Source organism: Drosophila montana, unplaced genomic scaffold (assembly GCF_035044405.1).
Source record: "Drosophila montana isolate Dmon_TW-CO22-7 unplaced genomic scaffold, ASM3504440v1 contig_3833_1, whole genome shotgun sequence".
Lineage (NCBI taxonomy): Eukaryota > Metazoa > Arthropoda > Insecta > Diptera > Drosophilidae > Drosophila > Drosophila montana.
In genome coordinates, this window is record NW_026998704.1 from 1,014,123 (window position 1) to 1,257,471 (window position 243,349).

The 243,349-nt window shown below is 40.4% G+C and overlaps 41 protein-coding genes, 3 long non-coding RNA genes and 2 other non-coding genes across 74 annotated transcripts; 26 read left to right on the forward strand and 20 right to left on the reverse strand.

Moving 5' to 3' along the window:
• Positions 1-1,172: 1,172 nt before the first annotated feature.
• Positions 1,173-22,035, reverse strand: Dg (Dystroglycan). 2 transcript variants are annotated; one of them, XM_064696010.1, is made up of 13 exons: positions 21,612-22,035; positions 11,141-11,476; positions 10,724-10,918; positions 10,529-10,660; positions 10,319-10,461; positions 8,774-8,857; positions 8,650-8,704; positions 6,999-8,036; positions 5,087-5,155; positions 4,717-5,021; positions 3,505-4,658; positions 3,234-3,434; positions 1,173-3,167 (listed from the first exon to the last, which is right to left on the reverse strand). In XM_064696010.1, the coding sequence occupies exons 2-13, from the start codon at positions 11,279-11,281 to the stop codon at positions 2,884-2,886; spliced, it is 3,801 nt and encodes a 1,266-aa protein (XP_064552080.1). In that variant the 5' UTR covers positions 11,282-11,476; positions 21,612-22,035; the 3' UTR covers positions 1,173-2,883. The 2 variants fall into 2 exon arrangements, with proteins under 2 accessions (XP_064552080.1, XP_064552081.1); XM_064696011.1 differs by lacking the exon at positions 6,999-8,036 and having other exon boundaries at positions 21,612-22,030.
• Positions 22,036-22,064: 29 nt separating this feature from the next.
• mRpL34 (mitochondrial ribosomal protein L34) lies at positions 22,065-22,561 on the forward strand. Its single transcript, XM_064696016.1, has 2 exons — positions 22,065-22,220; positions 22,277-22,561. Exons 1-2 carry the CDS (start codon positions 22,198-22,200, stop codon positions 22,497-22,499), a joined length of 246 nt encoding a protein of 81 aa, XP_064552086.1. The 5' UTR covers positions 22,065-22,197; the 3' UTR covers positions 22,500-22,561.
• On the reverse strand, positions 22,518-25,961 carry LOC135437917 (polynucleotide 5'-hydroxyl-kinase NOL9). The gene is made up of 4 exons (XM_064696013.1): positions 24,904-25,961; positions 24,772-24,810; positions 22,881-24,710; positions 22,518-22,819 (listed from the first exon to the last, which is right to left on the reverse strand). The coding sequence occupies exons 1-4, from the start codon at positions 25,877-25,879 to the stop codon at positions 22,578-22,580; spliced, it is 3,087 nt and encodes a 1,028-aa protein (XP_064552083.1). The 5' UTR covers positions 25,880-25,961; the 3' UTR covers positions 22,518-22,577.
• A 259-nt stretch (positions 25,962-26,220) lies between these two features.
• Positions 26,221-29,411, forward strand: Rho1. Of its 2 annotated transcripts, none has more exons than XM_064696014.1 (5): positions 26,221-26,379; positions 27,214-27,377; positions 28,398-28,547; positions 28,609-28,689; positions 28,752-29,411. In XM_064696014.1, the coding sequence occupies exons 2-5, from the start codon at positions 27,222-27,224 to the stop codon at positions 28,941-28,943; spliced, it is 579 nt and encodes a 192-aa protein (XP_064552084.1). In that variant the 5' UTR covers positions 26,221-26,379; positions 27,214-27,221; the 3' UTR covers positions 28,944-29,411. The 2 variants fall into 2 exon arrangements, with proteins under 2 accessions (XP_064552084.1, XP_064552085.1); XM_064696015.1 differs by lacking the exon at positions 26,221-26,379 and adding an exon at positions 26,420-26,435.
• A 1,287-nt stretch (positions 29,412-30,698) lies between these two features.
• On the reverse strand, positions 30,699-33,919 carry Ric (Ras-related protein interacting with calmodulin). The gene is made up of 4 exons (XM_064695766.1): positions 33,772-33,919; positions 33,345-33,688; positions 33,079-33,135; positions 30,699-32,994 (listed from the first exon to the last, which is right to left on the reverse strand). The coding sequence occupies exons 2-4, from the start codon at positions 33,580-33,582 to the stop codon at positions 32,477-32,479; spliced, it is 813 nt and encodes a 270-aa protein (XP_064551836.1). The 5' UTR covers positions 33,583-33,688; positions 33,772-33,919; the 3' UTR covers positions 30,699-32,476.
• A 555-nt stretch (positions 33,920-34,474) lies between these two features.
• Positions 34,475-44,691, forward strand: Asph (Aspartyl beta-hydroxylase). 6 transcript variants are annotated; one of them, XM_064695759.1, is made up of 18 exons: positions 34,475-34,669; positions 36,469-36,522; positions 36,731-36,919; positions 36,983-37,260; positions 37,347-37,418; positions 37,478-37,615; positions 37,679-37,804; positions 38,522-38,623; positions 38,677-38,845; positions 39,059-39,136; positions 39,714-39,752; positions 39,869-39,979; positions 40,148-40,615; positions 40,928-41,022; positions 42,265-42,505; positions 42,578-42,683; positions 42,754-43,479; positions 44,315-44,691. In XM_064695759.1, exons 1-18 carry the CDS (start codon positions 34,618-34,620, stop codon positions 44,463-44,465), a joined length of 3,195 nt encoding a protein of 1,064 aa, XP_064551829.1. In that variant the 5' UTR covers positions 34,475-34,617; the 3' UTR covers positions 44,466-44,691. The 6 variants fall into 6 exon arrangements, with proteins under 6 accessions (XP_064551829.1, XP_064551830.1, XP_064551832.1 ...); XM_064695760.1 differs by having other exon boundaries at positions 39,872-39,979; XM_064695762.1 differs by lacking the exon at positions 39,714-39,752.
• A 1,167-nt stretch (positions 44,692-45,858) lies between these two features.
• Positions 45,859-54,100, forward strand: LOC135437843 (uncharacterized). The gene is made up of 11 exons (XM_064695919.1): positions 45,859-46,061; positions 46,119-46,262; positions 46,318-46,471; positions 46,524-46,709; positions 46,765-47,491; positions 48,907-49,028; positions 51,871-52,112; positions 52,171-52,314; positions 52,379-53,278; positions 53,345-53,643; positions 53,715-54,100. The coding sequence occupies exons 1-11, from the start codon at positions 45,867-45,869 to the stop codon at positions 53,911-53,913; spliced, it is 3,312 nt and encodes a 1,103-aa protein (XP_064551989.1). The 5' UTR covers positions 45,859-45,866; the 3' UTR covers positions 53,914-54,100.
• A 2,648-nt stretch (positions 54,101-56,748) lies between these two features.
• Positions 56,749-57,583, forward strand: LOC135437713 (uncharacterized). The gene is made up of 3 exons (XM_064695758.1): positions 56,749-56,974; positions 57,031-57,198; positions 57,257-57,583. The coding sequence occupies exons 1-3, from the start codon at positions 56,749-56,751 to the stop codon at positions 57,502-57,504; spliced, it is 642 nt and encodes a 213-aa protein (XP_064551828.1). The 3' UTR covers positions 57,505-57,583.
• A 204-nt stretch (positions 57,584-57,787) lies between these two features.
• Positions 57,788-71,928, forward strand: spin (Protein spinster). 3 transcript variants are annotated; one of them, XR_010437735.1, is made up of 9 exons: positions 57,788-58,585; positions 65,153-65,510; positions 66,946-67,272; positions 67,399-67,660; positions 70,056-70,154; positions 70,222-70,368; positions 70,439-70,583; positions 70,699-70,863; positions 71,103-71,928. XR_010437735.1 is itself a non-coding variant. In XM_064695757.1 (8 exons), exons 1-8 carry the CDS (start codon positions 58,258-58,260, stop codon positions 71,135-71,137), a joined length of 1,701 nt encoding a protein of 566 aa, XP_064551827.1. In that variant the 5' UTR covers positions 57,788-58,257; the 3' UTR covers positions 71,138-71,928. The 3 variants fall into 3 exon arrangements, 1 of the variants encoding a protein (XP_064551827.1); XR_010437736.1 differs by lacking the exon at positions 67,399-67,660 and adding an exon at positions 67,798-68,059; XM_064695757.1 differs by lacking the exon at positions 70,699-70,863.
• A 1,995-nt stretch (positions 71,929-73,923) lies between these two features.
• LOC135437889 (zinc finger protein 384-like) lies at positions 73,924-75,933 on the forward strand. Its single transcript, XM_064695972.1, has 3 exons — positions 73,924-73,981; positions 74,054-75,027; positions 75,096-75,933. Exons 1-3 carry the CDS (start codon positions 73,967-73,969, stop codon positions 75,127-75,129), a joined length of 1,023 nt encoding a protein of 340 aa, XP_064552042.1. The 5' UTR covers positions 73,924-73,966; the 3' UTR covers positions 75,130-75,933.
• On the forward strand, positions 75,737-78,377 carry LOC135437891 (uncharacterized zinc finger protein CG12744-like). Of its 3 annotated transcripts, none has more exons than XM_064695977.1 (3): positions 75,737-75,845; positions 77,687-78,234; positions 78,294-78,377. In XM_064695977.1, the coding sequence occupies exons 2-3, from the start codon at positions 77,696-77,698 to the stop codon at positions 78,337-78,339; spliced, it is 585 nt and encodes a 194-aa protein (XP_064552047.1). In that variant the 5' UTR covers positions 75,737-75,845; positions 77,687-77,695; the 3' UTR covers positions 78,340-78,377. The 3 variants fall into 3 exon arrangements, with proteins under 3 accessions (XP_064552047.1, XP_064552045.1, XP_064552046.1); XM_064695975.1 differs by lacking the exon at positions 75,737-75,845 and adding an exon at positions 77,380-77,611; XM_064695976.1 differs by lacking the exon at positions 75,737-75,845 and adding an exon at positions 77,381-77,615.
• Positions 78,378-80,403: 2,026 nt separating this feature from the next.
• On the reverse strand, positions 80,404-87,625 carry Sec24AB (Protein transport protein Sec24AB). Its single transcript, XM_064695969.1, has 10 exons — positions 87,071-87,625; positions 83,095-85,464; positions 82,911-83,037; positions 82,353-82,852; positions 82,065-82,290; positions 81,377-81,999; positions 81,081-81,313; positions 80,916-81,013; positions 80,718-80,856; positions 80,404-80,654 (listed from the first exon to the last, which is right to left on the reverse strand). The coding sequence occupies exons 2-10, from the start codon at positions 85,429-85,431 to the stop codon at positions 80,543-80,545; spliced, it is 4,395 nt and encodes a 1,464-aa protein (XP_064552039.1). The 5' UTR covers positions 85,432-85,464; positions 87,071-87,625; the 3' UTR covers positions 80,404-80,542.
• A 993-nt stretch (positions 87,626-88,618) lies between these two features.
• On the reverse strand, positions 88,619-98,535 carry LOC135437888 (oxysterol-binding protein-related protein 9). Of its 2 annotated transcripts, XM_064695970.1 has the most exons (15): positions 98,128-98,535; positions 96,175-96,303; positions 95,168-95,389; positions 95,023-95,100; positions 93,211-93,475; positions 92,346-92,469; positions 90,958-91,374; positions 90,745-90,896; positions 90,582-90,683; positions 90,347-90,521; positions 90,152-90,287; positions 90,006-90,092; positions 89,401-89,522; positions 89,195-89,300; positions 88,619-89,129 (listed from the first exon to the last, which is right to left on the reverse strand). In XM_064695970.1, exons 1-15 carry the CDS (start codon positions 98,248-98,250, stop codon positions 89,043-89,045), a joined length of 2,325 nt encoding a protein of 774 aa, XP_064552040.1. In that variant the 5' UTR covers positions 98,251-98,535; the 3' UTR covers positions 88,619-89,042. The 2 variants fall into 2 exon arrangements, with proteins under 2 accessions (XP_064552040.1, XP_064552041.1); XM_064695971.1 differs by lacking the exons at positions 92,346-92,469; positions 93,211-93,475; positions 95,023-95,100; ... (1 more) ...; positions 96,175-96,303; positions 98,128-98,535 and adding an exon at positions 91,630-91,769.
• LOC135437644 (uncharacterized) lies at positions 93,939-95,023 on the forward strand. Its single transcript, XM_064695647.1, has one exon. The coding sequence runs from the start codon at positions 93,939-93,941 to the stop codon at positions 94,980-94,982; it is 1,044 nt and encodes a 347-aa protein (XP_064551717.1). The 3' UTR covers positions 94,983-95,023.
• Positions 96,533-97,954, forward strand: LOC135437890 (very long chain fatty acid elongase AAEL008004). The gene is made up of 5 exons (XM_064695973.1): positions 96,533-96,682; positions 96,764-96,860; positions 97,067-97,160; positions 97,224-97,473; positions 97,551-97,954. Exons 1-5 carry the CDS (start codon positions 96,667-96,669, stop codon positions 97,895-97,897), a joined length of 804 nt encoding a protein of 267 aa, XP_064552043.1. The 5' UTR covers positions 96,533-96,666; the 3' UTR covers positions 97,898-97,954.
• Positions 98,536-99,824: 1,289 nt separating the features above from the next.
• On the forward strand, positions 99,825-100,800 carry LOC135437720 (dynein regulatory complex protein 8). Its single transcript, XM_064695775.1, has 4 exons — positions 99,825-99,979; positions 100,036-100,273; positions 100,340-100,550; positions 100,613-100,800. The coding sequence occupies exons 1-4, from the start codon at positions 99,967-99,969 to the stop codon at positions 100,724-100,726; spliced, it is 576 nt and encodes a 191-aa protein (XP_064551845.1). The 5' UTR covers positions 99,825-99,966; the 3' UTR covers positions 100,727-100,800.
• Positions 100,801-101,091: 291 nt separating this feature from the next.
• Xbp1 (X box binding protein 1) lies at positions 101,092-103,560 on the forward strand. The gene is given in 3 exon segments (XM_064695776.1): positions 101,092-101,752; positions 101,819-102,110; positions 102,113-103,560. Coding segments are annotated over 3 exon segments (1,608 nt in total). The 5' UTR covers positions 101,092-101,477; the 3' UTR covers positions 103,154-103,560.
• A 908-nt stretch (positions 103,561-104,468) lies between these two features.
• Hmg-2 (High mobility group protein 2) lies at positions 104,469-106,026 on the forward strand. Its single transcript, XM_064695610.1, has 2 exons — positions 104,469-105,044; positions 105,136-106,026. The coding sequence occupies exons 1-2, from the start codon at positions 104,611-104,613 to the stop codon at positions 105,887-105,889; spliced, it is 1,188 nt and encodes a 395-aa protein (XP_064551680.1). The 5' UTR covers positions 104,469-104,610; the 3' UTR covers positions 105,890-106,026.
• On the reverse strand, positions 105,912-106,570 carry LOC135437622 (uncharacterized). The gene is made up of 2 exons (XM_064695612.1): positions 106,411-106,570; positions 105,912-106,358 (listed from the first exon to the last, which is right to left on the reverse strand). The coding sequence occupies exons 1-2, from the start codon at positions 106,481-106,483 to the stop codon at positions 106,078-106,080; spliced, it is 354 nt and encodes a 117-aa protein (XP_064551682.1). The 5' UTR covers positions 106,484-106,570; the 3' UTR covers positions 105,912-106,077.
• A 489-nt stretch (positions 106,571-107,059) lies between these two features.
• Positions 107,060-117,176, reverse strand: LOC135437619 (macoilin). 5 transcript variants are annotated; one of them, XM_064695609.1, is made up of 11 exons: positions 117,016-117,158; positions 112,950-113,381; positions 111,623-111,767; positions 111,427-111,553; positions 111,229-111,355; positions 110,555-111,162; positions 109,998-110,279; positions 109,827-109,934; positions 109,043-109,749; positions 108,787-108,979; positions 107,060-108,725 (listed from the first exon to the last, which is right to left on the reverse strand). In XM_064695609.1, exons 2-11 carry the CDS (start codon positions 113,027-113,029, stop codon positions 108,172-108,174), a joined length of 2,931 nt encoding a protein of 976 aa, XP_064551679.1. In that variant the 5' UTR covers positions 113,030-113,381; positions 117,016-117,158; the 3' UTR covers positions 107,060-108,171. The 5 variants fall into 5 exon arrangements, with proteins under 5 accessions (XP_064551679.1, XP_064551676.1, XP_064551675.1 ...); XM_064695606.1 differs by having other exon boundaries at positions 109,827-110,279; positions 117,117-117,176; XM_064695605.1 differs by having other exon boundaries at positions 109,827-110,279.
• Positions 117,177-118,305: 1,129 nt separating this feature from the next.
• Isha (Insulator su(Hw) mRNA adaptor) lies at positions 118,306-126,457 on the reverse strand. Of its 3 annotated transcripts, XM_064695613.1 has the most exons (9): positions 126,267-126,441; positions 125,416-126,006; positions 124,845-125,141; positions 124,570-124,722; positions 124,371-124,478; positions 123,003-123,333; positions 120,045-121,307; positions 119,691-119,984; positions 118,306-119,633 (listed from the first exon to the last, which is right to left on the reverse strand). In XM_064695613.1, exons 1-9 carry the CDS (start codon positions 126,300-126,302, stop codon positions 118,696-118,698), a joined length of 4,011 nt encoding a protein of 1,336 aa, XP_064551683.1. In that variant the 5' UTR covers positions 126,303-126,441; the 3' UTR covers positions 118,306-118,695. The 3 variants fall into 3 exon arrangements, with proteins under 3 accessions (XP_064551683.1, XP_064551684.1, XP_064551685.1); XM_064695614.1 differs by lacking the exon at positions 124,845-125,141; XM_064695615.1 differs by lacking the exons at positions 118,306-119,633; positions 119,691-119,984; positions 123,003-123,333 and having other exon boundaries at positions 121,074-121,307; positions 126,267-126,457.
• A 60-nt stretch (positions 126,458-126,517) lies between these two features.
• LSm1 (U6 snRNA-associated Sm-like protein LSm1) lies at positions 126,518-128,632 on the reverse strand. Of its 2 annotated transcripts, XM_064695617.1 has the most exons (4): positions 128,452-128,632; positions 128,204-128,388; positions 127,950-128,149; positions 126,518-126,782 (listed from the first exon to the last, which is right to left on the reverse strand). In XM_064695617.1, exons 1-3 carry the CDS (start codon positions 128,504-128,506, stop codon positions 127,976-127,978), a joined length of 414 nt encoding a protein of 137 aa, XP_064551687.1. In that variant the 5' UTR covers positions 128,507-128,632; the 3' UTR covers positions 126,518-126,782; positions 127,950-127,975. The 2 variants fall into 2 exon arrangements, with proteins under 2 accessions (XP_064551687.1, XP_064551688.1); XM_064695618.1 differs by lacking the exon at positions 126,518-126,782 and having other exon boundaries at positions 127,879-128,149.
• hng1 (hinge1) lies at positions 126,699-127,931 on the forward strand. Its single transcript, XM_064695616.1, has one exon. It carries the CDS (start codon positions 126,858-126,860, stop codon positions 127,848-127,850), a length of 993 nt encoding a protein of 330 aa, XP_064551686.1. The 5' UTR covers positions 126,699-126,857; the 3' UTR covers positions 127,851-127,931.
• Positions 128,633-128,904: 272 nt separating the features above from the next.
• Positions 128,905-132,047, forward strand: Xpd (general transcription and DNA repair factor IIH helicase subunit Xpd). The gene is made up of 8 exons (XM_064695889.1): positions 128,905-129,058; positions 129,128-129,585; positions 129,648-129,778; positions 129,838-130,058; positions 130,111-130,492; positions 130,554-130,835; positions 130,912-131,190; positions 131,297-132,047. The coding sequence occupies exons 1-8, from the start codon at positions 129,054-129,056 to the stop codon at positions 131,846-131,848; spliced, it is 2,310 nt and encodes a 769-aa protein (XP_064551959.1). The 5' UTR covers positions 128,905-129,053; the 3' UTR covers positions 131,849-132,047.
• A 1,195-nt stretch (positions 132,048-133,242) lies between these two features.
• Pu (Punch) lies at positions 133,243-141,909 on the forward strand. Of its 5 annotated transcripts, none has more exons than XM_064695939.1 (5): positions 133,243-133,685; positions 138,895-139,104; positions 140,404-140,569; positions 140,640-140,756; positions 141,069-141,909. In XM_064695939.1, exons 1-5 carry the CDS (start codon positions 133,508-133,510, stop codon positions 141,196-141,198), a joined length of 801 nt encoding a protein of 266 aa, XP_064552009.1. In that variant the 5' UTR covers positions 133,243-133,507; the 3' UTR covers positions 141,199-141,909. The 5 variants fall into 5 exon arrangements, with proteins under 5 accessions (XP_064552009.1, XP_064552008.1, XP_064552005.1 ...); XM_064695938.1 differs by having other exon boundaries at positions 133,244-133,697; XM_064695935.1 differs by lacking the exon at positions 133,243-133,685 and adding an exon at positions 137,842-138,367.
• LOC135437896 (uncharacterized) lies at positions 134,699-135,842 on the reverse strand. Its single transcript, XR_010437770.1, has 2 exons — positions 135,340-135,842; positions 134,699-135,283 (listed from the first exon to the last, which is right to left on the reverse strand). It is a non-coding gene; the product is annotated as an uncharacterized LOC135437896 (long non-coding RNA).
• LOC135437895 (uncharacterized) lies at positions 136,594-137,511 on the reverse strand. Its single transcript, XM_064695983.1, has 2 exons — positions 137,101-137,511; positions 136,594-137,038 (listed from the first exon to the last, which is right to left on the reverse strand). The coding sequence occupies exons 1-2, from the start codon at positions 137,437-137,439 to the stop codon at positions 136,721-136,723; spliced, it is 657 nt and encodes a 218-aa protein (XP_064552053.1). The 5' UTR covers positions 137,440-137,511; the 3' UTR covers positions 136,594-136,720.
• Positions 140,860-140,930, reverse strand: TRNAG-GCC (transfer RNA glycine (anticodon GCC)). Its single transcript has one exon. It is a non-coding gene; the product is annotated as a tRNA-Gly (tRNA).
• Positions 141,910-141,966: 57 nt separating the features above from the next.
• Positions 141,967-142,038, reverse strand: TRNAW-CCA (transfer RNA tryptophan (anticodon CCA)). Its single transcript has one exon. It is a non-coding gene; the product is annotated as a tRNA-Trp (tRNA).
• A 286-nt stretch (positions 142,039-142,324) lies between these two features.
• On the reverse strand, positions 142,325-143,876 carry Fsn (F-box synaptic protein). Of its 3 annotated transcripts, none has more exons than XR_010437767.1 (4): positions 143,352-143,876; positions 142,934-143,298; positions 142,701-142,860; positions 142,325-142,599 (listed from the first exon to the last, which is right to left on the reverse strand). XR_010437767.1 is itself a non-coding variant. In XM_064695960.1 (4 exons), the coding sequence occupies exons 1-3, from the start codon at positions 143,648-143,650 to the stop codon at positions 142,766-142,768; spliced, it is 759 nt and encodes a 252-aa protein (XP_064552030.1). In that variant the 5' UTR covers positions 143,651-143,876; the 3' UTR covers positions 142,325-142,599; positions 142,727-142,765. The 3 variants fall into 3 exon arrangements, 2 of the variants coding, with proteins under 2 accessions (XP_064552030.1, XP_064552029.1); XM_064695960.1 differs by having other exon boundaries at positions 142,727-142,860; XM_064695959.1 differs by having other exon boundaries at positions 142,325-142,860.
• Positions 143,877-144,600: 724 nt separating this feature from the next.
• On the forward strand, positions 144,601-152,739 carry Dp (transcription factor Dp). 2 transcript variants are annotated; one of them, XR_010437734.1, is made up of 11 exons: positions 144,601-145,395; positions 147,865-148,034; positions 148,098-148,164; positions 148,245-148,309; positions 148,391-148,452; positions 148,523-148,856; positions 148,940-149,175; positions 149,243-149,325; positions 149,389-149,472; positions 149,543-152,596; positions 152,653-152,739. XR_010437734.1 is itself a non-coding variant. In XM_064695742.1 (10 exons), the coding sequence occupies exons 1-10, from the start codon at positions 145,314-145,316 to the stop codon at positions 149,704-149,706; spliced, it is 1,332 nt and encodes a 443-aa protein (XP_064551812.1). In that variant the 5' UTR covers positions 144,603-145,313; the 3' UTR covers positions 149,707-149,994. The 2 variants fall into 2 exon arrangements, 1 of the variants encoding a protein (XP_064551812.1); XM_064695742.1 differs by lacking the exon at positions 152,653-152,739 and having other exon boundaries at positions 144,603-145,395; positions 147,880-148,034; positions 149,543-149,994.
• Positions 150,849-152,516, reverse strand: Pex13 (peroxin 13). The gene is made up of 3 exons (XM_064695743.1): positions 151,966-152,516; positions 151,678-151,907; positions 150,849-151,528 (listed from the first exon to the last, which is right to left on the reverse strand). Exons 1-3 carry the CDS (start codon positions 152,514-152,516, stop codon positions 151,107-151,109), a joined length of 1,203 nt encoding a protein of 400 aa, XP_064551813.1. The 3' UTR covers positions 150,849-151,106.
• A 303-nt stretch (positions 152,740-153,042) lies between the features above and the next one.
• On the forward strand, positions 153,043-155,893 carry LOC135437821 (WD repeat-containing protein CG11141). The gene is made up of 4 exons (XM_064695891.1): positions 153,043-153,343; positions 153,450-153,734; positions 153,801-154,879; positions 154,992-155,893. The coding sequence occupies exons 1-4, from the start codon at positions 153,131-153,133 to the stop codon at positions 155,497-155,499; spliced, it is 2,085 nt and encodes a 694-aa protein (XP_064551961.1). The 5' UTR covers positions 153,043-153,130; the 3' UTR covers positions 155,500-155,893.
• Positions 155,894-158,693: 2,800 nt separating this feature from the next.
• Inos (Inositol-3-phosphate synthase) lies at positions 158,694-163,369 on the forward strand. The gene is made up of 5 exons (XM_064695818.1): positions 158,694-159,019; positions 161,460-162,158; positions 162,223-162,465; positions 162,525-162,992; positions 163,052-163,369. Exons 1-5 carry the CDS (start codon positions 158,891-158,893, stop codon positions 163,205-163,207), a joined length of 1,695 nt encoding a protein of 564 aa, XP_064551888.1. The 5' UTR covers positions 158,694-158,890; the 3' UTR covers positions 163,208-163,369.
• A 7,387-nt stretch (positions 163,370-170,756) lies between these two features.
• Positions 170,757-177,692, forward strand: Fa2h (Fatty acid 2-hydroxylase). Of its 2 annotated transcripts, none has more exons than XM_064696030.1 (4): positions 170,757-170,999; positions 174,344-174,711; positions 176,792-177,019; positions 177,079-177,692. In XM_064696030.1, exons 2-4 carry the CDS (start codon positions 174,367-174,369, stop codon positions 177,574-177,576), a joined length of 1,071 nt encoding a protein of 356 aa, XP_064552100.1. In that variant the 5' UTR covers positions 170,757-170,999; positions 174,344-174,366; the 3' UTR covers positions 177,577-177,692. The 2 variants fall into 2 exon arrangements, with proteins under 2 accessions (XP_064552100.1, XP_064552101.1); XM_064696031.1 differs by having other exon boundaries at positions 174,349-174,711.
• Positions 174,779-176,635, reverse strand: LOC135437927 (uncharacterized). Its single transcript, XM_064696028.1, has 5 exons — positions 176,443-176,635; positions 175,906-176,368; positions 175,529-175,830; positions 175,309-175,467; positions 174,779-175,245 (listed from the first exon to the last, which is right to left on the reverse strand). Exons 1-5 carry the CDS (start codon positions 176,498-176,500, stop codon positions 175,073-175,075), a joined length of 1,155 nt encoding a protein of 384 aa, XP_064552098.1. The 5' UTR covers positions 176,501-176,635; the 3' UTR covers positions 174,779-175,072.
• Positions 177,693-177,866: 174 nt separating the features above from the next.
• Positions 177,867-178,991, forward strand: kappaB-Ras. The gene is made up of 2 exons (XM_064696032.1): positions 177,867-178,047; positions 178,120-178,991. Exons 1-2 carry the CDS (start codon positions 177,934-177,936, stop codon positions 178,633-178,635), a joined length of 630 nt encoding a protein of 209 aa, XP_064552102.1. The 5' UTR covers positions 177,867-177,933; the 3' UTR covers positions 178,636-178,991.
• A 42-nt stretch (positions 178,992-179,033) lies between these two features.
• On the forward strand, positions 179,034-179,706 carry LOC135437931 (phospholipase A2 large subunit). The gene is made up of 2 exons (XM_064696034.1): positions 179,034-179,269; positions 179,325-179,706. Exons 1-2 carry the CDS (start codon positions 179,034-179,036, stop codon positions 179,581-179,583), a joined length of 495 nt encoding a protein of 164 aa, XP_064552104.1. The 3' UTR covers positions 179,584-179,706.
• Positions 179,608-180,378, reverse strand: sPLA2 (secretory Phospholipase A2). The gene is made up of 2 exons (XM_064696033.1): positions 180,038-180,378; positions 179,608-179,978 (listed from the first exon to the last, which is right to left on the reverse strand). The coding sequence occupies exons 1-2, from the start codon at positions 180,337-180,339 to the stop codon at positions 179,717-179,719; spliced, it is 564 nt and encodes a 187-aa protein (XP_064552103.1). The 5' UTR covers positions 180,340-180,378; the 3' UTR covers positions 179,608-179,716.
• Positions 180,379-180,492: 114 nt separating this feature from the next.
• On the reverse strand, positions 180,493-182,805 carry LOC135437926 (nucleolar protein 9). The gene is made up of 2 exons (XM_064696027.1): positions 182,441-182,805; positions 180,493-182,382 (listed from the first exon to the last, which is right to left on the reverse strand). Exons 1-2 carry the CDS (start codon positions 182,628-182,630, stop codon positions 180,566-180,568), a joined length of 2,007 nt encoding a protein of 668 aa, XP_064552097.1. The 5' UTR covers positions 182,631-182,805; the 3' UTR covers positions 180,493-180,565.
• Positions 182,791-187,595, forward strand: Cap-D2 (CAP-D2 condensin subunit). The gene is made up of 6 exons (XM_064696026.1): positions 182,791-182,963; positions 183,064-183,535; positions 183,598-184,493; positions 184,581-184,722; positions 184,784-184,871; positions 184,935-187,595. The coding sequence occupies exons 1-6, from the start codon at positions 182,837-182,839 to the stop codon at positions 187,473-187,475; spliced, it is 4,266 nt and encodes a 1,421-aa protein (XP_064552096.1). The 5' UTR covers positions 182,791-182,836; the 3' UTR covers positions 187,476-187,595.
• A 1,728-nt stretch (positions 187,596-189,323) lies between these two features.
• Positions 189,324-203,212, reverse strand: so (sine oculis). Its single transcript, XM_064695946.1, has 6 exons — positions 202,700-203,212; positions 202,418-202,628; positions 202,172-202,299; positions 200,785-200,889; positions 200,642-200,697; positions 189,324-190,418 (listed from the first exon to the last, which is right to left on the reverse strand). Exons 1-6 carry the CDS (start codon positions 203,063-203,065, stop codon positions 189,965-189,967), a joined length of 1,320 nt encoding a protein of 439 aa, XP_064552016.1. The 5' UTR covers positions 203,066-203,212; the 3' UTR covers positions 189,324-189,964.
• Positions 197,916-198,656, forward strand: LOC135437776 (uncharacterized). The gene is made up of 2 exons (XM_064695840.1): positions 197,916-198,062; positions 198,163-198,656. The coding sequence occupies exons 1-2, from the start codon at positions 198,021-198,023 to the stop codon at positions 198,565-198,567; spliced, it is 447 nt and encodes a 148-aa protein (XP_064551910.1). The 5' UTR covers positions 197,916-198,020; the 3' UTR covers positions 198,568-198,656.
• A 23,544-nt stretch (positions 203,213-226,756) lies between the features above and the next one.
• On the reverse strand, positions 226,757-227,102 carry LOC135437907 (uncharacterized). The gene is made up of 2 exons (XR_010437774.1): positions 226,903-227,102; positions 226,757-226,841 (listed from the first exon to the last, which is right to left on the reverse strand). It is a non-coding gene; the product is annotated as an uncharacterized LOC135437907 (long non-coding RNA).
• On the forward strand, positions 226,834-228,669 carry LOC135437906 (uncharacterized). Of its 2 annotated transcripts, XR_010437773.1 has the most exons (3): positions 226,834-227,008; positions 227,079-227,235; positions 227,295-228,669. It is a non-coding gene; the product is annotated as an uncharacterized LOC135437906 (long non-coding RNA). The 2 variants fall into 2 exon arrangements; XR_010437772.1 differs by having other exon boundaries at positions 227,079-228,669.
• A 165-nt stretch (positions 228,670-228,834) lies between these two features.
• Eaf (ELL-associated factor) lies at positions 228,835-242,790 on the forward strand. Its single transcript, XM_064695996.1, has 8 exons — positions 228,835-228,961; positions 230,028-231,085; positions 231,155-231,247; positions 240,081-240,219; positions 240,297-240,481; positions 240,544-240,631; positions 240,701-241,142; positions 241,200-242,790. Exons 2-8 carry the CDS (start codon positions 230,956-230,958, stop codon positions 241,626-241,628), a joined length of 1,506 nt encoding a protein of 501 aa, XP_064552066.1. The 5' UTR covers positions 228,835-228,961; positions 230,028-230,955; the 3' UTR covers positions 241,629-242,790.
• The last annotated feature ends 559 nt before the right edge of the window (positions 242,791-243,349 follow it).

Here is a 243,349-nt window from a genome sequence, read left to right on the forward strand (position 1 = left end):
ACACGCACACGCATTCGACTTTTGGCCCAACGTCCTTTGATTAGAAGGTGAGAGCTAACAACGGCAACAACAAAAATTTTATATTACTTCATTATGTGTTATGCTTTTTTATTTGATATCATAATTTGCTTCAGCTGGGCTCCGGCTTGGCATTTAAATAAATTGAAATATCCCCATTCATTAGCAAAATTAGCGCAAAAATTCCAATATGCCCAAACATCAATTAAAATGGAATCAAACGCATTTTTATTTATATCAAAATATATATATATATATAAATATTTATTAGTAATTTTTATAGATGTGTATGTACGCGTGAGCGCGTGTGTGTTGCAATTAAATTTTTGCTCACAAATTGCAAACAATTTATTCATTTATTATTTATTTGTTTATTCTTGTTAATGACTTTAGGTCTTTCTTTAATAATTACCATAATTATTTAAGGGGCGGGCCACGTAGCCAAATCATTTTACCAAATATATAAACACTTTTTCCACAATTCGCTTTCAATTGATTTTTCGTTTTGGTTGTGCACACACACAATACATGATCAGAGCGCATACAATTTCTATGCACAATTATTGTTTTTTTTTATTTTTTATATTTAGTTTATTTTATGTGATTTCTTCATGTATCTAGTTCAGTTTTCTATGCTATCATTTATTGGTTCAATTAAAAACAATTTGTGTATTTAGTTATCAGTTTGTGTACTTACTTGTGGTGTGTCTGTGAGCGTGTGTGTGTTTGTGTTTGGTGTTGTCTGCGTGTGTGTTTTCCACACCAACGAACCTCGAAATAAACGCAAGCTCTTTAAGCTTCTCAGCAATCTGGCAACTCCATCAGGCAATTCGGGGGCCTATTAAGTTGGCTGCGCATGAAATTAAGATATGAAAATTGTACCTTTCAAAATGTTTTAGCAAGCGGGCAACGCCAAAAACAATATTGGCTTATTAAGTTGGTTGTGCTAGGTTTGTTAAGGATCATTTTTCAATTTCTTAGCCATCGGGCAAGTTAGTTGCGGCTGACCTAATTATAATCTGGGAATACTTGACGTCTGCTTCTAATGTGACGTCACAAGATTTTACACTCACTACATAAACGTAGTAATTATCCAATTTTATGCACATTTGCAATTAATTTCCTTAAATTAACATTAAACTTAAGAAAAAGTATTTATCTTTGGCATTTTTTATTCAAAATAAATTGATACCGTTATTGTTGTGTGTGTGTGTGTTGTTGTTGTTACAAAATACAGTGTAAATATTTTAGGCTTAATGAGCTTATACAATTTACTCAATTTAGTACACATAATCGTACATATATGCTATATGCTTAATTTAATAGGCTTTACGCCGCATTGCGGTCGCATTTTCTTTAACTTTCCTTTTTCCATTTCGTTTGTTCATTAAGTAATTTGTTTCTTATAATGGTTTTTTCATTCATTTGTTTTTTTTTTCCTCAGACAAAATATTGCTCTAACTTACATAGATGACGGTCTCGTATATAAAAATCAATGGACATACTCACTACATAGCTAAAATATGCAGTTTTTAGTACAATTCAAATGGTTCCTTCTCAAGTAATTTTAAGTTTAAGTATATATATATATGTATAAATACGTGTATATTCTAATCATATAGGGTTTTGTAAAATCAATTAATAACTAAGGGGGGCTACTTTAAGTAATGATTTGATATACTTTGTGTGTGTTTTCGTGTGTGTTGTCTGTGTGTTGTTGTAGATCATTACGTTTTGGGTTTGATTTTGGTGGTATGGAGGAAGCACTTGTGGGGCAACTATAGGAATTCGGAATATGTACTATTATTTTGATTTGTAGTTGTTTCTTTGTTTGTTTGTTTATAAATTAATTTTGTGAACGTACTCACTATTCAATTGGCAGCTGTATCGAGTATAGCATAAATTTAAAAAGTTAATCATTATAAAAACGATTGCTTCTTAAAAACTAAATGCAAAATTGAAGCGAGATGCCCCCTGCTCAAGTGACTGCCATTGTTAATATATGATATGATATAATACTAGACGGCCAACAAGTTCAAGCTGCATATAGAATGTGGCTAGCGTGTTGGCCCCCTCAACGAAAAATAGAAATTTCCTGGGCAGCGGCCAGCTTTTGAAGGGGAGAGAATTTTACAGGTGAGCTGTTGCTGCTACACTTCGGACGGTACTGGCCAAAAATAGGGACCAAACAATTCGGCTTAAATAGCTCAAGCCGAGCGTCTGTTAGCTGCACATTAATTCTTACAATAACTAAAAATAATAAATAGTTAGATACATAAAGGTCGAGCCTGGGCAAAGGGCATGGGTCAAACAGCGGCTGGCCGCGTTTCAACGTGCTTTAAATGCGCTCCTATAAAAGGGTTCGCGTGTGTGTGTGTGTGTTTTTCAAGCTCTTTCGCTTGCTTACTAAAGTGTGTGGGTTAGTGTGTGTGGGTGTGTGTGTGTGTGTGTGTGTGTGTATACATATAAGTTAAGGTACATACTAGATAAATTATATGCAGCATAGTTAGTTTTACTTAAATGTTTAGTTTTTTTTTTAGTTTTAGCTTAAGTTGTTAGCCAAGTCGCGTATTGAAATCGTTAATTGATTGTTTTACAGTTGTGTCCGTACATAATACCGTTTCATAAATATTATCATAATTGTGGGCGGGGCTGTCGACTTGCACCTCAATTCAAATTCAGAACAACTTTTGAGTTAACGTTGATAACGTTGATATCGAGGGTGCGAAAGATATCTTTGATTAAGATTGTAAATTGTTTTTGTTTTTCATTTTGTTTTTGTTAAGAATTGATTAATAGTGATTATTGTTGTTGTTGCTGCTCTTATTGTTGTTGTTGCTGCTGCTGCTGCTGCTGTTGACACATTTATGGCGATACATATGGCGGTGGCTTGCGATATGAGGGCGTTGCCGGTGATTTCCCTCGCACCTCGCGTCCACCCAGCACCACAGCCGGCGGTGGCACATACTCATCGACATCGTTGTCACCATTCATATTGGAGGTGTTGTACGAGGGCGGCAACAGTGGCGGCTTCTCATCCTTAAGTATGACTGGACTCTTGTTGCCTATTTCGGGCTTTTCCTCGAACTCGTCCTGAAAGATAACAGGTATTCCCTTGGTCCGAAACGATTTACGCTCCTCCTCATCGCCTGCAATTAGTTCGAAGATTATGTTGACTTCAAGTGCAAATATAAAGATTTGACTTTAAAACTTACCCAATTCCATTTTGCCGCTCTTGTGGCGGCGTCTATGCAAACAGCAGGCTACGATAGATGCCAGCAATATCATGACCACAATAATAACAGCGGGCAGTATGAAGGTGGCGAAATACTCATCGGGAAAGGTTGGCTTCAGGCTCGGCTCCTTGGTGCGCGGTGGTATGTACTCGTGCTGGCTGATGTCGCTGTTCTCCGCATCTAAAAACAAATAGAAAAACAGATTTACAATGTTTTCCCGTGCTATGCCCAAGCGTGTTGCTTCACTTACGATGACAGGTGCCGGAGGGCACCACCGTGAAGCTGGTCAGATTTAGCTCCGGTCCAAGTGCTTTCTTCACGCTGAGACTTGGCATCATATCGCTGCTCAGATAGATGTTGCGCGTGGCGGCCATCTCCTTGTCGGGACAGCGATTGTGCGTCTTATACAGCGAAGCATTGTAAAAGTTGACAATTGTCCCATCCGAGTCATGGTGCGTGGTAATGGAGCGCACCAAAATCTGATTGGTATTGGCATCGCCATGCAGCTGGGCAATGCGCTCCACAAATTTACGCTGCAGTTCCGCATTGAAGTTCTCGTGGCGTATGGCCAGATATGCCTTGTACAGTATGGCATAGTCCTTTTTGGGCGTATGGGTGACGACAACGACGAGCGCATCGTTGGCAGTTAGGCCGCCGCTGTCCTCGGCCATGAGCAGATACTCCTCGGTGCCAATGTCGCCGCTCTTGGGTATGCCATAGAATTCCTGATTCTTCGAATCGAACTGCAGCCAGTGGCGTGTGCTGAGCTCCTTGTGCTCCTTGGTCTTCAGCGTGAGCGTCAACTCATTGTCGTTGGGATCGTAGAACGTGTCGCTGGGCACCTTGTAAACGAGCAACTGGCCAACGGAGGCATTCACACGATCCACCTGGTTGCGCGGCATGGGCGGCAAATTCGTGGACATGTGCGTTGTGGGCTTTATTTTGGCTAGCTCAGTCTTTTGGCAAGCGCCAATTAGCTGACCCATCACAGACTTGATGCTCAGCAACGGCTGCACCAGCTGATTCAAACGCTGCACATCCAAGCGCTGCACCAGCTCATTCAGCTCCGTTTCGGGACAGTCACTGGTGGGCAGCGTCTCATTGAAGTAGATAAAGCTGGCGCTCTGCGGATCCTGCAGCGTCTGTCGTATCTCGCGCACCACCAGCGCCGAGCTGTTGCCATCCTCCAGCGTGTGCGCAACGGCCTTTATAAGCTCCAGCTGCCAGTCGATGTTGTGGCCGTGCTTCTCATTGATGCGCACCGCAATGCTGATCTCATGATTGATGGTGCGCACCGCGCGATGCTGCTGCACACTGATCTCCACAGTCTCCGTGACGCTGGCATTGCCGGAATCTGTGGCCGAGAGGCGATACTGCCAGCGCGACACGGCATCGTCCAGTGGGCTGAAAAGTAACAAGATATTCAAATAACTTTCTCAAATTCTTAAAATTAGCCGCTTACAGGCCGTAGAGCTCGCGTTTATCGGCATTGAATTGGAGCCAGGATGTGGGCTTTAGCTCGTGGCCATCCTTGTCGGTTAGCTCCAGTCGCAGATTGGTTTGATCCTCTGCATCGAAAAACGTTTCCGTGGGCACAACAAAACTGAACGACTTGCCCGACGGCACAGCCAGCTTCTGCAGACGCATTTTAATGATGGGCACGCTATTCTCCTGCCGCAGCTCCACATAATCCGTGGAGGCATCCGTCGAGCTGCTGCTCACCTCCAGCTGCGGCTGTCGGGTCGTCGTCGACGCCGACGTTGCCAGCTGAAGCATAAAATGTTGAACAATCAGTTTACGTTTAGTTTCGTTTTATTTTATGACTGACTCACCTCATTGCTGGCCAGATTGGGCACGCTGCTATTGCTGGCGGCTTCGAGGGCGTCTACAGCATCTCCTGCCTGCGAATTACAGAGAACTCATTAAATGACATACGAACTGGCTAATTGGAGTGACGCGCTTTTATTTCTTTTTTTTTTAAGTGTCATGCTTGAATAGTGTGGAGCTAAGGGCAAGCAGAGTTGTTACGGGGGTGCCACAGATACAGATACAGATACAGGTACATAGCTAAAGATACTTATAGTACAGATACATATACTATTCATGCAATACCAAGAAAAAGTGTACATGCGAGGAGATTGCGCTGTTAATCAGCGCTGATTGGCATCCCATTTCAAAAGGATAAGTGCATTAGCCGTAAACGTTGAAATCCCTTAATTGGCTTAACTAGTTGGCAATGGGAGGCGGCGGCGGCCCACGAGGGTTTACTTTGCCTGGGCTGGCCGGGGGAGATTGGCGGGGGGTTTTTGGTGCAGCTTATTAAATTTGATATATAGATATATGTTATACATATAGCTACTTTTATATGCATACAAGAGCGTGTTTGGGCGGAAGATGTATTAGTTCACCTTGGGGCTAATCGAGAGCGTGCTGTGCGCGTGCGAAGCCGTCGTCGTGGACTCGACTAACTCGATCTCGGCCAGCGTTAAACGCGTTGTGGCTGCCACATCCGCATCAGGCACATCCGTTGCTGGCGGCAGCCAGGTGCTCGGCTCGAGCTCATTTGCATTTATCTGCAGTTTGCATTTTTATTGTGTTATATTTAATTTGGATTGCAGAACAGAAATTCATGAGATAAACAGGACAAAAAGGTCATCGAAAATAAATGTGGGCAGGTTCGACAGGAGTTGATTAACGGGAAAACTAGCTAATATAATAATAAGAGGAAAACTCGCTCAAGCGCAGCAACAAGGGGCAGCAAATCTTAGAAAAGGGCTATAAATATGAAATATTACATTGAAGAAATAAATATAATAAATCGATATACCTGAGACGAAAGGTCTTTCTATATTTGTAATTAGTATAAAACGCTAAGCGCTGTGTTTATATAGAAAAATGGGAATTATTAAATATATATATAACGCAATTTTTCAATTATAACTGATAATTATCAGAACCTTTCACAGACTAATCACTTTTTGTTATTCTTAACAATTTACATGAGTTTGGAAAGTTTTTCAATAGGAACTGCTGAAAATAATAATACTATACTATTTGTGACCACAATATCTTTTATCTATTTGGGAACTATAGGAATTGCTTTGGGATATTCTATCTTTTCCAGTGCAAAAAGTTAGTATAGCTAAAAGCCGCGAAATAGCCGAAACCTTGTAAAACCTTCACCACAAGCCCTTAATATAAGAGATAATACAAATAAAGTAACTAAAACCAAAATATATAAAATATAACTATAAATAAATATCTAAACATAAAAATATTTAAGCTAATTTAATTCGAATACATAAATAATTCTTCATTTTGAATTATTTCTAGATTTTAAGGATGAACTTTCTATAACTAAATCTGCAAAAAAAAAGGAACTTTACACTTTCTAGGGATTAGATCTGCGGCAAGGTTGTACAACATACGATTTAAACAATTATGCAACACTTGTATACAACACAAACACAAGGATATATATCACATATATATACGTATACAGCTAGTTTTATATATATGTATATGCGCCGAGCTTGTCGACTGAGCGGCAAGTGGGCGGCGGCGGCGGCGGCGGCGGCGTTGGACAGGAGACAAATACAGACACATAAAAGGCTAAACAACAGTTACAATTGTCGCACAACGAGAGACATAAAGAGATACATACATACACACACACACGCACAGAGAGACACACTCAAGCACACAAACATACGTACACTCAGGCACACACAAAAGCGACATTACCTTTGGCGTTTGTGATTGTGTTGTTGTTGTTGCTGTTGTTGTTGTTGGCATAGTTGCAATTGTTGTTGTTGTTGTTGTTGTTGGTGATGATGATGATGAAGTTGCTGGGTATAATGACGTTGAAGATGATGATGGTGCAGTTTCTGTTGTTGTTGTGAGAGTGTTAGCCATATCAAAGTCTACGACACTTGGTGTGCTTGGTGGACCAGCGGCTGAGGCTGAAGCTGATGCGGAGGCTGATGCTGTGGCTGGGGATGTGATGCCAGGAGGAACAGGATTACTTCCGCTGCTGCTGCTGCTGGTGGAGGTGGTGGTGGTGGTGGTGGTGGAGGAGGCAGACGATTCGACAGTTTCGATGGTTGATGCAATCGCGGGGGATGAGGATGGGGAGTAAATGCTTGGATGGGACATGGAGGAGCTGGCATCGTATGGTGAAAATGACTCAGACTCGGTTTGGGCATGGACAAACGCTGGCATAGGTGTGCCTGGTGTGGCAGGTGTTAAATTGTTGTTGTTGTTGTTGTGGTTCGTGGTCGTATGTGAGGTGCTCGTTGCAGCGTGCTCAGCTACATCAACAGCGACGGCCGCAGTGTCAACCTGGTTGTTGTTGTTGTTGTTGTCTTCTGCGTCTAGGTTTACCGTTGCCATGGAGGAGCTACTGCTGCTGCTGCCAGGCGCAGCTGTTGTTGTGGTTGGCTGCAGCTCCTGCTCCAGCTGCTGTTGCTCGCGGCCCGTTTTGAGTTCCAGCTCATTGCCGAGCCCATTTTCATTCTCCACAATCACCGGCGCTGCGGGCACGCCCAGCTGTTGCCTCTGCGGCGTCTGGCCCAGCTGCTGCAGCTCAACATCCTCAACGTCCTCGACATCATCGTCGACATTGAGCACCGGCAGCTCCTTGATATTCTTGGTATTCTCAATGGTTTTGCTAATGACAGACTCCAATTTGGAGACACTTTCTTCGATTTCCTCGTCCAATTTGCTAGCTGGCAAGGAGGATGCCGAGGAGCTGGCCATGCCCGGGTTCTCCTCGTGCTCCGACTGCGGATTAGTTGTGTGTTGTTCATGATGGTTGTTGTTGTTGTTGTTGTTAGAGTTGTTTTTGTTAGTTTATGAATAATCAACATTCATATTGCAATGTCAGTAACAGTTAAGTAAATGAGCACAGCGAGAGAGAGAGAGAGTTAGAGAGAGATATTGAGAAAGGAGAATGTAAACGGCAAAAAAAAACGAGAGAGAGAGAAGAAAAGACGAGAACACCATATGATGAATTACATATACACAATGTTAAAAGAGAGTCGTATCATCAAAATTCATTGATATATATGTATATATAAAATATGGGTATATGTGAGTATTTTGTGATCTGTGTGTGGGAATTTCGTGTGTCCTTTGCAGTTATCAACAAAGTGCAGTAACAAACATAATAATAATCATGAGCTGCCGTAAATTATAAACGAATGTACTTAAACGAATTGGTCTGTATAGTCGTATATATATATATATATATATATATAATAATAGGTTATACATAATAACATAAAACTGTTTGTCACATCCAACCAACAGTTAAAACCTCGGGTAATCCAAAACACCACAAAATGAAAAAATAAACCAGAAAGACAACCTCCAAATTCTCAAATTGAACACTCACCGCGCCATGGTGATGTCGATGCGCATGCGATGTGGGCACAACCGTGACTAGTTCACTGGAAAAAGAAAAAATAGTAAAAAAGTTAGTCAAAATTGTCATAAGTTTCGGCATGAGTAATACTTACGCGGCCGGGTCTTCGTCATCCTCGCCATAGTCGTAGTCATCCTCGTCGCCGCTGCCCTCCGACTGACGTCGCTTTCGTTGGGATCTGCAAGTGCAAGCAGCATGAATGAATCAGTGACAGCAAATCAACCAGTCTTGCGAGTGCTCGCATATATATATTTGAAAGTCAACTTCCATTTGGTTGCAAGTCCAGTTAACCAAATGGAAATCAGAGATAAATACAGACTCTTGTACACACTTTCACTCGCTCATCAGCTTTGTATTTGGATGAGTTTAACACAACAACCAAGTACTTGATTTATTCCACTTTGGTTACATTCGCTTAATTGGGTTTTTGTTTAAGACAATCAACTACTTGGTATTTAGAAATGCAAGACATTTATTTGCTTTGCTTGGGCAACCTATTAAAGTGCCAACCTTTTTGATACGAATTATATGTTTCGGTTTGCAGACCTGAACACAAGTACTTGGTATTTACAAATATTTGAATTGAGCATGAAAGCATTTGTTAGGATTCTCACATATATTTGCTTAGTATTTGACTAAACAATTGTTTGGCATTATTAGATGGATATCATGTGCTCAAACGAGTATCGGTTATTAACTTAGCCCATTCAAGTACTTGATTCATATTATAATGTAACATTCGCTTGATTGGGTTTTTGTTTAAGACTCTTCGCAACGAAGTGCTTGGATTTTAGAAATGCAAGCCATTCATTCGATTTGCTTAGGCAACGTTTTAAGATCAACCTTTTTATACCCTGAACCCATTGAAAATGGGTAAACAGGGTATAATGTATTTGTGCCACTGTATGTAACAGGCAGAAGGAAGCATCTCTGACCCCATAAAGTATATATATTCTTGATCAGTATCAATAGCCGAGTCGATCTAGCCATGTCCGCCTGTCTGTCTGTCCGTCTGTGCGTATGTATGAACGCAAGGATCTCCGAACCTATAAGAGCTAGAGACTTGAAATTCTAGCTGAAGGTCCTCCTAGTCCCCGCGCAGATCGAGTTTGTTTCCGATATTCGATAACTTGTCCAGTTTCCAAGTAATCGATAAAAATCGATATCAAAATCCAGTTTTTTGAGCAATTTCGACAAATAATATGAGCTAGAGTCACCAAACTTGACATGTGGCTTCTAGAATAGTATATATATATCAAGTATCTTTCATTTTATACCTATCGCATGTTCGAAGAAGAGGGTACAGGGTATCCCCTAGTCGGGAGCTCCCGACTAGAACGTCTTACTTGTTTGAATCTATCTGAATTAAAATATTTTTAACAAACTAGCTACCAATTATATGTTTCGGTTCGCAGAGCTGAACGCAAGTACTTGGTATTTACAATTATTTGAATTGGGCGTGAAACATTTGCTTAGTATTTGACTATCTAATGCTAATCAATAGCAATTGTTTGGCATTAATAGATACATATCATGTGCTCAAGCAAATATCGGTTAATAACTCAAAACATTCACTACAATACGAATGCACTCATTTCTAGCTCTGCTACGCTCTCTTTACTCCTATCCAAGTCCCTACCTGGACTTCAATTCCTTGCGCCATATAAACCACAGGCCAAAGTTCTCCTCCGTTAGGGCGCCAATGGTGCCATCCTTGATTTGGTGGGGTATCTGCTTGGCTATTGGCTCACCCATGCTGAAGTAACTCGAGCCACAGCCGATCTGCAAAGATTTCGGGCAAGGATTTATTCACCATGTCGCAAAGTAAATTTCAAATTTAATGACTTACCATAAAACTGGCGCGACCCAAACGACGATTCGCAGTTTCCACATGCTTTTGGCCCTTGCCGCCCTTGCGCATGGCCAGCTTGTGCATGTTGCCCAGTTCCCGTTTCGAGACCGAATCCAACGTAATGAATTCCTGCAAGTAAGAGAGGGCATGGCATGAGAATTATATACATAATCAGGCACTTGCTAGACTCACCTTGGGTATGGCAAAGAACTTGGCCAATTTGGCTTGAACATGCGCACGCTTGGCCAGGCTAAGTTCGCTCCAGTCGTGCTTCCTCAGGAGCAGCGAGAGCACAATCTCCGGCTGTGACTGCTGGCAGTGCATTAGCTCTGTCACATATGGATCCTGCTGGTAGGCGGGCGCATCTTTGGGCTCTATGACGGGCACCTACAAAGAAACCCGCACAAGAGTTCAATAAGTTAACAATGCTGAGTTGCAGCAGTTGCAGTTGCAGTTGCACTCGCCGCGGCAGTCATTCGTCGGCATTTTCAAGTGAAATGTGTCAGGCATCATCAATCAAAATTAACCGACAAATGACAGGCCGCAGTCCCAAATGAAGTTGCAACAAAGAAGCGCATTGTGTGGCATCTTTCCCTTCCTCCCGCTCACCTGAGAGTCGTTCACATTGAAGTCCCGCTCAGCGTTTGCCGCCGCCGCCGCCAGCAGCAAACAGAGCAATAAAATTGGCCACGTTGCGCCTCGATTGCACTTCGCTGATAAGACCGACGACCTCATAATGGCTAGGTTCATAATCTATATAGACCAAAACCGACTTCGATATGGAATACAATTTCAAAATTCGTTATTCGTTACGGGGCGTTAAACAATTCCAAAGACTGCTCGATGCAGGGGTTGATCAAATTAATGTTTTTCGACTCGTTGTAGTTTTATTTTTGTTGTTGTTGTTATTTATGTTGTAGTTGTTGTTGTTGTCGTTTACGTCATCTGCAAAAGAGAAGCAAGGCATCAAATTTATGAGAATTATGAATAGATGTGTCACTTATATAAGCATAAAGGTCTCGCCTCGTTAGTGCTTAATTATCATTGGGATGCAGATACAGATAGTTATAGCCAATTGGGTCACCCAACCACAATTTGTAGACCATTCATAGGCTTAACAAAAAGAAAACTATGCCCAAGCAACTGCTATACGTATACGTAATTAACATAAACAACTGTTTTCCACATTTGTTGATGTTGCTTTTCCCCCCGCCCTCTCTCCCAAAGCATATTCGAGTGGAAATTAGCGCCTGATCGGTTTGATCTTTGGGTGAATAACATGAAAATGGAAAGTTGTTAATAAATGCGAGTGTTTACAAAAGCTTTAAGTGGGCAGCACATATTTTGAACCTTTGTTGTTTTTCTTTTTTAAAACATAGAATATGTTCTAGCTTTCTTTGTCCAATCCATTTCCGGCTGTATGCAATCATTGACAGCATTTCATAAGACCTAGCTTTTGACTTGGACTAGGAATGGTTAGAAAAATGGGTGGATGTTTCAAATTTGAAACAAAAGCTTCAGCTGGACAAGTCCGATAAAGACAAATAACTTACTTGACTTCATGAAAATCGCAGAGAAAGGCGATAAATATGAGAAGACAAAAACAAGTGGCTTTAAAGAGCTTACAGAAGGAAGGAACAAGTGTATTGAAGAGCTAACAAATAAAGAAAGAGATAAAGAGCGAGAGAGAGAGAGAGGGAGAGGGAGATAGAGCGAGCGAGAAAGAAAGAGAGGACGGAAGTCAGAAAAAGCAGGAGAAATTAAATTAAAGAAATATCTGCAAATCCTTTAAAGGAATTCCTTAGACTAAGTTCCAAACAAACAAGAAATCAGCACACTAATTTAACATATTTAAATGCCTTTGCTAACATTCTCCAATAAACAGCTGCATGTTGTAAAATTACGACTTAAACTTGCTGAATCAAAGCTAAACAACAATGTCAATAATTGACAGCAACAATTGACAATTGTTTTTATTAAAGATACTAAACCAAATGCAACATTCCAAATGTTTAAAGCATGCCTCATGCTTTCACTTGCATTTATATTTGTAAGTCTTATGTGAATTTCTCGCGAATGCTTTGCGAGCTGTTTATCAAAAGCGAATAAATACTTGTCATATTTGATAAGATTGTCGAGCAGAAGAGAAAACAGCAAATGAATTCCATTGATACGCTGAATATGCTGCATTTAATCTGTCTAACGACGTCTGCATTCCATTTAAACCAGACTTATCAATGGCTGCGTTTATTTATAGAGGAGCTCATTGTAAGTCCCGTGCCCAAAACAAACATTCTCAGCACTCGAATGGGGCCACATATATCGCCCCGAGTACTCAAATTCGTGATGGGTCGAATGTGGCAAAATGACTTAGGATGCGTGCAATACTAATAAAAAATTGGAAACGACTTAATTGAGGCATTAAATATGTCAACGCGCACAGCAAAATACCAGTTGGAGCCGCGGGCCAGGCCAAACCAGGCAATTAATGATAAACGCAACAAGCTGAGCTAAGGAGGAAAAAGCCACAGATGAATTATCCGCACAGCTGGAGACGTTAGTTGGGATAGCACCTAACATAAATATAGCGATATGCATGGAAGTTTTTAATGCTGTCTATAAGATATTTCATTTCATTGCATTTTTATAGCCCGACTAAATTTAATGGATATAAAAAGAAGTTTATCATAGAGCGTATTTACAGAGAATAAAATGAGTCGGAATCTATGAAATCTTCAGAACTCTCTAAATAATATGAATCAAATAATTAGGAAGACACGACCCTTAATAAATAAAAGGCTAGAAAAAAATGCATTTCTTTTCTTTCTTGATCAAAACTCTGCAAATATATTACATTTTATTCATAAAAAAGCGATAAAGAAGCGATATGCTGGCCTGCTAAACGTGACAAATTGCAAGCAGTTGCTCCACAATTAAATACAACAAATTCTATAAGCTCTTTGTTTTCTTCTTCTTATTTGTTAGCTGTGTGGGGTATCTTGAAGTCGAGCATTCTTGACTCGAGCACTTTTACTTGTCTCAACTTGTAGTCGCACTTGCAGCCAATTTGTTTGTTTTCAAAATGGGCAGCAAAATTAATTGAACAGCTCGTTCCGTCTACTGCCTAGCATAGCAATGAATAGGGAGTTGAGAATATATACATATATATATATATATAGAAGAGAAGGGCTGTAGAAAGCAGGGGGCGTGGACTGGAGAGGGGCAATGAGAACTGAGAAGTGAGAAGTCAGAGTCGGGCACAGGCAATATGCCACAAATAGATGAACTTAAAATGCAGCCAAGCATGCCGGGGCCATCCGTCAAGTTGGCAGCAGTTTTGGCATGAATGAGAATGAGGCACACACAAACACACACACACACACACACACACACACACACAGTTGTTGTGAGTGTTGTTGTTGTGTATGCAAATGAATTAGCATTGCGCCAAATGCAAAACAGTCAGAGACAACACAGAGAGAGAAAGGGCGAAAGAGAGAGAGACAGAGAGACTGGAGAAAAACAATACAAGACTAACAGAAGAGAAACAAGTTTTCTGTATGCTGTGCATGTGTATGTGGAGTGTGTGTGTGTGTGTGTGTGTGTGTGTGTTTGTTAATGTTGCAACTGCAGCCAAAGCCAGAGTTCAATGGAGTCGAGAGTTCAGTTCATAAATTGAACAAACAAAAGCAAACTAATAAAGGTATAAAGCCATAGACATAGAACAAAAGGCGCCAATCCATAAAAACTCAACATCATCATCATCATGATGATGATGGGGATGGGGCATAATGATGTTGCAGCTGCTGCTGATGTTGCGCCCACGCCGTGATGAGGGCCACAGCGGTTGCTATTCAAGTGCCGCACAAAGACATATCGCTATCTATAATATGATTAGCCATGCATTTAGTGCTGAGTGGCACTCGAAGCATGCTGCATGCTGCATGTTGCATGCCACCCGCCTGCCCGCCTGCCTGCTGCGGGCATTTCATTATCTCGCTCCACATGCGGCCAATGGGGCCAAAGTGCAGCCAATTAGCTTTACATTTAAGCGACTTCAAGTGGGCGGCAAGGTGCTGCATCCTATACAAAGCTTAACTATAAATGCGTCCGTGTGTTGTGGCTGCTGCTGCATTCTGCATGCTACATGCTGCATGCTGCATGTTGCTGCTACGTGACACAAAAGTGTTGATTCTTTGCGGCAACAACTTTCAACTGCAGCGGCAAACAAAGAACTTCTTTCTTTAACCAGCCAACAAAGTGAGCGCATAAACAAATTTATTTTCATTATGACCGCACGCACACACGCACGCACACACACACACACAGATACACACACTCGCACACACCCACAGATACACACTCGCACACACACACCCAGTTCATGGGCCAAGCTGTAGCTGCGCCTACTTATGGGCCGCACGCTGAAACTCGACTTTTAAGAATTCTTTGGCCGCGGCTTACGCAGAATTTGACTTATGTTTCGAATACCCTGTAAGCAAGTGGCATATGGGGTGTATGGGTGCAGCGAATAATTGTTTATACTGATTGACTGATTGATTGACTGACTGATTGACTGACTGACTGACTAACTGATTGACTGACTGACTGAATGACTGATTGGCTGAATGATTGACTGATTGATTGACTGATAGATTGACTGACTAAAAGATTGACTGCCTGGTTGATTGACTGACTGAATGACTGACTAACTGATTGACTGTTTTTACAGCACACCCCTTAAGAGTTAGATCTTGTACTATTTCTACCTTAAGAGCTGTCAGAAGTCGAGTTTTTTGGAAAATTCCACCCGCAAGTGTGAAATAAACACGGAAGAGAGCTCGTATGAACAATTTTTGTTTACCAATTGATCTGAAAACGCATCAAAAATGCAAAAATGCAACGCTTGGTAAAAAAAATACTGCTCATAGTTTGTGTGGAAAAGTTTTAACTTATGTTTCATTGACATCAATGATTTTATAATTTTCCAAAATAAAAGTAAGAGCTTAATAAATGCATGTAACAAAGATTTGAATATTTCCGCAACGTGATAAATTGACGGAGCATGGTAAAAGTTAAAAAAATAATTATATTAATATTAAAACTGTTTATTCTTTTTTCATTTCTTAAATTCAGCTAAGCACAGGGTATTTTCATGGTCGCTATCAATTAAATGCATTTACTTTTTTACTTGTTATAAGTTATTTCATATGTTGCGTTTTCCAAGAAATAATAAAAAACAATTTCTTTCAATCTTGTGATGCAGCTTTCACCCTTCGCTGCCCACTTCCCAATGCTATCTCTCTTTCTCTCTCTCCCTCTCTTTCCCTCTCATTCTCTCTCGCTGAGTTAGTGAGGCAGCTTTAATTAATTCGATGCCCCGCAATGGGCGCGTCTCCAATGAACTTTTAATGGATTGTTTGTTGCTTGTATTTTGTTTACGCTGCTGCCTGATTGAAAAAATTGTTATATATACATAAACATACATACATACATAAGCTGATGTATGTGTACATACATATTTACACACATGTGTGCAAGTTGTATTCTTCTCCGATGACAACGCATGTTTGACCCACAATCTTGTCGTTGAAAATAGACCGCCGCCCCCCGTTCTAGCCTATTGCCACGCCCCCCCCCCCCCCTCCTTCCGTCAATCTATGTGTATCTGCAATGAACTGGAACCGGACCCTGGAAAAATAGGGGGCTGCCATGGTCCGCATACAAGTACAAAAACATATTGAAAGCAGGCCACAATTACCAAAAATAGAACCCAGTTCAGTTCAGTCAAATTTTTTCCTCCATCAATTCGATCCAGACAGGCGTGTCGCATTTTTTCAAAACAAATTTTTAATAGCTTACTTAAAATAAAAATAAAAAAAAACTAACAAAAAAACTAACAAAAAAACTGCAAAGCAATGCAATTTATTTTGCATTTTATGCACCAAAAAAAAAAACAACTTGTGGAAATTTAAGGAGCAGTCGCTGACACAGATAGAAAAATTTGAGAACTCAGCAATGTGCTGTTAGGCGGGGCAAATTTGAATTTAATTGCAGTGGAATTTCAGAATGTTTAGACGAAGCGAAAGAGGAAGAAAAACAATCAGAAGACATATGTTATACGGCAGCAATATGATATTAAAGTCTTATAAAGTACCTATTCTTATTTCCCTTTTTTGGATTGGTTTAAAGATATAATATATAATAATATAATATAATCTTTTAATTACACTTTTAATAATATAATATAATATAATATAATCTTTTAACTAAACTTTTAATAATATAATATAATATATATATATATTATATAACAATTTTATGTTTATGTTTTTAATATAATGGAATGTGTATTTTATTTTCCATTAACGGATTTTAATTGATATTCAAGGATTTTAAATAATTTTACATTCAGAGAACAAGTTCACAACAGACCTTCAATCCAAACCTTCCCCAAAAGACATTAATTACTAAAGCAGAATATATATATCTGTTCATATCTTACTTATCTTATCTTTTTTTTGGACTCAAAGGTAGCCAATTCGTTTTAAAAGCATAAACAACAACATGTCAATATACTTATGCCACGTTTAAGTGCTTCGACTGACCTGTAATAAATATTTGACCATATTTAAATACATCTAGTTCATGTGGAACTCCTCCTTTTATATAATCAACTAAATTCAACCCCTTTTAACCTAATTTAAAAGTTAAAGTCATCTAATTAAAATAAAAACGTTTCTAGTTCTGCCACAGGCTGAAGCCAAAAGCCGGCCACATGTTGGGCATTAAATATGAGTTGAAAGTTTTGAACAATTATCTGCTTATTGTGATATGCATATTCATGTGGACAGGGCCAGATATGATAACACTTTTAAGATATGCACAAAACGAAAAGATAACAAAGTTTGTGGTAGAATGATGAAATGTAACCCAATTTCCGGCGATTGCTCAATCCGCAACGAGCTCAAGAAATCTTGAGCAATGAGCCGGAATGCCATGCGAGCTGAAAGCGAATACAAAAGAAAAAATAGGTGCTAACCCGCAGCTGGTAAAAGCTGCAACGGCACGTAGCCCACTGTGTGGCACGCACACGGAGGCAGTCAACCAGGCGGCACCCCGAAAATCGAATCACCAGCAGCTCGGCAGCTGGCGTCGCGACGGAGATGCAGCTCTGATGATGATGCTCACAATTTTGTGATAGAGTTTAATTGACTGTAATTGGACTATGACGATGACGGCGACAACGTTGTTATTTTGGCGTGACTTGCAGGCCCGTGCCACGCCCCCTGCCCAATCCAATTTGGGTTCAATTTGATTTGAAATTAAGACAAACACAACTTAAGGAAATTGAGCCGCAGCGGCAGCAACAACAACAACAACAACGATTGCAACAAAGTAAGAAAGCTTGCGTCAAGAGTGCTCGACAAAACTATACCCTGTACTCGATAATCGGGTGTGCTTTTTAATACGTCTCTTGCAATTCAATGAATATTGTTTTCTGAATAAAAAAGTGCTCGACCGAGGAATACCCCGTACCCAAGCGAACTTTGTCACTCGACCAAGGAATACCTCGTACCCAAAGCTCACTCTCTCTCTCTCTCTCTATCACTCTCTCTCTCTCTTTCTCAGTCAGTCGCTTGCTCTTCATTTCTCCTTCGTTCGCCATCTCTATATTTCCATCTTCCACTTCCGTAATTCGCACATCCCTTCCTCTCTCGATCTCTTTACCCCACACTTGCTTCGCCGTAACTCACTCTTTTCCTGTCTAGCTTTTTAAAATCGCTCTTCTATACGATTCTCACAAAGTCAAGTAAGCTTTACAGGCTTGATAACATTATATTAGTTATTTAACAGGAACTTTATATAACAAACTGGCATACACTGGTATACTTTTACTGTAAGCATCTCTTACTTTGCCTTCCTCTTACTTTATTCATTTTTTACATGATATCATGATACTCGTTTACTCAATATGATATAGTGCTCGGACTTTACTGATTAAGAATGTATATATATGCTTTATGGGGTCGGAGTAACACACTTCATGACAAAAGTATAGCACCCTCTCGAAGAGTATACGAATTGACAATATATTTGGGCTCACTATCGATGAGTTGTCGCTGTATTTGATTAATGTGCTAAGTTGATTAGTAATCACGTGGCAAAGTGTCGCCGGCAACGCGATGTGCAACTGGAGCCGCCGAAACGAACGGAGCCACCGGAGCGACCGGAGCCAGTGGGAACACTGGGGCCATTGCACCATGGCAATCCGATGCGATCCAATGCGATCCAACGCGAGGCGATGTGAAACGATACTTTTGCCAAGTCACAACAAAAATATTTTTGCGTGGGGCCAACACAGTGCAGATGTGTGTGTGCAGGGTCGCCATTTTGGCCAGAGAGTGTGTGTGTTTGTGTGCGGAGTGTGGCGGGTGTGCGGCTGGGTGCAGTGTGCGGCGGCGGCGGCGTTGAAGTTGCAACGTTGACAGACGCCACAATCGCAAACTCGGCGAATCCAATGCGCGAGCGAGCTGTTCGCTTGCATGCATAATGGATGACAACTAAAGTTGTTGTCGTTGTTGTTGTCGTTGTTGTTGCTGTTGTTGTTGCTGTTGTCGCTTAAATATGTTTTTTCTTATTTTTTTCAAAAATTGTATGTATATTTCCAAAAAAAATAAGACAGAAAAACCAAACAAATGCTAAAAACAAACACACAACGCACAGCAAAAACTCGACAACGGCTGTCGACTTCATCAACGCCTCCTCCTCCTCCTCGTTGTTGTTGCTGTTGTTGTTGTTCTCGCTGTTGTTGTTGCTGTTGCTGCTCCAGCAATGCGTTGCCGGTTCGAACAACAGCTGCTGCCTTTATACGAATAGATCCATATGTATTTTTGTACTCCAACAGCCCATGGAGCAGAAGAAAAAATAAACACGTAAAACAACAGCGAATTTGTAAGAGCTTAAGCGAGGCACAACGAAATGCGCAATGCTCTTAAGAAAATTGAAAATTGCATAGATAGAAGACAATTTGACGAATCTTAAGCACAAGATTCGCCTCCTAACATTGCATTTAAATTATTGCTTTCACTTTTTCTATTCCTTTTTGTGCGTCATCCTTAAACGTTTAGCCAAGTGGAATTTCGGTTGAAGAATCGACCAAATGGAAAGCGTCTGAATTTATTTAACGCGTGCATTTAGAGCATTTCCGTGTGCGATTCCTCTTTGCGTGTCATTCTTAAACGTTTTACTACTACAGAATCAAACAACTGTAAATTGAAATTTGAATTTCATTACATGTTTAGGATATATCCTAATTCGTTAGAAGTTATATTTTCTATCAAAAAAATTAGTGAATCGTATTGTAATTAATTGAAGAATCTATCTATATAAAACATTAAAATTATTAAGATAAAGTTTAGATCTAACTTAAATTGTTGATTGAAAAATAAAGCTTACGGAATATTCCTTATTATTTTATAGATAATTGGGTTAAAATAAGATAATAAAACACATTCTTAAAATGTAAATGTTCTTGTAATTTCTGGAAAAACACACCAACCATCAAAGAACTTAATAAACTATTTGCAGTTAGGGTATTTGACCAAAAAGGCATGCAGTGGCTTGTATATTTGGAATATGTATGGTCAACATGCCAGAGAGGAAGTCAGCCAAGAGAAACACACAGAACTGGGCATGAGGCATGCCGGCATGCAAAGAAGAAGAACAAGAGTAAGAAAGAGGCGATAGAAAGTGTAGGGTATACACATGCTTAAATGCCAGACGCCGGACAATGCCTGCCAGCATTATAATTATATAAAACACAGCTGGTGCTGGAATTGAAATGCGTGCAGATGACAAGTCGCATCGCATCGAGGCAGACTGGCAGAACCAGGCGACCAGCAACCATGTCAAGTGACGCCCTCGCCATTAGCGGGCAGCAAATTGACGCCGTCTGATTAAAAACGCATCAAATAAGACTAAACGATGGCAGAAAGAGAGGGAGAGGGCTAATGGGTGTGTGAATAAATGGGTATAGGAAAACACAACCTATGCCAAATGCTCGTAAAAGTAATTTTGTTGCACACACACACACGCACTCGAACACCCTGTACAAGGGAAGGAAAAGACAAATAAGGAACCAGACATTGCGGGACAGGGTGCAGGAAGAAAAGGGACAACCCCCTTTTTTTGGCCACGCACACAGCGAAGCAGCAGCATCCGCCAAAAAAAAAACAACAACAAGAATTGCTAATGCTTTGTGCGTGTATTTGTGTTAGCACACACACACACACGCACGCACACGGCTAAAATCAGTGCGGGTACGTCGCAGTCGCAGTCGCAGCTGGCGTCGCCGTCATGCGGCTGAGTGCCGTCATCAAAACACACACACACACACATAGAGACTCACGCAAGTAATGTGAGTGAGTGATAGAGGGGGGCGGGGTGGCTGGCTTCCAAAAAGGGCTGCTGCTGTGACAGCTCCCAACGCATTGCTGATTGCAGAAATCTGTTAAATGAAAACTGGTCGAGTTTTCTTCTCGTTTTTTTTTTGTATTTTTATTCAACATTTGTTGATGGACAAGAACTAAGACACACGTACGCAAACACACACATACATAAGCTCTGCATCAGCAACACCAACAACAAGTCAGCTTGTTGGGGCGTCTCTCATCTCGCATCTCGCTCGTCGCTTCCGTGTTTCGAAATTCAATTTATGTATACTTTATGAGGTTGCCCCGCATATTGTGGGGCGCGTTGCCAGACGCGTTCCATGCCGCATTCGGACGTCGACAGCGCCGTTGGCGTTGGCATCGCCGGCTGCCGCCGCTGCTGCTGCCGTTGGCGCTGCCTGGGCTCCATGAAGCCAGTGAGGCATGGAAAATTGCAAGTTCAGGAAAATCGATTTTCCTGTTGTATATTTGGCTAGTCTAGGAATGCTGGGTTTACTTTTTTCAATTTTGCCTGCTTATTAGGCTAATTAGCGTGCAGAAGCAAGCACATGCACACTCCTGCACACACACATACGGTTGCAGTTAGAGTAAAAATAAAATGCATTTCCACACACACATAAACTTACCTCTGGCCGCCGCTGCTGCTGCTGCTGCTGGCGCGCTGCACCGTTTTCTATTTAAGTTTTTCGCAAATTCATGTATTAAACGCACTTCAATTTCGTGTTCTGCTGCTGTGTTGAAGATTCTGCTGCCAAAATTCTGTTTTCAACACACACACACAAATTTACTCACACACGGCAGCTGCACTTGCATATACACGCACACACATATAAATATGATGAATGGTATGTAGGGTTTTTCACTTGCAACTTTGAACTCTGACACGAATTAAAAACCTCTATGTATTTACAACCGCGGCGCGTAAATTACTTAACGTGAAGTGAAGTCTTTACATGGTTTCCGAGCGAGCTTTTCACTTTTTCTAGTATAACAACATACAAAACACACGGCTCCAACGCGTTTTATTGTTGGAGCAAACGACGGCACTTGAATGGCAATGTGACCGCAGGCAGCTAACGGGAAAATACACACACAGCGATAGCATTATCGAAATGCAATCGATTGCATATGTGACATGTGCACATTTTACAGCACTGCTCGTGTTTAGTTTTTCACAATACGGTCAACCCACAGCCGCATAACTTACTTAACATGTTGCAAGGTTTGCTGCAAAGGTAAATACAATAAATAGTTATTATAAGTGAAACATAAGTTAAAAATGCAATTGCAGAACCTGTGTGTCAGCGCTGAATACGGCACAAACATTGTTTGTGCGCCAGAAGCATGCATTCGACCGCGCCGTGCTGAAGCCCAAGGTGCGCTGCCATTTCCCAAAGCCCCGCGAAGTGAAGCGCATCAACGTACACGGCTGGGAGACGCGCATGGCGAGCCCGGAGGGACGCAGAGTTCTGATGCGACGCATACTGAAGGGCAGGCACGATCTGTCTCATTAAGCAATAAAACTAGCAATGTCCTAATATAGTTAATACATATTTCTCTATACATTTGTACAAAAGTTGTAAGCTTTGCCTTTAAACATTCTTATGCGCTCGGAAATATATCTGGTGTATGCTCTTGGATGACCTGGTGTCGTCTATAATGAACACAAATGGGACATTGTTGGCTACGCCGGCACCTTGATCCTTGAAGAAGCCCTGCGGAAGACACATATCGCCGCCCAGCACCAAACAGTTAACCGAGGAGAGACGCTGCAGTGGCATGGCCGGCAGCAGATAAAGTTTCCTGGCCTCATGATCAATGGCACGCACAACACCTGCAAGGGCAAAGAGTATTAGAGATACCAATGGGATTAAAGGACTGCCCAGGGCGCTTACCAATGCCCAGACACTCCGCTGGCTTTGCGACCGACGACCCCGCTTTGCACAGAAACACCAGATTGGCCTCCATGCCAGCTATGAGCTCTTCACGCGTATATTCCTCATGGACGAGATGCACAATTTGCAGCGCATCCAGATCGACCTGCGCCGGCTGGCAGTCCGTCAGGTGCTTGGCGTTGCCGCGCAGTGCGCTGCTAAGGCGCGCCAACAAATTGGCATAACGCACATCCTTTGCGCTCATCATCCAGCGACGCTCATGACGCTCCAGCTGCGGCAAAGCACTGTGCAGCTCGTGCAGCGCATAGTTGGACAGATTGCCGCTAACTTTGTGCTCGTCCGCCGTGTAGATGATGGGCACCACTTGCGCTAGGGATTCCCTGGTGAGCGGCATATCGAAATTGTTGATGACCTTGGCACTGGCTATTTGCACCAGATTCGTGGGCTGCACACAGTCCACAAGAAGCGCCATCAGCTCCAGACCGAAGCCCTTGTTATAGCCCATCGTATTGATGAGCCACGGCATTTCGGCATAGCTCTCATTGCTGCGGCAATAGGCCAGCAATTGCCGCACCGCGCGGATATACTGCTCGGAGCACATCACAACGTTCACATGACCCACCACATAAGCACGATCCGGCTGTCGGTTGAGAAAGAAGCCGGGTCCGAGGAGCGGCCCATCGACCACACTGCACGAAACCGTCTGCGGCAAGAAGAGCTCCGGCTGTCCAATGTCCAGATCAATTAACAGCATGCGTGGGAAGCGTTCCAAGTGCCGATTCAGCAGATATCGGACCAGCGTGGATTTGCCGACTCCCTTGCCACCGGTCACCATCCAGCGACTGCGCGGCTGCAGCGCCAGCTTCGTCCAAACGGTGGGCACCTGCAAGGCCTGCCGACCGTCGGCAGCCTGCATCAGACAATTCAGCACATATTCGCTGGCATAGTGCGGCCGATTGGTGGCATTCAACAGCGGGTAGACATTCTCTGCCATGTGCTTGGCAAAGGTGTCGAGCATATTCTGTGACCCACTATTGCGCTGCAGTAGCACAATTGCATCCCGTTGGCTATCATAGTTGGCCATAATATTGTCCAGCTGTGCGCGCGAGAAGCTCTCGTTCAGTTCGTTCCAGTTGACGTTGGCTTTGGGTGGTTTCTTGTTGGACCTGGGTGCAATGACCACCCAGCTGAAGCCCTTGGGCGAGTAGATGCTCAACGGCACCTTTGGGCGCGCCTTATAGCCGTTGATTGTAATGCGTCCACACAGCAATGTGACTATAACGGTGCCATACAGCTCAATGTCCTGCTTCAGCACAGCCAGCACATTGTTAGTCTTCAGGCTATTCTCAAATATGCTCAGCTCGGACGGCACTGCATCCTTGTAGAAGCCCATATTGGCCTCTGCTCCTGCCAGCTGCTGATCGGCAACGTCATCAATATCAACTGCAAGATCTGGACTCATTTCCATGCTATGTTCCTCATCTTCTGCACCTGACAACACATCGTTATCATCTCCAATTATTGCTGTGGGCAGAGCTTCAGCTCCGCTCTTTGTTTGTAATTCCGGCTCGGGTTCAGGCATCATTCCATCGAATACCGAAATTTTGGTAACATCTGCTTGAACCTCGGGCAGTTTGTCTAGGCCAAGCCAAGACATCTTCTCTTCGTCTTCATTCCCATTGTGCTCCAACCCCAGCGGGATCTGTTCTGTGCCTTCACACTCATATACTTGTGGCTTCGTGAAAAAATCCTCTTCACTATCCAACGAGTATTCAGACTCTGAATTTTCACTATACTCCTCCTGGTCAAAGGATTCAACGCTCTCGATTTCTGTTCAAAGAGATATATTATATATTATCATTTGTAACTTGTCTATTCTTTAAATTCCTACCATAAGCTTGTTCATCGAAGTCGTCCGAGAGTTCGTCGTCTGTAAAGATATAGAGAAATATTAGAAGATTCTATATAACTTTGCAAATAAATGAATATATACTTTGAACTAGTTTACCTACTTTTTACTAACCTCTATTATCCTTTACTATTCTAACGTCTGCAGCTTTTATTGCGCTTTTCTGATTTGCTTCACTTTTCTTTAGAGTCCTATTGGTTTTTGTTTTTTTATCAATTGCTTTCGATGCGTTCTTTTTGTTATTTATATTTGTTGCTTTAGTGGACGCCTGTTTCTCGTTTTTGGCTCGTTTATGACTTCCATTTGGGGTAGGGGAAACCTCCTTTGCTTTGCGTTTAGCTACATTTGGATTAAGAATAACATTTGATTGTCCAGATTTTGGCAGTATCTGAGCTTTCGAACTTTGTATTTTGTAGTCTGTGGCAGCAGTTTCTATTTTTTTCTTGTTTTCCTTTTGATTTTCCTTCTTCACTAAAGCAACGTTCAATTGTTTAGCTTCCATTTGCCGATTCTTAAATTTACCACTTATAATTTTACGTTTTTTTCCTGCCTTCATGGCCTTATTCTTAGCTTTGGTCTCTTCTTTATTTGTGTTTGTAGCTACTAGAACTGTCTCTGGACTTGTTTTAGATTCCGAACTTGTCTTATTTTTCACTTTATTAAAAGAGACTTTTATTTCTTCCGTGCTTTGATTTTTCGCTGCTTTCTCGGAAGTTTCCAAGATTTTCGTGTTTGTTGCTTGCTTTAGTTTTTTTATCTTAGTATTTTCCGTTGTCCTTAAAGAATCTGCATTTAGTTTCTCAGCTTTGCTAAGATTTGCACGATTTTGATTGGATTTCGAAATTGGTTTAATGTTCACATCATTTACAGATACTTTTATATCTTCATGTTGCTTTGGCGCCTTTTGATTTGCCGTTGGTTTCGTTTGGACTTTTTGTGGATTGCATAGGGCAACTTTAGGCTTTTGCTGAACTGGTTGCCAGGCAGTTGCTGTTGTTGGCGCAGATTGTGGCTTTGCTTTACGATTTTCCGTTAGTTTAAAGCTAGCCTGAATTTCTTTTAGTACACGTTCATTACATTTTAAGCTCATATTTCGTATGTTAAGAAAACAAACACAAGTTTATTAATGCCGGGCCATGTGTCTTGAACATCAAGAAGCAGCAACGGATTAGTGATGGAAAATGTTTTAAAAGTATCAGTCACTGTTGCTGCATTATCATTCAAGGCGCAATAGCCTTAATCTACCCAATGCAACTCTGGTTCTTTTATCTAAATGATAACACATATATATAATAGAAATGATTAATTAGTGGTAAATGTAATTGTCTATTGTCTTCATCACAAAATGGCAGGGCAGAATCGTTTTTGTTTATTTTGTATACCCTGTCCAGGTAATCATTTAATTGGAATTTTCCAACACTATAATCAAAGTGCAACACTGCGTCGCACGAAGGCGTTGGTTGTTCATCTACCAAGAAAATTCATCGTCATTTTGCATGAGAAAAAAAACGTCGAATTTTTAATTGTAATACATTTTATACGAAACGAATAACGGTAGACGCATAAGAATCAACATATTTGTGCCATTTTGTAAGCATATTAAGTGTCCAATTCGTACTCAGTGTTACAAAAAAATAATATATATTGTAAGTGAGAAAAGTTGAAAGAGCAGTGAAAAAATTCCACACACACACATATATATATATAGCTCTACGCGACACACATGCACACACACAGCCATGCAATCTAACTCACAGACAACATATGTATGTGTATGTATGTACATAAATGCTAGTGGATGATGATGTTTTTGGAATAAACGCACGAAGAGTTGGTGGCGGGCGAGGAAAAAGACCTATGACGCGACCATTGGACTATCTCGAGACACATTTGTATTGAATTCAAGAAAAGTAAATAAATATATCTAAATGGGAGCATTGATGATTCTGCCAATACGAATACCAATGCACAGCAAAGCACAGGCTTTCATTTACACAAATAATGTATGTAAGAAAGTGCTACACAATTGGAAGCGCCTAAACAAATGCGAAGCATTGCAGTTGATTTGCTAGCATACCTACATAACTGGCCAAAAAGAAAACCCCAACCCCCCACCACCAACAACGGGTGCTTGTCATAAAAAAAAGAGCCTCATGCGGCTGTTCGCTGATGCTTCTTCTTTTCTATAGATCGTCAGCAGCAAACGGCAACAACAACAACAAATGGGAGAGCCATCCAAAGTGTATGACTCAAGTGTGTGTGTATTAGTGAGAGATTGTGGCACTGCGCGCGAGCTGTGTGTGTGTATGGCTTTTTCACATTGATATTTTTCAACCAGCTCGCGCAGTTTTCGCAAATATATTTAACACAACGCATCGTCCGTCGTCGTCGTCGGCGTTGTTGCATCTGCTCTACCACTTTCAGAACCTCCAATGACGACGATTCGCAAGAAATTGGTAATTGTCGGCGATGGTGCCTGCGGTAAAACTTGCCTTCTAATCGTCTTTAGCAAAGACCAATTTCCCGAGGTCTATGTGCCGACCGTGTTTGAGAATTATGTCGCCGATATCGAAGTCGACGGCAAGCAGGTAAGCTCAAGTTTATCAACTTACCCCATACCCAACCCGCCCCCCTACTCCCAACATGCAGAATCATCTGATCATCATTGTGTACATTTCTTCTTTTTTTTTTTTTTTTTTAATTCTCAGTTAGCATCCCCTCCCACCCCTTGCGATTTCCAGTGCACTCTGTGCTCATGTTGTAAAAAAAAGTTGTGAGTCAATATCAATAGTCGGCAGGCATACTTGACTCCCGCTCCGGCTCGCTCTCCTGCTCACCCTCTCCTTGCACACATAACTACACACAGACATCATCTTATACGCACGCACGAATACACACGTACTGCTACTAAAACATGTACTTGTATAGCAAGCTCCCTTCCTTCCGTTTCTTGTGCTCTTGCTCTTTTTATTCGTCTTATACACAAGCCCGTTGCGCACATACAGTTTTGCGCGTTGCCCCTCGCGCTCTCACGTTCGGCCCCCTCACATACCTGTGCTTACGTTTGGAGCCAGTAGCACGCGCTCTCGCTCTCAATTGTAATAAAATAAAAAAAAGATATACTGCTGTATGCCATTTTGATTTGCATTAAGTCATGTTTCCAGTATTTGTTTTTGGTTATTTGCTGGATGTTATGTTTCTAATAATTTTATACGTGTTTTATTTTTATTTTCATTTTTGTTGTATAAACAATTTGCGCAGCGCAATATGGCGGCTCTTGTGTGTTTGGATAGTGCTTACATATGATGTATGTATGTGCATACATACATACAGACAGACAGATGTCTGTCGTTCACGTCATTCTACGTATTGTGTCTGATTAATACGTTTGGCATTTCCGCCAGTTCCTTGCTTTCAACTTGACTTCAAGTTGACTCTCGTCTCCGTCTGCGTCTTTGTGATGGAAACGGGCTTTTGTGCTACATAATTGCCAACTTAACGGGCGTTATCACTCCATATATACACACACATACATACATACATACAAATGTTCGCTTACATACATACTTACATCTTTATGACGTGATTCTGTCTTCTATTGAATACAGGTGGAGTTGGCCTTATGGGATACAGCTGGTCAAGAGGATTACGACAGACTGCGACCGCTGAGTTATCCAGACACTGATGTAATACTTATGTGTTTCTCAGTCGATTCACCCGATTCGCTAGAAAATATTCCCGAAAAATGGACGCCAGAGGTAAACATACAATTTATTTTTGTTAGCTAAAAATCTTTTTTAATAACCAACCCATTTGTAGGTCAAACATTTTTGTCCCAATGTTCCAATCATTTTGGTAGGCAATAAGAAAGATTTGCGAAATGATCCCAACACAATTCGGGTAAGATTTAAACATCCAGATAACATATCTCGTACATTGAATGACCTTTATTTCCCATCCAGGATCTGGCAAAGATGAAGCAGGAGCCGGTTAAGCCGCAGGAGGGACGCGCTATGGCTGAGAAAATTAATGCCTTTGCCTATTTGGAATGTTCGGCCAAGTCCAAGGAGGGTGTGCGAGAGGTATTCGAGACAGCAACCAGGGCTGCACTGCAAGTTAAAAAACGGAAGAAGCCCAAATGCCTTTTGCTCTAAAAGAGCAAATAACAAAATTCTATACATACACAAACACACACACACACACACACCTTTTACAAGAATAACAACTACTGTAACCAGATAGCATGCGGAATCCGGCTACTACAACAGGCAGCAGCAACAACAACAACAACAACTACCGAAAGCTAGAAAATACAGCAAACAGCAACAAGCAACACACACAACAACATGAAACGGGCAAAATGTCAAATGCGGATTTGATTTTATATACAGTCTAGAGTAGTTATTAACCGAAGTAAACAACAATAATAAATATCGCATTAATATTATTATTATTATTTGTAAATGTGACGGCGTCGAAATCAGTCAACACTCAAGCTACCAATACATACTTACTCGTATATATATATATATACATATATACACCCTTTATGTATGCATACTACTATGTCCTATATATATCATTGCATCCGTTGATTTTGAGATTAAAAGCCAACAACAAAATGTCTACAAATACATTACTGATCATGTGTGTGCGTGCGTGTATGTGTGTGTGTGTGTGTTGATTAGTGATGATGCAGTTATTCATTTTTTTCAAACTCTTATATTCTGATAAAAACGGACTACAAAAAAAAATACTGAAAGAGCCTAAAATGCAAGCATTCATAAACATACCAATTACAACTTTTTTGACTCATATATATACACACATACATATATATATATATATATAAATATTCAAACAGAGACCGCCAATAAACTAAAAGGAAAAAAAATATATATATATATGAATACTACTTTGCAAACAAATACACAAAATGAGAAAAAAGTTTTAAACATAAGCCACAAGTGAGATGCATTAAATTTTTTCATGTGCAAGTGCAAGTTCGAGTTTTTAATATTTGTATTTTGCATTAAAACAAAATAAGCGTATTTTATGATTTTATAAAATACCAATATATATATATATATATACAGTACATATATGTGTATGTCTCTTTTTTGTATTTTGTACCGTCAAATCGTGTAATTCTCGCACACACTCAAGAAAATGCGCCGTTTTCTACAAATGCTATATATATATATACTTATATACATGTATATGTATGTGTATATATACATATATACTATTTTCTACAGTTACTATATTACACAATTTAAACAAACAACAAGAACAAATAACCGCTGCAAATGCGTCGAAAGTAATTGTAAATTTGTGCATTCAAAGTTTTGCTTCCTATACAATAAAACAAAATATAATACAAAAGAAAAACAACAACAACAAAAAAAAAACAAATAAAAACACATTTACCAGATTACCAAAATTAAATTAAATATGTGTATATGTATACATATACATAAACCAAAAACAACAAAAATCATTTCTTTTCAAAATTTAAACAAAAAAGAATATTTTACTAAATAAATAAATAAAAAATAAAAAAAAATACATAAAAATCAAAATTTCTCGGTGTTTTGCATATACAAATGGTTCTATATAAACAGATCTATGGGGGAGGGGGAGAGATACCGAAGAAGTAAATAATTCTGGATATGTGTATACAAGAATCCAGATACAAACTTTGGAGTCTGGAGATATCATAAGCCAAATTCGCTCTCAAGAATTGGTTATTTAAATATTTCAATATTAATATCGAATTTTCGATCGACTTTTCAGAGCTGACATTGACTCACGATCTCACGTCTGTGGAAACTCATGAAATGCAGGATTGGTTTTCATACAAGAACTCAAGTCTTAATCTAATCCAAGTAATTCAAATATAGCACACGTTTTAACGGGGTTTCAAAAATCTTTATTGGGGTCTTTTTTTTGTTGTCGTTTTTCATTTATTTCTTGTACATTTAAAATGTCTGAATTAAATAGTTCATTTAAACGCTCGAAGCGTTCAAAATTGAATAATGCCAAAAACAAAACAATGGCCAGCTGGATTTACCAGATTGTGCTTCTATTATAATACTCGCGCTACTAACTTCTAGTTTTGTTTGTTATTGTTTCATGGGAAATACATAATCATAGTTGATATATTTAACATTTTCATTTTCTTTGTTTTCGATATTTTGTGGAAAGCTTACTTTCATTTACCCGCATTCAATTAACTGACAAAAACAAAATTAAACATACAAATAACAAAGTTTCGTTTACCAATTAGCATAGCTGGTTATTAGTTTGGTTATGCTTAAAACACAAAATAGTTGATTTGATTTAACAATTTTGAATTGTTCTTTTCGTTTGTCTGTTTGTCTTTAATAACAAATAGCATTGACTGTGTTGCAGTAACATTGACGTGAGGAACTCATGGTGATGCTTAGCAAATGTCATGGATGTTAAAAAGTAATTAACAAAAAACACAGAACAGCTTAACTTAGTATAATAATAATAATAATAAATAAACTTAGACAAGTTAACAAGTCAAACATTTTATAAAACTTAAACAACAAATGCAAACGCATAAATATAGTACATTTAAACAAAAATCACATTCAACAATATATTGGCTGCTCATCTGCTCATCTGGTTTTTGTGCATTACAATCAATCAATCAATCAATCAATTCGTCTTATCTCGTTTGATGTCTTTAGTATACATACGTTTAAATTCAACATTTATTCGATTAGTTTAATGTGCGTGCGTGCTGCGCCTGCCACAATAATTATAATTATAATTATAATAATAATAATACATGCACATAATACATAATTCCTCGCTCTTGTTGGACTGTTTTAAAGCTCTCTATGATGTACACTTGACAATTGTCCATATATATATATATATATATATACATATATATGTTTCTATAGCTTGCTCTGTTGGCTTCAACTAGGAATCAGTTTTGTATTTCGTTACGTTTTTTGATTTCATATTTTTTCTATTATTATTAATTTTCATTTGGTTTCATTTCAGTTAACGTTATAATTTTAAATGCATTTCTTTCTGTTTGTTTGTTGTCGTTTTTTGCCTTTGCCAATTGGTTTGTTAGGAATCAACATTCTTATTATTTACTATATATATACGTATGTGCATTTGCTATAATATGTATCTTTTGGATTCGTGCTTAAACATATTGATATACATAACTATATATTTATATATATATATATATCTCTTTCATATACTCATTTTCGTACCACTGTGCGTCGCGCTGCCTGGCGTCTAGCACCTTAACAATACAGATACAACAAATACAATGTGGCATAGTTAACAAATGAAAACACTTTAAAATAATTTAAGGAATATATGGAAACAAATAACAAAAGTTTAAGCTCAGACAATGTCACTTAGTTGTTGCCATTGGCCTGAACGATTACAATAGTTTTCGCGATTTTTTTTGTATTTGATAAATTCATTTTTCATTAAATGATTAGACGTCTAGGTGTGTCAACACACAAACATATACAGATACATATACATATGATTGGTTGTGTCATATACAAACCGTATATATATATATATATATCCAAATAAATATATATGTAGTTTAACGCATTAATTAATATTGCACTTAGTTGCACATGCGAACCGAGGAATTAGCTGTTCCCTTTAACTGGTTTTAGTTTAAGTTGCGTCTACGCCGAAAGACCAATGCGAATATGGAACGTATGCGCCACCAGCGACTGCGGTGTCGGGTATGTATCTTCTCGGAGTTGTTGTCCGTACCCAATGCCTTTTGCAACTCCTTGCGGCGTATCTCACGCACCAGCGTATAGAACGCCTCGTCGATGTAGTGACGCAGGGCCGCCGATGTCTCGAAGAAGGGGCAGCCAAATTGATTGGCCAAATTTTTGCCCTCCTCGGTGGTGACACGTCGCTGAGATTCCAAATCCACTTTGTTGGCTATCAACACCAGCGGTATGTCCTCGGACAGGCGTACGCGTGTGATCAGTTTCCGATATTCGGATGCCTCCTGAAAGCTGTGACGATCGGTCACCGAGTAGCATATTATGAAACCTTCCCCGCAACGCATATATTGGTCCCGCATGGCCGTAAACTCAACCTGACCAGCAGTGTCGAGTATGTCCAGCAAAGCGGCCTCATTGTCAATCACCGCCTGTTGCTGGTACGAGTCCTCTGTACACAGAACAGAAAAGATAAGTTCAAAGGTCTAATGGCAGCGGGAGGAGGATAAGGAGGAGGAGGCGGCAGCGCACTCACCAATTGTGGGGTCATGGTAGTCCAAGAAACTGTGACTGACGAACTGCAGAGTAACAGCTGTTGTGTGTGTGCGCGTGTGTGTGTTTTGGTTTGTGTACACGCAAAGTTAGCCGAACGCACGAAGCATATACAATTCGGGGGTTGGTTTGTGGGTGGTTGTAAAACAAAGCGTAAAAGAAATTGAGATAATTTATTGATTTTTCACGGGCACCAAATCAAAATGCGCAGCAGTGATTAACTTGGTTGATTAACTGTTGACCACTTACCGGACTTGCCGACACCGCCGTCGCCCAATATGACAACTTTATAGACTCGGAGGCCGCCACGCATATTCTGCGGTGCACTTGCTGGTTTAATTAATAGGCCCATATTAGTGCCATTTTGCTTGCGGTCGTTGGGCAAGTGCATCGAGTCTGTGTCGGCGCCGCTTGTGCAGCTCTTCAGTTTCGTGGATCGTTTGAGTGCGGCGCAGCCAATGGACATGTCGCCGGCCATAGCTGGCATCTCTGGTTGCTCCAAAGGCGTGGCTAATTGTCGTCGGCCGCCGCCGCCGCTGCTGCCGCTGGGTCGTCTGACCGCCCAAAACAGTGCGTAGTTTGCAGCGCCTGGCCTGATATATTGTTGTTAGTCATATGTTAGTCATATGCATAAATTGCTTTAAACATTCTTTTTTTTTTTTGATTTTTCACTTACCACAACGTTGCACTAGGCCCGGTTCCTACAACGGCGTTTGTTCACTTCAACTTCAATCGTATCTATACATAATTGCGCTGGGTTGTTTTCCCTCGTTCCGTTCTATTTGTTGTTGTTGTAATTTTTATGGTAGTAAATTAGTGTGGCCAAGCCCGAACAAATACCAAAATACCAAAAATACTGAATAACACTTAAGGCAAGTGGCTGCTGATGCGAGAAGAACGTCAAATTATGGCAAAGGAAGACTATGTAAAAACAATTAAAATATATGTTGAGCTTGATATCGAAAAAAGCTGCTTGGGACACGCTGTTATAGCACAGTTTGCCAATATAGATAGATGCATCAAATTCGATTAATCGCTTGCGTAGGACACGCCGTTATGGCACAGGACGCTGCAAATGCGCAAAAAAATCGATAATGCGTTTTTAATCGAAAAAAGCTGCCCAGCGCAGGAGTAAACGATTAATCGTGAACAGTTTGAATGCTATAAAAAGATATAACCAGCAATTAAACTGATTTTCAAATATTTTGCAACTGCAAATAATGACTTAAAGGACTAACAGTACTATATTTAATTAAATAATGTCACTTTTAAAACGAAAATAAAACCGATTTCCCGCTATTTACGTAAAAGCGAATAAAAGCTCGCCCACCAGCAGCTGCACGATCCACGCCGCCGCCTGTGGCTGTCGGTTCGGTTCGGTTTAGTTACGTGCGGTGATCGCGGTTGAGCTGTTCGCCGTTCGGTTTCGGCACCAAAGAAAAGCCAAAAGAAAAACACACCGTGGTACTGAAATCAAATACGGCCAGGAAATTGGCATTTAGCGTGTTACAAGTAGTTGAATATGTCGGGCGATGTACAGCCGCGAAAGCGTAAGGATAAGCGCAAAAAACGTGGTAAGCGATCTGTGGAAAATCCGCTCGAATAAAAAAAAGGAAACGAAAAACAGTTTTCTAAACATTTGCGGCAGCCCAAAAGCGTAGCTGTCCATTTCTTTTATTAGAAATAATAATATTGTCGAGCGCCTTTAAAAATAACTTTGCCCTATTATATAAAATTATACATTGCTCTCTGCCGTTGTCGCTATGCGTGTGCCGAGCAGACTATATATATATATATATAAAAATATATATATTTTCTTATGATTTTGAAAAGCTGTTGAGACACGCGCTCTAATAAAAAAATAAATGCTGCCTAACTGTTCACAAGCAACTGTTCACAAGCAAAGCTGAGAAATCAGGTTCAAAAAATCACTTGCTTTGAATAACTCATATCTTTATTTTGTTCTTTGTGTGTTTATTTAAAGCCTGAGCAAAGCAGATGTAAGATAAAAGTGTATTTATCTTGTGCTCAGGGCAACATAAACAAATGCCGGTAGATTTTCTCGCTCGTATCACACCAACAGCTGCTTGTCTTCAATCTTAAATCCTCCGATTATGATTTTGGTATCAAGAACAAGAACGTTGCCATGACAATTTTTGATGAGGCATTTAATAATTTATTATTATTAGCCTGCAATGTTATTAATTAAATAAGTGCACAAAGTCAAGAGACTTCCGTGACCAGACATTACACCCACCGCAGTTTGGACATTTTTCACATATACACACACACACAAAATTACCCGCACACACACACACACACACACGCTCAAAAATACTATGCACTCTGTGTACAGTTTTCTTTTATTTTTATTTAATTTTTCTTTTGGCCATATGCCCAAGCGCATGACTTGCGCGTTCTTTGTTTTGCATCAACACCAAACACAACAGCAACAACAGCAACAACAACAGCAACAACAGCAACAACAACAACAACTAAACATATCTCTCATCATTATCTTATAAGAGAGCATTCTGTTATCATTGTATCTTAATACCCTGTACCCGTTATATGTGTGAGAAGGGTGTGATGATTTGCTGTCACTTTATGCAACAGGCAAAAGTTAGCATCTCCCATAAATTATATAAACAAATAAATAATAAGTAAATAATAAATAAATAATAAATAAATAATAAATAAATAATAAATAATAAATAATAAAAAATAAAAAATAAATAAATAATAAATAAGTAATACATAAATAAAAAATAAATAATAAATAATAAATAAATAATAAATAAATAAATAATAAATAAATAATAAATAAATAAATAAATAATAAATAAATAAATAATAAAGAAAAAATAAATAAATAATAAATAAAATATATACAATATAAATCAAATATAAAAAGATATATTTTTAATCAGCATCAATAGTCGAGCTGATCTAGCAATATCCGTCTGTATAACGCATCAAAATCAAAGACTATGGGGCATATGATGTGTGCAGGGTATCAGCTCGTCGTCTAGTTCAGGATATGCTTAGATATTTATGGTGAAATCACATTTTACTATTTAGTTATCGATAACTCTTCCTCATTTCCACATAATTAATCGATTTATCGATTTTTAGTCTTTTCTGCTTTATACCCAACTTTCAATGCCAGCTGTAAGTCTTGAAAACTATAAATATAAAAGTTATTTGGGATTAAAATTTTCATATTGTGGAGCGAAGGAGAAACTAAACACAAGTGTGTGTGTGATTTTGTTTGTGTATGTGACGACAGTTTATAGCTGTGTACAGGGTATACGCAAGTCGGGCAAGCTCGATTTTTACTTGTTTTAATCAGTGTAACTAACTTTTCATCTAGATGAACGCAAATCTGACGGCGATGTCAGCGTATTGCGCCAGCCCAGCTTCCAAGGTAGAGATTCACATGTAGTCTATATAGTATATATCCCATTTCCATGCCCCGAGCCCAACTGCAGCTGCTTTTTAAGTCCAATTTAGCGTCTAGTGCTGACTAATTCTCGTTGCTTCCACTAAACGTCCACGTTCCGAGTTGGTTGTTTAGTTAATTAAGTCGTTTCGTATCACATGTGAATATTGCTATTCATTTTTTTGAATCGAAGATGACGAAGACTCGTCTTCCCACGGCGTGCACATCACAAAGATGGGAAACGATGATGTGCATCTGCACGTGCAGCAGCAGCACGGCACGGGCGGACACTGGTGCGCCAAGATTATATTCTTCTCCCTAATGGCTGTGCTCTTGGGCCTCGTCGGCCTCATCATTTTGGAGAATCGCGGCCTGGAGGATTGTAAGTAAACATACCTCTATACACATGTGTATAAGGTTAAATCGCAACTGTTGCCCCTTTCAGTGGACACGCCTCTGTCGGAATCCCGCTATTCCAACTATTTTGATGGTTGGGTAGATGAGCACCGCCAGGAGGAACACGATGCCCATCACTCGCCCGAAGCAGCTCTCGATGAACACGACGATGAACACGACGAAGAGCCAGATGAGGCGTATGATCAGCATTCGGGCGAAGAGGAGGAGGATCATGAAGCTGACGAAGAAGAGGAAGAGGCTGACGAAGATGAGAATACGGGCGCTGAAAATGTAACAGCTGAAGATGATGAAGAAGAAAATGATGAGGTAAGGATTCAAATGAATCACCCGCTTAAGGGATCGGTTCATGAATCCAGTTTCAGAATTTAAGCTAATTAGTTACCTTTTCTCAGGATGAAGATGTGGATGATGAGACTGAAGCGTCCATTGAGCCAACACAGTCTGTGGCAGATGATGCCGATGAGGTAAATATGCATATCAATGTTCAATATGGCTGCCATCTAAAAACTTCATTCATTTGCAGGACGACGAGGAGGCCGAGGACGAGGAGGAGGACGCAGACGATGAGATCGAGGAGTCCATTGAGCCACCCGTTTCCAGATCTAGAGCTCAGAGCGCACCCGAAACAGTTGAGGAAGATGATGAAGATGATATTGAAGAGGTAGAAAGAGCATTTATTGAAAATATATATAATATATATATTAATGTAAATATTCATTTGCAGGAGGAAGACGAGGAGGACGCTGATGAGGAAGAGCTGGAAGAGTCCATTGAGCCAACCATTTCACAATCACAGGCTCAAAGTGCGCCTGACCCGGCTGACGATGAGAATGACGATGATGATGATGAGGTATATTAACTACTTGCTTTGTTAGCTCTATATATAAAACCGTTTGTCCTCACTGACTGACTGATTGACTATAATTCCACCCGCAAGTGTGGAAAAAACGCGAAAAACGTTTGTATGAACCTTTTTTGTTTACCATCCGATCGGCTCAAACTCATTTGCAAAGATCTTTGTTCAAATTCATTTGAGGCGTGTTTTTTTAAAACTTTGCGAAGGATGCATTCCTCCTTGGTGGAAATGAGCGTCAAAATTTTGGTGGCTGACGTTTTGCGCTCAAATTCATTTCAAAGGATTTATATGAAAAATCTCACATTTTTCACAGAATCCAAAGATTCAAGATTTTTGGCGCGAAGTCTTAAATTTGTATATGTATGTAGGCCTGTTTGCATATACATGATTGCATGGTCGTCCGCCATGCTCCTCCGGCTCCTCAGCTTCCAGCGTTGAAGCCGCCTGCGCCTAATTCATAGATGAAGCCTGCAAGCCTTACTTAGATTTTTGAGAATCGAGGAGGAGGGCAGCTTTACGTAAATACGTTTTATTATTTAAATTTGGCGCGCATCAAGACAAATTGGTCTGCTATTGGTATTTTATAAGACAATTTACATGCATACATACATACTTATTTACGCACATACATACATACACATACACATACATATTTACAAAATCAATTTGGAATCTAAAGCTGGCATCATTAGAATCTGTGTATTATTTCAGGATGCTACTGAGGAGGATGAAGAGCCTCAAGAGTCCATAGAACCAGCTCAGCAAAGTGCGCCAGTCGTTGACGGCGACGACGATGACGAAGATTTTGAACAGGTTTGAACTGAAAAACTTAAGCTTTAAGAGAAGTATCCAATGGATATTTGCAGGATGACAACGACGAGGATGACTTTGAGTCCCTCGATCAAGAGGTCGACAACGAGGCTGAGGAGCGACAACGTCAAGCGGCTGCCGAGTTGAAAGCCAAGCAGGCTAAACAGGATCAGGCTCAAGAGGACAACGCAGAGACAGTCACAACCGCATCCTGGCTGGGTTCACGTAAGTATTCCGCAGAGCTTCTAGAGATTAGCTACAAAATAAATGGGTTAGATGTGTTGGGCTCCACTTTATACGATTTGAACTATGTTTTAAATTAGTTAACTTTTGAAAAAATACCTCAAAAAAGTTGTACAAGAAAGTGCAAAATGATAAATATGAATTAAACGTTTCGTTAAATTTGAATTGTTTATTTAACCGTAAATCATTTTCCAGTTGCCGTTAAATTTGGCGTTGGCATTGCACTTGCCCTTGTTTCACGCCTTGTATTGATACGGAAAAATCCAAATACAAGTGAGTTTTCGAGTTTTCGCTGCTAAATGCCAAATAATTACCAAGTAATGCTCTTTGTTAACGAAACTCTTTCATATCGCTGCTTACCCAAGAACTGTTCTGCTCTAAATCCAATCTATATGTCATCTGGCACTTCCAGTTCTTAAATATATATATATATTTTTTTTTCTTAACCACCCAGAAAAAAAAAACTCTATGTTGAATGGAACCGTAATGTCAAATCAACCTTGTAAGGCCTCAGTTCTCATGTTCCTGTCAAAGTTTAACGTCCATGTGAATTGCCTGTTAAATTTTCTACCACGTACAGTGCTGCCAGTCGCCAGTGTTGAACAATTTTTAAAAGGGTTGTCAAAAATTTAACATTTGGTTTCCTGACTGTAAAATTTACCATTAACTTTGACGGAAACATGTGGAATGTGCCTTAAAATGTCGTCAATTTTTAAACTAACTTTTCAAATTAACTTAACAAAAACTTATTCGAAAATACGAACCTAATTTTTTGCACTTTCTTCATTTGATGTTTATTTTGATTTATTTATTGTAAGCTTAATTTAATTTTTTGTTGTTTTAATTGTAGTCAGAGCTTTGTTAAAACTGTTAAAACTTATGCGCCAATGTATGTATGTGAAATTAATTTTGTTTGGCTGCCTTGTTGTTGACTCCCAACTATATATATTGATATATATATATACCATACTAATCTCTGCTCGAACAACAACATAATAAACTTAGCAGCTGAGGATGAGCCGCCGCCGGAGATGAATTTGAGACGTCGACTGACAATTGCCACCGCCGAGGATAACCTGCCCGATGATGGGGAGGAGCTGCCGCCGCTTGATGATGGTTGACAATACTATTCAGATACTATAAAAAACTTCGGTCTGTCCGAATTTGGTTCCAAATAATTTCAAGCCTTGCCGCTTGAAGCTATTTCGAACAAATAAATAAAGTTGATTAGGGTTTATTGGTTAATATTAATAATTGCCTATTTCCACAAAAAAAAAATAAAAGAGGAATATTCCGAAGAGGAGATCGAAATTGAGGAGGAAATCGAAGTGGAGATTAGCGATATGGAGGAAAGCGATGATAATGTGGCCATAACGGCCAGCTATGTGCCGGAAACCTTCGAGCAGCTGAGCGCCATGTTTAGGCCCAAAACTGAGTCGAAGACAAGCGAAGCAACCGAAACGGTGGCAGCAGCTAAAGAACCGGAACCAACAACAGCTGAACTGGAACCGGAAGCTGAGCTGGAACCAGAGGCAACGACCGGCACGGACATTTATGTGGAGTACGAAGATGGCGATATCGAAGATTACGAACACGATGAAAGCGACGACGAATTAATCAGCGACGAGGAGGAAGACGAGATTTCCGATGTGGACGATGCGGAACTAATGAGCAGATTGGAAGCCAAATATGGCAGGCTGCCGGCCAAGGAATACGAAAGCGATCCAGACTCCGATGATCCGACCTGGACACGTAATTACTAAATGTACAATTTACACCAAACAAATCGAAATCGAAAACAAAATCAAAATCAGTCTACAAGCAATCTACAAGTTCATCTGCATATCTGACATATAAACACGTATTATAATTTATTCTAAAGTTCATGGCATAAGCAATACGTAATATAAACATAGTAAGTCCATAGTCTATAATCGAATTGCTAATCCTACGTATAAGGTGGAGCCGTACACACATTAACCCTTCAGTGGTGTCTTAAATGCTTACCTTAAGAGAATTTTAAAAAAAGGTTTAAAATTTATTTAAATATCGATTTCTTCTCAGAAATAAAACCCAAGGAGCCAACTGGCGCCAAGTCTGTGGAGGATGTTCTGTTCGAGCAGGAACTGCGTCAGGCCAATGCCGAAATGATCAATGAGGTTAGTTTGCAAATATGACAAATTCTGCGTAACTCTACTTTAAGATCTCTGAAATTCTCTTGAACTTAGCTCAACAATCGCTAAAACACACAAAACATTAAACAAAACTTCTTTCATAGCTTTAATTAATGTTCGCTTTTTAAGTTCTTGTGCTTAGCTTATAAGACTTTATTAACTGAAGAATTTTTAGGAATATCTTGTAGGCAAAGGATTTATATTTGAAGAAAGAAAAAACATATTTGCCATAGGACTAGGGATAAAAACTGCTGCAAGATCTAGACACACCCACCTACAATTGCAGCCAGTCCCATGGCAACTGTGTTTTTTTAAAAGAACTTATTTTTATCAACTAAAAAACTAAAATTTGAGTATTTTCTAATTTTTGAAAATTACATATTTTTAGTTTAATTCACATTTTAAATTTGAACTAAGAATTATTTGCTTTTTTAAACGAAGTTCTTCTTAGTTCAAGCTTAGCCCAATACGTACTTTGGAATCAGTTCGAAAATTGAGTATTTTGAAACAGGGCTGCAAACTAGTTTTGAAATTGGAACTTAAAAAACAGCTGAGCCATAAGACAAACTATAAATTTACTCGAAAATGTTTTGGTTTAAAATAAGAAATACCGTTTGTTAAATAACTTTGCTCCCAAACATTGCATTTATCTAACCATATTTGTTAGATGCCAAGTTTGGGTAGACTTAAAATTTAGCCCACATTTTGTGTGTGGAGAATATTTAAGACTTGCAATATTTTCAGTACAACGGGCAGCTGTAAATTAAAAATGAATTTCTTCATTAAAATGTTCACGAACCAAAATTTGGTTCAAAACGGGAACCGAAACAAACGACAAATTTTTTGCAGCCCTGATTTTAAACTACAATTTTACTGAATTCCGGAACCAAGAACTTTTAGAGTTGGCTTTATTTTGAGTATTCATATTTAAAACAGGAAACAAGAGTTTTAAAAGAATTTGAAATTTGATTTAGGATAAATTTTAAACCTAATTTATGCTAGTTAAGTTTTTCTGCTATATATTATCAGGTTCAATTCCCACTTAACCCTTTATCAATAATAATATCTGTGTGTTAACATTTGAATGTAAGCCTGTTTACAGGGTATTTGCTAGTCGTCTCGTTAATGCTTTACTCCTTTGCTAATCTACGCTCTATTTTGCATGTTATTCTTAACCAAAAAAAAAAAAAAAATACCCCTCGTCCGATCTAAAAACCTAACACCCAGAACTATGCGAAAGGTCTGCGCGATTTTAACACGCTCACACACACACACGCACACAAGCCGGCGGCTCATCTGCATCGGGCGCGGGCGCTGGAGCGCATCGCCGAGCTGCGCCAGAGCAATCAGCTGCTCCTGGACGCCATCGAATCCTACAAGCGTTATCTGGCCTTCCAGGAGCTGATCGCCAGCGACAGCGACTATCGTGCAGCGGGCGAGCGTTGCATACGGCATCTCCGATTTCTGGGTGAGTCCAAGATAGAGAGAAGGGGGGAGGGGGAGGGGGAGAGAGATCTAACCTTATTGGAACTGACCACAGGTCGCACACAGCAGGCGGTTGGCATACACGAGCAGCTGCTGGCGCGTTATCCGGCGGAGGCGCAGCTGCGCAATGAGCTCTCGCTCACCCATCTGATGTCCAATAAGTGGGTGTGTTGTGGTTGTCTTTATGCTCATTAAACGCAGCTTAACTGCAGCTCTTTTGCTTCCTTGCAGCTTGGTTAAGCTGCAACAGGTGGCAGCTGAGACCCTCGAGCGCTGGCCGCGTGATCCCCAGGCGCAGCTGCACTTTGGCCTGGCGCTCAAGCAGCTTGGGGGCGACTTTGCCGGCGCCTTGCCCTATTTGCAGCGGGCCATTGACTCCGAGGCGGCGGGCACACAGGAGCCGTATTTCTATCTGGCGCTGGGCGAGACACTGCAGCGTCTGGGCCGGCAGACGCAGGCGCTCCAGCTGTATCGGCGTGGCGCGGACAGGGGCTTCTTTGCCAGCGTCTATCAACGCTCGCTTTACAATGTGCCCGGGCTGCGTGCCAAGCCCTTCTGGCAGCCCGCAGAGACCGGCCAGGCCGACCAGCTGGAGCAACTGCAGCGCAACTGGCGTGCCATACGCGCCGAGGCGCTGGCGCTGCTCAGCGGCCAGGGCAACTTTCAGCTTGAGGCAGAACAGCTGCGCGACACGGGCAACTGGCAGCAGTACGAGCTCTACGCCCGCGGTCAGCGTCTGGAGAGGAACTGTCAACGGGCGCCCGTCACCTGCGCGCTGCTCGACAAGTTTCCTGCCGCCAGCAGCTGTCGCCGTGGCCAGATCAAATTCAGCGCCATGCAGGCCCAGACGCATGTCTGGCCACACTGTGGACCCACAAACTGCAGACTGCGCGCTCATCTCACGCTGGTCGCGCCGGAGCCACAGTTGACCAGTTTGCGCGTGGCCGAACATCAGCGGTAAGTTTGCTTACAATTAATAATAATGGTTAAAAGGGTATGTTAAACTTGTCCGGCAATATGTAACAGGTGAAAAGTTTACTCATAGCCTCAATAAATTAATATCTATGTAAAATGTATACGGAAACAGGACATCTTATAGTTCATACGCATTAATTTGCTCACTTTTAAGCAAAATATAGGGTATTTTTTAGTTAACTTAGTTCATATTTTTTGGCCTACACACAATATACCACTTAATACCTGCGTACAGTGTATTTTAATAATCACTGAAGCATTTTTATACGCTGCAAATTGTTTTACGAAGTACTTTCGACGCAATTACAGGGTATTTTTGACTACTCATCAGAATTTTCGCCTCATAGGAATGCGACTTAGGCTTCTACAAATCTGTAAACAGACTATCTGTGCTCAAACCAAAAATACTTTTAAATACTGAAACACTGAAAGTCTGTAAAACTTACTTGAATTCATGAGAATCGCATAGCAGGGCGTTATTATTACTTAATTGATCTGAAAACATGATAACTTCCAGTCCAGTATATTTTTGACATTTATAATCAAACTGAGGAGAAGCATTTTCAAATTAAAGTTTTACTTAATGAGAATCGCATAGAAGGGAGATATATTTACTTGTTGTTTAAATTTAAATATTGATTATAATAGATCTGATAATACAATATCTATGTCTATTAAAATTTTGATATTTAATTTGAAGTTAATATTGAGTATTTAAGTTGGTGAGAATCGCATAGGAAGGCTATCTTTACGATTGTTATTCTTAATTGTTATTAAGCCGACTAATCGATTTTTCTGGTCTCTCTGCCCCGCACAGCACCTGGCACGAGGGCGACTTGTTCATCTTTGACGATAGTTTCGAGCATGAGGTCTGGCACAACGGGACACAGCTACGCCTGGTGCTCATCCTGGACCTTTGGCATCCCGACTTGAGTGCAGCGCAGCGACGCAGCCTGACGCCCATTTAACTCTCAGTTCTAGACATAATATATATAAACATGCTTTTGTTAGTTCATTCACATAGATCTATTTGTAACTCGTAGCTGATAAGTCTCTTTTGTATGGATGCGTGTTTAGTGATAATCGACAACTTTGTACTAAGTCTATAATTAGTGGCTGCTTGGTTGGCGGCGTCTTTACTGTAAACCAAACAATTTACGCAAATACAGTAAAGTTTTTGATTGAAAATAAAAATTACTTTGTTGTGATTGACCCGTTTGACACGAATAAGGATTAGTGCAATCATCCCAATAAAAATTGTAGGAATTTGCTTAAATATGCCAAAATTATAGGTAATGCACCTCTAGACTTCAAACTCTATTAACTGAAGTAATCTCTATACTGTTTGCCCTGACTGATAGCTGATCAGCGCACAGCCTACATATACCGGAAGAGCTATGAAGCTTAAATTTTCACTGTAGATAACCTTATGTGATGAAGGTGCACGTTAAGACACGGTTTCGGGAAATTCCACTAGCAAGTGTGGAAAAATCGAAGGGAAAAACCTTTGTATGAAACTTTTTTATTCGGCAACAAAAAATTTATTAAAGATCTTTCCTACAAATTTATTTGAAGGGTGTGGAAATTTATAGTTTGAGATTGCATATATAGTATATACATATGCATGTTTGTTCATACATGTATGCATGTATGTTTTGTGTATATGCAAACATGCATGCATGCATACATGTGTGAATACATGCCGGGTTACCCACATACATGTACACATTCATGCATACATACATACATACATACATACAAACATGCATTCATATATATGTATATACAAAAACACTAAAAAAAACATAACACTATTAGTTAAGCATGAACAACTGAAGAGCCTACTTGAATTCTTGAGAATCGAGGAGGAGAGCACTTGGTGGAAATTCGTTTTATTTCAATTTGCAGCACAGCGAAAAGTAAGCTTGGCTTGCGTTTGGTATTAGAAAACAAACAAGAATATGTATAAATATATTCATAAATGCACACATACATACATGCATGCACTAACACACAGGCACACACACACATTTATATAATACTTACATACATATATGCCTTCGTACGAAATACTTGTATTGTTATACTCTTTGTTCCATTTAAGCTCACTATTTTAAGATTTGTATAGAACCTATACAATATTTATTGCTAGTATACTATATATATATATATTTATTTTGTTTGGCCTTTACAGTACATCGATTTTAAATAGTTAATAAGTATTTGAGGTTAATCACAGTATTTGCTTAAATTGTTGATGCGCTCACCCGACGAACGCCCCCCTTGCGAGGAATAAACATGCAATTGTCAGCCCTATAAAAGCGAGCTAATAGATTAGTTAATGTGTCTATTTGGCAAAGCTAAACGAGATGCGGAGCATTTTGTGTGGTATTTATTTCGTGGTCTTGGCAGCTGGAGCAGCTGCTGATTTGGATGTGTGCCTCAAGGAGCTGGGCTGCCTGCGCGGCATCCTAATGCCAGGATACAAGCAGGAGCAGGCGCAGTTCGAAGCATTCATGGGCATACCCTTTGCCGAGCCGCCCGTGGGAGAATTGCGCTTCCAGGTGAACCGCATTCCAAAGATGTTGAATTGGCTAACTTGACGGTTATAATTCCTGCAGAATCCGGTCGCTGCCCGTGGCTGGACGGGCGTATTGGATGCCAGCGCGGCACGCAGTCATTGCCTGCAAAAGTGTTACTTCATAGACACCTGGCCCGTCTCCGGCGAGGAGGATTGCCTCTACCTGAATGTCTACAGACCTGCTGTGAGTAGAAGTTGATATAAATTTGTAGATACTCTTCAGCCTGTTCCCGCTGCAGAAGCAAAGTGCGCATCCCTTGCCCGTCATGGTCTACATTCACTCGGGTGGCTTCCTGTGCGGCTCTGCCTGCCCGCTGGCCAGCGGCCCGGAGTTCCTCATGGACACACAGCAGGTCATTGTGGTCACGATCAGCTATCGCCTGGGTCCATTTGGTGAGACAATTATCGATGCATTTGAACTTCCGTGTTAATTGCGTATCCCTAGGTTTCCTGAGCACTGGCGATGCGCACATGTCCGGCAATTTCGGGCTGAAGGATCAGCGCTTGGCGCTTCGGTGGGTGCAGCAGCACATCGCCTCCTTTGGCGGCGATCCGGGCCTGGTGACCATCTTTGGGCACAGTGCCGGCGGCATATCCACGCATCTGCACATGCTGAGTCCCAGTTCGAAGGGTGAGTCTTTTGCCGTGGACCTCAACTTCCGTTTGACTTGCCTTTCGCCTTGCAGGACTCTTTCAGCGCGCCATGTCCTTGAGCGGCACAGCGATGATGGCGACTACCCTGGTCTACGATCCGCTGCCCCAGGCCCGACAGCTCGCCGAGAGCGTGGGCGTGGCACAGGCCAAGAGCCTGGACAGCCAGGCGCTAACCGCAGCTCTGCGCCGGATTGATGCAATGGATTTGGTGACAGCCGGAGATGTCTTCAAGCAGTGGGACAACTTGCCCATAGTCAACTACGGTCTGGTTGTGGAGCAGGCCGACTCGCCCGAGTCCTTTATGAACGAGTATCCGAATGCTGCCCACCTGGGCGGGCGCATCAATCAGGTGCCCTGGCTGCTGGGCAGCACCTCGCGCTCGGGTGAAGGCTCCATGTTCCTGCTGCACACCTTTGCGAATCCGCAGCTGCGGAAGGAGTTCAATGACAACTTTTTGGAACTTTACGGCTCGCTGCTCTATCTGCCCAAGGGCTCAACCGAGCAAACGGTGCGGGATATACTGAAGGTGTACGGCGTGCAGGATATGGAATTGAATGAGAATACGTTAGCTCCGCTTTCGGGCATTCTCGGGGATTTCACATTCGTCTATCCCATGTTTGTGAGCGCCGCCAGCTATGCTGAATTTTCAAAGCAACCCGTCTCAATCTACAATTTCGAGTACCTCAGCAACATTCTCGTATGCCGTAATATTCACGGGTGGCATCCTCTACGACCAGCTGGGTGCAAGCCACATGGATGACGCCCTCTACTCAATACGCATGCCGATGCTGATGCTGGACTTTCCAAAGAGCTCGGAGGATTATTTGGTTATCAAACGCTTGACTTCCAGATTGGTCGAATTTGCCAAGAACGGGTGGGTTTATCTATATCTATATCTACATCTACATCTACATCTACATCTACATCTACATCTACATCTACATCTACATCTACATCTACATCTACATCTACATCTACATCTACATCTACATCTACATCTACATCTACATCTACATCTACATCTACATCTACATCTACATCTACATCTACATCTACATCTACATCTACATCTACATCTACATCTACATCTACATCTACATCTACATCTACATCTACATCTACATCTACATCTACATCTACATCTACATCTACATCTACATCTACATCTACATCTACATCTACATCTACATCTACATCTACATCTACATCTACATCTACATCTACATCTACATCTACATCTACATCTACATCTACATCTACATCTACATCTACATCTACATCTACATCTACATCTACATCTACATCTACATCTACATCTACATCTACATCTACATCTACATCTACATCTACATCTATATCTATATCTATATCTATATCTATATCTATATCTATATCTATATCTATATCTATATCTATATCTATATCTATATCTATATCTATATCTATATCTATATCTATATCTATATCTATATCTATATCTATATCTATATCTATATCTATATCTATATCTATATCTATATCTATATCTATATCAGTATCTATATCTATATCTATATCAGTATCTATATCTATATCTATATCTATATCTATATCTATATCTATATCTATATCTATATCTATATCTATATCTATATCTATATCTATATCTATATCTATATCTATATCTATATCTATATCTATATCTATATCTATATCTATATCTATATCTATATCTATATCTATATCTATATCTATATCTATATCTATATCTATATCTATATCTATATCTATATCTATATCTATATCTATATCTATATCTATATCTATATCTATATCTATATCTATATCTATATCTATATCTATATCTATATCTATATCTATATCTATATCTATATCTATATCTATATCTATATCTATATCTATATCTATATCTATATCTATATCTATATCTATATCTATATCTATATCTATATCTATATCTATATCTATATCTATATCTATATCTATATCTATATCTATATCTATATCTATATCTATATCTATATCTATATCTATATCTCTATCCATCATCTTAAGCTACATGTAGATTTTCCCATCAATATCTTATCGTTATCTATATCTATGTCCTTATATGTATCTACCTTTATATTTATATCCATATCTCTATTTTCTCACCTTTCTTCACTTACCTTTAGTATCCTACCTGATGATACCCAATTGCTACCCTGCACAGCTGAGAAGTTTACTTCGGATGAAATATGCAACTATTTCCGTTTTGGACAGCTGAATGGGGCCTACCATGAGACAGTCGAGAGACGTGTGGATATGCGCGCCTTGGCCCTGTGGAAGAAGCTTTATACTTAAATAATATATCATTTTTGGAGTAGACACGACTATAGAATCATACTTCTATATATATACAGAGCACGGAAAGAAGAACACAAATTAGACTAAGAGGGGAAAGGGAATACAATGAGATAGATATATAGAAATTGAGTGAGAGAAAGGGAGAGAAAGAGAGAGGGAGAGAAAAGAGAGTATATGTTGGGAAAATGTATCTTGATTATCAGCACAACTTATTAAATAAACACTTAAATTCAAAGCATGAAAACCTTTAATACTTACTTGAATTCATGAGAATCGCAAAGAGGGGCGCCATTCCAAGATGTAGTCTGGATGGTAGACCAAAAAGTTGTATGCAACCATTTTCCATTGATTTTCTAACAGAGATTTTCATCGCTGACGAGTTTTTGGTTTGTAACATACCTTTCCTCGGTTTGCAGGGTATCAGCAGATAAGACGCTTACGCCTGCCGGCCATGACTAAGTACAGTTGCATATATTCACGTAAGCGAAGAGTCTTACATATTTATTGTGATAATGTGCCTGCCGCTTGATTAAATGTGCATATCTGAAGGAAATTTTAATCTGAAACTGCAGCCGCAAATGACCCATTTTGCATTCGAACTCGTTCTCGGTCCAGACGAAGGTCAAATGAATTTACATTTTGTCCAACTATAGGAGCGACAATACAACTATAAGAGCGCGATCACAATGGAAAGTATAAACCACATATGTAAGGCAACTACAATGCAGGTCAGTTAAATAGCACAGCTTACGATAATGCCAGAAAAATAGAAATAAAAAAATGGAATAATGCTGGAAAGCAAGTAAAACGGATTATAAAATTGTCGAATAAAAGCAAATAAAACGAATTATAAAATTGTCGAATAAAAGCAAATAAAACGAATTATAAAATTGTCGAATGAAAGCAAATAAAATGGATTATAAAATTGTCGAATATATATTAATATATATATTATATTATGATATATAAGTAGAATATCTCTTCATGCGAACTCTAATTACAAATAATACGATTATCACTTGGCATTGTTTTGTTTATTCACTTTTTTTTTAGGTGTTAATAATAGAGTTTTTAAACAACATTTCAGTGTAGCCCGTTCTATGGCTGATACAGATATTAACTAATCCCAAGGTATACCTATTAAAATAGGCAGCGGTATCTCATGCATATGTAATATGTAAGTGAAGCGATTTTTCTCACAAAAGAACAGTTTCTATAATCATATGTAAGTGAGGAGCCACTCAAATGGGTCGACTTACTATATAAGTAAAAAAGGGGCTCCTCTTGCCCAAGTCTTATCAGAACAACTCAAATCACAGCCTGTGAGAAAAAAAAAACAAGTAGAACTGAGTAGAAGAGAGTGATCGACTGGAAGATACCCTGAATACAACTGAAACACTCCAGTTTTCTTCTATCTTGCACTTTATGCAGCAAACGTGCTTCTTCTTCCCATTACCCCATACTATCTATAGGAAATGCATTCTTTAATAACTTCGTTGTTTATAGTCCAATCTTAATGAAATTTTGCGTGCTTAAATATGGAGTAGAAAAGTGTGTGTATACTTAAGCGCCAGGCTCTAATCGTGAAAATACGATTCACGATTTTTTCCAATTGTGCGTGAAATGGGAAAAGTTATAAAAGAAGTAAAATGTATATTAGTCTTTACGAGCTATACAAAAACCTAGATGCCAAGTTTGGCGTATCTAGCTCCTATAATCTTCGAGTTATGCTAAAAATAAACATTTTTTAAAATAGTTTTTCATTGATATTATGAAAATGGAATAATTTAAGGAGAAGAAAAAGTGATAAACTAGTTTGTATGGAATGGAAGAATATTTAGTATATGTATATAGCAATATATAGAAAAATAAATAGTCAAATTTTCAGGCGTCTAGAACGAAAAACATGTTTTATATATACTTTCGGATTCGAAGATACTTTCGGCTGCCTTTGACATACTTTTCGCAAACAGAAACATGATACCCCCCTTTTTGGACCATTTGCCATTTGTTCAGGGTATCCAAAAAGAAAAAAGAAGAATAAAAAAAAAGGCAGCAAAAGAAGAGAATATAATGCGAGTAGCTACATATATTCGTTTGGGCATACACTCGTTTATGCATATCGCCGCAAGCGAAACAGGATAAAAGTGAAAGTGACTCGTTTGGCGGGTCGTAGTGTCGCTTGGGTCTTCTCTAGGTCGGGTTCCAGACGCGGGCCAAGTTAAGAGCCGTTCGATTCTCGGATCGTGTCGTCGATTGAGTATACGCCGTGTGTGTGCGACAATTTGTTCGAGTTGTTTGAATAAATTTCAATTGAATATCGAAGCACAACAACAACAACTTTGGATCTACATAAAAGCGTGACACACACACACACACACACACTCTTGAGACACAACAAAGTTTTTCTTATTTATTCATTTTTTAATTTTTGTTTGAATAAAACTCAATGCTTCGGCTTACAAAGCCGTCAGATAAATTTTGTACGCTGTCGCGTTAAAAGCTCGCGTCTAAACATTCATTAGGTTATCCGGAGAAAGAGCTAGAGAAAGAGAGAGACAGCGAGAGAGAGAGAGAGAGAGAGGGGAACATATTGGTAAGTGGAGAGACCCTTGGTCTTGGCCAAGGAAACCATTTTGGTCGTGGGAACATTTATCTTATGGTATTTCCTAATTGATCTCGCGTTGAGATCATCGGCAAAAGAGAAGCTCATTTAAGGCCATAAACAAATGAATACATAAATTATATGAGCTATGCATAAAATTAATGCGTCTTCGATTTGATGCCAACAGAAGACACTACCAAAAGCCATCGCCCATTCGTCATGATTCATGCGGGATTCGCTACACTTTTCTTGCTGCTGCTCCAACTGGCCGCTGGCCAGCTTGGGATTAATCCCAAGGCTCTGATTGTGTGCGGCGGCAGCTTGGGCTGCCTGAAGGGCATCCACATGCCGGGCTATCAGATCAAGCGCTTCGAGGCCTTCCTGGGCATACCCTACGCCCTGCCGCCCATCGGCGAGCTACGCTTCAGCGTGAGTTGATGGTTCTATCCCATTTCTCTCCCAATCCTAATCTCCTGGCCCACTCTAGAATCCCAAAGTCATGCCCAAGCTGCGCGGCATTTACAATGCCAGCGCTCCGAAGCCGGACTGCATACAGAAGAACTATCTGCTGCCCACGCCGATCATCTATGGCCAGGAGGATTGCCTCTACCTCAATGTCTACAGGCCGGAGGTGAGCAGCGGGGGAATATTATCTCAATTTTCTCTTCCTAATCCAGTTTTTTCCTAATCCAAAGCATCGCTCTAGGCAGCCGCTGCCCGTCCTGGTTTACATACATGGCGGCGGCTTCTTCAGCGGCTCCGCCGGGCCGCTGCTCACCGGACCCGAATACTTCATGGACACCGGCGAGGTGCTGCTGGTCACCATGGCCTATCGCCTGGGCGCCTTGGGCTTCCTTTCCACGCAGGACGCCTCGATGCCCGGCAACTTTGGGCTCAAGGATCAGCAGCTGGCGCTGCGCTGGGTGCAGCGCAACATCAAATCCTTTGGCGGTGATCCGCGACGCGTCACCATTTTTGGACAAAGCGCTGGGGGCGTGGCCACGCACATGCACATGCTAAGCGCCCGGTCGGAGGGCCTGTTCCAGCAGGTGATCAGCATGAGCGGCACAGCCAATGTGCCCTTCGCCATAGAGCCGGAGCCGCTGCAGCAGGCACGCCAGACCGCCGCGCTCTGCCAGGTGGCAAATGCCCGGAATCTGAGTACGCCCAAGCTGGCGCGCGCTCTGCGTGCGGTGGACGTGCAGACGCTGCTGAATGCCGGCGACGGACTCAAGTTCTGGAACGTGGATCACATGGCCAACTATCGGCCCGTGGTGGAGCACAGCTCCGCCGAGGAGGAGGCGTTCCTCAGCGTACATCCCGACGCGCTGCTGGCCCAGGGCAGCTACAGGCCGGTGCCCTGGCTGCTGGGCACCGTGCCCGAGGAGGGCGCCGTCCGCGTGGTCAACATCATGGAGAACGCGACGCTGCGTCGCGAGTTCAATGCACGCTTTGACGAGCTGCTGCAGCAGCTGCTCGAGCTGCCCAAGGAGCTCAACTCCCAGCAGCTGGCACAGGCGATGCAGCTTGTGAGCGAAAAGTACTTCCGGAACAGGCATGAGCTCAACGAGCTGACGGTACAGGGATTCCTCGATGTAAGCAACGGCCGAGAGTCTTAAAGAAATCCAACTCAAATGAAATCTTTTGCCAATTACCTGCAGCTCATCTCAGATCGGGGCTTCAAGCAGCCGCTTTACAATGCCGTGCGGCAGCATTTGGCCGGCGTTCGCTCTAGCCGGGAGCCACTGTACTTGTACAGCTTCAACTATGTGGGCCCCCGCAGCTATGCCTCCGTCTATACGAGCGCCAATGTGGGCAACAAATACGGCGTGGTCCATTGCGACGATCTGATCTATCTGTTCCGCAGTCCCATGCTCTTTCCCGACTTCGAGCGCAACTCCACCGAGGCGAGAGTCATCCAATCATTTGTCGGCTACTTTGTGCACTTTGCCAAGTTCGGGTAAGATCCCAAGACATATAGATAAGGCCCTGGTCGTAACTTACTTTTTGATTTGTTTTGTTTTCCTTTAGTAAGCCCAGAAATGTGGAGTCGCTTGGGCGCTGCACGGAAGCAGTTCTTCTGGCACGACCCGAAGGTATTTGCGATCATCACGTGTTCCAAAATGCGCCCAACGATCGTCCGCAATTCGAGGTGAATGTTTCGCAAAGATTTCGCGCGACAAGTGCCAAATTCTGGACTAATTTATTGGCAGAACCAAAGCATTATTAAGATTATAATTTATTAAATATTATAAGCTAGCATTAGGAGTGTTAAGAAATATAATATAGTTTATATATATAAAGGCAAGCTGTGCTGATTGACTGATTGACTGATTGACGAACGACGCACTGCTTGAACTCTATTAAAAAATTCCACGAATAGGCGTGGAATATAAGTGGCAAATGGTACTATGAAACTTTGTTTTTTTAATGCGTGGGAATTTTAACTAGTTTTCATATGTCATATGTGAAAGTTATTTATATATTTTTACTGATTGATTGACTGACTGATGACCTATTTCCCTAGTCCAACAATTACTCACACATGCGTGGAATATAAGTGGAAATGGGCTTATGAAATATTGTTGCTTTTATGATTGCGCGTTTCAACTAATTTTCATGAGTGCTTAGTGAAAATTAATTGTTTACTTTTATTTAGTTATTGACTGACTGACTGACTGACTGATGAAAGACGCACTTTCAGTATTCAAATCCACACACAGGCGTGAAAAATGGTCTTATGAAATATTGTTGTTTTTATGTGTGCGACTTTTAGCTAATTTTCATATGTGCCTGTTGAAAATTATTTATTTATTTTTATTAACTGATTGACTGACTGATGACCTATTTCCCTATTCCAGCAATTCCTCACACAGGCGTGGAATATAAGTGGGAAATTGACTTATGAAAGTTTGTTGTTTTTATGCGTACGACTTCAATTTAGTTGATCAAAGATTCTTCATTTATTTTTTATTTAATGATTGATTGACTGATGAGCAACAAACAGCTTTAAGCTCTATTTACAAATTCCTCAAACAAGCGTGGAATGTAAGTGGAAATGGACTAATGAAACTACGTTTCTTTTATGCGTGCGGCTTTAAACAAATTTAAATGTGTAACCTGTTAACATTTTTTATCCACGCCCACTTTTTGTAAATGGGTTTCAGCCTAAAACCTGATCCGCTTCTAATCGGAATCTCCAGCCGCCTGGGCGGAATACTGAATGTACAAATTTTACATTCTTTAAACTCATTTTAAAAGCTTTACATAAGAAATCACTAAATAGACATTTTATTGACTTACGCAACCTTTCGCTAAGGTCGAAATATGGGTGAAAATCATAAGTTTAATGACAAATAGTTTCAACAAGGAAATCCGCGCTAACTGCTCGATTTGTTTTTTAATAGGTTTTTTAATGAGTTCAAATTGCTGTCTGTGTAATTCGTTGGGAATTTCGCATAGTAATCGTCGTAGTATTCGCCTGATATGTGCCTTCAAAGTGTTCCACATTGATAAGAGGCGCCTTATATGGAGCTGCCGCTGACACGTGCCCACGTTTGGGGTTCAAACCAATTTCTACAATTGCATTGAATACATTACTTTATATATATATAGTATATATGAATTTGGTTCAGTTTTGTTGCTTCTGCTTTGAGTCAAACGTCATTTAATTATTGACTTGTGCTTGATTAACATTCATTAGCATTTGTTGGACAAGTTACCTGATCTTGAGCGAAGGCTTTCTTTCTCTCCACCGAAGCGGGTTGGATTGATGGCTCGATTGATTGATGCATTGCTGGATCGATTGATGAATCGATTGATCCAGCAAACATAAAGGGGGCGTGCCAGGGGGCTAGACCTATTAGACGCTAAATGGCAAGCAAAGGCATGTTTAGTAGTAAGCAACAACAAAAATAGAGAAGAAAAACAAGTCTCGCATTGCGTATACGTCACCAGACATCTGCCGCCCATTGATGTAGGGAAACGAGTCAGACAACGGCAAGTCGACGCCGAAATACCCTACCCAATTACACAGCTAAAGTAAAAGTAAGTAAAGCTAGATTAACTGACTCTTATTCAAAACCAGTTGATAAATAATAAAAAAACAGGCAGGCTCCTCTTAAAAGTTCTGAAAGTTCGAACTAGTTCCAAAGCAGAAACTATTTTTAGTTGACATATTTATAAATGTTTATATATATATTTATATTTTTTATATATTTATTTAACTAAAGTTAAACCTTGATTTTAAAAAAAATGTTAGGTATAAAGCTCACGAAGGATTATCGAATATCCAAGTTAAAAGAGCTCTATGTGAATTCTGTGAACATTCAAAAACAATTAATTCAATTTATTTAATTTATATTTGGCAAGAATAAATTAATAAGTATATTAAATAGTTTTCTTTTTATGTAAATTTAAATATAAATTGAAATATTTCGTTTATTCACAAATTGAACTAAAACTTTTGCTGGTTCGAACCAGCGACCACCAATTGTGTTTTATTTGGTATATTGTTATATTCTGTTAGCAATAAGAAGTAGCTTATACAACAAATATAATTATCTTAATTTTAGTTTCTATAAACTTGCCAAGCTAACATCGCGAGTGCACAAATTGTAATACCCCCCCCGCTCAGGTGTAGGGTATAAAAGTGCGGTTACTTTTTATGCCAGCCAAATGTGATTTAATAAACAATTGAGCTTATTTACGGCTGCGTCTGTCTGAACTACATATGTTATAGTTCGATTTCAATATTTATTGCTGCAGCTTCGATTAGCATAAAGCTCATACTATATTAATAGACATATTTGCCAGACTATTCTAGTATTCTCTGTGAAGTCATATTGTCGAAGCATTTGCATTTGCATTTGCATTTGCATTTGGTTCAAAGTTCAGTGCACTGTCTGGGCGGGGTTCATTGGCTGGTTGAGTTAGGCCAAAACATGCAATGCCCAGCGATTTATGTCAATTAAAATCAATAAATTACGAGTCCTGTGTGAGTCCTGTCTGTCATATCCTGCGGGTAAATCAGTCGCATTTCGGAGTGCAAGGCAGCAAGTGCAGCATGGAATTGGCTCGCAAATTAGTCGTGTGGATATTTCCACTATTCGTGTTGGGTTTTCTGCTCACCATGAGCGAGGCCTATTTGAATGGCGTGCGGGTGGAGGAGATACCCTTTAAACGCACACCCCCGCGCCCGGCCAGCCTGAAGGGTAGTCGACCCAGTGGCATACATTTGATCACCAGTCTGGAGCATCGCCGCGCCTTTCTACAAATATTTCAAGTGCCCTGTAAGTAGGCTCGACTTTCGGTCCATTGATAGTCTGTCCATAAGTGTCCATTTCAGACATCATGTGTTTCTATGCCGCGAGGGGTAAATGGCCCTATGTGCCCGGATTTCTGAGATCGCGTGTGGATAGCTCCGCGAGAACTTTCTTTCAGCAGAATGACAGCTATATAAAGGATTTTTGCACCAAGTGGATACAGGTCAAGGAATGTTTTAGGCCGGTTTTTGGTAATAGTTACTGCCAAGCCCAACAACAACTTGTATATTAACCCAGCTAAGATTTCAGACAAATCGAACAACTCGGATGTGGAAACTCTAGATGCCCAGACCTTAAAGCAGCGCTGCGACAAGTTGGTCTCCTCGGAACCGGTAGTGCCTGTTGTCTATTTTGACAAAAATCACATTGGCAATGTAAGCTCTGACACTATTTTGAGCACCATCGAGTTCCTTGAGAGCTTTTTACCGCCGCCCACCAAAAAACATAAGCGCAAGAACCGTGTACGTGGCCGCTTGGATGAAATGGATATTGAATAATATATATAGTCACTAGCATTTAATATTTTAATAACCATTGTCACTTGATAATTTAAATAAATAACACAACACACCTTTAAGCACATAGGTTAAAATGTTCGTAATTCAAAACATGGCGCCGATTGTCGCACTTATCGATAACAACGCGCTGCCACCTGGTCATAAATATGTTGAAGCATGCAATTTCTGTTAAATAACAGCAGACCCAATTAAAGCTCATCGTTATTAACAGTTCAGCAAACTGTTAACATAGGTAAATGATATCGATTGAATAGTTGTTTAAGATTGTTGAGCGAGTGCGGACGTGTTGCGGACAATAAAAGAACGTATAAAAGAATCCCCGCAACTGCATACAAAAACCAGACGGACGCATTCAATTAGTGGACATATAAATGAAATAAATGTGCAAAGGTTGATTAATTGCCAATTGAATAGAGCAACAAGTGCAGCGAACAAGTTATTTTCTAAAAGAATTGAAACGCTGCCAAAGTATTTAAAGCGACCGAGCGGCGAATAGAAATCTGCCACCAACACATATTTTCACATTCTTGCTTCCTATCCAAATTCGTGCATCGCGTGTATTTTACGCGGCATCGTCGACGTGCTGTGTGTGTTTGTTAAATACAGAGAGAGGAAGAGAGCGACTGCAAAATATTTTTGCCGCAACCTTTTTGGTGCCATATTCGCTTAAGGAAACTTACGTGCGTGCGTGTGTGTGTGTGTGTGTGTGAGAGAGTTGTGCAAGGCACGTGAATGTCGCTGAAAAACCATCCGGCATATCAACCGCTACCAACTGCAGCGGCCGCCATGGATAATCCGGCGATGAGCAACAGCAGTAGCAGCAGTGGAAGCAACGATGACGTTGCCGCACTTGCTCAGAGCGGACTACCTGCGACATACTCGTCACAACAGCTAGTTTCATCGGATTCGGATACTATGGAGCGTCACCACCTACGAGGGAATAACATAGTCGATGAGCCCGGATCCCGCTTAGCCCGTATGGGCCACGTAAAGTGGTTTACTGTAGCAACACTCTGCTTTGTTAATCTCATCAACTACATGGATCGCTTCACAATAGCTGGTAAGTGCTTAGTTCATTTAATCAAAGTAAAGAATTCCAATTGGACGCGTGACCTGCATGTTGCGCCAGTTGCCACTTGCTGACGGCACGTCACTTTCTCTAATTGGGCCTCTTGATTATGTTGCTCTCTCATTGATGTTAGGGCTGCTGTTAACTGATAACGCAAAGCCACACTATTAAATTTACATACGTCACAGCTGCTGCTAACACTGTAAACATTCCGGCTCTGACGTATGAAGCAAATTTCAACGCTTTGCATATAAAACGAAAACAAAAATCGTGTGACTAATCACATTAGAATCATACGACCTGCGCTAATGTATTTTTTATCTATATTTTTTTTATTACTCCCTGCACCTAGGCACAACCCAAAGTAGGTGCAAAGTAATCAATCAGGCATTTAGTTAATTTACATATATAATCTTAACACTTTTGTGCGAAATGTGCGCCTGACCTGGCGTGATAAAAATATTCCATTCAGGCTTGCCAAATATGGTACAAAATTACCAAAAGCTGAGATATTATTTAATGAATTTAACATATTCGGAAATCCTTTTTACCCTTTTACATTATTTTTCATATTAAGCAAGATACGTTTCTTATTCACTTGGGCTTAACATGAATAGCATGAATAACAAAATATACCTATATAATGCTACTTGGCCTGGTACATTTTAACATCTGATGTAATATAATTCCGTTCAAGTGGCAACTCTGTCTGCCCAACACTTATTCACAGGAACTTTCCATAGTGTTGCTTAGCTTTGACATGATCCCTTGTTTACAGTGGCTGCGAAATCTGAAGAGGCTTATCACACAGCGCAGTGTGTAACAGTATATTTAAACACAGACGTGTTTATATGTTATTGTATTAGTTGCATGGCGTGATAATTGCGTGAATCACAAACGTTACAAGTGAGGCGATAAGCTAATGTAAACTTGCTTACAGCGATAACAACGCAGTAAAGTGGTACCGGGTATTGGCTAGTTCCCGATTTCATCGTAAATCAATAGTCAACTAATTATATATATTGCCCGATTAGCTTCAATGGACCATCCACAGTCCTATTCTTTATTATTTAAATTAATATAAATTATTTACCCGTTGCTTATTCGTAAGTCAAATTTGCTTGACTTGCACTTTGACTTGACTTTTAAAGTTTATAACTACTGTTATGCATATAAATTAAACTTGGACTTTTGAGCTCGATCAGCAGTTTTTGCAATAATAAAACTTGTCACTGGTAACAATGCGAGGCAACTGTGAAGAATCCAAGGGCACATGGCAGCAGTGTATGTTGTTAGCCAACACTGGCTGGGTATATTTAAATATGCACATTTAACATGATGATTAACATGGTTTCGTTTTTGTTAACTGGGCAGCACTCATATTCATTAATTATTATCCAGCTTGGCTAATCTTGGCTTAGGACTTTATTGTCTGCAGCGAAAGCCATTAACCAACACTGATACCGAAATCATGTAATGGCACATTACTTTCACTAAGCCTGTAATGGGCTACCAAATGCAGAAATCGTATGATTTTTTAATCAGTAATCGGTAGGAAACTCATGACCACGTTGACAGGAAACGGTATTATATTTAAATGCTTATAAAAGTACATAATATATAAACAAATTGGGCGATAAGTTTTACATACGGGACACCAACGCACCCGATAAACGCATATTCGTCATGCTGGTTATTTGAACGCTTATTCACCATTCATATTCACATTCACAATCACATTTACATTCACACATATCTCTTTACGCTCTTATGTGGGCGTGGGGCAATTAGTTAACATTTCTCCCCATATACGTTTATTTGCATTTACTCGCTTGGAGTTGTTTACTTGGGGTAGCTTCAATCAAACGAATGATGATTTACTTTGCACTTAGTATTGTTTTTAGACCTTAACTGCTTGAGTTTGAGCTATGTGTACATTTTTGACAGATACTACGTAGTTAAAGTAAAATATATATAAATGAAATAAGTTAATTTATGTAATATAAGTTACAAATTTGAATTATTAAGGAGAAGATACTACATAAAGAAAGATTTATCTATAATAAACATACTAGATATAAGTAAACTTAAGACTTAAAAGGAAGATATTTGCCATTAACAGTTTAATAATGCCATCAAATCAAAACAGATTTTGCGTAACAGCCACTAACATTATACAAATATGTTAATTAAAATGCGCTCCTAATACTGTTAATAAAAATATGTAAGCAAAAGAGAGTTCCGTTAGTTTTAGCTGTTTCAGCTACCTTAACATGGCCGCACACAAATGTTAATTGAAGCGCGCTTTTAATAATGTTATTATAAATTTATATAAGCGGAATTGAATTCTGTTAGTTAACATGGTCAATAAATATGTAAACTAAAGTGCGCTCTTAATGGTGTAATTAAGTTTATATAAGTAGAAGGGACTTCTGTTAGTTTCTTGTTGTTTCAGCTACCTTGTCATTTGATAACAATTAGTTTTGATGCGCCACCCACCTGATTACAATTGACGATAACCGTTATCAGTTATCGCATAATTAGCCAATTTTTGCGCTTATCAGAGGCAAATAAATTGCATTTTGGAGCAAATAGTTGCAGACAATTGCACGTGATTGAATCCACTTTAAGCCAATTTGTGAGTGGCATAGATTTTGGCCAAAAGATAGCCAACCTTCATGTCTTCAAAAATTTGCAACATGATAAATAAACGTTTGCATTTGAATCCATTTCAACACGCGGCCACGCGCTCATTTCCATTAACTTTGAGTGTTGGGAAATCTTTAACCATATTGTACGAGTGTGGCGTATGTGTTATATCGCCCGATGTCTGGCATGAGTTTAATGTTATGCATTCGCTTATTATGGCAGGCCAGAGGTGGCCTCAACGTCGTGACCCCAAGCGATTCTCAACACTTTAAATAAACGCATAATACATTGCGATTGGTCATTTTTCATATCGCAATTTATCGCCTGATGTTTGTTTGGTTTTATTGTATTTTGTTTGAGTTTGAGTAATTCACGTACCAAATTATTGCTTTCATTCATGCAGCATAAACAAAGAATCTGCTGATGCCAGCTGTTGACAATTTAAGGTAAAAATAAACATATATATGCAGATATATATCTGTACATATGTATATATGTATATACCATATTCCCAAGTACTGAACTTTGTTCTATATGACAGGCGTTCAGCTAGTGTCGAAGAGATCCAATATATATATGTATATACATGTACATAAACATATATGTATCTCAAAAACAGCCCATCCACTGGCTTCTGCTTTTCTTCTACGTAACATGTTGGCCACTTTCCAAGGCAAAGACCATCCCAATAAAATAAGAAAACTCAATACTAGTACAATAATTGTCTGCATTTTGCTTTCGGAATTTTGAGCAATGATTATTTACTAAATACGCAGTCGAATGTTTACCAAATCGTACATACGAAAATATTACGTGAGGTTTTGGTATTGACATTTTGAAGCGTCGTCTTTATATCGCTTTGTATCTTTCAGTTTGTGGTATATTTTGCATATTATTCAAGTCTATTTTTCTCTTGGCATAACAAGTTGTTGTCGAATTCAGTTTTAACGTATTGTACAAAGTTGCCAGCAAAAAAAAAAAACTTTCATTTTGCTCGCTTTTATGAATTTCGCTACAAGAGCTATCAAAAGGGGAAATATTTACAGAAGCACGGGTAACATTTATAAAGATAGTCTGTAAAATAAGTAAAAAAAAAAGTCTAGCTGAGAGTGCTTGACTAGGGGGAGCCTCCCAATATAAAGGCGAAACTTCAGGAAAATCAAAAGTGAACTATATAAAGAAACTCAGACAGATAATCGATAAAGATCGTCTCAATAATCAGGAAAATGCTTGGTAGGATCAGATTGACACAGTTTTACCCATTACTTTATTCGTGAATGGGATTAAAATTAAATTAAGTGATTGATTAAACATTTCCAACACACAAAATGTATAAAACATTCGACAGGTTATGGTTCCGCTTTCTTAATTTCCTCGTTTAACAGCATATGCCCAATAACATTAACATAAATGTAAGTGCTCTGACGTTTCTTGTATGCTAATTCTTTACATTCTATGTTATGTATATTCAAATACACGAACGTAAGCTTTAGATCATAGGCCAGACACATATTCCTATTGCATATTCAGTCTCTTTATTGTCGCTTTCGCATTGCACACCTTGTCAAATGTTGTCGTTGATTTTGCTGCATTTTTGCATTATTTTTAGCGTTGCTTTTGTTTTCTATGTCAATGACCGGCGCGGGGTAAACGGCGACAAAGCAAAGAGCGACAGCGACAGTAACAGCGACCTGTAAAAAGCACAAATTCAATTCACAATAACCACATAAACATAAGCAGCGAGAAGAAGAAGACGAGGTGTGAACAGTTAGAGCTTTGCCTTTATCTTGTGTATTGATGCGCGCAACTTTTAGGCGATTTCTTTTTCTCTATACTTCCAGCTTACAAAAGAAAGTTGCATTTATGAAAAGCAAGCTTTCCCAAAAAAATGTAAATTACGAAAAACAAAAAAAAAACACGACATATTAACAATGCCATTTAACGCTGTCTGAAACATCTCAAACTCGCAGCTCTTTTTGCTTGAAATTGCAATTGTGCGATTTTTCAAGGCCAATCACAATCGCTCTCAACTTGGCTGTAACCTTTTTTTCATTCATATTAATGAGACAGGCCGACGTTCCAGTATGTGAGGCAGCCGTTCTTCTTCTTAAACAACTGCTGTCGGACAAGGTTCCTCCACTAGCTGGAGATTTATCAGTTCCCGTCTAGCCGCGTCACAGCCATGAGAGCGTCATCGAAAGAGAGCGAGAGCGTGAGCGTGAGCGTGAGAGCGCAGACTGGTTCTAAAATTACGCGCAAGTTTCTAAAACCGGCAAAATAAAATTCCCGATCGCAGTTTTGTCGCCTACAACAACAAAGCCAAAGCCAAGCATTCGTTGCGCCGTCTTGCCTCTGCCCTCGTGCGCTATCTGCAGCACGGGCGCAGCGCCATAAACAAACGCAAAACCTTGCTAGCACTGTCTCTCGTTGTGTGCAAATAGTTGCTCTCTTACAGACACACACACACACAAACGTACATACATACACTTCATAGATGTTTACAAACATTTGTATGTGGCTTACACACCCCACATTGGATTTATCGCGTGGCGCTCGCCACTCACCGTTACGTCACTGGGCAAACAAACGCGCTGATTGGTCGAAAAACATCGTACGATAAATTTCTCAAAAGCGAAATGAGACCCAGAAAAGAAACAACAATAACAAAAACGTCAGCCGCACATTTGTGGCTTGCTGATTCACTTCGTTTGACTTCGCGCCACGTCGTCGAGTGCAGCGCTCGGCTTTTATAGTCGGTCGTTTCCACGTTTTGTTCGGTCTCCACTTATTGAGTTTTTTTTTTTGGCCATGTATCGCTTTTCGAATGCCGGCGCTTGCAACGTTCGCCCCCCCGCTGTACTCCTCAGCAACCCACAGCGGCAAATAGCTGATCATCTTTAATTTTTTTATATATTTATTTTGGTTCGGCTTTTCGGCTCTACAAATCCGTTAACTGTTAACCGTTGCTGTTAAAGGGCAGCGCACGTATGTCTGTATCTTTGAAGTTTCGACGGCCCCGTTAAATATAGGAAATGCATTGAACAGTTGAACTGTTGTTAGCTAGGTCGTGTCAATGTTATTATTTACGATGATTCTTAATGACTTGCATATCCGTCTAATAATTTGAATTCTATGCATGAGATAATCAGCTGGACATATGAATAAAAAGAATGTCAGGGTTTTTATTATATTATTTTGGTTTCGTTCAGTTCCGGATTTTGCGTTATCAGTTCAAATGTTGCCAAAACAAAGCAAACATAATCTCGGTTACTTTTCATTTATCAACAATTGATTAAATAATTACGACAAGCATAAGGTTAATTTCGTTTGCCTAGTTCCTATGTTTTTGTTTACATTTCAGGGCTTATGAAGCCCGCTGATTCATTCGAAATATATATATAGACAAATTATTCTAAATAAAAAAAATACGATGTGTCAGTGTGATTATTAATATAATACCTTTATACCTACAAGGGAAAAACATGTTGGTTTACTTCTATGGTTTCCACATTCAGATATTTCCTAAGTATAAACGCGAGCTATCTATAAATAATTGATAACAGCGCAGTTATGTTAATTTAACAGCGTTAAAGTTAGTGCAATGTTGGTTAACATTCTGTTGTTGACTCTAACTCAATATTTGTGGACCTATTTTTAAGCATAGAATCATGAGTATTAATAGCTTAGTTAATGAACTAACAGCCAGACCCTGGTGCTAACTTACGTAAAGATTTAAACGAGCGGATGCCATATTTGTTTAGCCAATTAACAGGAGCAGCAGCAAAAGCAGCTGCCTGGCATGTTTAAAAATCACGAGCTAATCTCAAAGAGCCACTAAATATATGTATATATATATAAGTCTATATAGCTATCATATATCCAATTTCTCGCTTTTTTTCTCCCTTCCAGGTGTATTGACGGAAGTAAAGCAAGACTTTGACATAGACAACGATAATGCAGGCCTGCTACAAACAGCATTCGTTGTATCCTACATGATTTTTGCGCCCCTCTTCGGCTATCTGGGCGATCGGTATCCGCGTCGCTTGCTCATGGCGGTGGGCGTGGCCCTCTGGTCGACAACAACACTTCTCGGCTCGTATATGCACACCTTCGGCTGGTTCATCACGTTCCGCGCCCTGGTCGGCATCGGGGAGGCCTCGTATAGCACCATAGCGCCGACAATCATCTCGGATCTGTTTGTGAACAGCATGCGCACCAAAATGCTGGCAATGTTCTACTTTGCCATACCCGTGGGCTCTGGTCTGGGGTAAGCTATCAACAAAAAGAGAAAACTAAAAGGAAAAAGTCCTCTTCGGACTACCGAAGTCGTGATAATACGAACCTCGATTTTGGATCTTTACTTTTTTAGTTGACCAAGTTAGCAGAAGCAACAAATAATGTTCGTAGTTGATTAGTTGGCTTGGAATATCTGTCGAAAAAAGGGAGATATGTATATAGGGAATTGATTGGAATGATTATCAGCTAAATTTTACTTAACAGCTTTATATATATTATAGACAATTTGCAGAACAAATGTTTTTTAAAGTTAAGGGAAATAATAATAATCAAATTTTTGGAAAATTTTGGATACATAAAAAAGAGCACAAATGTTTAAACAAAATATGTTTGAGAGCCACAAAATGTGTGCTTAATATTCGACTCATTGTGCGTATATCAGATATGCTATATATGATATATAGCACGGAGTCGGTACACGATTGAATATGATGCAAGAAAAATACATAAATAATTGAAAACTGAAAGTCTTAAAAATAAATAGACAGACAGCCTTGGCTATAAAGAATCGGTTGTTGATATAGCAGGAATATATATATGCGTATATATTTATTGATATATATATATATATGTATATACATAATTTACTCAGGCAACTGAACAATAAGAAATGAGGAATAAGGAACTAAACAATCCGAATAGAATAGATTGGGAACTATTTGATACGATGCCCTTAAAGTTAGACAAAAATAACTATAGATAAATAGACAAATAGCGTATATCTATATGATTCATATTAACTATAAACATTAACATAAACGTTAACATTAGCAATAACATAAACGTTAACATTAACAGTAACATAAACATTCAGGCAGGAACGTAAACAGCTGGGATCAAACAGATAATTGATAATCAAGTTAATTGAACTGAACTGAAAAAGAGGGGAAAGGGGGAGAGCCAGTGTCATTTGAGCTGGAAACAGCAGCACACAGCTACCCGCTGGCGTGCCATATAGATAGTGGGACAAGGTTATGGGGTTTATTGATAAGAGCCGTAATCGTATCTGTGGGCAATCGTCTGGGTCGTCACGTGTGTGCCCATCAGATCGCCTGCTGGGTGTAAAGTTCTCTCACGCAGCAGCCGTGAGAAATAGCCAGAGAATTGTTGGCGATTCACCTTTTGGCTGCAGTTGAAAGTTTAATTGCGCATAAATTTAGTTAGTTTTTTTTATTTTTTTTTTGGTTATTTATAGAAATCGGCAAATCAAATGTAAATTAAATTTAAACTCAATTAAAGTGGCGGCTCTTAAGTGGGGTCAATTGTTAGAATCTGCTCCAATTGACAGGCAATTCAGGCCCCTATCTGCCGCATGCCTCACGCCACTTGCCACTTGCCACTTGCCGCATGCAATCACTAATCAACGCATTTGTTGCATTTGTTGTCCCCCCCCTTCCAACCCGCAGATACATTGTCGGCTCGAAGACCGCGCAGCTGGCCAACAATTGGCGCTGGGCATTGCGAGTGACGCCCGTTTTGGGCGTGTTCGCCGTGGTGCTCATCCTGCTGATCAAGGACCCGAAGCGCGGCGAAAGCGAGGGCCAATCGCATATGGAGCCAACCAGCTTCTTCATCGACATCAAGGAGCTGATCAAGAATCGATCCTTCATGCTGTCGACGGCGGGCTTCACGTGCGTCGCCTTCGTCGCCGGCGCCCTCGCCTGGTGGGGACCCACCTACATTCACCTGGGCCTCAAGATGCAGCCCGGCAACGAGAACCTCCAGCTGGACGAGTAAGTCTTAATATTCTCCTTGCCCAACTACCCGACCCCATTTCCCCCCCCCTTTAGGAAAAAAGAACATTTATTAAGTTTTAGCTTCTTGTTGTTGTTGCGTCTTTTTTTTAAAAAAAAAAAAAGTGTCTCCTACAAATTCGGCCTTGTCGCAATGGCCGCGGGCCTGATTGGCGTGCCGCTCGGCTCGGTGCTCGCTCAATATTATCGCAGCCGGATCGAGAACTGTGATCCCTATATCTGCGCCATCGGACTGTTCATATCGGCGCCCATGGTCTTCGTTGGCCTGATTATACCGCGCACCAGCGGAACGCTCTGTTTCATATTCGTCTTTGTGGCGCAGGTGGCGCTCAATCTCTGCTGGTCCATTGTGGCCGACATCCTGCTGGTAAGGATCGCCGCCGACTCCAGTGTTAACAGCAGCAACAACAACAACTGCCTGCCACGCCCCTAAATCATAACCTTTGCCTATTGCTAACCAGCCTTTTAAAAACGAACCCAACAAATTGTTAACAATTTTTATAGCGTTGCATTCAAATTTGGCCTAATTACCATGATCGCTGGCATTGTGGGCGTGCCGCTGGGCGCAATTCTGTCGCAAGTTCTAATGAAACGCTGCCCGACCTCTGACCCTGTGATCTGTGCCACCGGCCTGCTGCTCAGCGCCCCGCTGCTAACCGGCGCCTGTTTGATCGTCTCTAGCCAGACGGAACTCACCTATGTCCTAATCTTTTTCGGCCAATTAGCCATTAACGTGAACTGGGCAATTGTTGCGGACATTTTGTTGGTAAGAATCAGATCGGAAACAATTCTCAAACTGATCTCTCTGATCTCCATTTTAAATCAAAATTTCAAATTGTTATTAAAATCACACGCACAAATCTTAGAAATGCAGATCTTCTATAGAGTAACATATTTGGCTTTTGTAATTTTGCACACACTTATTTTAAATGTTTCGATAACAATTTGTATAAACTATTAATTTTTTACTGTTATAATACGCACGCACACACACACACACACACACGCACACATTCTAATACCTATGCTGTAAAGTCTTGTAAGTTTAAAGCGCATTTACCTGGTGCTGGTTTCTCATTTAACCCCACAGATGATATATGATATATGACTATACATATATATATATATATACACTATATAGACGGTCGACGTCTATATAGTCATGTCCTTTTTTTTGTTTTCTAATCTAACTTGATGAACTTAAATGACATTTAATGCTAATTTGTTAAATTTCGACATCTGCCAGATCGTTTCAATATATCATATACCTTACACCTTAGAAATTATTGTTCAAAAATTGAGAAATAGTAAGAAAAACTGCCTTTTAAACAATCAAGAATTCAAAATCATAAGTATTATATATAATTGAATACTGATTTTGGCGATCTTTTCAGTTTTGTTTTGTAGCTTTTATATACATATGTATATTTATTTTATAATTTCTACCATAGAATATTTCAAAATTAGACAGTTATCTTCGGGTATTTAAACATTTTCCCACTTTTTCTCGTCCCATTCTTTTGAAATACTAAAATTCCTTTTTGCCAAAGTCTATGCTAGTCCTTTCATTTGTAGAAAATCAACTTCAGGCATTTACATAACACAATTTAAAAAGAAATTGATTTATCGGTGTTGGTTTTTTAATGCTCTTCAAGCATAGCTTTTAAATTAACTCTTGACTTGCATACAAATTTTCTTGCATAGCTCTGCATATCCTTGAGTTATCCTTTGCATTATGACACTCTGGTAATGGGTTTTTGTCACCCTCCCAACTGTTTGGCATAGCCACCCTCATAAACCAAGCCCCGAGGGTGCAACAGGCCAGCCAACCCCCGCCCCCCCCCCCCCCACTCTCCCCCTTCTTAAGCCACCCCACACAAAGGGGCTGCAAATTCCAATCAAGTATGCGGCTTTTTGCAACCCCAAAATTGTCGATCTAGAGTGGAAATTCCCCTGCCCAGAGTTATTTATGTATCTTTTCCGATCAGCTGTTGTACAAAACATAAAGAAACAAAGTTTTTTTTGCTGTTGCTTTTAGCTGCAAACACGTAACATATATTTCCACTATGCGACAAGTTGCTATTTTGGGCATGAGAACAGTTCCGCTTTGGCCACGGGCGTATGAGAAATGCTCGCTTCCTACTGTTCACAGATATTGAAACAAAAAAACTGAAATCTAAAATCAAATTTAAATTGCCAAAAAAAAAGAGAGTAGATAACTTTTGATTGTATTCATTAATCATATTTCGAGATATCTGTAATCAGCTTTGCTTAATTTATTTATTTGGTTATTATTTGTGACACACACACACACAAACTTAAACACACACGCACACACACACAGAGACACGCTGCACACTCACTTGCTTATAACAGTAAACAGTTAATGTAGCTTATTATTTTCTAATTGTAAAGAATTGTACAAAATGTAGACAACAAATTGCCACAGTCAAGTTTTGGTCGGTCAGTCAGTCGGTCGAGCGTACAGAAATGTTCCCAAGCGAGCGCACACGCGCCATTCTGTTCCCACTTGCGATTCGGGTAATCTGGGACGCGAACCACAGACTGTTGCCATACATTCTTAAGTGGCGCCATCTCTTGTGAGCTTTTGCCAATGCACATACAAACCTAATAAATACACTGCTTAACACTGGCTATGCTTTTTTGTTCTAGTTGTTGTTGTTGTTGGTAACACTGCTTGTTTTTAAATCGAATGTTTTTTTTTAATAGAAAACTAATTAAATCTGTTAACCCTTATGTAGTACGTGGTGGTGCCCACGCGTCGCTCAACTGCGGAAGCCTTCCAAATACTCATCTCACATGCGCTGGGCGATGCCGGCAGTCCGTACCTCGTGGGCGTCGTAAGTATCTGAAATGAGTGGACATTATATGACTTCCATTTTTAACCTATAATTTATGTATTTACAGATATCGGTTGCGATTAAGAAGCGTCTGAGCTCGTCGACGACATTACTAATTAGCCAGAACAGCATGCAGAGCTTGTCGCAAGTGTTGGAAAATGCCACGGAAACTGTAACGGAAAGCATTAAGGATATGCCGTATCCACGAGCAGCGGTAAGCAATTGAGCTTCCTCCTTAAACGAAATACAACAATTAATTATTTATCCACTTCTTTCGCCTGCAGCCCACGGATGATGTCTTGTCCTTCGAGTCTCTGCAGTATTCGCTGTTCTCCACCACCTTCGTGGAGGTGCTGGGCGGCATATTCTTCCTGATCACCGCCTGCTTCATAATCAGAGACAAGGCCAAGGCAACAAGCGTCAGCCTGGGTAAGCATTCAACATCTATTTAGATATATGTAACTGTACATATATATGGGTCTATGGGTCCTAACTCAATTCTAAATATATTCTATCACGTTTCCGGCGCCTTTCTCAACAACAGCCAACGATTTGAGATCGGCGCCAACACAACCCAACCCAAAACTTCTGTTCGATTCGGATTGCCTGGTCATGTGCACAGATATTGCACTGCGAGAGCGCGCGTGAGCCAAAATTCTAGTTACTGATAGCCACAATGTTATGTTTATGTTTTTGGCCCTAACACTCGGTAGGTGGAACACGCCAAATTGTGTTATCAAAATTTCTGTTCTGTTTCTTTGTTAAGTGTATTAGTCTATTTGCGTCGAGTCGAACTAACCATTCATGTTGGGAGCAAATCCTCCCCATAACCCAGAACACACACGCCCACATGCTATCCACTCTTTACGAGCTTTAATTGTTCTCACTTATAAATCAACATTTAGTTTGTTTTATATATTTAATATATGCTTCTTTTATGCCTTGCAGAATCCAGCGAACAGCAGCGCAATCGCAATGTCTAATGCCTAATGCCTAATGCCGGCCGATCCAAGGCGTTATTCGACGCACTCATCGCGAAGGCATTCTGGGCGAAGTGATACCGACTGAGAATCATCTATAAAGATTATTTATAAACAGCACCCTTCATGCACACCAAAAAAATACCTATGCGCATCTAGTTGTAAAAACTATATGTATATAGTTTATATATTTTTGACGTGTTTTGGATTTTCGTATTGTTTTTAGAAATTACAAATATCGCATATATAGAAGGGCGCGTTCCTATCACTCATACTGCTTCTACATGTGCATACAGAAACATATATATATATCACAATATCGGAGCGGATAGTCTTATAAATTATACACTAAATCATCAAATTTTACTTATGTATTTACAATTTAAGCAATACGTAAGATTTCAACATTTCATACGCATTCGTTTTGTGGCTCCTTTTAGTTTAAGACCTCTGTCCCAAGTAGAATTAAACATTATATTGTATATAGTTGAAGCATCTAAAACTGTTTTAAACTCTCTCTCTCTCTCTCTCTCTCTCTCTCTCTCTGTCTCTCGCCTATCTCAGAAATGTTTTTATTAATCGGTTACACACAAATCTGTACATATTTTAGCACCCGGCCATAATTGTTAAGCGCTTAGTCCATAAATACATATAATTATACTATATATATATATATATATATAAATAATTATATTTAATTGTAACCGTAGCTAGTGTTCTTAACAAATTAAAAATGAAACAAGAAATAAGAGCAAATATGAAATAAGTTTAACAAATAAATACGAAACTAAAAACTGCATTATTCTTATCAAATAACGTATTAAATATACTACACATATTGATATTATTATTTCCACACACATCGAATATAACCAAATATTAATAATCATATTTATGGTTCTGACGAGAGTTTCGCATCGAGCTGATAACAAACCTGAATGGAAACAAACTTCAATAAAGTCTCAAATGTTTTTTAATACAAAATGTTTATAATTTGGGTTTGCAGCTAGTTATAAATTTGAGACTATAACAAATTATTTAAAGCACAACCATTAAATCTGTACAAAATATGACATTTTGCTACTTTTCAAGCCTTTTCGTTGCTTCTAATTCTCAAGTGGTTACAGCAGCGAACTGATAGAAATAACCTGCTCACCCCGTTTATGCCTTAAGTCGACCAGCTGTAAAAACCAAAATTTGGTGTAAAGGATCGCTAGGTTCTGGAAGGTTCGTTCAAAAACAGGTAAACTAACCGAGTGACTGACTTATAAGACAAAAGGTGTACAGTCATCGCCATTTATTAAATATGTCAACTTAGTGTTAGAAAAGTTGCTTTAGGAATGCAAATTATCCCAAATATCCCGTTAAGTAGTCGAAGATAGGACAAGAATGTTGGTTACATAAGACTGGACATTTAAGACATTTAAATCCCATTCAGAGTAGAGAAAAATTTGCAGTTTTATTCTATTTGAGGTACAGTCACTCGTATCTTTGCAGCCTATAACAAAATTGACATTTGCCTTGCCCAAAACTAATTAGATTATCAACCAGGATAATGTTGTGCTTCAAGGGTTCCAATTAATAAAGGGAATTGGGAAAAAAAAGACACTAGGGGTTGAAAGCGAAAATGTCATTGTTTACTTGTTTCATCTCGACCTAACCTCTTTTTTATTGTGAGATAAATCTCGATGACACAAAGTGTGTGTCCTTTTTTTTTTAGCCAGATTCGGGTATTTGACAGCTTTTATTTAAAAAACGTATTCAGCTCCTTAAAAATCAACAAATCAGACAGTTCCTAATACATACAATCAGTCAAGTTTGTAAAAAGTTTCGAATATTTGATGTTTCTAAAAAATTAATTAACCATTTCATCACAAATTGCTTCATTTTGCAACACTTACGCAGCAATTAAGTGCTGCAGAAGTGCGCATGCCACTTTTTATTATCTATGCAGATAGTTGCATATCTCTTTATCTACATATATGTCCAGACATTTGCTCTGTGTAGGTATTTACTTAGATGTCCTGTTCTAAGTCAGCTACACCGCGTAAAGCTAAAAAACGACGCAGCAAACAGGTTTCTATCTCCGAGTGGAGACTTTAATAATCAGCGCGCGTCGGTATTTTTATATATTTTGAGCAAAAAAATTATTCAATTATTTGAATATGTGTGTGTGGAAAGTGAATATAAAATTGTAATGCTTATCGCCCGAAATTATTGAACATTTAATTTTGATGCACACACATGCATACACACATTTCATTTAATCTCGGCAAAGATCTCCGACTTGTTGCATGTGTGTATGCATAACAGCACATAGAAGCATATCTATGCAGACATTCAACTATGCATACACACAAGCATAACAAGAATATTAATTAGTGTATATGTGTGTGTGTGCGTGTGTGTGTGTGAGAGTGGGGGGGTATGTTTTAATTTCGTTCATTGCTGTGAGCGACGCCTCCGCGTTGTGTTTTCAGTGTGCGTGCAATTGAATAGAACAGTTATAAAATAGACGCTGCTTAGAAAGAAAGGAGAAACGCAAGTTGCGAAAAAGAAAAAGAAGACAGATAAGGGAATAAGTTAGAATTGAAACAGGACAGAATCTTTTTTTTAACAAAGCAATCACACATACACACACACATAAGCCTTGGTGGCGTGCATGTGTATGTGTACGCGTGCATCCGTGTGCAGTATATAAGGAACGTTTGACAAGAAATTCAAGTCAGTTCGTTGTGAAATTTCTAGATGAACACAACGCGAGCTTAACGTTTAATAAGACACATCACAAGTATCAGCTAAAGCAAAGCACAGAGATAAGAAGTAAATATTATGGATCACGAACTTGTAAGTTGATTTTATATTTTTAAAACTAATTGACAGCAGCGTTTAATATTTAATTGGCATATTCGAAAACAGCCGAGCACGAAGTTCGAACTGCCCAAGAGTCCGGCGCCAACTCTACACAACGATGATAGCGATGATGATGATGTAGAGTTCGTAGGCACAATAGCGCCACCTACTGGGGAATGGAAATGGCATCCCAATCAGAATTTTGCCACAGCGCCGCCGCTTTTAGTCACTCCCCCACTCTCCCCGCTGGGCATGGGAGTACAGCAGCCGAACATGCCGCTGCTGACCGCAATGCTGGCCCCGAATAACAGCGCCTACCCCCCACAGGGCTATATAGTGCACATACCCTGCTTCCTGTGCAAACAGCCCTTCAATGACATTGACAGGCTCCGGGAGCACCTGATCATGCACGCCGCACAGTTAAACTACCACGGGCGTCTAGCAGCCGTGGATGCACCCAATGCGTGCCCCCTGCCCCCGCCAGCCGGGATTGAGGTAAACGGTGGGCACAGCCGGCTGACAAAGGATATGACAATCAACGCTGATCCACCGGCACAGGGCAAGGAGAGGACAGAAATGCATTGCGATCATTGCAGCAAAGTCTTCAGATCGACAATGTCCCTGCAGGCACATATGAAGCAGCACCGCCTGCCCTATGAAGCCAATAATAAATGGTGGTCCAGAAAGCAATTGAGATGCCCCATCTGCCAGAAGGGCTACAAGCGTGACAGCTTTCTGCTCAAGCACATGGCCTACAAGCACGTCGAACAGTTGGAACAGTCCCGTCCGGAGTGTCCGCCACGTCCTCTACGTCCGGCACCAGCTCCAGCAGCAGCTCCAGCTGCCGAACGGGATCAGCCCAAACGTTGCGTTTATAGCACGAATTTGTTGAATGCCGTTGCGGCGGCCAACTACAGCCCGGCCACAGAGTCCGCCGCGAAATACGTGCCACCCACAGACACAGCCCAACGGCAGCTGGATCCTTGCCTGAAGCCGCCGCCCAAGCAGAAGTACGCGCTGCGTTCGCCCTACTTTAATCCGTAAGTCCTTGAATCCTTGAAAGTACATTGAAATGTTTCCTTTATAATATTCTGGTTGGCACTTTTAGAAATCTCTGGGTGGACTATGATGCGTACATATAAAGGAATTGCGCTGCATCTATACAATTGCCTCATGAGGCTACATGATATTATTATATATATTTGAGATTCTCATTCCTTAGTTAGTTTTTAATATTTAAATCACAAGTTCGTTTTAAGTCGAAGCTTATCGCAAGCGATAGCATTTCCTACTTGGCAGCTAAGCTGCTAAAATATGTATTTCTTCCCATTGTTTAGAACATCTGAACAATCTGGTATATATAATGTTATTTACGTGTCACATATGTGTATATATATTAATATAAGATAAGAATTCGTCGCTTATTTCGTGAAGAACCGCAACATCGACAACCGAATGCGAAACGCAAAACGAATACCGAACCGAACTGAAAATTGCAAAAATGATGAGTTGTTTATTTGCCCAGTTCCACGGACTATATATACATGTATACTATATACATATATACTATATATATATTATAGAATGAATCTGAATGTGCAACCCGCCGCACCGGGAATAAGCAAAATACTGCTGATAATGCAAAAATGGAACTCCGACGATTCGTTGGCTCTGACTAAATAAACAAAAAGCTGTTGATAAAGGGAAACTCGATCCGGTCGTCGCTCGATTTGTAAACAACATCAGCATAAAAATGTTAACAACAATTGCGATCCATTCAGTTGGGATCCGAGCCTGAGCCGGGAAACATCAGGCTCTCGATCGAATAACGTTTTATTGTGGAATCGGTGAATGGATTGTAAGTACAGTCAATTCATATTTTATTTATGTGTAACAAACTAGCAATACGATGCAATATATTATATGTATGTTTCACTGTAAAAGAACTCTGTTTTATTTAGTTATGTACTTGCATATGGGGTAAGTACAATGTCCATTCCAAGAGATCCAAGCTACCAACAATTTAATATTTAAGGCCACGTATCTCATTTTGATATAAATATATAATATTTGCAACTGTGATATGTACCCGAATATTATATCATAGCTCCCAATCCGCCAATTGATTTCTTTTAAGGAAATCTTTCATATGTTTTAAGATATCTTCATCTAGAATTTCGGCTTACGGGCAGATATATAAGGAGAGTAATGAAGCTTGTTGATTTTCTTAAAGATATCTTGAAAACCGATTATTCCATATATATGTATATATATATTTATCGGAGATATCTTGGTCTATGCGTTTCACACTTCATGACAATAATATAGAACACTCTAAAATCGTATGAAATAGCCGTGACGGGTAGAAATTAACGGAACATCTGGTGAGCATGTGTCTGAAAAGGTTTCTCATTTTCCACCCCTCAAAATAACTGTTATTTTATTATTTTTGGACGATTTTTCTTATCTTATTTCTAATCCTTGAGCTAAGCAGTTAACCAATTTTTCTTTTATTGACTTTTTCGACTTTTTCAGCACTCAATCTCCTCTTTCTTATTAGATCTTTGATTCGTATATATTTTAAATAAAATTAAGTACCATACGCTCGTTATATGAGATAACATGCAATATATACTTAAAATGGCACTTTAGATGATAAGAAGAAATCCCTTCATAGGCTTAATAGACAAATATTTAGCAGAGAGTTTTAAAGATTTTAGAAAATAAATTCAAGTCAGGGATCTCAAATTCAACAAATGAGGGATCAGTTGGGATTAGTTCTTAGCGCAATCGAAACATTTTAAAATCAATTCTCATGGCAAACACAATCCAGAAATTTAAATCTACTTAACATTTGACCAACAACCCGAGTCGTAAGTGGGCTCAGCTCTGCAAAACTGTCTCAGATCAGGTTACGACATTGGAACCAAATGGACAAATGTTTGAATATTATACATACATACATATTTCAATGACTTCCAGTTTTTTGAAATAGTTTTTTTTTTTCAATTAAAATATGATACTTTCGACAAATTGTTTGGGTGGGGGTACGATAATTATGAGACGAGTTTCAAGCATGTCGCGATACATAAATACATACATACATACATACATATGTATGTAAATACGGCTATGCTTAATCAGACAGTTATACATACATACATACATATGCACACACTGTTCGTAGGATAGCTATGCATAGATAAGGGCCAGTACGATATCTGCTTTTTTTGTTTTTGACTTTTACCGTAATGTTGTTTTGCCTTTTGTATTGCACACACATGCATACATTCATAAATTCGCCATCCCACACACAACAGACACACACCCTTAGGATCTGTATATCGCATTGAAACTCGGTTCTGGTTTGCGTTGCTCGCAGTTCTATTTTTATGCCCGACGGAGACGGAGCTACGAAAAAAAAAGCGGATGCAAAGAAAACAAAAATATAAACTTTAAAGAACCCCGCAATTCTGTAATCGCCAAGGAAACAAATATTTAGACTTGTATACAGTTATATATACATACATATTGAGTCAAATAGAATATAGAACATTTATATAGATATGTACATACATATGTAAATAACGTAACCTTGGCAACAGTATGGCGCTTAATTTGCATGTATGTAAGTTTTTATAAGAGTTTGATCCCAATAATTGGTATAATTAAGAGATATACAACACTGATCTTTTGCAGCTGAGAGATATGCTGAACCAGTTGTCATCGCTGTCAACTAATCAAATTCCTATCGAAGCACGAAATCAAATAATGTATAAGAGAACAGCTGCACAAATGGAAGAGTGCGAAGATGACGACTGTTGCATTGTGGAGCTGGAGGAGGGTGGAATTAACTGTTTTCTCTGCCAGCAACTGTTCACGGACATTGATGAGCTGCAGCAACACTTTCTGACTCACTTTGCGGAATGTGCCGAAAATACAACTACAAAATTCTTCAATTGTGATGTTTGCGGCAGAAGCTTACGCTCCGAACAGGAGTTGCAGAAGCACCACGAACGTTTCCATGCGGCACACCTGATTCAAATCGAATCTCGAAATCGGTTTAAGTGTGAAAAGTGCAATAATGTCTACCTGAGCCTCGATTTCCTGGAGAAACACATACAAGTGGCCCACAATGTGGGGGAGACGTTTACGCAGGCTCCTGCACAGTCGGAACAGAGGACAGTTATGTTTCTTAATCCACCTGCAAAACAAAAATATCCACCAAGGTCGCCCTACTTCAATCCGTAAGTCATGATAACAAGTTTTCCAACTCGATTTTAAATTATTCTTTTTTTTTTTGTAGTAATCTGTGGTTAGACTTCGATCCCTATGTACCAACATCTCATTAAATTTATTAAAACATAAATTTCATTTATACAAAAACATACATTTTTGGGATTTTCTTTTTTAACTACATATATCATACGAAGATCTGACTATATCTCTACATATAAAACTGTGTTTCATATTTTTCACCGTAAGAACGGCTTAAAACTAATATTAAAACTCATAAGGTGCCACGGGCAAGGCCTGGCAACATTATTCTTGGTCAAAATTCATGTGAAAATACACACATGCATAAATACATATATACTGACATACATACATGTATACTTACATACACACATATACATACATACATACCTACATGCACACATACATACATACATAAAACATACATATATACATACGTACATACATTCATACACACATACATACATACACAATTACACACATACATACATACATATATACATACATACATACATACCTGCTCCTCCTCCAGCTCCTGCTCCTCCGGCTCCTCAGCTTCCAACGTTGAAGCCGCCTGCGCCTAATTCATAGGTGAAGCCTGCAAGCCTTACTTAGATACGCACACACATACACAAACGTGCATGCATACATGCATTCATATATACAAAATCAATTTGGCATCTAAACCTGGCAACATTCTATTATTCTTGCTTGATATATAACAATTCAAATATTACAAAACCTTCAAAGGGCAATTTCTTGAGTAAATAAAGTCTGATCTTGAAGAGATATGCTTTAGATTTAGGACTAGTTAGTCGCTGTACACTAGATGGGCATTAACAAAATTTAATTCCAGAATATACCCCATTTTTATCGAAATGGTTTTAATTTAAGGCTGCGGATATTTTAATGCCAATCAATGTTCCCGATCTTTACGAGTCCAAGAAGGTATATCGTTTGCAAATCGGATGTGATATACCCAAGATAATAAACAATAACTTGATCTGTGCAAAGGTAATAGTTAATAGCATTTGGACAAATGGTGACATACAAATTATTTGCTTTATTTAAAATTTTATTTTTGCTTTCTATTTTTAATATATATGATTTATAGTTTATGGTACAACATACGTTAATTTATTTCGCTCGGTAGTTAATACATTTCAATGAAATAAATTGAATATTAGCAATTCCTTGAATCGTACAAAAGTTATTCTTCCAACTACTTTGCATGTGTGTGTCACCTTGAATTACCTATGTGTGTTTCAATTATTTACTTATGTTGTTGTATTTATGTATAATATATGTTTGTTTTTAAGCTTAAGACGAAACGTTCCTTAGAAGTCCATGCAATATCAAACAATACCAACTATATATACCTACTGTTCCCAATACAAACATTGAAATAAGTTGGCTAACTACATACGTTACAATGAACTAACTGCATACCATCGATTTGTCAATCCAATACCTTATAGATTAACTATATAAAATTATTATTTGGAAAATAAATACTACGGAAAACAGCTGAAGCAAAAGTAAAAATCAAAGCAATAACAAGCAAGCAACTAAATATTATAGGAAAACAAATTGAATTAATCGAAGAAAAAAAAAGGGTTTATATAATAGTTAAAGGCTTTGTTTTTTGGAAACCCAAAGCACTTGTGACTAAAAACAATATACAATTTGGGTTTATTGCTATAATAAATAACTTTGCTCTTCACTCTTCTTACTAGTATTTGCAGGCTATGAGGACTAAAAAATTGTGACAGCTTTTTGCCTTTCATTGTTTATTGTTGTTTGTAATTATTTTGTAAATTGTTGTTTCTTATTTATTTTTAGTGCAACAAATCAACAAATAAATAAATATATGCACTTTTTAAATTATCTATATCAAGGAGGACAACTATGTTTTTCTTTTCTCTTTCTTTTTTTTAGAACGAGCTACGATCTTCTCAATGTGCAGCTCTAGTTGTTACTTAGTTCTATCATATTTAACATTCTCATTCATTTACTTGTCTTATGCACTTAGTTTTACATATCTTTGTTTTGTGGAGTGGGGAGGGGGTGGTGGTGGTGGTGTGTGGGGGTTGGATGAACATATAATGCGTATCTAATATGAATCTGAGCTGGCTGCAGCAACTCCCGCCTGGCCTGGCTTGTCTGTCTACCTTTTAGTCACCAGAGTTTTTGTTTAATTTACTTTTTTTGTTTAGTTTTTCATTTCTTTTTTTTTTAAGTTCGAAGAAACTCGTATTTATGTTGCATACAATAGTAGTAGGATTTTCGACTTATGTACTATTTAACCTGAGCCCGAATGTGTTGCAAAAATTCATAATATGACAAACTAGATTCACTGCGATCGTCCGTTAATCTCTCAATAAACTGCGCCTTCGCAGTGCTTGTGTCCCTGCAAGAAAGAATTAAAATAAGCATCAAGATTTCAATTGGTAAAACCTTCAGTGGGACTCACCTGATAATTTGCACTAGGGGCGCGTAGGGCTTGTCGTAGTTCAGACGCAATATAAAACGCTTCAGCGCATCGTTCTCGGGGCTGACCACGTTGGGCAAACCGTATACATAATCGGCCAGTTCAGAGGTCGAGCTAATGCCTGCAGATGGGTTGCGTTAATATCAGAAATTATTGGATAAAATCATTTAATTAACTTACCCAGCAAAGCTTGCAGCACATCGGTGGGCACATTAAGGCCGACATAGAGCATTATCAGCGTGCCGCAGTCCATCACAAATATTGAACGCGAGTCCAGACTAAACGATAGAGGATCAATTAGATAGAGTTCAATCGATTTCTAGGGGGGGGGTGGTAAAATCTTACTGCTCCGCGGATAGTTGCAGGCGTTGCATTTCCGGCAGCAGTTCGTCATCATCCTCGTCGTCGTCCTGCGTTGTGGTCAAATTGGTGTTGCGCACATGGTAGACGAGTGCATCGATTTTGTACAGCTCGGGATAGATGTACTTCATGAGCTGATCCAGTGGCATCGTTTTCATGTTGTCCATGGCAAAGACGCGATCATCCAGGCGCGTGCTGGTGCCCACGCGAAAAGCGGGCTACGGTATAAAAGTGCAACAATTAGATAAAACCAACAATTATTGGAATAGGATGAGACTCACATGCTTGAGTAGCGCCAAAATGTAGAGGGGCAGCAGGGCCAAGCTGCGTGGTGCTATCAGTTGGCCACTCTGGCCGGAGGGCAGATTCTGTGCAATCTTAAATGCATTGAACACGTCGATGGTCGCATTGATGAAGGCGTCTCGTGCATCCGATAGATTCGATGCAGTCGAACGATCCACTGCCATTTTGGAGAGTAGACCCACAATGGCTTCCGTGTCGGCGGCATGCATTACCTCGGGCAGGGACGAGGTCACCGGCAGACACACAGTATGGACACGTATGCGTCGTTCGCCCTCGCTGTTCGTATAGAGCAGCGCCGCTTGGAAGCAAATGGTCTTCACATCGGTGAGGCTCTCCTCGTACGATATCTGCATGCCATAGCCGGCATCCGGATTGACATTTGGCAGCGACAACAGATCCGTGCTGCGCACAAAGAAGTTGCCATGGAATGTGTGCACCTGCAGGCCCCGTGTGCAGCGAATACGCATCACCGCCTCAAAGCCAATCTTGCGAGTGAGATAGCGCTTGAAGCACTGCTTAAACGAGTCCACCATATGCTGTTTGGTCTTCTGGTAAAGCGGAAAGTGGTGCACACAACCACCGCTATGTTTGCTAACGCCGGCTGCAGAACAAAGGCAAAGGATTAGAACACATATATATTTAAACACTCCATGGGAAGACACTTACATATGGTGGCCATATCGCTATACTGTTGATTCATCAGAAACAGATCGACTGCAATCTGATAGCCGGAGCACTCGAGAGCGAAACGCTTATAGAAATCCGTCGCTGGATTCAGATGGGCCACATCTTTAGCCGAGCGATTGTTGGGATCTTCGCGCGCTTCCAGCGCCCCAGGTCCCTTGTTGGGAAGGCACGATTGAAATACGGTTATACGTCCGCCAGATGCTTGCTGTGCAAGTGGATAAAGAATATAAATTAGATGCTTCAATTGTTTTGCTGCCGATCACTTACCATCAGCTTAAAGGCAACCTGCAGGGCTGCACCCAGCGCCGAGCCAGGATCATGGGTGTGGGAAAAGCGTTTGGGCAACTGCTTGAGCAGATCCCTTACCAGTTCCTTGCACTCCTTGAGATTAACCAACAAACTGTCTGGGCGCGGCAAGAAGGGATCGTCAATATCCAAGAGCGTCATCTCGTGCGGCTGATTTAGGCCCTCGGCCATGCTGTAGAAGTGCACAAAGCTATCGTAGCATATGAAACCCACTTGGGTGCGCGCATCACCCGGCATCTCGTCCAAATGGCGACTGAGCACCGAACAGGCTGCCTCCAAATAGCCGCTCTGTTGCGCTATTATTGACACATCGAACAGGAATAGATACATGGCCGGCTGTGGTGGACGCAGCATGTACTCCGACGGCGCTATGAACTCGATGGTGCTGGAGCGCACCTCGGGTCGCCGTGTCACATCGCCATAGGTCTTTGTAGCCGGATCAAACTGGAAGTCCTCGGGCACTGCTTATTGGAGTACATTAATTAATTGGAATCTTGTTTTAAGCTTGGCTTAACTTACACTCATTGACGCGATAGCAGAGATTGCATTTCCACATTTTGCTGTCCACAAAGTAGACAAATGGATTAATATAGGTGCGGCACAGGCGGCAGCGCACAATATTGACGCACTGTATCACGGGCAGGCTCTGTGGAAACAGCTAAGCGTTAACAATTTGTAAATTTGTTAAGATTCAGGCTCTTACGTTGACATCGCGAAACGGATGAATGACTATGCCGAGCGGCAGACGCGACTTTTGCAGCAGCGAATTGCTCTCCGGGATTTTGGCCAGGGTGCAGCGCATAATGCTCGGATTGCAGTTGATGGACTCGTGAAATTGATTGTGCAGCACGACCTTCGGTGGCGCAATCGTTGCCGGCGACAGGATATGCCTGTTCTGCATCAGATCAACGGTATCCTGGCCCCACAGTCGACTGAAACCCTGCTGCGTCACACTCAGCGGCTGCTGTGCCACACCCTGCGCCTGATACTGCAACGGCGCACCGCCCGGCTGCACTCCAAACATTCCGGGTGCAGTTAACTGCTGCTGCTGCTGTGGCAGCGGTGGCATCGCCTGTGGAAAGGCTTGCTTATACGGATATTGCTGCTGCTGCTGAGGGAGCTGTTGCTGCTGTTGCAGATGCTGCTGTTGCAGTTGCTGCTGTGGCTGTTGCTGCTGGGGGAGCTGCTGCTGGGGGAGCTGTTGCTGGGGGAGCTGTGGCAGATGCTGCTGCTGTGGCGGATGCTGCTGTGCCTTCTGTAGCTGTTGCAGATGCTGCTGTGGCTGATGCTGCTGTTGTGGAGGATGCTGCTGCAGTTGCTGCTGCTGCAGTTGCTGCTGTTGCAGATGCTGCAGCTGTTGATTTTGCTGCTGTTGCTGCTGCTGCTGCTGTTTAAGATGCTGCTCCATGGTTGATGGCGGTCCAAAGGGCGGCAGCTGCACTTGTGATAGCATACGCTGACTTGACGGCAGCGGCGGCGGCATAAAAGCCTGGGGCTTTTGCAGTGCAGTGGGCATGGCGGGCATAGCACTAACCAGCGGCTGCCACATCGGTGGCCGCTGCGCTGTTGGCGGTGCTGCTGCACTTGGCGCATTGTTGTTCTGTTCCGCGACAGCTGGTGCTGGGTGCACAGGCGCTGGAGCTCCCGGCGCCGGAGCCGTTGCCGTTGCCGGAGCTGGTATGCCGTATGCCAGTTTCTGTCCCGTGGGCGGCATTGGCCTTGGTACTGCCGTGACGCCACCAAACACGTTCGCTGGACTCGCATTGCGGGGCACAGCGGCACTAAAGGGCACAGCCATGGGATTGGGCAGGTTGGGCGCCAGTCCACTCGATGCCAGCAATGTATTGGCGCCGCTGGTGTCCAATTTCTCTGTGGGTCCAGCCAGGCCCGTTGCCACGGCACGGTAATCCTTACGCGCAAAAGATGCTGCCGGACTGGGTCCATTGCTGGGATTCAAATTCATTTTCTGCAGCTGGCTGGCCATACTGGAAACCTGGCTAACGGGTGGTTGCGCCTGTTGTGGCGCCTGCTGGGATGGCAATGAGGCGCCCGACTGACTGGCCGGTGGCTGTTGTGTAGGACCCGACTGACTCATCATTAGTTGTTGCGACGGCCTTGAGGCGCCCAATGTGGGGCCCAAGTTGCCGGCAGACGGTGGCATTGAGGCGCCCAATGTGGGACCCAAGTTGCCGGAGGACGGCGGCATTGAGGCGTTCAAAGCGTTGCCCGACTGACTGGCCGGTGGCGGCAACGTGGGACCCGACTGGCTGATCGTTAGTTGCTGTGGCGGCAATGTGGGGCCCAAGTTACCGGCAGATGGCGGCATTGAGGCGCCCAACGTGGGTCCCAGTTGACCAGTGAATGACTGCTGAGCCGACGGCATCGGAGTGCTTGACACGCCCTTCGACTGCTGCTGCTGCAGAGACTGCAATGAGCTGCCCAACGGACCCGCCACAAACTGCTGCTTGGATGGCGTTACTTTTGGTGGTGCAGCCGCTTCTGTCGAGACCAAGGTGGCATTGCTATTGATCAGACCAGGCGATGCCGTGCGTGACGAGTTGGCGCTCAGTGCGCCATTGCTGCCATTGGTAATAGGAGCAACTGGTGCGGCGGCTGTTGTGGGTCCGTTCAGCGTGGGCGGTCGCAGATGCGCGGGCAGATTACTGAGCGGTGCCGTCGGCGCTGGACCATTGCTCATGGGTGGCGGCAGAAATTTGTTCATCGCATTGTTATTAAATTGAGGCGGCAACAGTGCAGAGCCAGTGGGCGTGGCATTCATGGGATACTGCGTTGGCCGTTGAGGGAAATGATGAGCTGGTTTCTGCGGTGCAACGGGCTTTTGCTGCTGCTTTTGCTGCTGTTGCTGCTGGTGCAGGTAAATCTGCTGCTGCTGCTGCAGCTGGAGTTGCTGCTGCTGCTGCAGCTGTAGTTGCTGCTGCTGCTGTTCTTGTTGCTGCTGCTGCTGCGGCTGACCATTAACCAAGCCGCCAGAACTGCCATTTGGCGTGGGTGGCACAAAATTTGTATTGTATGCTGACATTCTGCGTTGGGCACTTCAATTCATGGAATGCAGCTGAAAATGTAGAAAGCGAATGCGTTAGTAAAGAGTAAGTAAATAAATTAAAGAGCATTAAGATGGGGTTCTAGGAAAAGCAGCCTGTAGGAGTGAAAAGTTACTGCAAAATAGTTGAATATAACATTTGTTTTTGCTCTTTGGGATCCGGTAAGATATTTCTTATTTGTACACGATTTTTGGGTATGGAGATGAGAGGAACACAGCATCTGTTTTGTCAGCTGTGGGTTGAGCAAATCTTCGATTTTGGTTCAAGTTCTTTAATCTCAACCTTGAATACCTTGCCCAGCAGGGCCGGGTAACGCTGGCAAGTGTCTGATAAATGTATCGAATATCTTAAATTGATTGCCGCACGCAGTCGTCTAATTTGACGTGTTAGGTCTGTACGTGAAGGCTGCAGCTGGGTAACTATTGTTGGTGCCTTATCTTATCGTCTCAATGGCAGAACCTTTATAAAACCAGAACTAGTTGACTCAGCTCTTTGCATAATCGCTGCCAAACGTGCTCAGATAACAACAACAACAACAACAAGAACAGACGCTTTGGCTGATAGATATGAACTACATATAACATATTTAGTATATTTGCTAAATATAATAGATACGAAACGTTGTTTAGTTAGCTGGGTGGCACTTTGCTTGGCACAGTTTTTCCGGAACAATTCATTTGAATAATACATATACCCTAAATCAATAACAACAACAATCCAATGAAGAACCCAAAAAAAAAAATGGTATTAGCCAAGTTAGCAAGCTAACGGGGCAACTTGAATTTCCAATTAACAGCAAAAGGTGACGGCTCATTGATGCAGGCTAATTGCCATTTGCATTGCACTTTGCGTAACGAATTTTTCTTGAACTTCTTGCCAGTTTTTTTATGGAGTTTTCTCTTACAAATACCCTAGTAGGGTTTTGGGTGTTTCGGCAATTGTTTGTTTAACTAACCTCACAGAAGCGATTGCTAAATGAATAAATTTTAGTATTATTAATAACTAATGTACATATTAAAAACAGTAATTTCGTTCGATCAAAATGTAACTTCTCAACACTCAGAAATTAAAGTTTTTACTTCTCAAAAATTGGCAACACTGTTTTCCAACGTTTTGTCCAAAATTAAGTAAATTGTATGCAAACAGCCTAGCTACTGATATATGTATATAGAAATATATACAGTCTGTAAGGGTATTTAATATGCAGCAACCCAAAGATAACTTTTCGTTTATCATTGGAAGAATATGTCAAGCTACGTGGTATTTAATTTACACACTGCGAAAGCGAACAAAAGCGACGCAGATTTGGTTTTGTAAAGTCGGTGGACTTGATAAAGCGTTTATTGAACTGAGAATGCGACATTGGAAGGGAGCTCAAGCTTGTCATGCCTTTACTACTGATCATTTGCTGCTGCTGCTGCTGCTGCTAATTATGCGCTCTGACAAAGCTGTTGAAAATGTGTTGCGTTTTATCAACCGTAATTGGCCATGTGATAAGACTAACTACTATGTGCAGGCATAGTACAGAGCAAAATGTTCTAATCAGCAAACGTTGATGACGTCGTCGTTGCCGGGCAGAGAGCGGAATGGAAGGGCATTTTCCTTTTTTAAGCTTACCTTTCTTGTCGTGAATGTTGCCAAACTAATGGGATCGCTGGAAAAAGGGCGTTGGAACGTGTGTTTGTGTGTGCCTGTGTGTGTATGTACTTGACCAGCACTTGCACTTTGTAGTTGGCTCTTCTTCTTCCCCTGCGCTCGTTAATTGACTTCTGTAGCATTCACACACTTTTCACTGCGTTCTCGCCCAATGCTGTGGTGTACTCTTCTTCTATTGTGTTTGCAGTTGCAGTTGCAATGGGGCGCTTTGTATTAATAATTCCTTTGCAATTGGCACGCAACAAACGAAATTTCTATTTTTTTTTCTCTTTTTTTAGCTGACAATGAACAACGGCGCTGCCTTGCGGGCTTCGGCCTCTATCTCACACACAATCACTCTCGCTCTCTGTTAGTCAGTGAACGATTTTCACGTTTTCGCCAATGTATTTGGTGCGTACTTGTTGAATTTGCTTAAACACAGTTCCAGCACCGATTCACCGTTTAATTTAATGGACCAATTGCGTGCAAAACTTTTTGCATTGCAATTTCAGCCTCTAAATACACCTAAACACTAAAATTTAGAGCCACGTCAATTTGTGAAATAAGCTGGCACCACTACCAAATGTCAAACTGCAGCGTTGCCACCGTTCACAAATCAGGTTCAAATGAACAAACTCTTTGGCGCGTAACTCACAAATTTTAAAACATGAACGAATGATATTCATTTGCACTAACAATGTTTATTTTGTAATAATCGTATAATGGCTGATTTTAAATCTATGTGGGTAGTGTGTTTTATTTTTGTATAACTTCTAGGGAGAAATTCGTTAAAATATTTGTTTGTAGGCATTTCAGTATTGCTTTCATATTTTTTATTCATATGTGGCTGTCTGTATACTTGTGTATATTTGATTATTTTTAACAATATTAAAAGCGTATTATTCTTTATTCGTTTCATTTTGCGTTAACTTTGCGTGAGAGTATTCGGTAGTTTACAAAGAAAAATATAGCTTTGCCGTGCGGTAGTTGAACTGTTGGCAAATGCCAATTAAATTATATGCTAACTATATTTGAATACTATAAATTGATATTTTGCTTTTTGCAGACATTTCGTTGGAGTTTTGGCTGCGGGTTTGTAAGTAAAGCTTTCTTCTTTATCTTTGTGACAATGGAATTGAAAAATATATATAATACTAAAGTTATTGTTATTTGTTTTATTTGACAAAATCAATTGTGCTGTTGCCTAAAGTTTTGAAAACAGGAATTAATTATTAATAGTATTTGTATCTATTAGATATCATTTGTATTGTATTTCATCTATTAGAGTCTTTTATTTAAAAAATAGAATTTCTATGCTTAAATCTCTAACATTTTTCTGTAATCTACAACTTTTGTATTACATATCGCATAATGTGTTTTCGTATTGTAAAAGGTATTCTTTTAGGTGTTCTCTGTTTTGCAGTTTACTGCGATTGCCTTTGAAACACGCTAGTACATATGTAATTAATAATATGTTGCTTTATACGAGTATGTTGCGAAGAGACTATATTAAAGTGTTTGCTCTCTATATTATTATTTATTGCAGTTTATATTAGATTTATTAAATTTCAACCATTATTTGTTTAGGTGCTTACGTTGTGTCGTTCAACTATTGCTGCTTTTAACTGTCTACTTAAACTTGGCGTTTGCCTTTTCTGTTTGTTGTGTGTTATGTGTATAAACTATTTACAATTATTAAACGGATTCTAGATGTTTCCTTATCGCTTATCTCATATCTCATAATTCATTATACTGTAAAACATTAAGTTTCCTGCATATGTTACGTTGTATCGTCGTTAGTGTTTGTGTCTGGGATTTGCGCACTTCAGGATATTATACAATAGTTGAGGCTCCTCATTCTTGATATGAATCACATATATCTTTACATAGAAATATAGATATATATGAAGAAAAACATTGGTGTTGGCGTTTCTTCTGGCTCCCAATTCATGCATTATCTTTTGGCCTCCTTTTCCTGCAAATACATGCGCTGACTCAGCGGCTTTGTATATATCCAATTATCGCCCACGGGTTTAAAGTGCTTTGAGTAAATTAAGGTTAAAAAATTTATAATATTTTACCCCAAAGAGCATAAATCTAGCATACCTTATGCTCCCAAGCTAGGTCATATTCCTTGCGAACCTTGGCCTGATCACGCTGCTGCTGCTCCACAACAAATTTGGCATTGGTGGCGCGCTCAATGTCATTAAATCTATTTGGGATGGAGTTTAATATATTAATTAAATATAAGTTTAATTTATAAAAAAAAAATAAATGCAGCTAGTTAGTTATATGCAAAATAAGAATTTTACTTGAGTCCCGCAGTCACTTCCTTCCAAACACGCCGCGATTCATATTCATCCTGCTCAACGATTGGTCGAACTTGTTTCTTAAATATGGGTATGCGATTTACGTCGACGAATACTTCGGTTTTCTAGAAAATTAGAGATTCACGTGGTAGTCAGCATTTGAAGAAACAAAAACACACAGAGACACAACATCTACACAACAATATGATGTAGTGGGAGTTCAAAACGTGGGCAGGCAGTTTAGTATTGGTTTTGGTTTGGTCTAGGTTGAGGTTTAATTTTCTAGATAAACAAAGTAAGCACACACAGAGAAATGTGTTCCCAAATTATTTAAGAGAAAAGTACAAGTATCGCTAAAAGTAAATTGGAGCAGTTTAAAGACGGGCAGGTATATATGTAGGTGGATAGGTTGAAAGTTGGATAGATAGTTAGATGTAGCTGCCAACTCGTAGTGTTGTTCGAGGCAGCGTATTAGGCGTTTACAGAAAAGGATAGCAAAAAAAGGGTTTCAACTTTAACAAGTACATTAGCAAAAATTGTTCAATATACAACTCTACATACAGGAATTATAACTTAGGTTGAATCCAGCATGCCAGCATGCAACTTACGTTCTTATCATGCCACTTGGCCTCCATTAGTCCGCTCCACTCGCCGGCAATCGATACAAATGGCTTCTTATCATTGGGCGAATAGATCTAAGTAAAATATAACTCATAATATATTTGGAAAATTATATATATTTTTTATACTGCACCTCGGCGCTGACTTTGTTTCGCTTGCCACCATAGAAGGGCTTTGTGAGAAACTCCACGTTGGCATAGTAGCCGGTCTGTGGGCATTTGATTTCGACTGAGCCGCCCAGCTCAATCCAAGGCACCGTTAAAATAGACCTTGAAAGCGCAAGCATTTGATTAATTTTGACCAGCTTATTTATTTAATTATTACATACCTGCCATAACCGTTTGGAAACGTAACAATGTACTCCTCGCTGCGATCCACCAGGGTAACGACACCCTCGCCTATGTTGTGCACGCCAATGGATAAGCCCAGGAATTTCGATTTCGTCCAGACATGAGCAGTAAATGTTATTTTCTTATTGTAATGCTCTGCATAAAAGGCTGAAACTGTAAAACAAAAATGGAGATCAATTGATGCTTACTGCTTAGCAACGAGAGTTAACCCACTTGGCGGATGATGCGACACTTGCTCCGCTAAAAATGTTAGCTGATCCCGCCGGCACCAGGGTACAGGACCGTCACGCACCTCATTTCCATCTTGGGTTTCACCTAAAGCATAGAAAACGAATTAGAAACAACGAATTAGTAAAACTTATTGCTATTGGGCTACCTGGAATATCCCAATGGCACTGAAATACTTCGCCCAGTATGGGATTGTAGGGCTTTTTGGCCACCGCGCTCTTACGACCCGCATGATAGGCGCTCATATACCAACGGCAAACCTGCACAATGCGATCGCGTGGGTCATCCAGCTCCGAGATTCTAGAAGCGATATAATTTTTTTACGATTATTTTTTACTGTTTTAAAATAAAATAAACTTACTTGAGAAACAAATCGGGATGGGCAAAGTAATCGGCATACATTTCGAGCAAAGAGCGACGCTCCAAGATGAACGTGGGCAGCACCACCTTGGTGAGATCCATACCGATCTTCACCTGCGACAATAGATGCGTTATCATTGATCCGTGCGCCTCCATGCTGAGGTCCATCTCCTCCTCCTCTTCGTAGAGTGCATCATAATCGATGCCATTGTCATAGCTAGACGAGCGAGAGCTTGGCACCTTGCTCGACCCTGTCTCATCGATTTCCGGCAGTGTCGCACGCCCAACTGTCGTTGTTGTTGTTATAGTTGTGGTAGCTGCTTTTGCTGCTGTGGCTCCGGCCAAATCACCGCCGCCAACATAACTGTCCTGCGGCTTTTCGTGCGTGGGCGATGTCTCTGCAAAGCCACGCGTGGCGCTGCAAATAAATTCCAAACTTGTTGATTAAAATCCTGTATGCCAAAAGGACCTGGATCTGGATGTGTGTACATAATTTATGAATTGTCAAAATTTTAATCTTTAAATGATGTCAGCCTTGGCACACGCAAGCGGTCCTGCCTCCCTTTCACTCACCCTTTCAACGGCTCTCTACGTGCCTTGGCTCATTTACAGTTTATAAAACAGACACAAACGCACACAATTACACACGAACACAATTGCAAGAAGTGCTTACCTTAGGCTAACGCGACGTACCCACTTCTTAAACATGGCAACACTGGCGATGCTGTCAGATGTGGATGCGAATGCAGTTTAAGCTGCATACGAGTCTTTAAAATGGCGATTGCAAACTTTTGTTTTGCATACTTTGCGGCGCCAGCTGTGCGCAACAAAGCAAACAGCTTATACATACACACCACATACACACACAAAAACCAAGGAATCACAATCACATACACACACAGAAGCATAAATCAAAGTGGAAACTATGAGCAAATCGTCATTTGAAAGAAGGAAATAATATGAAGAATGGCGCACAGTCGACAGTCAACAGTCAGCGACGAACGCAACTAGAAACTGACAGGACGAAATCGTAAATTGCACGACGTACCCCGGAGGCCTGGGCAAAGGACGACAACAACTGCTTGTCAGCTGTGACGTGTTGGCGTTGCCAAATCGGCTGACGGTGCAGCTTGCAAAATTGCATAAATTATTTACAGGCGACTGACCAACTTAAACACTATGCACGCAAATGTGTGTGTTTCGGATACCTGGGCTGCAATTGCATTGGGCATGCGCCCGCCAAATAAAATGTTACGAGAGGCAGCTATATATATATACAAGCGAACATGTATATATGTACATACTTTGCAGTTGTACGCATTTTTAGAGCCGGCATCCGTTAACATGGCAACGCTGGCAGATAACTGTTGTTTATCTCTGCACACTTACCATCCAATCGGTGAGCTACCCACACTGGTGAAGGGATCATCGTAGGCATCATAAAAGTCTTCTTCACCTTCGCTGCTCGAATAAGAGGTTTCTGGCACGACCAGACCCAATGGCGCAGTGATGGCTGTAATGAAACAAACACATATAGACATATAAAGCAATTGCATTTTACGCAAGTTTCAATAGCCAATTCATCGATTAGCAACTCATTAACGAGCCACTTGGGCCATACATATGCACTCAGACATGCATACACGCATACGTATGTGTGCGACCCTGAATGCATGTAATGCCATATTTTGTTCACAAACACTACATGCATAATGGGTATGTAAAGCTTGCAGTGGCGTACAGAAGTTTAAATACCCTAACAAGAATATTGCACAGTAATTTACATGCTAAATGAAAACTGTTTTAGAAAATAGATTCAATGAACAGCGGATAAAGCTTGAAGCTGTTATAATATTTATAAAAGGAATGCAAATCTATCATGTTCGATAAAAATAGATTTAAAAATTGTAAAATTGAATTTTATACATTGGAAATAAAAATGATAGAAAATAGGACAAAGACGATTCCCTTGTAACGCTTTCTATACTGTCCAAAATATTTTTTAAAAATCTTTGCATCTTCGATGAAGAGATTAAAAACAGAAAAACTGCTTCTCAAATAGTTATCCATGCAGGACAACGAGATAAGATAGTCTCTTCATATAATGATAAAAATACATGCAGATTATGCGATTGCAAATCTCTTAACTAATTCGAGATACCCTCGCGAAATGTAAATCAAACAGTCAAATCTAAAGAAACATGCAGCGAAAATGTGACCGTCAGAATGTATTTTACACATGGATGACATTTACCATTTTCCGTTGCTGAATCATCCTCATCGTCGCCCGCCAGTTCGCTCTTGAGAGCGTCGTTCGCCTTACCGCTGCCGCCGCTGCTGCTGCTGCTGCCGCCACTGTGGCCCATGACTGACGGGCCCGTCGCCGCTGCCATCAGCATGCCTGTCGTTGTTGTTGTTAGCGTAGTGGTGGGGCCATTGTAAATGCCATTGATGGGGTGCGCCATATTTTTGGCAATTTGTAGACTAACAATCGAGTGTTTGATATGATCCAACATAGCCTGCGAATGCAAAACGTCAAAACAAATCAAATAAGAACAAAATAAAAAGCCAGCGCAAAAAGGTGTCAAGACCTCGATTAAATAACCATGTCGGATGGACTGTGCCGCCTGCCCGCCTGCCTTCCTGCCTGTTTATTATTTTTGTTCCGCAAAAACAGTTTGCCTCGAAGTTTGCCAAAGAAATGAACAGCTGGGTTGTGACTGCAGCTGGCGCGAGCTCGCAAATTTTCTCATACAACCACCTCATGCATATCTAATAATACACCCGGCTGGGCCCAGCTAAGGCTCTAACCCTGAACTTGCATTGCCAATCAATATTTCATCTGCTCGCCTGCCAGAACTGTGACTAAAAATTCCAAAAAAAAAAAAAAAAATGTTATAAACAAATTGTAAAGCATTTCACATTGTTCACACACACACACACCACAAAACGATAAGTCATATTTTATCTAATTGGCTAATTATGGATGACGAGCTGCTTGATCCCATGGAGCATAGCATAGATGAGCTACGCGACCAGTTTGAGCGATACAAGATCCGTTGTGCACAATTGTTTAATGCGAAAGATGCCCAGGAAGACAAGTTACGCTTGGAAAAGCAGCTGCAGGATCTACGCGCGGATATTGATGAGCTGCGCACAGAAATGGCAGTTCTGCAGATACGACAGTCGGATCTAATTGGTTGGCACGATGTCGATGCCATCGAGGAGTTGCCCGCCAACCAAAATGATTTCAGCCTAGTCGTTGGCGAGCAGTCCGAGGCCGATGCTAAAGCTGCCAAGCTAGAGCTAACAGAGTTGGAAGAAGAGTCGGACGGCAAGCTGGTTATCAGCTGCGGCTCTAGCCCGTGTGTGTTTGAGCATTGCCGCCGGCGCGTGGATAGCCAGCTGCTATTGCTGCACTACCTCTGCGATCACAATGAGACCGTCGCCTCCCAGCGCTGCCACAAGCTGGGCGAGGGCCAGCGTGTCGTGCTGTCCTTTGATACCCGCAGCTGTCACTTTAAGCAGAACCATGTGATTGGACTGCTCGCCTATAGCGGCTCTCTGCTGCAGCAAGAGCAATTGCTGACATCGCCGCGCCGTGAGATCTACAACAGTTTTCTGCCGCAGGAGCATGCGCACCTGGCCAGCGATGTGCCCGTTGTGGTGCTCATTTGCAAGACGGCTGCTAATTCTGCACTGCAGGATAAGCAGCTAGGACACCGCGTCCTCACACATGCCAATCTCAAGGATCAGGTGTTTGTCATTTGGCTGGCAACGCCACACGATCAGCTGCAGCTGAATGCTACACTGAGACTGTGCGGACGCGATGCGGCCCTTCAGGCCAGCACGATTATAGCCATACATCAGGTGCGTCACAGCCAGGACACGTGCCACTTTATGCCAGTGGATGCCAGCCACTGGCGTCTATCCTTTAGCGAGATGGAAAAGATTTCGAATAATTTCCGTGATGAGCTGCATCTGGAGATTGCCCTAACTGAGCTGAGTGGCAGGTTGTTTGTTTAGCTCTGCCGTTGGTTGCTTAATAAAGTTGCGTCTAACTCACACTTGCATTGTCCTGCAGCGCCTTGCACTTGGCCTGCTCCGTGACGTCGCTTAGCTCAGCGATGCGTTTGTCCAGCGCCTGTTTTGGGAGTAGGATTTGATTACACAAGAGTTTGGCTGCATACATAAAGGAATCGCACACTCACATTGGTTTGGTCTATCATCAGCTGTAAATAGGCATCCGCTTCGGAAACACGTCGCCCCACCAGCTCCAAGTGATTCGCCCGTTTGCTGCTCGACTCCTTCGTGTAGCCGCCGGCAAGGTAGAAGGCGCTCTGACTGTCCCACAGACGCGAACGATTCGCGTGCCGTCTTATTGTGTCCTCCAGACGTCGCACCCACTGCTCACGCTCATCGCTGTGCCGAGCCTGTCGTTGGCCGTTCAGTTGAAAGGTTCGGTGGTTGGGCAGTCGTTCGTTTCGTTTGCCAATAAGTTTTATCGTTACAATAAGGTTGAGCAGCGCCGCAAAAGGGGGGTAAAAATGCAGAGCCAAAAACAAAATCAGTGAAAATAAATAAATGAACTTGACCCAGAGTTTGGGTGTGTGTCAATGAGTGGGTCTTCAGAGTTCAAAAGTTTGCTGCCCACACGACATAAAAATCATATCAACATTTATTTCAATACCCTGTAAAGCGGTTGCAACTGGTATATTAAGCTTTATATCTAGCAACCAAATTTGACCATTAAAAATTATTCATGAGATGCGTATCGCATAGAAGGAGACATCTTCGACCCCATAAAGTATATATATTATAAATCAGAATCAACAGCCGAGTTGATATAGTCATGTCTGTATGTTCCTCTATCTGTTTTTATGTGAACTATTAACTCTCAGTCTTAAAGCTAGTCTTGAAATATTGCAAAATATTCAATTTTTCAAGATATTTTCATCAAAGTCAGCATTTAAGGGCTTCACTATTCTCGCATATCTGCAAACCCATAAGGCAAATGTCTACAAGGGTATTGAAATATTCGGCTTTAAGGAAACACATCTGTTTGGATAAAAATAGAGCTCAAAGATTATGGCCAATTTTCGTTTTCAAACTTAATTTAAAGCAAATATCTTGATCCGAAGAAGGTCGAAAAATATCCGCTAGTTTTATATAGAACATTATTTTTATACAAAAATGCGACTTCTAAGAACACAATTACCTGAAAATGAAAGGTCTTGTGATCGACAGTTATGGTGAATGTATTATCCTCTTGATCGTCAATGCCAATGAGCGCATCCTTTAAACGAACGCAGCCGCGTCGCACGCCTTTCATCATTTTCTCCTTTGACTGTAAATGGAAAACATAGATACACTTAGCTATAGAAAAAATTGTAAAAACTACGCAATTTGGAGCAGAAAAACTTTGAGCACGCGTCGGTCTTGTGACGTGTGCCCATAGGCCAACGTCAGGCAAAAAAAAAAAAGCCAAAATGGTCAACGACACAGTTTAAAATTGGTTGTTTTTTTTTGGAATAAATTAATGGTGTTTGCTGCGAAGCTAGGCGATTAAAAATCAACGTGAGCATTTGACAATTGCCCAGATATCAGCGATAAGTCGCTCGCATTGGAACGTGAACAGTCTCGGGGCTAATCGGCACGGATCAATCTAATTAGAACGCAGGACTCAGAGTAAAATTTCCAAAAAAAAAAAATGGACGCGCCAACAAGTGAGAATCTGTGGCATACTTGTTTTTTCTTCGTGTTCTTAATTACACTCTATAATATACATAATTAATTTGTGTTTTAAGCACTTGAGTTTGATCATCCTGCGATAATGTCTACGCCTTGGTTTATGCTTGGCGCCTTGGGTATATATTTGCTATTAGTTACGAAACTGGGACCAAGGTGAGTATTGATTCCAGTCAGCACTCAGCTATAAACAAATTGAATTTTAATGATATTGTGAGAATAATTTAGGCGCGCACTCTACACTTTGTACATTGAAATAAAAAGAACAGAAAGAAGATAATTACCAATTCAATTGAGCTGTACTCTATTCGCCTAACTGAAATTACAAGTTTAATCAAATTGGGCATTTTATATATTTTAAGCTATATGCACTCTCGAGCGCCCTACGAACTGAAAAAACTGATCATAGTGCATAATATTGTGCAGGTCATTTCGTGCATATTCGTTGTCTATGAGGTGGGTGCCCAAAAGATCTTTAAATTGGTATTTTTGAGTTTAGAGAACTTGATTTCATTGCAGATATTGCACATAACTGAATACACAATCATATACTTTTGGAAATGCAGCGTCTTGGAGGAGACGCCCGAGCGTATGAAGCGACATTATCGCTTGGCATATTTCCTATTTTGGCTGAAGCTGTCCGAGCTCATGGAGACAATGATATTTGTGCTGCGCAAGAAACAAAATCAAGTGACCAAGCTGCATGTATTCCATCATATAACCACAGTAACTCTCATCTATATGCTGATCAATCATAATCGCAAAAATGGTGGGTGAACTGTTCCTTATTTTGTCTAAGTGTTGTCCCTGAAGGACTATTCATATATGTGATTCTTCATTTTGCAGGCTGTGATGCGCTGTTTCCCATACTGCTCAACTCCAATGTGCATATTGTTATGTACACGTATTATCTGATTGCCGCCGTGGCGGATAAGGCGACGTTGCGTGCTTTAATGCCCGTTAAGAAGTCAATTACCGTTATGCAAATGTCGCAATTTATACTAATTATGGTCCATGCAACATTTGTATCGATGAATTGCGGTGTGGATCAGAAAGTCTTTATATATTTCATATTTGTGATTACGCTCATGCTCTATGGGTTCTACGACTTCTATCGAAGCTCCTACCAGAGCTCGAAGCGCAGGAAAAGCGAAGCAGCAGCAGCAGCCGCAGCTCAGGCAAAATTACGTTAAATAAATAAATATCCATATGTATGTTTGTATGTATGTATGTACACACAAACAAACTCATATGCACACGCATTTTTTGATTAATTGGCGACGTTGATTGCGGGAAGCGACTCTGTTTAATTGTCGTTGACTGGGCAGATAAGATAACAATTAACGCAGCTCCAATTTAAGTAGATAAAAGCAAAAAGTTTCCATCACTTGTCAAATGACACACAGAAGTGAGGATCACTCACCGTATAGTAGGACAGCAGGCCCGCGTTCTCGTCCAGAACGAAGAAGCGATACTGCCAGCCCTTCATCACGTTTGTCCATTTGCTCAGTGTGCCCTCCAATGTGCCGGCCGAGGTGGATGCCATGTTTCAACTGCTGCTAGGGCTGCGGATGCTACAGCTACTGGGCGCCGATGGTGATGCCACTGCCGCCGTTGTCAGCTGATCTCCTGGGCTACCGTTTGAGCGGTGTGTGAGTGAGATGTTCGCTGGTGTTTGTGCCTGGTGACGCAACAGTCCTCCTACTCGCTCGTTCAATCCAAACTTTACTACAACTGTAGCAGGGCTTGGAAAAACAAAGCATTTATTGTTATGCCGTGATTGTGCCTGCTTATTAATGGTTCGCTTGTTGTCTCGCTCAATAGAGCGAGTGAGGTAATCGGAAAAAGGGTTGTCAATGCACGCAAATTTCGCTGGTATTTTTGCTTTCTCCAATGCGGTAACACTGTCTTTTTGTTTACATTAAAGTAATCGGCGGCAAAAACTTATCGGAAAGCACTTATCGAAAACAAATATGCCGTTAAAGCAATCCAATAGCATAATTACGAAATCGTGGACTTTATTCAAAAAACTGTTTTTTTAAAACTAGGTATGAATGACTGAATATTTTTATGCAGCAATGAAATTAACAAATTCGTATAGTGTTTTTGCCCATAACCATTAAAATCATCGGAACAGATTTTAAGAAGTTCTCATTTTTCTATTTCTATCATATCATCCTATATTAATGCAAAAATAGAGCACGATTTATCAATCATTTTGCCTTTTATTTCATTAAAATCATCGGAACAGATTTTAAGAAATTCTCATTTTTTTATTTCTCTCATAACATCCTATGGTAATGCAAAAGAAAAGCTGATTTTAATGAAATAAAAGCCAAAATGATTGATTAATCATAATTGAGGCCATTATCGGAGAAATTGATAAATATTGATTTGTTCCCGCCCAATTCTTTATAGAATTGTTCAACTCTGTATCCAAGCAGTGGTTCAGTTCCCGTTGGAATTAGCAGTTCGATATGCTTAATGAATGAACTATATGAGGTTGGTTTACAATTAAATTATTTTCTCAAAATCTGTACCGTTCATTTGCTTAAAATTAGTGCCAAAAGCTTCTTTAAATATGTAACTACAAAAGGCTATAGCGTGCATTGAGGGCCATTGACCATGAGTTAAGAAATTAGGGCTCAAGAACAAAGTTGATTTTTTGAGGTCATTTTGTATGGGGCCGACAAGGGGGTTGCTGCACTCCTTACAAAATATTTAAAAAACAGTAACGACGATTTTCATAAAATTTCCACAGTTGGCTAGGTGAAGTTATATGCTTTAATCGTGTATATACATGTAATATAATTCATATATATATATAATTCAAAATCAAATGAATGTGGACAATAAATAGTTTAATTTTTTGCAATTCTGCATTTAAATTTATTTGGTTTCGTGCATAAGTCACCGCCGCAAATTTGACGCACATAAGCATTTGATATTTTTAACATATCGGTATAGTGGCAGTGAGCGCATTTATCGATGTCTATTCACAACGAGTTGGCAATTCACAGCGATATAAATGTTTTTGTTTTTAAATGTACTGTCTGTTAAAATAAATTACGAAAAACACAGCAAGCATGTATGATTTAAATTTTCTTTTTCAATTTTATTACAACAAAATGTATAAGTGCAAAAAAACTTCTTTAAAATATTTCTAAAAAAACACTTATTTTTATTTCCAAAATTATCTGTTACCAATTATAATATATAAAAACAAAAAAAAAATTAAATTAAACTAAAATTTACCGTAAATATGGAAATCGGAAGTAAGTTGCAGTTTCAGTTTGTTATGCCTTGCCGAGTAATCAACGGTTGTTGACAGTTCCACTTGCTAATGAGCTTGAGGTTCGAATCTCCGAGGCATTCTGCGTTTTCGACCTTCACGGCGATAAGTACATTGACACTCGAAATGTGGGAAATGTGCTAAGGTTTTTAGGCTGTGTACCAACAGAAAAGGAAGTCAATGGAGTTATTGCAGCCACTGAGTCTGTAGATAACCCTGGAGAAACGCATTTAGTAAAGTTTATGGCACACGTTTCTCAGTTGCTTATGAATCGAAAGTAAACGAATTTATTATCGATTTTAATACGTATATTATTTTTATGGTACACATTTGAAACACACAGAATGGAACCTGCAAGTCCGGAAAAACTTTTGGCTGCCTTCCAGGTTTTGGATCCAGAAAACAAACTCTTTCTTACAAAAGAGTACTTTGGAAAGTTAATGAAGGAGGAAGGAGAACAATTTAACGATGATGAATTAAAGGCTATGTGGCCAGTGGCAATAGACCCGATTACGGGGAATGTACCCTATGTGTTCTACATAAATCAACTAAGGGTATGAAGTGCTTGCTTGTTCCGATTTATAATAAAACATTTAAAAAAATATATTTTAAACAGCACAAAACCACTATTTATGATGTCGCTGAAGTACTCAAGGAGGAGCTCGCTGTTAACGAAAAGGATAAGAAAAAAGAACGCAACCCGATGCAAAATCGTGTGTCTAATATATGAAGGTATAATGTAAAATATATAAAAATTGTATGTTTGTGAAATTATATTAAAGTATATATTTGTATAAAAAAATATTATATTTGTTGCACTTAATTACTTATTAATTTATGTAATCTAATTTCGTTATTTGGATTCTCATATCTTCAAATTTTAACTTTCAAAAATTCAAAAAAACTTTATCCACGCAAACCTACTCTTCCGTTAGCAAAGTGCCACAGTAATGCAGTAAGCCAACATTGGAGCTACTTACCGATGGCTGTTAACAACAGCTCAGTAAATGTTAATGTTACGTACGCTGTTATGTTAAATAACATTTTGTTTGTCATTCTCTTCTTCTTGCATATTTTTCATGAACCCAACCAGTCAGAAAAAGCCACGTCAGCTTTTCGTGCACACCCATTCAGTAAAGTCCACGACATCTTAATTCAGACTTTGCTGCGCAGAATTACAAGGTGATTGAGGAAATTGCGTGAGATTAGGTTGACTAGACCTGGGTAAACATCACAGAGGCAATGAAGAAATCTAAAGTCACAAAGTACGTGAAAAACGCAGCAGAAGCAGCAAAAGTGGAAGCAGCGCTTCCAATGGTTTAAGTAAAAGAAAATCAGATAAAATTCAGTGCTCGTGCATATATCACGGAAGTTAAGAGCTCCACAAAAATGAAATTTTAATTTTTGCAAAAGTTTTGCACGCTTGGTCGATAATTAATTGCAACAATAACAACACACACACACACACATACATAAACCAAATGGCACCAGTAAACGGAGTGCTTTTATCCAAGTGTGTGCCTCTTGGCACCAACTTGAATCTGAGTGCGTTGCCCAAGCTGCGACCTGCGCCCCTGTCAGCAACCGCGGTGCTGCTCAAGGGTGGCTCTTCGCCGTCCAGCTCGGGCTACGCATCCTCATCCAACAGTGTGGCAGATGAGGAGTCAATGTCAATGGCTTCGAACGCTGCTGCGCCCACGAAGGCCAAAAAGCGGCGCCTGGATCACCTGTCCTGGGAGGAGAAAGTCCAGAGAAAGTAAGTTGTGGCGGCAAGAAGACTGACTAGCCGTTTGCTTATTGCGTATTTGTGTTTGTTCCTTAGGAAACTAAAGAACCGTGTGGCCGCACAAACCAGCCGGGACCGCAAGAAGGCGCGTATGGAGGAGATGGAATATGAAATCAAGGAACTAACTGAAAAAACGGAAATACTGCAAAACAAATGCGAGAGCTTACAGAGCATCAACGAATCTCTGCTGGCCAAGAATCAGAAGCTCGACTCGGAAATGGAAGTATTGCGACAGGAACTTGCCGAAATGAAACAGCTTGCCAAAAACCACAGCAACAGCGCTAGCGTCAATGCAAACGCTGAGGGCTGTGTGTCCACACTCACTGGATCTGCAGCATCCAATGCTGACCCTCTGCAGCAGGGTACACAAGTGGACACACAGTCGTCAGCGCATGCCTTGACCTCGAAGAAGTTGCAACAGCAGCTGAAACAGAGCAACACAACGGCCTCACTTTGGAGAATTGTGGCGCTCTGCCTTCTATACAAGACATGCTGCTCGTCGACGATGAGGAGTTCGATGCGCGACGCCTCGAAGAGCTGGCCGAAAGTCTCCTCGCAGATATCGCAGCAGACCTGGAAACAGGCAGTGGCACATGCGACGAAGCTGCTCCCAAAGATGCAGGCAAGCCAGAGCGATTGCCTGGACCAATGGTGGGGACCACAGCAGAGTGCCTGGAATCCGACAGGCATAGAGCTGATGGCTTAAGCAATGACACCAAAACGCATCCCTTTATAATATGCACACCAACACCTACTAAGAACAGCACTGACATCAAGAACAGCCCGTGTATGCAGGTGTCACAAATAAATGGAAACCCACAAAAGAAAGCTACAGCCACAACGATACCAACAACAACGACAATTTCAGCAGCTGCGTTCCTGCAAAGCGCCACACCCGACACGGTGTATGGCACCTACGATGCCAAAACCAACTCCATCACAATTGTCATGGATGGCGATGCAGTGCCTGTCAACGAGGCAGTCGAGGAAATCTACGGCGAGGGCGTCACTGCTGGCGAGGACTCTACAGATGTTATCATGAAGTGCCCGCCGCCAGCAACGTCACCCTCGCAGGTTTACCTCAACGTGATAAACGCCACCGACGACTCGGATGATGAAGCGACCAGCCATCTAAATTTCGAGCCCATTGAGAAATTCCTTAGTCCGCGCATTAAGGCCATCTCACCGCTGGGCAAATCGCCCGCCCGCTCCATGCATTCGGTCACTTCGGATCATGGCTATGAGTCAGTTATAGGCTCACCAGCATCCACGACTCTGTCCCATTTGGACAACGATATTGCTCTGCCCACTGAAGATGACGATTTCCCCTGGGAGAGCAATTTCGATGAGCTGTTCCCCAGTTTAATATGAGTTCACATGAACTTCAGAGAGGCTTCGTAAATGTTAATTTTTCAAATTGAAAAACCTGTTGGATCATCCAATTCTCTCTCTCTTAACATGTTAGTTTATGTTTAAAATCTGGCCGGCCGCTTTCATTTTAAGTGTTTTAGCTCGTAATATACGCAGTCGTAGTTGTTGAAAATGGGAAAACCAAAGTTTTCTCATCTCTGTACAGAATTTGTCATCGAAGGCTTTATATGATATTGAACTAAAAAGTAGTCGCTAAGCTAATTTGTAAGTTTCTATTTATATTTAACACCTGTCATTCACATAGGCTAATATTTTTGTAATTGTAATATTTCAATGTGCTCAAAGAATTATCCAAAAACATGCAGACCACGTACATATATATGTGAATATTCAAAATATATAAAGACCACAACGGAAAAAACATGCACTTTTATTTCATTCAAGCCCTATTATTATAAAGGCCTAACGTCCAGGATTAAGGTATTGTGCCTCCTAAATGCTGAGATCTGCACATTTTGTCATCATCACATAGATACACGCAATACATAACTGCCATAGGTCAAAGAAAACATTTAATTATTGCCCAAAAAGGGGGCAGATTTTAAATAAAATAAATAATAATTATGTTAAAAAAATTTTTCATATTACAACACCTAAAACCCTTTAAATGCATATGTATATTGTTTGAAATATCTCTGGCAAAGGGGACAGTCAGTAATAATGAAATTCGCATATCATTTACTGAAAAAAAATAAAGATTGGATCATGTGGAAATTTTGGCTTGAAGTCTTGATTTTAAATGTGATAAAATTACATATGTATATTAAAAGATTTTTGGGTTAGGCCAAACACAAATATTATGTACATTTCCTCTTTCTTATTATTGTGACCTTAATAATGCTCCATGTGCGATTATTTGACTCAGGCCTTATGTTTTAAAGTGCGCAGTTATGAAATCATACAGTTGGTCGATAATCTGAATCGCGCCACTTTTTAGTGACGTCACTCTATACGTCACTCACCCTTACGCAATGACAGCGTAGCATCTAGAAGCAAGCAATATTTTCTAAAATTAAATAGTCGTTGTGCAGCCCTGTTGTTATCAGCTGTTGTATAACAGATTTTTTGTATAAAATAACAAAAGCATAAAACATCTGTTGGATGGAAAAGGGAGGCAGATTAATGTTTTTGGTTTATTGCACATAATAAAACTCTTTAAAACCCCCCAAAAAAAGAGGGCAAGCTTTTTATAACAATTTCCTGTAACTGTAATAATCAGACAAATTATTTCAAAAATGTATAAGCCAACGGATTTAATCAAAGTTGCAAATTAAAGATAATCGATAAAACATAAACAAATTAAATGAAATCAAATGCAAATTGAACGCGCAGCAACTTGAAAGAAGCGGTGTCCAGAAACCCCTAAAAACTGAATTTTATAAAATTGTGGCACAAATATGGATAACAAACAGGAAAACAAAGGCGTTGTAAGTCATGAGGCAACAGCAAATGGAAGCGCGGACGCCACGGTTGAGGTGCCGGATGCAGCCAAGTCCGTAAACGCAGACGAGGAAAATGATGTGAGTCCGCCAACCGGCGGCAAAGTGACTAAAAAAAAGAATAAACCAAAAGGACGGAGTCCAGTTGCCGGCACTGATCTGGATACAGAGCTGAAGAAGTTAACGCAGCGCAGAATCAATGTGGCTGGAGCGCCGAAAATGCCACTGAATTCATATGTGAGGTTTATGAACGACCGCAGGGAGCAGCTGCGACGCGAGCACCCGAACCGCACCGCACTGGAGCACACCAAAATGATTGGCGAGGAGTGGCACCAGCTGACCGAAGATCGCAAGGCGCCGTACATGGAAGCGGCAGCCAAGGACAAGGCACTGTAGGTGAAGCTGGCAACTGTGTTTTGATATTCTCATTCCTGGCCAAACCAAATATCCAACACTCATACATTGTTTTGTCAAAATTTACAGATACCAGGAACAAATGCACAAGTTCCTGAAGGAGCACCCCGAAATTGTGGCTACCGAATTGGCCAAGGCGAAGAAGGTATTTGACAGCAAAAATGCCAGCGCATCAAAGGAGAAGGCAACTAACCACAGCAGCAGCAGCAGCATGGATGCAGCCGCTCCAAAGAAATCGATTGTGAAGAACACAGTGAACAAACAGCAAAGCACACCAACACCACCAGATCCGGACGATATACCCCTGGCCCAAGTGAAACGTACACCAACACCACCACCCCCACCACCATCGGCATTTAGCTCCTGCGGTCCGCCGCGGCCATGTGCGGCAGGTGAGATACCCATTTATACAAACGAGTTCATTGAGCACAATCGGAGCACCGAGAATGAACTGCGTCTGTTGCGCAAGACCAAAACGGATCTGGAGCAGCAAAATGCAGTGCTGGAACAGCATGTGGACAACACCAAAGCCGGACACGCCAAAGTCATGGGGGAGGTGTCCGAGCTGAAGGAAGAGAACGCTCGCTTAGCGGCATATATTAAGAATCTACGACAAAAGATTGTGGCCACTTTGGGTGGCATCACGCTGCCACCAGTGCACCCCGGCGGACTCAGCGTGGACAATGTGGACAAGTACATACATCACTTGGCTGGCATGATCAGCAGCAGCTCGCCCGCCGGCGAGCAACAAAACAATGCCATGCTGCTGAAAGTGGGAGATCTCCTATCCAAAATGGACACCGCATCCTTGCAAAAACCATAAACTCGAAGAAAAAAACATCGTCTAAGGGAGGGGAACAGAAATGTCTCTGTTTTAGTTTAAGTACAATCGTATACATAAATGTTCGTATAGTTTGTGTCTGCATTTGAGAGAGTAGTAAATCCTGCGAATCAAACCAAGTTACATAAATACTTCATTAATTTAAAACAAAACATTAATCGATTAAAAAGTTAAGAGCACTGCAACCTGCGAACCTCCTCGTCGTCGTAATCGCAACTATCATTGCTGCGTGCCGAAAGGCTGCCCATGCTACGATATGAGCCGATGCGCGGAGTACGGCTCAGACTGCGCAGCCCAGGAACAGAATCACCATCGATTGTTTGTCGACGTCGTAGCCACACTTTGCGAACCACGTAATAGCTGCACACCACCATTGGTATTAGCATCAGCGGATGGCAGGCAATGCGCAGCACAAACAGAAAGCTGGACATCATCAGATTGATCAGAGTCTCTGCGGGATGGACCGTCAAATTGGAAATGTGTCTATGCCGCCACGGACTTACCTTCGATCAGCCAAATGGTGGCCACTGTGCTAAAAATAGCAGTCGAAATCGCCTGCAGCAAATAATAGATCATTGTGAATATTGGATATGGATTCCTTTGTCGACTGGACTGGTACTGGGTATGGGATTCGTTTGAATCCAACACACAGTGTGTGGGCTACTAAGTTATTTCGCATATGAAACTGTCCCGACTGACTGACTGATTAGGGATCACTTATTACTGTAGCTACCGTTTGTAGCTGGGGACGTATTTCACGGTTATCGCATCCTCCTGGCTGGAAAATAGTGGTCCAAATGAAACTATTTGGTTTTCATGCAACTATCAACTACTTGGAATGATTATGAATAAAGAAAATTAAATTCCTTAAAAATATAATCCTGCTAACATAAACCAGTTATACCATAAGCTCATCTAGTCATAGTCATCTTATTAAACAGTATCCAATTGAACGCTAATTAATTTGGGAGCTATTTGATACATTAAAAATAAACTCCAAAGGATTTCCATTGTTCGTCTACCAAATTCCCTTGGTATTGATAAATAGCTGCGCAAATGCAGATCCTAGCTTTCGATATTCGGCATAAATTACAAACAGATTGAAAGAAATAAATGGTTGCATTCAATAACATAAAAAACATAGAATACAAATAAGTACTAGCTTCACGCAGTGAAATGGTTTTTTATTAAACAAAATAGTCGTCGTTTTTCGTTTTCTTCGCAATTAAATTCAAGCATTTTCAACTTGCTTATTTTGTTTATAGGAAGAGCAACAAATAAATTAAAACTTAAAAAGAAACTTGTTGGTTTTTTGTTTTGCTTTTCAAAATAGTTAAGTCTACATAATAGGCGTACAATTAAAGTTTATAACAAAAATAATTTAATGAGATAATAAATCAAGGGCGCAGACTTCAAAAATTCCATTGAAAGGGGCAGAAAAATTTGGCAAAAACAAAAATTACGCCAAATTCAAAGGCCATCACTAAAGTTGGTCAACTCTCACAGCGTTTTGTAAATAAGTAGTAAACAGATCTTTTTATCTTTCTCTTCATTTCGCTTCTTTTGCATTTCAAATTAAAAATACAAATTCCCATTTAAGGTTTTGCGTTTTATCAATCTTATTATTTTTAAAATGTTTCAAATCAATCAAAAACTCGCGCAACGAGTCTGCTAAATGTGTATTGTTTATGTGATTCCATGAGCGGATCTTGGGTGGATTAAAAGTTGACAAACCGGATACCAACAGTCATTCTTAGTTGGGATTTGATGAAAACGATTTCCATTGATTTCAAATAAGTTTGATCACGTTTTCAGCAGGTGGAATGACGTTTAAAGCCATATTTTGGTTGGAGTCAATAACAAAACTCCAATTGATTGCGTATTCGGGAGAAAAAATTTAGGCGCATTCTTAAGGAATTTGGAAAACAATCAACTAACTGCTGTTATAATAGATATCTCGGTATCGGTTGTGTGATTTGAAGTGTTTTGCGACAGATTTAAAGGTGGTTATGGAACTTGAAAATGGTGTACTGTGTGATACTGTTGTAGTTGTGGGGTGTAAAAGGAAACTGCTTATGCTTAGTACGGACATTCATTATATCATATGCAAACTGATCCATTCGCCTTCTGTTCGACTACTGTAGTCTAAATCAATCGGTTGCTGTTTGCTGTTGCTGTTCATATAAAGTATAATAATCTCAAACTTGTCGTCTCATTAGCTGATGCGAGGATGACGCAGATGACTGCTGTTGATGCTGCTGGCGTCAGGCATCCGAACCATTGGGATTCATGCCAACGGGCGGCACCACCATCATGTTGCCTGTCTTGGGCGTGTAGACACTAGCGTTTGGATCCAGCGTAGAGAGACCGCCGCCTCCACCGCCGTTAACCACATTACCGGCTACCACATGTAGCGCGGCGGCCACACTTACGGGCACCATCTGCTGTTGAGAAACGGGCACAACCTGTTGCTGCTGCTGGTGTTGGTGCTGTTGGTGTTGTTGGTGCTGCTGCTGCTGTTGGTGTTGGTGCTGCTGTTGCTGTTGATGTTGCTGGTGCTGTTGATGTTGCTGGTGCTGTTGATGTTGCTGGTGCTGCTGATGCTGTTGATACTCCTGTGCAACGCTCAGGCTGAGCATGGGTGAGGACGGGCCAGGTCCGCCCTGTTGTAGCGGAGGTGTGTCGTTCATGCGCAGCATGCTTCCGCCGGGACCATGTGCTCCCGTGTTCAGGCACAGTGTATCCGGCATAACAGCCAGCAGCTGTGCTATCTTGGCCTTGAGATCAATGACCTCATCCTCCTTGGACCGACGATGACCTGAAAGTGAAAAATATTTGTTTATAACATGCGTTCGAAGTCCACTGCCAAGACTACATACTGTCAGATATTTCTAGCTGGCGCTTGGCCGCGCCCAGAGCCGAGAATAAGTCCAGCTTAACTCTCGTCTCTGCGGATAGATTCTTTTCCAGCGTGCTGTTCTTTTCTTGCATGGAAGCCAGTGCATTCATTAGCATTTCTGCATCCGCCTGTGTGGACTCGCGATTGTGTACCTTCACTTCCAGCATACGATACTGTAAGGAAAATAGAGCTTAGTTATGGCAATCGAAGAAACGAAGTCTGCTGGTCCAACCCACCTCTTGCTCGAACTTCCGGCCGTGATCCACGGCCATCTGCTTAGCTTCCTCGGTCTGTTTGAGATCGCTGCGAACACGCTTTAGTTCCTCGTCCATTTGCTGGCGCCGCTGCTTGCATTGAACGCTGCACTCAGGACGTGCAGCTTTCTCCTCGGCGGCCTTGCGTGCCTTCTTTTCGTTGGCCAGCTGAGCGTCAAGAGATTGCTTCTGGCGGCGCTCCTCGTTGAGGCGACGCTCCACAGTCTGCAGACTGAGCATATCGGCATGGCGTGCATTGTTAAGCTCCTGTATGCGCTTCTCAAGCTCATCGCACTCCTTTTGCTTGGCCTGCAAACTGGACTTGCTGGTCAGATTCACGTCAAGCTTTTGGCGGAGTTCGTTCTCGATTTGCTTCATATGGCTGATTTCGGCACGATATTTCTTAACGTCGGCCTCCAGCTTGAGACATGTTTCGCATATCTTGGATACCACTTTGCTGGCTATGTGCGAGATGGCGGCAGCTGTTGCATTGCTCGATGTTGAGCTGGCCGACGAGGATACGGAGCTGGCATCATTGTTGTTGTTGTTGTTGTTGTTGTTATTATTGTTATTACTGGTATTAGTTACTGCAGCAGGTGCGGCAGTAGCTGCAGTCTCCTTATTCTGCGACTGCTGCTGGCTATGATTGTCTTTGGCTGAGTTATCCTTCTTACCGCGATTGCGGCGGCCTGCAAGACAAGAGAGAGAGAAAGAGTTTTATATAACATTGTCCCATCACTTAGTATATTCAAGTTAAGCCACTTACCTTTCGGCGCCTTCTCTACTTGAGGCACTGATTCCGCAACGACCGCTGCCTCATCTGTCTCGAACTGCAGGACGTTGCCGTTGCCGACAGCATTGTGCGTCTTTTTGTCTGCAAGCAAGGGGGCGATATCAATTTGCTTCGAATAAAGCGTTTTCTTTTTGTTCAATGCACCCTGTTTGTCCTTTGCCCCCTGTTGCTGCTGTTGTTGTTGTTGTTGTTGATAGTTGCTATTGCTACTATCCCAGTCTGACTTCTCCTTATTACTTGTTGTGGTTGCATTGCCATCCACTTGCTGATAGCTGGTATTGCTGTTGCTGTTGCTATTCTTTCCGCCATGCCGCGTGCTATTGTTGTGCTCATTGTCGGCTGCATCGCCTTTGTTACGATGCTTTTCCTTGTCCATGCTACGCCGATGATTCCTTGAGCCACCGCCAACATGACCATTTGAGGTTGCTGCAAACATATATGCAAAAACATTTATTTATAAATAGAATATTATTGATTTTCAACGATATTTTTGTTTGCTGTGTATATATTTATACGGAAATAGGCACCATATCCATGTGGTTGCCAGGACTTTTGTTATTGTCGATTACACGGCATAAATACATATACATGAATGTATACATACACGATTATAAGCATATGGATAAGCCGTAAAAATTTGGAATGTTTTACGAATATTGGGCGCGTTAAGCTATTGAAAGTAATGCTAATAAATGCTGCACCTGTTGTTGTCGCTGCTGCTAATGTTGCTGCATTTGATTGCCTGGCTGTTACCGAGGCCGATGTGTTAGTGGACGATGACGGAGATGCGGGCGATGATGAGGAAGCTGCTGCAGCGGCTACTGCTGATGCCGTTGCTGCAGTCATTGTGCTGCTGTCGCTGGTGCTGTTATCCTTGGTGTGATGACTGTTGCTGCTGCTGGTGCTGTTGTTATTGTTGTTGTTGTTGTTATGGTGATGATGGTGATGATGATTATTATTGCTGCCACTGCTGCCGGCGCCGCCGCCATGATGATGATCGTGATGATTTTGTGCTTGTGCTGCAGATGCCAAAATACCATTCGCCTGCGATGTGGACGATGTGGTCAGCGCTGCCGGCGCCCCTCCGGTGCCATTGGGCACAACGACTGCACTGTTGGCTGCAGCGCTCACCACTGTGGCACCTGATATCTGTGCCTCTTCGGTAGCCTCCTCGGCAGGCAGCGCCTGCTGCAGTAGCTGCATATAGAACTCATTCTCTTTTGCTACTTCGCGCTGCTTGCGCTGGCGCATACGATAGCCTACGTAGCTTTTAAAGCCAAACCCGAGCGTAACCACCGGATAGCCAATGCTATAGATAAAAGACAGGCGATCAGCTTAAGTATATAGGACACTGAATCACTCGGTCGGTACTCACCAATGCGCTGCAAAAGGTCGGCATAGATCTAAATGCGGCATATGTCGACTGTCTTTCCATCGAATGCCCACCTCCAGGTAGACAAACAACATCCAGAGTATTATAGTCGGCAAGCAAATGCCCTTATCTGCAACAAGTTGATAGCATGGCGAATATTTAAACAAAAACAATCATATTAATTATTATTATTTAACGCACCTGTATGCCAAACGTACTGCACCCAGACGTATGTGCTGGCTGCAAAAAGCAGCCAATGTACGGGTATGAAGAACAAACACACCAGATCCGATGTTATTGCAATGCACACAAAAAGCACAGAAAACGCCTGCAGCAGGTCAATGTAAAATAAATCAAGTTATAAAGGTTCGCATAGCCGCACAAGCAATTCATTTACCAGTCCCTTGTACTTGAAGGAATCATGCACGGAGCGGAGTAGCAGCCAGAAAGGCCACAGGAATTCAAATCGGAACATGAACATAAAATCGGCCACCATCACAATGGCCCAAAGTATTAGAAATTTCATGTATAAAACAGTTGTGCTGCAAAAGATTCAGAAAAATTAGATTAGACAATTTTCGAGCATAAACACAAACTTATGCGTCTAAAAACTCAAAGCTAGATTTTTAAATCAAAGCTCAGGAAAACAAAATACGCAGGTATTTTGATTATTACTTGATTAATCCATCAATAACTTGATCAAACCGAATTTTCACGCTCAATTAAGACTTTCAAACACATTTGACATCAACATCAGGCAAATCACTGAATAAATTATCTAACTCAATTGGCTCGCGACTACAAGCAGCATCGAATATACATATATATGTATATATAATACATGCATGCATAATGAAACAACGAAACATGCAAAATTAAAACGTAAACAAACAAATAAATGCGTAATAAAACCAGAAGCAAAGCGACAATTTGCTGAGCAGAGGAATACCCCGAAGAATCCATTAACCAAATAAATAAATAAAATATAAGCTACGAGTTTGTAGCGAATTCGCACAGTCTAAACCCTTTAATAATCTGATTTCTATCAAATTTGTTAAATCTGCAATTTTGTAGTAATATTTTTTAAATATATTAAATTTCAAGCTCGGCCTCTTAAGTAAATAAAATGTTTTTTATCCTACTTCTTTTGTAATCAAATTGCGTTTTTTAGTTAATATTCGATGTGTAAAATTCATTAAGTTCTTATATTTATAAACAACCGTAAGTTTACAGGGCATTTGCTAGTCGATTCGTTAACATCAATGTTCCTATCAGAGCCAATTTTTGATTTTTTAGAATGTTGATAAACCAAATTAAACTTGACTTTACGTAGCTTAATACAAGTTTGTTGTGAACCAACCAAATCTAGAATTATGTATTACGCGATGAGTGTGGTATGCGTAACAGCGCGATAAACTGGATAGGTTTGTACACGTATGTTGTATATATGCATGTATGTGTGTGTACGTACTAGAGTTGGGCGCGTGTCATATTTTTTCTTCGTGACACGCTCAAATCAACACCAAGTGCCATTTACATTAGCTACACTCCAATAAAAATATGTTTTTCCAGTGTTGGTAAAATGTTCGAAGTTGGAAATATATGACACGCGCTTTTCTCTAATACGAAGTTTTTAATTTCTATGTGTCGTTTTGGAAATATGCAACACGCACTCATCTCTAATACGCACGTACATTAGCTCTTGTTAATATTTTAACACTTACCTGCCATACATGCCCTCTGTGATTTTGTTCCGCTTCATTGGGCGACGTAATTTGCCACAATCCGCATTGCGTCGCTTCATATTTGCTGCACGCTTTATTCAACTTTCGATTTAAGAACTTTTGTTTATTATGTTTGTTTCCGTTCGGTGTGAAACTTTCGCCTGATAATTTTATTGATTAAATGTTCGGACGCTTTTCGCACTGCGCTCACTTTAAACTTAATTTATCAGATGGAGGATCTGCTGGCAATTATTTAATTATGCTGGGGGTCGCGATACTTTCTGTTTTAGTTGTTGCTTCTGCTGTTGCTGTTTCTGCTGCTGTTGGCGTTGACGTTGTCGACATCGATATGGCTGCTGCCGGCACGGCATTTCCTCACATCTCACGCGTACGCAAAATTTACCTCCCGCTGAGCCGGCTTTCAGTTCTTAACTGCAAATACACACATACACATACGTGTACATAAGCGGGGCGAAAAAAAAGAGCGTGAAAACATTGTAATTCTTTTCAAGTGTGAGCATGATTTAACATTTGTACATACACATGTATGTACAATGTATATGTATTGTGCATACATATATATATTCTATAAGATTTAATTCATTTATAGTATCATTGCATTTTAGGCTACAAACTGTCAACGACGAAGGCATGCGACGCTTCTATTTATTTATTTGAAGACTATTTTTAAGCTTTTTCTTTCGTGTTGTGCGTTGATCGCTGATTGTACTATAGTTATTGTTGTTGTTGTTGTTGTTGTTGTTGTTATTGATGCTGCTTGAGTAAGTGCAAGTGTGGGCGTTGCAGTTGGTGTTGAAATGCGGTCAAGCTATTTAGTATACAAAAATAATCACATTTAGCTATGCCCGAATTACAACATTTAACATTTAGCGTCGCTGCAAAAAAATAAAACAACTATTGCGAACTGTTCTTATAGAGATCAGCTGCAGCACCTGCGTTAGAGAAAGAGAGATAGTAGAAGTTAACTGTTAAATAGCCCGCAATCGTATATCGATTTTTATTGCATTGTGTGCACTCTGCACAGCTGCTCCTCACAGCTCCTCCACATTTAACAGAACAGGTGACATTCAACTTGAAAGCGCAACGGGCGAAACAAGTGATCATATAAATAAATATAAAATGCAACAAAAAAGCAAACAAAACATGTGCTGCTGCTTATGCAAATGTATAAACAATACATGTGTATTCGTATTCTAGTATATTCGCGTAAAAGGCTGCCAAGCAAAACAATAACAGCACTAAAACGCCAGATTCACACGTTGACTCGAACACGCAAGCAAAAAGCTGTTTGTGGGCCCTTTCTAATAGGCGCTAGGGTCATAAAAGGCGCGCATTAGCCAATATTTTTAATTCCATTTCGAAAGGTGAACATTGGTTTGGCGGACTGTCACATTTTATTATTATTATTGTACATATAATTGTATTAAAATACAATTTATGCGCTAGAGTCAACAAATTTCATTTATAAGAACAATTATTTCAGAACCATTTGTAAAAAACACAAACAAGGAATATATAAAATACAAGGTACGATTAATATCTTCCTAGCTCAAAAGAATAAAAAACAACAGTATTTTTATAGAACAACGAATTGACTTTCAAAAATGATTAATCTAGTCTTTTCCATTCCCATATCTATAGCAAAGTTCGAATGACTTTTTTTTTGTTTTATCTTTTTAATTTTAATTTAAGTGTTGAATTATATTCATATTCAATTCATATATTTAATCTTGAGAAATTCGAAAATAATTAAAGTAGCTTCCCGCTCCCAATTGATAAGATAACTACTGAAAAGAACTTTCATACTGATATACATACATACATATCCGCTCATTGCTGATGCTGCTGTTTTCCAACTCAGCGAATTTGTCGAATGTATTTAATACTGTCTGGTTTTGACGTTTTATGGAGGGATGCTTGAATTTGTATGCGACCTCTAGTTCAAGCGGGATATTGCATATGTATGTAAGTGTGTACACGCATATGTATGTAGAAAGTGGAGAAGGAAAGAAGCGGCAACTGCACGCGCCTCAACATGTGGATACTGCCCGGTGAGTTGAATGATTGCGCTGCTCTCACACAGAAACAGACGCAAACGCACATACTCACACCTTCAATCCTTTTTATATTGTCGACCCACTGCGCATACGCTAAAAACACACACACTCACTCATTTGGACGGAAGCGGAACTACATATGTATGCAGATTTAAAGGAAACAGCTTCACAGCCAGAGAAACCATCCTTGCGCATGTGTATGCTTGTGTGCGTTTTTGGCTGTATGGGATTGTATACATGCATATAAGGTAAAACGTTTATAAATAGCATCCAAAAGTGGAGCGCATTATGCGAGTGTCCGAAACTGACACACGAGCAACGGTAACGGAAACTGAGCTTACTGATGACGTCTGGCTTCATACAAATATACATACGCACACGAGTATGTATGTATGTGCGCATAGATGTGCTAATACATCTGTACATATGCAAAGCTTTGTTGCTTAAAAATCCTTATTGTAGCAAAAGAACGAAAGCGTGTTTTTTATATGTTTTTACATATGTACACACTTTATACGTATTTGTATATAAATTTTACGTGTACGAAATAGTTTTGCATAAATGTCACGGTAACCCCATCACTTGATCAACATTTTTAGAAGAAAATGTGTTTGCTGACGCTTATTGACGCACATTTAAAACCAAATACACACACGTACATAGAAAAGAACAAGCTTAACATTCTGTTATTGCACTGTAAAGTCCTGCGTAAGTAATTAGGATGTCTGCACTTTATAACTGCAAACATACACAACTCCACACACACGCATACAAGAACAGTAGCGATTAAATTGTCACTGATCATAAATGTACAGCTGTTTTAGGCGACATAAGAAAAACCAAAACACAGGCTAAAGAACTTTTATGCATACATACATAAGTATATGTAAGGTGTCTTTGATATTATTTTGCCTAAGTTGAGCGCAATGCGATTATTTCATATTTATTTTCGTTTATATTTTTGTAGATTGTTTTTCAGTATGTATGTTGGCACTTGGGTGCAATAGTTTTTATTAATTTCACATTAATTAATTGCCGCCGGTGTCGATTTGATAATAGTCGAGCTAGCAGTGTAATCACCTTGATTGAATAATATATATGTATATACATATATATAGCATAAACAAAATATCAGCTTGTAGTTTGCATTTAATATACACAATACCTAGTGGAGGCAGCTAACAGCAACAATAACAACGACCGCGAAGGCAGCACTAAACGAAAAGTTGTTCAAAATACACAGCGGGCTGTGTGGACAGTGATTGTTGCGGTTCAAACTGAGTCTGTGGCTGCTTCAGTGGGATGGGGATGGCGGTGGCTGTTGAACAGCATCCACATCTGCAGACAAAAAGCAACAAGAGAGCGCGCTTACAGGAAAAGAAATAAGGATGCTGCTCCTGGATGTCGCAGCCAGCTGCCGACGTCGTCAGCGGTTACGTTGCTTTTTCGCATTACATTCATACACACACATACAAAACAGCCTGAATGCGTGTATGAGTATGTATGTGTGGTTTGTTGGCGGCGGTCCCTATGTATGCACATACATATATATCAATCTACATTTTTCACACTCTGAACACACGCGCGCGCTCCTTTATATATGTATGCATGCCTATATTCAAATTCACACATTCATGCATGTTTGTACAAGCACAGAAATGTTTTTTTTTTATTATAGCATACAATTTCACAAGATTTGTGTATTTTTTCTGCTCTGCTCTCTCTCTCACTATTGCAGCATCCACTGTATTATCGACAATTAAATAGAGTGGCTAACGCGTTCCGCAATGACTTTTAACACTCTTGTATATGGATGTTTTATAAAATTTTGCACATTTCTTACAAACAGCCACACATGTACGCACATACACATGTGTATCCACGTACGTATATGTATGCGTATACTCGTGTGGGTAAATTCTTTGGCACAGAGAAACCAAATTTTTCTATTGCACGTCGCTAAGCGTTGTTTGGAGTTTAATACATACAGTTAAAGAGTTTTATTGTATATCAGTAGTCTTATTTGCAGTCCATTAATTTTTTAAAACATTCATAGATATTATTGATTAGCTTTTTTACGTTTTTTTACCGAATCGAAAATTCACGCTCTAAAATGACGCGCACACACACATATATGTGCAAAGACTTTTTTATTTATGAAAAATACCAAACAGAAATGTTAATTAACATAACAGATACATTAACGTTAACATTTGGCGAATGTTTTTAACAGCAACCGATTTTATTCGACGAAAAATTGTCGATTTTATGTACGAACCAGATCAAAAGTTATTTTAAATATAAAACTGCGAATTGGTAAAATTAAATAAAACATATGCTATTCAATTTTATGTTTTTCTAAGGCAAAACCGTGTTACCCACCAAATTTGAATCAAACTATCGGTACTCTATCTATCGATAGATAGAGGATATTAAACCAAAAGCTTACAAATATGCTCAAAAAGCTGGTATGATATTCATGCAAAATATCGTAAACGTTTTATAACATTGCAAGTGTTGTAAATTACAATATTGAAAGGCAATTTCACTCAACGGAAACGGTAATATGGATGTTGGCCTAACCTCAAATTTAAATGTAAATAATAAAAATAGCAATTTATATGTTTTTGGTATTGTACGCCAATTAATCTCAAATTAGCTAAATAAAAGGGAGGTCTCTAAAACTTATTCTTATGCTGATTTTATAATAATCTCAGATAGTCTTTAATTAATTAGAGATGCATTAAATAACAAACACAATTTAAATTCTTATAAGTTTCCATAAAAAGTGTTTTAAATTAAACGGACATGTCTATGCAAGTGTAGCGCAAAATGAAATCTCCATTGCACAATTTTTCTTACTAAAATAAATGAAAAATGTATCTTTGGGGTATCGAAGTTCAAATATCCCCGCAGACATTCAGCAGTTTTAATTTTTTACGGTAATGTTTTGGGTTTAATTAAGAGATGTGCACGCATACAAACACACGTATTTAAGTCAACTGTCTGTTTTTGTTTTTTTTTATTAATAGTATTGATAATATTTTCATATTTAAATTGTACATTATTATACCTGTACTTATAATCTGCATATAAGAAACGATTTGTGTTAAATACCTGCTTAAAATTATATACATAACAAAATAATAAACATTTCAAGCGTGGCTGTTTTCTCTGTCTATCAATTTCGTCCATACATTTTATTCTCTAATTATTTGCTACAGTTTGTTCCATTGCGCCTTTAACTGTATCTGATGTTGGGGGATTTTTTTTTTAAATTTATTATTTTTTTTTTTTTTTTACATACATAACTGTATGGAAAATGAAAATTTCTAGCATCCGACTTAAGGGATCAGAGACGCCCTGATTGTTGGTTAGTTTTGTGGTTTGGCGGCAGCTAAGCCTTGAAGTGAAAACTTTAATAATAATAAAATAAAGCGCCTTAGCCTAGCAAGAATGGTGCAGACTCTTCGCGTCTCAACAAATGCGTAATCTCAAGCTAAAATTTTAATAATATATAAATGTTTGCATGCATGTTGTGAGACCAAACATACATGTATAAATCATATTGTAAGGAAATCATAAATTACACATTTTTCGACTAACACACACTTGTTTACCATCGAAAGTTCATTTTGTTGCTTCGAATGAATTATTTAGTCAGCATTCTATGTGTCTGTCTCGACTTCTGGCTGGGCACTGGCAACTGGCTCAGCTTCCGTTATCTCTTTCGTTGATTCAATCTCTGCGGCGGGCGCTGCCTCCGGCTGCGGTATGGCAGGCGATGGCGCAATTTCTTCAGTAAACCGCTGTTCGATCTTTGGATGCGGCTCCTCGGACTGCTCATCTTGCTGAGGCGGCGGCGCTGTTGCTGATGCTGCTGACAACGGTGGCGGCAACTCATCATAGAGGGGCGTGCAGACGGGTGATGGCGCCTTTGGCTTAGACGCCTCGCTGCTCTCCTGCACAACTGGTCTGGCAAATGCCTCTGTTTCGGTCATTGTTTCCGCTATCTGGCTATCGTCAGCAGCTGCAGCAGCAGCAGCAGCAGCGCTTTCCGCAGCTTGCTGCGCCTCCATTCTCGCATCGTATTCCTGCAGCTCTCTATCCCAATCCTCCTCGGTATCGACTGCTGCTGATTTCGCTACATTATTCACGGATGGCGCTGCCACCGGCTTATTTTTAAAATCATCTGCCTCTAACGAAGATTGTTTGCCTTGCACTGCGTTCTCATCCGTGGAGCTTATTGAGTGACGATTACTGTCATCGCGCGAGCCACGTCTGTTATTGTTGTTGGGTCCACGTTCACGCTCTTCGCTACGCGGCCCACCCCGTCCGCCACGTGCATTGCCTCCGCGACGATCGTCACTATCGCGATCGCCACGGAACCGATTGCCAGGGCCACCTGGGCCACCGCCTCCACGACGTTTAAAGTTGCTGTTGTTGTTGTTATTGTTGTTTATGCCGTTATCATCCTCTTCATCACTCCAGCGGCCACCGCGACCTCCTCCTCCACCGCCACCCATGCTGCGACCTCCGCCACCGCCGCTGCCGCCGCCGCGACCCCGCTGGCTATCATTAAACGGATTGCGTGGATTGAAGAAGCCTTCAAATAAATTCCTTAGTTAGTATTGGGTCAATTTTGCAGCTGTAAAATGCTCACCTGGTCCTTGCTGTCTGCCGCCTGGCCCGCCGCCTGGCCCGCCACCTGGCCCGCCACCTTGATTACGCATAAACATGGGGCCAACTCCATTGCCCGTGCCCGGTCCACCCATGCGCTGATTAAACGCCGCTGGCGGCAGTATGCGCATCTGCATCAGACTTGTTGGCTGATTGAAACGATTCTGATTCATATTGGGCTGGAAGAAGTCACCTCCGCCGTTGCCGCCATTATGGTTCCCACCGCGAGGTCCTGGTCCCATGCCACGTGGTCCACCGCCAGAACGATTATCGAAGTCTACATTGAATCAAACGAGATGTAGTCGAAGATAATAGCTCTACTATGCCTGGAACTTACCCAAACCAGCCATAAATTCTGGACGTGGCATGCCACCATGCTCCATGCTGTTTAGGTTAAGGCGCGCTCGAGCCTCATTGAAAGCTCCGCTAAGCGGAGGAGGTCCACCTGCGCCGTTTTCATTCCGCCAGCGATCCGACGTCTCGACAATGTCGTCGCGGCCACCCCAACGTGAGCCGCCGCCAGGACCACGTGTCCGATCCCTCTGAAACAACTCATTTGCTGCGACCGCCGCAGCCACTTCGGCGCTGTTAGGCGGCGCTGTGCCACCTGTAAAAATAGGCGGCGGCTGGCTAAAGTTCGGTGGTTGTTGCTGTTGTTGCTGCTGTGACGGCGGCGGGACGGATTGCGGCGCATCCTCAAGCTCCATTTCTATGTCCATTTGATCGTCGCTCACATTGCCAGCCCCAGAGACCGCAGGTGTTGGAATTGTGGCCATGGGTGGCGGTACGGCACCGGGTGGGGGGAACTGTGCGCCTGGCGGCAGTCCCAGGGGATGTGGCGGCGGACCGCCCATGCTCGGAAAGCCGGGCGGCATCATGTTAGGCGGCATCATCATTGGCGGTGGCATACCGGGCACCATATTTGGAGGCATGGGCATACCGCCCAATGGATGATTCATGGGTCCCATGGGGCCCATCATGCGCTGTGGTGGCGGTCCGGCCAAAGGCGGCGCCATCTGGAACTGACCAGGCACCATGCCCATCAGTGCTGGCGGAGGTGCCCCAGGCCCGCCATGCTGTGGCGGTGCCACTGGCGGTGGCTGTGTTGTGTCAATGCCGAAGAGCAAGTTAGGCGGCGCCACAGGCGGGGCCGTGGTGAGGTCAGCGGTAGGGACAGTCGCCTTTGTTTCTTTGACATTTTTCGCCTGATTTATTTTCTGCTTCATCCAGCTGGGCATGGTGTCCTCATCAAACATGCCGCCTTCCTCAAGACTGTCAAAGTCGGTATCGGGACTCAGCTTGCTCCACGGCACATATGTGACGCCGAGCTCGAGGTCCCAGAAATCCTTCCACTCCTTACTCTTGACACCCTTGCCGGCTGCCCAAGATATGGTAATGGCACGCCCTTGAAGCTTGTGATTCTTTAGCGCTTGCATGGCCTTGTGCGCATCTTGGCGGCGATTCATCACGATGAAGGCGCAACCCCTTGGCACAATCTGGTCGATGCTCACAATATCGCCATACTCGCCAAAAGTGTCTGACAATTCCTCCTGATATACCAGCTTTGAGAGGTGGCCCACCCACAACGTGGTGCTGCACACTGCAAGAAACAAGAATCTAATGTTAGACATTGTGAATTCATACAAAAAGATAAAGGTATAAATATAAATTCAATAAGGATAAGAATAAGGAATAAGAAATTCTGTTTTATGCTTTTTTTTATAGCCTCAAAGTTTTTATATTTTGTCATATAATGTCTAACGCGTTGAAGGTGACATCTCCGACCACATAAAGGCATAGAGAAAATATGTATGTTCGTCTGTCTTTTTCTATGCAAGCGAATCTTCCTACCTAAAAACTATCGTGATGGGACTTGACATTAGATATTGACTCAACTTGCCGAGCCCGACTTTCATTATTTCCTTTGCCAATCATATAATATATCTCGGTTTATCGTGTGGTTAGAGTCAAATTATATGTCATATGCCAATAAGAGTATTTAAGATCTAATTTCGCAACCATAAATCAAACCAGTTCTTAAAAGATCGCCGAACCGAAACTAAAATGATTTCTTTACAATTGCCTTTATCTAACCATGTTTATCGTTTGAACTTGGGAAATATGTAAACACAGAGCCCTGGTATTTAATATACGATATCGAAGTAAAAACTGTTTTATATTTTTAAACTTATCTTCGCATTGGTTTTAAATATTTATCTATAGGGAATGTCTCTCAATTTTAGCCCAGTTGGTAAGTCGTAAAAAAAGTGCAGGTCGAAAATGCTAGGTTTGTGGAAATATTTTTGAAAACTGAATAATTTGTCTTATATCATACTATTCCACCGATCTTTCCTATAGTGGCTATATATATATATATATGAGGATCATAATGGAACTAATTAATCCCGTTATATTAATATAAAAAAGTTGTCCATGCAATAACTCAATTATCGACCGATCGTTCGTATGACAGCTATATGATATAGTGGTCTGATCTAGCCGCCTCCGACATATGCACAGTTTCATGACGGTAGCTTTTAAACTGAGAAACTAGTTCGCATGAGACTCGGCTGTGGATACTGATCTAGAATATATATATACTTAATGAGGTCGGAGATGACGCTGCACATTTCGAAAGAACTTATAAGGGCATAAAAATATCAAAATGTATATGAATGCTTGTAAGTCTAGACTCCCTAGGCTCTCTGCGTGGAGTTGTAGCTTTAGTATGTACACGAGTTTGAAATTGATGTAAGCGTTAAGGTGTCATATGAATGCGTTACTTGGATATGCCAAGAGTGATTCACAAGGCATCTTGAACGCACAGTTAAATTTGTTTTGGGTGCCAAGTGCTTAGGTGGTAGTACACGATAAAATAGGGGTACATTAATATGCTTATTATCTGATTTGGTTGCCAAAAACTTTGCTCAGAAACGCGTCAGGGGCATTTGAGGATATTATGTGGGTTAAAAATTGCCAGATAGTAAGATTTGATCATGTTTTAAGTACAAGAACCACTAAAGCTAAAACACACACACGCGCGCGCGCACACACACACGTCAACCGAGCCAAGGAGCTGCAGGATAAAAAAAAGATTTACGTTTTAGCATTAATTAAAAAGGATCTGGTAAATGTGGCATGAAAAGGTTTGCGCAGAAACTGAGGGCTTCTTGATCCTGCAAAGCCTTTGGCATGCGACAAATACCAATTCCGTAATGGCTTACGGCATACGGCATACGGCTTACGTGATGTTACGTTACGTTACGTTACGCTATGGTTATGCATGGATAGTTACCACTTAGATGATCCTTCTTAATATCGGGCAGACCCTTCTTGCGACGCTCACGTTCATGCTCCCGATCCCGCTCCTTGTCGCGAGTGCTGCGCTCCATACGGTCACGATCGCGCGACCCGCGCCTACGGCTGGAACGTGGCGACCGGCTACGAGAGCGGGAGCTGCGCCGGCGACTTCCGCGGTCACGATCATTGGCATTGCCGCCACCGCCACCGCCGCCGCCACCACCACGGTTACGGGGTGACCGACTGCGGCTGCTCCGTCGACTACGCTTGTATCGGTCCCGGTCGGGCGTGGGACTACGGGAATCGGCACCATCCAGATTGATAACCTGAGCGTTTGAAGTTTGGCAAGAAATTTGAGAGAAAGTGATGTGATATAAACGTTAACATTTTAAGCATAAAACAAATAATGGCGGAATGGAAGAGTGGGAATTGGGATTGGGTGTTTTTTTTTTTTTTTTTTGTTGTTAGTATTTGGGTAGTTGGGAAAACATATTGGTTGGATTTTGTAGAACTACAAATAATAGAAATACGTATTGTTTTTTTAATATTTATTTTTTAACTGCATTCTTGGCGTGTTGACGTGTGTTTTGGCCTTTTAATTGGTCGGCGGTTCTTGACTATTTCATTGGCATTTTTTAATCGATGCGTTTTCGAGCAAGTTTCTGTTTTCTTTGATGGGCAATTGAATTTGAATCGACTTGGAATTTCGGTTACATATTAAGGAACTTACCAAACGTTGTTATACGGGGCTTCTAGCATCGGGTTTCGCATCCGTCATTATTTATATAAATAAACCTTACCTTTGGGCTTTTTTTATATTTGAAACCATTTTTTTTTTTAAATAAACGTATATGCAAAATTCAAGTTTAAATTTAAATATGGCCCTTTAGACAGTTATTTCTTGGCCAAAAACCATAAAATCAGACTTAATAGCAAGGCAATTCAAGTCGGGTTTTAAATTAGTTTTAATAACTATTAACATTAATAAGTGCTATCGTTTGTACACATCAAAATTAATCCCCATTCTTTGTAAATGCGTTTCCTTTTTTGTTATTTCACTCTGCTCGAGGTAATCGATCGGAACATTCAATTCTCCGCCCGGTATAACAACAGTTTGGGCCCGTCAGCAGCACTTGGCACCATGAATACGGAACTATGTAAGTTGTTTGCAAATAAATTTCTCAACTATAGTTCCAATATCATGGGTGCTTTTTGAATTTAATGATATATCAACATATTTAACGAGAACTACAAAATTGCAGTTTTGTTTGCAGTTTTGATTGATATCAGTTTGTAGGATCAGTCAAAAATGCATACGTTAACTGCTTGATGAAACTATAAAATTGAAGGAATGTGAGCGTACCTCAATGGGTTGTTGTTCCGATATGAATTCCACGTCCTTGTTCATATCCGTCACATCGTTATGACCGCCCATTCCCATAGCCATGCCCGGCGGCATGCCAGCTGTGCCCTAAAATTATAAATATGTGTATTATAGCATAACCCAGATAATTGCCTGGGTATACAAAATGCGAGGGTCGAACGCGCACACACACACACACCTTAAGAACATTCTGCAAATGCTGCTGCAGTGCATCATCCTGGTAGCGATGTTTTTGGTTCTCTTCTTGCTGCTTAAATTTTTGAAAGTTTTGCAGCGTCTGAAGCTGGCGCAGCACATTGGGATCATTAAGCAGTTGCTTCAAATTGTTGTTCTGCAAAGGGAGGCGTATATTATATATATGGGATAAATGCATTGAAAAGATTGCAAATAACAAACTAAATAAACTAAAGCTAAACAAAAAATGTAACAAATAACAGATAGTCCCTTGCATACATCTAGCAAATTCGATGAGCCAGGAGGCGAGTCGTCGCCCATACAATGATGATCTTCGCCCATCAGCATGTCACCATCCTCATCATCAATTATCTCACGCACATCATAGTCCAGCTCGTGCGAGCTGCTACTTTTGCCATACTTGTGGTGATGCGACTTGCTGGGGCCCACGCTATCGAAACGGCTCTTCGATCCGGCAGAAACGCTAGACGCCATGCTATGCTGATGCTGCTGGCGTTTCATATAATGCTGCTCCATGTGACGTCGGCTAGAACTTGAGCACTTCTCATGGCTTAGCTGTGTATTTTCGCGCATTAGGCAAGCAAGACATGAATAGAATAATGGTAAGAGTAACAAAAAATAATGGCAATTGGGTTAGCATTGGAATACATCGCACACATAGACTTATAATACTGCACCGGAGCCTGGCAATGAGTATAGCTCGTCATGGCGGCTCACTAGCTACTGTTGTTTACATTTTACTATACGTGTGGCCTTAACTTTTGCCATTATGCGATATTAATTGCCAGTCTCTTTTCACTATTGTAGAAATCATCCAGAGCCCACTCACCGACAGATCCGGCATAGCACCACCCAATTTGTCGTCGGTAGCAGCACTTAGGTCCATGTTGCTCATCCCAGAGGTATTAAGGCCGTTGGCAGCATTGTTACTGGAAATATCCGACAGATTTAGGGTACCACTACTGCCGCTAGGCCCTGGACCTGTGTTGAGGTTGCCCGGCCCGACAATTGGTGGCATTTGGTGATAAATGGGATGATTCGGGTCGGCCAAGTCAAATATCGGCTGTATAACGTCCGACTTAAAGACATTATTCTTTTGCCAAAGGTTTAGCACGCGGATAATGCGACTTTTATCCTCGGGCGCGCATCGGAAGAGATTGGCAAAGGTTTCGGTCAGATTGCGCTGAAAGCGTGGCGCAAATACGTCTTTTTCGGTTCCGTACTGATGCCGCGACTGTCGCACAATCGAGTCTATGACATACAAGCCCGGCACTTTGTACTCCGGCTTGCATTTGAGTATAAACTTTTCGACACTCTGCACAACATGCTTGTAGAATTTGATTGCACGCATTGCCGACTTTGTGATGGCGGCCATTTTAGCCTTTGATATGGGCGGCCGGCTATCATAGAGCCCGGAGAGCTGAAAAATACATGTATATGTCAAGATGGTCAAGAAAATGGGTTCAGTGTGTGGACCAAGGTAGGACACGAGGTTTCCATGTTGCCAACATTTAACATTTACATGTGTAAGTTGGCGTGATTACAATTGTGTACGATCCAAATTACACAACTACATATGGCGCATACAGACATGTATGTAAATACCGAGGTATGTATGGGCAGATATAGATATGTATGTATGTATGTATGTACATATCTATGGCAGCGGCCTCAACTTACCTCATTATTGAAAGCGACGACCGTCTCCATGTTCATTTCAATGCTCACCACTACACGCGCGCACTGAATTCAAATTCGCATACTATTTTAGTATAAAGGATCTTTATAAATTACTTTTACGCTTGTTTTACAACTTTTTACTTGAATTTTCACAATTTTTTCGCATGAAAGCGTGAAAAAATGGCTGCCGATAGTAGGGGTGCTTATTTCTTAAATCAACTTATCGGCTATATCGATATAAAACACACATATTTTGATATATTGAATTGTCAAGCAACGCTATCGAATGCTTTCTTAAATTGTTAATCGATTACACTTTAAAATTGTAACAATTTTTTCTTATGTTATGAGATTATATAAACATATTCTAATCAAAGTTTCCGGCCTTTACAATGAAGATGCACTAACTGCAAGATATTGGCGTTGCCAGACCACATAAAATCCAGCAATTTAAAGGGGGTACCCCATATTAGTATGCGTATCGTTGCGTTTTCTCTTATGCAGACCATGGTCACACTGGAAAGAAAGCAAAACGAAAACATTAGCTACTCAATTATAACAAAATTAATGCTCAATAGTAATTAACAAACTATGAGCGCCCACCACAGGCCCCTCGACGAGTCAGATGTTGTGTTAATACGTACGATACGTTCTACGCCATCGCTATACGACCACAGACATGGAGACTTTCGCCTTTCGCAAAGAAAGGAAGAGGATTGGGCAAAAGTGGCCGAGACCTTAAATATTTCATCGCCCGATGCACGACGCAGATGGACTTGTCTGCGAGACCGATATTCGCGAGAGCTTAAACAAATGCGTTTGCATCCGAACTCTGAATTTGGGCATAATGACTTTTTTAGGCAAATGGACTTTTTGCGGGAGTTCGTGCGAAAACGTCGCGAGAGAAGCCGTCGTGACGATACGCCAACAAGTTGGCTGAAAACGGAGGTGAGAGCACCCAAATTGAAAGCACGTCCCGAGCCGGATACCCTTATTGAACAGGACTTGGATGAGTCACAAGTGTACGATGAGTGTGATCACAACTACGATGCCGATGCCAAGCTGGAAGTGCAGACTACGCAATCGGAAAGTTATTCTGTGCTAGTTGAAGCGGATGATGGAGACGGACATGATTCATATGAGGAGTACATGGCCGATTCCGAATCAGCCGATCACAAAGTCTTGCCCACAATGCAACCATCTCCATCTCTGGTCACAGTCCATACTGAGACACCGACGACGGGCACTGTGTGCACTGCAGGGGTCTCGCCGTCTGATGCTGGCCATTCTCAGGCGGACATTGACTATATGGTCTGTGTGCCGAATGTAAGAGTCGAGCGGGAGCATTTGCCGCCAATTAAGCCTGAAGCATCCCCCGGATTCGAGGCAGTTACCGCACCAACTGCCACGAGCGCGTCCAACGAGACAGAGGATGACTTTTTCTGTAAATCGGTGGCAGCCTATTTGCGACAACTGTCCCGACGGCATAAAATAAAGGCAAAAGTGGAAATGTTCCAAGTTTTGGAGAAATACATATTGCTTGAAGAGTCCGCAACAGCGCCTGGGACGAGTCACAATGGTTAAGCAGGTTACATAGCGACATATGTACATATAGTTTTTAAATAGATTTTTATGGAGTACAAATATACAACTGACAAAAATCAATGATTCTCTTAAGCTTACTCTAATAATTCTGATGAAGACCCGGCTCAGCAAAAGTCTTCATTGATGATATCCGCATTGACCGCCAAGCCGCGCTCCTTGAGTGCTTTGGACACGAGTCGATGCTTCTCCTGTCGCTGTTCTTGCTCACGACGCTGTGCATCAAGTATCTCATCAACGGAAATCTCTTTAAGGGGAAGCTTTTGTTCTTTATCACGATCCTGGAATATACATAGTAGGGTTATGTTATTGAATCTACTCGCATTTCTACTCACAATCTCGCCAAGCAGCACCACGTTCTCGCCGCGTATTATAAAAACTCCGCGCGGTATATCACCATACTGGTTGCCAACGTGTATCCGTTCTATTGTCCGCTGCAAAACTAAATTGGCAAACTGATCTACGGATCGCAAGTAGCCAATCAGTGTACGACCGTCCCGAAGTAGAACCATAAGTTTCTCTACGAATTCGAATTAATTTATTATGAATAGTTTACATTATGCCGGTACTGTATGAAACATACTATCCACTTCCTCCAGCAGATGTGCTGTTCCAGCCAAGGGGTTGAGGTCGTCCATAGGGCGTGGGTTTAGTGTTATTTACCAAATGTTAGTAGAAAATGCTTTTACACCTAAATTATATTAAATATACTGTGGAAAAACATCTACTCAGCCTTAAATGCAATAGTACTACTGAAAACTTGTTTTGCGACTGATACGCTGACAACATTTTTCTGCAAACATTTTGCAATGATCAATTGCTTATTTTGCTTGGCTGTACGATATTCGCAAACAAAGATATATTTGTATCAATATTCAAGCCGACGTTGGCGGTTCATTATAATTTTATATTAGTAGCGAAACAAATTTATTATATTTCGATTTTACCTCTCATATATTTTGTGGTTGACTTTTTGCTCGACAAACAGCGTACGTTTCTGCACGATACATTTTTGACTTGCAATAAATACTTATATCGATTGTTATCGATGATGCCGGCATGGACGTCGATTTAGCAGCCAGAATTAAACAATTGCGAAGTTAAACAAAGTAACGTTCTCTCAAAAAACAAACAATCCTTCAGGCAGCTGGTGCTGAAACTTGTTGATAAGCACATTGGAGCAAAATGAAGTAATTTCAATATTGATTGTGCAAGGAATAGAGTTACTTATAATGTTCGGCATTCTTTCACTTTCCCAGGCTCAGCGTTGACGGGCTCCTCGTCTATTTTCCCTATGAATACATTTATCCCGAGCAATATGCGTACATGCTGGAGCTTAAGAGAAGTCTGGACGCCAAGGGGCATTGTCTGCTCGAAATGCCTTCGGGAACGGGAAAAACAGCGACATTGCTCTCCTTGATTGTAGCCTACATGATCGAGCATCCGGAGACAGTCCGCAAGCTAATTTACTGTTCCCGAACGGTTCCAGAGATTGAGAAGGTTATTGCCGAATTGCAGAATTTAATGGTCTACTATGATCGGCATTGCCCCGTACCCCCGGGATTCACGGGTCTGGTTCTTAGTTCACGTAAAAACATGTGCATACACCCTGAGGTGAGTAAGGAGCGTGAGGGCAAGGCGGTGGATGGCAAATGCTATGGTCTTACTGCAAGCTACATACGCGAACATCATGAGTTGGATGCAGAAGTACCAATTTGTAAGTAGGGGCAGTGCTTGTCAATCCGATCAAAGCTCTATACTCATATATTCTTCTCGTAGGTCAGTATTTTGAAGGCTTTACGTTAGAGGGCAAGGAGTCGACGCTGCCTGTGGGCATATACAGCCTCGATGATCTGAAAGAATATGGACGTTCAAGGAATTGGTGTCCCTATTTCCTGGCACGCTATGCTGTGCGTAAAAAATTAAATCCAAAAATATATGCTATAATTGATTGACCTTTTCCTGACAGATTGCACACGCGCACATTGTGGTCTACAGCTACCACTATCTTTTGGATCCGAAAATAGCGCAGGTCGTGTCGAAGGAGATGACGCGCGAGGCCTGCGTGGTATTTGACGAGGCTCATAATATCGACAATGTCTGCATTGACTCGATGAGCGTGAAAATCAATCGACGAATTGTGGAACGAAGCACCAACGCTTTGAATCAGCTCACCAAATTGGTGCAGGAGTAAGTTCAAAACCTTAAATAACTAGAAAAACTCATTCATTACGTTTTGTAGCATGCGGGAAGAGGACACAAACCGATTAAATGAGGAATACCAGCGAATGGTGCAGGGCCTCAAGGATGCCAGCGTACAGCGGGACACGGATATGATACTGGCAAACCCTGTGCTGCCAGGCGATGTGCTTAAGGAGGTGGTGCCGGGCAATATACGCAATGCGGATCACTTTCTTAGCTTCTTGCGTCGTTTCGTAGAATACATAAAAACTCGGCTGCGTGTGCATCACGTGGTCCAAGAATCACCTGCCGGATTTCTTAAAGATGTTTCAGCTAAGATATGCATTGAGCGCAAACCACTGCGCTTTTGTGCCGAGCGTTTGTCCAGCTTGTTGCGCACGCTTGAGATAAACGACTTAACTGAATATGGCGCGCTTACGCTGGTATGTGATAGCCTGTGACCTGTTATTGAATTCGATGTAATAGTCCATTTACTGCCCACAGATAACGCATTTTGCCACCTTGGTTTCAACGTACACGAAAGGCTTTACAATCATTATAGAGCCTTTCGATGACAAGACGCCGACTGTTTCTAATCCTATAATGCATTTTAGTTGTTTAGACTCATCCATTGCCATGGCGCCAGTATTCTCACGCTTTCAAACAGTTGTAATCACCTCGGGCACGCTGTCACCGATGGATATGTATCCCAAGATTCTTGACTTTGATCCAGTAGTTATGAGCAGCTTTACAATGACATTGGCTCGTCCCTGTCTGCTGCCTATGGTAAATGTTAAAATGACAATATTTGAGTGATAAGATTTTAATTTCGTATATTTATTTATTTTTATTTTTTTAACAGATTGTATCAAAGGGCAATGATCAGGTGGCCATTTCGTCAAAGTTTGAAACGCGCGAGGACACTGCTGTCATAAGGAACTATGGCCAGCTGTTGGTGGAAGTGGCTAAAACTGTGCCCGACGGCATTGTTTGCTTCTTTACGTCGTACTTGTATTTGGAGTCGGTTGTGGCATCCTGGTACGACCAGGGCATTGTCGACACTCTCCTGCGCTATAAGCTGCTGTTCATTGAGACCCAGGACAATGCCGAGACCAGCTATGCGCTCATGAACTATGTTAAGGTGAGCCCCATCATCTGTCCGTAACAGAAGCACAGCTCCAACTGCTATGGCTTCCACGATGTGCTTGACACACATTTACCTCGATCTTCGTTGTATCTCCGTTTAGGCTTGCGATTGCGGTCGAGGCGCTGTTCTGCTAGCTGTGGCGCGTGGCAAGGTCTCCGAGGGTGTGGATTTCGACCATCACTATGGTCGCGCGGTGCTCATGTTCGGCATACCCTACGTTTACACGCAGTCGCGCATTCTCAAGGCGCGTCTGGACTACCTGCGCGATCAGTTTCAGATACGAGAGAACGACTTTCTGACCTTTGATGCCATGCGGCATGCAGCACAGTGCGTGGGGCGAGCGCTGCGCGGCAAGACGGACTATGGTATTATGATATTTGCAGACAAACGTTTTTCACGACAGGATAAGCGGTCGCGTCTGCCCAAGTGGATACAGGAGCATCTGGTGGACAGCTTCTGCAATTTGAGTACTGAGGAGGCTGTACAATTGGCTCGCCGCTGGCTGAGACGCATGGCGCAGCCGTTTTCGCGGGAAGATCAGCTGGGCATATCGTTGCTGACCTTGGCGCAACTGGAGGGCATGGAGCAGGAGAAACTGGAGCGACAGGCGCAGGGAAAGCAAGGAGTAGGTGGCGAGGTGCAGGAGCTGTAATCAGCATGAGCGTCGCGTGGTGTTGCAAACCGGCTCTGCAATTGATTGGAGCCGGCTTCCTTCCGCAATGTATTTGCTTTTCGACTGGGCATGCTTGTGTCTGTACGAGAATAATTATAATAAATGTTGAATTTGTTGCCAGCTAATGGCATTGAATGCCATTAAACGGAGCAGCAAAAACAAAATTGAAAAGTCAAAAGTTTTGGTTGGCTGGGGCGGGTTTTTTTTATCATTCGACTTTGCCAGGCTAAACTGACGTAAATGCCTTATTAACTGATAATTAATATTATTAATTTAGCGGTTGCTCATTCCCCCAGATGAATGACTCAATGCCCAAATTGCGGCTCTCGCTCAAGGCGGCGACCAGCCAATGTTGTTGTTATCGATTATGTCAAACCGATGACGATAGTTTGCGTAGATAAATCGAAATTTTAATTGCTATCGTTCATGGTTTCTGAAAATTTGATTGGACTCAGACATCAACAGCTTAATTGTTTTATAATCCGCATTGACCGATTATGGTTTTATTTAACCTGCAAAAAGTTAAATGCTATCTATCCATAATTGTCAATGACTTGTAAAGATACGCAGCCAGGTTATCAAGACGACACATAGTCTATCTATGTGCTATGGGCTAGAATAAAATGTACGAATAAGTATTTCCAAATGTACGTATTATACTTATTAAGCTCCTATCGCTAGCGAAAACGGTTTCTTAATGATTTTGTTTGCGCTAATAATTGCTTGCAAATATTTTTGCTAACAATTAAGAAAATTTTAATCGATTTTGAGATTTCAAGATTCTTAACAACGACGAACATTTTATCCACCAATTTCCTGTAGTCCTCGTGTGAGCTTGAGAGTGCGCTAAACCCGAAACACTCAGAGAGAGAGAGAGAGATAGAGTGGGTAGCGCAAAAGCTTTGCAATAATACATATACAATTACATACGTATATATGCACATAACTAACGGCCACGGCCAGCACTCAGAGAGCAACAAGTAAGCGAAAAGTAACCGAATACAATTACAGTGCACCTACGCTAAAAGGAATTCCCACAATAAAATCGGTTAATTTAACAAAAATGGCTATATTTTTTTTAACTTTCCTAGGCATGCACCATTGAAAACAATTTAAAGGGATGTAGAGTTTGGGCACAAAAAAACAATAAGCAACTGTTGTAATAAACTTACACTCTCATATAATTGTTGCGAAAAGTGTTTTGATGAACTTATTGTTAGTTTACTGTATTAGCAACAACAACGGCAACAAAAGGCAAGCGACCGCTAAAGCGACGCTGGCAGCGTCGTCGACAGTTGTATCTCTCGTTGAACAAGAACTTTCGATTTTTCATAATAAAAAGGTTACAACTAAATCTCTGGCCGTTTAGTCGGGTGTAGCAAATAAAAGCGGAGCGCGCGCGCATTAACGTCAACCAATAAAAATTTATGAAATCAACAATCAGTAACAACCAAATTGATATCTAACAAAAGCCCATAACGGCTCATCTGAAGCCACGCGTTATTTAGTTTTTTAATTTAGTACCGATTGTACGCGCTAGTAAACCAAACCAAAACTACCAACCTAGAACTTACGCATATCCTTTTAAATTTAATTTCAAAACACCCACAAAATTAACGCAAATAAACCAATAACAAAATGAAACCTCAAGTTAACGAACAAAATGGTAGCACTCAAAATGGCGACATTGCCACAGATGCTGCCAGCGTCGCTATGGATGCTGCCGCGATCGTGCCAGCAGCAGTTGCCGCCAGCGCGGGCGCCGTTGTTCCTGCCAAAAGTAGTCAACAGCTGAAACTGGAAATGCTTAACATAGGTAACGGAAATGGTGAGTGTGACCAAAGACCGTGTTAATACGTTGTGTGACCGAACTAGAAAGGATTGCAGTCGTTTCCTACTACAGCTCGGCTGTTGTTTCCTGCTTCCAGATCATTTTTATAGCATGAACAGTAATTGACAGTTTTTTAAAGCCTTTCATTTCCATTAGCATTTAACTTAACAGCATTTTAATTAACAGTATTATTTAATTGTTTCATACAATTACATCAAGGCTGAAAAACTAAAAAGAATCGTTCTTTGTGTTCACAATTTGAACCAACTCCGTGTCGTTAGGTTCGGTTCGTGAAGCATCCTTGTAAGCAGATTTCAGTTTTTGAAAACCTATTAAAGCAATTCAGTTCTTATTTTAATGTTACCTCTTCTACTGAATATAGTGCAAACCGAACGTATATTCAGGACTGCTTAAATTGATCTGTATTTAAACTTAGAAGCTGGATCGGCTGATAAATATTTTTGTTTGATAACTGGTTCCTTGTAAGATTCGGTTCATTGTAGAAATGAACTGAAATTCCGGCTTGTAAAAAGTTCAGTTCAAAGTCTGGTTTGCAGTCCAGATTTTCATACATAACATTTTGCTCAGTGTCGATTATTTCCATGCTCTATTTATTTAGCACACGTGGTAAATACATATATGTAGTTCGTAGCTCTACGGGCTAGTAGGTAAGATAAGGAAGGCCCAGACTAGTTTAGTTTCCGAGAAATACGGCCTTAACATTTCATCACACAGCTTGAATTAGATGGGATCAAGTTAGTTCAAATGCAGCTCACATTCGCGCAATGACCCTCCGTGCATAGCTCTGATTTCCCGGCGATGCTGGCACATAAAACCAATTGCACATAAGCCGCAAATGGGAAACTCAAATTTCTGTCAAACCAAAATTCCTCAACAGCTCAAGTCCGCAAACAACTATATCTATGTACATATGTGTATGAAAACCACACAATGGCAGATCAAAAAACATTAAAAAAACAAAACAAAGACATAACGAATACCTAATCGTAATAGATTTATTGACATTGACATTGAAAGTTTCGCTGGTCGCTTAATGCAGATCGGCAGATTCAACGATTTATGAGCTGGCATATTGTGGCACATAAGCATTAACTCCTCGTCGTAATCCGGTATTTGGCCTAAAGCCAGTGGCAGAGCGGGAGTACGGCGGCCCGAGGCTAGACCTGTACTACTTTTTGAAGGTTAAAAGCATTTAATTGGACGCGAGTACCACAGCACACACGTTTAAAACGGTTTAGATTTGTCGGTTTCATATAAATACATATATATATATGTATATATATATTTGGTTTTTTTGTCTTTTGGTTTGCCGTTTCTTTCATATCGCATGAGTAATAAGTCGCCGTGCTTCACATTTGAGCGATCGCGGTCAATAAAAAATAACCCGCACGTAGTACGGTATTTAATGCCTTGTAATTGCAGCGTATAAGGAATGCTAAGAATCCTGTCTGATTCGATTATTAAATATATTCGGAATTATCCATCAAATGTTGAAAACCCCCCGCACAAGCGCAGCATTGCGGCTCGCCTCTTCGTAGAATTCCGTAATGCGTAATTGTTAACTATGACAAAAAGTATAAAAACACCTGCCCTGTGGAAAATGTTAATGATGACTTACCTTACTTAATTGCATTGCATTGCATGCTTACGATATTCGCCAACAGGTTGGCCGTACACTTGTCTCACACTGTAAAGGCATTGATTTGTGGCAGTTATTCGATCAATTCGTGGTATCTAACTATTCACATCCACTTTGCCAATATTAAATCTATACAGCAAGCATCCCGAGCCAGTTTATTCGCAACAGCTATTCACAGGTTCGAGGGGACCTTATCAAAATATATTTCAGAGATTTTATTGTCATTTTTCTAAAACCAACTTATTTAATCGATTTGCACAGTTTCATGGGATAAAATCCTGATAAAATCCATCGTGAAATTTGAGTGTACTTCATTTGAACCCAACTTCTTCCATTATCGATTATCACACTCTGCTTTTTCTGAACTCAGTGGAATATGTATTTGTCAGCAATTATTCAAAGTTTCAAGGGGACCTTATAAAGTCCATTACACAGATTTTACCGTACTTTATACTAAAACGAACTTATTTCATCCATTTTCACAGTTTCAAGGCACCTGATAAAATAAATCGCGAAATTGTAGTGTACTCTTTCTGTACCCAACTTATTCCATTATCCATTATCACAGTTTTAAGGGAGCTTATAAAATCAATTGCAAAGACCTAACTGTGCTTTTCTGACCATCAGCTATTCTGAGTTTCGAGGGGTCCCTATAAAATATATTTTACTGTACTTTTTCTGAAGCCAACTTATGTCATCCATTATCACAGATTCAAGGGGACCTTATAAAATATATTTCAAAGATTTTACTGTAATTTTTCCGAATCCAACATATGTCATACGTTATCACAATTTAAAGGGGGGACCCTATAAAATGTATCGCAGAGATTTTACTGTACTTTTTGTAAGCTCCACTTATCTGAATGGAATATGTATAGGATATATTCAGCTGACTCTTAACTAAATGTGCATATATGTTAAGTTACCCAACTGGCGTTATTCCGCAGTTCGAGAAATGTACACAATCCTGTCTCTAAAAAATCCACTAATCTCAAATCGAATTCAAAAACCACAACAATTAGCATTCTCAGACAGTCGGAATGCATAAATTGTTTTTACGAGATGCTGCGCGTTCATTGACCGCGGGGACCTCGGGGACACTTTCTATATAGCTAGCTATATAAAGGTATGATATATATATATATATATATATATATATATAGATAATTATGCCTGTCCTAAACTGTCGCATAAGCCATACAAGTCTCGTCTGCGCAATTAAACATGAATAACTTTTGGTCTTTTTGGTGGCTTCCTCTATAAAGGAATATGTTTTACTTTCATCTCTCTGCTTAATTGGGTTAGGCGAAAACTGAGGCTCATATATAGGTTTTGTTTTTTGTAAACTCCAAATTTTCGTCTACATGATTGTCTCCTCCTCCAACATGTATTCCGTCAGATCTCCAGGTCCTGACAATAGGGTGACTGGCACACGATTCATTTGTGCCACCTTCTGGCTGGGCCAGACCATTATATCGTTGCAATTGGTTAACACCATAACGTTTGTGTTGTCCGTGGGAGTGCAGGGTAGTGTCGATATCTTCTCGGTGTCGCAGCTATTTGCCTTCCTGCGGAAACGAAACCTTATGGGCTGTGAGTGGTCCATTACGGACTCCTCATCAAAGTAGGGCGGCGGGGCCATCTTATAGACCGGATTGGTAATAGCGGGTTTTGTTAGCTGCAAAAGCACGAATCAATAGAATTAAAGAGGCAAAGGAACATTTCGCGCTCTTTACGCACCTCTTCTATGACCACAGACGTATTTTTCCGCCGACATGGATCACAATAGTTTTGCCCATTGGCATCCGGCGGAGAGCCGCTGGCGCATGGATCTGAAGGAGGCTTCTCGGGTTGAAGGGGCTCAATTTGTAAATGTTGCTTCTGCCTTTCCTTCAGCTTAGACTCCGCGGACTCCCCCGCGTTCTGCTCCATGCAACGCTTCAGGAAGTTCTCTTCAATATCTATCAGTCGCTTCACGGCACAGTCCCGCTTCAGAAAGTTCTTTATCACGGAAAGGTCACGTGGAACAGCGCCAATGACATCGAAGTCATCGCAGCGGAGCTTAATTCGGTGAGCCATGCTGGCAGAGAATTTGGAATTTTGTCAGAGCAGGATTCTCTTTATCTATGTCTTTGCCTTTTATGTGTGTGTGTGTGTAACTGACGTTGAAGTTCTGACTGCTGGCGCTCGGGTAAACACACAAAAAAAAGTTCGAACAAATATGATTAACTGGGACCTTGGCCGATTCGAGTGGGCGCCAGCACAGCCCAGCCCAGCCCAGCCCAAGCCAACCCAACCCAACGCCTCAACAGCAACAAGTTTGAAAGTCAACAGTTTGGCCAGCACTGGCCATCAAACTGTAGGCGTGCGCTGTGCGCAAATGCAAAGCTCGCACACGCCGCACACGCCGCACGCCAAAGCTTTTGTCGCTCAAAGCTCTGCTTGAAGTTCTTATTAGCATCGCAGAGCCCAACGGGCAGCCAGTTGCCCAAAGCACTTCACAACGTTAACACGCAGCAGAGTTAGACCGACCGCCCGCCCGCCCGTTCTCCGTAGTCGACTCCGTTTTTAATCCAAAGTCTAAATTTTGTGTATTTCTAATTTGGCAATTGCTATTTGCGCGGCCATTTTTTGTTGTTTGTTGTTGTGCACGGACAAACATTGAAAGCGATTTGGAGCGACAACATGAGCTTCACACGCCAGCTATCCGAGATGAGCGCCAGCGAGCTGAACGATGCCATCGATGATACCAATTTTCCGCAGGCGCATATTCTGTCGCGGGGCCGCAACAATAGCGTCTGCTCAACAAGTAGCACCTCGGGCACCTCCTCGCTGGTAACTACCCAGCCGGAGGATCCAGCCACTGTGGCAGCAGCGAGCGAGGAGCCAGTGGCCAACGCCAACATTCGTCCTCGCCTGATACTGAAGAGCAGTACCAGCATCCCGGAAAACGATGGTACACAACCGATAACACCAATGACACCGCGTACATCGACAACGCCAGGTAGTGGTGTGAAGGCGTGTGTGTTCTAGGGATGCGTAGGATGCATTGTTGTAGTCGCGGCACTGCGACACGTGTCCCCACTTGAAATCATTCAACAGCAATTATTGTGCCTGGCACCGAGCCGGGTTAATGCCCAACCCCACGCGTAACCCCATTTTAATCGATTTATTTAATGTGCCAGGAGCTCATAGAAATCATAGATCAATGCAATAATAACAATTATTGCGCCAAGTGGCGCCCGACAATCAAATTGCCAAGTCTCGCCTAACGGCCGTTGGTCGTTAAACATTAACCATTAACCGTTAGCCGTTAGCCGATTGGTGATAACAGCTTCAAGCCGCTCGCTTGTTACACTGATATGAATGCCCGAGCATTAATTCTGTCAAAGGTTCAATTGTGCTTCGATCTGATTTGTATTCCACCCAGCCCCGGCTCGGGCTGACACCGGGGTTGGGTGGGTTATCTCGAGGGAATGCTGAGTGTAATATGGTCGCTGTTTTTGATGATTTTCTTTATATTCATTTATGTAGGCCATGAGAACTGCACTTTCCACCACGATCTGGAGCTGGACCATAAGCCGCCAACGCGCGAGGCACTGCTACCTGATATGGCGCGCTCCTATCGCCTGTTGCTGGGCGGCCTGGGCGAGAATCCCGATCGACAGGGCCTGATCAAGACGCCGGAGCGCGCCGCCAAGGCCATGCTGTACTTCACCAAGGGCTACGATCAGAACCTGGAGGGTGAGTACTCAAATTCAATGCGAATGCCAAACCAATTTGCATAGCCCGGCTCATGCATAAACATAAGCGCAATTAGCACCCGACAGTTTTTTGTGCGTCCAATTAGCATTGGGTCAGTGATCCGATCCTGGGCACAGTGCCGCTCATGAATCAGCGTCAAGCGGGCATTTCCACAAAACCGCTAAGCTAGTTTCTTTCACAGTGATTCACCACGTCAGCTCTACGTCTAGTGTCCACGCACTCGCCAGTACCTCACCTTTATCAGGTGCATTACCTAATTGCCGCTATCTCCCAGCTCCGTTACACTCTGAAAGAATGCAGGCAATTCAATTTCCCAATTCCTTGAAGCCATAAACTATTTGCCCTTTTTTCGTTTTCGTTTTCCTGGCCAATATCTGATTAGATATGTTGTATAATTCACATGTTCAATGGTTCAGCGGTGTTGTTTTTGATCTGAATTGCAAGTATGCAGACCGGTTTTAAAAAATAGTCATTTCGAAAAGCAGGTTCTACACTTTATTAAATACAATCGCACAAACTCAGAGTCACATTCAAATTGGCCGCAACAACAATGCCAGACATTAACGAAAGTGATTCGCCTCGAGCCTGATAATCAATATCAAAAGCGCTTTTATCTCCCTTCAATTTTCATTTAACTAATTGATAAACTTTATACTAAATAGAGCTTGCCAACATTAACCAAAATTTAACTAAACTATTGCCATGCGAAAGGTTGTTTGGCAAGAGGGGGGGGGGGGGGGGGGGGGTTGGCACAGCTACTGCGAATTGACAGGAAACGCACTTAAGCTTTTAAAATTGTAACGGGAAGCGGTAGAGAAGGAAAAGAGAGAGAGAGAGAGAGAGAGAGAGAGAGAGTGAGAGTGAGAGCGCGTGGACTGCTGTGGGCGTCAAGTGGGCGTAGCACTTAAGGCAAGCCGAGGAGCAGTGTGCAAAAATCACAAGAGTGGGCAGCATTTAAAGCTGAAGTAGTGAAAGCTCAAGCTCCCAAAGAATGGCCAACAAGTGGCGCCAACAGCCATACACATGCACACTAACACACGCGCACACACTAACACACTAACACACTCACACATGCACTTATGCACAGCGCTGTGAGTGCGGCACATTAACAGTCAAGTGGAAAAGTTCAACTTAAGATTCAGTTATGCCATTGCCACACATTTTATTGAGCAAATAAATCTAGCATAAAATATGCCAAACGACAGCATCAACATAAATCAACTTGGAGATAAATAATACTTACAATTTCCCTCTTCTTTTATATTTTTTGTGGCTCAGACGTGCTGAACGGCGCGGTCTTCGATGAGGATCATGACGAAATGGTCGTTGTCAAGGACATTGAAATGTTTTCAATGTGTGAACACCATTTGGTTCCGTTTTATGGCAAAGTGTCCATCGGTTATTTGCCATGCAATAAGATTCTAGGACTTAGCAAGCTGGCTCGGTAAGTTGAACAGAAGCAATAACCCTGAGCACAGGCAAACTTAAAATTTATGTTTTTCTCTTCTTTTTAGCATTGTAGAAATATTCTCGCGTCGTCTTCAAGTCCAGGAGCGTTTGACCAAGCAAATTGCCGTTGCTGTGACTCAAGCGGTGCAGCCAGCTGGAGTTGCTGTTGTTGTCGAGGGCGTGTAAGTACACAACATAACAATATATTAGTGCTTAATTTGTTCGTTCTGTGAGTTCAAAAAAAAAAAATTCAGATTTTTATATACAAAAGCAAAAAACTTATTTTGCATCGGCCGGGAATCGAACCCGGGCCGCCCGCGTGGCAGGCGAGCATTCTACCACTGAACCACCGATGCTTTTGATGCTGAAAGCGCTAAAACTAAACAAAGCACATAAAGAAGATATTAGCCAATTGAAACGGATTCATCTATCTTATCTATGGCCACATTAAGATAATTTATTTAACCGAGTTGTTTATATGCTTTCTCTTTCAGACACATGTGCATGGTTATGCGGGGTGTGCAGAAAATCAATAGCAAAACTGTTACCTCGACTATGCTTGGTGTGTTCCGCGATGATCCAAAGACGCGCGAGGAGTTCCTAAATCTAGTCAATAGCAAATAAAAATATTAATTTTTTGACTTGTGTACAAATTTGTTGAAATTTTAGTTTCGGTTAGCTAAATATGCAGAATATATGTACGAAAGCATCGCGAATTTTGGTGTTGGTAGTTTTACACACAATACGTTTGTTCATTTTAAACGCAAATTATGGCACATAAATAAATAATATTTTTTATATACACATACATACATTGTATGCAATAAGGGAACAACTAATGAGACATCATTGCAAACCGTTTAGGGAATTTACAATTAAGCTAAAATTCGTAAAAATAATCTACACATATAAATTGATATATATATATTTACATATACGAACATAAACATACGTACTTATATGTACTCATACAAATTAGAAAACAAATGGAATCGTTCGAATTGCTTGTTATTTATATGAAAACATATGTATTTTTTAAAACAAATATGTATATTAATTATGGCATTTTTAAAAAGAAAATGAAATTCAACTCATAAATTTAAAATATATAAATGAATGCTCATTTTGCAACTGTTGTTCTTGCACTAAACAAAATCTGCTTAAAGTATTTAATAAAATATATATTTGAACATTGTTAAAATTATATGCATTTTTTAATATTTCATAAAAGGAATATCAAAGAATACCGACCCATAACGTAAATATACAAATAATTTAAACAAATATAAAATAATCAAATATGCTTGAATTAAAAATAAAAATGTTAAAACATAATATATTTATATACTGTTTTTCTTTTTATAAATAAGGATGCAAAAGTCCATCCTAATGTGACCCCGACGTGAATCGAACACGCAACCTTCTGATCTGGAGTCAGACGCGCTACCGTTGCGCCACGGAGTCCTTGCTGGCCTTTCTACCAAATGTCTTATACAACACAAACACACAATATGCTATGTGCTTATCCTAGTAAGAGCATGTAAATAAAGCTTTTATATACATATATTATATGGATTTATGAAATATACATATAATGAATTTTGGGTCCCTCGTTAAATAAGGACTTTAATACAAGGACTAATCTAGAGCATAGATATTCCGACTTCTTGTTTGAGCCTTTTTCCAGTAAAATAGGGAGAATTTTATAAAAGATGCAGTTTTTTTTTCCTAATTTTAATAAAAAATAGGATTTTAAGCCTTTCATTGTATGAAATTACAACTACTTATTTATTTGGTTTGTACAATTAAACTTAGTTGGTATACAGAACGAATAGAAGTGATTTTAACTTTGGCGTACTCTAAAATCAACAAATGCATGTATATTTGTACAAAAAAATCTAAAAATAAGACATAATTGCAATTCTCGGTAGATGAGTTTAGATAGAACAATACGGATCAAGTTTAGAATCCCAAGCTAGTCTATAGACGGAGTATTGTCCTAGCCGAAAGCCATTGCTGCCAATGCTGTTTAAAAAAATAAAATTAAGGTTGATAGTTTTTAACTTTATACTATTCTTATTTTAATAAAACTAGACATAAGCAGAATGAAATCTAAACGAATATACATATATACTAGCTGCATTTATTTTACAAATTTTAGGGCAGTAAGGCTTCATCAGTTATCTCATAGTTATCCGTCCAACGGTGTTCCCAAGTAGACCATTGACACCTCAGTGTTGCCATAAACAGCCGATACCGTGGGATAAAGCTTTTTATCTGGCAGACCTACAATATAATCAGAGTTTTATTTGTCTCTTTAAAAAAAATATTACACATTTACATTTAATGCATAACTCACCCCTGAACGCTACTCCCAGAAACTCATAATTTTTCTCAAATGATAGAGTATTATCATCGCAGTCGAGTATAACGCGAATACGTTCGCCAACCTGATATTTGGGTGCATTGTTTAACAGCGGGTAATTGCCCTGCATATCACCATTGTGTAAGAGATGATTCTCGACCAGGTTCCAGCCCCAGCTTTGATCATCGGAGCCAAGTAGCGCCACATAGCCATGGCACTGCAGAGCTGCTTCCTTTGTGGATATGCCAATTACGGCAACTGTTCCCAATGGTCCCTCCCAGATAACTTCCCACGCATGACGACCTTGGCGGAAACCTATTTTAGCTCGTGCTGCATCCGTACTTTGTGCTACCGGATTGCTACAATAAAAAAGATTAAGAAGGGATATAAACAGACAACATCAATTACCCACCGATGGAGTGTAAATCCATTTGGCTTTATGTAGACGTTCCGTGAGCAATCGTTGGGACTCCAGGCATGAAGGTACGCCCGCAGCTTTGTCTTGTATGTGGTGACGGAGGCCAGCAGGTCGGATTTGACTGCCTCTTTGGGCAGCTTGCGCAGGCAGTGCCAACGCCAAACATCGCTGTTCTCGTCGTTTAGGAAGTGATACCAGCTTTTGCAAACTTGCGAACATCGATTCAAATCGTTAAGATCTAAATATGAAAATATTGCCTCCAGTACATTGTAATTACAAAGCGGATCGACCATTTTGTTGTTGTCTAGTCGTGTTCCACTGATCTCAGGTGGCAGTGAGCTTTGGTGGATTTATGATTGGCTTATGATTTGAGAGCAGTAATTGTTATTATGTAGATTTTAACTTTTCACTTAATGTATAACGAAATTGATGTTTTGTCATTTTATCATATCAATAATATGTTTATGATACTATTTGGCAAAATCAGCCGTGCGTTTGCAGAGTTGCGTGAAATAGTTCGGAACAAGTTCATTTGTACGACTGGATTCAATGAACATACTATCGTTCATTTAGTTCTTAGGTTCATATAATTCTTGTCTTCTTTGTTTGGATCGCTTACATGTGTTATTAATATTTAATTTATTTAAATAAGCACTTTTTTCATCATATTTGTAAAACTAGAAATGCTTTACATACCTGAAACTGAAACAACATTCCTAGTTTGGGTTCAAGAAACTATCGATATGCAAAAGCAGCAGCGATAAAAATGTTAGGATGGCCAGAAAATTGTTGTCGATTGTAAGCGATAACAACATTGTTTACATTTTACACAAAGTGTTGTATAACGTTAAAAAATAAACAATTTTAACAAATATATGCGATAGTTTACACTTTACATTTATCAATATTATAAATAAAAAGGTTGAACGAATCAACAAATTTTTAGTGTTATTATCAATATAATTGGGGGATTTAATGATATAGGATATCTTGTCAGCATAGACACTTTGAGCTATTGTTCCTTATATGAGCAGCATGCTGCCGGCGATTGAGTACATGTGAGCATTGTAATAGATTGTAATGCAATAAATAAAACGAAAAAGTAGCTAATTTTTATATATCGTATTGTATGAGTGCCGCTATCCTGACGTACGTTACACAGCACTGAGTTCGATTGATGCGTAAATTTGGCGCGCCGAGCCAATCAGCTGTTTAACGCGGTGTCTGCCATTTCGCTCGCACTCGCACGTTGGTCGTTTTCGTAGTCGTTGTCGTCGTCGTTGAAAAAGCAACGACTTGATGGAAATTTTGTGCGTATCGCGCTGCTATATAAACGAAATATAATTTAATTCTAAATAGTGCACAAGAAACATCACAATCTGTCGATCCTTTTGCAAAAAAGTGCTCAAAAATCGAAACACTCGAAGTGTCCGAAAAACGCCTTTGAAAACCCGCATTGAAACCATTTTGTATGTGACAAGAAAAAAAATGCGCTGCTGCTGCTGGAAACAAAAAATGCGCTCGCCATTTTGACTCGAGCGACAACCAAATTTTCACTTGCTGATATCAAAATAATCGCTCTGAAGTGTGCCACGGTGAAGGCAATTACGCCCAAATATTAGAACATCTGTGAAGTGTTGTGCAAAGAATATTTAATACACGTGTTACAATTGTGCACCTAAAAAATACGGATTTCATCGCTGGCCGCGCCACACAAACACACATTCACTTGCATACACTCAGGCTCTCACATACACGTTGCGGCTACTTGCTTCTGTTCTGCTTGTATTGATATCTTTTGGCGGCGTGTTGGTGAACGGTCGCCCTGAAGAAGTGCAAGTACGAGATAGTCGTTGCCGCAGGTAATCAGCGACAGCATTTCAGCAGTTAAGGGTGCTGGGCACCAAACAGCAGGAATACCGACGTCACTACACCTGTCTCTACCTACACCTGAAAATGGCGCATTCCTCGGCTGCAAATCAAACGAGTGGCGCGGTGAAGACGGATGAAGTCAACTATTTCTTTCAGGATGAGCACGGTAAGCATGGCTAAGCGGTTTAGTGGTTAAATACATTATTGGCCTGTTGACCATTTGCTGCGTTTAATTTACAACTGCTCCCACTACATTGTCTGTTATAAATTTACCGTGTTAAAGCCTAATTTTGTTTTAATGAATGCGAAACATACAAATGTACATATGTTCTGATGTACTTGTACGCACACACACGAATACAATTGCAGAGACTTGCGTATTCACAATAGTAGTAGCGGGGGAGCTACTACTAACTTGCATGCTCGCACACTGGCGCGTAAACGCCATCTTTTTCTTTTTCGGTTTCCTTTTACATACAATATTTATCGCTTAATACGCTTTAAGCGCATACACAACGCCGCACCGCGGCGAGGCAAGCCAACAGCAAGAGCAACAGCAACAACTACTACTACTACTACTATAACTGCACGGCAACACGTCAAAAAAAAAACAAATAATAAAAAATAAAATCAAGTAAAAATCGGTTGGTTTTGTCTGCTGCTGCCAATATACATACACACATACAAATGTATGTGCAAGCTCACACATATATGTATGTATGTCAAGCTGTATATGAATATACGTGTGCATGTGTTCATTGCCGGGCAGCAACGACAACCGCGCTTCGCCCAGTTGGCGCTCAGTCAAACACACTCAAATACATTCTATACCCTATTCGCTGACAACAACTACAAGATATACAAGATACTTCTTCGGGTTTTTTTCAGCTCGAACAGCTGATAGCAGCGCAGCAGCTGCCGGCAGCGCTGTCGTCAAAGCTTCCTGCGAGTGTTTTTTTTTAATTCCTTAACGTAATGAATCCTAAAGTTGATAATTATAAATAAAAATAGGCAGATGGCGTATTTGTATGCGTATTGCAGGTGAAACAAAATTAATAAAACTGCGTGACATTCTGCTTTGTGTTACAAAAAGCAGTCAACACAAATACGTTTTCACATTCAAGTTGAACACCCATATAATCAAACATCTACATATATGTACGTGTAGATAGGAAAATAGTTAAAGCCCAAAATGGGCAAACACCAAACATGTGTAGCAGCGACTGCGCAGCAACGTCGCGGCGTTGACGCCGGCAGCAATAATTGTTGTTATTGCCGCTCTGTTGACCATCTTACGTACATCTGTAAGTGTGTGTGTGTGTGGGCGCGTGTATATGTGAGCGCATGTGCTGTTTGTATGAATGAGTGAACAGCGTCGACCGCACGCCGGCTAACCGGCCTACTGCAAGGCTGCTGCTGTTGAAGACCGATGGTTGTCAGCAGTTAAGCTGTGACTCATGTATAGTTGTGTGTGTGCAGATTGGTATTTATAGTTTGGGCCCTTCATGTGGTTTTGATGTTGATTCATAAATATGTTTAAATTTTTGACATGCATGTTTATTTGTATGTTTTTTGTGCTCGTCTTTCGTTAGTATTAACATTATGTAAATGTTATCGCAGCAGGTGAATAATTAACATAACTGACAGATCCAGATGTAAATTGTTAAAAGAAAAGTCGGCTATAAATATCCAGGGCTGTGCAAACAGCACGATCACGACACATACATATCAATATGGGTTTAGTTGTGTGTATGTGCATATATATATATATATGTGATCACGTGCTTCATACACGCATACATGTGTGTATGTCGGTTTACTGCTCTTGTTGTGAGTTGGGCTGTGTGCTGCTGTGTATATCCTTGCCAGACGAGCGCATTTTGTCCATCCCCGCCACCCCACGTCATGAAGTGAGAATTCTTTCGTTTTCATTTGTTCTCTACTCTATACATTACACTCGTGGATGTTGCTGTTGCTGTTGTTGTTGTGTGGTTGACATTGTCGCCTTTTGCTGTGTTGATATTGGTTTTTGCACTTCGCTTTCATTCTCTACATTCGCAGTATATAAAATTGCAAAGAACGACAGAAATGGAGGTGCATGCGTTTAAAAACATATTTATGTATGTAGACTGACATTATATACATATGCATTTTACGAAGCAGCCCGTTGAACTTTCGAGGTTGTAAAAAGTGCGTATTAAATCCTGCATTTTCATGTGACAGTCTAGTTTACAAGTTAAAAGAAAAGTGACCATTTACTCTAATCTAAAAATATAGAAAAGGCATCTCTCTTTAGGAGCAGATCTACCGGTCAAAAGAAAATGTTAATAGTAGTCAATCCCACAGTCAAAGCCACAATTTTGAGTCGAGCAGGGGGGATGGAATATATATCAATATCTGCACTTATCGACATCAGTTCGATGACATGAACTTATCGATAGACTCCGTTACAGATATTTACACAAGTTGAATATGCTCTTACACATTTAATTGGCATACGGTTCACTTAGCACGTGTTTCTATTTACAAACTGATTATCACATTACTTCATATTAAGAGAGAGACGCACAGAGTTATAAACGATTTTTATATTATTTCATAATAAGTAAATCTTTAATGTGCATTGCTTGATAAGGTATTCACATTACAGGACAAATTGCCAAAATGTTGAAGCCAGTGCAAGTGAAGCAAACGCACTCCATGGACAATTCAAAGTCGATTTTGGTCTTTCCTAGCAGCTCGTCACGCAACGGAGGCAGTGGCGGCATCGGCAATGTGGGGCGAGTGGGCGCCTTAAGTCAAATGGTAAGATCAATTGATCAAACACAGGTGTAATTAATGTACTTAATTGGTCTTGCTTGCTTGCAGAGCACAACGAATCAGGGACAATTCATTCGTCTTCAAGATAGTTGTATTACTATTCCAAAAACCGAAAGTAAGGCGACAAAATCAACTTTTAACATTTGCGATTATTAAATAATAACTTTTATTCTCTTTTCAATCGTTAAAAAACAGATACTTCATATACACCTGTGTCAGCGCAAAAAGGCAGCGGTGTGGGAGGCAGCATTCACGAAGTGGTAAGTAAACAACGTTCACGCCGTGCTCCCGTTTCTCCATGACAAGAATAAGAATAATGTGTACCACATTATATTTTATAGATAAAGAACGAGCGATATGTCAAATATACGCCAAATAACGCCATGAAATTGAAATCGAAATTGTAAGTCAATTGGCAAATCGACATATTCTAAATACATTGTATTGATACCTTTTGTGCTCTTTTCTTTTAGGCACGCCATACAGAGCAGTTCAATGCACACAATGCCCGCCTCCTCATCGTCAGTGCAAAGGAAACGAAAGCCTGACAAGGCTGGCAAGGGACTGCGTCACTTCTCGATGAAGGTGTGCGAGAAGGTGCAGGAAAAGGGCAAGACCACATACAATGAGGTGGCTGACGACTTGGTTAATGAAGAAATGAAGAACAATTCATATGATAATAACTGTGATCAAAAGAATATCCGGCGTCGTGTCTACGATGCGCTTAACGTACTGATGGCAATCAATGTTATATCTAAGGATAAAAAGGAGATACGTTGGATTGGGTTGCCCGCCAACTCGGCTGAGGTATAGTTAATAATATATAATAATGAATATGTGGTGTTAAGCATTGTATTAACTGATATTCGTTTTGATTATTTTTTTTTTAGCAATTTCTGGCCTTAGAGGAACAGAACAATTTGTGCCGTGAACGAATAAAGCAAAAAAATGAAACGTTGCGTGAATTAATCATGCAGCACGTGGCATTCAAGGGTCTTGTCGAGCGCAACAAACGGGCAGAAAGCCAGGGCATGGTGCCATCGCCAAACTCATCCATTCAGCTGCCGTTCATCATTGTGAATACGCACAAATCGACAAAGATAAATTGCAGTGTAACCAACGACAAGTATGTCTCTTCAAGATTTGGTTTATTGCCTTAATTAATACTCATTTCATGTCCGACTCCTCCACAGATCCGAATACATATTTAAGTTCGACAACACATTCGAAATGCACGATGACATCGAGGTGTTGAAACGCATGGGCCTCCTAGTGGGTAAGTGACAACCTCCATTGGCTTCTGTCAAAGAATATTGGATAACTTTGTGTCATTTGGCAGGTTTGGATAAAGGTGATTGCACGGGGGAGAATATAGAACGTGTTAAGGGTTGGGTCCCACCAAATCTATCCAAATATGTGGAAGGTATGCATTAAACTGTAGACAATTGGCCATTGTGCAATGAAATAAATAATAGAGTATAATTTGTATACAGCTTATGGCACTGGTAAAATGGGGGATCCGATGTACGATTCGGATGACGAGTTCAATTCGTACCTCGAAATACCCAATGAGTCTCAAAGCTTTGCACAGCATACCACCGATGTCGAGTACAAGTTGGAGCTAGACGATGATGAGCAAGAGGATGACATCGATTGAGCTGACGATGACGCGGACGTGTCCTGGGCGATGGGTTCCACTGCGGATGCTGGCGATGTTAGCAGCGGCTATGCAGAGGATACATTTAGTTTTACGTTTATTAACGCTTTGTTGGGATTGCCACGCCCGTTCGATTAGGCTGCCCATTTCTCACATTTGTCTTTCTTTACATATACAGAAGCATTAAACAGCTTTGATTTCGTTTATTTCTCAATGAGACTTGATTAAACTATAAATAAGTTAAAAAGAAAGAAACATTTAATAATTATAAATATTACTTGGCGTTCAGTTTGTATTTGTATTTTTGAAGTTTATTTTTAAGCGCAAAACTTTTAAATTAATGTTCTTAAGCAAAAACACAAAAACAAAAAAAATGTATTTTAGTGAAAATATACAAAAAAAATTGCAGTCTTCTTTTAGTTGTTAAATAATTGCTGCTTAAAGAAATTGTTAAGCAGCAAGCGAAAAGGGTTTTTAAAAGTTCATCTTCAATTGTTGTAGAGCAACTTTTAAAACTATTGTACACCAAAACTTGAAATGACAGCAATTAAATATAATGAAAATATTTTTAGAGCTACAAATTGCAGTGCAAACTGTAGACAAAAGCATATGAAATATGTTTATTTGCCTCACATTAACATTTTAAGACAGCTGTTACATATTTTCTAAATTTCTCAAGAACCGTTCAGCTAAAAATAAAATACAAATATGTTTATAAATACAAACATATGCATATATATATATATATATATATATATAAAGCTATATAATACATATACATTAAAAGCAAATGCAAATAATCAATCTACCTAATTAGTTATAACAACTATTAATGCATCGATATAAATTTCTAGAATTTATATTTAACTTCAAATGAATACAAATGCATACAAATTAGTAGAAAGTGAAATATGTATATTTAAGAGTCGAGCCGTAGTTGTGTAATAAATTTATAATATTTCATTTTGAAAATGAGAAATCGACAAAGAGCAAATACAAAATGCATAAACAAAAAAAAAAATAAGAAAAAAAGCAAACATAGGTAATAAACTCAATACATATTGTAATATATGATTAAAAACAAAACTTTTTATCCACTTTGAGAGGGAATTGAGTTCCAGGTGAATTATATTATAACCAGGTTTTTTAAGATATTAATTATTTATGTATTTATTCTTTCGTTATTTCTTAGGTTTATATATATTGTGTTTAAAAAATACCACTGTTTAAGGATCTGTGTAGAGAAATGCTGTTCAATAACTGGGTAATGAAGAGCAGGAATTTTGATATAAATAACCCGACAAAATAACAGCTCGAAGGTGACCTCATTATTGTTCAGATGGAATCTAGAACACAAATTTAATTGGCTTAAAGCTAAGTGTTGAAGGCTTTTACTCTTTTCAAGCAAATCCTTGATCGAACGCTGTCCCTGTCGTGGATGGTGGACCAAGCGGTTGCTGCTGCTGAGCAGCTAAATTAAATTCGTAGTTCATTTGTTGATCAATGGGCAGGGTGGGGAATGCATTTGCAGACAGATTCATCAGCTCGGGCTGCGGTTGCAGTGGCTTAACTGGTTCCTGTCGCTCTTGGCGCATTTGCTGCGGTGATTTCACATAATTGATTGGTATTAAGCCCGAGCTCTGGCCATTTGTTGAAGCCAGGGCCCAGCCAGAATTCAACAGTTGGAGGGTCTGTTGAATCTCACGGGGAGCCACCTGGACGGACTGACCGGCACGCAATGTCAATTCGCTTTCGTTGCGCGCCTGAAAATCATACACGGCCTGCGTCTGTATCGGGGCTGTCCACTTGGAGGGATTGCGGGCTGTTTGGATTGCAGAATAAAAATTACGGGTGATATTAATAACAACTCGAATTCGCGTGCTTATCAAAGCCATTGCCCAGCTTTATCTGGATGAGCTGGTTCAGAGCAAAGTGCTGAGATTAGATAAACGGAGTGTGCAATGTCCATACCTTCCTCTTGCGCCGTATTCGTCACAGTGCCCAGCAACTTCATGATCAGATATGGTGCGGTAAAGATGAAACTAATGAAAGCCAACACTGGCCACGGGGACGTGCCCTTTCGGGGTATATTTGGCGCACTGCCATTCTGTACATTATTATCATTGAGCGCTTCGGCGAAAGCTTTTTTAAAAGCTGTCGACGAAGGATCCAAATTCGAAAGGCGTAGCCAAAACAGTATTCTAAATGTCAAAATATATCATTAATTTTAATCTATCAGGCGAACTGCAATACACTTACTTTCTGTAAATCCATTTTAGACCGCGGAAGATAGCAAACGATGTCCAGAACTGGGCAAAAACACTGCGCAGGCGTCCAAAATTTGCAGCCACGCCAAGAATGGCACGAAACGAGCTTGTCAACGCAAAGAACGTAGAGTCCAACATGGAAGCAATGTTCCCAATAGCCGATACCAGTGATTCGATGCTTTGGAATGCGGGACGTGAGCTTGCCTCGGCCATTTGTATAAAACGCTGCTCAGGATCGTTGGCATTCATGCCACCAAATCTGTTGTACGCCCCATAGCCGCCACCATAGTTACCCATGCCACCCATACCGAAACCACCGTAGCCGAATCCGCCAGCATTATAGCCTCCTGTATTGTAACCGCCTAAGCCGAGTCCATAGCCCCCAACGTTGCCGTAGCCTCCTCCGTAACCATATGAGCTCTGCTGCAAGGGAGACTGTGGAATGGGTGGTGGGGCTGCAAGTGACCTCACGTTGCCGTATGGGGTGGCCAGCATAGGCGACTCGTTTATAACTGCGCTTCGCAGATTGTTGTTGTCGCCCATTTTGCTGTAGACTGATTAACTATTATTTCATGAACTTTGGTCCGAAGTATGAACATTGATTATCCACTTACCTGTGTCCCGTATGTACCTATTTCTACTTAGCTAGATGCTTACTAATTTACTCTTTTGTGTTTAGATAAAATTAGATGAAATTATATTATTTTTTTGCGCACGATACCTATGTAATCTACTATTATTTAAAATAAAGTAATGTTATTATCAATTATTTTTTCTTTACTTTTGATAAATAATCGATTGCTGGCGATATATAATGATTTCGATATAATCACAAAGCGCGATATTTTGTGAAACGATATGCTTAGCAATCGATTTTATAGAGTTTTTTTTTGAAACAAGCTTTTAAGCATATGCTGGAATACGCGCAGAAAATAATATGAAATTGGATTTCACACATCATTCCAATCAATGTTTTTCTGTATATTCAATACTCACTCGATAATAATTTGAAAATGTGGCAACTCAGGAACTTAATATTAAGCTGTCAAAATATATCGAATATAAACAAACTGAGTGTAAATAGTTGTTGTGAACAGTGGCTGGAAGAGGAAGGACATTTTTAATATAATTTCTATAATAACATTAATTCAGCCATTATGGCTAGCTGCAATGAATTTTGCCTACGTGAATGGGCGCCGCTTACAGAGATAATGGAGCTTATTCCAGCAGCCCGGCGCGGTTTCTTCCCGTCAAATCTGAACGTAACTTGCGTCGATGCCGTTGAAGATTTCCTGGCACTGGGCAGTGATGCGGGCATTGTCTTTTGGTATAATCGTCGTTCGGGGGAAATGCAGAAACTCAAGGCTGAGGTAAGAATATGAATGACCATGACTCACATGAGACATTGCGTGCTATTTACCCATTATGTTTTGTGTGCTTCCCCTTCCAAAAACCACAACAATGATAATGGCGAAGGTTTCCACACGCATAACATGCGTTAAGATAGTTAGTTCAGTGGAATATATGGTGGCAGCTGGCAGTGCCAATGGCCAGGTAAGCGTTTTTCAAATACAAAAAGAGTTACCGCCGGACCTGGATCTGGTAGCACCATGCACCCGAAGCAAACCCATCGAACGCTACACCATACGTGACTTGCATCGCTGCGTGGTCAGCTGCTGTGAGTGGTCCAAGAATGGCATGAAGTTATACTCGGGTGATCGACAGGGCGTTGTTGTGCTCACCGAATTCGACTATCAAGCGGTACGTAGAGAACAGTCGTTATTCTATGAACTGGAGTTTAATTTATTCCTTAAATCTGGGCCACAGCACCTGAGCAAATCGCTGGAAATACTAAGCGAAGCTTATGAGATTGTACAGCTGAGTGTGCATCAGAGTTATTTGCTCGTGGCAACGCTTTATCGCTGCATAGTTTGCCGGCGCGATGCTAAGACCCAGGTGTGGCAAATCACCCAAGTGGGTAAGAAGGATCGAAAGCAGCTGATCGACTGCGGCGGCGTATTCCTCAAGCAAACAGCAAAGGATAACTTGCCACATATCATTTGCGGACGACCGGGTCTGCGCTTTTGGACTGCCGATGCTATTGGCAATGTATCTAAGACTATAATCTTCAACGAAGCTGTGTTGCGCAGTCCCACTTGGGAGATACCACTACTGAATCCAAAGCAAAGCAGCCAAACATCAACTGGAACAAGCGCTCTCTCCAGCAGCAGTGATACATATGTAGCCAGCAAAAACTTTCGCGAGTTAGAATTGTACGATGGACAGGATTCACTAGTTGTTACCCATGATGATGCTACTTTATACATTCTGAATCTGGAGCGCCTTAAGGTTGAGGCAGTGGCACGCGGTTTTCGTAAAATCATAGATTTTTGTGTTTGCGGCAAGGAGATATTTGTGCTCGAAGGAGAGCGTTCGCTGCTGCGTCTGGCACCTTTACCCGAGCGTCCCAATAAAACAACTAAGGTTATTTTTAATCCCCTGCTACCGCCTCCGCTGCCCATGTTGGGAGCATCACTATATTCCAAACTGGAGCTAGAGTCCCCGATAGAGCCGGAGGCTACGATAACCAGCGCCGAGGAGTGCTTTGAGTTACCATCGATAGAAAAGCTTGATTTGAATGTTCCCATTGAGCTGGCCGTGGAGTCACCGTTGGCGCAACAAAATCGTCGCTTAGAAATCTTTCGGCGCATTGGTGAAATGGACTTTGAGCAGTCAATTGTGCACACCAGCGGCACATTAACGCATAAGAAGCGCAAAATATCGGTTGGCAAGCAGAGCTCTGGTACCGGGGGTATTGTTGAGATCGGACAGGAGACGCACGAGCGCAACTTGCCTCTGACCAATGCAGCTACTCTGATGGACGCCAGTTACTGTCAAATGGAAAAGTAAGTAAAGATTCCTTCGTACTTGCCAATTGCGAAAACTTGTATATTTTTATTGTAGTCAAGTCTGTTAATTAAAATTGTTTTAATATTTAGTATAATCTTCTTATTGCAGCAACGGTCTGGTCTCACCTGTGGATATCAGAGCCGCTTTTATACAGCACCTGCCCGATGCAATGACTCCTACAACGTTGCAAAAGACCATAGCGGAAAAGGCGAAAACGTTGGCTGTCGAGCTAAACTTGCCGGAGGTGCATCTTGGCCCGGTTAGCGCAGAGGAGCTGCGGGCTACACAGATGCCTGAGCTCAGTGCGCCATTGATCAACTGCTATCCCTCCAGACTAGAGGAGGCCAGTGTGCAGACAACGCCGTGCAAGAAGCTGATATTGAACAATAGCCCCGATTACAGTGCCGGACAACCTGTTGATGGTATTTGTGCGGGTCCATCGAAGGAGCCCTTAAAATTTGTAGAAACTCAACCAAAGTCCATATCATCGTTAGAAATGGAGTATAACAGCTTTCTACCTGATTTTCGATGCGCAGGTGATCCTCTTAGAAAGCAGGAAGCACCTGCATCAGGTGATTCCAGCACATCCAGCGAATGGGAGTTTTTGGATAACTAAAATGATTGCAGCACAGTATTATTGATATGTTTAAATTTAGTTAAGTTTGATTTTTTTTTGTTGCGTAAGTTTCGTGCACCTTTTTTTTTTGGTTTCTAATTTCTCTTTATTTTTTTTTTTTGCCCAAGCAATTTGTGTGCTTAAATTGTGATTATCGTTTGTTAATGTTATTAAAAAGATTCCGTTAACTGTACATAATATTTAGCGTAAATAAGTTAAGAACATTGTTTTATATTAGTTTTAAAAGTGCAATTTAATACAACAATGTCAGTTGATGGCTTTCTGAAAACATTTGTAAAATGCACCACAACAGCTTTTTGTAATTTATTATAATTAATAATATTTTATTAGCCCAAGCAAAGGTTATACTTAGTACGAAAGCACAAGGTCGATATGCATAAACAAATATACACTAATTTGTGTTTTGTTCGAAAACAACTTGTTGCTCTCTTATTATTCAATAGAGCATACCAGATCCAGCCGCAGGAAATGGAGACCCTCTGATAAACACTTCGGGTTCTACTGGCGCATGACTTGGCTAAATTAAAACATGTGCATAATATGTATTTTTCCGATATTGATATTGCCGCACATGAGGGAAGCAAGACGCCCACAAACTCAAGGCATATGTCTACTTATGATAGCTTAGGCAGATATCACAAAGTTGTTGGGCATCTGTACAAAGTATATACATATTTAAAAAAAAGTTTTCTTCACAATCATCTTTATTCCTTTTGAATGCCCAAAGCTTTAAAATAAACCAAGTATCCCAATTATTATATATTCCTTTAGGTTTTTTCTAAAAAAATCTGACTGCATCCTTGCCGCCTTTATTCCTCCCAAGTTAAATTATCTGTAGTTCGATTTTCGGTTCAAACCAATTTCGAGATCTTGTTAATTTGTACATCTAAGAACCCAAAGAAATTCAATGAACAATTTAATTCGTTATTGTTTTTATATTTTTATTTATTAAAGTTTAATATATTCCCAACAATTTTAAAATATCAAATACAAATAACGATTTTCAACAGATTTAGAAAAAAAAAGCCAAACCGTATTGGAAGAAATATTTTAAAAAATATTTGGCTCGTTTAAAGACAGTTTTATTTTGAGATCAGTTACCGCTGTTGAGACTCCATCCAAGCTGGTCTTCGATTCGGTTAATTACAAGCAGATATTTGAATTACAGCCAGGCTCTAATGGAAAAGTTTTCATGGAAACTTTTCAGAGCTGGAGCTAGCCAATACGCAATTATGCAATTTCCAGAAGAATCCCATGCCTCGCTTCAGGGCCCAACCCGTTTACAATATTGATAAACAAATTGTAATTTGAGCGCAGCTTGCATTCAATTGACTGCAACACAGTGGAAAGTTCCAGTAAGCCACAACAACTGAGCATCTAGAAAATTCTTCGAGCTAAATTTTATAATAACAAATTTCTTGTACATATGTACGCAGTACAATAAGATTTGAAACCTTGAAAGCAACCAAATCATAACAAAAAAATTTGCGTGCAAATTTTCCACAACTTAGCATGGCCTCTGATTGAAATTGAGATACAAGCATGAGTCTGGCCCATGCCCAGCCCATCGTCATGGACGGAGAGCTTCTCCGCTCTCGAGCTGGAAGAAGCGTCACGGAAATAAGATAATTAGATGTTCACTTGTTGTCCGATTTGTGGTTGTTTTGATACATAGTTGCGCGTCTGAGCAGCTCTGCCCTTTTCGAGCGTTAACAGGTCTATGCCAAATATTATAGATTGTTTTTCCCTTATTGGAAGTCGGTCAATATGTATTGTATTGTCATATTATATGATTGACTTTGTTATGTGACAATTAAACTCTCAGATCTAAACAAATTCTAATGCTTATAATGATTCGCTCTGTGATATGAACCATGATTTCCAACTTGATCTTGACTATGAACCGAATCACATTTGTTTTTAAAAATTTGTAAATAAATAAGGGAAATAGCATTTAAAAATACATTTTTCAAAATTGTTGAGGTAGACCCAGCCCCAACGCGTTTTGGGTTGAGCATTTATTTATTTTTAAATAATATTTAGGAATAGTTTGTATGAAAATATGTTCGTTTGCAATTTTTTACCCAAAATAAATGAATGCCTGGATTATATCACAAAAATATATAGGACAAACCAAGGTTAGAACCAATAGAATAACCTTAACTAATGGATGTAGAATGTCAGGTTCAGGAAATAACCTAAAATCAGTGAATTGGTTCGAATTGTAAGCCGAACCACCGAAAACTTTGTTAATTTTGATTGGGCTTGCATCTTTTTAAGCCCCGAACAAATTGAAAATGGGTACAAATTTTAAATGTGGTTCACATTTTTCAATTTTTCCAATTTACCCATAATTTACCTATTTTCAGTAAGTTCGTAAAAAATGGTATTTAAAGCATAACTTTGAGATTATAATAGCTACATACAGCAAAACTTGATATGTGGCTTTTCATATAGTTTATATAGAGTTAGAATTCATATCTATATTGCTTTTTAGATACTTTTCGCTAAAAATAATCAAATTGTTCAAGCTATACCTCTATAAGGGTGCCATATTTAAGTTATTAAAAGTCTATAACCATAGGACTATAAACACCACAGTTATTCAGGAACGCATTTCACGTAATGCGGAGCCTTTTCCTTGGCCCCGCAAGCGTCGTGCGCGCTTGTGAGCCTGTGTATGTGCGTTTTCGTGTACGTATAGTTACATATGTATGTATATGTATATATACATATGTATATATTGTTGTGACAGCAGCTCCGTCATGGTCAAGGTATCCTCTAGTCGATCACCCTCGACGAGAGCAGCCATGTATTTTGTAGCATTAATTAGCCAAAGCTTTGCACACCCTAATGCGGCTATCTAAAGCGACCAACACTTGCTCGTTTCAACTGAGACTTACACACACACATACAAACACAAACACATAAAACACACATATTACGGCACACACATACACATAGAACACACACATTACGGTTCACATACAATTGCATTCGCCCTCTGCAGGCTCTCTTTGGCTTGTGCCTCTCTGTGGGCGATGAAGCCGGCAAATTGCGGTTCTCTTGTCAGAATTAAGAGTCAATAGAGAAACAAAAAAAAAAAAATAAAAAAAAACCGCGCCGCTGCGGTAAATAAAAGCGGGCCGCATCTCCCTCTTTTGCTCATTAAGCAGCGAACTCTTGCCTTGACCAGACCTAAACTCAGACCTTTGACCAGAACTCGCGTCCGCAACAGCAAAAAGTGTGCAGCATATTTCTTGTAACAAAACAAACCACACGCTAAATTATAAACAAAAGTGTGAACGATAGCAAGTAACAAGTGCGAAATAAACGAATAAACATTCCACAAAAACTACGCGTATCGAAAATGAAGCCAACCAAAAATTCAACACTGGAAGTCATCTCGCCCAAGGTACACGTGGACGATAAATATATTGAGACGGACTACGAATACCAAACGTCGCATGTGAATCGCACTGCCTCGGGCACACTGCAGGTGAGTTGCCGGCCTGGACACACCTCCATTCCGCAAAGAAAGACCTGTTATTGATTTAAGCCAAAGCGAACTCTTCCAAAAATAGAATGCAACAGTTGCATAAGCATAAGAACTTAAAGAGCTTAAGGGAAATATTGACTAGCTGAGAAGGATGAGGCGGGACTGTGGCAATATATGTAATTGGAAAAGAGTTGAATGAAACTAAATTTTCAAAAGTTTTTTGTTGCTCACGTTCACAAAGAAAAGTAAAGAGTATATTGCCTCTGTTCGTATGACAAAAGATTTCGGCACTATTGAGGTTAGAGGCTTCAAGCTTTCAATATATCATCAAGTTTTCCTGATCAGTATCAAATACCGAGTCGATATAGCCCTGTCCTTTTGCTAGGGGCAGTTCCCATATCAGATCGGATCGGCCCAAAATGAAGTTCAACTTGTCCTTTAAAGATATCTTGACTAACCTTAGCAGTTATTGAGTTTGAAGATATTATAAAGCTGGCGAAGCAAAGATCGGTTAATCGGAGCAATCAGAAATAAAGCTCTTGTATAAAACTATTTCTCAGCTTTATGCCTAAGGGGCGAGTTTGATCTTCAACAAGTCAATACAATTATTTTAGAAGAGTATGCGGAAAAAGTAAAATTGTATTGCCCAGACGCAGATGTTCTCGAATTCTCTCCGGCTGTGGGATACATATGGAAACACTTGCATTAATTAAATTGAGCGCCTGCTATCCCGGAAAACTTTCCATTGATTCAGCTGTCCGTCTGTTTTACGCTTATAAATATAATGAACAAATATGGTATTGTTAACGAATGATAATGGGCCAATGTTGACATGGATGGACACAGGCAAACAAATCGTACAGTCTGAAATTTGTGTGGGTGCTAGACTGAATTTATTGATTCTCGCACATTTTCTAAAACAGCTGATAGAGCAAAGTCGAATGTTGATAACTGCCCATTCCCATTCCCAGTCGCAGTCCCATTCCCAGTCCCACTGCCCTCCGGCAGTGCGCAGGCGCCGTACACACTTGAGTGTTAAATGAAATAAAGTCCAAGTATTATCGTGTTTGGATTGTGGACTTGATTTGATATGTTACCTTATCGGCTAAGTATATAAATACACAAACCGGGCTCGAAAGAAAACAAAGTTTTGTTTAACTTTGGTCGAACGCCTTCTCCGGCGACACGCTGGGTCCGAGCGCGACCAGGAACAGATACTTGCTGCACTCTTCTTGCCCAAGGTCAATGTTATGGGCGGGAGTGCAGCAGATACGGCCAAGAGCGGTTAATGGTTGGCTCTCTGCTCAGAGCAAGAACAAGAGCTTTGTGCTCTTACAAGACCGAACTCTAAGAGTGAATCAATCCATTTAGCACATAAAATCAATCTATCAATATTAATTTTTATACCCTTTTCTCATGGGAAAAGAGGGTATACTGTTTTGGGCAAAAATATGTAACAGGCAGAAAAAAACATCTCCGGATCTTATGACGAGCTATATGAAATCATCGATAAGTAAACCGAGCTTATCATATTAATTTCGATATTGTCTCTAATTCATATCGATAAATTAATTTCAATAACATCGATAAGTTTCGTTACAGTTATAGGCCTTTGATATGTACATCATAAATAGGGCTTGAAAATTTCCTCAAAATCGGGGTTTCTACACAAAGTAAAGAGTATCTCTTAGTCGGGCACACTCGACTAGAGCACTCTTACCTGTTTTTCTCACTATACTGCTACTTTTTCCTTTCTGTGGCTCGAAAGAGGCTCCATCGTAGTTCTGTGTTAATTTGTTTCCAGTGTGATGAAATTCTCAAATGTGTCTATTAATAAGCCGGCCGGCAAATGCACAACAACAAGTGTGTTGTGTGTGGCACAACACGTTTATAAATAATTTATACGACTTATTCGATTATCGTTATACATTATACATACATACATATTTATAAACACTTGGCTGCTAACGAGCACACGTCGGCAGCTCTGCCAAGAATCAGGTGCAAAGTGTAGTCAAAAAATAAAAAAAAACAAACCGACAAATCAATACTCTTTCCGATCCGCTGGCGGGTAAAACAAGTCGTAGTTAGAACATTTTTAGTGATATATTACTAGTATTCTATAATATGCACCATTTTTTGTATCTGATACATACAAACCATATTTACTTACCATATAATATAGTTGTTTATTTGTTTAGCTTTACTTGCACAACAAGTTTTCTTATAGAGCATACAGCTTGGGTTAGTCATTAAGTGAAGTTAATAGAAATCACGCGTTCGCCAAAGTTGATTAGCAATTTTACGTTGCCCTAATCAAGCCACGTCTGGCTTATTGGCCCGATAAGGTTGCTGGCCAGAAGATATGCTATTTTGGATTAGTTCTTGGTATAGGCCAGGAATTAATTACTGATATCATCGTGCCACTTGTTACTTGCAGGTGCACCCGAAGACAACGGCGATAAAAATCCGGACAGCTCGTCATGTGCCCAAGCTGGGTGTCATGCTGGTCGGCTGGGGCGGCAACAACGGCTCGACGCTGACGGCCGCCTTGGAGGCGAACCGCCAGCAGATGCAATGGCGCCGCAAGGAAGGCATGCAGCGGGCCAATTGGTATGGTTCCATCACCCAGGCTTCAACGATCTACATTGGCTCGGACGAGACCGGCAAGGATGTGTTTTTGCCCATGAAGGAGCTGTTGCCAATGGTCGAGCCAGCCGATATTATTTTGGATGGCTGGGACATAAGTGGCCATAACTTGGGCGATGCGATGCGACGTGCCGAGGTATTGGATGTGGCCCTGCAGGATCAGCTATATGATTATCTTTCGGGCATGAAGCCGCGACCATCCATCTACGATCCAGATTTTATTGCTGCCAATCAGTTAGATCGTGCTGATAATCTCATCAAGGGCACCAGGCTGGAGCAGTACGAGCAGGTGCGTCGAGACATACGGGACTTCAAGAAGCGTAGCGGCGTCGATACCGTCGTTATCCTCTGGACGGCAAATACGGAACGCTTCAGCATTGTGCAACCGGGTCTGAATACCACCAGTCAGGAGCTGCAGGCATCTCTTAAGGCCAACAAGTCGGAAATCTCGCCGTCAACCATCTTCGCCATGGCCAGCATAGCCGAAGGCGTAAGTAGCTATTACCTCTGTGTTCATGTTAAGCTTAACTAACTCGAATTCTGATCTCTCGTAGTGCACGTACATTAACGGATCGCCACAGAACACATTTGTGCCCGGTCTGCTGGAGCTGGCCGAGGAGAAGCAGGTCTTCATTGCCGGCGATGATTTTAAATCGGGCCAGACAAAGATTAAGTCCGTTTTGGTTGACTTTTTGGTGGGAGCCGGCATTAAGCCAGTCTCCATTGTCAGCTACAACCATCTGGGCAACAACGATGGCAAGAATCTCTCTGCTCCTAAGCAGTTCCGCTCCAAGGAGGTTTGTTTTAGGTCTACCTGGCTACAGAATGGCTAATTTATTCCTAATCACCTTTATAGATATCCAAGAGCAATGTGGTTGACGACATGGTCGCCTCTAACAGCGTGCTTTATAAGCCCAACGAACATCCCGATCATGTGGTGGTCATCAAGTATGTACCCTATGTGGGCGACAGCAAGCGAGCCATGGACGAGTACACCTCCGAGATCATGATGGGCGGCCACAACACTTTGGTTATACACAATACGTGCGAGGATTCCCTTCTGGCCACACCACTTATACTGGATTTGGTCATTCTGGCTGAGCTTAGTGCGCGCATTCAATTACGCAGCGCTGAGAAAGAGAAGGCCCCTTGGGTGCCCTTTAAGCCGGTGCTGTCGTTGCTCAGCTATCTTACCAAGGCGCCTTTGGTGCCCAGCGGATCACAGGTGGTCAACTCGCTCTTCAGCCAGCGTGCTGCCATTGAGAACATCTTGCGCGGTTGCATTGGGCTGCCGCCCATATCGCATCTGTCTTTGGAGCAACGGGTACGCAATATTGTAATGTTTATAGGCTTTGTCGCTAATCTGGGCTTTTTTCATTGCAGTTTGACTTTGCCAGCATTACAAATGAGCCACCACTTAAGAAGGCCAAGATTCTAGGTCATCCCTGCGGTGTGGAGTCCAATAGCAAGCTGCATGCCCATGGGCTCAGCAATGTCACCAAGCTGGCCGCCAATGGAAACGGTTATGGCGGACTATAAGCCGCAGGCATCTGTCTGCCGGGTGCTGCTAATATAATACATATATATCAGCATATGAATGTATATATTAATATATATACGCGTAAACATGTGTACTTGCTAAATTACAAACTAGTTGTAAGCTATAAATATCAAATAAACTTCAAAACACCTAAAACGCAAGCTTTACAGTTTAATTATCGAAACAGTTTGAAAGACATTGGTAAAATTTAAATATATCAAATGAGCTTTGGATGCAATTGTTCGTTTGTGCATAATCCAGCCCCTAATCTTACACCCTGGGTCATGATCACAAAGCTTTCGGTTGAAAAATCAAGTACAGAGTTTTTCAATTCCCGACAAATCAACCATATAGTTATTTATCTCCCATAAAAACAAACGGTCAACAATAAATGATGATAATGATAATTTATAGAAATCGGCCGTGCATCTGCTATATGCCTTTAAGAGTATTCAATCTTTGCCATTTTGGTAGTCAACTTTTGACCCTCGCGGAGTGCCTCGTCTCGACCATATTGCGCTTATTCGTAGAACTAATTTTAGAGACAAACGGAATTGCACGGGTCATAATTGACGTAGTCGACGATGTCTAGGATGCCGCAGTTTGGAGATTTTCAAATATTATACATTTTTGATAAATACTTAAATACTTTGGTTATATTCTGTTATATCCTGTATTCATTGAACACGGGTATTAAGAGTATATTGGTTTTGTTAACAGACAGAGCATCGGAAAAGCGACACCCTACGGTATTTATATTCGCAGTTCGCAATATCAGGAAAGTCGTTAGATATTTTTCAAACTTGTAGGTTGGTTCTTCCATCACTCGCTCACGATCAGACTTTAAATTATCGATAGTTTCCCTCAGCATCGATAACAGCCATAGATTATAAGAGCTGGAGAAATTGATACGATATACGATACGATGTACGATTTCAACAAAAAAAACAAAAAGATTGAAAAAAAAAAAAATGAAATTTGTGAAAAAAAACAGGCAGACGAACAAAAATCAAAAATTTCATTGCATACCCAAACGGAGCGTGCGTTGGAGCAGCGGGTGGAGCAGCTACCAGTACCAGGCCCAGTAGGTAGGCAGACGAGTTAAAATTTTACTGAACGATTTCACTGCATACCCACAAGGCGCAGCTGTGTAAATGGCCGTTTCTGGCAAAATAATAAAAGCAAATGTGACGCAGGGCAGTGTTCTTGGTCTGCTGCTCTTTTCCTTGTATACTTCAGATATACCCAGCCCCACCTCTCAACATATGGAAGCTCCCTCTAAGGCTATTGCGACATATGCTGATGACATCGCAGTCATTTATAATTCCAAAAGTCGCGTAGAAGCTAGTAATGGACTACAGGGATATCTTGATAATCTCGCAGCTTGGTGCAAACGGTAGAATTTGAACAATAAACCCATGTTTCAAAAGGCTGATGCATACCCCTCCAATCCAGCTAGAGGGAGTTACCCTGGAGCAGCCGTCACAAGCCAAGTATCTCGGCATCACCTTGGACAAGCGCCTTACCTTTGGACAACACCTCAAAGCGACGGTAAAAAAATGTCGTCACAGATTGCAACAACTGCGGTGTTTCAACAATAAAAGAAGCAACTTGCCGCTTAGATGCAAAAGAGCTGTATACGTGCACTGTATTTTGCCAATATGGCTTTATGGAGTATAGATTTGGGGGATTGCAGCCAAATCCAATTATAAACGTATACAGGTATTGCAGAATCGGGTACTCCGATAGATAACCAACTGTCCCTGGTACGTACGCGGCTCCACGCTCCATAAAGACCTCAAACTGCATACAGTCGAGGAACAGATTGGAAGGCACACAAGCAGATAGAGCGAAAGATTGCTGAAAAAAAAAAAAAAATGAATAATAAAAGCAATGGAGTCAAAGAGCCCGTACGGAGATATCTTAATATCTCAAACATTCCAATCAATTTAATATTTCAAATAAAATGGAAGATGATCCGCGTGTCTTTTTGGATAACAACGCTGAATATGTTAACCAGAAGTTTTCTTTTAACATTCAACTTTAAATATATGCAAACAACAGAAAATATTAGCTTTGCTGGTTGTTTTCGATCAATCTGCAGGGTATCTTATGATCGACTCTTATTAAATTGATTTTCAGTTTTGGAATATTTCGCGCTCATTTGGCAAAACAAAATCATGTTATTTTCAAATGCCGAACAATGAATAAATAGCCCGATAGTTATTTTAATTCGATTTCTTGATAAACAGATGTATGAAAAAATAATCAGATTTTGCTTATAATTTCCCGTCTATTAAATAGATTGGTTTTCTTCTACTTATATTAAAAACATTTTGAAACAAAAAAACATGTACCCTTTGGGTGTAGACTATCAGATTCCCTAGTAGTATTATGACATTTATATGATAGTGTAAATATTATTAATTAACCATCCCATTACAAAGAACATTCATTATGCTGAGATCTAAAAAAAATGGTCCGTGCTGGCGCTGCGTTTTTTCAAGTGCATGTTCAATTTCGTGACGGAGCGCGCCCATCTCCAGCCAGGAAAAACTCTTATACTAAATACAAATACTCTTATACAAATGCACATGCATGCAGCTCACTTAACAGCTGACCGATACCTCGCGTTTCTTCCAGTTCCCGACCTACGATCGTCGCTTATCAGTTTCAGAAATGGTTGGGCGCTCGAGCTTTCAATTGATTTTCAAATTTCAGTCTATTTTCGTGAGTTTGGCATTTCAGTTGCATTATCACAGTGCAAACAAAATGAAATAGCTTGTGCTCTTTGTGTAAGCCTAATAATGCTGGTCATGGGTACAAGGTGCACGTTTGGGAAAATAAGGCCAGATAATATATTTCTAATAAATTCAACTTTTGTTAGTCTTATAAGCCAAACCAGAAAGGTAGCTTAACAGTGGGATCATTACAGTAATTGAAAAAAAAACAACAAAATAGCGAGAAAGTAAGAATAGAAAGAATTTCCCTTTTTCAGATATGTGAGAATATTGAAGCACTTGAGTGCTCAGTTTGATGAAAATATTCTGGAAAACAGAATATATTGCCATATAAGAGGCTACTATTCGCGACCGCGAACTTTCCTATAGTAGCTATATGATATAGTGGTCCGATCTGACCGGTTTCAACATATTTACTGCCTTCAACAGAAAGACACATCTATGCAAAGTTTAAAATTCAACTTTGTTCACTTAAGCTCTTAAAACCTAAGTAGTTTGCTCAAAAAAATAGAATTTCGATATCGATTTTGATCGATTGTTTGGAAACGGGGCAAGCTATCGATTCTGGGAAACAAGCTCGTACTGCGCGGGCACTAGGAGAACCTACATTAGATATTTAAAGACTCTAGCTCTTATAGGTTCTGAGATAGACGGACGGACGGACGGGAAGACAGGCGCACATGGCTAGATCGAATCGGCCAAGAATATACACCTGATCTTTTTTACACGGTAGATTAGTTATAGAAAAAAACCGTGTAAAAAAAAAGACATTGATCGTATGGAAAAATAGGTGATTGGATCCTTATCTCTGAAACCTATTAAAATTAGTGAGAAACCAGGATTCTTTAAGAACAAGAAATTATGTTTATTTTATTAAATCACATATATAATGTGTATTTACACAAGCATAGTTATTAAAGAAAAAATAGGTATGCCCTCTAAGCTTAAAAGTAATGTTAATTAAAATTATGACAATTGCTTCTATCCACAAAAAGGGAATTCCCCTAAATTTGTGGTATAAATATATTAAGCAAAAATTAAACTTGCCAAAAAATTAAACCCAAAAGATTTTGAATCGTGCTAAATGGTTACAAATCGTGTAAACAATTATTAAAATTTTTTATTTTCAAACCGTGTAAAAACAGAATCAGGTGTATATACTTTATGGGTTCGGAGATGTTTTCTTCAGCCTGTTACATAGATTTGCAAAAAACATTATACCCTTTTTAAACATTTTATATGGATTCAAGATATAAAAAAGGATTATTTAATTTATATATATATATATATATATGGATTCGACCTAAAAAATTAAAAAAGGATCAAGATCAAGTCAGTTAGTACAATAAACTAAAGATATACATAGACCAGAAGAAATTACCCAGCGCCGCCCGGGTGAAATAAATAATCTATAAACTATAGAAGCATAGAAAATGTTAGTCTTTCCACAAATAATGAAATCCTTTTTCAAATAAAGCACAAGAAAATGTTGAAATGTTTTTAAACATTTTATATGGATTCAAGATATAAAAAGGATTATTTAATTTATATATATATATGGATTCGACCTAAAAAATTAAAAATGATCAAGATCAAGTCAGTTAGTACAATAAACTAAAGATATACATAGACCAGAAGAAATTACCCGGCACCGCCCGGGTGAAATAAATAATCTATAAACTATAGAAGCATAGAAAATGTTAGTCTTTCCACAAATAATGAAATCCTTTTTCAAATAAAGCACAAGAAAATGTTGAATTAAAAACAGTTTAGCAGTTAAAAATTATGAAACAAAAATTTTCACTCGCAAACTAACAAAGAAAAGAGTATTTGCCTGTTTAATTTTTTTTGTATTGTGTTGGTTCAATGTGCGTTGTTATCAGGTTCTTTCGATAATCTGGTTGCGAAGTCTAATCAGAGATTCCAAAATAACTAATTTGGTGTGTACCAATGCAATATGAATGAATCAGCCAATTTATTGGGGGCTTTTGTTGTGGTCTCTCATCAGCTAATGGAACATTACTCATGCGAAGGAATTTCTGCGCCCGATCAGTCATTTCATTTGATTGATAAGTTTATCACATTGCCGGCATAATTAGTGTCTCCCTGGGCCATCTACTTATCATTTACAAGCTCAGACACTCCAACGACAACAACAAGCTCTTTTAACCCGGCTACAATTAATTAAACCTGGCCCCATGGCAATCGAACAAATTTGAAGGCGCCTAATTGAATGCTCTCAAGCATTTAAGTACGGACTCGGTTCGATATGAACGGATACGGGCTGTTATAAGGCGTATATACATATATTATACTTAAGGCCTGTACCGACATATGTTGTATGTAATTAATGGTCCTTCGACCTGGACTTACGATTCGCAGCAAATGTGGGCGTGACAGTGGGCGTAGCTCTGGCTACGAAAAGGCTTGGCGTGTCAATGTCAAATAGTCCGACTGACAGCTCCCGAGAGTGTGTGTGTGTGTGTGTGAGTCGATGTGTGTGGGAGCGCATAAATTTCGTACAACACTCAAAGGTGTGTCCCTGGTCCTGGCTTTGCCGGATTTGCTATAATTTAAAAGCGTTGGAAACTAACACGGTTCAGATATTTGCCTCGCGTGCAAAAATGTCAAAGGACACATGGATATATGATTGGGAATCGGTGTTCACACACGTGTCGCCCCTTGCCCCTCGCCCCCGCCCCCCTGGCCTTGAAGGGTTATTTAGCCAATGGCCATCACGTGCCTTGCCCAGGCAAAATTGTGTTTTTTGTTGTTAACCAGAGATCAGCATTGAAATCAAATACCTTGTAATAATAATAAAATAATTGTAAAGTCTATAGCAGGCATATAGGAGGCAACTCCTACTCCTACTACAGTAGAAGTCCCTCTCAGCCAGAGTGTAAGAGATTACTAAGATTAAGATTAATAAGTTTGCGGTTTCTTGGCGATTTGCTGAAAATGCATATTTAATATTTAAATATATATAATTTATTTAATATTGTCAGCTGTGTGTCGAACATATGTAAATAATATTAATTTGTAAAAATAAAAGTTCACTAATACACTAACTTTTATACATAGACTAAGCTACGAGGTATCTCCAAGTCGAGCTCTTGCCACTAGAGCACAGTTACTTGCTTCAGCGGTCTTTTTGTGGTTTGCCAACACTGAAACTTAAGATCTCTTGAATGTCGGATGCCGTAGAAGTGAGTCCATCGACATGGTGACCCATTGCCAATTCAGTTTCATTTTCATATGCTATTAATGCCAAATACCGCATAACTTCATTAACTCGTCCATAAAACTGATTTGCCTGATCCAAGAAAACCAAAATCGTTTATCGGTTATCAAAATTATTGAATTTCTGCTCTGGTTGTCCGAAATATTATCAAAACCAAAAATGAACGCAACTTAAAACGTTGTCAAAATAAGCATAAAATCAATAGATAAGCATATTGATATTGACAAGTGCATAATATTTGGTTGACAATAGAGAATTTTAATACCCTGACATGGGAATCTAATGAAAATTCTATTATTTCTTTTTGCAATGAGCTGCTTAAGAAACTAATGTACCGCCATTGTGTAGTGAAGTAATTACTTATCACAGGAAATTACAATCATTAGAGCGTATAGTTATATATACTATATTTATATATAGTTTTAAGGGCAATAGCTTAAAGGAAACTCAGGCATAATCCTCTACCAAGGAGCAATTGGCCTCGGCAGCAACCAATCCTCGAAATGCTCCTCTAGATACTTGGCACATTGCATCAGCGCTCCGTTTGGGTCCCAACTGCATGTGCTCCATGTGCATCCTCCTTCCATAACATTGACCACCGGCTGATAGGCCATGTTGGCATTCCCTGGATCCAAATTGACAACCGTTGCAGTACGTCGTCTTGCCTGAGCCAGATGGCCCAATAATCAGCTGGCCATAGCGAGGATTTTCTACTCTCGATTGTGGTAATATAATAATATTAAAAACTCGTATACAATTTACTTTCATAAGGCTGCAAACCGTCCTTAAATCGAACCGATTTATCTCCGTAATTTCAATTATAGATTTAACATTTTACGCACCTTCAACCAGATGCGCTTAATTAGTTTTCCAGCAGAATATATTTGGATTTTTGAAAATATTACAGTTACATTTATTTGTTTTTAGTACTGTGAGAATATACAAAAATTAAATCTCGAAAAAATTGAAGATCATAAATAATATAATCAAAGGAACTTAACCAACGGACCCTTTTTTGTATATTTTAGCACGTGACAATCTACCTCTGAGTCATTCGGAATAATCAAAGCTATACAAGAATCTCCATGTCACTAATCAGTAATCAAACGATTTAATAGAACACAATAGTTCTTATCAGACAAGGAATCTTGATAATTGTGACTCAACTCTGTGCTGCTCGAGAGTACGCTAGGTCTGCCGCTTACCAAGAATCTCTAGGAGCCTTAGTTTCCGAATTACACGTGTAAATATAACTACACTTTCTCTAAAGGGTTTATTATTGAGTTTATGTCGTAAAGTAATAATAGACTTTAGCCATATCGGGCACTTGAACAAGATTGTACAGCTGATAAGGCACAGTACAATAGTTGTACGCATGTGAGAGCGTGCTCCATGTGATAAACGGTTAATCTTATTTTCGGCGCGTTTATCTGGTGGTAAAGCTTCCACTATGCTCAGCGCTGTTGAGGCAGCGCCGTCGCCGTCGCCGTCAGCGTCGCAGTCGCAGTCGACGCTGTTCCTTCCAACCGTTAGGCGCTCTTTTTCAATTTCAATTTCAGTTGCGAGTTGCTTTGCGTTGCGTGCGGTCGGCTTCTTCGTTCGTGTTCGTGTTCGTGTTGAGAACAAATTACGTATACGACGCGGCTGCAATTTGTGAAGAGCCGAAAGACGCGCTTGATTCGCTAGAAATCGCACCTCCTTTCGGCCTTTGCTAAATAATTAATTGTTATCGCTCGGCCTGTACAGAAATTCGTCTTGATCCTATATTCGCTTTGATTTTCCCCTCGATAAGTCAACGGCGTGACAAAGGTTTGTCCATTCGTGTTTACCTGCAATTGCAATATTCTCTACAATTTTTCCTAGTTTCCGCGGTTTTTTTTTTTAAACTATTTTCTAATTTTAACTAATACGATTCATCCACACTAGTGGATGTTACCCGGCTTTTACTGGCCAGCTTATTTTACTTAAATTATTTTCCACGATTTAAAATGGATACTTGAAAATGTGTGAAAGGTCGCTTGGAATAAAATTTAACGTTCACTTTTAATCATTTTATTATAGAGGTTATAATAATAATATTATTAATACTAAAAAACGAGTGCAAAAATAGTAAATATTAGTATTAATATAATATCTAACCTTGTCATAAATGTAGAAATTTATTTTAACACTTGCGCGATATAAGAAATGAAAAAAAACCCCTCTATATCGCAGATAAACAAATTGTTACAACTAACTCGAAGAGATAACGTTCATCGATAAGATTGAGCATGTAAAACATTGCGATTCCATAAAATTGGGACAAACACGTCACAAAGTAACAGCTTGTCAGCACGGACGAGTTGACGGGTCTGAAATGCTTCAGCTGGTAGACCCGTCAGATAGACCTGTAGGGCGGGCGGGGCGGGGCGGGGCGAGTCGGGTCGGGTCTGTAGCCAGCCAAAGCCAAAGAACAGATATGACAAAAACGAAAACCGAAAACCAAATAAAGCCATAAATACTGAAGATAAGCATTCATATAAGGTACTATATAAATACGAGTAAATAGATAGTTCCCGTATGCCTATCATTCAATATTATGGCAAAGAATACAATCGCGTGAGTCAGAGTACGGCTATATCGGGTCCTAACCTATCTGAACGGTACGGTACACCTTGCCCATGTTTAGTATGGGGCTTATCAAAGACTTTGACAAACGACCGACCGAGGCCTCTGGCCGGGACCCGGCATTAACATGCCACTATCAGCGATATAGCGATACGTGATAAGTTGCAAGTCTCTTTACTTAACACAAATACCAACTATATGTTTAGTCGTCGTTCTTTTTTTGTTCTTTTCTTTTATGAAAGAGTTAACTTGTTTGGCGTTACGTTCCAATTGTCGCGTACACATAGCTCAAATCAGAGCCAGCAGAATGAATGGAAATTCATCTCAATGCATTTGTATATTCGAATTGATGTTGAGGTCAATATCAGGCACTCTTGTGCAGTCGTCTGAAAACAACATCTGCTATATAGATATATATTTCGAGGAATGCGATATGCATATTGAAGCATACGTGGACTGGCCTGGGCCCGGCACTGCCTTTGCCATATTCCATATACTCTGTGGGAACGAGTACATTGAAATTGGCAGCAGCTTGCAATATTTCTCATGCGCCATTAACAGTAATTACTAATCAAATTGAACCTATTATTACATAGAGCAATTACGTACATTGCAGGAATTTTAATACTTGCGAATGCAAGGACTATCAACAATATGCATATATACAAAGTACGCAAATGTAGACAGTATGATATAGTATGTATAGGACCTGTATAGGAATGATTTATATTTTAATGAATGTGCGATTCAATCAAGGGTCGAACTGCCATGTTACAATCTAGAGGGTCTTGCCATGGACAAGATTTTCTCTATTTACATGTAGAAATTACTTTTCTGGTACGACCAAAATTCCACCTTTGACCAAATAAATAAGATTAATAAATTCGATCCGTTTCGATCGGATGAAAAACATAGGAATTTCATAAAAAGAGTTTTTCGAGCATTTTCATAAGGGTCTCAGATCCTTGAATATCTGTTTTTACCCGTGCGAGCAGAACTTGAAACTTTGCCCAGACAAGCTCTGATCCCCAATTTCCGCAATTATTCTTAAGGTGTGAATCATGTCTGAAATGCATTTTCGAAACATTCTTTCAAATTAATTTAAGCCTGATCGGATGCTAATTTAATGTAATTTATTTATTATTTAAATTTACATTTTTTATTAGTTTTAAGAGTACAGTTGAAGGCCGCAAATGCATTTTCATTAGAATTTCTTTCAAAATTTTTGAAATTTTCTCAAGAATTTTTTTCAACAATTAATTTTAAGCCGATTCTAGTTATATGCAAGAGTAGTACAATAAGGAAAGCATTGAAAGTGAGAGACTAGTTTGCTTAGAAAAAGACAGACGGATAGACGGGCAAGGCTTTATCAATATTTATACTTTATGGTGTTGGAGGTGCTGGAGGTTTAACATAAATAAGGGTCGAGGAAATATCCAGTAAAAATATTTAAGCGCACACTCGACAAATTTCTGTCCTCAGATTACCGAATACTTTTCGCCAGAACAGTCAGAGGCTGCAATCATTGCCCCCGCTTCCTCCAAGGCTTGCCACAATCCATGCAAGCCTTTTGCTGACTCGGACGAAACTCGAGTTCAGCCTGAAAACCCAGTTGCAGTCGAATTGCAGATTCCACTCGCATCCATCTACATTTGCAGCAGCCAAAGTTTGCCAGACGACTCTTCGTGTGCGGGCTCATAATTGCTGAGTTTTAGACAAGAAGAAAAAAGACAAACCAATTTTTTTTGGTGAATATCTGCATAAAGCAATAAGATAAATGCAAATTTAACGACCGATTCTTCCTATAATAGCTATATGATATGGTGGTTAGCTTTGGTCAAGATCTCATAAAATAAGTTCACAATATATGTAAACTTTTACCAGATCAAATTTGTTTCAAAAGAGCACATTTTATTTTGAGCTTTTGGATCGAGTCAAGTTATAGAGAATATATCATCCATATGAAAGAATATCGCTAAAAGTTGTATGCACTTTTTGCTCAGCGCAGTTCAAATTTCATAGGTCCCCACAGGTATTGCTCAATATTGTCCGAAATGATTATGAACAAGCCATAAACTGATTGCTATTGATAGAATTTTATATAACAAAATGGTTGAAGAAAATCATGGCCCAATAAAATAACCACGCGATTAAAAGAGACCCATTATGTTTAGTTTTATCTTATCTTTAAGTTACGCTTTCATCGACTTTTAATGCTTGCCTCACATTTATAATCTAGGCAGAAGGAACACTGTCTGCAGTTCAAATTGAATAAAACTGCAGTTTTGTTCAAGTAAAAAGAGTATTAATAAAACCATAGGAATTCATTTATGCAGTACCTATTCCAAAGTCAATAAAAATAATGCATTTTGGGGGAGCACTACATAATTTAGCTATCGACTGCTGTTGACAATTACAGATGATCAGAAAATAAATTACAACTGGTGCATTAGTTACAAGTATTCAATTAAAAAGTTAAGAATCTACTACAATATATGGCTATGTACAAATACTAATAATTGTTTCATGAACTATTTGCGTTGCAGTAGAGAATTGAAAGCTTATCAAAATGGATGCCCTCAACCAGACGGAGCAAAATAATAAATTCATAGTGAAATATCGGCAGCAGTATTATGATCTGTCCGAGTTTATGCACAAACATCCAGGCGGAATAAGCAGCCTAAAGGGACTCAGTCAGACAGATATGACATCTCGTTTTATGAAGGCACCGCCGCATTCCGATGCAGCCATGTACCTGATGAGAGAGTACAAGGTGAGCGCACAGGATCACGAAAGTGATAAAAGGACAAATGAGAGGCGTACGGATAAGTTGGCAGAGAATGGAGTTGAACTGCTGGAACAACCACAAAAATCGGAGGACAGCAACAACAATCAATTGGATGAAAGCATGGAGGTGAGTGTACGAAAGATAATTAAGCATGTTTGCTGGTTGGTCTTCAGTTTTCTCTTGAAAATCCAAATTTCTCCTTCACTCTAGCTTTTTATTTTATTTTTTTTATATTTTTTAGTTTAGTGTCTGGAGTTGACATTCTAGTTATTTCATATTTTTTTTACATTTTTTTGATGCTCATTTAAAAAATATAAATACTATGAACTCATAAAAGACTAGGCTTGGTCCAAATGCTCCAATAGTCATATAGTTGGGAATATTGTTCAAAGCGATATTTCCTGTTGGTAGAAACCGTTCGATTTTCTATTTGAATGAGTGGGAGATTCTTTTTGTTTCATTTAACATTAACGAAATTTTGCATGCCTTAGAGATTTCGCGATTTGGCTGCTCTCACATACACCTTAGGCTTAGAGTAAACGCGTATTTCGTCCTCGACAACGGTCAGTTCCTTATCGATCTCAGCCTTACGAGAACGCACGCGTAGTGTCTGCGCGGTCATGGGCATGTGGTTTAGCTCACTAATGAGCGTATCAAAGCCTACAAGTGAAATATGAAAATGTATAATAAATGCTGGTGTATGTAAAATTGGTTGCAACTTACGCTGCTTGGCGGTAGCTAACGCAGCCAGGCGGTCCGGCTCACTCAGCAATACATGACCGCGTGGGCAGTCCGGATCGCGTGAATCTATAAGTTCTTGAGCCTCAGCTTTTTCGCGCTTCTCCTTTTCCAAATAGCGCGGTAGGCGTAGATCATCGCGTGCTGTAAAAGCATCACGCAGTTAGCCAACTAGATGCACAGATTATTTACTTGTTATACTCACAGCCCAGCTTGTATTCGCGACGCTTTGATTTGGTCGTAGCATTTGAAGCAATTGTTTCGCGACTGCGAGCACTCAGCGGTGCTTCTTCGTCAGTATGATCGAGACCTAAATTTTCCATCTCTGGCATTGGCATTGTTTCGTTGTCATCTATATCAAGAAGGCTGTGTTTGGAGCGTGCCGACAGCGGCTGCTCATCGTCATTGAATTGACTGTAGCTTCCGTAGTTGTCATCGTAGTCGAGGTCAGGAGCAATGCATAGCTTGCGTTCCCCGCTTAAAACTGTCTTGCTATCAATGTTGCACCTACACATATAGATGTGTTCGGAAATTTAGTTCAATTCGATTGCTATATGCTGGCTTTAATGAGAAGGTACTAACTTTTTAAGTGCATTGGTAAGGTAAAGCTCATCCTTTATGTCCTCTGTCTGTATGCCAATGCTTGTGGAGCTGCGTTCGGCATTACATGACTGACAGCGGCTCGATGATGGCTGAACCGGCTGCGGTTTTGGGAGAACCTTTTTCTCCTTTTGAATTTCGTGTTTTTCGGGGTGTGCGCAAGACTCGTGTTCGTCCGGTTGTGGTTTGTCCAGGAACTGCTGCGAACGCGAGTTGCTTTGGCTGCGCAATAAACACACCTCTTCATCAACATTCCTTGAAAACAATCTTTCAGTTTCGCACTTCTTCGACTCACGTTCACGTGCCTCGGACGGAGTGCGAAGTAGTGGCGGCATCCATTTCGGACGCACTGGTTCCTTGGCAGCAAGCTTCTCTGTAGTTGCCTTTTCTAGGGAACGTAGGCTCTTTTTGTTTTCCTTTAGAAAATTACGTCCCGGTGTGACGCCTACAAGAAAACGAATGCCAATCGTGTAAACATTTCTTTTTGGTTGCCATGGCTGTTTGAAAAAATATACTTACGCGGCACCGAAAACATGCCCTTTAATGTTGGTATTGGGCGTATTGTGGTGTTCGACATTTTTTTTGCTGAATGTGGCCTAACCACAATACGTCTAATCTGTGTTGAAGAATTTATAAGGAATTTAAATATTGCCGTGTTCTGCAGCTTACAAAAACGGAATGAAATCAGCCAACCTGTTCAAATGTCAGCTTTGAAGTAAAACCAACCAGCTGCTCGAGACGCCAACGTTTGATGGTTTTGAATATATCGATAGGTCGATGATAGAGTCGAAATGAGCGCTGCCACTGTTCAAAAGTATCGACAAATTGATAATATCGTTAAAACGGTTTTTCTTTTTCTAATTGTCAGCACCTCGTGGACTGGTCGAAAGCTATGCTGCCCCAAATTTCAAAAATAACTAAATATTACGACGAATGGGTACATAAACCAGTAGACAGACCCCTGCGCTTGTTCGGTCCTTGGTATTTGGAAATGTGCACGAAGACCCCATGGTGGGTTGTGCCAATGTTCTGGATCCCAGCGATTATTGCCTGCGGCTGGCCAGAGTTCCAAGCGAACTCGCACAATATGAAAGAAGTAAGTTTAAACAACACATACGTCAACACACATTTACTTAACGGTATCCTTACAATTAGATTGCAACCTTCCTCAGCCATCTGCTCTTTGGGGTGATATTTTGGACGCTGCTGGAGTATACATTGCACCGATGGGTCTTTCATGTAAAGTTGACAAGCGACAGTGGACCTTGGCTGTGCACCCTTCACTTTATGATACACGGACTGCATCACAAGGTCCCATTTGATCCGATGCGTCTTGTTTTTCCTCCATTGCCTGGAGTTGTGCTTGCTACTATTATTTATACACCACTGAGTTTTCTTCTACAAAATAACCATCCGCGTTTGGTACTAACGGGTGCTTTAATAGGTTATTTATGCTATGACATGATACATTATTATTTGCATTACGGTAATCCATCGGCGGGTCATCATTTATATCATATGAAGAGGTATCATTATCAGCATCACTTTGCTCATCAAGATCTCGGATATGGTATTAGCAGTCCCATTTGGGATATTGTTTTTAAGACACGTATAAATTTACGAAAATTAAGATACCAATTACGATGGTCGTAGTGGCCAAGTTACATTTTGCTACATATATAAGAACAAATTTGTAATGTAGGTTAAGAAAAAGTAAGATGACAATTTTGTAAAACTTTAAGAAAAAATATATATTTAAATAATAACATGATGTTGTGTATAATAATCAATTTACACTGAGTAAATGGTTTGATGGTTTACTTCTTGATAATTCAAAATAGAATTATTTTAGCGCCTCGACGAGCACAGTAATGCAGTTAATTTTTTATCGATAGATGGGCTATCGATATGCAGAAAATCCACGTACAGAGAATGGTGGCAACGCTAATCGCAGATTGAGAAAGTGTAGTCAACACCTATTTATTTACTTTATTGTTTTATTTTATAAAAATGCTTAATGCAAAAATTGGTAAGGTTGGCAAGGTGTTGGTGTGTGGCATGAAAAATGTGGGAAAAACAGCACTCATCGAGCAGTTGGTTTATGGAAATATCAACGCCGATACTGTAAGTTGGCCGCAAATACTCTGTGTTTGTTCCTAGTTACCAATACAACAACAAAAATTTAACTACTCTTAGGAACTGCATCCAACAATTGAGGATATATATGTAGCAAGCGTGGACACTGGACGTGGTGGCGCCCGGGAAATACTACGCATCTACGATACAGCTGGTTTACAAGGTGAACAAGCGGCTCAGCTGCCGCGTCATTATCTGCAATTTCCAGATGCCTTTGTGCTAGTCTATGATCCCACTGATCCACGCAGCTTGGATATGTTGGCAGACATCAAGACAGATATAGACAAGCATAAAGAGAAGAAAGAAGTGCCTGTAATTGTATTAGCCAATGTCCGAGCGCGCAGCAAAAAGGACACGCCACCCGGCACGCCAAATCCTGTGGAATCGATAATGGATCGGGCCAATAATTGGTGTCAACGAGAACGCATTAAACATTACACAGTCAATGTTATGGAACGCCCCTCGCTGTACGAGCCCTTCACAATGCTGTGTGCCCGTCTTCATCCGCCACAAACGAAGAGCACCTTCCCACAGCTGCGCCAGGTGATGCAGAATCGACAGAAGAGCGAGGTTTAGCAAGTGCAATCTACTTTGTTCCATATGTGTATTTAGAGAGTATATACACATATGGAATGCAATTATAATTTAGAATAGAATTGACGAAGGAAATGACTAATGTGGAATTCTGCGAGTATTACCCGCCCCATTGAGTCTATTACTCTTATTAATAGGCTGATCAAAGCCGTTGCTCATGCAAATGTATAAAGTGTACTAAGTATAGATTACTGTGAACTATCTGTAGAATTCATCACATTTAGCAATTAAGCCTAATCAGCATTCAAACTACGTCAGAGACAACCCATTTGAACTTTGAAGCAACAGTGCCTGGTATATTTCAATTAAAATTCGGAGAGCTGCGACGGCTTACAGTATTCCCCCCCGAGATCAGTATAAATTTGACCCTCGAATAGAACATGCGCGCCAAGAATTTCGTTGTTGCCTTGGCGGCGATGCTAGCCAGCGTGCATGGTCTGGGCATAACAGTGCCCGGTACCAAATGGTGTGGCCCCGGCAATATAGCTGACAACTATAACGATCTGGGCAGTGAAATGGAGCTAGACATGTGCTGTCGGGCACATGACCACTGTGAGGAGAAGATTTCGCCCAACACACAAAAATACGGTCTGACCAATGACGGTTTCTTTCCCATGTGAGTGCAAAAAGACGAGAAGCACTCATCGATGTTAACCGATAGATATCCACAGTTTCTCCTGTGCCTGTGAATCAGCTTTTCGCCTGTGCCTCAACTCGCTGCACAACATGGAGTCCGCCGCTTTGGGTCATATATATTTCGGCACTAGAAATGTGTGCTTCGCTTATGGGCCGCCCATAATTTCCTGTCAGGAGCAGCAGTGGGACCACTTCATGAAGCGTTGCCTAACTTACGAGGAGGATGTATCTCAGCCCGGACGCTGGCAATTCTATGACCTGGCATTCTACACGCACCCCAGCGAGGAGAAGTAACAGTTCGATTATTTTAAGCCGCAATTGCGCGATAAGCTTATATATTTACGTATGGCAGACAGACATACGAGCAGACTCGGATTTCTACGCATAATATTAAATAAAACATTATTAATGATTAAAGCTCTCAGGGTCAAGATTTCTTTGTCGCCGCAATCGTATAGAATGGCATGTCGTAGAATTGCCACAGGCGGGCCGCTCTCTTGTTCACAGTATACCGAATGCATCGCCTGCGTATTGTGCCTAGCTGGTACTCCTTGCATCCGGTGGTGGGGTAGCCTTGGGCAAAACACTTGCTCCGCGTGGTATAGTAGATGCGACCCAAGGTGTTCGATGTCATGCTGTTTACGGCCTGCAGGCAGTTAATGAACTGCTGTTCGCAGCTGCACTTTAGTCTGGAAAAACCCAAAAAGGTCACAGACGCGCGGGATATTGATTTTTCCGCGGCACTTACATGGGAAACCAGTCGGTGTTGTTGGGCAGGCCATGAAGCGAGCTGTGCGATTCGATAATCTCCTCGCAGTGATCATGAGCACGACAACATTTATCGGTTTCACGCTCCCGGCCCAGATCTCCGTAGTTGGCCGCCGTATTACCCGGTCCACACCACTTAGTGCCGGGCGCTGTAATGCCTGTGTGCACGACCGGAGGCAGCGCCTGATTGTAAATGTCTTCATCCTCAAAAATGGCCTCGTCTCCAAACGCAAATGAGGCTCCAATAAACGAGAAGAACAGCAGCAAATGCACTGCTCGCATGATGATACGTTGCCGTTGAATTCAAATGTGAAACTGAGCTATCAGCTGCTTTAAGATTGACTCGGCCAGCCGCTCAGCTGATTAGCGTAGCTGATAAGAATTCGAATAATATTTCATGAAGGTCCTTATGCCTAGAATATGTTATACAATGCATAGTGAATTAAAGTTGTTTTATTACGTACATACTAAGTAGTATATATATTTGTTTTAGTGTAGATCTGACACGTTAGCTAAGTATATCCTTAAATAACTCGTTGGCTGTCTTCGCAGGGCGTTTTTTCGTCTGCGCTGGCTTCTCCTGCTCCAGCTGCTGACCCAGACTGGCCAGCCACTGACTAGGCGACAGTTTGTAGGTCTCCAAACGATATTTGGAGTGGATAAGGCTGCCATATGGTGAGCCTTTTAACATGTTGATCTTAGAGCTCAATTCCTTAGCCATACGCAGCTTTTGTGCTTCTTGTGCAGCCTTGAAGCATTGCTCCATGACGCGTGAACCATGCCTGGTGATAGCCAGGTCCACATAGAAGCCATCTAGCTGGCGGATAAGACGCTCTCGTGATTTCTCTCCAATGTATTTGCTCTGCAAGAAGGCATCGACAATGTGCGAGCCATTTGGTGTGTTAAGGATTTGCGCCAGCTGCACAGCAGGCAGCTCCAGAATGCAGTTGACTAGGAAGATGGGCTTATTGAACTGAAGCATATGCTGTACTATTAGCGATCCATGTAGATGCACAAATGCGGACTGATCGTCGGCGATAAGCTCATGGGGCTTCAGTTTAACAAGACAGTTAAAGAACATCTTGGATTTATCCTTGTCGCCAGCCACATGTAAGGCGGCCTGAAGTGCTGCTATCATCTGAGCCTGCTTGGCGCCCAAGCGCAGGCAGGCAGCGCTCAGGGCAGACACCACGCCTGTTAGACCCGTTTTCAGCAGGTGCTCAATCTGCGGCTGTAACTCATCGAAGACAGACTCAAAGTCGGGCACCTCTTTCAAGTGCTGTAGCAGACGCTGCACGGCAAAGTTGGTTTGTTGCTGTAGGGCCAGGTGAGCTACGCGACCGCTAAAAAGCATGGCATAAAGTTGAGTCAACAGCTTTCCACCTGCCACAGTCAAAAGAGTTTCAAGAAGTATAACAGCGCACTGGTAATGGAAGACTTTGGGCAGCACGATCTTAGCTTTAACATTATCGTCTTCGGTTGCTGGTGTCACCGCCTTTTCATTAGTGGCGGGCTCGTCACCCTCGTCGTCTATTTCAATTTTGAGGTCCTTCGGCTTGTCTTCATCGTCAGCATTAGTCGCATCGTCCGGTTTCAGCAAGCTTTCCATTAATATTTTTTTGCCAAAATGCTTCAACATGTTCTTATCGACCACACTAAGAGATAAGCATATAACACCCAATAGTGCAGAGGAGTGTTCCTGGTAGGGAAAGTCCGCAAACTGAGGCCACATTTCCAGGCGCTGTGGATACTCCTTCATGACCTCAGGCCATTCTTCGGGCACCGTGTAAAGTTTGCGATGCTTGGCCAGCTCGGCGCCGCCCTTCACGAAAGCAATTTTGGGCACATGGATGCCAACAAGGCAGAGTATAGCTGTTCGCATGATGTGTGTGGCGCATGCATCCCACACAAAATCCTCCAGATTGTTAAGCATGAATTTCGAGATGCGTAAAACAAATTGGCGACACTGTTCACGATGCTCCTCGCTAAATTCGGTCTCCAAATTGTACTGCTCCTCGACCTGCGCGGCATCGGGCTTGGCTTTCTTGGCTGGGTCGGAAAGATCGTCTTCTGACGGTTCCCGAGCTGCTGTCTGTCCCAATCCTCGCAGAAATGCTATTTCCACCATTTTTTGCAGCACATGCGATGCAAACGGGTCGGAACACATGGGACGCAGGCTGTCGCCGAATTTGGTAAAAAACCGTTCAAGCTGTGGAGCGTCCACAAATCCAATTAGAGACTCAAGCGCCTTGGAGACAACTTGATTGGCGGCCAAGTCGATTTCATGGTCCTTTGTCTGCTCGAACACGTTATTCGCCATATTGACTATAGAAACATCAAAACTACTGTAGATTTTGACAGCATTTAAGCAATTGCCACTTACCTCGCTCTTCCACATCTTCGAGACCTGCCTTCATGGCATCCAAGATGTTTATAAAATAGTTGAACTGCTCACCATCAATATGAGAGCCGCGCCCAAAAATACCCTGCTTGGCAAAGCCTTTTGCATTGCGCATAAATTTCTTTCCCTTCTTCTTGGGCCTTTTACGTTTGCCACTGTTTTCAGTTTGCATGATCGTCTATTATGTTGCTATTTAGTACAAACCAAAACTCAATTACAACGTGCGCCGCACAACACGCGTTCCGATAGGACAATTAGATGTGCAGCCGATTGTAATCGTTGCGTGGCGTTGCCAGACTGTCAACGTTTGTTTTTATCACGCGTCCATCGCTAATAACTACAACAACAAGCGTCGCTTTTCAAGCAAACGGTTTTAAAATGGAGGAAACGCACGATTTTCAGTTTATTTTACCAATGAAAAACAATGATTTACTTAATTCACGCGGCGATCAGTACTATGTACAACAGATATACACTCCCAGCGAAATACCAGAGCAATTACTTGGTAAGCGGACTGTTACTTTTTGTATGCGCAGCAGCGCGCCTGTAATTCAAACAATCACGTACAGTAAAACAAACGCTAACTCGAATCCGTTTATTTGCAGCATGTAAAAATAAAGTGCATCAGCGTGATCCATTCTATATATTCGAGCACTTTGATACGTACTACTCGATAATAGAAAACACCGCTAACGATGCCGCTGCCATACGCAATCTTATGCGTGCCTTTGACTTATTGTACCTTACTGTGGACAGATTGGGCGGGCAGCTAATGCCGCTGCTAACAAGCAGCGAGCCGCCGTCATCGCAGGATCGTGTGCGCTATCTGAATCTCACGAAAATGACCCTGTACTTATTTGTCAACGTAGTGAAGCGCATTGACGTCATTGTCCAACAGGTGCTGCGGGACCAGCAGTTGAACCAGCAGAAAAAGCGCGCCAAACAAGGCGAGGTGCTGGAACAGTATCCCGATTGGGATGTAAAGCGAGGCAAGTTTCTGGTGCAGCTTTATAATGTCTTGCAGTGTCCTCTAGAGAAGCTCTGGAATCCTCCTGTAGCCGAGGAAAGCTTTGTAACGTAAGTATAAGATATCTCCCAGTTAAATGATGATTTTTTTAAACAGCAGCTCCCTATTACAGCATGTTGTGTGATATTAGTTATCGCACTTTGGAATTGGTGCCTCCTCGGCCGGACAACCGGCATATCATTGACACGCTCTTTCAAATCTTTGGCATCGCGATCAAACGGTATAATCATGCAATAACCTTTCCGGCTCGGATACTGCAAATTCTGCGGAGTACTGAGCATGCTGCAACAGCCGTAGCGAGTGGCATTTTATTGCTACACGAAGAATACGGCATTTCCACAGTCTTCTCGATACTGATGAAGGATATTGTCGAGGCCCTCACTCTCGACACTTCTGATACCGCGATCTCGCGTAACTTTTCTAACTTTCTTGCCGAGTTCTCGGGCATTGCACCCAAGCTGATGATACCACATCTTTCTAAGCTAGGCGATGAAATGCTGGACTGCGAGTCCCATGTGTTGCGCAACTGTGTACTGCAGATCATGGGTGATGCTGTTGTAGGCGAACTTACCTCTGAAGAGCTCGATGATGATATGAAGGAGGCGCGCAACGAGTTTCTCGATAATCTGCTATCCCATGTTAACGACATATCCGCTCATGTGCGCTCCAAGGTGTTGCACATTTGGCATCATCTGAAGGAGCAGCATGCAATACCGCTGAGTTTTTTAATCAAGGTGCTGCGCGAGGCAGTGTGTCGGCTAGAGGATAAAAGTTCCTTGGTGCGTAAGTCAGCCATACAGCTGATAAAAGCTTTTCTCGAAAACAATCCGTATTCTGGAAAATTAACTCTAGAGGAGCTTATTAAGAAGCACGAGAAGGAAGTTGAAGTTATGGAACAGTTGGACGAAGTGTTAGCTGAAGAGCGCAATCAGTTGAAAAAGCTCGACGAGCAATGGGAAGCCATAACACCAGAGTTGTTGCCCATTATTGAGGAAAACTTGCGTGTTGGTAAGTACGCTTTTTGAACCTCAGACGCCATATGCATACTCGCAATTGAATTGATATCATTTCACTGACCTTATTCTTTATTCTTAGCTCCAGAGATGCAGTTCGACAAGGAGGAAGAGTACGAGCAGCTGGTGCAAAAGATATTGCCGCTTCTTTTGGAAAAAAACTACAAGGAGGCCACAGTACTAGTGCGCAAAGCAGACTATGCGGCGGGCAATCATGATCTTAGGTGGACATTTGATAGCTCCTAATTAAATACATCTAAAGTCTATTATAATCTTTATCCACAGCCAACTGCTGAAGCCAGAGGAGCGTTGTGTTTATATTTTAGCGCTATTTAAAACCTTTCTCTCCCTTGCCAATGGCTGCAAGGACAGCGTAAGTGCCAAAGCTTTTATAAAAATATGCAGTACAGCTAATACCTGTCTTTTGTTTATCTAGAGCGAGGAAATGCAGAAGCAAATAAAAACTGTTGAGTTTCTCAAGGATAGCATAGAGTTCTCGCATGTGGCGACCTCCGCCATGCCAAAAATACTCGAAATGCTGCTGTCTAAGACGAATACAGACGTCTTCGAGGCAGTCGATCTTTTCACTACAGGCTACCTCTTTGGTATTCACGGCACCCTGACGGGCATGCAGCGCATGTTGAATCTGGTGTGGTCCTCAGATAAGGAGAAACGGGATGCAGTATCCAATGCGTATCGCAAGGTGCTTTTTACCACGGATAAGACAGAACGTGCGCATGCCATTAAGGTTGTGCAAAATCTATCCAAATTCCTCTCAGAGGTTGAGTACGGGCACTACACGGCCATGGAAACGCTGATGGGCGAGTGGGTGGCCAGCGAGGATATTGATGCGCTCATCATTCAAGTGCTATTCGAACGATTTACGCTCAAGCTGGAGGGCACCACAAAAGATGAGGCCCGTTTGGCTCTGCAGCTGCTCATTATGGCCTCACAGGCAAAATCAACTATAGCCTCAGCCAATCGTGCCCTCATCGAAGATATTGCGACAGGAGAGCGTGTGAGACAGGATCCTCGCATCTATACCAGCTGCTTACAACTTCTGGTCAACAGCATCGATGCGAACAACAACAGCAAGTACTATAAACGTTGCGCCAGCGATGCCAAATTCGTGCAGCAAATTACGAGCCTGTTTCTGAACTTTTTCTTCCATCCCCAATTGCCTGACTTTGATGCATTGGCCATGAGCCTGTTCGAGTACTATTACCGCATGTGCCAGGCGCCGGATGAGCTGGCTCAGAATATTGTGAGCGAGCTTATTGGACGCTTCAATGACCACTGGCTGGTAGTAGCAGAGCCTGAGGAGCCACCGCAAACGCAGACTACAGACATTCCATACTCACAGCCGCTGCCCATGTCTCAGACTCTAACACAGACCCAGACACAATCTAAAGCTGTTGAAGAACAACAGGCGCGAATACCCGTTTATTTGGTTTCAAGGTTTGTGTTTTGCGTTGGCTACATGACCATCAAGGAGATGATATTTCTGGACATGGATGTCTACAACAACATGAAGTACCGTGAAGAGCTGACCGCCCTCGAAGAGAAGAAGAACAAAAAGGACGCTGTGAACGCACTCCGCCGCCAGACCATGAATGTCTCGGCAATGGAGGTGCGCAAGCGTTTGTCGGGTGTAGCCGCGGAGCCGCAGCAAGAGCCCGACGACGATTTAGTGGGTGCCACGGCAGAGGATAACATCGCCGAGGAAATCAATGCCATCTGTGAGGACATGCTGTTGTATGAGCCGAATGCGCTCATGTCAAAGATCTATCCAATTATAATTGATATATGCAAGCGGCCTGGCGAGTATCGGGATCAGCAACTGCAGCAGGCTGCCACCCTAACACTGGCGCGCCTGATGACGGTCTCGTCCAAGTTCTGCGAGTCGAACATGTCCTTCCTCATGAATATCCTTAATATGACTAAAAATTTGAAGATCAAGTGTAACACTGTGGTGGGCCTCTCGGATCTGACATTCCGTTTTCCGAACATAATTGAGCCCTGGACCGGCCACTTTTACTCTCAGCTGCATGAGGAGGACACCGAGCTCCGCCTGACCGCTGTCAAGATGCTTTCTCATCTAATCCTGCACGAAATGATACGCGTCAAGGGACAGATAGCCGACCTTGCTCTGTGCATTGTCGACGAAAGCGACGAGATCCGAAATATTACACAACAGTTCTTCAAGGAGATTGCCAACAAATCGAATATACTGTACAACGTGCTGCCCGACATTATCTCCAAGTTAGGCGACATTAATCTTCACCTGGAGGAGGATAAATACCGCACAATTATGCGCTATATACTGGGGCTCATACAAAAGGATCGCCAAATCGAGACGCTGGTGGAGAAGCTGTGTCTGCGGTTCCCGGTCACTCGCGTGGAACGTCAGTGGCGCGACATTGCCTACTGCCTGGGCCTGCTGAGCTATAACGAAAGATCGATTAAGAAGCTAATCGACAACGTGCAACATTTCCGTGACAAGGTGCAGGTGGATGAGGTCTACCAGTCCTTCAAGCTCATTATCAGCAATACTTCCAAGTTGGCCAAGCCGGAGCTCAAAGCCGTCGTCACAGAGTTTGAGACGCGCCTTAACGAATGCCTGCAGGTCGTCGAACCAGGCACGAGTTCCCAGTCCGAAAAAGGTCCCAACGAAACGCGTGCCAACAAGACCAAGACCGCGAAACCAACTAACAAACAACGTGGACGCGGAACACGCGCGGCCGGCAGCAACAGGCGTGGACGGAATGCGCGGCAGGAGAGCAGCTCCGAGCAGGACAACTCCGAGGACGACAGCTCCGACAGTGATGAGGCGCCCATCGCGCCTCGTCAGCAAGCGCAGAAAAAACAACAACAGCGTGGAAAGAACACAGCTCGTTCGTCTGGCTCCAGCGAAGAGTCCGAGCAGGAAACAATCCAGCGCAACAGAAATCAGAGCTCTCGGCGAGCGCGTAAATGATATCATCTGAAAGTTGTGCTAATATTTTATACTTTTATTATATTTTTAAACCTAACTTATATCAAGTCTATAAAGTGGCCTCATGGAGCTCTCAAATACATGCCTTTGCATTTACCTTCAGATCTAAGCTTCTTTTTGTCAAGATAAAATGTTGACAGGCGCTGACAGATTAGGAGATGCGAGTAACAGGAATACACACCCACACACACACACAGAGGCACACATATACACTCTAATCTGCTTTGTAGCAATTCACAAATGTTCATTGAGTCCCGTTGGACTATGGCTCTATTCTCTGCTCTCTATTCTCTGTTCTCTGTTTTGAAGATCGTTTAATTGTAATCTCCTTATATTGTCACTTTCGTGGAAGCAGCTCAGCAGCCGTCGAGGTGCATGTTTTGCTCTGGATGAGGTCCAGCTTGGCTTTTGGACCAGGTACTCGTCACATTCTTTGGCATTTAAGAGGAAAGTGATTTGTGCGCATATAAAGAGAGGATTTTAACGTATTGTCCACAATTATTATTGAAGTCAAAATTTAGAAAATCAATAATTATAATTGCGAACTTGACCTTAATGTGAAAAAGGGGCGTGATTCCTATTTGTCGAAAGAATTGTTAATCGTTTACAGGGAAAGGAATAATAAAGGTGAAATAGGCTAAAAAAAAGTGTCCACATTCTATATAAGATGTGTGGGACAAACTCTTATACGAAATCCATATTTATCGATTGCATGAAAAAAGGGTGAGCCTTGGATGATTTGAAATAGAAGGACCTGTCCTGCTGATCGATAATATATGTACTTCATAGGTTATACACTCTGCCCAAGCCATTACACCCTTACACCAATTTCGATGTGCACAGGGTATAATTATAATTATGCAATATATGTTAATAATTGCGAGTGGGCGAGTGTATCTGGTGTATATGTATCTATATCTGTATCTGTATCTGTATTTGTATCTATCGAATTTAATGCCGCAGACTATTTTAAATTGTACACAAAAAGATAACAATTTAAGGCCGTTAATTAAATTATCCACAATGTGGCCCGCAAGATAAAAGAAGTCAAAATATTTTGTAACTGGATACTCGATACACAGCCTCAATCAGAGACGCAGTCCCAGTCAGACACGTGTGTGTTGTCCGGGCAACGGGGGTGGCTGGGCGATGGCAACGGAGTCTGCACCAGTCTGCATCGGCAAATCATCGAGAGAGAGCTGCCAAGTCAGCCAGCCAGCAAGCCAGCCAGTCAGGCGGCAGCCACCCCCAAATGGCTATCAATCCGGGGTAGAGGCAACCTGGCTCCGGCCATTGTAACATTGCGTCGGCTGCCAGTTTGCCAGTTGCCAAGCGCCGCCCTCCAGTCGAGACCGTTGCCAGGTGGCGTGGAAGGGTCACCAGCACCAGCAGACGTTGGTGCCATTAACATGCTCATTACATGTGTCGCGACTGCGGAGCGAGCGCGCGCTGACGATGGGCAAGAGGCGCGTGTGGGACGTGCGCGAGACGCACGCGCGCCCCGCAGACGCCGGACAGCCCATTCATTATCCATGGCTATTAGCATTAGCGGGTTTACCTGTCGGCGCGGATTAGTGCTGTCTGTGGTCAGATTTTCCTAATGTGGACAGAGAGTGTCTTCATCCAGCCAACAACAATCTTTAATGCGACTCGACTCGACTCGAACCTCGTCTGTGTGTTGTTCGGTTCGAATCATTGTACTTAAAAAATTATAATTTTAATAATTGATTTCGATCAAATCATCTTTTGACAAAATATGATTCGTTCCAGGTTTATTCTCGACTGCTTCTTAGTCAGGCGATATGTGTTCGATATTCAATGCTCAATTCGTTGAATGTAATTATTTATATTTTTCATATATTTAAAAATAATAATTATAAATACATTGAAAATAATTTAATAGAATTTATGTATAATTTTTGCACATTTCAATTTGATTTGCATTCGCAGTTGGGCAGAGAACGGCCAATCGTCATCAACTTTACATCCATTCAGGCCATACTAGGACAACAGATTCTCTGTTCCGTTCCCAAGCCCGCCCGCTCTAAAACTAAAGCCTAGCTATTTACACAGATCAATGAAGTTTAAGTAATCCATTCTTTTGCTAATCGAGGATAAGCAACAGATTATGCTGCAATCCCCTCTACCCCCCCCGCTCTGTCTGTTTATCTGTCTGTCTTGGTGATATTGAAAAATGCCATATTATGCGCAAGTGCTGCTATTTCATGATTAATTAAAATTTGTTGCTGCTGCTATCTGGATCTTGATATACACGAATCATCTTCGAGGATGTGATCTCAATTATTGCTGCCTCAGAAGTAAAAGCTTTCCGGATGCTGCTGCTGATGCTGCTGGCTGCGCTGCTGGCGTTGACGCAGCATTGCTGGCCATTCGCAGGGCATGTTGCCGTTGTGGTTGCTGCTGCTGCTGTTGTTGCTGCTGCTGGCAGCAGCAGCAGCCTCCAACTAGAATCATAAGTGCTGATACTCGCCCATATCGTACATGGGCATGGCGCCCATGACGCTGTGCAGATGCGAGTAGGCAACGGCGGCGGAGAGCGGCGGCATTTGGGAGGCGGCGACAGCAACAGCTGCTGCTGCAGCGCTGCTTTTGCTCGCTGCCGCTGCGCTGGCAGCATGTTGCTGATGCTGATGGTGTTGCAGGCTCTGCTCGGCAGCAACATGTTGCAGTTGCTGCTGATGCTGATGCAAGCTGTTGCTGTTGTTGCCGCTGCTGTTATTGTTATTGATATTATTGTTGTTACTGCTGCTGGGCGACTGCTGCTGCTGCTGCTGCTGCTGCTGCGAGTGATGCGAGTGGTGCGCGGCGGCTGCGTGTTGCTGTTGTGCGCTTTGACTGGACAGCATGTTGCCCTCCATTTCGGAATCGCTGGACGAGTCCAAGTGTTGTTTGTCCGTAGAGCCGCTGCAAAGAAAGAATAAGAAATTGAATATTAAAACACTTGTTAATGGGTTCCGGCAATTACAATTTTTAAGGACAACATTTTGGTCCTAGTCTTTGGTTATTTGGCTGCAGTAAATTTCTTCTGTATCTAATTCAGTTATTTTCTAGGAAATAATTGATATTTTAAACGGACTTTGATATTTTGTGGCACCTCAATGACAAGCCTTTTTATTGCTTATTTGTGCTCAGAAACTAATTCATTTATTTATAGCTATCTTTTTTTGACATTGGATTCGGTATTTTTTTCTTTGGTTTGGCGGTTGGCTGCACGTGTGGCTGTATATTTAAAAAAAAATGTAAGAGTAGCCAGATTAGATGCCTTATGTGTGACCAGATTGTCAAAAGTGAAAATACATGTTTGCAGTTTTAATTATGTTGTTGAGTATTTATGTTCTAATTTGAAAATGAGTGCTGTCACAACTAAACGAAAATATACATGCCAGAAATGACATAATGTTGCATAATCCTTACATATCCCCTCCCGCCGGATAGAAAGGCTGCTGAACTTTGCCTTCAAAAACAGATGTCAGCAATCGTTTAAATTAAAATGTGTCAATTGCTGTAACTAATTTACTGCTTTCAGCAGCAACAGCAACAATTACAACACACGCTGACATATACATACATCAGTTAAGTGTGTATATTTATAAACAAATGACAAATGACAGGGTGGGCAATTGAAAATAAAACCGGAAGGAAATTGTCTGCTTGGATATTTTTACTCTTAACGCCAGCATTTCTATAAATGGTTTCAGTTTCACATTCGGGCAGCAGCAGCCGTGAGCTAGAGCAGCACAGCACGTACGAAAGGTGTCGCGGGGCTCGAACACACACTCACAAACACGCCCACACATTCATATAAACAAACACGAGAGGGGCGGCAGCTCAGTGCATTCCCCCATAGAGCGCCGCCGCATCTGATTTCAGTTATTTGAGCTGCGCCTGGTGTCTGTGTGTGTGTGTGTGTGTGTGTCTGAGCGTGTCTGTAGTTTATATATCGTTCTCGCTCGCACCTTTGATCAAAAGTTAAGCAGCTTGACTTTTATTATTTGCGGCTGATTCTGTAAATGACTTTCAAGTGTCGTTTTTATCGCCACCGTTTGCCAGGGTGGAAGCGAGACACTCATTTGCTGGCCCAATTCCAGACACCGTTGGGAATTGAAAACACACACACAGGCACACACACACACACACTCGCATGCACTTACACACTTCTGGGGGCTGTTGTGTTGATGTGTTGTTCGTGTTGTTCAATTTGTTAGTGCTAAACTGTCCTGACATTTTAATGGCTAATTCACTGCCAGAGCGATAACAAGGCGCATTTGAAATTCGAGCAACTGACATTATCGGCCCAGTGTGCCGAGTGTGTTAATCTTAATCTTGTCGCGAATCCCAATTGCAAACGTACCCAGTGCGCGCACCCAGAACCAGTTTCAAAAATTGATGACAACAAACATCGACAAGGGTCCAGGGCCATGCAAAACATTTAAGCGCACACTCGACAAATTTGTGGCCAGAGATCATTGGGAACGATCTGCCAGATCAGCTACAGCCTGCAACCATTCCTCTTCCCTGCTCCCTTCCCCCCCGCCTGGCACAATCCATGCAAGTTATTTGCTGACTCGCGCGCAATTCGAGCCGAGCCTGAAAACCCAGTTGCAGACCTGGAGCTGCGCCGACGCGGCGGCCACATACGGCGCAGACGCGCAGACTAGCTGGCATCTCGAATGGGCAGCCAGCTGTTCGCTGTGCTCGGCATTGGCGGCAATCGTGTAATTGTAGATTCAACTCGCATCCATCTACATTTGCAGTCAGCCACTTGCAGCGCATGATAATTGCCGAGCTGTCCATTTTGTCCATCTTTCCCAGCCTGACGCGGATCGGGTAGCTGGGGAACACTTGCCAGATTCGTTGGGGGTGGCCTTGTTATTGTACAATTGGGCATCGAATACTTGATTATGTTGCAGTTAACAAGTGACATGACATCTCAAATGATTGTTATAGGAGTATATACTTAGTCATATTCTAAGTAATTCGATTTCTTGCAATCTGGTTCTTCGAATACTATTCCGGTATTTACAATATTATGAGAAAAGTAACTTTATTTGATGTACAAGCACAGTTCCATTGTTTTTCATAAGATTATTTTAATGAGCTCTTTTCCCTCGCTTTCCTAATTGATTTATCTTTTATTTTTAAATTTTTCTTCCGTATAGTACAGATCATATAAATAGTTCAGCTAGAACAAATCAGATTTTACTTTTTTTTATACCTTCGAATACTTTTCTCAAGATTGCAAAAGTTTCCTTTTATGGGGTATATCCGCCAATATACATGATATAGGTTTCACATGTTTAAGACAATAAACACAACAGAGCACTACATTTTTCAAAGATAAAGCACAAGCACGAATGAATGTCGTGAAATGTTTGGCTTTTTCAAACTCTCTCAAATAGCGTTAGTTATTCTTAAATTAAATGTCAAGTCTAATACAAAAATTTCTTACTTCAATTTCCACCTGCATTCCACCCACTTAGGCGGATTTTAGATAATTAAAGCTAGCCACAAACCATTCAATATATTAAGATCGCACAGTTTTTTATGTTATTTTTAACAGGCAACCAATTACATTATTGGAAGTATAGAAGACTTTCCTCAGGCTCCTTTTATATGCTACTTACTTAAAAAGTTTGGAATATTTCTTAAAAATCAATTGCCTGCCTTGGAATTCAGTTTCGTCCTTGTCAAGCCCTGGAGTATCCTAAGTTCTAGATCTCAATCAATTTTGCAATAAAAGTGAACTTTAGCAAAAAATTTAAAGGGCAGCGAATTGTGTTTGCCTATTTCTGAAGAAAATCGATTGTGGCACAGAGGGAGCGAACCCACCCGAAAAGTACAAACACAGATCTACACGCAAGCAAGCTGAGCAAACATAAAGCTAACCTCAAAATGAGAAATGGCTAAAATGTTGGAGTAGCCATGCCCATCCCTGGCCCAGCCAGTTCGCCAGTCAGCCATCCAGTCAACCAGTCAGCCGAGCAAAAGTGGGGAGCAAACAAAGGGCAGCAGCATATAAACAATGATATCAAATTTCAAGAATTTCATAGTTGTTGGCTCTGCTCGCTGCTGTCTCTGGCTTACTGCAACACTTATTAACACGGCCAGGGACAGGAGCAAAAGAGATGGAGTGATGGAGAGCGAGAGAAAGAGAGAGAAGGAGAGAGAAGGACGGAGAAAGGGAGAGCAGGCGTTTGAGACAGCGCCTACTTTCGTGGCATATTCCTGAGTATTTTCAACTGATTGCATTATAAAATAAATACATCCAAGTCTTAAAAGTCCGCAGCCCTCGCGGTAGCTGCGTCCCAAGGACAATCCCTCAATACATGATTGTCACATAGAGTTTATATAAAATATATGACAACAACAACAGGCGAGAGAAGCAAAGCCTGGTCAAGAGTTTGGGCAACGTGTGTGTGGTCCCCGGCTGAAAGTTCTTGAACTTCTTTCTTGGCGCTGCTCAGTGATGAGGAATTAATTTTTTTTTACTTGTTTTGCTCAATTGGGTTTCTGTAGTTTTAAGCCACTTTTGGAGCTGCATTAAGCAGATTCATTAGCTCGGCAATAATGGATGATCGGATTATGGGGGGCTTGGCCCAACCTTGTTACCCGGACTGCGAAAACGAGTGCGATCATGAATGCATAGCTATGGAGTAGTAGGATGGTATACGATCTGGATTAAGCCGAACCGGTTCAGAATTGGAATTTCAAGTTGACCGAAAAACGAACCAGCCGAAAACCGAACCGAACTTAATTTGATCGTAAATGGTTTAGTTACGATTGACTCTGGATCGAACAGAACCGGTTCGGAATTGGAATTTAAAGTCGACAAAAAAACGAACCAGCCGAAAACCGAACAGTACTTAATTTGATCGATAAATGGTTTGGTTACGATTGAGTTCGCCCAGTCCCAAGGTTACCAATCGTTGCATATATATTACTATGATTGTAAAATGCCATTTTTATTTTATTTTTAGAAAAAGTTTGGAAGAATATTTTCCGAATTTTAAGTTTGTCTGTTTTGATTTTACTTTTGTGTTTTGATTTTTGCTATTTTTGTGCCTTTCATCTATGAAGAATACTTAGGATAATAATTATATGCAAAAAAAGTTAAGAAAAAATAGTTTAAGTCGTTAAAATATATATATGTGATGTTTTTCATTATGCATATAATTACTTGAAAAACTTTATATAAGTTGTAAGTTGCCATTTTTATATAGAGCTAAAGTTTAGAAGAATGTAAAATTTTAATTCGAATTGTTTTATTAACATTTTGTAAAAGTGTGACAAAACATATCTTAATGAAAACAGATTCACGAACTGAAAACAAACACATGGAGCTAGTTCGAACCGTTAACAGAACCAGGGACAGTATCCTTTTTATTAGTCTTGCAGCCCTAGCTAGAATTGATGTGGAGGTTTAGCTCCTTCTATTATAAACATTATTCAGATGCTTAACACTTTACACAGATGACAATCGGGAGACTGCAATCTTATCGGGCAACAATCTGGTGTGGCATGCAATTAAAAAGCAACAAAATTATTAAAAAACTGTCAAAATAAAGCGCAGCCAGCATAAAATGCGCCACACGCCAACCGAACGGAATGGGCCCAGGCCATAAGATAAAATACTTTATAACGATGGCAACGATGACTTTTTGGTTAATCGCCAAGATCTACACGAAACTCATACATACTGGAATATGGAGGGGAACCGAAACTCAAACCGAGACCGAAACTGAAACTGAAAGCGAAACATAGTTGTAGACAATGGGACAACGCTCGGGTACAACTCTACTACTAGATCGAGTCGAAGCTCAGGCCCCAGACTCGAGTTGTGTCAACTCCAACAACAACAGCAACAACAACACGCCACACACATGCGTAAATTAAATGATAATTTATGATCAACACCTTTTCAGATTCTTATTGTGGCTCTCTCTGGCCCTGGCCCTGGTCCAGGCCCAGGTTCAGGCCCAGGCCCAGGCCGGGGCACCGTTTAGTTGGGTGTCCTGCTGCGCACACGTCTCGGGATTTGTGTACCGATCTCGCAATGCGATAACTCAACCTGTTCGTTGATTCCCTGGCTTGCACTTCGATCGATCGTGATCCCCAGCTCTTCCACTGGGGGCTTCACTTTATGAAACAGCGTTTCATTTTTCCCAACTGCCTCGCTGCTATATATATATATATATATGTGTGTGTGTGTGTGTGTGCCTGTTTATTTGTTTTTACGATTTATTGGCTTATAATTTTTATTAGCAATGGAATTTCTTGGAAATCCTGCAACGATCTACCATATGATGTGTCGTTCTGACTACCCCCCCTACCCGATTAGAGCGCCCCCCCTCCTACGCCCTTCTACGCTCGCTACCGTCTGTTTTTGATTTGTTTTGACTCTTGTTCTTGTGTAAATTCGCTTGAGATTACAGAACAGCTGACGGTTGGATCTCGTTCGATCTTGAACTTGGCGCAGCCTGGATAAGTATGCTAGAGATCAGTGGACGATCGTCATGGCAGGCAGATAATAAGGATCTTGCAGTCCATGGTAGTTGAGGCAATTGAATAACGAAGATCGGTGTTCGAATTCGAATAAGGAACAAAATTGAAATCCCCTCTCCAATGTTGATGGACTTCACACACAATCATAAGAACATCTTGGAATAGTTCCATTTTCCCTTGATTATCACATAAGATTTCCAGGCATGCCACTTGACCAATGAACTTCTCCAGTTCTATGTAAGCCCTAACACTTTTTAAGGCCTTAAGCAGCTTACGGCATTTATGCGGCAGGGCGAACTTCAACTTGTTTTCATGGGCGCAAAAGGAAAAGCGAATGAAACCCTAGAAATGGAAACATTGCCATTGAGAAATGTGTCAGGCCAGAAGAGCAATGAGAACTCTAGAAGAGGCAGCTTGAAGGGCGGTCAATTAAATGGCAATCTTTGTGGACTGATTTACGCCACATTCACAGCGATAAGGTGCTCAGCTTTCTAATTATAGTTGGGTAAATCACTTGACACAGGCGCCCACCCGATGAGTACCCGCCACATGTCCCAAATGCAGAGCTGAGCTGTGCGCGATTCTGTGGACAGCAATATCCCCTGGCATGCCGTTGGCAAGCGCCTTCGGCTGAGGTCTCAGTTCCATACCGGTCCATCATCACCAACGACATCATTATCAACGCCATCAGTGGCGGCAAAACTCAACTGCCAAATGCGTCACGGAACTCCAGTTGCGGGAATGGGAACGGGAACGGGTATGGGAAGGGACGAACAGACCCATATAAGAATGTATGCACATACATACGTTTGTATGTATGTATATATGTGTGTGTAGAGGGATGGAGCTGAAGAGGCAGAAACGCAAACAAACACAATCACAAAAGCGAGAGAGAGAGAGACAGAGAGACGGGCAAAAGCGCAAAATACATAATAATAAAAACAGAATGTACAATAAAACGAATAAAAATGAATAACGCGCTGCGACGACGTCAACGTCAACGTCGGCGACGGCGACGGCGACGGCGCTGAGGCGAACGAATAAAGAACACACGCACATTTTGTGGTAACTTGATACTCTTTCCAGCTACCCTCCAGCCAACCGTGGCATTCGACGAACGCAAACGCAAACGCAAAACGATGAGCCCTGAGCTGCCCGAGATCGACATACAAACACATACACACACACACATACACTCACATACACACAATGCACACAGTTACAAACACACACATTTGGAAAAATGAACATCAGAACAACGGGCCGAGTCTGGGTCTGGGGGTCTGGCACTGGAACTTGAACTGGAACTCTTCTCACATTTGAAGTAGTATTAAGGTTTTTATGTTTTTTTTTTTTGCTGCTGGTGGTGTTCGTCTTATTGTTGTTGATGTGGAGCGTGTGCATTGTAAACAATTTAAAAACAGATCCTACGAATCGGAGCATAATCAAACCATGACGAAGGTGAAGGCTAGCAAAAAAGCCTGAATTGAAATTCCAAAATCGTAGCTTTCCTCAACTGTCAATAGTTTACATAATGTATGACAGAAAAACTAAAAATTGTGCGAATTTGTACATATCCAGACATACTAACAGTTACACGTCCAGTATATTGGGATATTTTGCTCAATAAGTCCTTATGTAGGGATTTGGAAATAAGTTTGAAACCGTTCGGACGGAACTGGGAATTTTACCCATAAGTACCTTCACACCCATTTTCCACCCAAAATGGTTGGATTTTATAAATATTAGAGCTTTATTCGGGAGTGCATGACTAGGGGTATATATGTATGTTATATAAAACGGAACAAAATAGATAAACTTCTTCCAATAAACCTACTTTTAATGAATTCAAAGTATAAAACAAACGTTGTTCGAGATATGCCATTCGATTTCCTTATGGATATATAGTAGGCATTAAAAATATAAAAAATTCGAATAACTAAATTTTTGCTTGATAGAATAGAAAATAAAATAAAAAAAATAAAAACAAAATTGCCAGTTAAAATGCACAAGACCTGGAAGAAACCACTGCACAAGCGCAAAGTCGTAAGCTCTACACACACACACGCACACTCTTCCACTTCCGCACTCCCCCCACTCCCTTTATCTCACACTCTTTGAATGTTTTCATGCGTTTCGCTTGCAGTGGGCGAAGATATCATGGCCGGGTCGCTTGGTCTATTACATGCAGCCTCTGGTGGAGCACCTGTTTGACATTTGGCTGCAGCAGTTGCCCTTTCCGACGCTGCTGAAATGCGTTTATACGTGCGGCATGCTCTTCTTCATATTGCTACCCGTTCTGTACCCAATGATGGTTTTGGGGCTCTACTATGCCGTGTTCCAGTACGTCGGGCAAAAGCATTTGGATGTTGTCTTTCCGCCAAATTGGGATCTACTTGGCGCCGCATCGAATCTGTGGTACTTCCAGGTCACCAACAAGAAGTACATGCTGTTCGTAACGATGTACATTGATCGATATCGGGTCATTATAACGGCCATATCCTCCACTGTGGACTATATGCGTATGGCATTGTGCTTTGTATTTGGTTAAGACGGATCTGAGTTTTTCCCTGATTCCCCGATCGTTCGTTGCTGATAAACTTTTGGAACAATAAATTCTCTAGTTGTATTTTAAGTTAACTGCCACACAAAAGTTTCTAATCAACATTTTAACTTTTTATTAACCACTTTTCTACTAATTTTAATAAAGTGTAAGGGTATTGTCGAGTTTAAAACCACAAAGAAAAAGACACTTGGGGTACCAGAAAAGTTTCAAGATTTAGTTTTACGGAAGTTTTAATATATTCAAATTTTTCCAAAAATAGATAAAAATTATCGAAAGTTTGATATCGTAGTCTTTTTAAAAGATGACCCCAAATATTGATTTATGATTCTTTTACCCTTTATGAGGATTTTTTTATATAGTTATGAAATTTGTAACGCATTGAAGGGATATATCCTGACCAATATCAACAGTCGAGTCGATCTGTCAGATATACATCTGTCTTTATATGTCGCAAAGAATCGGTTAGAAAACGAGAAAATCTGAAATAGTTTCGTTTTTAAGATATCCTAACAAAAGTTGGCCTTAACTAACTAACTTATCAATATCTAAAATTCAAATTAGTTCGACAAGCAATTGAATTGAGGTAATTTTCAGGTGTAAATTAAGTATGTAAAGTTTCAGATTTGATCGGCAATTATGTTAAATGACGACAGTTGCTGGAGAAACACTCGACAGCTCGTAGAATTGTGGGCGTTGGCGTCGTTATGGTTGGTGAACCGTTTGGGAAACACATTAAAGTCCCAACTACAATGGAGCACACGAATTTGTGTGCATGTGTGTGTGTGTGTTTGAGTGTGTGTGTGTACCTTTAGGCGAGTCTTCGGTGCACATTCAAAACAAAACACTATATATGAAAAGTTAAAGTAGCAGCGCCGAGTTGCCGTTGCCGCTGCCGCTGCCGTTGCTGCTGCCCGACGCGGCACAGCCATAAACATATATCAGGTTACCAGCAACAACAACAACAACAGCAACAGCAACAACAAAACGAATAATAAAATAAAAAGCCATGAGGAGGCTACGTAGTGCAAACTACCGTAGGCATTGGCCCGCCTATAAGAGCTATATGCAAAAGTATCTGTGAGATACTTTTGTCAGCTGCATATATGTATCTGAGCGTTTGTGTGCGTGTGTGTGCATTGCGGTTGCTACGACGGCCAATTTTTATTTTTATTGCGACAATTTTTCGTTGTTGTTATTATTGTTTTAATATATATGTGTTTTTTTTTTTGGAAATTGCGAATTGAAGATCTTTTGTGCACTTTGAGTAACTGATATGCCGTTTAGTTAAATTGTTTTTGAATAAATATGTATGTTTTAGGCACAGATGCGAAACGAACTAAATGTTAGTTAGTTCAACATTGTTGCGGCCACTTTAAAATCCATTTCCAATTTCCAATTTCCATTTCACATTTCACTTCTAGCTCATGTTTGCGCTTCACATGACTTTTAACGAGAGAGCGAGAGCGGGAAGGCAAACAAAAGGATGCCCGAAAGGATGTTAAATATTTGAAAAGTTGCCTATCAGCGGCCAAGCATCTGAAAGAAGCCGAAAAAAAAAAACAGCCGGAGAAGAGTTTCGAAAATGTTTGCCTATTTGCTTAAGCGGAAATGCAGATGTTTTTGGACGGCATCCAAATGTCCTTTTCAGCAAGGAGTCGCTGCATTAGTTTTAGTCAGTCGGCGGCCGTGTCTGCCACGCATATGACAATGCGCCTATGAAAACAAAGATCAACACAAATACCGAATATGTGGAACGGCATGTTCATGAATTTGTCAGCCACATTTCCATTTAACATATTGTATAAATAAATACTCATCTTTTCACGTGAAAAACGGCCGTGTCCTTGACACTAATTAGACCGCCCCACCCACCCACAGAGAAAAAGCCTCAAATTGACCTTGTTATCAGCATGTAAAAGCCAAGTAATTGAAATTGAAATGCTAATTCATTTCGCACGCGTTGACACTTAAGCAAAAATTGTTTATAATAAATGTATGCCTATATATTATTATTATTTGTTGGATATATAGGGATATATATATATAGGGGAGAACTTACTCTTTGTGCTCGGCGGCGCGATCTCGTTGTCGTCGATTCTTGAACCAATTAGAGACCTGTAAAGGTGTAATCAAAGGTGAATACTTATGATTAATGAAATCTATGACAACTAACATATGCAATTTGTCAACGATTTTCCTCACCTGCGTCGTGGTCAGTCCTGTCGCCTCGGCCAGGTCGCGCTTCTCGCGCGGCGATGGATACGGATTGTGCGCATACCAGTCTCTCAATACCGAACGCGATTTCTCCTGAACGTGGTAAAAGAACAATAATTATTCGCATTTTTTTTTTGCCTAAACAAACGCCTGCCAGAGCGATTTACGTAGACGTAAGCAGAGGCTTTATTGCCTGAGAGCTCGCTTCTTAACTATTAAATTCTTTCTATCAACAATTTTTCCTAGCAGAGTTGAAAGATTTGGCAGGTGGAACACATTTTGATCCCATTAGCCCTAAAGTGCCATTAGTGCTGCACCTAACGTAAACGAGAGAGTAGGATATATTCGCCGAAATTGAATACTCTTTCCCTATTGCAGATATGTGAGAATTGTTAAGCTCGAAAATGCTGTGTCTGATCTTTAAAAACACAATATTTTGTCTTATAAGATCCTACTATTCTAACGATCTCATATGTTTTTACTTTATGGACTATCTCCGAGCTCCTTCTAAGCGTTACACAAATCATAATAGGGTATAAAAAGGTGGCATATTTCATGATTCAAGCCAACTTACCAGCGTGAAATCTTGTTTTGTCATCATCAAATCTAATTTGTAATTTATAAAATCCCGCTCAACAGTAAATATCTCATATTATTTTCGATTTATGTGCTAAATGCAATGATTGGAACCAAGAGACTCCCTTTAAAGTTAATTTTGTTCAACTAAACTACTTTTCGAAATGAAAACGTTTTACTTTAGTTTCTGTTTCGGCTTTTTTTTGGGGCAACTGGAGAGGTTTTCATTGCAGAAAATTGAAAAAATTTGGAATTCCAAAACGGGATTGATTGGGATATATGTATTTTCTATACCTGTAAGTGATATTTATATATATTTCTTAATATTTCCAGTTTTTTTTTTTTAATTTCTCTAAATGTTCCACTTCAAATTCGATATATATAATTCCTATAACTAAGAGTAGGTGCAATTAGGTGCACTTGTTCTTTCCCCCCTTCGCCTGTGCCTCCCAACTTTTGTAATACCCTTAAATATTTGACATGAATGCAAATGTTTTTAATCAATTGAAAGCCCGCATAGATAAAGCCCAAGTGCAAACAGTGTCAGTCAGGAAACGACGGCGAGCCCACAAGGAGCACAGGAAAGGAGGCGTTGCCCGGCAGTCCAGGGCAGTACAGGGGAGGGGAGGGGCTAGGACGAGGCGGACATTTCTACGATTTCATTTTGTGCCCTTTGTTGCCGCAATTAATGTGGCAAGGAGAAGCAAGATGGTAAGGCAGAGACAGAGACAGAGACAGAGACAGGGGCAGGTGCGGGGGCAGGGGCAACTGGTTGGGGAAAGGTGTCTGCGGTACTCACCTTAAAACAGTAGCTCGTCTCCTCGCCATCCCAAATGGTGCGGGGCAGTGGAAATTTACGGCGAACACGATATTTGCCCACAGCACCCAAAGGTCTTCCGCGCAGTTTTTCGGCTTCCACGTAATGCGCTACAGTAAAAGAATTTCGGGTTAGCACTCGGAGTGACAGCGAGAGAGAAAGGCAGAGAGAGAGAGAGGGAGGAGAAACGTGATCGAAGAGAGAGAGAGAGATGGGGAGATGTCTCACCTTTCAACCACAGGGCCTGGAGCTTGGCGTGATTCTGGGCCGAGAAGTGATGATGCTCGAGCAGCCGGTACAGCTCCTTGTACTGACCACGATGGAATGCGACGACCGCCTTGGCCTTCAGCACAGACTCGTTCAGTTGCAGTTTATCACATTGTGGCAGCGACCAAAGGAAGCGGCCCAGTCTTTCGATGTTGCCCGCCTGCTGCAGTACCTAAAAGATCAGAACAAATAACTTAATGCTGGTAGCTGAGCAGGCCGTAATCCTCGCCAGCGGCGGCTCACCTCGCACACGCAGGCCACCTGCTCCTGCGTAAAGCCGAAGCTGGGCAGAGTTTCGCGTCCGGCTGTCGCTGCGCTGCCGCCGCCCGCGGCCCCAGCGCCGCCATTGCCGCTGCCGCCGCTCAGGTGGAGTCCACCGCCCAGACCTACGCCCACGCCCACACCCACGCCGCCTCCGTTGTGCGTGAGCATGTCGAGATTATTGTTGTTATTATTGCTTGTGCTATTATTGTTATTATTATTGTGCAGCGCGACCACCGACCCGCTCAGCCCCGTCGGGCTGTAGGGGGGCGTGTGCCGGGCGGTGAGCACAGCAGCCGCATTGGCCGCGGCCAGGTCGTAGAAATCGGTGGCGGGATGTTGCAGCATAATCTGTGAGTGGAGCTCGCACTCCGAACCGGGCAGCTGGGCCCTCGGATAACCGATAAGCGAATCGATGCGTGTGAGTCCCCGCCAATAGCTCACTTTATCAATAGCCTCGTGAGGGTTAAGCTTAATTTGTATTTGGTTTCTGGAGCGCTGCAAAAAGAAAAAAAAATTTGGGAAAAGAATTTAATAAGAGTCGAAGAAGAGTTAAAGAAATCTTTAGTTCAAACATATACAATCAAAATTCATTAATGTTAACTAGAGCATGTTAACTAACACACTCAAAATTCTTTAATGTTAACTAGAACATGTTAACTAACATGTTCTGTTAAATTATTAACTTCTAACTTCGGCGTGCCAAAGATTTATTCCCCCTGCAGACATGTAATACCGTTTGATAAGTTTTTGGTTAAGTTAAGTTAAGTTTATTTAAGTAAAGATAAGTTAAGTTAAGATATTATGTAAAAGAGATTTCAAGCAAATTATTCCCTGAGTTTTTCTTCTAATCTCGTTATTGCAGTCAGTTAAATTTGCCTAGATTTAGTCATTATTTCGTATAGATTTGTTATTGCATATACAATCTATTCTACTTATATCTATCTATCTGTCTATAAACGTATCTTAAATCTTATCATATTATTACATTAGCTACGATTGGCAGTAAATATTTTAGATAAACTCTTTTTGTTGATTTGTGTATTCAATATGGGTTAATCCTAGGGTTAATTGCTCTCAAACTGAAAGCCAAAGAAAGTTCTATTCCAAGCTCTGTATCTTAATGGATTTCAAGGCTCTCTTGATGGACGACCTACTATGACAGCAGTCCATTAGCTATGCGACCCGCCTCTCTGCTGACCCTCATATCGAACTATAAAAACAACGCACAAGTCTTAATATTTAATGACAAGTATGTTAATACCCCTTTTTTTAACAGCAAAGCATCAGCAAATAAGAGGCTCTAGTCGGGAGTTTGTGACTTCGATATCGATTTTCATCGATTAATTGGAAAAGGGGCAAGTTATCGATTATCGAAAACACACTCGTACTGCGCGGGCAATAGGAGGACCTACATTCCAGATTTCAAATCTCTAGTTCTTATAGGTTCCGAGATCCTTGCCTTTACATATACGGGCAGACGGACGGACGGACAGACAGGGAACGAACGTGCTTAATTGGATTAAAAAATGTTTACATACTTTTATGACTAGTTCAACTGATGATATTGATTGGGGATATGTATATATATACTCTGCACATTACACGTGTAGATACAAATCAATAGTTTTTACTCTTTTTATTTCAGTTAGATGTTTAGAAATGCTCTCGATTTGCGACTCTGCGTTATGGCCATTAATCAATCTATGCAAAAGGCGAATTCGTAGGATCCAATAATTACCATGCTAATTGGTGGCGATTTTTCATATTTTTATTGCCAACATTTGCGATGTTTTGTTTAAGATTGTAAAAACGATAATTGAGACACATTAAACTGTTGAAAGTGGCATTTGGGAAAATGTGAATATTTTCCACAATTTCCACATTTATGTTAAACAAAACAAGTTATGAAATATGGCCAAAATGCGAAAGCAAACAAATGAAAATCATTTCGGCAGCCAGCCAGAACTGGACCCCATGTTGTCAAAGTCGATTAGTCGATCGGTTAGATTGGCTAATGGCTGTGGGGCAGGTGCGCACGTGTAATGCCCAATGCTTCCATTATCAAAGTATGGTTTTCCATATGCGCCCCCCGCCTAGCGACGACGACGACGGCGACGTCAGCTCGGCGAACGGCCGCAACGAAAATAAACTTTTACACAATATTATTAAATGGGGCGCATGGTTTTCAGTGTTGTGTTATTGCTTATGTAGAAAATTTTCTAAAATTACCACGTCGCTGCCGCATCTCTGCTTACAGCCAGCAGCTACAGATACAGATACAGATACGGAGAGCAGGCGCTGCAAGTGTATCCGTCAGATAGAATATCCGCAAAGGTCGCACTGCAATCGATCGCGCTGGCCCACGCATCGTCTGTTTGGTTGTGCATACGTGAATTTCAAATTGAGATGCGCCAAGATTTCAGATCTGATTTCTCTACAGCCCCCGCAGCCCAGCACCCCCCCCCCCCCCCCCTCCCCTGGTTACGGGTTAAAGTCTAAGCAGCTCGCACCTCGTATATGTTTTCAAATTGAGGCAACTGCGCCGCAGCGATTCGAGATATTCTTGGATCTGTTTTCAATTTTCAGCTTGCATGTCTCTCTCCCTCTCTCCCTCTCTCCCTCTCTCTCTCTCTGTCTCTCTCTCTCGCTCGCACTCTGTGTGTGAGGCAGATTATATATACAAAGCATTTCATTTGGCTGCTGTAACGAAAATACCAACGCCAAGTTGGTTGCCTGCTCTTGAGTCATCGGCCTAGGCCGCGCGATCCGACCGATCCCGCCCGATCCGATCCCCATTTGGCCAAGCGTCAGATATATTTTTTTTTTTTTCTTTTGGCTTGTTTTATGTTTGACGCAAGTAAACAAGCAAAACGAACGTGAAACGAAATACGCTATATAAGTAGGTACTATATATGTTCAATTTGCTCGTGTGCTGGCCATAATTTATAGATGAAATTGTGTACAACACAGTCATACGATATACACAAAGCGTTCAACTATTCGCCAAGCAAACATTTTCCTTAGCTAAGCAGCCAAAATTGACTGAAATTCTAATAATTTTCTTCTGTTCTAACATTTGATCATTTCCTTGCGAATAATATTCTGTTCAATTAACGTAACGTTAACGTTAACCTCCAAGGGGCCGAGTTCGAGTCCCTGCTTAAATTGTAGCCAGATATATCTTTGAGCTAGTTATAATATCAAACTAGCTAAATCAAACCAACTAAATCAACTAGCTGCATTTTAGGTTCGGCTTGTGCACCTGGTTTTCCACATCTATTGCTGGTTCAATCTTTGCTTTTCAATTAATTATCTAATCCAAATGAAGCATTTTAATTATTATACCCTGAACCCATTGCAAATGGGTACCCAGGGTATATTGTATTTGTGCAAATGTATGTAACAGGCAGAAGGAAGCATCTCCGACCCCATAAAGCCATGTCCGTCTGTCTGTCCGTCTGTCCGTCCGTCCGTATGTATGATCGCAAGGATCTCAGAATCTATAAGAGCTAGAGACATGAAATTTTAGCTGTAGCTCCTAGTACCCGCGCAGTTTGTTTCCGATATTCGATAACTTGCCCCGTTTCCAAGTAATCGATAATCGATATCGAAATCCTATTTATTGAGCAATTTCGGCAAATAATATGAGCTAGAGTCACCAAACTTGACATGTAGCTTCTTGAAAAGTATATATATATCAAGTATCTTTCATCTTATACCTATCGCCTGTTGGAAGAAGAGGGTACAGAGTATCCCCTAGTCGGGAGCTCCCGACTAGAACCTCTTACTTGCTAAATGTTATTTTAATGCAAATCACAAATTGTTCATTTCTGCAGTATTATATAATATATATATTTGTGTTTCAGTATTCGCATGTCAATTAATTTTGTCTTGGTTTAATTTGATTAGAAAAGTATGTTTTGAATGTTGTTCCTCTTGACCCGATTACAATTTTAGACTCAAGTAGCACGCTGATGCATATGATGCTCAGTTAATAGCACTCCGATATGATCTGTGGCCATAGCATATATAGAAGATGCCCCACACGGCACCAAATCTTTGCGAGCATTCACTCAGCTAGTCGCAGCAGCAACCCCAAAGATATTTTATCTGATGGGAAACGGCTGCCGACTGCAGTTATTCACATGTTGCCGATAGATGGTTTATCTGGCCTGGCTGCGTCTTGTGGCAAGCATTCGAATAAAAACTAAATGAATTTAATTTATTTTCAGCTCGACTTACACATTTTTAATTTACTTTACAAACGCGTCCATTCGAACGTGTTATCTGTCAGATTTCCGATTTCTACTGTTTGCTTTTTGTTGTGCGTGTGTGTATCTGTGTGTGCGCTTGACTTTTATAAGCTTTTAATTTGAGTGTTATTGTTATTGTCTTCGCTTGTTTGGTCGCCTGTCAATCTAACTGCTGCATGCGGGAGCGTCTCGCTCAGCCAGCCCCCCAAAGCTGAAAGCGGACACCTTGGACGCCGATGTCTTGGGCATGAGTATTGGATCTTGGATCTATTTCTGTTGGATCTGTTGTGCGTTTCAGTTTTTATAGAGTTGTATGCTGTTTTGTTAACCAAATCGCAGCCAAACGACTCTATTGTTGCCAGCGCCTAATTAGTTTCGAATTAAAGTTGAATCTAATAAAAGTTTTTAATGTTTTTATACCCTCAACACATTGTAAATACATAAAAGGGGTATAATGGTTGAGTGCAAATTTATGGACAGGCAGAATAAAGTATTATATTATCTCATCAAAAGCCGAGTCGATTTACGTTTGTCTCTTTCCTCGCCTTTTCTCGATCTCAGAGAGTTTAAAAGCTATAGACTTAAGATTTTGAACGCAGTTCCTCCGCATGCACGAACAGGTCGAAATTATTTCGAGTTATCGATAACTAGCCCAAAAAACTACATCGATTTTCAGTTATTTGAGCATATTTCGAAGCTAGACACACCAAATTTGGTATGAAGACTCTTGCTTAATGTACACTAATCCAGATTCTTTCATTTCTTAGATACCACCCTTCCCTCCACCCATAAAAGATTATTGAAACTCATCTTTGGTAAAACAGCTTTGAACTTTGGTATATGCAAATATTTGCATTTCATACTTAAGTCCTAAAAATTTGAAAAAGATCAAACTATAAACACCGAAGTTCCTCAAAAGTATATTTCATAATGTTTTAGAAGAAAGCTAGATGCAGGGTATCTCCTAGTCGGGCACTCTTACTGGCTTTAATTAAGTTGCGTAGTTGCTGTGATTTATGGACTAGCCGAAATGTTTGTTGAAATGTTGAAATAGGCAGTAAAATGTCTTCAAACTTATATTGGGAATGTGGTTTTATACCTGTTGCTCGGCCGACTTGCAGTTTCATCATTTGTCGGAATTCCTTAAAGTTTAACCTAGTTTAACTGTTAATATAAATATTAAAAAAAAAAACAAAAAGAAAGCACTGCGACACGTTCGAGCTTTGAAACTAAACTGCCCAAAGAACAGATGCGGATTCCCGGGGCAGGGCCCCGTTAAAAAGTAGACGCCATCGTTACAGTTACCAAGTGCACTCTGGTTCCGGTACCATCCGAATCCAGAGACGAGGACTGTTTTGCGCTGAAAGCGAATTATCTGCAATGGCGTCTGTGTTTATACAATGTAATCGACAAATTCAACAAATTCGAAGCTGTTATTGCACATTTTCGCCCGTTTCCGTGGAAGTAAACAAAACAAAACTTCAAACTGGCTGGCTAACGGAACGGGCCGGGCCGGGCCGGGCCGGGCCGGGGCCGAGCCATTGTATCTGTGAGATAAAACTCGGCATTTAGCTGACGTTAATATAGCATTTGCTATTTAATTGCCAGCTGTACTCGCCCGGACTAGATTAGACGCGAATATGCAATGAATGAAATTTGTCAATTTAATGTGCTGCTCGCTGGGGCGTGGCCAGACCAAATGTATCTCGAGCTGTGCCTCCCGGCATTTTCGCGCTACATTTGCGCAACTCTTGAGACTGAATGGACTCGCCGCCGACTCGGCCAGCCTGATGCCGAGTCTCTAAATTGGCCAGACTACCGGCCAACATCTTTTTCGCATCTTTTTCAATGAACAACTTGTACGCAAATTAAAACAAAATTTCCACGCAAGTGCGTAAAATCATCAAAGCCCCCGAATGCTATGCAAGTGCATCACGAATTATGCTCATGCTGCTAGAGAAATAACCAAACCAAATTACAACTTCATGCCAGGTCAATTTGTGCATCTATGAAGTTTTGTATCTTTGGGCTGAATAATTGACAAAATCGATATTATATTTTTTTTATACCCTGAACCCATTAAAAATGGGTAAAAAGGTTATAATAAAGTATATATATTCGTGATCAGCATCAACAGCCGAGTCGATCTAGCCATGTCTGTCTGTCTGTGCGTCTGTCCGTCCGTCCGTCCGTCCGTATGTATGAACGCAAGGATCTCAGAACCTATAAGAGCTAGAGACTTGAAATTTTAGCTGTAGGTCCTCCTAGTCCCCACGCAGATCGAGGTTGTTTCCGATATTCGATAGCGTTCCCCGTTTCCAAGTTATCGATAATCGAGTAATCGATATCGAAATCCTGTTTTTTGAGCAATTTTGGTAAATAATATGAGCTAGAGTCACCAAACTTGACATGTAGCTTCTAGAATAGTATATATATATCAAGTATCTTTCATTTTATACCTATCGCCTGTTGGAAGAAGAGGGTTCAGGGTATCCCCTAGTCGGGAGCTCCCGACTAGAAGCTCTTACTTGTTTGTTTTGCGTTATATCCAAATTACCATATTATAATAATATACAGATATGAGTTAAAATAATAATCAATCTGTTTAACTCTGGGAATTCTTTAAAACAGTTTAATAATCGTATAAATATCTAAAAGAGATAAGGTTTGTTTTTTATATATATAATTCATAGACATATAACAGCTTTATTATTATCTTAAACAGATAAGTTTTGTTTATTTTTAAATTTTATTAAATATTCGAAAGGAATCATTATAATAATCATATACGAATATTATTTATATTCGTATACATGGCGGAAAATAGGGATATATTTATATATATATTATAATAGATAGATTATATGTATTATGCTTTTTTTTTAATATTTCCAAAAGGATATATATGATAATAGCCGTATAGAAATATGTTTTGTCAACGCAAATGTTTAATATATGTGTAGATGTGTCTTTCCATTTTCTAGGTAATATTATAAATATATTTATTTTTTCTTCAAATATTAATCATATCGGAATATGATTTGTCAACGCAAATATTTAATTTTTACGTTGGAAGAAAAGGATATTCTTATTGATGGGCATATAAGCTTATGGATTTTATATTTTTTTTGGTATCATGCACAGATTTTCAATTATATGTGATAGATAAAAGGAAACAAAATCTGGAGGCGACAACTGTTGTTTGGTCCGCACTTCATTAATCAAAATATGACGACATGCACGCGCTGGCAAATAAATTGCGGGCTGCTTAAACGTTCTCGATTTAAATGCTAAACCGAATATCGAGAAACAAGACCCAAAAATACATACATATTAATAAACTATTCGCATGCAAACGAGGCAAGACGACATCCGACGATCTGCTCGACGCCCACCCGCAAAACTTTCCCGAGATTCAATAGAGAATTTGCATGATAAAGCCAATATGATTTGCCTAAAAGTGATTATAAATAAACAAAAAGTATCTTTCCAAGCGAAAAGTATCTCACGGATACCGCAAGCTCTCATCTGGGATGGGATGAATGATGAATGAATGACAACTGGAATGGCCGCGTTTTGGTTGTTTCGGCGTCTAATTAAAGCGAAACAAGCTGGAAACAATATCGAATCCGAATTGGGAAACTAATCAGATCCCCACATCCAGATGGGCGGCAAGTGCCATTTTCCAGTTTTGCATTGCATTTGTTTTCCGTGTTATTTGGACAATCAATGGCCAAAAAAAAAAGTCGAGCAGATTCAGCCAGAGCTGCCACAATAAGGCGGACTCTCGACTCTCAGGTTGCAGCTTGTGAATCACAGATACCCTCATGGATATGTGAGCATTAGTCATGCAATCGGTAAATAAACGATAGAATATCATAATATTAAAGACATACGCCTAGATATACATATATATGTATGGATCGCTCCGATTTGTAAGCAAATGTGCCCGATAAACATTTCTTTGTTGGTGTTTACTTTGTGAGCATTGCAAGGAAGTATTACAAAATGCATGGATACGATATATAAGATTATATAATTTGTAATTGACTGTAATAATTGCTCTTATGCTCATAAATACTACACTCAGCCCCACCCTGGGATTCGAGCTCGGAAACTTGTTACAAGGTTTACCCTGCAGCTAACTCTATTAACTAGAAACGAGTGTATTTAATGGAATACCAATTAATAATAATTAATAATAATTTATTATAATATACTCTGTTAAAATTTATTAAGAGCTGTTTCTCTTTTCATAACCTTTCAGGGAATGTTATAATTTTGCTATAAAACGTGTAACGAGTAAAAACAAACATCTCTAATCCCATTCAGTATATGTATATATATATATTTATATTCCTAATCAATAGCCAAGTCTATATAGTCTTTATATAATAAGGATGTTGTTTTTTCCTTGTAAAATATTCCCTCAGTTATAAGTCCCTCATTATGAAACTTTGGAAAGGATACATGGCGGAACTTACAGCATGGGATCATTATAATATATAACTGCCATAGGGACGATCGGTCAAAAATATTTCATTCTTAAAATAACTTGACATATGAGAAAAGCTGAGATCTTTTGTGGAAAGATCATCTGTTTTACAAGATATCAGATATATCATCTCAAAAGTCTGCCACACCTGTAAATGTATTTAGGCTTCGGCACATGAAACAAAGTTTTTCTAATCATGTTTTGAGCCAAGCTCAATTTGAGCTTCACCGTCGGCATTTGGCAAGAAGCAGCGTTAACTCACCTGTATCTATTATGAATGTGTATCACTGTCGCAGATGCGTATCCGTGTTGTTGTTCTTTTATCTGTTGTTGCCCTTTTGGTTGTTTTGTACATTTGCTTTGCTTTCCGCTAGCAGCAGCAATTTTTTATTGTTGTTGGTTTTATCCCTCGATTGGCGCAGCTTTTCAGCAAATTTGAAGACATGTGCCTTGTGGCACACACGAACACACGAACACACGCACACACTCACATGCACATGCACATTCACTCACACGCACACGCACTCTATGTTTGGGTTGTGTATGGGTGTGTGTGTGTGTGGGGCATAAACGAAAATAACTGCGACCGCGCAGACAAGCAAGAAATTTTCATACGCACTGTTAGCATAAACACGTGTTGCAATTCTTAGAAAAATTTTCCGCTTATGCGACTTTTATTAATTGCGAACAAGCCTTAAAAAACCAACAACAAACACTAGAGCTAAATTTGAACAATTGTAATAAACTTTTCATTTATTTTCTGATATTGTGTGAGCACGTTTTCGATTTATGTGAGTATTTTAGCGTTCGGCTTGTTTCTATTTGCTATTTTCTATTTTCTAATGCAAAATGCAAAATACTGTGTGCGCGTTGACTTTTGATTTATGCATCGGACATTTGTTTATTGCCGTTAAATTAAGATCGGTGCCGGCGGGGCCGTCGTTCATCGCACGAGCGACATCGACAATGGGCAACGAAAATCGAGATGCGAACTGCGAACTGCACGAACCGCACGCGAGCAACGCAAGAGAGAGACTGAACATTGAAATGAAAAGAAAAGGCCGCTTAGTTCAAACGCAATGGCCAACCAGCCAAGCGAGCGCTGTGCTTGTGTTGGTGTGCATGTGCATGATTGCATGCATGTGTGCGAGTATGTGTGTGCGTGAGTTTGTTGGTGGTTGCTGCCGCTAGGCGGTGACGGGAGAGAGCAGGCAATTGCCCGAGACGTAGCCACAGTGATTGTCAAACTGTTGATGTTATTCTCTGCAAGCGAAGCGAATCACTCAAATTGCTCAATTAGAGAGCGGCACCTAATGTGATGGCCCCAAATAACTTGCACACACACACAAATATAAAATACATTTTAATTAAATATTAACTAATTTATTTTAGATAAGTTGTATGCGTGTACAATTTTGTGAATATCATAGCCAAATGCAACACAATTTGTTGATGGTTTGGTTCACGTTTCAAGATTAGGCCTCTCCTCAATTTTGAATTAAACAATTAAAATATATTATAATATTTTGTACTCAGAGTAAAACTTATAAAACATATACGCTCAGCAGTCATTGTTCAATATACCATGACAGTGCAGCAAGGCACGCTTTTTTATCCGTGACTGTTAATTTTATTCAGTTTACGCGACATCAGCATCTGTTGCTCTTAACAGTTTGAGGTCCACTGTAAACTCAATGCTAAAGAGACAGCTGTGTGCGAAAGAGACGGTAGGCAAACAGGTTATATTTCGTAACATACTCATTGTTATCGCTGGGCCCGCCTACTCCAAGCTACCTGTTTACACACATACACACACACGCGCACGAGAGCTCGCAATAACAAAGCGCTGATTGGTCAGCGGCCGCGTCGCTGGCATTCGTCATGCGCAATGGCCGCCATATTGATATTGATAAATGGGAGAATTTATGTGCAAATGCATATAAATGTACTCGTATATGCAAGTACATATGTATGGGTGTATGTAAGTGGTATGTAATTGCAGTGCGTCCGTAGGCTTGAATGCCACCTTGCCACTCCTGCGGCAAGGATGCTACTGAAATTATGCTGCGGTTGAAATTCCCTTTTAATTATGGCCCATTCTTGTATTTCATTTCAATTGCTGCTCGCATTGCAATAATTGCAACTGCATTCCGTTGTTTTTGTTGTTGTCATTTCAAAAGGATTTTTGAGGATTACTTTTGCCGCCCTGCCTTTAAATTTTTTCTTATTATTTTGCTTTGCTACATCTCTTTAATTTGCCCAGATTGCGATTATGAGCATCATACCTTGTACTTTGTACCTTTACATATTGTTTTTTTTTTTTTTTATTAGCATTACTTTTTGAGGCGTGGTCTTATTCGGGAATCTATCTACCTTTATACACTGTAGAACTTCTAAGAAATATTTAAGCTACATATAATTATGGATGACAGTTCTGAAAAGGTAATTAAAATAGATTCAAGTACTTGACATGTACTGGAATTAAGCTGAAAGGTATATGCACTTGATAATGATGATAATAATGATAATTTTAAACAGGTGATTAGATAGACAACCTTCTGTTTAAATTGTAGATATTTAAGTATCTATTGAGTATTAATTTTAAATCTAGAACCAACTAAGCTAACCGCACTAAGATGTTGGAAACGTTTTGGAAATTGGAATTGGAAGTGTGGAAAAAATAAAAAAGGGTGTATGGAATACATCTAAAATAACGGTGTCCTTTGCAAGGGTAACGTTATGTGCATAACCGTGTCAGGTGTCTGCGCGTCGGATCAACAGGCAAGAGGTCGATGGTTCAACCTCAGCAGCAAATGTCAATTGATAAGAAGGCGCAGGAGGGGTGGGTTGGTGGAGCGCGCGATTTGATTAGATGCGTGGGTAAGAGCTAATAATAAAGTCTTGTCGGGAATTGCTAGTCTCTTATATCTTAAAATATTTGTTTGAAATACGTTAGTAAGATGATTATTGATTCTTGAAAAACAGGGGGAGAGCATCACAAACTGGGAGGAGGGAGGAAAACACGACCAAGTTAGACTTTTGACGGTCGTCGGAGATTACGAACATTTGAACAACTTCATTATACGCTTATTATCCGGAATACAGATGATAATAATCAATCGACTGTATTCAAATTTAATAAAGAAAAATATTTTATAATTTTTGGCAATATTTTTCAATATTTATCTTTAATCAAAAGGAAATCTTATAGTGTATTTTGAAAAAATATAGTTATGGGATGGTGTTATGTTTCCTTCAACAAAAGCTTAAATTATTTAATTTGAATATGTTAGGAATGTGTTTATAATGACATCTGCAGCGATAAGTTATGTTATGTGTCAATAATTTTCATAGAATTTAAGCTATATGAACCCTATATAATGACTATAATAAAACGGATAACAACTTGTATATATTTCAATAGTTTTTGTTAAACTTATTTTATATGAATTTAATGATCATCCAAATGGTTGGAGCACGACATTTATAGATCATTATGGACCACCCATGTAATAAAAGAAATCAACAAATCTGAAAAACAAATGAAATTACTGAGAAAAGAAAATAGTTGATTCGATTTACGGAGGGGCCAACAGGCGCCAGGTTGATCGTCGCCGTGTTTTACGTATGTGGGAGGCGAGATCTTCGAGATCTTCGAGATTTGACCCAACGAATTGCATATCGATTACAGGTGCCAGAGATTTGGATTGTGGAAAATATATGAAATTGGCCATTCAACAAATTTTGGCGCCACTCTCTGTAGCAACAATGCCCAAAAATAAGTGTTAGGGCATTAGGGAATCATCAGATTTACATAATAACAGATCGTGTTTCAATGCCTCCAGACGGCCAACTGGCAACTGGCAACTGGCAACTGGCATTTGGGAACCAATAAAACGGGCAGCGACAACAGTTGGAAATGTAGGAATAGCCAAGGGGACATAAAAAACAAACAACGACATTAAATAAAAAACGATCCCGCAATATGTTAATGAAAAAGCGCGATAAAAATCTTGTACAACATGAATGAGAAAATGAGAAAACGAGATGCGGCAGCGATCAACACCACATTCTGTGGTTAACCTGCAGTCCGGCGAGCAGATGCCCAAAGAAAGTGCCGGACAATATCGTCGTCATCTGGCTGATGGCGCGGGGGGTCCCCCTGTCCCTGTCCCAGCCCCTGTCCCTGCCCCTGACCCTGCCCCTACGACCATACCATTCTTCCCTGTCCAAATCGCTGGGTGTTAAAAATGAAGATAATAACGAGAGTGGCGCACGCGCCTGCAAAACTCTAGGAAAGTCACCTGCTGTGCCGCTCGAGAGTCCGGCGTTGCGCGACCCGCAACCAAAAACTGTTGGGTAAACAAAGCGTCTCCCCTCCCCTTCACTCCTCTCCTGCTCTAATGAAGCAGCGCCCCCACAAGAAATTATTAGAAATGATAAACAAACTCAAGGGTTTCATAAATTTTAATAGTCTTGATTTCTTCTAGCAGCGATTCCAAAAATATACGCACATTGTAAATCATTTTTGGAACTGTGTAGTCGGGCATCGAGTTATTAATTTAGTTGAAATGATTATTAATTTTACGTCATAAATCTCGGCCAGCCAGACGCTGCATGAGATCGAGAGAGAGAGAGAGAGAGAGAGAGACGAACTCTGCGTGATTTTGGGGTACGTGAGGGTAATTAGCTTTGAATACCTGAGCTGCCTCTTGGCCAAATTGTGTGCATTGTTGTGCCTGTAGGGAAATGGGCCATCAAAGATATTAAACTAGTTGTTGATAAAGATCGAACACACGTTAAGACCCGTATAAAAAGACAGATGTCAATTTCGGACTCGGATTATGATGTGGTTTATCTTTAAATATTACGATTCCTTTTGCGATCGTAAGACACAAAAAAAAGCTTTTATTGTAGATTTGTACTATAAAATGAATTCTCTCAAAAATCTTTGAAAATTATTTTCAAGGATAATCAAAAAACTTTCATGGCATTTTAAGTTTTAAGTTTATTTTTTTTTAAGTTTTTATGTGGAGCTTTGAAAATAAGTTTTGTTCAAATCGGACAAAACTTAAAACTTAGCCCAAAAAATCTTTAATTCGTATTTTCCACCGAGGAAGCTTGAATTCTGCGAAAAGTGATTTTTCATATAGATCCTTAGAAATGAATTTGGGCGCGAAACGTCGCCCATCAAATCTTTGACCCCCATTTTCACCTTTTTCCGGGCAAATTGTTTTGATTTTCTTTTATTTTATTTTTTATTCTAATTCATATTTATTAAATACTGCGACTTACACTTGACTGTCGTTTCCTCGACTCTTAATAAATAATCAAAAATAAAAAAAAAACATAAGTTAATTTGCTCGCCAATTGATATTCTCAATTAAAATGTGCTTTGTATATAACCAAACAATTTAAAGCCATTTTTTTTCCTTTGAAATAGATTAAAAAGCCTTTGTTGTTCTTATTATTGTTATAAATACTATTATTATTTTTATTAATACTATTGATATACGTATTATAATTATTATTATCATTTTATTACTAATACTATTAGTATACGTATTATACTTATTATTATTATTATTTAAATATATTTATCTTTAGTTTAAAACGAAGGTAATGTGTGCTATTTGAATGGCCATCCCTGTATTTATTCTTGTTTCAACAATCGAGTATCCTCAGTCTGATTCGAGTTCCCTCTGAGCAGCATCTTATTTTTGAAGATTAGTTGATGAAAACTTACGTATATTTAACGCTGCATCCGGTCATCGCCAGATGGGAATATTGTACTATATATATTTGACTGCCATGGGACAGTCAAAAATGAACAAGTAAGAGCTTCTAGTCGGGAGCTCCCGACTAGGGGATACCCTGAACCCTCTTCTTCCAACAGGCGATAGGTATAAAATGAAAGATACTTGATATATATCTACTATTCTAGAAGCTAGACTCTAGCTCATATTATTTGCCGAAATTGCTCAAAAAACATATACTTTATGGGGTCGGAGATGCTTCCTTCTACCTGTTACATACATTTGCACACATACAATATACCCTCTTTACCCATTTTGAATGGGTTCAGGGTATAAAAAGAGTATATTGGCTTGCTGCCCTTCACCCCCCTTTTGTTCGGTCTACCTAAAGGCTTCAAACTTGGGATGATGTATATTCGTGTAGTTGTCCAATAAAGTGCTATGATTAGTGGGCGTGGCAAATCGGACAAGTATTTATTTTCCACAGTCCTACAGCTCATGCATTTTATATATACTTTTTCAGTCAAGTATAACATAGTCGGTTACACCCGACTGCCCCTTTTGTGAGGGTATTACATATATAGCAACCAGGTGAGCAAACTTCTCTCTTCTTAACACATGTATTATGGTTTTCGAAAAAATTCAGTGACAACTGTTCCTTCTTGTTAATACTTGTATTATGCTTTTCGAAAGGATTCAATGCTTTTTGACTCTATAAAGAAAGGGAGAGACGTTTTTTACTCTACCCAACCCCAAGACCATCGCGATGGCCTCAGTGCCTGCACCGATACGACGCCGGAAACCTAAAAGTTCACTGACACGCCTCCTCCTAAGATGTGGTCCGGCCAATTCAATTAGCGGAGCACACGAGGGGCTGGCGAGATGTTCGGGGCCAGATGATTATGCAATTGCCGTGTAATTTGCCACAATTATTCATATTTAAAATGAGTTAGGCTCTTCAGTTAGGGGGCGGGGCGGGGGGTCACGCGGGGCAGGTGGCAGGCGGCAACAAAATTCACGCGTAGGTAACTTTAAACGGTGACGGGCTCGGAATAATAATCGCCGGCACATAAATATTGCACACATCTGACAACTGAAAATTATCTGCTTCACTCACGAGCCATTTAAATCAATTTTACACTTCGGATTTCACAGGCGGCCAGAGAGCTAGGCCAAAGGATACAAGGCGACGGGAACGGGAAAATTGAAATTTATTGAAAAAATGATGACAAACGAACGAAAATAAGCGCATGCCCCATGCCGCATGCCGCATGCGGCAGCTGCAAGGTGGTCCCGGAGGTGTGACGTGAGAAGTTGAAATTTAAGGCCAGCCGAACACATGAATATACGATCGCGATAGTTACTGATTAGGGTTGTCAGGGTTGCCGCACTACGTCGAACACATTCCTTACATTCACTTACCTCAAGACAATTTATAAAATTGCTTTCAATTCAATTTGTATAACCTGTCATTTTAGATATTCCCTATTGAAGATTCTTATAGTATAGTATATGGGATAGCATATAGCAAATATACATATAAAGTTTATACACAATATGAAATAAATTCAATTCTGTTGGTATCCGGCAGAAAGGACACTAGTTACGAAATAAAGCTAATGTGTGCTTATAGTTAACATTATTATTATTTAATTTAAATTTTTTGAACCCTCCAAAGAAATGAATTATTAAACATCTGAGTCTAGCTGACCATATTATTGCTTTACTCTTACATAACTGAAAACCTCGGTTTATTTTATCTTCTGGCTGATGTTGGGTAACAGGAAGAACTTGATGGAGTGTCTGTGATTCGAATTTTTAATACACTTCCCACAGCTGCAAGCATACTTTTTCTTGTGAGTCCCATGTTGATGGTTTAATGTTGACTATAAAATGTTTCATAGGATACCTCTTAAGGTACTTTCTACTCTCCCCTTGTTCTCAAATCAATTCGATATATTTTTGAAAACTAACTTTTACACACTCATGCATATACTTTGGATTTTCCAGCCAATTCTCATGGGAAGACATTAAAGATAACTCCTATATCCGTATCTTATCAAGTCATAATCCGCTCCAGGATCAAGTTTAATGTTGGCAAAGCTTTCAAGATTTACCCTTTGATTTGAATATAATTAAAATATTGTTAAAAAAGCAAATTTAAACAAAAGATTTACTTTTTGATACAAATAGAATTAAAATATTCATAAAAAAGTAACTTAAATAAAATAATTACTTTTTGATTCAAATAAAATTTAAATATTGATAAAAAAAAGTAATTTAAACAAAAGATTTAATTTTTGATACAAATAGAATTAAAATATTTATGAAAAATTAATTCAAATAAAATATTTACGCTTTTATTCAATAAAAAATTTAAGTGAATAACACGCCGAACTAGACACTTTGCGCGTGCTTGGCAACTCTGGACTTGGCGCACATTTTGTTGGCTGGTGTCATAAACGTTGCCGTCGCAGTCCGCGTCGCGGCTGGGCCCCCCCAACTTGGACACTTTGCGAAACGTTTAAACCAACAATTACGCGAGCATAAATCAAACAGTCGAGTAGAGTGAGCCGGAGCCGGGCCAGGCGGGCGGTCCAGGCGAGAGTCGCGTGCAGTTCAGACTGTGTGGACGCAAAGGAGACGCCAGGAGTCGGCATCGGGACAGACTGGCAGAGCTGGACTGGCTCTTGCTGATGATGCTGCTGCTGCCGTTGCTGCTGTTGCACGCCGCGCCTACTGCCTGCCGATGAGGATCTGAAAAGGTGGCTGGAATGTTACACCAGCTCCGACACCGACACCATCTGCTGTCACAGAGGCAACGCCTCAGCCCCAGCTCCAGCTCCAGCTCCAGCTGCAGCTCCAGCATCAGCTCTTTCCTTATTGGTTTCGGGTGTCAATAAATAATGGCGCAGTCCCGGCGCGGCACTTGCTGATCTCGTTGCGATTAGATTGTGCTCGGTGTCAGTGCCGTCGCTGCGCTCAGCGAATTTAAATAATTTTCAAATTAATTAAACACTTTAAAAACAATTTGCACTGCCGCCTAATTGAAAGACGACGCGTAGCCCAATGCGTAGCCGGCGCATGCGCCTCGGGCGAATGTCCACTTTGATCAGACTCTGCAGCCAATCTCCGGACGTGTCAGTCGAATCTTGGACTTCAATTTACAAAATGGGAATGGGAACGGAAAATTCTAATCAAGGCTGTAAACCTTACCAAAATGTTGTGTTACTTCACCTAACGCTTCGTCTTGAGGTTCGGTTCGTCAACCTTGGTTCATTTCCTACATTTAACAATGGAAGATTTATTTATATTTTCTATTATCATTTATCATAAGTTATTTTTCGTTTTAAGATTTATATTTTTATTTTTTTTTCAACCAAAAAAAAATCATTTCATATTAGCTTAAGGCTTAGGTTTGAATCTTCCTTATTCAACTTACGTGTCTTACGATTCAGTTTGTGGCAAAGAAAAAAGATTATACCCTTTTTACCCATTTTCTTGGGTTTAGGAGGAGTTTCGCGCTTAACTAGATTCGGTTCGAATACGGCTTGCAGCATTTATTATAATGTGCCTATATAACTCTATAGATAAAACTCTTTGTCCTGAGTTCAAAATGTAAAAGCTAGGTATTTTACAAAATTCCACCCGCAAGTGTAGAAAAATTGATAAAAATGTTTGTATGAAAGTTTTTTGTAATCCGATCATACTCAATATCATTTGAAAAGATCTTCGGGAAAATGCATTTGAAATCTATTTTGTTCATGGCTAGGCCTCTAGATCAATTTGACATCTGAATCTGGCAACATTATTCTTGGTCAAAATTCATGTGAAATTGGTACCTCAAATATCCTATAGTATACTAGCGGGTATAACCCGGCCTTGCCCGTGGCACGTATGTTATAAAATCAATGTTCTCAAAAAAATTTGAAATGATTTTGAAACTGATCGGACAGTAAACAAAAAACTTTCATATAAACGTTTTCCGCCAATTTACCACTGTTGCGGGTGGAATTTCCCAAATCGCTGAAATACGTATTTATTACATTGTTATGTAGAGCTTTGAAAATAAGTTTGAAGCAAATCGGACACAACTTAAAACTTCGCACAAAAAATCTTTAAATCGCATTCCTCCCGAAGAAGTTTGAATTCTGCGAAAAGTGTGAAACACGTATCAAATGATTTTTCTTATAGATCTCTGGAAATGAATTTGCGAAACGTCACCCACCAAATCTTTGACCTCCATTTCCACCAAGGAGGAATGGATTTTCCTAAAAGTGTGAAACACCCCTCAAATGAATTTGAACAAAGATCTTTGAAAATAAGTTTGAGGCCGATCAAATGGTAAACAAAAAAGTTACATACAAAAGTTTTTCGCGATTTGTCCATACTTGTGGGTTGAATTTCCCGAAACCTCATCTTAACGTGCACCTACATCACATAAGGTAACTACAGTGAAAATTTCAGCTTCCTAGCTCTTACGGTTTGGGCTGTGCGTTGATCACCAATCAGTCAGTCAGTCAGTCAGTCAGGACAAACAGTTTTATATATAGAGATAGACATAGGTCAAAATTTCCCACCCCCATAGCTCGGTCAAATCCCAACCGGCTTTTAAGAGGTTTGGGTCTCTGTTCATGGCTTGGCCTTTAGATCAATTTGGCATCTAAATATCTATATATGAAATTAATGAATAGGTGGTTTTTTAATTGGCATACCGTCCGATCGGTTTCAAACTAATTTTAAAAGATCTTTGAGAGTATTTATTTTATACGTACCAAGGGCAAGGCCAGGGTATACCCGCTAGTATATATATAAATTTTTATAATGTAAAATAATCCGTGCTGCGATAAAAAAATCGATTGTTTAACCTACTGAGCCTCCTCGAACATCAATCGAATGTTTCTTGGATTGAGGATATATGTACATATCTTTTGTATCCCAGCTAGGACAGTGCGTTATGTGACAATATGTTTCCAGGGGACGACTCTTTTAATGTGGTTTCCCGTTGCATTTATCCAAATGTTGTCCTCCTTTATGCTGATGTATTCTAGTATCTTGCGTCTTTCTGTGTCAGAAATACAAAACTCCTCCTACTGGCTGATGCCCATCTCGGGTCAAGTCAGTCGGAAAGCAATTGGTTTTATTTTGCGCCTGACTTTCCCGGTGTTCAATTTAATAAACATTTTGGCAGTTATAAATAACCAATTTCCTTTGCTGAATCCTTCGATCGGCTACCCGAATTGGTGCTACACGCAAAACCCACACACACAAACCCGGTTGCCCCGTTGAGGGGCATTCAAATCGAAGCCGTTGAATAAATCAACGCCACAAATACACAAAAATTGAATTGTGGCCATCGCTTGCGGCGCTTGACCGGCTGCCCCCGGAACGCAGTGAGCGGACCGAACAAGCCGGCTGCCAAAGGTGTTAATATTCAATTAAAATTCTAGGTATACAGCGCGAATGCCCAATAAATTAGCGCTCAACAAGCGACTTGCCAATTTCAATTTGTTTTCGTATCACTTTTCTGCGTCTGTGCCGGCTCTCCGACGGCCCCGACAGCTCCGACTGGAAGGCGGAGGATGCCTGAGACCGGCTGCATTATTTATTGAGCTGCGCAGGTGGCAAGGGTTTACAGCTTGAAGAAGGCAAAGTTGAGATTTTCGATGGACTTGCGAGTTGTTGCCGGACTTTATGAAAGTAGTGTGCGTTTTGAACTGAACTGGTTCGAGTCCGGAACACCATTCGAATTTCTTAAACCAAACCAAACCAAACCAAAACCAAAAAAATCAAATTACATTTTAGATATTTATCTCTTAATAAAACTAAGTTACATTTGTATATAATTAATCTTAATTTCAATTATAAACAATTATAAAATGGTTGAATTCTATATGAATATTATATATACTTTTCAAGCGAACCGGTTCGCATCACAAATTCATTTAATTTTCTACTATGAATCGAACCTTGCACCGAAACAGTTTCTCACAAATCATCACGACTGCAAAAACCGAACTAGGCAACATTTTTTTTATTAACATATTATTTTAATATAAAAAAGTTTCATTTTCACAAAAATTTTAACCTTATATAATAATATTGAATTATGAAATTGAAGTGCTGCAATCTATGTAGTTGTGAACCGAACCTGTTCGAATCAATAAACCGAATATAACGATTGCAATCTAGCTGTGAACCGAACCTGTTCGAATCAATGAATCAATCTTATAGAAGGTCCAGCTCCAAGACATGAATAACTTAGGCACTAACCATTGCATTTATCTAACCATATTTAATAGACGCTCAACTTGGACATGAAACTTTTCGAACTTCCAGTAGAAGGGGCAATTAAAAAATGATAAATATAAAATTGAAAACCAGTTTCACGAACCAAAACTGATTTGCAGGGAGTTTCGTTCCACCGAATTTGGTTTGCAGCCCTGGTTCGTGTGTGCATGTCAGAGATTGAAGATTGAAGCTGAAGCGCTAATAAGCCAAGATGTCAAATGTAAACAAATCTACTTCAATCGGAACGCGAACATTAGCCGTTTACATTTCGCCGCTGCGATTGGTCGATTGCCTCGTGCCGCAGTTGGCCCGCACTGCGTGTGATCTTGTAATCGATGTTGTACTTAGTCGGACAGTTGTACTTACACCATGCTACGGCACGCTACGGCACGCTACGGCACGGCACGGCACGATATCGATTTAATGGACCCACAGCCACAAACGAAAACGATTGACGGCACACACCATGTTCCACGCAAGGAGAGGAGACAGTCGGAGGCTCTCAGCGGAGCCGAGCTGGAGATGGAGACAGGCTGGAGATGGAGCGACTTTTGGCTGCAACAGCGCGATATTTATCGCCGATATTGTGATTGAGACCCGTGGGGTCGACTACGCCTTGTTCGGATTGTGCTCAGTGCTCCGGCCTCGCACAGTGGGCACATTTGTAGTTTTTTTACCTAAAAAACATGTAACTGGAAACTGCAGAGATTTAAATTTAAATTATATTTTAAAATAAAGTTCAAAGTTCAGGTCTTAATTTTAAAAAAATAAACAAGAGTTTTTTTATCGGAAAAGCCCGACTAATAGATACCCTGTGTTGGATCAAGAGCGGCTGGTAAAAAGGCTTTAATAAAATGTAGTAAAGTTGCTCAGCGACAGGAGCTTCGTTCTCTGATGATGCGTATAAAAATACGTAATCTAAACTAAACTAAACATTAATATTATATTCGATCCTATTTGTCATTTCCACAAGTTTGACTTAGGCTAATTTCATTACCGACCTCTTTTTATAACGATTTCAAAAAAATTAAGAAATATATGTAATTTTTTTGTATTGAAACAACATTTCATTAAAAAAAAATGTAATGCGGCAATATAGAAGATATTTATTCTGCCGGTATATTCCTAATTAATTTTTATATTTTGAAATATTGAATAGTTAGGACCATTTAATAAATAAATAAATAAATATTATGTAGCAACAACTGATTGAATCTCTGTCTCACTATGAGTCCATTTAAAAAAGTAACTACATTGATCATAACATTCTGTAAGCAAAAGAAAATCATTTAAATTTAATCATTTAACTCATACTCAATACAATTTTGAGTGTTTCGACTCCACAGTGCGTTGACCGCACCGCCGCATGAGGTCCACATTCATGTCTGATTTTCTGAGCTGCAAACATAATGTTGCTCGTAGACACATACTTGATGCACGCACACTGTGCGAATCATCATTGTTGGGGGTATTCCGCTAACAATTGGCCTGGGGTTTGGGGTTTGGGGGTTGGGGGTTGGGGGTGGTGCGGGCTTGAAGACATACGATCGCTGATTGAGCTTAAGTCGTGATTAGTTGTAATTGTTGGAGAGCTTTTATAAGTAGTTAATTAACAAGAGTAAATGAATAGTTTAATAAAAAACTTTAAGCATTGTGTTAAAGAGAAAATCATGGATAGAGGGAGGCAAAATTAGAATAACTTATAGTCTTAATACCGATATTCTTTTGCTGACAATTAGATCGATAAGTTTTTAGAGATCAATGAACAAAATATATTTTTTGTCACAGATAAGCCCAAAAGAATGGGAACAACTCAATCTGATCTGACTGAATGATTGACAATCACATGATTGATAATCACAAGCGACACGAATATATTTTGCACAGTTACTTTTACTTTTTGTAATGTATGTAAACACTTAGATTGGTTAATTTCACTACCAAGGTTAACATTCTTGCTCATCTTTTATACCCATACGACCTTATTCAAAATACTTTTCTAAATGTACGAACTCCATTAGCATTAGTATAGTTTCCGTTCGTTTTTGCGAAGATCCTCGAAAATGAGTTTGGTGACGGAAACAATAGTTTCATACAACTATTTTCATCAATTTTTTTCACATTATTCTATTTATTATAGTTACAGTCAATCAGTTAGTCAGTCAGATAAATGTATATTGAATTCTATATATTTTCAGGCTGAGATATCGAAATGATGTCAGAAGGAAATTAAGGGCGAGTACTTGGGATCGATCCTCAGCACACCCCATTGATGTCTTTATATACTAATCAACGCTACAAAAGAAACCTCTGAATATAAATAAGGTTGTATACAAATACTACTATTATCAATAATCTTTGTTGCAGACTCCAGATGTTCATATACATTGCTATTTGGGGGAAGCTTTAACTCATTGCGAATTATAAAACCGAAGTACATCGAATGAGTTTAAATCTTTTCAATTACCAATTGTAAACAGTTATATACGAAATTCTTTTGAGATTCTCCCCTTTCATATTAAAAATGTGAATACTGAAGTAATAAAGGCAAAAATTATTTAATGAATTAAAATTTAGTAATGGAAAGTGCGCATTTATCTTCCTTGTAGACCCATAAAATGACTGCAACTTATATAATACAACCATTTGCCTTCACTCACGACGAACTGATGGCAAACGCTTTATGAATTTAACATACTCATTATTTATGGCCGCCGACTTTGTGTCGGGGCTGTCTCTGGTCAAAGGAAAGTCTGGCAAGGAAAAGTCACATTAGAAACATTAAAATAATTTCAAAACACATAAATTTTGAATTATTGCCACAGAACCGACTCGCACCGGGTCCGTGCACGTCGTAGGCGAGTTTTCAAATCAATTTAGTTGGCCGCCTGTTGGATGGCAACTGGGAGAGCAGGAGAGCCAGGGATTGGGGATTGGGGATGCAACACGGCGCAGTCTGCTGGTGTTTGCACCATAATTAGAGGCAATTTTCAACGATCGTGCGAATGAGCTGCCGTGTGGGCCAGCGTTGCCACCCCGTCGTCGCACTCTTCCCCCCTCTCGTACGTACGTTCCAGTCGAGAGGAGACCCCACTTAAATTGATTTATGTGCGCCTGATCGGGCGCATTTGTCAGGCCGTCGGCAGTCGGCAGTCGGACCTGGTGCTGGCTAGTTGCTTTCCAGTTGTTGCTAATTAAATTTGCATAAGTGGGCGCACAGTTGACAATGGGCGTGGTCGTGTATTACAGCTGCTTACTACTGATCTCAGGTAGTACCTGGAATTGTGCACCCTTGTGCGTGACCTTGGCCCAATTCTTGTCTACCCCTAACAAGGCGAAGGGTCAAGGGGTCACCTAAGACAATGCGGTGTTTAATGAAGGGCTCACATCTTGGCATTTGTCAACGGTCTGCTCCTGCATTCCGATAGTTTCTCAGGCTTTTCCGGACATTTGTAATTTAATCAGCGCAACATTGTCTATCGTGAATCTATGGGTAAGAATTAGTATTTTGACATTTGTACATTTTCTGACAATTTTTTTATTGCTTTCGATTGAATTTCTAGAAAAATATACACGTAACCTCAAAGTGGGCCAACTAACAAGCAACCTAACCTTAAAATGAGGGTAACTAACGGTGAAGCCAATTACAAGCGGCAAACAAAAAGCAATAATAAAATCAAATTCAAACATGCACACGTATGCATGTGTGTATGTGTGCAAGTATGTGTGTGTTTGTGTTTTTGACAATGCAATAAATGAGCAACTTTTCAAAACGAAAGTGTCGATAGGCGGCGGTTCGTACATCCAAACAACAACAACAACAACAAGAAGCCAACGCAGGAGAGACAGAGAGGCAGAAAGCAAACGGTAGCTAAAAAGGAAGTGCCATAAAAATGCAATTTTAGATTTCATCAACTGATAAGAAAAGTTTTCAAATTAGCCACAAAATGGAATATGAAATACGAATATTGCGAATGAAAACTGTAAAATGAACAACAACAACAATAAGAACTTATACTCATATGCTTGATTAGAAAACAAAACAAGTGTGCTTCAGTTGGGTGTACCCGACTAGAAGCTGCCCTGGCGGGAGATATCCAAAACGTGTTTCTGGTTTCGACATACGCTGAAATGACTCTTATATGATATTGATGCGTTCATACATACGAACTGAAGGACAGATATGTTTACATCGACTTGGCTGCTTATAATGAACGAGAATATATATATACTTAATGGAAAGTCAAAGAAGTCTCCTGCTTGTTACAAATTTTTGCGCAAAACCATTATACCCTTTTTTACCTACTTTCAGCGGGTACAGGGTATTAGAAGGACGACAGCGAATAGAGAACGCTTAACTAACGGAAAGGCAGCCGCTGCCAGTCGGCCTACAAATTGCTGGAGTCACGCCAAAATACCGTTAGAAAGTTTTGTTCCGACCGTTGAGCTCCACCGTGTTTCAGCGACCACCCACGCCCACCAGCCGCCCCCGCGTGCGGTGGGATATATACAGTATACACAGCATACTCTAAGCACTGAGTACGGTAAAAGTATCAATTTCACTTTATCAAATGGTAACAATCGCAGTGCTAGAGATTAAAATAATAATCGAAAAGGATAAGAAAGACGAAAGAAAGCAAAGAAATGCGTTCAAGCAAACAGTCGGCGACGTCGGCCAATCTTAAAGTGCAGATCAATGGCAGAGCAGACAGCAGCAGCAGCAGCAGCAGACATCACTCAACATAATTAACGCCATATAAAAAGAACGCGCTCGGATTGGCAACAGCATCCGCATTCGGGTCCAAACAGTAGCTATGCCAAGGTAGCTGATGCGGCGCCTGCAGGATTTGTCCAAATGTTAATGATGATCCCTCCAGTTCACATTCAAACGGAGAGGGTAGTTGCCAGTCCCTGTGTGCGAGTGTGTGTGTGTGTGTGTGTGTGTGTGCGTGCGCGCCGCCGTCGTTTGTTTTTGTATTTAATCATTGCACTGGTGCTAATCCTGAGGGCGGCATGTTGTTTGTTTTGGTTTTAGGCAGATTTGCCAAATGCTGATGCGATTTTAATTAGGGCACGCATATGACATTTATTTGCATATATTTCAAAATAGTTAATCTAAATCATTAGGGTATATTAAAAGCAACAAATTTCGAAGCCTTACGCGTCGTTTATTTAACTTTTTTATTTTTAAATTATGCATTTAAACATAATTAACTTTAACGTCATTTTACTTTCATAAATGCAGCAACATTCAATGGCACATATTTTTCGCTGTCTGGCAGCGCTGCCGCACAGTGTTGCAATGCGCTGAAATACTCTAAATTCACTTGCTGGATTTCAGTATTTTTTGTATATTTATTTGAACAAAACTTTGGTTTTTTTTTGCTTTCCATGAGCGGCCGCAGTCTTAGTCTTTAACAAGTCGTTCGTGGGTCGTGTAAATAATGTAAGAATATTTAGTAGTTTTGTAAGGGCAAAAAAACCCAAAATACAAGTGGCAAAAATTTGATTTAGACGTATGTTTACATGCGACAATTTAAATTGCTCAGCAAAGAGCTGTGAAATCGAAAAAAGCAATAGCAGCAGAATGCACACCAACACACAGACACGCGTACATAGAGCCATACATATGCATATGTATATTTTCCGTCTACGTTTCAATTTGATTTTCGGAAATTTCACCTTCGCTTTGCTGTTTTCGGCTATTTCAAACTTGTTTTTCAGCTGTGTCTGTTTCATAGTCTCATTTTTTTTTTCATTTACCTTTGCCAGCCGCTCACTTTTTTCGTTTGCTTACGTATTACGTGTGTTAGTGTGCGTGCGTTTCACGAAATTATCACTAATTTGCACTAAAATGGGTTGTAAAGTGGTATAATTTGATGCGTATTCAAGTACGTACGTACGTATATGCACACATGTATGTATATTCGTTCGTATACGACTTGCTATGTGAGATCAGCTGTAATTTACATAAAGAAATTGGCAACGCTTACACGGCACGTGTAAGTGTACGTTTTACTTTTGTATGTGTATGCATATGCATGTGGTGGTTCTGAGTGTTGGTGCGTGTTATCGCAAAAGTGCTGTGCTCGTACATACAAACATACATGTCTTGAGAGCAAATTTGCCATACATACCTACGTTCATATGTATTTATGGAATGTTTATTTGCATTTGCATTCAATTGTGTTATATCGATAAAGAAAGCACACTTGCGACAATGTGCAACCTGAAGGCGACCAATCGTGGGGTCTTTGCAATTGATAAATATTAGTGGAATGCGCTTACGATTTACATAAATAATGCGTAGTTGTTGCGAAATGTGTGTCAATATGTGAGACAACGACGCGTCAAACCAGCAGGTGCAGCTGGCCAGTGTTGTAAAACGAAACAAATACATATGCTATGCTTGTAATTATGTGCTCGTGTGTGTGTATGTGTGTGAACAGTGCAAACATATGGCAAAAATGACAGAAAAAACTTCAATAATAATTGTTGCATTCTCTTCGCAGCCCCGCAGTTGCCTAACAACAACTGCAACTAAGACTTAAACTGACTGTAATGATGGGATCAAAGCAAACGTAACTATGCTCCTAGCAATTACGCCGAGTCGCACGAGATTCCAGCACCAATGCCAAATGTGACAAAGCAAACGCGTGAATGCCGCCGTGAAGGAGTAGCAAACGAAGCAAACAGAAATAGAAATCAAATTACAAGTAAATCAAGAAGAGCCGCAACAATAACAAATTCCAACCCACACTCGCACCCCCGGCTACGGCGTGTCGTACCTACAAGAACACAATTTTGATTTTCTTTCATTTCGTTTGCATCGATTAAAACGTGTTTGTTTGCGTGCAACACTTTTTCCACCGTGTCCCGGCGTGTGCGAGAAAGTCTTGCAACGTACAAAACAACACGTTGATAAGTACGGCCGCAAAAATTCCCAAATCCGTGGCAACATCCAAACTGCAGCGCCTCAAAGCCAAAGCAGCTGCAAGTCAACACTACGGCGGCAGTTATCGTAAGTCCGGTAACAGCGGCAGCAACGGCAGCGGCGGCGGGGGCGGGGGCGGCGGCGCTGGCAGCGACTTAACTAATTTTACAACAACAGGCGGCTACAACTATCAACGCGGTGGCGCTGCGGAGGAGCGTAGCTTTGCTGCAACAGCGGCGACGTCGGCGTTGGCGTTGGCGTCTACAGCTGCCGACACAGTTGGCGAGAAGTCATATCACTACAACAACAACAACAACAACATTAGCACTAGCAACAACAACAACAACAATTATCAAAAGTCAAACTACACCAGTGCCAATTATAATAATCAGACCCCAACAAACCACCTGCCTTACCAGCCTACACCATACTCCTCCCACAACAACCACAACAACAACAACAACAGCAACAACAGCAGCAGCAGCTGCAGCGGAAACGGGGGAACGATGATGATGACCAAACAGAAGCCAACGCTTACCGAGCGCCTCAACATTGGTGGGGACGAGGTTCGCGAGCTGAAATTGGGTGCCACATTCAATCCGAAAAATACATCGACCGCATTTCACACAATCAAATGTGAGTTGTACACAAATTCTGTTTCTGTTTTCGCTCTGTACGAGTTATGCAATCATCTACGATTTCCAGATGACTTTAAGCCAGCGAGTGTGGATACGAGCCGGATGGCAACTGTGGATGTTGGCTCCAATAATCAAGTTACTGTTACCGTGCCAAATTTAGGTAAGTTGTCAGACTATTCCACACATCCACGTCCACGAAACAAGTGGATGCGAGTTCAAGACTTTAAGAGATGCATTAGATGGAAATAGAATCAGATTTGGGGCACTTAACGTCTAAAACTTATTCGATGCTTGAATAATCAGTTGCTGTTATCGCAATTTAAGAGCTGTGAATTCATTTATCGATCACCAAAACAGCTGTAAAACTTGGGGGACAATTTAGAAGAATTCCGATTAATAATAATTTGTTTACTGAATTTCATTATGAATTTACAAACATAATAATCGGGAAACCCCCTTCGTTGCTCTTCTATAAAAATAATAAAATCAGAACAAGCTTCAAACAATTAACTTAATTGTTGTTAACTAACAAATTCCTCGACGCTTTGTGAGCTATTTTCCTCGCATACATTTTTGCAATGCATTTTGCTTATAATTTCATTAAATACAAATGCTAATTATCAATTGCATTCCGCAAAAGAGTAAAATGCTATGAATCCATGTCTATTTATCGATCATTTTAAATTAATTGAATACTTCAGTTTTTGCGTGTTATTGACATATCGATTACTAAAATTTCGATATCTTAATTCCCATTATTGAAAATGGTATTGATATCTATAGAATAGTGGGAAAATATACTGACAAATCCAAAGTAAATGCATGAGATATAATCTCCGGATAGTCACAGACTTACCCAATTAGCATTATGTTAAGGCGGGCACGTGTTATTTGCAACTGAATCCTTTCGGTCGAAAATGAAGTCAAATTTCTCGGCAACCCGTCAACAGAGGAAGCAGAACATGTTTTAGTGAAAGTCATTTTGATGAATCGCCAAAAATCGGGCAGGAGCAAAATTAAACAGGAAACCATTTAATTAATTACCACAATGAAGACACGCAATCAAATCAGCGCAAGCTGCCATTTAGTATGCAAATCAAATACATTAATACAATTACATACTAAGTATGCTAATAAACAGAACTTGTTCCCCGAATGTTGACAAGCTGCGTGCACATTAACCCCAAACACAGCTGATCGACCCGCTCATCGCATTCCAAATGAGTCACAGCCACAATCGATAAATTCCCTTCCATTTCACGTAATGCAAGTGAAATAAAGGTGGAAGTGCAAAAGAGAGATCCTCAACTTTAAAAACATGTATGTATCTACACTTGTATGCACTTTGGCTCGACTTACCTCTCTCTCTCTCGCCGTCTGCCGTCTGCCTGCTGATGACATAATTTTTTGCGGCATTATATGAAACGGTTTGGCCAAACTGCTCGCACGAACAGCACACAAATTAATAGTTTGCCTTATGCATTACTTGGCTCGAAACGACGACAAACATACAAAGCCGAGAATGAGTCGGTTGAGCTCAACTAAGAGATACCCATTACCATAACCTCGATAGGTATTATGCGACTATTCGATCTTTATAATGTCAAAGTATTTTTCTTTTAGCTTGTTATTTAACAAGATTTTACTGCGACCTAATGAGGTTGGAAAGTAGACAATCAATATGCTAGTTTTTAGCTATAAAAATATCTATGTACGATATCTTCAGGGATATCAAATTTCATAAATATGTATTAAGGGAATTGTCAATCTATAAGTACCTTATAGATTCATCCCATATGCTTTTATAGATTGACTCTGTATTCATTATTTTTTCTGATTGCACGCATTAGCATAATTGCATAATACCCGTTCGACCCAGTTTTATTAGTACAGGGTATAACGACAGCCACGTCGATTGAGGCAAAGAAACGAAATTACATCAAGTCAGGCAAAATGCAACCAAGCGTTCAGGTTTTTATTTAGCTATGCTCTTTGTGTCCAGACAGGCGCAGTTGTTATTATTTTTATTTTTTTTTCTATACCTTTTTACAACTAACTCGGTTTAGGTAACGCTTCGTTGATTGCCATGGCATAGCCAAAGACTTGACGGGCGATGATGATTCAACGACAATCGACAATCGGTCAAGTTTACTTAGTTGACAAACTAAAAAGCATTAAATTAAACTAAATTCAAATGGGTTCTATTTTGATCGATACACTTAATCCTATTCATCTATCACCCATTCAACTTCTATCATTTTCTTTATGGGTATGATTCCTAATTCTAGATCTAGAGTTTCTTTATCTGCCAGGTAGACTTCTAATAAACTCCTCTGATTAGCAAGTAGAAAATATAAAGTTGCTACTGCCAAACTCCAAAATCTAGATTTCCTAAAACCACAGATTAAAACTTTTCTCGATAAGCTCACAGTTTTTGGGATATACTCAAAAATATTGGAGTACTCAGTTAGTTTTGCAGCGTTGCAGATTTGAACGACCAACAGAGTGCCCAAAGAGCTATTATTTCTTTGCATTTTGATTGCCTATAATCGCTTCTATAATCATATAATTGCTGATTTGTTAATTTAACACAGAATCGTTAAAGATACTCCCTTGAAAATACTGACTATCACAACTGTTCCCAAAATTGAACTTGTTCAAAGTGTGTAGACCCTATGAACTAGTTAAATATTTTAATGTATTTATGAATCTTGCCCAGCTGTTGCTCTTATTTTAGCACTAGAAAATTCCAAAATAACTAACTATTAATTGTAAGCTTACAAACTTGTAAGGCCAAGTATACTCCCAATAGATTTTTAGCTTTTATTAAACTGTACACAGACTGCAAACTTTTTCGAACTTAATTGCAAGCAAAAAAAATTGTGTAAAATTGTGGCAACGCTGCGTCGACCAGTTGGCAACGTTTTATTAAAGAGTTGCCATCAACATGGGGGACAATTAAATAAAATACAGTTATTTTATCATAATACAATTTAGTTGTATTAAATTATAAATCTCTTAATTTAACTGCAGGCATTTAAAGTTGTTTATTTCAACCCAAGAATTTACAAATTTACAAGTTACAGCTGTTTCAATTAACAAGTCTGGTTGTTCTTCTGCTCAGCTGGTTCAACTAACATGAACCTCGCAGTGAATGTTAAATTTACCATGTACCTAAGAAAACGGGCCAGCAGACACTAAATAATTGTCTGATAAACATAAATTATTTTTTAATTAAACCAAAAATTCAAATAATTGCGAATAATGCAACAAGTTTTCGTCACAAGTTTTGCATTTACGTAAGAGGCTGTGTGTGTGTATATTTTTATACAAATATGTGTAGTAAACTAATTGAAAGTGAAATGAAATGCAACATATTCAAATCTGTGTCGATCTCTGCCGTGTGGAGAGTGTGGGCGTTTGTTGCACACGTTATTTTACTGTATGCTCTACCCCCAAAGACCCGGAAGGCACACATCCACCTACCACCTTACGGCCAAGCTCTGTCGCCGCTTTGATTAGAATTTCCATTTATTTTTATTTGGTAGACATGCATATATTATGTATGAATGCATAAACGTTTCTTCCAAGAATTTATGTCTTTGTTCCATTTTATTTCCGTGCTCTCGAAAATTGCCTTTATGATGTACTTTGACCCAATTCCATTCTCAGACGGAGAGCTATTTTAAAGCTTTGTAGATACGCGGATTTTTACTTTGTTATAATAATGTTAATATATAAATGTATCAAAAATATCAGGTGCCTTATATACCTATTTACCGGATTGTCAATTTAATTCAGTTCCTTATTTTTAGTATGGATATTACAAGAAGTATTTGTAAGTCGAGTTGAAGTTTCCTAAGCATACGAATTGTTGTTAAATAACGAATCGGTTGACCATGAGACAAATGCCTGTATAATTGTTGACAGTATTAAAATTCATTATTTGAGATTAGAATTGATTCGAGGCTATAATTTGCAAGCACGTGCCAAATCAGACTGACCGCCAAAGAATTATTTCATTTTCAATATGGCAATTGCCCAACTAGAGTATACCCTGCACCTTCTGGTGTCAACACCTTATGCAGAACAATTATTTTGTTACCTATTCAACAGGTAAATGGGTATACTAGCATACTAGCAAAAAAATTGAGTGCCCGTCGCAACTATCATAAACCGACCCGAAAGCAACACATACACAAAGCATACAATACTCATGGTTCCCGCGCTATTTTGTTTGTTTCCGATAACCGATACCTTTCTCTCTTATCGGTAAGCATCGATATCGAAATCCTGGTTTTGAGCAATTCCTTAGGTTACAAGATATCTGAGTTACCAAAATTGACATATGTAGATTCTATAATATAATAAACATTTCAAATATCTTTTATTTTATGACTACCACCACCAATCATGCAAAGTTAAATAAATAAATCAATTGGAACTGCCCATAAATGTTAGTCAGCATTTAAATGCTGTTCTCTTTTATATATTAAAATATTCTATAGCACAAAGGATCTACTTAAGAAAATTGCATCAAGATCGGTTAAAAAACACAAAACTTATTAAAGAAAACATGTGCTTACATAAATTGGCCAGTCACAACAAGCGCAACGCGCAAGAAATTCTATGTACATGTGCACACACTCATTCATATGCTCTACTTTTTTTAATTCTTTATAACGAACTACAATGCAATTGTATTGTATTCTGTGCTATTTAATTCAGTTTGTTTTCGTTTGAACTAAATCCTTGGTATGGCAGTGGAGCTGCGAGTTTGACTATATGAGAGAGATTTTAATTTTTTTTTTATAATTTATTTTTATCAATGCTGAGGCAAAGCAGCGCGTAGTACGAGCTGCATTTGGTGTTGGTAGAAGAAGGTTTAGGGTATCCGCTAGGCGAGCACTCCTGACTGTTTCTTGTTTCTTTTGAATACTTTAATACTTCATATTATAACTTGCATACTTCATATTTTAATCAGACTCAAAAAATTACAAATTTAAAAATTTTTAATAAAATATAATTTATTTTAATAAAATATTTTAAAGTAAAAACAAAATATCGAGGTCCGGACCTCGAGCCAGCCAACAAAATATTTTGAAATATGGAAAGGTCGCCAGAGCCATCAATTAAAGTAAAAACATTTTAAATAATAAAATTACCAAAAGAACTACTTTTAACTAAAAAATAAACATCAAAAACATAATTAAATTAAAGCTTACTTTAAGTCTATTAAAAATTTTTCCTTTTTTTTAAACCCAATAAATTATTCAGTCTGATTTATGCTTATCGCATTGCGGTAATGCTTTATTTATTTTGACTTTCATAGATACAGATGTAACGATAATTGTGTGTGTGAGCACTGCTTCTTCTTCGTATTTTTTCCCCTAACGTTAAACAGATTAAACTGTTAAGAGCGCAACTAACCGCTTGCTATTAAGCTATGGCAATAAAACTGATAGTTGGAAAAAATAAGTTACAACTAGACTCCAAGTAAACCTCCGCCCTCGCAATGCACTTTCGTTGCGGTTCAACTATTTTTATAAGTACGTTTGCCTCTTTGTGTGCGTGTGTGTGTATGTGTGCTTTCTTTATTATGTTTATGTATAAACTTGTCCATCAGAAATATTTGCTAAGTAGCGACGCTGACAGTAACAGAAGTTTTGCATATTTGCCCCCTATTCTTATAATCTGTGCCTGTTAAGAGTGGGTAAAAAGGGGTATACTGATTTTGTGCAACCCCCTACCACACAAAATAAATATATTCTTGATCAGGGGGCCGGATCAGAAGACTAGAGCTAGGTGCACCATATTTGCAAATTTATTTACCTTAGTGTGCGGCTGAGAGAATGCCCGGTGTGTGAATGTGTGTGTTTTGATGTACATATGTATACTTGGAAAATGTGCGAATGTGTGTCACGGCAGTTGTTGGAAACTGCGTACAAGGTATCTTGCAGTCAGCTACCCTGGACTAGATCAATCTTACTTGCCTTATTTCTTTCTGTTTGGCGCTTTTGGCACGTCGTTCAGTGTAAGCGCTCTGCATTTTATTGTGGAATTTTCCATAGTTGTTTCTGTCTTGTGTGCCTATATACACGCCTACATATTAACATGGGTATGTATGCGTGCGTGTCTATATAAAGAGAAGAAAACTAACGGTAGTCTTCGTTTTCGACCAGCTGTTTTTCGATTGCACTTCCCAGAGCGTTATCTTCCCCACACGTGTGGGGAGTGCATATATGTGGGGAGTGGGGAGATGTGTGGGTGATTGTGGGAGCGCTCTCTCTTTCTTTCTCACGAACTGCTGCCACGCACATAAGCATTTGAATTAAGCAAGTTCATTATCAATTGCATAGAAAAAGGAGAGAATAATTGATGGCCCGGTAAATCTGTATGTACTTTACGTGACCTTGAGCTCGTATAACCTGCAACGACCATTCAACATCCATATCTATCGATATAAAGAAATTGGAGAAGGTTAAGAGTGTACGCTGTTTCTGACCTGACTTCGCTTAGCACGTTGTCCTGAACGAGAATATATGTATATGCCTTTTGAGATCATACAAACTACTGTGCACAACTGCAGTAATACCAACCTTTAAGAGTACATACGCACACACAAAGCAAAAGACTCGCGAGGCTCTGCTTATCTTTATTATTTCTTGACACACTCACTTAATTACGCCCACACAACGCGAAGGAGGCCTGGCATCAAGCTTATAGTAAAGATAGGTGCACTGTCAATGCTCACCTTTCGACTTACACAGCTGAGCACGTATCTAAGTACACACATTAATGCTATTTACTTGTAGCTAAACAAATTCCAAAAGCACAACCGGATTTCGATATACGATTTCGTTGAGTGTTGTTGTTGTTGTTGTTTTTATTGTTGTCTGCTCTGTTTTTGTTTGAGTTTCTGTTGTTGTTGCCTGGCACACGCTTTCATTTTATTTGCTTTTTGACTTGTGCACTGTAGCTGTACTTGTACTTGTAGTTGTAGTTGTAGTTGTTGTCGCTTGGCTGAGTTTTGGCAGTCATTGCACCGTGCATTCAAACTGTAAGTGAGAGCCGAGCAACAGCAACGCGATTATTCAACAGGCGAAAGGCAAAAAAAAAAGAAAAAATGATTAACCACCATGCAGCAATACAAATAAACAATTACAACGACACAGAGTTCATGTCAAATAAATAAACAAAATAAATCGCGAAAAACTACAATTGCAGGCACGCAAGTAACCTTGGTTTTTATACCCTTGCGGAAGGTATTTTTATTTTGTCACGCAATTGAAGACATCGCTGACCCCGTGAAGTCAGTGAATAAATAACCTTGATCACAACGACAAACTCAGCTGATATATCCGTTCGACTGTCTGCATGGGCATTGTTTTACAAGTATAAAAAAAAATAAAATTTATAACCTGACAAACCGAGAAAGGCAATCTATATACGCATACTTGCAAGGGTATTTAATCTTCGTCATTCAAAGATGCCATTCTGTCTACTTTGCCCGTGGACGTCAACGCCAAGTGTATGAGTATGCGTATCTGCATATACAAATACGTACATACATACATACATACATGAGTACAGTGTACACATTTAAACGTTATTCGTGTGCCGTATTTACATTTATTTATTTAATTGCTCTAGAAATCATTATTTCTTTTTTATTATTTTGGATTGTTGCGGTTTGAGGGGTTAAATATTACACATTGTGCATGTGATTAATAACAACGTTGGATTTTAATATAATAATCGTCTGCGGATTGGATAATTAAATAAAAATACTGAAAGTGCTCTAGTCGAGGATGCCGCACTAGGCGATGCCCTGTACTCATCTCCGAGTTACCGTTTCATATATTCTAAAGTAAATAGTGTGTATATATTAAAATGCAAACGCTATATTTTTTTTAAAATTATTTTATGAAGAATAATTCCAGAATGCATGTTAACTATAAAAATATACTTTTTTTCTAACCAAGAAATCGCATTTACTATGTAGAAACCATAACAAAATTTTGATATACTTAATTTTTACCTAAATTAAGCTACGTTTTTTAACCAAAAGTTCGCTTTTTTTTTTAATTACAATTTCCCATCAGCTCACTATTTCAAATAACTTTCTCTATGGCAAAACTAAAATATTTTATGTACTTAAGAAAGATTTTTCGTAGTAAATTGTTTTTACTGATATTGATAAATGTGTCTTTGCCTTTGTCTCTCTCCTATCTAACTCTGTTTTCTTATCGTTCGATAGTTCATACAAGAATTAAAAATAACTTTTCTGAATCCAGCTGAAGTTGTCGATTATTTGTGCAGCCGCCAAAACACTTGAGTCCAGCACATACATACATATTTTGCACAATGCCATTATTCTCTCTTGTGTTTATCCATTTTCATACAGGGTATAACAAAATGTTTATAATTAAAGTTTCTCCCATTTCAATTACTGCTTGGGGCATTTGGCCTAACGGATTGGGTTGAGCACCGAAGTCTTTGAAAAGAATGAAATGAAATTAATTTTTAAATGACTGTTGATATTTTTTCTTAGACTCTGAAGAGCTGTTATTGTTAGTTTTTTGCGATTCGGTTTCTGGATATCTTTTAATATGGCACTTATGACGCTGTACAAATTCCAAAGTACATAAATCACATACATTTGTGTATGTGTATATATGTCCATATTGTCCATATTGTATTACACTTAATATTTTATTTAAGGCATCGTGTTAATATCCGCCGTAAATTTACATTCACTTTTAAAGCAAATCTGACTTGCAGCATTTGACTTAATTTGGCGCTGAACTCGTTTGTACAGCAAAAAAATAAAGATAAACAAATGACAAAGTTGAACAAAACTTCGTTGTTTGAGAGGGTATACACATGTGCTTTAAATATGGGATAGGAAGCTATATTTAAGATTTTTGAAGATATTTGCTGAGTCAGTCACTTGCCAGAGAATCACATATTTCTTTAAATATTCTTTGCAGAAAGTTCCGGTGTGCCTCAAACAGTTTATAAGGGAAATCACAAAAAATATACAAAAGAATGCCTAATCATTTTCGACAAGGAAACGGGTGCTATCACGTTAGAAAGGCTAAACCACAATATACAAGTGAAGAAGACAAGGTCAGTAGCAGTTGAACAATACTTAATGGCATTTGAACGTTGCCCAACACTAACACAACATTACACACAAATTACAGAAGCGAAGTGACAAACAAGCCAAGCTTGATGCCTGCTGTAAATGCACCCATGTCTAGCGCTAATGGTGGTCCCGTTCCGTCCACGGCGGCAGCTGGAACAGGATCTGGGGGAAGATTGGAAAACAGCACCATGCGCATTTCATCGAAAACGAAAGTGTCCACTGGCAGTCGCCGGAACAACATAAGTAAGTAAAGTAACTAAAGTTTTTGATAACACCAGCTAATCATTTATCGAATGGTCTTTCAGTTGATTTTAAGCCACGTAATTCGCCCATGCAGCAGAGCTCACCATCACGTCCAGTGGCCTCGCACAGGAGTCCGCAATCGGCGCCGGCGTAGGTGTTCTATTTTCTAACTCTGGTGTATAGCGCTATATTGTTTTCTTTTTCCCCTTTTTTATCTAGTTGGCATGCCAACAATGCCCAACAGACATTGCCTAGCATACCTATGATAATGGACGATGATGACTTTGGCCTTAACGCTGCCTTACACAATGGCAATCAAGCGAATATATCGGGCTCTTCCACAGGCTCCTCAGCCGGCCAGCCGGACTATGCGTCATCGCACTCAGGAAAGCAAAGGCAGGCGACGCCGCAAGGTCACACCAAACGTCAACAACTGACTCAACGCTCCAGTCCTCCCATGCAGCAGCAGCAGCAGCAGCAACAAAATTATGGCCGAGGCAGCAACAACTACGCACAGCAACAACAGCAGCAGCAGCTTCAGCAACGCGCATCCTTTAGCCATAGCAATCATAGCAACAGCATGCCCATGGATATGGATTCGCCCACTCATAATGAGCAAACCGCACAGTCGATGGAGCAGGCGGCCGCCGCCCTGGAACAGGTTTGTCCCCTCAATTACTGTGTTCGAATATTTCTAATCTTATGATATAATTTGCAGCAAATTGGTGGCGAACTGAGTGCATCCAGCTCAAGCTCGGAGTCTGATTCCAGCGACAGCGATAGTGGTAGTGATTCTGATGACAGCACCGACGATGATCGTCCCAATCATCATCCCAATCAGCAGCTGCCGCCAGCGCAGCAACCACAACATCATCATATGCAGCAGCATCAGCAGCAACAACACATGCATCAGCTGCCCAATCTGGAACTTGGTTCCGTATCGCCGGCCTACAACAGTCATCATCATCAGCAACAGCAACAGTCGCTACAGCAGTCGCATCATCATCATCATCATCATCATCAGCAGCAGCAGCAGCAGCAACAGCAGCAGTCCGGCATTTATGCAACAAACGGTGGCTTTCCCAATGACTTGCTACAAAACGATCTGCAATTGTCCTCAAATTCTTCCGATGATGATGACGATTAGCCGTTTTTAATTGTAAACCATTTAGTTGTAATCTATATATGCCTTCTTTTGAGTACTCTGAAACAAATCAAGAAACGACCATACAGAAATAGCATACAACAAAAAAAACTATAGCAAAAACACTATTAATTATTGATATTCATTCTCTCTGCGTTTTTAAGTTGAAATTATTGAATGGTGAATTTAATTGCTAGTGAAATTTTTATAAATAAATTCTTAGTTCTATGATTACGCATACATACATATAATATACTAAATAATTTTTAACATAATTTTTACAATTTCCAAATGTGCTGGAGAACATTGAATGCAAAAAAAACAGAAGAAAAATACTAAACACGAAACACAATTGTAATTGTAATGCTAAACGTACGTTTGCCAATAATTCAATGTACATTAATTTTAAAATTAAATCAAAGGTTATGTGAAATTTGTTGGCAGTCCTGAAGAGTGCGCGCAATGTTTATAGATTTACATACAAACAGACGACAACAAAAATTATTTAGTTTCTAATAGAACCACATAAATATATAAATATATATACAAACACACACACACACACATATATATACACGTGTAATTGTTAAGTGAGAAGAACGATAACAAAAAATGACCACAGCGGATTTTTGCCATTAATTACGCATTTTAGTCTAAGCGATTTTCAGCTAACATTTAGATGTAACAAACACTTTTTGACAAACAAACAAAACACCAAAAGAGACGGACAACAAAAATATATATACTTATATAAAAAAAAAACATAAAAAACATGAAAAAACAACGCATGCTTATATAAATTGTACATTAGTTTATGATTTGTATTTTATTTTTGTTCTTTGCTTCGCTCGTTTTAGTCAAGTTAATTTAATATATGCGATTTCTTTTGTCATTGTTACGCAATAAAAAATGTATGTTTAATTTTCAGTAATGTTGTTAGCCGATATTACAAGTATTTAATATTTAATTGCTAGCGCCTTCTTATTAGTTCACGTTAGCTACTGTGCGGTATGAAGACATCTATGTTCTTAGCTCATGTTTTATTTGAATTTATTTGTAATTTTTTAATTAATTTGTAATAACTATTATTATGATTTTTGTTATGTGCTTGCAATAATTTAAAGCAAAGAAACGATGTGGAAAAATAAATATGCATTGAAAGAACTATCATCTTACTTATTGTTTCATATTCCCAACCTATGTACATTATACTGCCGATTTATTAAGCAGCAGGTGCAATAATACTCATAATTCGACTCCTTCCAATAGAGAAATGCACTTAAAACACAATCAAGTCCACATACAAGTTTTTGTTAGGATTTATACTTAATAATAGCATTTAATTTGCCAATCACGAAATATAAAATGCATTTGTAAAAAACCATCCAGAAGAAAACGACCAACAGCCGAAACTTCTACACGAAGAGAATAATCAATTTATTTTTTTAAAACGAAAATATAATATAATGTGTAATGTAAAAAGAATGTTGATTGATTTCCAATCCATAGATATTTCATTTAGAAATTATTTTTATGACACCAAAAACTGAACGACAACAAAAAACGATTCTGATAATCATAAGCACAAGCCTAGAACTAATTATAATTACTTATACACACGAGAGGGAAATACTATTACAATGAAAATCAAGCAAGTAGTTTAATTGATAAGCAAATGTACGCTATACATATATATTATAACTATATACACATACATATATCCA

Excerpts from the sequence above, each read along its gene's own strand:
- Dg (XM_064696010.1), bottom strand. The coding sequence starts at position 11,281 with ATGAACCTAGCCATTATGAGGTCGTCGGTCTTATCAGCGAAGTGCAAT. Across the intron at positions 5,022-5,086 it reads CCAATCTGGCCAGCAATGAG|CTGGCAACGTCGGCGTCGAC; the intron begins GTGAGTCAGTCA and ends TTTATGCTTCAG. Across the intron at positions 3,168-3,233 it reads GAGCGGCAAAATGGAATTGG|GCGATGAGGAGGAGCGTAAA; the intron begins GTAAGTTTTAAA and ends AACTAATTGCAG.
- mRpL34 (XM_064696016.1), top strand. The coding sequence starts at position 22,198 with ATGTTGCAAGGTTTGCTGCAAAG. Across the intron at positions 22,221-22,276 it reads TTGCAAGGTTTGCTGCAAAG|AACCTGTGTGTCAGCGCTGA; the intron begins GTAAATACAATA and ends ATGCAATTGCAG.
- LOC135437917 (XM_064696013.1), bottom strand. The coding sequence starts at position 25,879 with ATGAGCTTAAAATGTAATGAACGTGTACTAAAAGAAATTCAGGCTAGC. Across the intron at positions 24,811-24,903 it reads AATAGTAAAGGATAATAGAG|ACGACGAACTCTCGGACGAC; the intron begins GTTAGTAAAAAG and ends ATATCTTTACAG. Across the intron at positions 22,820-22,880 it reads AGCGGAGTGTCTGGGCATTG|GTGTTGTGCGTGCCATTGAT; the intron begins GTAAGCGCCCTG and ends TTGCCCTTGCAG.
- Rho1 (XM_064696014.1), top strand. The coding sequence starts at position 27,222 with ATGACGACGATTCGCAAGAAATTGGTAATTGTCGGCGATGGTGCCTGC. Across the intron at positions 28,548-28,608 it reads CCGAAAAATGGACGCCAGAG|GTCAAACATTTTTGTCCCAA; the intron begins GTAAACATACAA and ends ACCCATTTGTAG. Across the intron at positions 28,690-28,751 it reads ATGATCCCAACACAATTCGG|GATCTGGCAAAGATGAAGCA; the intron begins GTAAGATTTAAA and ends TTTCCCATCCAG.
- Ric (XM_064695766.1), bottom strand. The coding sequence starts at position 33,582 with ATGCCAGCTATGGCCGGCGACATGTCCATTGGCTGCGCCGCACTCAAA. Across the intron at positions 33,136-33,344 it reads CGGCGGTGTCGGCAAGTCCG|CTGTTACTCTGCAGTTCGTC; the intron begins GTAAGTGGTCAA and ends CACACACAACAG. Across the intron at positions 32,995-33,078 it reads CTACCATGACCCCACAATTG|AGGACTCGTACCAGCAACAG; the intron begins GTGAGTGCGCTG and ends TTCTGTGTACAG.
- Asph (XM_064695759.1), top strand. The coding sequence starts at position 34,618 with ATGTCGGGCGATGTACAGCCGCGAAAGCGTAAGGATAAGCGCAAAAAA. Across the intron at positions 36,523-36,730 it reads GCGCCAGCCCAGCTTCCAAG|ATGACGAAGACTCGTCTTCC; the intron begins GTAGAGATTCAC and ends TTTGAATCGAAG. Across the intron at positions 39,753-39,868 it reads GTTAAAACTTATGCGCCAAT|CAGCTGAGGATGAGCCGCCG; the intron begins GTATGTATGTGA and ends TAATAAACTTAG.
- LOC135437843 (XM_064695919.1), top strand. The coding sequence starts at position 45,867 with ATGCGGAGCATTTTGTGTGGTATTTATTTCGTGGTCTTGGCAGCTGGA. Across the intron at positions 46,472-46,523 it reads CTATCGCCTGGGTCCATTTG|GTTTCCTGAGCACTGGCGAT; the intron begins GTGAGACAATTA and ends GCGTATCCCTAG. Across the intron at positions 53,644-53,714 it reads GTGCACTTTGCCAAGTTCGG|TAAGCCCAGAAATGTGGAGT; the intron begins GTAAGATCCCAA and ends GTTTTCCTTTAG.
- LOC135437713 (XM_064695758.1), top strand. The coding sequence starts at position 56,749 with ATGGAATTGGCTCGCAAATTAGTCGTGTGGATATTTCCACTATTCGTG. Across the intron at positions 56,975-57,030 it reads ACAAATATTTCAAGTGCCCT|ACATCATGTGTTTCTATGCC; the intron begins GTAAGTAGGCTC and ends TGTCCATTTCAG. Across the intron at positions 57,199-57,256 it reads ATGTTTTAGGCCGGTTTTTG|ACAAATCGAACAACTCGGAT; the intron begins GTAATAGTTACT and ends CTAAGATTTCAG.
- spin (XM_064695757.1), top strand. The coding sequence starts at position 58,258 with ATGTCGCTGAAAAACCATCCGGCATATCAACCGCTACCAACTGCAGCG. Across the intron at positions 67,273-67,398 it reads GAGAACCTCCAGCTGGACGA|TGTCTCCTACAAATTCGGCC; the intron begins GTAAGTCTTAAT and ends AAAAAAAAAAAG. Across the intron at positions 70,369-70,438 it reads TGCCGTATCCACGAGCAGCG|CCCACGGATGATGTCTTGTC; the intron begins GTAAGCAATTGA and ends TTTCGCCTGCAG.
- LOC135437889 (XM_064695972.1), top strand. Across the intron at positions 75,028-75,095 it reads CGTTCGCCCTACTTTAATCC|AAATCTCTGGGTGGACTATG; the intron begins GTAAGTCCTTGA and ends TGGCACTTTTAG.
- LOC135437891 (XM_064695975.1), top strand. Across the intron at positions 78,235-78,293 it reads AGGTCGCCCTACTTCAATCC|TAATCTGTGGTTAGACTTCG; the intron begins GTAAGTCATGAT and ends TTTTTTTTGTAG.
- Sec24AB (XM_064695969.1), bottom strand. The coding sequence starts at position 85,431 with ATGTCAGCATACAATACAAATTTTGTGCCACCCACGCCAAATGGCAGT. Across the intron at positions 81,014-81,080 it reads CTGCAACTATCCGCGGAGCA|TCTGGACTCGCGTTCAATAT; the intron begins GTAAGATTTTAC and ends TCTATCGTTTAG. Across the intron at positions 80,655-80,717 it reads CCCCTAGTGCAAATTATCAG|GGACACAAGCACTGCGAAGG; the intron begins GTGAGTCCCACT and ends TCTTTCTTGCAG.
- LOC135437644 (XM_064695647.1), top strand. The coding sequence starts at position 93,939 with ATGGATGACGAGCTGCTTGATCCCATGGAGCATAGCATAGATGAGCTA.
- LOC135437890 (XM_064695973.1), top strand. Across the intron at positions 96,861-97,066 it reads GTTACGAAACTGGGACCAAG|CTATATGCACTCTCGAGCGC; the intron begins GTGAGTATTGAT and ends ATATATTTTAAG. Across the intron at positions 97,474-97,550 it reads CAATCATAATCGCAAAAATG|GCTGTGATGCGCTGTTTCCC; the intron begins GTGGGTGAACTG and ends TTCATTTTGCAG.
- LOC135437888 (XM_064695970.1), bottom strand. The coding sequence starts at position 98,250 with ATGGCATCCACCTCGGCCGGCACATTGGAGGGCACACTGAGCAAATGG. Across the intron at positions 95,101-95,167 it reads TGATGATAGACCAAACCAAT|GCGCTGGACAAACGCATCGC; the intron begins GTGAGTGTGCGA and ends CTCCCAAAACAG. Across the intron at positions 90,897-90,957 it reads CATCCCGATTTGTTTCTCAA|AATCTCGGAGCTGGATGACC; the intron begins GTAAGTTTATTT and ends TATCGCTTCTAG.
- LOC135437720 (XM_064695775.1), top strand. Across the intron at positions 100,274-100,339 it reads CAGTTGCTTATGAATCGAAA|AATGGAACCTGCAAGTCCGG; the intron begins GTAAACGAATTT and ends TGAAACACACAG. Across the intron at positions 100,551-100,612 it reads TCTACATAAATCAACTAAGG|CACAAAACCACTATTTATGA; the intron begins GTATGAAGTGCT and ends TATTTTAAACAG.
- Hmg-2 (XM_064695610.1), top strand. The coding sequence starts at position 104,611 with ATGGATAACAAACAGGAAAACAAAGGCGTTGTAAGTCATGAGGCAACA. Across the intron at positions 105,045-105,135 it reads GCAGCCAAGGACAAGGCACT|ATACCAGGAACAAATGCACA; the intron begins GTAGGTGAAGCT and ends CAAAATTTACAG.
- LOC135437622 (XM_064695612.1), bottom strand. The coding sequence starts at position 106,483 with ATGATCTATTATTTGCTGCAGGCGATTTCGACTGCTATTTTTAGCACA. Across the intron at positions 106,359-106,410 it reads CACCATTTGGCTGATCGAAG|AGACTCTGATCAATCTGATG; the intron begins GTAAGTCCGTGG and ends TCCATCCCGCAG.
- LOC135437619 (XM_064695606.1), bottom strand. The coding sequence starts at position 113,029 with ATGAAGCGACGCAATGCGGATTGTGGCAAATTACGTCGCCCAATGAAG. Across the intron at positions 111,163-111,228 it reads CGACCTTTTGCAGCGCATTG|CATTGGCTATCCGGTGGTTA; the intron begins GTGAGTACCGAC and ends TTTTATCTATAG. Across the intron at positions 108,980-109,042 it reads GCCGGAAGTTCGAGCAAGAG|TATCGTATGCTGGAAGTGAA; the intron begins GTGGGTTGGACC and ends TTTTCCTTACAG.
- Isha (XM_064695613.1), bottom strand. The coding sequence starts at position 126,302 with ATGAACATGGAGACGGTCGTCGCTTTCAATAATGAG. Across the intron at positions 124,479-124,569 it reads ATTTGCAGAATGTTCTTAAG|GGCACAGCTGGCATGCCGCC; the intron begins GTGTGTGTGTGT and ends TTATAATTTTAG. Across the intron at positions 121,308-123,002 it reads TAAGAAGGATCATCTAAGTG|TGTGCAGCACCACGTTGTGG; the intron begins GTAACTATCCAT and ends TGTTTCTTGCAG.
- hng1 (XM_064695616.1), top strand. The coding sequence starts at position 126,858 with ATGAGCGCCCACCACAGGCCCCTCGACGAGTCAGATGTTGTGTTAATA.
- LSm1 (XM_064695617.1), bottom strand. The coding sequence starts at position 128,506 with ATGGACGACCTCAACCCCTTGGCTGGAACAGCACATCTGCTGGAGGAA. Across the intron at positions 128,389-128,451 it reads TCTGCTGGAGGAAGTGGATA|AGAAACTTATGGTTCTACTT; the intron begins GTATGTTTCATA and ends TCGAATTCGTAG. Across the intron at positions 128,150-128,203 it reads TGGTGCTGCTTGGCGAGATT|GATCGTGATAAAGAACAAAA; the intron begins GTGAGTAGAAAT and ends TGTATATTCCAG.
- Xpd (XM_064695889.1), top strand. Across the intron at positions 129,586-129,647 it reads GGATGCAGAAGTACCAATTT|GTCAGTATTTTGAAGGCTTT; the intron begins GTAAGTAGGGGC and ends TTCTTCTCGTAG. Across the intron at positions 130,059-130,110 it reads CTCACCAAATTGGTGCAGGA|CATGCGGGAAGAGGACACAA; the intron begins GTAAGTTCAAAA and ends TACGTTTTGTAG.
- LOC135437895 (XM_064695983.1), bottom strand. The coding sequence starts at position 137,439 with ATGGCTCACCGAATTAAGCTCCGCTGCGATGACTTCGATGTCATTGGC. Across the intron at positions 137,039-137,100 it reads CGTCTGTGGTCATAGAAGAG|CTAACAAAACCCGCTATTAC; the intron begins GTGCGTAAAGAG and ends GTGCTTTTGCAG.
- Pu (XM_064695935.1), top strand. The coding sequence starts at position 138,046 with ATGAGCTTCACACGCCAGCTATCCGAGATGAGCGCCAGCGAGCTGAAC. Across the intron at positions 140,570-140,639 it reads GGACTTAGCAAGCTGGCTCG|CATTGTAGAAATATTCTCGC; the intron begins GTAAGTTGAACA and ends TCTTCTTTTTAG. Across the intron at positions 140,757-141,068 it reads GCTGTTGTTGTCGAGGGCGT|ACACATGTGCATGGTTATGC; the intron begins GTAAGTACACAA and ends TTTCTCTTTCAG.
- Fsn (XM_064695960.1), bottom strand. The coding sequence starts at position 143,650 with ATGGTCGATCCGCTTTGTAATTACAATGTACTGGAGGCAATATTTTCA. Across the intron at positions 143,299-143,351 it reads AATGGATTTACACTCCATCG|CAATCCGGTAGCACAAAGTA; the intron begins GTGGGTAATTGA and ends TTTTTATTGTAG. Across the intron at positions 142,861-142,933 it reads TCTGGGAGTAGCGTTCAGGG|GTCTGCCAGATAAAAAGCTT; the intron begins GTGAGTTATGCA and ends ATTATATTGTAG.
- Dp (XM_064695742.1), top strand. The coding sequence starts at position 145,314 with ATGGCGCATTCCTCGGCTGCAAATCAAACGAGTGGCGCGGTGAAGACG. Across the intron at positions 148,035-148,097 it reads TGGGCGCCTTAAGTCAAATG|AGCACAACGAATCAGGGACA; the intron begins GTAAGATCAATT and ends GCTTGCTTGCAG. Across the intron at positions 148,453-148,522 it reads ATGAAATTGAAATCGAAATT|GCACGCCATACAGAGCAGTT; the intron begins GTAAGTCAATTG and ends CTTTTCTTTTAG.
- Pex13 (XM_064695743.1), bottom strand. The coding sequence starts at position 152,516 with ATGGGCGACAACAACAATCTGCGAAGCGCAGTTATAAACGAGTCGCCT. Across the intron at positions 151,908-151,965 it reads CTAAAATGGATTTACAGAAA|AATACTGTTTTGGCTACGCC; the intron begins GTAAGTGTATTG and ends TTTGACATTTAG. Across the intron at positions 151,529-151,677 it reads GAATACGGCGCAAGAGGAAG|CCCGCAATCCCTCCAAGTGG; the intron begins GTATGGACATTG and ends CAATCCAAACAG.
- LOC135437821 (XM_064695891.1), top strand. The coding sequence starts at position 153,131 with ATGGCTAGCTGCAATGAATTTTGCCTACGTGAATGGGCGCCGCTTACA. Across the intron at positions 153,344-153,449 it reads TGCAGAAACTCAAGGCTGAG|GTTTCCACACGCATAACATG; the intron begins GTAAGAATATGA and ends ATAATGGCGAAG. Across the intron at positions 154,880-154,991 it reads AGTTACTGTCAAATGGAAAA|CAACGGTCTGGTCTCACCTG; the intron begins GTAAGTAAAGAT and ends TTCTTATTGCAG.
- Inos (XM_064695818.1), top strand. The coding sequence starts at position 158,891 with ATGAAGCCAACCAAAAATTCAACACTGGAAGTCATCTCGCCCAAGGTA. Across the intron at positions 162,159-162,222 it reads TGGCCAGCATAGCCGAAGGC|TGCACGTACATTAACGGATC; the intron begins GTAAGTAGCTAT and ends GATCTCTCGTAG. Across the intron at positions 162,993-163,051 it reads ATCTGTCTTTGGAGCAACGG|TTTGACTTTGCCAGCATTAC; the intron begins GTACGCAATATT and ends TTTTCATTGCAG.
- Fa2h (XM_064696030.1), top strand. The coding sequence starts at position 174,367 with ATGGATGCCCTCAACCAGACGGAGCAAAATAATAAATTCATAGTGAAA. Across the intron at positions 174,712-176,791 it reads AATTGGATGAAAGCATGGAG|CACCTCGTGGACTGGTCGAA; the intron begins GTGAGTGTACGA and ends TCTAATTGTCAG. Across the intron at positions 177,020-177,078 it reads ACTCGCACAATATGAAAGAA|ATTGCAACCTTCCTCAGCCA; the intron begins GTAAGTTTAAAC and ends CCTTACAATTAG.
- LOC135437927 (XM_064696028.1), bottom strand. The coding sequence starts at position 176,500 with ATGTCGAACACCACAATACGCCCAATACCAACATTAAAGGGCATGTTT. Across the intron at positions 176,369-176,442 it reads GGGCATGTTTTCGGTGCCGC|GCGTCACACCGGGACGTAAT; the intron begins GTAAGTATATTT and ends GTTTTCTTGTAG. Across the intron at positions 175,468-175,528 it reads TCGCGAATACAAGCTGGGCT|CACGCGATGATCTACGCCTA; the intron begins GTGAGTATAACA and ends ATGCTTTTACAG.
- kappaB-Ras (XM_064696032.1), top strand. The coding sequence starts at position 177,934 with ATGCTTAATGCAAAAATTGGTAAGGTTGGCAAGGTGTTGGTGTGTGGC. Across the intron at positions 178,048-178,119 it reads GAAATATCAACGCCGATACT|GAACTGCATCCAACAATTGA; the intron begins GTAAGTTGGCCG and ends AACTACTCTTAG.
- LOC135437931 (XM_064696034.1), top strand. The coding sequence starts at position 179,034 with ATGCGCGCCAAGAATTTCGTTGTTGCCTTGGCGGCGATGCTAGCCAGC. Across the intron at positions 179,270-179,324 it reads AATGACGGTTTCTTTCCCAT|TTTCTCCTGTGCCTGTGAAT; the intron begins GTGAGTGCAAAA and ends AGATATCCACAG.
- sPLA2 (XM_064696033.1), bottom strand. The coding sequence starts at position 180,339 with ATGCGAGCAGTGCATTTGCTGCTGTTCTTCTCGTTTATTGGAGCCTCA. Across the intron at positions 179,979-180,037 it reads AACACCGACTGGTTTCCCAT|ACTAAAGTGCAGCTGCGAAC; the intron begins GTAAGTGCCGCG and ends GGGTTTTTCCAG.
- LOC135437926 (XM_064696027.1), bottom strand. The coding sequence starts at position 182,630 with ATGCAAACTGAAAACAGTGGCAAACGTAAAAGGCCCAAGAAGAAGGGA. Across the intron at positions 182,383-182,440 it reads CGAAGATGTGGAAGAGCGAG|TCAATATGGCGAATAACGTG; the intron begins GTAAGTGGCAAT and ends ATGTTTCTATAG.
- Cap-D2 (XM_064696026.1), top strand. The coding sequence starts at position 182,837 with ATGGAGGAAACGCACGATTTTCAGTTTATTTTACCAATGAAAAACAAT. Across the intron at positions 184,494-184,580 it reads TGAGGAAAACTTGCGTGTTG|CTCCAGAGATGCAGTTCGAC; the intron begins GTAAGTACGCTT and ends CTTTATTCTTAG. Across the intron at positions 184,872-184,934 it reads CCAATGGCTGCAAGGACAGC|AGCGAGGAAATGCAGAAGCA; the intron begins GTAAGTGCCAAA and ends TTGTTTATCTAG.
- LOC135437776 (XM_064695840.1), top strand. The coding sequence starts at position 198,021 with ATGCACAAGACCTGGAAGAAACCACTGCACAAGCGCAAAGTC. Across the intron at positions 198,063-198,162 it reads CACTGCACAAGCGCAAAGTC|TGGGCGAAGATATCATGGCC; the intron begins GTAAGCTCTACA and ends TTTCGCTTGCAG.
- so (XM_064695946.1), bottom strand. The coding sequence starts at position 203,065 with ATGCTGCAACATCCCGCCACCGATTTCTACGACCTGGCCGCGGCCAAT. Across the intron at positions 200,698-200,784 it reads CAGGACTGACCACGACGCAG|GTCTCTAATTGGTTCAAGAA; the intron begins GTGAGGAAAATC and ends ACACCTTTACAG. Across the intron at positions 190,419-200,641 it reads CGCGCCGCCGAGCACAAAGA|CGGCTCTACGGACAAACAAC; the intron begins GTAAGTTCTCCC and ends CTTTCTTTGCAG.
- Eaf (XM_064695996.1), top strand. The coding sequence starts at position 230,956 with ATGATGATGACCAAACAGAAGCCAACGCTTACCGAGCGCCTCAACATT. Across the intron at positions 240,482-240,543 it reads CAGTCGCCGGAACAACATAA|TTGATTTTAAGCCACGTAAT; the intron begins GTAAGTAAAGTA and ends ATGGTCTTTCAG. Across the intron at positions 240,632-240,700 it reads AGTCCGCAATCGGCGCCGGC|TTGGCATGCCAACAATGCCC; the intron begins GTAGGTGTTCTA and ends TTTTTTATCTAG.